Genomic DNA, 214,297 nt, shown 5'->3' with positions numbered 1-214,297 from the left:
CTAACATGGGGCTCCTCTAAGGGGCCATCTTTGCTTTGGAGCTTCCTATTGGGCTGGCGTTGGTCAGATCTGCATCTCAGGGTCTCGCGGATCCTCCTTCTCAATCCTGCTTCCTCCCTTTTCCTTTCACAGATGTTACTCCTGAAACCATGCACCTCAGATTGGGACTTGAACCCACGTGGCAGGGACTCAAACCCGGCCAAAACCCACGGTCTTCCAACTGACATCACACACCTGGTTTCAGGACTTAATGAAGCTCAGGTTCTTGATGTCTCATCGCAGAAAGAATTCAGTGAGAGACAAAGTGACAGGTAAGAAGTGGATTTATTTAGAGAGAAACACACTCCACAGACAGAGTGTGGGCCATCTCAGAAGGTGAGAAAGGCACCAGGTATGGGGTTGTCAGTTTTTATAGGGGTGGGTAATTTCATAGGCTAATGAGTGGGAGGAGTATTCCAACTCTTTGGGGAAGGGGCGGGGATTTCCAGGAATTGGGCCACCGCCCACTTTTTAATCGTTATGGACAGTCTGGAACTGTCATGGCGCCTGTGGGTGTGTCATTTAGCTTGCTGATGTGTTACAGTGAGCGTATACTGAGGCTCAAGGTCTAGTGGAAGTTGACTTGTCTGCCATCTTGGGCCCACTTGGTTCTAATCAGGTTATGTCATGCCCTTGGGCTATGTCATTCTTTCAAAGGTTGTGTTCTGTCCCCCTCCCTCTTGTTTCACTCCGACTAAACACTTTGGTCTCCTAATTCCATCTGAAACCGATAGGTGCCGTGCTGGGGGGCCTCCAAGGTGTTCCAGTCCTTTATGTCTCAACGCAGAAAGAAGCCAGAGGGAAAGTGATAGATAAGAAGTGATTTATTAGAATAGACGCTTGTGAGGTTTACAAGTGGGTGGGCAAGAGGTGCTGCCCGAGAACTTAGTGGGGTACAGTTTTAAAATCAAAGGAAAAGTGGGGAGGGAGAAAAGACCACCTTCTTCCTCATTCTTTTTTTAAACATCTTTATTGGGGTATAATTGCTTTACAATGGTGTGTTAGTTTCTGCTTTATAACAAAGTGAATCAGTTATACATATACATATGTTCCCATATCTCTTCCCTCTTGCGTCTCCCTCCCCTTCCTCATTCTTAAGTAGACGTCATGCTTCCATCATCAGCTCCTCCTCCAGGTTGGGCAGGGGAGTTTTCTTGTCCCTACATGGTCAAGTTAGGACTATCATGGCACTATGAAAAAATTATTTTAGGTCTCAGTACAATGAGAGACTTTCACTTTGAAATGTCCCCTTTCCATAAATTATTGCTTTTTATGTGTACAGAGAACATGTCTTAAGGGTCATTAACTTACTGAGCTCACTGGGCAGGATGTGGGTCTCATGCCACCATTGTTTTATTGTTTTGGGGTATGTCTTGTGCTTCTGTTGCATGGTTTTGTTGTTAAGCAAGCCTGTTTGGCTTTGTGGTTAAGCAAATCTGCTGTCTTGAGTAATCATTAATTTACAGGGGTGTCCCATACTTTTTTCTGCTTACAATCCCCTAGTGAGATTAACTATTTAATTGCCTACTTTGTCACTTTACTCTATCCCAATCACAACCAGGCATCTGCTTTGCTGGGAACTCACAGTTTCTTTCCTTCAGAATCTTTCCAGTGTACACCCCCACTCTCAACATACAGGGGATGTTCTCCTAGAGGATCTGTCCCTTCCCCCCAAATCAGAGCATCAGTGCGCTCTGAAGCAAGAATCCTCTGTAACTGCAGTTCCTGCCCGTTTAAATTTTTCTGTGGGGGCTTGAGTAGAAAATTGCAGGGTGAGCTTTGGCAGTGTCAGGCCAGCACAATAGTGCAAGGCCAGTCCCGGAGCTCCACATGCTTTCCTTGAGATCTCTCCGCTGGTATGAGATGAAGAAATGTTCCCTGCCCGCCCCCCACCCCTAAAGTATTTCATTTTCCTGTAAATTTCTGGATCAACTGAACACACACATAAACACACACACACACACACACACACACACACACACACACACACACACCCACACCCTTCCAAGAACCATCAACAATTCCTAGGGACAAGGCAGTCTAAATCCACAAAAGAAAATGAACCATTTCCCTAGAGGTGCCAGCCTGCCCTCTCTGGAGATAACGTTTGCCATTATTATGCAAAGCAGTTTCACTTACCCTGTCCTGCTTTTAGAGTAGCATAAGAGGCCTGTGGTATGAAATGAATAAGGCCTACCACACACCTTGCTGAAAGAAAGGACAGAGCAATCTGCTTCTGAGGGCTCTCTCTTTGTTGGGCCAGATCAAATTCTTGAGCAGCATGCATTCTTTTTAATCTCTGCAAAGGAAGTAGGGGTACTTTAAGAATTTCTTCTCCTTCTGTCTCAAGCAAACCCTTAGGAGTGAAGGGGGTGGGTAGGTTTGTCCTTCTAATTACATATGCTTTTCTCACTCATTTTGAATTTAATGACAAAGGGACTGTTCTTACCTTTTGATATTTTGTAAAAAAACCAAGGAATCACACAATACACACTTTCTGCACCTTTTTTTTTTAAACTTTTTATTTCGAAGTAATTATAGTCTCACAGTAATTATAAACTCAAAAGTAATACATAGAGTCCCTATGTACCCTTCCCCCAACTTCCCCCATGGTGACATCTTACAGTGGGAACATCTGTAGTACAATGTCAAGACCAGGACACTGGCATTGGTGCAATGCTGTTAACTAGACTATAGACTTTACTTGGTGTCCATCATTTTTTATGGGCACTCATTTGTGTGTGTCAGTGCATGAATGTTCCGTAGCTTATTGGCATGTGTTGGAGATATATTTTTTTTAATTTTTATTATTATTATTTTTAATTTAATTTTTTTTTTTTGGCTGTGTTGGGTCTTCATTGCTGCGCGCAGGCTTTCTCTAGTTGCGGTGAGCGGGGGCTAATCTTCGTTGTGGTGCACGGGCTTCTCATTGTAGTGGCTTCTCTTTGTTGTGGAGCATGGGCTCTAGGCATGTGGGCTTCAGTAGTTGTGGCACGTGGGCTCAGTAGTTGTGGCTCGCAGGCTCTGTAGTTGTGTTGCACAGGCTTAGCTGCTCCGTGGCATGTGGGATCCTCCAGGACCAGGGATCAAAGCCATGTCCCCTGTATTGGCAGGGGATTCTTAACCACTGCGCCACCAGGGAAGTCCCTGTGTTGGAGATTTTTGACCAGCAGTCCATACTTCATCATTATTCCTTCTTTCATTATCTGGATAGACAATCATTTATCAGTTACCCACTGAAGCCCACTTAAGTTGTTTATGCCTTTTCTCTGTCGACTTAAGAAATATTGCACAACGTGAGAGTTGTGAGCTAAGTTTTATTGGGGGCAAAATGAGGACTGGGAGAGAGTCCTCAGATAGCTCTGAGAAACTGCTCCAAGGAGGTAGGGGGCAAGTCAGTATATATGTGATTGTGGTGAAGGGGGAAGACATGCAATCAAGCACTTTTTTTTTTTTTTTTTTGCGGTACGCGGGCCTCTCCCTGTTGTGGCCTCTCCCGTTGGGGAGCACAGGCTCCGGACGCGCAGGCTCAGCGGCCATGGCTCACGGGCCCAGCTGCTCCGTGGCATGTGGGATCTTCCTGGACCGGGGCACGAGTCCGTGTCCCCTGCATCGGCAGGCGGACTCTCAACCACTGCGCCACCAGGGAAGCCCCAAGCACGTATTTTTTGTAGAAGTTTTCTGCTAGTCGCGTGAAGGTTACTGCTAGTCATGAGGAGCAGACGTCACCATGAAGGATTTTAGTGTTTTTCTAGGTATGATGAGATACAAAAATTAAGCTCATAAAATCAGCTCCTGAAAATATTTAACGATCTGAAGACCTGTTCTGCCAGTTTTTCCCAGAGCACAGAGGGCCTCATCTCTGCTCTCCACCCTCCACACTTTTCAGGGGGTGTTGAAAGTCAGCAGCTGCAGCAGCGCATGATTAATCCTTGTAGAGGTAGATGACGAGTGCCCATGGTGAGTGGCAATTGTAGTTGACATCGCCCATAAATATGATGTTGCAATAACATCTTTGTTCACTTAAGTAGGATAACTTGTCTGTATGGGCCCAAGTAAATAGTTGAAGCAATAGGGCAGAGGGTATGTGCCTTTGACATTTTGAGAGAAATTGCCAATTGCCCTCCAGACAAACTGTGCCCTATTCCAGTCTCAGACACCCTTCCTGAGAAGGCAGTTCTGTGTGATGGTATCCATTTCATCCCACCCTCAGAGCACTCAGTTTCACCAAACATTTTAACTTTTGCCAATCTGGGCGAAAAAACTATTTTTGATTTATATTTCTTTATTAAGATTACTTTTTCATATGTTTACAGGTATTTGTATTTCTTGTTTCGTAAACTACTTGTTCATGTCCTTTGTCCACTTTTATTGTTTTCTTATTTATTCTTATAAACCCTTCATGAAAGGAAATTAACCATGTGACTGTCACGTATGGCAAATATTTTTCCCAGTTTGACTTTGGAGTTTATGTCTTTAATGTCATGTAGATGTTTTAAATCTTTACGGAATCAAACTTATTTGTCTTTTCTCTTATGGCTTCTGAGTTCTATGCCATGCTTAGAAAGGCCTTTCTTACTCCAAAAATATAAAAAATTCACTCATGTTTTCCTATAGTTATTCAATGTGGGTTTTGTGTGTGTGTGTGAGTGTGTGTCTGTTAAAATCTTTGGGCCACATCTGATATCTGCTCTTGTATGGGAAATGAGGTAGAGATCCAGGTTAATTTTTTTTTCCTAAAGGGTTAATCAGTTATCTCAGCACTGTTTGCATTATCCCTCTATGCCTTGATTATTTTTATTATTCCCATATGTATTTAAGCCTATTTCTGGATTCTGTTTCATTCCATTGCTTTGTCTATTTGTTCCCATGTCAGGATTTTAATAGATACTGCAAAGAGGAAAAAGGAAAGTGGAAAAAGTTTTATAAAATAATTTCAAATAGAATAGCATGTCAATTCAGAGGAGGGAGAGAGTGTTTTTAGTTGGGGTGGTCTGGAAAAGCTTCATGAAAGAGGGACATCTAAGACAAAGCTTGGACAATGAGTGACATTAGTCAAAGGGAATAAAGAGCTGAGGCATGGAGTCAGGAGGTGGTGAACATTTGTGCAGATGCCCAATGTATCTCTGCAAAGGAGCCCATACTCCACCACTTGTGTTTTTATGCACGCATGTCTTGAATACGTCAAGAACATACAGACATTTTTGTATTACTTTTTCCAGGTATTTTGAAGATATATTTTTTAATCATAATAGCTACAAGTGGAGTACCTACTGTTTGCTAGGGATATCTATATCGATTCTGATTTTCATCACAATGAACAAAGTTGATAGTTATTCCCATTTTAGGAATGAGGAAAACCCTTAAACAGGTTAAATAACAGCTCATAAGTGGCTGCACTGATATTCAAATCCATGGCCAACAAGTTAAAGAACAAAACAAAACAAAACCAGAGTAGAAAACATCACAGATTATCACTCATGTTTAGGGTGTTTGGAGCAGGCGCTGTCCCTTCTGCGACCATGTCACCTGGGATTCCTTTACCTTTTCTTTTTTTAAATATTTATTTATTTTCTTTATTTTTTGGCTGTGTCGGTCAACTGCAACTAAGGTTGCAGCACGCGGGATCTTCGTTGAGGCATGTGGGATCTTTCGTTGCTGTGCATGGTCTCTTCATTGCAGCACTCGGGCTTCTCTCTAGTTGTGATGTGCGGGCTCCAGGGCGCGTGGGCTCTATAGTTTGTGGCACGCGGGCTCTCTCGTTGAAGCACGCGAGCTCAATAGTTGTGGCGTGGGCTTAGTTGCCCCGCGGCATGTGGGATCTTAGTTACCTGAACAGGGATCAAACCCACATCCCCTGCATTGGAAGGCAGATTCTTTACTACTGGACCACCAGGGAAGTCCCCCTTTACCTTTTTTAAGAAAAAATTTTTTTAGAGTTTGGTCTAGGAGAGAAACTTTTTTTGTCTTTTTTTTTGTCTTCACTGCATGGCTTGTGGATCTTAGTTCCCCAGCTAGGGATCAAACCCATGCCCCTTGCGGTGGAAGCGTGGAGTCCTAACCACTGGAATGCCAGGGACTTCCTGGAAAGAATTATTTTTTAAAAAATATTTTATCGAAGTATAGTTGACTTACAATGTTGTGTTAGTTTCAGTCTCTTTATCCTCTTTGTGCGCATCAGCTGAATTCCAGTGTGCGTGGCCCTTGGCCAATGACTGTTGGAGATGGGGATGTACACACTCCAGCTCTATTGCCCTCTCATTGGGATGATTCTGACTGCAAGTCATTGTGACCCACAGTGCCCCCCAAGCCCTCTGTGGGAATGAGTCAGAATTATCCTCCGTGTGACTTGGCTTGATATAGGACCCTTACTCGGCCCCTTCCTGGTGCAAGTTCCTCATTCCTCTCTTTCCCCTGGAAATATTTCCTAATAAATTACTTTCACATGCATCTTCCTCTAAGGCAGTATTGTTTCAAGAAACTTTTGTTTCAGTTATGTGGAGGGGTGTGTGTGTGTGTGTGTGTGTGTATGTGTGTATGTGTCTGTCTGTCTCTCTGTGTATTGGGTTGCCATATAACGTGCATTTCTTACTATGAAGCTAAAAAGTTTGAAAGCCACTGTCCTTTACCACATTAAACTGTCTATTTGTGTATGGTTCATAGAGCTGGAAAGTCTCCTGGACGCCCCAGGATCAGAACTACAGATCAGATTCTAGGTCTTATTGCCTGTTTGAGCACAGCGACTTAAAATATACTGGATAAAAAATATCTTAGTCACGTGTCTAGAGAATGCCATCAACTTTGACACAACTGGTTAAGCTGTTCTTTGAACTTCTTTGGGCAGTCAAGCCTGCCAATTAGCTTTCAAAGTCCAGATTTCCCTTTGCTAAGGTTGATAAATGTGGTATAAAGGTCATGATGGTTGATTATTAATTTTTTGTGGACCAGCAGAAGCAGGAAGACCAAGTTTGTCTTGTAGCAGAGTCAGATGGTGTGCCTGACCACGTGGCAGGGTTGCCATCCCAGAACCCTGGCCCTAGGTTTGGCTTAGATGGGAAGAGTGGGGTGTTCAGAACTGCTCTGCATTTACCCCCAAAGACAGTGCAGTTAAAAAGGAAAGAGAGCACAACACACACTCACTAACAACCAATGAAACCTAGCTAAGAGGTCAGGCAAGTCTCTGTCGGTCAGATCTGCAGGAATCCTGGGGCAGGCTTGGCTGCAGGGATCCACTGGAGGCCATGAGTGGAAGGCAGAGAGCACCGATACCCAAAGTACAGTGGCAATGAGTTCTGGAAGGCAGGGCAGGGGAGAGGGCAAGACACCCATCTTCCCAGGAAAATCTTTCAAGCCCTGCCGTCATCGTGTCAGCTGAAGATCCTTATTTGTCAGTACATATGATGTAAGATTGGTTCCATATTTAGAAAACAACAAAAATATGTTGAAAACCCAATGGCATGATTAAGGAAAAAGGAGGCAACCTCAGCTTGTCAAGTTTAGGATGAAGACTGCTGTGAGTTAAGAAGAATTCATAGGGTCTCTAGTGTTGTCCCAGGGAAGAGCTGTGCTTTCTGGTCGACGTGAGACTCTGGTTACCCCGAAGGTGTGCTGCAGTGTGGGGAGTGGTTGCTCTCAGCACGGTCAAGGTCTGGTTGGAGGACCCTCAGATCTCTCCTGATTCCAAACTCACTCCGCTGCCTTCTGATTATCACTCCAGGTAGGAGGTACGGATCACTGACAACTTTTTCTTATCACGGCAAGGGCTTGTTCCCTACCAAGACTGAGTCCATTGGCTTTTGAGACTAAATCCATTTCATGTGTGTTTGGGGTATGAGCGTCAGTACCACATCCCCTTGAGGTGTTGACTCTCCAAGTTCCTGGCTGACCCGTCTGAGAGCCACGTGGGGCTCAGGACCCTGTGGGACTTAGCCCGAAGCGGGCAGTCAGATCTCACAGGCTCCAAGACCATGGAGGAGTGCCAGCTCCTGCCTCATCCTGTCTGAGCTGAGACCCCGGGGTTCGGCAGTACATGCTGATTCCTGACTGGAAGTAGCAAACCTGGACTGTTGGCGAGACTCTGAAGTCCAGCACGAAAGGGGTGTTCACATGGGGGTGGGTGAGAGAGACCTTTGACTCTTGGTAGCAGAGCAGGAGCGGAAGGAAGATGGGGTGGGGTGGGGGTCAGTTTTGTCCTCAGTTTCTGTCTGGCCTGCCGTTCCTAGAAAGTTAGGTGAGAAAGAAGTCTTTGGGCTCTGTCTCCAGGGGAAACTCTGCTCAATTTCAGTGGTGATGAACTTCTCCCTTATTCAGGCTTCTCTGTCAGATGTCCAGGGTGGGGTGGGTGGCTCCTATGAGGCCCAGTACGGGGTGATGTGGGGAGATCCTTGTCTCGTAGCACACAAGTAGTCAATGTTTTATTTATTTATTTAGGGCTGTGCTGGGTCTTCGTCGCTACGAGTGGGCTTTCTCTGGTTGCAGCGAGCGGGCGCTACTCTTCATTGCGGTGCGTGGGCTTCTCATTGCAGTGGCTTCTCTTGTTGCCGAGCATGGGCTCTAGGTGCACAGGCTTCAGTAGTTGCAGCACACGGGCTCAGTAGTTGCGGCATGCGATCTCTAGAGCACAGGCTCCATAGTTGTGGCACACTGGCTTGGTTGCTCCATGGCATGTGGGATCTTCCCGGACCAGGTCTCGAACCCGTGTCCCCAGCATTGGCAGGCGGATTCTTAACTATCCAGTACTTTCAAATAAACCTTACACTGTAATTGTTGCAAGGATACACCATTTTTTTTCCCCACCAAAGCAGATTCTAATTAATCAACAGTATGCTGATGAAGCATCTGTAGGAGAAGCGCTGGGCTGAACACTGTAGTAGATTAAAGATTTACAGCATAAACAGTCCTTGCGCTCAAGGAATTTACAGTCTAGCTGCAGAGATCGGACATGTCAATGAAACACCTAGAAAACAACAGTTTAAAAAAGTACTCAGCTAAGTGTTATTTGCATCTCCTTTCCACCCTTTCCACTGCATCTGCCCCATGGGGAGGCTCTCCCTTGCCCCAGGTGGTGGAACCCTGGAGACAGTGGGCAGATAATAAGCATCTTCCCTCTGTGCCCCACCCCCTCCTCAGGCTGTGGGACTTAGTCTCCTATCTTCCCATTGAGCTTAGCACCCATGGCTGAGAGTAGGGTTTTGTGTGGAGATAATTCCAGAAAATGGACCCTGCAAAGGGGATCCAGCCCAGATGAAAATAGGTTTAATTCTTCGATCATCTTCTGTTAAAATTGGATGGGTTAGGCTAGTTGAATGGTCAGAGGGACAATAAAAGGCCATCAGGAGACCCAGGTGGGGACTTCTTGGGGGCTCCTCTGGTTGTTTTGCCATGTTCTCTCACTATGCTTTAATACCCATATTCTTAAAATAAACATCCCCCCTGCCCCACTTGTGCTAATGCTTGTGGGTGGAACCCTTTTTTTTTTTTTTTTTGGCTGCACCCTGCAGCTTGTGGGATCTTAGTTCCCATTCAGGGATCCAACCCGGGGCCCCAGCAGTGAGAGTGCCGAATCCTAACCACTGGGCCGCTGGGGAATTCCCCTGGGTGGAACCATTCGTGTATGGTCCTTTGAATCAGACAGGTTCAAGAGAGTGACCAAAGCATTACTGGGACCAGCTTCTGCTGTTGGGCCAGGCTTTCTCAACAAGGGTTCCAGGAGAGAAGGAAAGTTTATAGAATATTATGAGAGTGACTATTTTCTCAATTCTCCCAAGGACGGTACATAGCTGGTACCATTCCGGAAGCATAAGAGTTACAAGTTAATTCATTACATATAATAGATGCCTTAGGGCTTAGTTCTCTCATGGAACCCAGATTGAGAAGGGCTGCTCCAGGCCCACGTGCCAGGGTCTCAAGCAACACCTGAGCTCCCTCCTTTTCTTGGCCTGCCTTGGTTGCCACAACTGACCCATAACGGCTTCTTGAGTCATGAGTTTTGATGGTGTAGATTAAGTATAATTGGAGTTCGAAGGAGAGACCAGAGACCTGTGGGTGGTAGTATGCTGAGTTACAACGTTTTTAGATGTGCTAAGTTCCAGTATTGACCTACAGTAGGCAGTGAGCTGGGCGTGGGGAGCAGATCCTCAAACTTTGCTCTCTCCCTCCTTCCACACTGGGAGCTCCGGCAAGGCAGGGTGGCTCTGAACGGCCGTGCATTTGAGTCATGATTTTCCTCTATAGTATGGAATTGGAAAACCTCCATTTAAAAAACACACTTTAGATCTGGTAAACAGTGATTTAAGTGGCAAAAATGAAGAGAGTATGCCTCTCCCATCTGACACATAAATCCAGAGCTTTTATGATTTGGCAAGAGGAGCCCAGGTGTTGAGTAAATCTGGAATTCTTCAGGATGGCCCAAGATTCTGGTTTCTCCCCTGCCTGGACCAGGCAGAGCCTAATTTTCTTGGACTCCTGAAGGCTGCTGGAATAACTCCATCTCTGCTTCTCTGCCACGACTGTGCACTGAATCCTGCTTGAAACCCCTGACTTTCTTCTTTCACTAGGGACCCTTTCTTTCTCCCCTGCTGGATCCAGGAAGGGTGAGAGGTAGCATTAAAACTTGCTGTGCTGCAGCCACAGCTCATGGGGCTATGTCTTTGTGTAAAGACCCATTGACTTAGGGTTTCTAGTGTCACCTATAGAACTATTCTTATTCTAGGTTAGGTCTCTCTGCTGTATGTTCTTATATACTTCTCTTTTGAAATACTTATCGTGCTACTGATGGCTGGTTTAACATTTGTTTTCCCTGATAGACTATGAGCTCCATGAGATCTGGAATGGAGCCTGTCTTGCCCACTGCGATATCCTTATTACCAAGTACAACAAAATCATCCTGGGCATTTCAAAGAGGGAATTTAAAACAGGGAATTGACTACACAGGAAATGCACAGAGGTGAGAAGCTGAATGCTACTACCACGAGGGCTTGAAGGACACAGGAGAGGGATGGTGTCACCAGAATCAGAGGCTGAGGCTGTCCCATGGCTGGGACTGGCAAGGGCCCTGGAGGGAAGGGCTGTCTGATGGGGAGCTGGAACCACGATAGGAAAATGATGCTCAAAACAGAGAGAGAGGGCCAGCAAAAAGAATCTGGCTTCTCCTTACTTCTCAACCTCCAGTCTCTTGCCAGTGCCTCCCACTGGCCATTCTTGCTGGAAGATAGCTGGCAAGGATAAACAGGAAACTGTTTTTAGGAGAAGGACAGGGAAGAGATCTGAGAGCAAACAGGCAATGACTAGTACAGTATGAACTAATAAGTATTTGTGGTTTGCATGAATGAATAGGCATAGAGACGTGCATTAAACATTGGCTGAACAATAAAGTTGTCACAACTCTCCCATTCTCAGCCTGTCAAAATAATTCCATACCTCACTTTTCTGCTACTAGTTGCCACAGATATCTTTTTGAGACGTGAGTTTGGACAATGTAAACGAAGTGTAATTGAAGTTCAAAGGAGAGACAAGAGCCCTGAGGCTGGCAACTTCATTCTGAAGCACTTGAATTTAAGTGTTTTTCTTCTGCCGGGAGAGCCAAAATACTAGTAAATATGTAGGCCATTTAACATTACCCAGTTTGAAATCCAGCCTAGTTTTCTTGAGCCTCAGATCTAACGGCTGCAGGGATGGTGTGCCTCAGAATGACTCGAGGCACCATTTGCAAGGCAAAGACCTAGGGTTTCAGGTCATGGGTGCCTTTCTGGATGTAGAGAAGGCTGCAGTTCCTCAGTGTGTCCACGAGAGGGCCGCAGGGTCTCCCCTCGCAGAGTCCGGACTGAGCTGAGACTTGCTGCCCCATCCATGCCTTGGCTGCCTGTGGTGTCTACTCTTAGGTACCTCGTGTGTTGGAGTACATCTGGGGATGCAGAGGCTGCCCTGATTCCAGAGGGAGGAATTTCCTATTTACTTCCCTTATTTTCCCTTTCACTGGTTCATTTTATGTTTAATAACAGTTGATTTGAAAAATGTACAAGTGGGGAAATCGAAGTAGGCCTGTGGGGCGTGTGTGTGTGTGTGTGTGTGTGTGTGTGTGTGCGCGCGCGCGCGTGCGCACATGCACACAGACCCATATGTACATTTTGAAGGTGGGTTATGAGGAAGTGGGGATAATTCTGGTTACCAATTCATGCTTGAACCTGCAGCTTAAGTATTATTTAATGTAGAAATTCAGAACTGGAAAAAGACCTTGGAAATAATTTAGCACCCCCCTCATTTATAGCTGAAGAAACCAACCAGCCTTTGCTGCTTGCAAGATGCCTGGAAGGTTCAGAATGCAGTTAATAAGTAGAGCTATTAAGGGGTTCGTGGTAAGATCTTATTTCAATATTCCATCCTTGCTCCCCCTTTCTTGGGCCCAGCCTGAGCCTTGACAGCAGCACCAAAGCACAAAAAAGCATCTTCCAGTTTTCTATTAAAAATGCTTGGCTCTCAGTTTTTTTTTTTTTTTTTTTTTGCGGTACGCGGGCCTCTCACTGTTGTGGCCTCTCCCGTTGCGGAGCACAGGCTCCGGACGCCCAGGCTCACGGGCCTAGCCGCTCCGCGGCATGTGGGATCTTCCCGGACTGGGGCACGAACCCATGTCCCCTGCATCGGCAGGCGGACTCTCAACCACTGCGCCACCAGGGAAAACCCGGCTCTCTGGTTTTAATCCCATCTTTCGTCTGTGGAATCTTTCCAGACTCTATTGAACCAGAGGATAGAAAGATCTGACACGGTAGGAAAAATTTCCAGGAAGACGGTGGAGCGAGTAGAAACCCAGTCAAACTCCTAATCACAAATTCTATCGAAATCAATCAGAAATTTTACTAAAGAATTTTCAGTAGCAGAGCAGACATCAGTCACTAAGGTAACTTAAGGGAGAATGCAGTAAACTGGAAAAATTAATGTGGACTCCCTGAAAAAGTTTCATTACTCCAAAAAGACCAGAGAGTGTACAGAAAACTTCTTAAAAATTAATTCTGCAAAAGAGCAACTGCAGGGAACCACGCAGAGAATTCAGAAACTGGTTGGAACCTTTTTTCAAAGAAATGAAATGGACTCTATCTCTTCTCAAGTGAGTGAAGGTCAGAATGAAAAAGAATGAAGGTAAAGAGATCATTGCAGAAGACAGACTGAAAATACTGTTTCAGCTGCACACAGCAGAAATGGCACTTAAATAAGTAAAAAGAAAACCTGAGCAATATAACCAGAATTTGAAGAAGCTGAGAAATGAAACATTTCGGGAAGGCAGATCTGGGGTGTAGAGTTCAGCATTGCAATTTCTGAATGGTTAGGCTTCCTGAATAAGCAATCAAAATCAAAGGCACGAAATCAATAATTAAAGATGCAATAATACATTTTCCCAGAACCAGTAAGAGATTGGATCCGAAATAGAGGAGTCATATGGTCTAATAGAACACGTATGAACATTTGAAGAGTGACTTCAATTTACAAGACAGTTCTCCTGTTGCAAGGACCATATGGTTTTTATCCTTCATTTTGTTAATCACACTCATACATCTTTTCTTTTGATCTTCACAACAACTGTGTGAGGTGGACAGATACTATTAATCGCTCATTTTATGGATAGAAAATAACCTCCGAGTGGCTAAATGATTTGCTCGAGGGATAGGACTAGTAAGTGAGGAGCCCTAGGTCAGGTCCAGGTCTTGCTCTCCAAAGTGTGAGGGTCTTATACACATTTTAAACAATACGGAAAACACATCTGCGATAACAAACAAAAAGAGAAGAGTACTTTTAAAAGCATGAAAATTAGAAAGACTATTGCCTTTTCTAGTAACAAAAAAAGAACTGGGTGGATATGGAACGTTAGCACCAAGAATGAGAAAGAGAGAGAGATTGTTCGTTCTTGACCTTGACAAACTGCCCTTCGTGTGGGATGCAACAGAGTCATAAGCTCTTCAAGTTCTTAGAAATCTAACCAGTCACTCACCTTATTCCACTTGGCTCTAGGGACTGCTTCTAACGGAAGTCTGCGTTAAACACAGGAACCTAAGTAGATATGGTGGCAATTGACGCACCTACATTGACACATCATCGCCTAGAACCAAAAACTACTCTAAAAAAATAAAATCTGGGCTTCTCTGGTGGCGCAGTGGTTGAGAGTCCGCCTGCCGATGCAGGGAACACGGGTTTGTGTCCCGGTCCGGGAGGATCCCACATGCCGCAGAGCGGCTGGGCCCGTAAGCCATGGCTGCTGGGCCTGCGCGTCCGGAGCCTGTGCTCCGCAACGGGAGAGACCACAACAGTGAGAGGCCCGCGTACCACACACACACACACACACACACAAAATAAAAGAAAATAAAATCTATTAATTATCCCCCCACCTGCAACTGTAGACTTGTGTATGTTGCGTAAGGAAGTATGTGTAACTGCGTACTGCTGTGTTTTGTGGAGACAAGCAGCACTGTCTGGAGTGTGACTCTGACTCTGGACCCCTCTCTCTGAGTTGCCTGGCAGTGAGCCAGCTCTCAGACTCACTGTCCCACAGGACTCGAAGTCTCCAAGGTCTGGAAACTGCCGAGGCATCCCAGAGAATCCCCCTAGACAGTGGGCACCTAAGATAAGAACCGTAAATCCCCAGGTGAGGCCACTTTCATACACATCTCATAAAACAGAAGCGTCCCAGGGGTGCGTCCGAGCCTTCTGCGGCTCTTCTCCGTAGCACTTGCCTTTCACTTGCCCCGGCACACCTCTCCACAGAACACGGGGACGCAGGGACCTGGCCCCGCTGACCCTGCTCCCGTTGAGTCCCACCCGCACCAGGGGACACTGGTGGGTGTCCATCCTGAGCCCTTTACAGAACAGCTGTGCTGTCTTAGTTCAGATCCTGAGGAAATACATGATTTCTGTAGATAAAGGGACAAACTCTCTCCTGTGACTTGCGGTATGGAAGTCCATTTCAGCTAGCAGAGGAGAATTTACTGTTTCATCTCATAACACATATATTTTAGTTATTCCCACTACCAAACTGAACAAAGCCCTAGAGTTAAAGTAGAACGAGGATTTTCTGAAGACCTTGTATAATAAGTGAAGTGAAATATTAAGCGAAGTGAGTCAGACAGAGAAAGACAAATATCGTATGATATCACTTACATGTGGAATCTAAAAAAACAATATAAATGAACTTATTTAAAAAACAGAAATAGACTTGCAGACATAGAAAACAAACTTATGGTTACCAAAGGGGATAGCGGGGGTTGTGGGGGAGATAAATTAGGAGCTTGGGATTAACATGTACACACTACTGTATATAAACTAGATAAACAGCAAGGACCTACTGTATAGCACAGGGAACTATATTCGATATGTTGTAATAACCTATAGTGGAAAAGAATCTGAAAAAGAATATATATATACATAATATATAAATACTTACATATATATAACTGAATCTTTTGCTGTACACCTGAAGCTAACACAACATTGTAAATTAATTATACTTAAATTAAAAAATGGTTAAAAAATAAAGTAGTACAAGGATTTTCTGAAGACCTGTATAAGTTCCAGCCATATCGCCCATTCACAGAATCTGAAAGACAGCTAATTACTTTTCTTACTATTTTCAATGAGAAAAATTTCTTAGATCTCTTTCTCCTCAGGTCTCCTGAATAATGGGGGTGTATTTTCTCTCCAGTGGCATGGAGAAGGCCCCTCTTCTGCTGACTTTATTGATCGGGTTTGAGCAAATGGTAGTGGTTTGTTTGAAGTAGATTTTTGTATGTGTTTGTTTGAGGTAAAATTCACGCCAAGAGACAGGTGAAATAGTCCTCTGGGTTCTCGCTGTGACCAAGAAGGTTTTATCTTTTTTTATTCCCCTTTCTTTCCTTTGGGAATGAAAATAACACTGAAAAATCTTAGTTGGCTTTGTAGTTGGTCCAATTATTGGAGTTCAAACAAATCTCATCAATGACATTACTGGGTTTAATATGACTACATTTATATGATGACAAGGACCAGTTGTATTTAAAAAACATTTATTTTTGATGAAAACATAAATACTTTTTAAAGCACTCTGACTTTCTTTTTTCTGGTGACTACTACCTGAAAATATCTCTGAATACTGTCCGTAAGGGAAAATATTTTGGAAAAAGTGAAAAATTATGTGAGAAGGTATAGAAATCACATGCAAATTAAAAAGAACCAAAATATATAACCAGTATGTGTGTGTGTATGTTTGTGTATCTATATATAGATATACACACACATATAACTATATGTATATATAATATGCCATATACTTTCTTCCTTCTGCTCTGCAATAGAGAACATTATTCTTGTCTTGTATACTCAGGAACACAATTAGTAATGACGTATTTCTAATGATCCCCTAGAAATCTTGATAAGGTTGACTAAGGGTAGGAACCTGTAATTAAGCTTTGTGTTGGTGGCACGAAATAAAGAAGGTGGCACAGGAAGCTGAGGGCAGGATCCGCTATCTCTTTCTCTACGCTGTGATTCTATGCGGTTCTTGCAAAACCACCCTTAGGCTGATGACAGTAGTGACAAGGATGTTGAACCTGGAGATGAATCAGAATGAGGCCTAGAGACTGAAATATCAAGAGCTCTGCACCCAGTAGAACATGGAGGAAAATGCCAGTCAAACCTTTCTTTTTCTTTTTTCAACTCCCCCACATTAAAAAAAATTATTTTTTTAAGTGTTTTTCTGGGAGGAATGATTAGAATGTCCAGGGTGGAAATGGGGAGAGAAAAGTGGTAAAAAAAAGCATTTACTATAAAGGGAAATGCAGAAAAAAAACCACCAAAAAACGGAATTGCTCTGTGGTTGGTGGAGTTCTTCCAGCTCTATCTATGAAAAAGACAATGGACAGTTGGGGATTTTCCTTCTGGACAATTATTACGGCGCTACTACTGTGATCAGAAGCATTGCCGCTGTGGATGCCTTTGAAGAGAGTTATTATTGAGAATCATTTGTAATGGGATTTTACTTCTAGTTATGGAAAACTGGATAACCAAATTTATAATACAAATGACTAAAAAGGCCAAGAAATCTTTAATGGCAGAATTTGTTAAATGATGTATTAATCATAAATACCAGTATCTTTCTAACGCATGTGCTTCGCTTGGACATATTGAATGTGTAACCTGTGATCTCTCTGGACTGAACTAGGCCGTGTTAAGACAGCATTCTGGAAGAGACTTTTTTCTCCTGCCCACTACTAACCTGAAGTTTTACTGTAGTCATGTCTAGAAGATATTCAACAAAATTTCTTAGATTGATTGCAAGCATAATTCGACATTTATTAATCTGTTAGTGGGGAAATTAAGGAGTGGGCTGGTCCAGAAAGGGTATGAAAATGGAGGGTTTTAGAGTTGGCAAACAACGTTTATGTAAGCAGCTAGTTTAAAGAACTATGAAAGGTTGCAGTTTCATTTCGAAGGTCACCACAATATCTAGTCTGCATTGTTTGTTGGAAAGGAAGCCCACACAGGATGGCCTGAGATGACAGGCATGCAGACTCCCAGGCCCGGTGAAAGTAACACATCTCAGAAGCAAATGACAAGGGGCTGCAGTATGGCCAGTAATGGAAAAGCAAGATTTGACCCCCAAGTTACATTAGGGCTAATAACCAGCAGGCATGAATGGCATTGAGCCTCCAGGGGAGCCACCAGGTAACCAGGTCAGAATTCTGAGCTGCCTGAAGCCAGTGGTTTTTCTCAAATGCAGACAAGTATGTCCATTTCTTAATTTTGGGACACTTTTTTTTTTTTAACTCCTTTTGACAAAAGGCTTTTTTTTTGGATGTTGGGAGTAGGAGTTTATTAATTAATTAATTTATTTTTGCTGTGTTGGGTCTTCGTTTCCGTGCGAGGGCTTTCTCTAGTTGTGGCAAGCGGGGGCCACTCTTCATCGCGGTGCACGGGCCTCTCACTGTCACGGCCTCTCCTGTTGCGGAGCACAGGCTCCAGATGCACAGGCTCAGTAGTTGTGGCTCACGGGCCTAGTTGCTCCGCGGCATGTGGGATCCTCCCAGACTAGGGCTCGAACCTGTGTCCCCTGCATTAGCAGGCAGATTCTCAATCACTGCGCCACCAGGGAAGGTCCGACAAAAGGCTTTTTGACTTGAAACTGATTGAGAATGACTAAAACAAAATAGCTTGGATTCTGTTTCAACTTGCACTGGTCTGACACCACCCGGTGTACTGCAATCCAATTGTGATACTAACCCCGTGGAGTTACTGCAGACCACAAGCAGGTGGGAACTCAGTCCTCCAGAAGACGGCCCCCACTTCAGATGCCAGGCATACTTCGGGGGTTCCCAGGTCACCCACACTTTTGACCAACAGGTTACAAATCCAGGAGGTTCCCGTGACCCCCTCAGTTTTGTTAGTTCTCTGGAATGACTCATGGAACTCAGGAAAGCACTATCTGATGATAATTTTATTATAAAGGATACAGATCAGGACCAGTCAAATGAAAGACGCACGGGACAAGGTCTGGGAGGCCCCCGAACGTCAAGTTTCCCTGCCGTCTCCAGGGGAATCAGGACAGGTCACCCTCCTGGCACATTGATGTGTTCACCAACCAGGACGCTCCCCTGAGCGTCAGTGTTCAGCTTTTGTTGGGGCTTCATTACAGAGATATGACTGATTAAATCGCTGACCAGGTGACTGAATGCAGTCGTCAGTCCTGTTCCCCACCCGGGGATAGGGCTGGGCTGGTCGCACATCATTTAAAGACCTAACCTTCTGATCGGGTGGTTGGTCTTTTGGGTGACCAGCCCCCATCCTGGAAACCCCCTGAGTCATTTAGGAGGCCCCCTGAGTATCTTACTAATATAAACTCAGGTATGGTCCTGAGTTTGGGGAATTCCAAGGGTTTTAGAAGCTCTGTGCCAGGAACCTGGGACAAAGGCCAGACAAATTCTTCATTATACCATAGCATGGGAATATAGGTAAGGTTAGCATGTTTTGACATAACTTTAAATGTCCTATAGGGGATTCTGATACATGTCCCAAAATGGAACCAGAATGATCTTTTCAAGCCAATATCTAGTCATGTCAGCCCCTGCTTGAAACCCTTCAGGGGCCTCTTAACGATCTTAGAATAAAGAGTAAAATCCTTAACCAGGTCTCTGAGGTCCTGTGTGCTCTGCCCCCCGTCCTCATGGCCAGCCTCGGCTACCACACCCCTCTCCCTTGCTCTTAGGACCTGGCATTTTAGTTTCTTGAATGTAGATTGATTGTTCGGTCTAATTATTCTGCTGGAAAGTTATAGGAAACAGACACAGAGAATTAAGTAAATCTTACCTGAGCACACACAGCTAGTTAGTAAAACAGTGGAAGTAGAATACCAAACTCCTGACCTCATAGTTAATGGTCCTTTCTAGTCTACCCCTGAATTGGTTCACATTTGTGAGCAAATGAGTAGAAAATCATGTTGACGATCTTTCTACCTAACAAAGTGTGTGGAACCACAGCAAACATTTTCCTATTAGTTTCACCTCATTAGATTCTTGGACTGCAGGAATGGGAAGAACCAATTAATAGCAACTTTTCTTAACTGTCCCCTTCAGAGGTTCTGAGCAAAGAGACAAAAACCCAGCTCACCCGAGAGCTCCAATTAAAGGGAACTTGACTGCATACCCAGATGTTAAAATTGTTGCCAATCACCCCAAGTTTCCTCTTCAGTGTCCACTTTGTGAAAAGTGGCTGGTGAATTCATCCATACCAGACACTGATAGGTTCATACCTTCAGTTTTTATTAAAATCAATGCGAAAAAGACCTCGGTTTACCCACCTGAGATAAGAAAGGGTTCTAAAACTATCTTTTTATGAATGACTTGTTTATGGACACCCAAAAGGTTCCATAAAAGATGAAATACAGATATAATTTAGGGAAGATGGGAGATGAAGTTTAGGGTTTTATGAGATTAAAAAAAAGGATGCAGAGAAAGTTTCCAGCTTTTCTAGTAGATCAGACGGATGACTGAGGTCTCGATCATCTTGATCTATCACCAGCAGTCTTCATGTTGAAATGAATAAAATAGAAATGATTAACCCAAAAATAGGCAGGTCATCTGACCAAGAGGAAGAATAACCATCTGCCGAGAGGACCTGTCCTACTAAATCTTCTGCATCTCCTCTAAGGTTTAAAGACATTTGTCTTTCTCATCAAGCTTCTCCGGTGTCCTTGCTCAAGCCTTCCTGCCATAGACACCTGCTTCCTTATTCCACATTCACACAAATCCACCAGTACCGTGTTTCATGACTTAGATGGGTTTTTCCCTTTTTAATGAGGATGCACTCAGGATGAGATCTGCAACAGCAGCAGTTTTAGAATTAATCATTCTCCTTGTTTGTTTTTAAAGCCCAAGTTAATAACTCCTTCAAAATAAATCTCAAAACTGAGTAAACCAATTATAATCAAAATTCTGGTGCATAGCTTTGCACATCACAAACCACTGCCTTCCCCAGGTGTGCTTCTTAATCATTATACATTGTTTTCTCAATCTGTTCATGTCATTAATAGAGGCAGATGGAAAAGCAGCTTAGCTCTTTGTCCTTTTCCTCTGTTGGCTCCTGCATTAGTTGTCTTCTTTTTGCCCCTTCAGACCCACTTTCCACCCATACACTCCCAGCCAGGGAGGCTGGCGCGTATGGACGTTATCAACATACTCTGATGCCTCCAGCTTCTGGTTGAGATCGGCTGGTGGAAAGCATCAGCAGGACATGGAGATGGAGGACTCGGAGGAAGGTGCAGGTATTTACTACACCGGTTTGTGCCCTTCCGGTTCAAGAGGGATACCTGCATCCCACTTCCCATGGGTGGCCCTTTTCTTGTAGCTACCCTCTGGGTGCCCCAGAGCTCCCTTTCTGAGGCTCTTCAAGCCAGAGGTGGTATCCATTGCAGTATCCATTGTTGGATACTGCCAAATTCAAAAATTCCAAATTCAAATCCAAAAATTCTTCCAAACCGGGAGTTCTCCAGTGTATGATCTCCTCCAAAAGGGAGAGTCACACACGAAAAAGACAAATACAAGACTTGAATGTAGACTAGAGATAGCTAGTGGTTGAACCTTGGGTGTCTCTAGCAACGCTTTTAGGGCACACAGGGTGGTTCTTAGTCTGTAAAGTGAGTGGGATGGGCCACATTTACAAAGTACTTTCCTCTATAGGAGGAGAAGGGGAGAAGGTCCTATTTGTCCCTGCCTGCTGCCCTGATGGGCAGGGTTTCCTCCACGTGGGACAGAGCCTGGCGGCTCTGGCTGTCTCTCCTACGCGAAGGATCAGGTAAGTGAGATGCGGGGGGCCTGGAGAGACGGGAGTGTTGTGCTTGTGCGGACACAGCTGAAGTTCCTTCCCTCGCCTGAAGGGGTCAGCAAAGCCCCAGGAAGGGTAGACACATCTTGCCTCCCAGGAGAGAGAAAATTCCTGATAGGCCATTAGTTCCCAAGGGATAGGCCCTGACTAGCCACTGTGTGATTTCTCTGCTTGGGTGTGGACCGATCCTCCCACAGGGCTCCCCTAACTGCATGGAGATGCTGGCACTGGCCCTAGCTGTTTAAGAACGGGTATCTACGTGGGATACAGGAACGGGAGTGGGCCCGAGGGCCCAGATTGAGGGGGGCCACAAGGGTGTAGAATCCCCCAGCTCATCTCTCTTGGACACTTTCCCTGGGTTGTCTGTGCCCCATCCAAAGCCTGTAATCAAGCCATCAAAACTAATAGTATGATCTCCACATTAAATGAAATTGTGGATGAAGAATGGGGATGGAGGAAACCGACTAATGGTTCTAATGTTTTTTTCCCAACCTTTCACTTCTCAGTAAAGTGCAGTCATCTGACTCCTTGTTTGTGTGCTAAGGAAATGATGAGTCCTCTGAGAAGCTCTTAGCAATAATCATTTTCTTCCTTGTTCCCTCATGTCTATTGGGTGGGTTCAGGCAGGAGAAACCATGGCAGAGATGGGCAGTAAGTCACAGTCTGCCCCTTCGGGGAGCTGCTAGCTTCCCACCAGTTTCACTGCTTGCCATATGTGTAATAGTCAATAATATTTATTTTTTTAGTTACAAGAGTATGACAAGAATACTCTTTTCTTTTGGCCACGCCGTGCAGCTTGTGGGATCTCAGTTCCCCGACCAGGGATCAAACCAGGGCCCATAGCAGTGAAATCGTGGAGTCCTAAGCACTGGACTGCTAGGAAGTTCCCCAAGAATACACTCTTATTAAAAAACAGAGGGAAAACAAAAAACTTCTTTTTACTTGACTCCTCTAGTCTATTCCCTTCCTCAGAAGTATCCATCATTGTTGATTTGGGAAATTTCCTTCCTTCTGTATATACGTCATGGTTTGAAAATACATCCACAATTATTTGATACTATTCTTCAAAAGGTGAAGACTAATCCCCCACACCTTAAGTGTAGGAGGTACTTCGTGACTTGCTTTCAAAGCATAGAGTGAGGCAGAAGTGGTGGTTTGTGGTGTCTGAGATTAGGATCAGAATGGTGTTTAGTCTTTCTCCTCTTTCTTGCTCTCTGGGACCACCTGCTCTGGGCGGAAGCCAGCTGCCATGTTGCGAGGATGCTCAAGTAGCCCTAAGGAGAGGCCCATGTGGTGGGGAACTGAGGCCTCCTGCCAACAGCCATGTGACTGAGCCATAAAGAAATTATTATAATATTAGGTTCTGCCTCTGGTGAGGGCACAGGTTCTCTTGAGTCAGGGTTCCCTGTTCGTGGGAATGAGCAGAGGACAGAGCACATAATCCCCAGGGACATTTTTCTGTTGACAAGGATACCTGAGGGTTTATACAACAGGTATATTTAGCTCCAGAGCTTGGGTTATGTGGTGGTTGCCTATATTTGCTGCCCCAATTACCCTTCAGGATTAGAAGATTTATTATCTCAGCTGCTGGGAGAAAGCCCTCAACAGTCAACCCCTTGAGGGATTTCTTTAGCTGAAGAGCGCCCTTCTTCCAGCAGCCCACATCCAGTGATCGATGAATGAGTGGAATGGAGCCCAGCCCTCTCACCCCAGCTCAGGAGAGCTCTGAAGGGTCATCCCATCTTCAGAGCTCCCCGCAGGACTGACTGAGACGTTCCCTTGAGACTGCATTCAGCTAGACTTCATTCTTTGCCCAACCCTGCTTTCCTCTCCTCCTAAAAAACCTCCTACATGTTAATCTCCATCTCAGAATCTGCTTCCTGGGAAACCCAAGCAGGGATAGTGGGTACCCAAGAGTGGTCTAAGAAAACAGATGGTGAGACAGGATTTTAGAGCGGGATTACTGGCCACCCAACTGGCGTCACTGTTAGGAGTCGTTGCCTTTCAGGAATGAAATCGGCAAGTTTTTTTTTTAAAGAAAAATGTATATCTTTCTGTGATATTTGACTTATCATGTCCATGTATCATATTGCTTTCATTTATAAATGGTTAATTGCAAATGTCTGAGATGTGGTGTTATAAGCCATTTAAATTTTATTCTTTACATTTTTTGTTTTAAAAATGATTGAATGCTATTTAAGAATATCGAGAAATCAGGAAAAGAAGTGGGGAGAGGGTTAATATTTTGTTCCTGCCTTTGGGGCTTCAAATCATATGTCAATTAAATTCTAAAACTTCAGACAGTGCAGCCTGGTAAAGAATCCATTCGTGTGTCTTCACCTGGCAACTTCTCCAGCCCCCACTCACCACCTCAGCCTTCCCAGTAAGAGAAGCCACCTCCTGGTGGGTTCTGTGTGGGTATAAAAGGTGTGCGTGTGTATGTGTGTGTTGAGTGGTGTGGAGAGATAATGCCCTCTCCCCTGGGTTACACCCGGTCAAAGGGTACCACGTAGTGACTGACACAGCCTCCCCCACGTTACCACTCAGAGCAGCCCTGAGCCCTTCTGGTGGGGCATAAACCTGATTTGGGGCTGACAGGGTCAGGGCAGGTTCTGGCATCAGTGAGTCCTCTTTCCACCGCGACGGCCTCCTTCTCTCCCTCCACGATTCTCTCTCAGGGGCTACACCAGTGGTCCTGCCAGCTGGTCTTGGTCAGGGAAACCCCAGCTCCTCAGAGATACTGTAGGAAACTTGGCTGTCCAAGGGACTCAGCTTCCTTCCTCTCAGGGGTCCTGCTTCCGTGTAAATGTGTAAGAGCAGAGAGATATGTATGGGTTTGGATGCCTGAGAGCATCCAAGAATATCATACAATATTGTACATACGTACAATATCATATTCCAGTGGGTATATCAGGGGAGACTGATGGGACACCATTTGCCTACAGAGTCTGAATCCAGGCCCTCATTCAGGTTAATATCCTTTTACTGTTATAACAGTAATTCACAAAGGGAGGACTCACTCCGTTGTTAAATCCTGTTACATTCCTGGTAACCAGGGTTAGATTGGCCAGGAAATTACTAGGTTTGGTCAGTGCCCTCAGGTTACATCTCTCTTTGTCTCCCTGGGAATGTCATGCCTTCCCGGAGAGTATCAATTCCTCAGAGGCCCTGGGGGAAGGTTAATGATTCTGCATCTCCCGCATTTTGGCTCAGACACAGGAAGCATAACTGGACAGTGTGTGGGGCTGGGGAAAGGAAGAGTTCTTCCTTCTAAGTTTGATGCCAGCACTTCATGACTCTGCAGCTGTCTGTGGAACCCCTGCTCCTGCTGTGGGATCAGCTGTCCTCTTTCTGTCTTAGAATTAGTGTGGCCACTGGTTTCTCTTCACAGCTGATTTGGAGATGCTAAGGGTGTGCCTCTAATCCAAGCCCTCTCAATTATCCCTAATGATTCCACAGAAATTTATCAGGTAGCCCTATGTGATGGCCAAATGACCCCACACTGCCTTAGGCTTAGAAAGTTCATATGCCCTTGGTAAACAACATCACTCAAGTGAAAAAACAAGGCAGGTGTCCAGGGGTGGAGAAGGGCATCCAAGAATCTGCTTAGAGCTTCAATGCCTTCAGGGCATGAAGCCACAGGATAGCTAGGATGGAGCTAGGAAGGATCAGGGCAAGCTCTAAATCGGAGGAATAAAGAAATCTACATGTACTTAACTCTTATCCTGGATGGCCTCTGGCAATAAGCTCCCAGCTCCCGTGCCCTGGTGGAGAGCTGTCCATTGTAGTGTTACGGGCATCTGAGTCTCTGCATGTGCTTCTCACCTAAAGCTGTGCTTCCTCCTGAAGTTGGTGGCAGGTGGTACCACCTGGGAAGTCAACTGGGGAGGCCATAGCCCTTGTGAGTAGGAGGGATTCCGCCAGAAGGAGAAGTCATGGCCATCCTAGTGACTGCCACCAGGGAGGTGAGAGGCCATTAGGAGACTCCTGCCTCCAACTAAGACCTGCCTAGGGAGTCCAGTTCCTTCCTTTTTCTGGGCTTCAAGGAGTCTATGCTCGAGGTCACTACTAGTGGTGGGGAAAAGTGGCTGCCTGACCCTCCTCCTCCACACTTGCTTATGGTAAGCTAGGCTATGTTAGATAATAGGCAATCCCCAAATCTCGGTGGCTTAAGCCAATAAGAATTTCTTGCTTGTGTCACAGTCCAATTCAGGGTCTGTGGCGCTCCTGGGCAGCTTTTCTTCAAGTAGAAACTCAGCAAGTCTGGCTGTTGCTATCTGGCAACTCCATCATTTCAGAATCCTTCACTTCCAACCATACAAACTGGAGAGAGAGGGTGGACCAAGGTTCTTGTGGGACATTTTAGGGGACAGGCACAGGCAGAAATTGTGACATAGCTTCAATATAGTTGTCAGGGAGGCTGAAGCTGCAGCCTTTCCACGTCTGCGGGAGAGGAAATGGGATGGTCAGCATCACACCAGTCTCTGTTATATGCATGCAGAGGCTTCAGTCCCCATGGTGATTGCAACTACTAACAGTTTTCAGAGGACCTTGCGGACCTGTCTCTCTCTCCATTACAGCGTATGCATTCTTGATTTTTTAAACCTTAATGGCCACCTGTGTACCGATGGCACATCAACATTCGAAACCTAAGGCACAGCGAGATACCACGGCCGCCACATTAGTAGTTGTTTCATGTTTGTTTAGCTGAATGAATGGAGAAGGGTAAGGACGTCTGAGTAGCCGTCTCTGAATCAGATTTGAAGAAAAGCCAGATTCAGAGGTCAGACTGAGCCAAAGGCAAGAAGAGGTCACCACTTCTGCCCGCACGTGGAAATGGCTCCAGAAATCCTAATCCTCTGGAATTCTGCTGTGGCACAGAGAGGCCAGAGTATATGAACTGTGGTCAGTGGCAGACACAGAGAATTCTGGTTTAAAGGTAGTAACTCTTACCTCCATGGCCTTGCACACAGGCCTGGTTATGATTCCCTGTGCTTGAGCCAACCTTGGGTTAATTCTCTTCGTCCTCAACATCCTTTTTGATTTGGTTTGCCCTTGTGTGTGTTGGCCTGGACTTGCTCCTCTGGACTGACTGATACAGAAGATCCTTTCTGGTCTTTGTCCGCAGAGTGAGGGCGGGTCCCTGGAGCCTGAGCTAGGCTGGGCCTGGCCAGTGTGAACCTGCCTCTGGCAGGTGCTGAGTTGTAAACCTATTAGTGGCTGCCTGAATTATCAACACATTTGATCTGCCTGCTCTTCTTCTGTACTAGGATATTACTATTACTAGCAATAAGGAGCTTTACCAATAAATGTAAACAGCCAGGATTTAATGGTGTCCTGCTTACCTCTCTGTGGTGTGGGCTTTGGTCCTGTGTATTTTCACATACTTTACTGAGGTATAATTGACAAATAAAATTGTATATATTTAAAGTATAAACGTGACGACTTGATATACATATACATTGTGAAGTGATTACCACTGTAGAGTTAATTAACACATCATCACCTCATGTGACTGCATCTCGGAGGATAACCTCTGAGTACTTGGAATATTCTTCCTGATAAGAGTGTTTTTGCATGCCTGAGGTTTTGGATACACTGTGTTAGTTTGACCTCTGGTGGGTTGGAGGCTGGGTAGCTAAGATCAGTCATGCGAGTGTTTTATGACTGACTCCCAATAAAAACTCTGGACACCAAGGCTTGGGTGAGCTTCCCTAGTTGACAACACTTTGCACATCTTCAATATTGATGCTAGAATTAAGCGTGACCCCATACGACTGCACTGAGAGGGGACACCTTGAAGCTTGTACAGGGTTGCTCTTGGACTTCATCTCATGTGCCTTTTCCCTTTGCTGATTTTAATCTGTACCCTTCCACTGTAATAAACTATAACCATGAGTATAACAGCTTTTCTGAGTCCTGTGAATCCTTTTAGTAAATCATTGAGCCTGAGGGTGGTCTTGGGGACCCTCAACACAGTGTGATACCCTTCTCCTGCCTTTACTTTCAACCTTCTTGTATACCTCAGATTTTATTTTTAAAGTCTCATATGTGTTTATATGGTTGGATTCCTTCCTTCCTTCCTTATCCAGTTTGATAATCTTTTTCTTTTAAGTAGACCATTCAGTCCATTTACACTCACATATATATTTGGGTTTATATCCATCCTCTTATTATTTTGTATTTTCCACTTATCCTATGTTTGCTATTTCTTTTTCTCTTTTTAAATATTTATTTTTATTGATTTATTATTTATTTATTTGTTTTTGCTGTGCCAGGTCTTAGTTGCAGTACGCGGGATCTTTGTTGAGGCATGTGGACTCTTAGTTGCGGCATGCAGACTCTTAGTTGCGGCACATGAACTCTTAGTTGTGGCATGCATGTGGGACCTAGTTCCCCGACCAGGGATCAAAACTGGGTCCCCTGCACTGGGAGTGTGGAGTCTTACTTACTGGACCACCAGGGAAGTCCGCTTTTTGTCTTCTTTCTTGATTTCTTTTGGATTGATTTTTTAAATCATTTTATTTTTCGTTGTTATTTTGTAGCTATATATCTTTTGTTTCACTTAGTGGTTACTGTAGAAATTGCAACACATTAGCTTAACTGTTAAAATCTAAGATTAATGACTTGACCATCCTCCTAGTCCAGTTGGACATCTTGTTTATCCTTCCATAACCACTTCCCCCCCTTTCCTTCTCTGCTCTGTGCTCTAGGAGACTGACCTGTACAGGCTGATCAACAGGCTCCCTCTGGCCTCTGGTTGGATATTTATTCCCCCAACTCTGTCTCTGCTAGGTCACAATGTGTGGGCTGGGACTCTTTACCTAAGTCCAGGGCTCCTGTCAGTTGGCTTCTTCCTTACAGCTACCCTTTTCAGTCCCTGCATCTGCTCCCTCCTTTTTTCCTTTGGGCCTAGAAGAGGTGCTGCCCCCTCCCCCAACCATTGGTTTCCTTAAACCTTGACCACACCTTTGTAAGTGGTACTTTTTTTGTGTGTGTGTGGTACACGGGCCTCTCACTGTTGTGGCCTCTCCCTTTGCGGAGCACAGGCTCCAGACGCACAGGCTCAGCGGCCATGGCTCATGGGCCCAGCCTCTCCACGGCATGTGGGATCTTCCCAGACCGGGGCATGAACCCGTGTCCCCTGCATTGGCAGGCGGACTCTCAACCACTGCGCCACCAGGGAAGCCCCCTGTAAGTGGTACTTTTATTAAACCTTCTCAAATCACTCAGTTTAAGAGTTTGTCCGTTTCTTGCTAGGATCTTGACTAATACATAAATATGAAAATCTAAAATACTCTCTCTTTACTCCTTTCCAACTTATATGTCATTTTATTTGTTATTTTTCAAATTATGAAATCTTTTATTTGTATTACAATGACTCAAAGCCAAAGTCCTACTCACACCTATTATGTTTTTAACATTTAATTGAGAAACATGATATATGTACAAAAAAGTATGTAAAATATATACGTAGAGCTTAATGAAGTATTATAAAAACCAATGCCTATGTAACTATGTACCAGGTCAAGAAACTGAAGTGGGGAATGTGAGACCCTGGAGGGAAAATAGTCAACATTAATGTGCAAATTATCACTGTAACAGGGCCTCATTCTTGCCTGGCACTCTCTGAAAATCCAAGTGGGGAGGCTGGCATTGATCCATCAACTCCCATCCTCTATTGGTGAGGGTGACCTCTGCTGGTGTTAACTCCTCTGTACTTCTGGCTTGTTATCTGTGTACAACCAAGCCATCTCCTATTGTGCTAGGGATGTACAGGTACTTGAGAAACCGTCAGTGTGCCAGGAACTGCCCACAGCTGCAAATGGGCTGAGGCCATACCCCTTCTAGATTCCCTTCACCCTTGGTCAGCATGTCCTCTGGTCTAGGCTGCTCACCTGATGGCGTGGCCCAGACTTCATCTCTGAGAATGCTGCTCTCTTGGTAACTATGCTGTTGTTAGGCCATGGTTCCTAATAACCAAGGTGGGAAAGGGGTGAAGAAAAATGAAAATACTCAAAGACAGTTTTATATTGTAAACTTTCTTTTCTTTCCTTTACTATTTTACCCTCTGGTGATTCTGAACTCAAAGTGTGTATATTGAGCACAGGCTTGTCATTAATAGAGGTTTTCCAACACGGTGGCCCAGAACCACATGGGGCCTTCACATCAAGAGGCAAGCCTGAGCTCTGTGCTCATACCCCTCAGAGGTGGGGGAGAAGTTGGGCACCATGATGTTCTTGCCAGTGATGTAGCTGGCATCTGAAGAGCACAGGAAGGACACCAGCTCTGCCCAGTCCTCAGGCCACTCCACTCTGCACAGAAAGAGGAGGTGGGGCTGAGAGTGGTGACACCTCCCCATGAGCTCTGGGTTCCTGTGGGATGCTGTGAAGTCAAGACCCTCATGGGGATGAGTGGAGGGCTGCAAATGGAGATATTTGGGCTCTGCAGGGACTTATACTCATCCCAGGGCTAGGCGGGTGATCAGATCTCAGAAAGAGGAATGGGTAACAGCCTGCAGAGTGATGGCATGTGATCTTTTATCCATCACAAAGCTTCTACGGTCACGTTAATCCAGATCCGGATGGATACTGCCTCATCACAACATACCTCTGTATTCCATGGAATCTTTCCAAACAGTTCCACAGAGTTGGGTCCTCAAAGAGCTAAAGCAAAGAACAATAATAGGTCATTGTGACTCAGACAGATGCAGTTACATTGGGAGCCACACCATGCACGTGCCCTTGTGGAAGCATGACCCTGCTCAGAGGTGAGGCAGGTGGGGGAACATTCCCTGCCCCTCCCTTAAAGAATCAAAACCCTAAAATTGAAACCCATTCTCCTGTATTGTGGGCAGAAGCTGCCAAGTCTCAAAGCTGTGGACCAGAATCTAGGTGTGTTGGGCTTGAGGATAGAACTCCACGTTTGTGAGCGTGGGTCTCTTTGGCTAAGGTCTTGCCTGGGGAAGACAGCAATGGGACAGTGTGGGAGGGTCCAGGAGCTGCCTTTGGTCCTCACCATTTGACTGCAGTCTGTGTTGATGATTCCTGGCACCAGGAAGTTCACCCAGATGTTCTTTGATGCCAGCTCCACTGCCAGGGTCTGGGTGAGTCCCAGCAGGGCCATTTTACTGACACTGTAGGCTCCTGTTTTCTGTGGGCAGAAAGGGAAATAGATAAATAACCTAGAACTGAGAATAAGGGAATGTCACTTGGATCTCCTGGGTTCTGCCTGGGAGTTCATCCCAATAGCACCTCCATATCATCACAATGCCTGAAAAAGAGGGTAAGAGGCTCCCACTAAGTGCATTTATGTAAAAGGCAAGATCTGTGACACCCAGTGATGTCATGTCTGCATGTGGGGAGTCCTGAGGAGCAATTGTCAAACCTTGGATAACTCTATGCACCCAATCTTCCAGATGAAATGAGAGCAAGTTTCCTCTTGGCTCACCTAGAGCCACAGACAGTCATATTTACGGCAAGTGGAATATAGGCTGCCACTGAGGAGACCAGGACCACTGAACTTTGCCTGGGAAGAGAAAGATGGGGTGGCATGTGAGCTGAAGACACTTGTGTGTGACTGAGAATGGAGACTATGTGGATGAGGGGGAGGACTGTGAGCGTGAGAGAGGTTGCTGGTGCAGGTATATCTCTCCTTTTCCTTTTAGGTCTTCAGTGATGTTTCTCAAGTTGTATTGCCAGTAAAGACATCTGTGTTTGGATTTTGTTTTTGGAGGAAAAAATTTGACTATAGATCACATTTATCTAATGGTAATATCATGTAATATAATAGGTATATAATTTTAAAGAATTTGTCCATTTCAGTGCAATTCCAGTTTAGGTTTGGAATAAAGATCTCTGTCACTATCATTCTCTTAGTGCCTTTTTATTGTCTTCAGGATCCATATGATGTCTTTTGTTTTTTAATTCCTGATACTGGTTATTTGTGCCTTACCTCTTTTTTCTTGATTAAACACACCATAAACTTGTCAAAATCATTTGTTTTTTTAAAAAATAAACTTTTGGGGACTTCCCTGGTGGTGCAGTAGTTAAGAATCTGCCTGTCAATGCAGGGGACACGGGTTTGATCCCTGGTCCGGGAAGATCGCACATGCTGTGGAGCAACTAAGCCATGTGCCATAACTACTGGGCCTGTGCTCTAGAGCCCGTGAGCCACAACTACTGAGCCCGCATGCCACAACTACTGAAGCCTGCGCACCTAGAGCCCGTGTTCCGCCATAAGAGAAGCCACTACAATGAGAAACCCATGCACTGCAACAAATAGTAGCCTCTGCTCACCACAACTAGAGAAAGCCCGTGTGCAGCAACGAGGACCCAACACAGCCAAAAAAAATTAAAAAAATAAACTTTTAGTTTTCTTAATCCCTATGTTATATTTTGTTTTCTTTTCCATTAATTTGTGCTCTTTATTATTTCCTTTCTTCTTTTTTTCTTTTTTCTTTATTTTTTCCTTCTTTTTTTGTGTGTGTGTTTCCTTTTCCCCCCCGTACATTCCAGTTTTGGTTTTTGTTTAACATTGACAATATAATACTCTGCTAACCACTATCATTTACAACTCAGAGATATATATTTACTTCAATGTCTGTAAAGAGGAATCTAAAATCTGTATTTTAAGCACAGCAGTTGAGCTGAGTACATTTTATATAATGTACTGAGGTTCATCTGTCCTAGTTCAAACGACTTTTTTCTTTTTTTAAGTTTTTAAAAATTAATTAATTAATTTTACTTATTTATTTTTGGCTGTGTTGTGTCTTTGTTGCTGAGCGTGGGCTTTCTCTAGTTGAGGCGAGCAAGAGCTACTCTTCGTTGTGGTGTGCGGGCTTCTCATTGTGGTGGCTTCTCTTGTTGCGCAGCATGGGCTGTAGGTGCATGGACTTCAGTAGTTGTGGCACGTGGGCTCAGTAGTTGTGGCTCACAGGCTCTAGAGCACAGGCTCTGTAGTTGTGGTGCATGGGCTTAGTTGCTCCACAGCATGTGGGATCTTCCCGGAACAGGGATCGAACCCGTGTCCCCTGCATTGGAAGGTGGATTCTTAACCACTGTGCCACCAGGGAAGCCCAAACAACTTCTTGATTCCTAGTTTTTTCTAGAATTATACCTTTGCTAGAACTACAAACTCAATAGTCAACAGAAATGAAAAACTTAATAAAACATATCATTGTTGTCTAAAGTAATCACATTTCCCCCTTGTCATACGGTACTTTTTAGGTTGGCCAAACTATTCAGTGTAAACTGATAGCTTACTTTGAATGAACACAGTTTGAAATACTTTTCCTTTATAAAACTTTTTTTTTTGCCATCATGACAAAAAAAAAATAGCCTCACATGTTATGAACATAAGGAATATCTTAAATAATTTCACTGTAGTGCTAAAATTTGACAATCTTAAATCCCTTAAGAGAAGACCAGTGTTTCTGGCCTGTCCTATCCTATATAAAATGATCACGAATTTGACCACTTGGGGTTTAGTTAGCTATTATTATTCCAGTGTCTTAAGATGGATGCCTAGCACACTAATTTTCTTTTGTAAATAAGCATTTAAGGCTATCAACTTCCTAAGAACAGCTTTAGTAGTTTATGTATACAAGAGCAATTTCATTGGGTTCAGCAGGAGACGGCTCACAAAGCCCGATTGGATTGGTCCAGGAAAGAATTTGGGGTAGGGGAAAGCAGTCAGGAATTGAACACTGACAACTTTTGAGAAGTTTTTCCTAAAAGGGAAGGAGAAAGGGGGTCACTCCTGCAACAGCAGTGTGCAGAGCTTTGCATAAGCTCTCTCCAGGGAAATAACCATGAATGGTGAAAATTATTCTTAAAAAAACAAACTGGAAATTGTCCTAAAGGCATATAGAGAACGATGAGACCTTCATTCAAGAAAAATCTACTGTCTTGGTAAGAACTCCATGAACCCAATGAAACTGCTCTGATCAAGGTTGCCCGTGCCTTTCACATGGCTACGTTCAACAGCCCAATCCCATTTTCATCTTACTTGGCAGCAGTATTTGACACAGTTGATCTCACCTTGAAGGGCTTTCTTTGCTTTTGGGACACTACACTGTCCTGCTTCCTAGTTCCTGGTAGTTTTCTTCCTGCCTCATTTATTTCTCCTTCTCGGTCTCCTTTTCTGCTGCCTCAGAACCACTCCTTTGACCTCTCGTCCTTTTTATCTACGCTCACGTCCTTGATGATCTCATCCAGTCTCATGGTTTTCAATAATCATCCATTTGTTGATGGTTTTCAAATTTGTATCTCTAGACCAGGCCTCTTTTCCGGACTGCATACCCATAATATACTGCTTACTTGACATCTCCACATGGTTGCCCAATAGGCTTCTCAGACTATTTATCTACAAAACAGCTCCTGATCTTTCCCTCCAGGTCTGTTCCTTCCAGTCTTCCCCATCATTGCAGTTGCTCAGAAACCATGGCGTGTCATTGAGATTTTTCTCACTCTGTGTCTAAACTGTCAACAAATCCTTTTGACTCTACCTTCAAAATTTATTCAAAATCTGATTTCTCCCAGTCTCCACTGATGCTCCTTGTCTCTTGCTTAGATTATGTTGAGAGCTGCCTAAGGGGTCTTCCTGTTTCTACCTTGCCCCCCTTAGGCTGACTCTGAACAAAGCAGTCAGAGGAATCCAGCTACCTCTTTGACCTCATCTCCTGTTGCTGCCTCCCTTGCTCCAGTCATACTGGCTTTTTCACTGTTTCTTGAATATACAAAGCACACATCGGCCTCAGGGTTTTTGCGTTTGCTGTATCTTCTGCCTGGAGCACCCTTTCCTAAATTTATCCCCATGGCTCATGGCTCACTCCCTCATCAGGACCTCTGTCAAATATATCTTTCCCTCTGGCCTGAAATTCTGCAATAAGAGAATCATCTTCATGGACTTTATAGGAATTTCTTTTCAAAATCAAATATACTTGGGGGACTTCCCTGGTGGTCCAGTGGTTAAGACTCGGTACTCCCAATGCAGGGGGCCCGGGTTCGATTCCTGGTCAGGGAACTAGATCCTGAATGCTACAAATAAATATCCCGCACTTGGCAACTAAAAGCTCCGGTACGCGACAGCGAAGATCCCACACGCAGCAATGAAGATCCTGAGTGCTGCAACTAAGACCCGGTACAGCCAAATAAATAAATAAATATTTTTTAAAGAAGCTATTAAAAATCAGATATATTTGGGAGGGATAACACTGAATCAATATTAGACATAATACCCTAACATTAAGAATTTACTGTATTGCTTTTTCTTGCAGATAGCTAGCTGAGAGCAGAGTAAGAATAGAAATTCGGTAAATTTTGAATGATGCTCTTACCCAGTGAGGATGAAGAGTGAAAAGCATGAATGGAGGACCCTGGGCAGACAGTGAAAAAAGTACATGGGGAATAAGGGAGGTCATTGGGTTAGAGGAAGTCTCAGAAAAGGAAGATGGAGAGAAGATGGAGAGAAGAAGGATGTGGAAGACACACTGTCCCTTCTAAGACTTTCTACACCACCACTTTAGCATAGGGAGTATAAACAGCATATTAGAAGTATAGATGCTCCAAAATCCTTTGAGGAAAACCAGGTAAAACTAAGAAATGGATTAAAATGTATCAAAAGTACCTGAAATTGGCTCCACAAACTGTGGAGGGCAAGTTTAAGTTCTACTTATTTTGCTACTGTGTAAGCCTCCCAGTTCTAGATTCTGCCATATATATGTCTCTTGTTTGGCCGGTTCTAATTTGTATTCTTTCATTATAATAAAACTATAATCATAAAAATAGTTTATACATATTTTCATTATAATTCAGTTCTAGCTATTTTCTAATTTCAATTATAATTACCAAACATATGAAGTTTTAAAAAGTAACTTTGTTATTTATTTCTAGTTTAATTGCATTGCAGTCAGAGAAACTAGTACTTTTTATTCAATAACTTGAAGTTTGTTGAGGCTTCTTTTATGGCCAACATTATCAAATCTTGTAAATATTCTCTCTGTGCTTGAAAAGAATGTATATTCTACAGTTGTTGGTACCTTTTCTATGTGCATTCATTAGGTCAAGTCTGTTAATCATGTTATTTTAATCCTATTTATTCTACTGATATTTTTGAGGGTACGGGCCCACTTGCTCTAATTAACTACTGAGAGAGAGGTGACACTATCTAGCCCACTCTAATTGTGGATTTTTCTTCTTTTCTTTGTACTTCTGTAAAATTTTGCTGTATATGTTTGGAAGCTGTCAGTGTATATAGAGCAATTAAAATTTTTATATCTACTTAGTGAATTGATCCTTTCAACATTTCTATCTTTAGCAATGACCTAATATCTCTTCCATCTCATATTACTATAGTGATACCAGCTTTCCTTTGATTGAAATTTACCTTTCATTTTTGTCACTCTTTCCTTTCAACCTTCAGTAATGGTTTTTTTTTTTTTTTTTTTGCGGTACGCGGGCCTCTCACTGCTGTGGCCTCTCCCGCCGCGGAGCACAGGCTCCGGACGCGCAGGCCCAGCGTCCATGGCCCACGGGCCCAGCCGCCCTGCGGCATGTGAGATCCCCCCAGACCAGGGCACGAGCCCGCGTCCCCTGATTGGCAGACGGACTCTCAACCACTGCACCACCAGGGAAGCCCAGTAATGTTTTAAAAATATATTTCTCTTGAACAGAGCATATAGTTTGATTAAGAATTCTAGCTCGGCTATCTTCGTATTTTAACTGTAATTACTGATACATTGGAATTAATATCTAACATCAAATTTTGTGTTTTATTTTTTATCCCCCAGTTCTTTGTTTTCTTTCCTTTTCCTTCTTGTTTTCTTTTGGATTATTTTTCCTTTTTCCATTTCCCTCCTCTACTAGTTTGAAAATATATTGCGTACTCTCTTGCCATTCTTGTAGCTGTTATCCTAAAAAGTCAAACAGGCCTGTTTACCTTATTAGAGTTTAAAGGTAATACCCTTACTCTCTCTCTCAAAGAACATGAAAATCTTACAACACCTTAACTCCATTTCCATTCTCCTGATTTGAGTATTATTTTCTTTGTATATTTTTATAAAACATCATTATTGCTTTTTATAGTAAATGGTTATATTTGTTCATACGTTACTATATTCTGTGCTTTTCAATCTTATTTTCATCTTAGATTTTCCATATGGGCTCTCATTTTCCTTTCTGCCTGCAGTACATCATAGACTTTCTTTTCATAAAGGTCTTCTGAAAGTGAACTCTGTTTTTGTATGCCTGAAAATGTTATTACTTTGCCCTTGTTTTTGAAATATATTTGTAGGTATAGAATTCTAGGTTGATAGCTATTTTTTTCAGCATATAGAAGATCTCATTTCATTCTTTATGATTTCTTTTGTTACCAATGAAAAGGCAGTCTAACTACAGTACCTCTGTTCCTTTTGAAGGTAACCTCTCTTTTCTTTTTGGGTGTCTTTTAAGATCTTTTCTTTTTCATTTGTGTTCTGAAATGGCTCATGATAATTCTCAGAATCATTGTGATTTAAGTGTAGAATTTAAAAAAATATATATTTTGCTTGACACTTACTTCTTGGATATGTGAATTGGTAATTTTCATTAGATCTAGAATTTCTCAGATATCATCTCTTCAATTATTGTCTCTTCTACTTTTATTTTCTGTCTGTTATCATTGTGAGTATTACTTAGATGTTAGTGTAACTTTCTTGCTTTCTCCTCCATGTCCTTAACATATTTATCATATTTTCCATCTTTTTGTATTTTTGTTTTACATTCTAGAGTAATTTCCTTAGTTCCATCTTTCAGTTCACTGATTCTCTCTTTGGATGTGTCATATTTGTTCTTAAGTCCATCCATTGCATTTAAATTTGAATAATTATATTGAAAATTTCTAACATTCTTTTTCTCTACATTTCAAGTTTGCCTGGTCATTCTTTATAGTTCTTTTGTTCTCTTAACACATTTCCTAGCTTATCTTTTATTTCTTGAAAAAAAAGTATATTTAATTATTTTATAATCTGTGTCAGATCATTCAATTATTTAAAGAACTTGAGGGTCTGTTTCTGTTGTCTGTTGTTTATGCTAATTTTTGCTTCTTGCTCTCTGTTTTTTTTTTTTTTTTTTGCGATACTCAGGCCTCTCACTGTTGTGGCCTCTCCCGTTGTGGAGCACAGGCTCCGGACGCGCAGCCTCAGCGGCCATGGCTCACGGGCCCAGCCGCTCCGCGGCATGTGGGATCCTCCTGGACCGGGGCATGAACCCGTGTCCCCTGCATCGGCAGGAGGACTCTCAACCACTGCGCCACCAGGGAAGCCCTTGCCCTCTGTTTTAATTATTATTTTGAATGTGAGCTGATCTTACCTTAACATTTTATTTTTAAGAACTATGTAAGGTCTGTGATTAAGGTAAGTTCATTTAAAGAAGTTTTTCTTTTGCCTCTGTTAAGCACCTGGGGCCAATATTCGCCTGGGATAACTTTAAATTAAATTTTTTTTTTTGGCTGTGCTGGGTCTTCATTGCTGTGCGCAGGCTTTCTCTAGTTTTGATGAGTGAGGGCTACTCTTCATTGTGGTGCACAGGCTTCTCATTGTGGTGACTTCTCTTGTTGCAGAGTACGGGCTCTAGGCACGCGGGCTTCAGTAGTTGTAGTACATGGGCTCAGTAGTTGTGGCTCGTGGGCTCTAGAGCACAGGCCCAGTAGTTGTGGTGCACAGGCTTAGTTGCTTCACGGCATGTGGAATCTTCCTGGACCAGGGATCAAACCCGTGTCCCCTGCATTGGCAGGTGGATTCTTAACCACTGAGTCACGAGGGAAGTCCCTAAATTAAATTTTTGACTTCTTTTTTTTTTTTATTGCTTGTTTGTGTGTATGAGGTGTGTGTGTGTGCGTGTGTGTGTTGAGTCATCTCGGTAGCAGGAATTTAGACTAAAAATCTGCATGAGAGCATAACTTGGGGTCCAAATCCTTAGCCATGTTTTTCTTTTCCCCTCCATTGGTTTCTAACTTTGCAAAAGCTAATTTTCCTTGTAGTCTTCCAGGGGTCTATTTCTAGTTCATCTTTTAATTGAGGGGTAGTTATTTGAGGTCCCAGCTTCATGACTGGAGTGTCCCCTACTGGACTTTCTTCCTTGGGCAGGCCTTTTTTTTGTCTCCTATATCCTGCGAGGCCATGGAAACAGAAGCTAAAGGGTTTGGCATTTGTCAAACAGGATTTGGAAAATACCCACAAGGCAAAAGCTGACTGCAGGGCTCAGCTTACTTCTCAAGGCTCCTAGTTTCACTTAGTTTTTTGGTTTAAGACTGTTTAACTTTCTTGCTTGTGTTTAAGATGATACATTAAAACTTTTTTATCTTTGATTTTTAAATTATTTACCTCTGCTACATTGTGTCCTTGTGGTTTCTTCCTCTTTCTGGCTGTTTATACTGGCTCCCATAACCAAGGTCCTTTTTCTCTTCATACTTAAAATTTAGAAGGATGGATGAAATATGCTCAAGATTATTAAAATACATGATCACGTGACTTCTTGCTAAAAAAGTCAGAGCCTCCTCCCTGCCTACTGCATAATATCTAGACACCCAGTATTAATACTTGTTTCCTTGTTTCACGCTGTCTGACCACTTCTTTTTCTTTCCCAGTGGTTTTTCGGGTTGCTCTTTGAACCTTCTCTAAGCTTCCCATTATTTTTTCAATTGTTTCCATTTATTCTTATCTACTTGTCAAAATCCTAACTACCCTTCACAACCCAATTTAAATAGAGCTTCCTTCATGAACTCCTGCCTTGCCCACAAGGCTGGAGAAAGTAAGCTTTTACTTGCTCAGATCCTGTAACTAGTAAGAATAGTAGTGGCCCCTGTGCTTATGCCCCTTCTAGCATTTATCTCACTAACTCTAAGTGACTGTGTTGCATTTATCACTTTTAACAGGGTGCCCACCACCTAGTAATTGCTTAATAGATATTTGTTAAAGGAATGAAAACTATGAATGAATTGAGATTTGGCTGCAGTGAGATAGTGATGTTGTAGGGGCCCACTAGACCCATGAGTTAAATTCCTTCGCCACACTCTTCCCCTCTGCTGTCCAGTTGTGTCAGTTCAGCTCTGATCTGGAAACATTTACTTTCAAGTAGCCATTCTTGGTTTTTAAGTGCTCAGGCTTTGAATGGCATCAGGACTTGTGTACACAGTGAACTTGTGTTTTCCTGATGTTTAGGATTCTGACCCTCTGCTCAAATCTCCACAAATCTATAGCTATGAACTGATTTACATAAAACCAATTCCCTTATTTAAGCACTTAAACTTTAGTAAATCTTAGGCAAATGTCAAAGCAGATAATGCTTTCGAAGCAAATATACACAAATTCATGATCTTTTTTCTCAGAAACTTAGCTCCTGTGGTTCCTATTCATTCATTATGGTTCCTTACCTCTCCTTCAGCCAAGGATTCAAAATAGAAGGGTTTCCTTGTCCTCCTACTTAACTTTTTCTCAGTGTCACGCCAGGCAGTTTATTCTTAAATCTCTGGGGCTTCATCTTGTCCAAGGACAGAATCACTTTCTCACCTTTCCCCAAACCATTTCTCAGTCTTTCTGACAAGGAAGAATCTGCTTGGGGGAAGCAAAAGGCTAAGTATTTCTTTTCTTCTCTCTCTCTCTCTGCTTCTCTGCTCCCATCACATCTTTATTTTGGAAAAAAAGATACAGAATCTAGGAGTATACTAGTTTCTTCGTTCTTTCAACAGACATTTAATGGGAACCTACTATGTACTGGGCACACAGAATATAAGGATGACTCTATCATAGTGTTAGTTTTGGTACTCAAAGCTCTCATGTTCTGAACTGGGCCTGCAGACAAAAAATGGTAATTATCCATTGTGTTAGGAGATAAATATGATCAACACAGTTTTATGGGGACAAAAGGGAAGGAGGGGTACCTCACCTAACCTTGGGGTTGGAGTGGTTAGATAAAATATCCTGGGGAAGACAATACCTGAATGGACTCAGGAAAAGGAGCTTCTATTATTATTTTTAACTTCTTTATTGGAGTAAAATTGCTTTACAATGTTGTGTTAGTTTCTGCTGTATAACAAAGTGAATCAGTTATATGTATACATATGTCCCCATATCTCCTCCCTCTTTGCATCTCCCTCCCACCCTCCCTATCCCACCCCTCTAGGTGGTCACAAAGCACTGAGCTGATCTCCCTGTGCTATGCTGGCTGCTTCCCACTAGCTTATGCGGCTGCTTCCCACTAGCTATCTATTTTACATTTTGTAGTGTATATGTGTCCATGCCACTCTCTCACTTCATCCCAGCTTACCCTTCCCCCTCCCCATGTCCTCAAGTCCATTCTCTATGTCTGTGTCTTTATTCCTGTCCCACCCCTAGGTTCATGAGAACCTTTTTTTTAAAAATAAATTTATTTTATTTATTTATTTTTGGCTGCGTTGGGTCTTTGTTGCTGCATGCGGGCTTTTCTCTAGTTGTGGTGAGCGGGGGCTACTCTTCGTCCTGGTGCACGGGCCTCTCATTGCCGTGGCTTCTCTTGCTACGGAGCATGGGCTCTAGGCACGTGGGCTCAGTAGTTGTGGCTCTTGGGCTCTAGAGTGCAGGCTCAGTAGTTGTGGTGCACGGGCTTAGTTGCTCCACAGCATGTGGGATCTTCCTGGACCAGGGCTTGAACCCGTGTCCCCTGCATTGGCAGGCAGATTTTCAACCACTGTGCCACCAGGGAAGCCCAGAACCACTTTTTTAAGATTCATGCTTTTTTACAAAAAAGGTTCACTGTAAATTTTTTTTTAAATATTTGGGAAAATTCATGAGAAAATTCAGGGAAAAGTTGTGAAAGGCTTCAAAGTGGATCCCAACTTTGAAATGGGTTGGGTGTCTTCAGTGGAAGACCAGGCTTTGCCTAGCATACTCTTCCAGGTGATCGGATCCTGTGGGGGTCACTACACCTTTCATTACCTTTGAGCTATTTACAACTCTATGAGTTATAGATAACTGATAGCCATGCAAATGATTCCCATCCATAGATGCAAATAAATGGTATCTGGAGCAGAGTCAATTGGTTTCCCTCCCCCACTGTGGAAGAAATCAGCTTTGCATCTATTAAGCAAATTTATTTTAGTCTTCCTTATGGTCTCGCTCTATGTGTGGTTCTTTGAATTAACTTTTGAATCATTTATAATATCTTAGTGGTTCCCTTCATGAATTATTGAGTTAAATAAAAATTTTGGTACTTGTTCACATTATATTTGCATGACCGTCATGACTTTACCTTTTAAAAAATTATCCTTCAACAGAAGAAAGTAAAAATTTGATGTCATGTTAAATATTGCTTTTTTTAAAAACAATTCCCCTAGTTACCTCTCTACATATCCATTCTCTTTTTTTTTTGCGGTACGCGGGCCTCTCACTGTTGTGGCCTCTCCTGTTGTGGAGCACAGGCTCCGGACGTGCAGGCCCAGCGGCCATGGCTCAGCAGGCGGACTCTCAACCACTGCGCCACCAGGGAAGCCCTCCGTTCTCATATAATATCCATGTATTCAATTTTGCAGAAAGGGTCATAGTTCTCATGGCTTTTCTTTGTTCCTTTCTCCATCCCTCCCTCCCTCTTCCTTCCTTTCTTTCTTTCCATCCTTCCTTCCTTCCTTCGTCCTTCCTTTCTTCTCTCTCCCTTCCTTCTGTCCCTTTCTCTCTCTCTTTCTTTCTTTTCTTCTTTCTCTTCCTTCCTTTCTCCCTCTTTCTCTCTCCTTCTTTCCTTCCTTCTTTCTTTCTTCCTTTCTTTCCTTAGCTGGTTCTTCTTTCTTTTTATTTTATTTTATTTTTATTTATTTATTTTTGGCTGCGTTGGGTCTTCATTGCTGCGTGCAGGCTTCCTCTAGTTGCGGCGAGTGAGGGCTACTCTTCGTTGCAGTGCGTGGGCTTCTCATTGCGGTGGCTTCTCTTGTTGAGGAGCACGGGTTCTAGGCGCGCGGGCTTTAGTAGTTGCAGCATGCATGCTCAGTAGTTGTGGCTTGTGGGCTCTAGAGCGCAGGCTCAGTAGTTGTGGTACACAGACTTAGTTGCTCTGTGGCATGTGGGATCTTCCCGGACCAGGGCTCGAACCCTGGTGTCCCCTGCATTGGCAGGCAGATTCTTAACCTCTGTGCCACCAGGGTAGCCCTCCTCAGCTGTTTCTTAAACGAAGAATGAAATACAGAGTTTGGGAATACAGGAGGGCACACCAAGCAAGGAAGGTAGCATGAATCGAGGCAAGGAGAGAAAAGCACAGTGGGAGAAACTACAACAAGTTTGGTATTCCTGGAACATCCAGTGTGAAGTGGGGATAGGCTGGAGATGAGGCTAGAGAATTAGTCAAGGGCCAGATGGTGGCAATTATTGAACGCTGAGACAGAGAACCTGGGCTTTATCTAGACGGCAGAGGGAGACACTGAAATTTAATAAGAGCGGTGAAAGGGTCAGATATTGACATGGTTAGATTTTTGCCTTATAGAAACAACTTCTGTGTGAGTTTGTGTGTGTGTGTGTGGGGGGTGCGTGTGCCCACGTGCGCACGTGCGCACACATGCATACGCTCATGCACAATTAAACTTTCCATCTTTTTTTGCAGAGGTGAGAGGTAGGAGGAAAACCAGGCATTTGGCATCCCCAAAGTCAAGTGAAGATAGCATCTATGGAGAAGAGTTATCAGCTGTACCAGATGCTGCTGGTAGCTGAAGTAAAAGGAGGACTGAGTACTGACCCCTGGATTTTGCAAGGTGGAATTTACTGGTGACCTTGACAAGAAAGGTTTCAAAACATGATTGGAGTGGGTTTAATAGAGAAGGGGAAGATAAAAATAAGAGACTGTAGTCTTTCAAGTAGTTTTGTTGTTTAAGAAAAAAAAAAAAAGGCAGAGAAGTAGGGCAGTTGCCAGATGGAGAAGATGATTAAGAGGAGAGAAAAATCAACACATCTGTAAACTGATGTGGATGGTCTCAGTGATCCAGGATAGAGGGTAAGATGATCAATGTAGGAGAGAGAGCAGATCACAGGAGGAATATCCTTGAACAGGCAGGAGAAGATGGGACCTAGAACACAAGGAGTGAGCTTTTAGCTAAGAGCACCTATGATTCATCCGGGGTAAGAGGAGAGAAGATAAATAGGAAGAAGTGTGCTGGGGGCTTGTAGAAGGTCTCTCTCATTGCCTAATTTCCTCACGGAAAAATGAAGTGAGGTCTTCATCTGAGAGTGAAGTGCTGGAGGTTTGAGGAGAAAAGAGAGAATGAAACAGTTGTCAAGAGAGTGAGAGAGTAATGGAACTAGAGTATGATGATGGGCAGCGTTAAGGGCTCGCTTAAGATTGGTTAGTGATAGTGGCACTGGATTATGTATTTTATGATGCAACTTGATAAAATAAGCTTTAACTTATTTTAACTTATTTAACTTTCTGATAAATTCATATTGACTCTGAAGAAGACAGTTGGAATTTCTATTCATAGCTTTTATTTAATATATCTTGAAATTTTGGTAGTATTAGAAAACAGTCTAAAGAGACAAGGGTCACTAAACAGTTCAGCTTCATTCGTCCAAAGGTGACTTTTTTCTTAGTAATGACACAATCTAGGGATTGAGTGTTGAGAAGAGCTGAAAAGAATTTTTTTTTTGGCTGCAACAGGTCTTAGAGGCGGCGCCTGGGCTCTTCATTGTGGCGCGAGGGCTTCTCTCTAGTTGTGGCATGAGGGTTTTCTCTCACTAGTTGAAGCGCACAGGCTCCAGGGCTCGTGGGCTCAGTAGTTGTGGTGCGTGGGGTCCAGAGCGCATGGGCTCTGTAGCTTGCAGCACCCGGGCTCTCTCATTGAGGCACGGGAGCTCAGTAGTTGTGGCGCAGGGGCATAATTGCCCCATGGCATGTGGGATCTTAGCTCCCCAACCAAGGATCAAACCCGAATCCCCTGCTTTGGAAGGCAGATTCTTTACTAATGGACCACCAGGGAAGTCCTTGAAAAGAATGTTTATTTTTAAATACTTGGAAACGCTAGTTTCAGCATTTGCTATTTTGTATCAATGCTATTTTTGCTTTGCTCCTGTAGAACTCTCCCCCATTATGTGTTCCTTGATAAGAACTGAGGTGTGGAAAAGTGTTTAAATGAAAATTGTCCACACACGCACTGCCCCTGACAATGTATCTGAATTCAGAACATCCCAACACAGGCTAAAACACTTAATTTCTAATATACCAGGCTACACTCTTAACAAACTTAAGTATCAAAAAGAGAAAGGTAAGAAGCCCTAAGGCATTTAAATATTAAATGAAGTATCCCAGAAACCAATATGTAGAACAGTCTTTGTTGGCAACTGGGAGGTTTTCTCATTCTGAACCAATACATCATAGTAGAATAATATAACTTTCTTCCCTTTTCGAGATTGGCTAATGGTAAGGGGAGGTAGGAAAGGAAATTTTACATAACCTTGCACATAGGTGCTTTCTCAGGCAGATCGTTTTTAGAAAGGACCACATCTAGAAGGTGAAGATCTGGAAGTTGATTTCTTTTTTAAAAAAATTTATTGAAGTCTATTTTACTATAAAAATTAAGTATACAATTGAATCATTCTCAGTAACTTTGCCAAGTGGTGCAGCAATCTCACTAAGACATTCTTAGAACATTTTCATCACTCCAATAAGATTCTACAAGCCCTTTACAGGTAATTCCGTTCTTACCCCCAGCACCAGGCAACAACTGATTTACTTTCTGCCTCTTAAATTTTATAAATTTGCCTTTTCTGAAGCTTTCATATAAATGAGAAAATTGATTTCTTAAAAGATATGTATGCCTACTTGTAAAGTCTTTACATATGTATTGTTCTACAGCATTCTGTTGCCAAAAGGATGGGACACTTGTCTCAGGCATATGGGGTTTTGGGAAGAATATATATCTGTATAAAATATTCTATATATACTTTAAAAAATATTTATTTATTTATTTATTTAGCTGGGCTGGGTCTTAGTTGTGGCACATGGGATCTTTAGTTGTGGCATGCGGACTCTTAGTTACAGCATGTGGGATCTAGTTCCCTGACCAGGGATGGAACCTGGGCCCCCTGCACAGGGAGCGTGAATTCTTAACCACTGGACCACCAGGGAAGTCCCGATGTATACTTTTCTTACCTTGGTGGTGAGTCCCAGGTGCTTTGCTCGATGCCTGGGGAGAATCCGTGTGATAATAATAGCTCTCAATGTCGTGCAGGTCCTCGGGTGTCTGGGCTGCTGCCACTCCTCTCCATGCTTTAGGTCAGGCCATCCCTTTCTCCTCCTCCCAGGACACACCCACAAGATCTCCATGTCCTCTTTCCAGGCTTTACTTTTTTGAGTCATCAGAGCCCCAAACTAGGATGGAGGTTCCTATTGAAAGACACAAAATCATGTTCTGTCTGTCCATCATGTAGGGCCTCTTGAACACCTTCCCTTATCGTCACAGTGAACAGTGACCTCTGTGACTTTCTATAGCACTGTACTCATCTGCTTCCAGGACCACTGTTTCTTTTCTTGTATTTTATGTTAACCACTATTCATTCAGTTGTCCAAGTCAGAAACTTCAGAGTCAGCCATGATTCTCCCTCTCACTTCTTCCACATCCAACTGTCACCAAATCCTGCCAATATTATATCTGCTCTACTTAAGTCAATCTTCTCCCCATCCCACTGTTGCTATATCTTATTGCGGTGGTCATGTATCTGGCCTGGAGTGTAGTTGTAGCTCTTTTCTGCTGTTACTTCCAAACTAAGCTGGGGTGATCTTTCCAAGGTGAAAAACTGATCAAGTCCATCTCGTTGCTAAAATTCAACAATGGCTGTCCATTGACTTTTATGATAAAGTTTAAATTCTTGGCTTCTTGTACTAAGATTTTGTTGATTTGTCCCTGACCTCTCTCCCTAGCTTCATTTCCCTTTGCTTTCACAAGCTCCTTTTACTAGAAACATAACAATTTCCCTGTATTTCTATGCTTGTATCCTCATCATCTGGGTTGTTCCTACTCTTTCCTCAAGACTCAGCACAGGCATCATCTCCTCTGGAGGCAGTCACGTCTGCAGAGAAGCCTTCTTGGATACACCTATTTGGTCTTTCCAACCAAACTCTGTGTCTCAGCCCTGTGCCTCCTCCCACCCCCACGAGGCTGATAGCACCTTAAGGGCAGAGTCAATGTTTTATACTTCTCCAGAGTCAGGTTTGCATTTATTGTTTGGAGTTCTCTTTTTAAAAATGACGTCTCTCTTCTCTGTCGATGCCTTGAGCCTCTTATGACATCATGAGGCTTGTGTGTTGTGACCCAGAGAGTCAAAGCCTGAGATTCAGCTGGCGAAAGTGGGCCTGTGGCCAAGCTGATATTGTTTTCTGTTACAATCAGCATCTTTCTTCCTAAGGAGGGTCCAACAGCACTTTTTTTTTCTTTTGAGTGCTTACTGTGTATCAAACTCAGGTTCATTAGGTGTTTTCATCTTTATAAAAACCCACTGAGGTATTGATAGGTGATACTATCCCCATTTACACACAGGGAAACTGAGTCATAGAGAGAAGTTAAATAACTTGCCCAACCACATGTAATCACTGTTCATCAGCTGTGGGATTTGTCTCCAAGCCCCATGCTCTTAACTTCTAAGATATCTATTTATATATATCTATGTGTGTGTGTGTTTTATGGGTCCAATAATGAAATGGATCAAATGTTGTGAGCTTAAACTCAAACAGTTTTGCATCCTGACCCAACACATCTTTGGACGTAAGAGGGTGTCTAAATGTGGGCTGAAGATGAGAACCAAGGTAACTATGGGGCCTCTTTCCCTGTCCTGCCTTCATGTGGGCTCAGCCTGGGCTTCCCTTTAAGGGTTTGCTTGCCTACCCTTTTCCTAATTCCTTGATATAGGAATTATACCTGGAATAATTCTGTTCTTTTTCAAATATTGCATGTCTAAGTCTTGTAGCAAGATACAGGATTCTGCAGCCAGTTTTAGAGTCAGGCTTAAACATACAGAGACAATCCTTCTATATTAGACAGTTTCTTGCCAAAGCATGCCTAGTATAGTTTGGCTTTCCTGCTATGAGTCCACATATGCTTTTTTGTTTGTTTGTTTGCTGCTTTTTTGCGCCACGCAGAATGCGGGATCTTAGTTCCCTGACCAGGGGTCAAACCCGTGTCCCTCTGCAGTGGAAGTGTGGAGCCCTAACCCCTGGACCGCCAGGGAATTCCCCACATATGCTGTTGAGAGGAAGATGATTTGCATCCTTGGCACCTTGACAGGTAACTGGCATTATAACCTACTCTTGCAAGTATTTGTTTTCTTTTTGATTATTTTATTCAGAACAAATAATAATATGACTCAGGTCATGAAGGTATAACTGTGTTCCTACCCCAAGAAAGGACCAGTTTGTCCCATCTTCAGGCAGAGGACTCCTAGGAATATCATATAAAATTATATATAAATATATAATTATATCTATACATATACATGTACCTATATACATAATATATACATATATACACACATGCATACACTGTAATTTTTTATTTAGCAGCTCTCATCCCATTTGCTTCATTTAACGTTCTTATTTTTCTTATAATTGCTTTCTTTTCCATGGTTCTTGATGAGGCAATTTTGTTCCTTCTATTCGGTCTCTGCCTCCAAATTTACCTTTAGCTTCACCTCTATGTCTCTGAACATATAATCAGCCAGGAACACATGTAACTATGTAACTTGGTATGTTTATGTAAATGTGTTTACATGCTATACACCACTTTGTAACTTTGCTTTTTTCATGTTATAAGGTGTCCTGGAAATCTTTTTGCATCAGCATTTAGTACATTTACCTCATTTAATAGCAATTCTGCCCTTTTTGGCTGAAGGAGCTCGTGAGACTATACAGAGACTAGCAGCCATGTTTCAATCCTGCAGTAAACCTGACGTCCAAGTGGGTATTGGTGCTCAAGTTGGACAAAAATCGTATTGTAATGGGACCTGGGCTTGGCTGTCAGTGAAACTGTTCTTTAGAACTCTTAGCGATTAGAAAGTGAGCAAACAAGGGGCACAGAAACCTGTCACACTGACACAGTGGCAGTAGGGTCTTAGGGAGGCCATTCTCAATCTTTCTACCTTCGAGGAATGCTTGAAATAATTTTCAAGGGAAGGTCTCAAGGAATTCTGACATAAACACTGTTATATCTGAAGCAGTGGTTCGTTACTATGATAGTAAATTACAGATATAATAATCTAATATTAATAGTCAATGTTCTTTTGAGTAGAGAATCATACTTTCTGTGGATCTGTTTACTATGGCCAATTTATTAGCCTACTATTTTTGTGTGGTTTCCCTTCCCCACAAAGGATATTCACTCTATTGCACATAAGTAGTGCACCCGAGGAGACTTCAGTTTTCCCTTGATTAAAAAAAAAATCCTACTTGATTTAAAAAATAACTTAACTAAATAGGTCTAAAAGTTGTATCACACCATCATACTGTAAGAAATACTAATGAGGTATGGTACCTGGTATCTAATATATGCAAGAGTAATTATTTCTCCTATTTAAAGCTAAAAAGATTTTTTTTCTGTTTTTTTTTTTTTTTGGCCAGTGTATCTTGAATAGAATCAGGTAGCTAAAGATTAAGTAACCTTACTTGAAATTAATCTCTTTCTTTCCTTTTCATAAATTTTAAAAACTTTTAAGGCAAACATAATACATTTCTGTTAAATAACTGGCTTAAGCCAAAGTGGGGATTCAGTTTTTGAAAGGTCAGCTTGATAGATTTAACTTAAACAAGGGTTGTAAATTTATTTTAATTAATGTTATTTATAATACAAAAACATTTGACAGTTTTGAATAGTAAAGCCATTAATCACAAGCCAAAGCAATATGAATAAAAACAGCCTAAGACACTATGTTATTAAGACTGAAAAAGAAATTTCTCACTAAGTGACATGATCAGGCTGAAATACAGGTCTAGCAATTACAAAGTTATTATGCATATATATAAGTTTCTTGATCTCTTCTGTAGGCCTATATCTACATATAAAGTGTTATTTTTGAAGCTGAAAAGAAATAATAAAATCTGTGTTTTTCATTTAAAACCCGTGCTGGAAAATTTATGCTGGGACAGCAGACACCATGTCTACAACCTCTGGTCACCAAGGAGTTTGTCCAGGTTGGAAGAGGGCAAAACGAAGAAACTACTGAAACCAGAGGGCAATAGCGTGAAGGAGTTATCTCATTTTGTGAATCAATGTCATCAGCTTCCTCAAAAACGTTTACTAAAATGATTGTGAGAGTGACTAATTTAGGGGCAGTTTCCTTGCTTTTGAATACTGCAGCATGGAAGAACACATTGGGGTTGATGTAGGACCCACAGCTCACTACTAAACAAATACAGATATCTATGCATGATCCAGACACACGGGAGGTTGTTCCTAAGCCTGGTGGACTGTATAAAAGCTGCTCTAACACTTGTTTACTCTGAAGAAGGGGGATTATTCTCTTGCTATAAATGCCTAGTGGAACTCTCCCTATGAAGGGGCTGATATACTTTGTATGAAAACCATGGTGGATTAGTTTTATGGTGATCATGATATTTATCTCAATTGACAAGATACTGTACCAATTTGGACCACCGAATAACATTTCTTCAGATCGAGGACCGCACTCATCCTCAGAGTAATTTTTTAAAAATTATTAATTAATTAATTAATTTTTGGCTGCGTTAGGTCTTCGTTGCTGCTTGCGGGCTTTCTCTAGTTGCGGCGAGCGGGGGCTACTCTTCGTTGCGGTGCGCGGGCTTCTCATTGCGGTGGCTTCTCTTGTTGCGGAGCACGGGCTCTAGGTGTGCGGGCTTCAGTAGTTGTGGCTCGCGGGCTCTAGAGTGCAGGCTCGGTAGTTGTGGCACACGGGCTTAGTTGCTCTGCGGCATGTGGGATCTTCTCGGACCAGGGCTCGAACCCGTGTCCCCTGCATTGGCAGGCGGATTCTTAACCACTGCGCCACCAGGGAAGTCCCAGAGTAATGGTTTGATAGAGAATTGGAACAGACAATTGAACATTGTTTGCCTAAAATGAGAGGGAGATAGAGCCTTGAAAGGCTGGTTTGTCTCCATCATGAGTGTGTGCTCAGACTAAACATGGGGCGGGTTAGGAGGGACCCCACTAGATAGATTCCTCCACTGTTCCGGGGGATCTGGGGAGGCATGATGGTATGACTGTACAATGTTTCCCACGGTGGGGAGGATGTTTCCCACGGGGGGGAGGATGGTGTGATCAAACGATTTTCCCCCATATCACCTCAACTTTTTTCTCTTTTCTACACATCAGCTTTCTTTTTTTCTACCCCATGCAGTGATCCCAGTAAGCTAACTTTCATACTTGCCTACTCTCTTCCTCACTCTCAAGTCCAAGCAGCAGCAGAAACACTTTAAGATCTCCTTTTACAGCATGATTTTTCCAAAGATTCTATTTCCTTTTAAATCTTGTTAATTGAAGCCAAAGCATTTTTCCCAAGCGCTTTCATTGGCTTGTTCAACTGGCTCATGTGATAAAAAAGGATCTGCTAAGTAGGCGTGTTTTTGGAGCCATTCTTATCTTTAAAGCACTCAGCAGAATCTGGCCCACGACTTTCTGGAACATACACCAGAAATTCACCTTTGAGCTCAAATACCCCATTAGAAGTCTTCCTCTGCTGACCCCGGAAGTTTCACTATGTAGCAGAGATTTTTACCCTTTCTTTGTCCAGGTTTCCCCACAGCTTTAAAAACAAACTTGAGTGACCTGGTCTTTGTTAATAAAGTTAACCATTTTTGTACCACCATCCAGAACTGTTTTTCATTTAATCTCCTAGACTTTTTGACACCATCACCTCCCCGTGAAGAAAGCAGTGTGTTGTGATGATGTCAGGACTGTCTTATTTTACACAAGGGGCAAAGCCTTTCACAGAACCAACCGTTTATAGGGCGCCATCAGTACAAATGCCAATATCCTCCGAGATAACCTTTCGTTTCTAGATACTAAACAAAACATGAAATACATCTTGGCCTTTGCTTGTTTCAGGTAACACTTTGCAGTAGAAATTTTTTCTTGAATTTTACCATTATTTACACGTTAATAAATGTTGCAGCATGACATTCATTAGTGAAATCTGTCGACTTACCAACCTGGATATAGAAGAGGTTGTTTTCAGTTTATTAGATAAAAAGCTTTTTAACATCATGTGACAAGTCATAGATAACATCAACATATCCTGCTACGGAAATTTTTCAGTGTCTTGTATTGTATCTGTCCAAGTATTTTACTCACTATAATTTTACATCCTGGAATTAGGAGCTTTTCATCACCTCTGTAATTTTTCCTTTTTAGGCAGTAAGTTTGCTACTCCATCACTTGCTTCCTGAGCTTTTCCACTGACCTTTTTTGTAAACAAAAGTTTTTCTCTGTTTGCTTTGAGATTCCAGTAGCCATTAGAAATATTCAGCACTTTTCTGGGTCAAATGGTTGTGATTTATCGTTAAGTGGCTTTTCCATTTTGCTGGAGCCATTGCTGCATTTGTAAGTTGTTTGCCTCAAATAAAGTACACGCACTAGGACAACTTGGATTACTAGCATGTGTAAAAATCCATTGAGGGGGACTTCCCTGGTGATCCAGCAGTTAAGACTCTGCGCTCCCAATGCAGGGGGCCCAGGTTTGATTCCTGATCGGGGAACTAAAATCCCCCATACAGCAACTAAGCCCGCACACTTCAACCACTGAGCCCATGTCCTCTAGAGCCTGTGTGCTGCAACCAGAGAAGCCCGAGTGCTGCAACAAAGACCCGGTGCAGCAAAAAACAAAACAATCAATTGAGGGGTAGTTTTCATTGTAAAGAGGATATTTTTATAGACCACTTTTTGCAATGGTGCAGTGGAATGACTCAGAAGATTATAATTCTTCATCACTAATCTTATCAGAATTGTCCATAGGACGTGGCCTAGAATTCTCCTCTTCTGTCTCACACCTTATCTTCAAAAATTGCCCCACTGGACTTGTTTGTGAAATACAAATGCTAGTAAAATATAAAACAGAAGGGCCTAATAACTTAATGAGAGAATTGCAAGAAACAAAAAATCCACAGTACAATTCACTTCTAGCCTACGTAATCCAAGTTTGTAACATTTACAGTAGCAAAGCTCTTGGGGGGCATCTGTGTGGTATGAAAATTTCCTTCTGATTTTTTGTCAACCCTGTAGAGCTCCTTCACTCCTGCCAGGTGGTCAGAGTTGTGTCAGGGAAAGTTGGAGTGGTAAATCCAGAGGGAGGTGGTGACGTCATCAGCTACCCCCTCCCTTCCATGCAATATACAGTGCTTACCAATTATCAGTGTCCTTCCCTATCTCGAATCAAAAACTGAGGATGGGCTCAACCAAATGACCACAGTTCTACCCTCACTGCCACAGGGAGCTTCGAAAGTATTCTAATTAAATTGCTAACGGAGCTGCTCTGTCATTGGCCATCACTGGCAAATTTCAGCATCACCCAATTTGCAAAGTTCAAAACTTGTTTATTATTATTTGTCAATCTTTTTAAAAAATGTATTTTATTTATTTATTTTTGGCTGTGTTGGATCTTTGTTGCTGCGTGCAGGCTTTCTCTACTTGCGGCGAGCGGGGGCTACTCTTCATTGTGGTGCACGGGCTTCTCACTGCAGTGTCTTCTCTTGTTGTGGAGCACAGGCTCTAGGCGCACGGGCTTCAGTAGTTGTGGCACGTGGGCTCAGTAGTTGTGGCCCGTGGGTTCTAGAGCACAGGCTCAGTAGCTGTGGCACACGGTCTTAGTTGCTCCATGGCATGTGGGATCTTCCCAGACCAGGGCTTGAACCCGTGTCCCCTGCATTGGCAGGTGGATTCTCAACCACTGCACCACCAGGGAAGTCCTATTTTTCAATCTTAATCTCTCTTGGAAACTTGATTGAGAAACTCAGACTGAGAGGTTTACATTATAAGTATGCCCAATTTTGCCAGCTTAATAAACAATGACACCCTATTTTGAAATGTCTCCAAAGACCCAGATAATTATGAATTTCAGTTACCTGGGGAGGTCCCTTCCCTGCTGTGTCCGGGAAGAACTAGGCATGTTTCTCAGGTCGCATGACCAGTCTGGGCTGCTTACCGGTGTAGCTAAGAGCTCTCCCATTAAGTGCAAGGATCCAGGAGGCTCTGCTGGGATGTTGCTTCCCTGGAATGGGCCCCAGTTGGGCTGCTATTTCTGCTCCCACTAACACCCCTGCCACCTCTTTGTTTAAATTCTTTGTTCTGCCTTTTGAAGTTGCAACTGCCTCCGCTGCTCCCCTCCTCCCTCTTCACCTCAGACACTTTAATCAATCCTCTCAGAAACTTCCAAGTGACAAAATAAAATTTAAAATATCTGTTCCCCAGAAGGCATAAAGGAACAGACTGATAAATCTGTATAAAAATTTTAAACTTCTGTTTGGCAAAAGACAAAGACAGACTGTGAAAACGTAATTGCAGAACATATGATAAAATGGCTAATTGCCTTATTTTGCAAAATAACTCTCATGCAAATGAATGAGAGAAAGTAAAACAACTCAAAAGAAAATACGCAAGTTATAAGAACGGACAGTTCACAGGAAAAGTATAAATGGTCTATAAAATTATGGAAACATACTCATCTCACTCACATTTTAAAAACATGGAGATCAAAACATCAACAAGATACAATCTTTCAACTCTTAGATTGGTAAAAAAGAGAAGCTTCATAACCCAGAGCTGGCAAAAGTATGGGGAAATAGGTACTTTCAGATGTTTCTGATGGGATTTTATTTTTTTTTAAAGATTCTTTTGTTGTGGACCATTTTTAAAGTCTTTATTGAATTTGTTACAATATTGCTTCTGTTTTATGTTTTGGTTTTTTGGCCACAAGGCATGTGGGATCGTAGCTCCCCAACCGGGGATCGAACTGGCATCCCCTGCACTGGAAGGCAATGTCTTGACCACTGGACCGCCAGGGAAGTCCCTGATGGGATTTTATTTTGTTGCAACCTTTGGGAAAGCAATTTAGCCTATCAAATATTTAAGTGTGTGTATATTTTGACTGTATTGATTGAGAAATTTCAGTACTTGGGGTTTACATCGTGAATATGCTTGCTAAAATTTCCCCTCAATTTATGTGCAAGAATGTTTGCAAGACATTGTTTAATAACAATTTAAAAAGCAAATTTGTTTAATAGCAAACAACTTTAAAAAAAGCAAACTAATATCTATTGGTAGGACATTTAAGTTGGAGTATATCAATATAATACAGCTGTTAATAAAGGAGATAGATCTGTAAGTGCTTATGTCGTTGGTTTTTTTTTTTTGTTGTTTTTTGGCTGCTTTGGGATTTTTGGCTACACGCGGGCTTTCTCTAGTTGCCGCAAGCGGGGGCTACTCTTCCACGCAGTGCGTGGGCTTCTCATTGTGGTGGCTTCTCTTGTTGTGGAGCACGGGCTCTAGGCACGCAGGCTTCAGTAGTTGCAGCATGCGGGCACAGTACTTGTGGCTCGCATGGGCTTAGTTGCTCCGCGGCATGTGGGATCTTCCCGGACCAGGGACGGAACCTGTGTCTCCTGAATGGGCAGACAGATTCTTAACCACTGCACCACCAGGGAAGTCCCTGTAAGTGCTTAAAGGGAAAGGTGCCCAAAGTATATTCTGAAGCAAAGAGAACAAGGTAGAGAACAATGTGATAGAAATAAAAATTACCCGTCCATACAAACATGTCCTAGTAAATGCATTCAGCATTTTTCTAAAAAAATGTGCAACACACACACATACACATTAGCAGCAGATTCCATGGAGAGAAAAACTATGGAGGAAGAAAGATTTTATTTTTCATTGCAAACCTTCCTGTTCTCTTTGAGGTTTTCCTCTTTTTTTTGAGGGAACTTTGGACTTAGAGGGTTGAATTCAGTACAGTCTTTGGTTCATGGAACTCATTGGTTGGGGCAGGACCCATAACCCCAATCCCCAGTTTCATTTTGCCTCTTTCCCCTTACAGACAACCATCCAGTTAAATGTATATACGTTCAGTTGTATGTGTTCTTTTAAGATGTGTATTGTCTGTTGGGTATAGTGTATTAATTTATATAAGTGCTATACACTCTAGATCTCATTATTTTCTTCCTGTTTTCTCTCGGCATGATGCATATTGCTCTGGTACGTGTAATTGTTGCTTCTGACTGCTACACGGTACTCCTTATTTTCCAGTTTATTTCTTGGATAGACTCTGGATAACCTCCAGATCCTTACCACCACAAACAGCGGCATAAACCTTCTTGGAGATGTCTTCATGTGAATTTGAGTGGGAATTTTTTGGAGAAATATATCCAGAAGTGGGGCTTGCTGGTCACGAAATACAATGATGTATAACTAAGAACTGTCTGATTGCTCTCCAGGGTGGCTGCACCTGTCCACACGCCCACCAACAGCATAAGAGGTCCTGCTATCCCCACATCCCTGCCAACACTTGGTATTCTCAGCTTTATTATTTTCACCAGCTTAATAAAGTAATATCTTATTATTTTAAAACTTTGTGTTACTCTGATAGCTAATGAGTTTGAGCTTCTCTTCACATGTTTGCCAGCCTTTTTGATTTCCCCTTCTATAAACTGTCTTTTCATTTCCTTTGCCCATTTATCTTTTGGGGTTCCTGTTTTTTAATCTTTTTTTTGGTCGGTACACGGACCTCTCACTGTTGTGGCCTCTCCCGTTGCGGAGCACAGGCTCCGAACACGCAGGCTCAGTGGCCATGGCTCACGGACCCAGCCGCTCCGCGGCATGTGGGATCTTCCCGGACCGGGGCACGAACCCGTGTCCCCTGCATCGGCAGGCGGACTCAACCACTGCGCCACCAGGGAAGCCCAATTATTATTATTTTTAATGATATGTTCTTTTTTTTTTTTTGGCCGCACTTTGCTGCTTGCAGGATCTCAGTTCCCTGACCAGGGATTGAACCCAAGCTACAGCAGCGAAAGCCCAGAATCCTAACCCCTAGGCCACCAGGGAACTCCCTAGTGTCAGCCTTTTAAATTCCCCCAGAAGTCTCTTCAACCAGCAGAGGAGAGGCTTGCAATAAAGGGGGGAGGTGCAATAACAATGACTGTTTGCCTCTTTGTCTGCACTTCTGTGATCAGAAGTAGCAATCAGCAGTCAGAGCACTGATCCCTGATATTTGGAGGATAAGGTCCTTTTTGCTCACACTGGCTCCTGGAAGCTGTATACAAGCTCCTCCAGGAACAAATGCACAGCTGTCAACCTACCAGGTGGCTAAGAGTGGGGGATGGGTAATTGCTACTGTGCTAGGAACTGAAATTAACTGCAATTTACTACCCAAGCCTTCCCCTGGCAGATTCTGCTGGTGCAGTTGTTGTCTAGGTGGGGATATAGATTCCTGGCCATCTTCCCAGATTCCTCTCTGTGTATACAGTTTTATAGGCTGCAGATACCTCCAGGAACCTTCTGTGAATCCAAGAACAAATACGGAAAATAGAGATTCGGAAAAGATGTGAAGACTTCCCTGGTGGTGCAGTGGTTAAGAATCTGCCTGCCAATGCAGGGGACACGCGTTCGATCCCTGGTCCGGGAAGATCCCACATGCCGCGGAGCAACTAAGCCCGGGTGCCACCAACTACCAAGCCTGCACTCCAAAGCCCGAGAGCCACAACTACTGAGCCCGTGTGCCATAACTACTGAAGCCTGTGCACCTAGAGCCCGTGCTCCGCAGCAAGAGAAGCCACCACAATGAGAAACCTGCAACGAAGAGTAGCCCCCGCTCTCCGCAACTAGAGAAAGCCCGCGCAGCAACAAAGACCCAACGCAGCCAAATAATAAATAAATTTATAAAAGAAAATAAAGCAAGATGAAGAAATATAATACTTTCAACCATTTTTAAAAAAAAGAAAAGAAAAGATGAAGACAGTATTGTCAACCTTCAGGGTTTCTAGCATCTCATTCTCTGTTCCTGCTCTGTATCACCTCTCTAGGGTTACCTCCTCCTTAGCTTTTTTTTTTTTTTTTTGTCGGTACACGGACCTCTCACTGTTGTGGCCTCTCCCGTTGTGGGGCACAGGCTCCGGACGCGCAGGCTCAGCGGCCATGGCTCACGGGCCCAGCCACTCCGCAGCATGTGGGATCTTCCCGGACCGGGGCACGAACCCGTGTCCCCTGCATCGGCAGGCGGACTCTCAACCACTGCGCCACCAGGGAAGCCCTTGTAACCATTTTTAAGTGTACACTTCTTTGGCGTTAAGTACATTCATGTCATTGTGTAAGCATCACCACCATCCAACTTTTTCATCTTCCTCCACTGAAACTCTGTGCCCATTGGTAGCAAGTCCCCACTCTGCCCTCTTCCCTCCACATCTTCCTTCTCTTAAAAAAGCACTTTGTAAAGTGTCAGAATCTTGTACTATGATAAAACATTTACCACAGTTAAATAGACGTGATTTCCCAGAATCGATGGGCAACAACTTTGCTGGCATTCAGTCAACACACAGAAGTGCCAGGTGTCCTGTCTCCCAGCTCCATCTCTCCCTCCCCATCATTAACACCCTCCCTAAGGTGCTGCTGAAACCGCAGAATGCATTTTGGGACTTAGTAGAGCATAGGTTCTTCTGTTTCAGCACAGAAGGAATTCAGCAAGAGGCAGGGTGACAGGTAAGGAAAGAGTTTATTAGTATAGGATGCTTGTGAGCGATACAAGCGGGCAGGCAAGGGATTGCGCACCGAGGACTTAATGGGTTACATTTTCATAATCAAAGGAAAAGTGGGGAGGGGAAGAAGGCCACCTTCCTCCTCATTCTTGAGTAGATGTCAAGCTTCTATTGTCATCTCCTCCTCCACGTCGGGTGGGGGAGTTTTCTTGTCCCTACATGGTCAAACTGGGGCTGTCATGGTGCTATTCAGAAGGGTGCTAATAGATGCTAAGATATGGTAAATCATCTCAGGTTTCAGAATAAAGTCACCTTTTCCCCTATATTTTTGTTTTTAGTGCATGCAGAGGAGCGTGTCCTGGGAATCATTAACTTACTGACATCACTGGGCAGGATGTGGATCTCATTCCACCATTGTTTTATTGTTTTGGGCATGTCTCATGCTTCTGTTGCATGGTTTTGTTGTTAAGCAAGCCTGCTTTCCTGTTTCTTTTTTAATATTTATTTATTTGGCTGTGCCAGGTCTTCATGGCAGCATGCTGGATCTAGTTCCCTGACCAAGGATGGAAGCCAGGCCCCCTTCATTGGGAGCGTGGAGTCTTAACAGCTGGACCACCAGGGAAGTCCCTACAAGCCTGCTTTCTTGAGTGATCGTTAACTTACGGGGGTCTCCCATACTTTTCTCTCTACTTACAATCCCCTAGTGGGATTAACTATTTAATCACCTACTTTGTCCCTTTACTCTGTCCCTATCACTCCACAAAGGGTTCACGGTTAAAAGGGGAGAGTGATTCCACTGTCTTTCTAGGGTGGCAGTTGAAATCCCTGCTTAAGGGGCCTCCTTGTTACTGCCTTGCCTACCTGTTGTCTGCTGAAGGCGGCCTGATGTGGTGGAAAGAAAAATGCCTAGTGAGTCAGGAGGCCTGATTTATTCACTTGTCCCGCCACTAATTAGATGTCTCCTTTGAGCTAAATCACCTACTTCTCAGGGCTGTACTTTGCTAAATTATTAAGTAGAGAGTAGGCAGAGTGTTTGATGAGCTTTAAAATTCGGTGGCCTGCTTTTCCCTGAGTGGGCCTCTTTCCTTTCAATCTCGGAGAGATATCCCTTTGTTTTCTTAAACAGATACCCTTCTCTTTCTCCATAGTTAGTTTCATTATTCACTCACTCCCCACAAACCATGTCAATCTTGAAATATTAAAAATACAACACTCACCTCTCCAGAAACTATAAAACATTTCTTCTTGGTTTTTCTAGCTGAGGTTAAACCTCTACTTATTTTTTTTCTAACTCAGTGGCTAGAAGTATGAAGAATATTTTCAAAGGCCAGCAAGTTTTGTTTCGTCAAAGGTGAAGGTTCAAATTCATCTTTGCGGAGCAGGGGCCTTGCTTTTTTGACACTGAAAATATTTCAAAGGCCCTTTGGTTATGCCAAGCCAAACCAAAATACTACTCTAGGGTGGAGAGACAGGAAAGAAACAAACTACTATGCAAACAGTGCAACTGTTTGTTTTCATTGTGGGTAGATTTGGCATCTCTGTAAATCATTATATGTGGTGGAAAGCTAGCCTTAAACTTAGATTTTCTTTGTTTCACTGGAAATGTGTTCCCAGGTACAGAAATAACCCATCTTTGGCCCGTCTCTGGCCCCTGCAACTTTGCTGCAGATTGGGGTGGGGGTGGGGGCAAAGGAGAGCACTGGTTAATCTCCTGTGGATGGTCATAACATAGACAATCTAGGAGCAGATGCAACTAGTTACCTGTTATACATTTTCTTTTCTGCAGCATGAATTGGTCCTGTTATTATATAAGGCTAAAGCAAAGTTTTGTGAAATGTTATGCCTGAGAAATATAGGAATGTATCTGTGTCCAGACTTGAAAGAAAGTGGTTTGAGGGGAAAATGGTCTGCGTGGAGAAGCTAGTGATGAGATGGAAAGACTGTCCTGTGCTGGAAATGAGCAGCAGTCCCGACCCAGGCAAGGGGGCAGGGGAGGCAGAGACAATTCGGATGGATTTGTGGGATCTTTAAGCATTCCTTGGGGATAGTCAGAAACATCAGGGAATCTTGGTAAAAGATGGGGTTTTCTATGAGTAAGCAGGATGGGGATTCAGGGAGACTATCCTAAGGGAAGTGTGATCCCTGGGTTACGTTAAAAAATAATCGCTTGATTACCCAACAGTGGTACATACACTGGTAGGTTACACCCAAATTTGGCAGGAGAGGTAGTTTTGGGTTAGGGCACAGCAGATGTCAAGTCAATATAACTGCTAAAGGGAGAAATGAGAAAGGTTTCCTCACCTCCCCCCTACTCTGACCTCCAAAATGCGAAGGGTGCACTAGGAAAATGCTATGTACTCAGAAAACAAAGGTTTAAACTCTCTCCTGGTTTTGCTACGAACCAATGTATAATCTTGACTATGTTCTATGATCTCCTACTCATCAATTTCTTCATCTGCAAAATGAAGTGAAAGGTCATAACTAATATCCTTGTCTAGTCCCATTCCCACAGTCTACGATACTGACTGTAAGGGGAAAAAACCCCCCAAGGCAGCCTTTGCCTCTTGGGTGGAACAAGCATGGCCCCCAGGGGGACTCCAGGGCAGAGATTTCAAACTCTAACATTTTATGTAGTTCATGTAAATAATAAAATGGGTGGACATTTAGAGTTTTATGTGGATTGACGTGATTTCTAAAATGTTGACAATTAATTCAAATTTTAAAACCATACTTTGGGTCTACAAAACACATCTGGCTGACACACTGCCAGTTTGGGGGTCTGTGTGCAAGGAGGGAAAAGGGAGGGAGAGAAAAGAAGTGCTGGTGTATTAGGGCCGTGAAAGCGCGGAGTCCTAACCCCTGGACCGCCAGGGAGCTCCCAAGAATTCTTATCTAATATAATGTGTCTTCTCATGACTCCTCTAGAGTAAGCCTCCACGATATTATCAGGCTCATACACCCAAATGCCCCTATTCCTGCTCCCGGAGCTCTCCTGAGAACTCCTCAAAGGGCTTTGAGTAAAGAGACCTTTGAAGCCATGCATTCAATCGTCATTGCAATTCCATCACTCATATAATTAAATACTTATTTTCAGCACATTCTTCCCTCCGGCTGACGGAGGTGAGGTCTCTTTAAACAAGCTACAGAGTCCTTCTGGATCTCACAGAGTGACCTGTGTTGTTATTTGGCTAACCTGGGCTTGTCATTTTCTTTCTACAAGGCTTCTAAAGCAATTAATAAAAGCTGGCAAACTCTCAGTCCTTATAATCATAACTGCCTTCATATCGTTCAAGTGCCTTAGCAACCTCGTAACCCAACACTTGACCTTTACCCTGCGCTCATCCCCATCTTAGGAATCTTGTGACCGCTATGGCACACCAGGGGTCATGCCCATTCCACGCTGTCCGGCAGTGGAGCCCTCACTTCCATTTGAGCAGAGAGTGATTCAGATCCAGGATCCTACTCTAGGGTCTGCTCTCTACCATTTCTGTTACCAACGCTCCTAGCCTCCCCCTCCCCAATCCCCCCCAAAAATTAAAAGCAAAGCCCAACACAAGGCTTGCATATAGGCAATTTTGGGGGAATAATCTCAGGAGAAGGAGGGAGGAAGTGGGGAAAGTAAAACAGAGAAGAAGGGAAAGCCAATGCAAAAGTGTGTTTTCCAGTTGGTCACCACTGTAGGAGGCTGGGGCTGAAGCCACTGGGATCCTCTGAGAAGCCACATAGAATGCACCTTGGATTCTCCACTCAGAAGGTTGGGAGGGGGTGCTTCCCTGGTGGCGCAGTGGTTAAGAATCCGCTTGCCAATGCAGGGGATACAGGTTCTATCCCTGGTCCAGAAAGATTCCCACATGCCGCGGAGCAACTAAGCCCGTGCGCCACAACTACTTAGCCTGTGCTCTAGAGCCTGGGAGCCACAACTACTGAAGCTCACGCGCCTAGAGCCTGTGCTCCGCAACAAGAGAAACCACCGCAATGAGAAGCCTCCGCACCACAACGAAGAGTAGCCCCCACTCGCCGCAACTACAGAAAGCCCGCGCGCGGCAACGAAGGCCCAACGCAGCCAAAAATAAATAAATAAAAAATTTTTTAAAAATTAAAAAAAAAGAGTTTGGTAGGGGGATCAGTTGTTCACCAGCACCTTCCTGCATTGGTCAAGGGTTGTCCCAGGGCTTGTTAATTCCTTTGCAGTTTCAGACCACCCATGAGTCCCATGCCCCAGCATTAGAGACACACTGGGAAGAGAGCAAGAGAAACACAGAGCGCTGAGGAAGGTGGTGTCAGTTTACACCCACATGAAGCTTATAGCTGCAGCAATGGAAAGAATAAAAGGGGAGCCCAGAGAATGTATCCAATTCACTGTCCTTTGTGGTTATCTTCTTTAGACTGTTTCTGTGCACTAAAAAAATCGAATGCATACTATTTAAAAATATCTAGCTGGGACTTCCGTGGTGGCGCAGTGGTTCAGTGGTTGAGAGTCCGCCTGCTGATGCGGGGGACACGGGTTCGTGCCCCGGTCCGGGAAGATCCCACGTGCCGCGGAGCGGCTGGGCCCGTGAGCCATGGCCGCTGAGCCTACGCGTCCGGAGCCTGTGCTCCGCAACGGGAGAGGCCACAGCAGTGAGAGACCCGTGTACCGCAAAAAAAAAAAAAAAAAAAAAAAAAAAAAAATCTAGCTGTATTAAAAAGCAACGAAGTCCCAACGCAGCCAAAAATAGTAAGTAAATAAAATAAATTTATTTTTTAAAAAAATAATCAATTCTTAAATATTTGTCTCCTGTTTCTTAAAACTGATTTCAAGTACTTGAGAAATACCTCAGCGAGTTTAGACATTGGCCAAGACTCAAGTCATCACAACTAAACTCCCCAACTGCACAAACTCTCTCCTTTGGATGATGACCAGTTTAAAAAAAATATGGTGACGTCAAAGGGAAGTAAGACTATGTTGCTCTTTCTCCCGTATTCTATGACCACAAGGATTCTAGAAAAGCAGCCTGACTTTATTAGACCCGGAGGCTCCCCAGGAGCTGGTAACAGAGCAGGAAGTATAGGAGAGTTCACACGCTAAGGGTGTGAGTGACAGGAAATGGGAAGGAGCTGACAGGTAAAGTTGCTGTCCTTTCTGTCCCAGCCAGACTGTTGTGAGGCACTGTGATTCTGCCCAGCCTCTCCCAGACATCGGGCATGACCGAGCAGCTGGAGTGTTTCTGCTGAGGCTGTGGACAGCTCTGTAACATGCCCCGTTGTATATGTTTGCCCTCCTTCCCCCATTCACTGCCCTCTGTCCTTCACTTTTGCAGCCTGGACCCTCAGTAAAGTGTTAGCTTACAAGCTTTGCCTTGAGTTCTGATTTCTAAGGACCCCACAGAGACACAGCTCTCTAACTGGTGTTGGAGTGGGGTTGGACCTTTAACATAATGACGAAGTACAGTTGCAGCCTTCAAGTTCTGTCCTGTGAGTTTCAGCTCCCCAGAAGAGGCGGGTACCAGATGGTCAGTGCATCTGCATCCCAAAAGCCAGGCCAGCTCCAGTGAAAGCTCAGCCCAGCCAGGGTCAGCCTAGCTCAGGCCTCGGAGTTTTGCCTTCCTTCAATGGAGACAAGGGCCAGCAAGGATCTTCTCTGTTGGGTATATTCATGGGAGAAGATCCAGGCCAGCATCACAGGTATAGTGTTTTAGCCAAATTCAAAGGGAAGTAGGGGACCAAGATAACTAACCACGTTTTGTCTCTGACGTGGGGAAAGCACAAGGCAGGGGAGGGGAAGGAGTGAGTTTCTTTCTTTCTTCTAAACCAGAATGCCAACTCTAGTTGACCACAGCACCCTCGTGTCACGTGGAATCTTCTTTCTGCATCACTGCAGTTAGCCAAGGGATTAGCATTTGTTAGCTCATGGATTTGGTTATGGCAGTACCAAAAGGAATTTTAAGGGTCTGGGGCCAGGACCCCAGGCATAAATGGTCTTTTCTTCCTTTTGACTCAGTCTGACCCTGACTGTCTTCTCCTCAGATCTGATTTGGAAACAGCTTCAGGTAAAATAATTTAAACAAGTTTAGCCTTTCCCATCAGTTCAATTCAATTCAACAAATATTTATCGAGTGACTCCTCTTTGAGGACCAAGTTATCACACTCAGTATCGTAGGCCTAGAACATGCACCCTGCATTTGTAAACAGTTACAGTTGATGTGGCAGAAGAACGGAGGGAAGAATGTGGTGGAGAGGAGACAGATCTGCAAGGGTTCCCTTAGGGCATGAAAGGCCTGGAGGCCTTTCAACAACAGTGAATCTGGAAGGGCTGGGGAGCTTGCCCAGTGGTAATTTTGTTGTGTATTCTCAACAGGAGAAATACAGAGAATCCTGGCTCCAGGGCATTTTGGCTTCCTCTACCTGGCTCTCCTGCAGACAGCTTAAACTCAGTGTGTCTGACTGAATTCCCCTTCCTCCTCTATTTATTTTTTTTTAAATTTTATTGAAGTACAGTTGATTTACAATGTAGTGTTAATTTCTTCTGTACAGCAAAGTCACTGTTATACATATATATATATTTTTTCGTATTCTTTTCCATTATGGTTTTTCACAGGATATTAAATACACTTCCCTGTGCTAGGCTGTAGGACCTTGTTGTTTATCCATTCTATATATAATAGTTTGCATCTGCTAATCCCAAACTCCCCTTCCTTCCCTCCCCTACCACCTCTCCTTCTCGGCAACCACAAGTCTGTTCTCTATATCTGTGAGTCTGTTTTTGTTTTGTAGATATGTTGATTTGTATCGTATTTCAGATTCCACATGTAAGTGATATCATATGGTATTTGTCTTTCACTTTCTGACTTACTTCACTTAGTATGATAATCTCTAGGTCCATCCATGTTGCTGCAAATGGCATTATTTCATTCTTTTTGATGGTTGAGTAATATTCCACTGTGTGTGTATACACATATATATATAGCATCTTTTTACATACACATCTATATATGTATATGTATAGCCATGTCTTGGCTATCATAAATAGTGCTGCTATGAACATAGGGGTGCATGTATCTTTTCAAATTATAGTTTTGTCTGGTATATACCCAGGAGTGAGATTGCTGGATCATATGGTAGCTCTATTTGTAGTTTTTTGAGGAACCTCCATACTGTTTTCCATAGTGTCTGCACCAATTTACATTCCCACCCAGTGTCAGAGGGTCCCTTTCCTCACCTTCCTCCTCTCAATCTCCTTTGCCTCCTGTACTTACGATACCATCATCTCCCCAGTTAGACATCTGAGAGTGTAACAAAATGAGGCCCCTGCTACTGTGTATGCTATGTCTTATATGGTGAATGGTCATTTTTTTGCACAATGCACATTTTTTTGCCCTGTTCTGAGGGGCCGTAGGTTCACACCATACCCTTCTGGTGTCACTGAAAGCACATGGCCATGGGTGTTCATGTCAATTTTCAGGGAGGCTCTGGACCCTACAAAGGGATGCCCCAGGGAGGACCTAGGGGAGGAGGAAACTCCTTTCTCTCTCTGGACCTTGCTCTCTTGGACTTGGGCTTTGAAGAGTCTTGTTATGCTTGAGGGCACTGCCAGGTTGAGGAAAGATAGCCTGTGTTGCATGGGGGTTACGTGTGTGTCAGATCCATATCCGAGACTTCCAGGCAGTTTGACATTTGAGAAGGAAAGAGAAGCTGGGTGAATTATTAAGCCACCATGTCTGTCTGTGCTTAATTTGCTCTAGGGATTCTGCCCAGAGTGTCCCTGAGGTTCTGTACTAATATACGAGGAATCATGGGCTTTGATGGCATCTTGTGTGCCTTCTACCCTCGATATAGGTGTTTGGCTTAATTTGCTTGTACCAGATTATCTTTGTCAATTCAATATCATCCACACCGCTTTCTCCATTCTCTGCATTGCAGGGAAGTCTGGAGCTCCATTTCCCAGGATCACCTTCCTGTATTGGGTTACAGTCTGTCAATTAAAGTTGCTCACAGGACATGAGGAAGGCAGAAGAGTCAGTGTGTCTGTTGGCAGTTGTGAACAAACGCTTGGACATATGATAGACATATGATTTGCTGCAGCTTCCGGCCCCCTCCTGAGAATCCCCTGCTTTGGTGTTACAGACACAGCTGGGATTGTTGTCAGCAGTTTCCCTAGGATCCACCCCTGCTTGATTTCATGAACCAGCTAGTTTCCATACTGTTTCTCCAACCCTTCAAAGCATTGTGTAAGCTTCTAACTAACTCCTTTCTCCTTGAAATACAGAAGTGCTTCTCCTTTAGCAAGAGAGCCCTGACTGATAGAACATTGCTGTAGCACCTGCCTCGTGATGGGGGTCACAGTGGTGGTTGGAGGCAACTTTCACTCCTATTAATTATTAACGTGTAAGTATATTAATATTAGTATACGTATATTAGTATTAGATTTATTAGTATAATAGACCAGGAAGATTCTGGATGATTCCTTCGGCACTGTGACCAGAGGTCCTTGCTGTATGTGTTGTACTGCAGCACTCGCTCCTGATGGAGCAGGACAAACACGGTCAGTTCTTATTGCCTCTTATCTCGAGGCCTTTCATTTGCTGGAACTCTGTGAGATTGAGCACCTTCACTTAAGATGGGCTGGTTGGCCTATCGATGAATGAATGACATTCCTGTTTGGGGAGAATGAGTGGAAGGTGATAGGTTTATACAATAAAAGTGCATAGTGAGTTAAGTAGTATGGAGTAATCATCACAGACCCTTAACTGTGTATCTGGGTTCCTATCCCTACTCTGATCCTTCTGTTCCAAATTCCCACCAGCTGTCTTGGTGTCTGACCCATGATAGGACAGAGTAGTGTTTATGATAACTATAAAGTCTGTAGAGAAAGAATATTTATTTAAAAGTGGCCTCCAACGTGCCCACCTGGAAACAAGCGTCTCTGGGGATTCAAGATGGGTAGCATCTTGGGGGTTAGTCACTTCTCTAGAACAAGGGTTTTCCACAGGGGGTCACGTTCATGCTTCCTAAAGAGCCCCTTCATCTTCTAAGGACCAGGTAAGAACAGTGCAACAGTGTATAATCCTGTTAGTCCTTGATGTTTTCTATGCGACACAACAACCCACCAGCATTTAAATCGCTATATGTTTCTTGGAGAATTTATAATTTTCCCTACTGTCAATCAAGCACATCCGCCATCAAAAAACCTTGACGCTGGAAGAAATCTTGGAGTTCCATCTTTTTAACCTCTAAATTTTAAAGATCCTGAGCTCAGGGGGGTGAAGTGCTTTGCCCACAGTTCCTATAATTTAGGAGCAAAGGGGGGACCTCAATCCAGCTTCCCAACTCTCAGTTCAAGTATTTTTTCCCCCAGCCTAGCCCATAGCTGTGCTATTTCCGGAACAAAATTAAACAGGCAAAGAAGACTTTGTTCAAGGTTATTGCAACAGGGGCTGGGGTCCTCAGCTCAGGCTGAGCTCACCTCTAGGGAGACAAAGGGCAGGAGAGTTTTTAAGAGCTGGGGTGGGGAAGTTCCAGGCCATCTGTGTTTGTTAACTGGCCTTACCCAAAGGAAAACTAAACTTTATTGCATCTTCATGACAGGAGATAGTTTTACAATTTGGAGCAAGGTGCCCACCTAAATTAGGCTCCTATCCTCCCACAGAAACTGGGAGATAGGGATGCTGTCTCCCTTGATGTTTATATTTCAAAGGGATGGCTCCCTGGTCCTTGAGAAAGACATTCTTGGGTTGTAAAACTGGCAAGATGCTTTTTAAAAAGATTTACAACTCAAAGGGGCAGAAAGAATTCACAGTGACAGGTTTTGAAAAGGAAACTCTAAGAAAAGGGAGGTAAGGGCTTGGAGTCAGGAAGAAGCCTGCCTAAAGTCCAATCAAGCTGAGGGGAATGTTGAGGCTCTCTTGGTCAGATACCACAATATCTACTACTTACACTCACTCCGAGGCTGTCCCTCTTCTATGTCTTTCAACTCAGCTACACATTGGCATATATTGCCAACTTCCCAATGGCTCACCTTCAGCCATCACGGAAGAGCAACAGTGGCATGGCATGGACCATCCATGTCCCTACCAGTGGCACCTCCCATGTGAATCTCCCTCCCTATTTCCCTCCCCCTCTCACTTCCTTCACTCCTTTTTCCTTTCCAAAAATTACAGTCACAGAAATTACGTCAATAGTAGACAGAAGAAATATGTCCACCTATTATCTAATAAAGAAAATGCATATACCTGAGGCAGGAGATAGATGGGCCACAGGGTAAGCAGCAGGAGTTCATTCCCTGTGGACAGAAACTCCAAAATATCAATAACAGGACAATCGAGAGAGGAGGCTGAGCCTTGCCCAGATAAGAGATAAAAGACCACATATTCCTCATCCTCAAAGCTAAGGAGACCTTCCCGACTACACATGCATAGAAAGGCTCCTTGGAGGTCAAAAAGGGAGGGGGCACCACCCCATAGTAAGTGATGTCAACTTACCCATAGGTCTCTTCACTAGAATCCCTCTTGGCTAAGAGATGTGCATGCACACAGAGGAGGACCCTGTAATATACGAAATATGGACTTAGAACCAGGCAAAGCGGGACTTTCCTGGTGGCGCAGTGGTTAAGAATCTGCCTGCCAATGCAGGGGACACAGGTTCGAGCCCTGGTCCTCTGCTGCGGGAAGATCCCACATGCCGCGGAGCAACTAAGCCCGTGCGCCACAACTACTGAACCTGCGCTATAGAGCCTGCAAGCCACAACTACTGAACCCACGTGCCACAACTACTGAAGCCCGTGCGCCTAGAACTCGTGCTCCGCAAAAAGAGAAGCCACTGCAATGAGAAGCCCGCGCACTGAAAGGAAGAGTAGCCCCCGCTCACCGCAACTAGAGAAAGCCTGCGTGCAGCAACGAAGACCCAACACAGCCAAAAATAAATACATAAATAAATAAATAAAAATGTAAAGAAACTAGAAAAAATAAAAATCCATATGAGATAAAAGAACCAGGCAAAGCAAGATGATTGGTCAAAGGAAACCTGGAAGAAATACCCCATAAAACTGATTCAAACTACCACGAGGGCATGACTTTCTCTCTGAGCGCCCCCGTGTGTCTATCCACATGTACTGTATGTACTCTTTTTCCTCCTAATAAACACTTTACCTACTTCACTACTTTCCATCTCTATGTGGAAATTCATTTCTACACAGCTGACGGCCCAGGGTCTTGTCACTGGCCACTGGTCCCTTGTGGTCTAGTGACTAAGATTCAGCGCTCTCACTGCTGCTGCCCGACCTCAGTCTCTGGCTGGGGAACCTAAATCCTGCTTCAAGCCGCTGCAGCTCAAGGCCACCTGAGATCATACTTTACCAAGAAACATCAGTTTAAGTACTAAAGCCTTAAAATGAATGGAGAATAGATCATAATCCTGTTTGCTCTTACTGAAAAGGCTGATGACTTTCTAAGTTTTCAGGAAATAATTGCTGTCACCCCAGATTCAAGGAGCAGGAATAAATGTAAGTCCGTCACCAGCGTCGGTAACTCTACATGTATGATTGAGCACACACTCAAGTCTAAGGGCAGGTGAGCAAAGACTTTCAAGGAAATATTTACTGTCTCTATTGTGAATGATCAGAAGACAAAATTTTATGTTAGGATGTCCATTAGGTGGGGAGATCAATATGTGGGGGGAACCATGCTTTCAAATTCACTGAAATTAGAGTCATTGCAACCAGTGCTGTGCTGTATCATGATCATTAAAATTTTCGTAATAAAAAAATTCTCAGTACTTAAAAAAAATATTAGTCACAATCATCACTGTTTCCAGCCCCTTAAGTAACATACTTTGAGTCAGTTGTGTAAGCAGGAGTCAAGCCTGTCCCGGTGAGGAGAATAGTTTTTGGCCCCAGAAAATTCGCCTCCCTACCCAGGGGGATCCTACGCTGAGGTGGAACTGTGGTACCACCATGGTGGCCTACTCTGCTCTTGAAAGCCTTTCCAGCCTCCCACCTGCCCCACCAGAGACAGCGAGTCTTGGTATGCATGCTTGGTTGTTCCCTATCCTCTCAGGGGATATCTGTTCACGGTATTACATTCGTATTACAAAACTGGCTTAAATCCCTGTGCAAATGTCTTATTTATTTTTGTTCATTATTCCATTCAAGAGGTTAGTTTTTTTCCCCCTGAAATTTCCAAAGATTCTTTCACTGAGGCTTAGCACGTAATAGACGCTAAATAAATATTGAATGAATGGATGGATGAATGGCATTATTTGTAAAACTTCCAGTTACCTCACATTTCTAGGCCTATATAGCTAAGAATCTGTTGGCTAGTCATTAAACAAGCATTTGTTTAAGGGGTAAGTATTTACACGTTACTTACAAGTGTAAGTAGAAGAAGGAAAGAAGGCACATTGCATCAAGTTTCTTTTAAATGTTTTCACAACAGCAGTGTTTCTCTGCCTGCTCCACCTCCCTTACCTCAACCTACAGAAAACAAAGAACATTTTCCATCACAACCCACTACACACGTGCACACACACGAAAATTTCACAAATCTCACCCACGCTATAATTTCAGTGTACTCTGATATTTTCTATTTCATTTCTTAAAAAATAAATATGAATTGAGACCCACTATATAAGTTTTATGACCCATTACTAATTGAGACCTACAATTTGAAAAACATTGCTCTTAAAACTACTTTAAAAATAATAGTGGAAAAACTGCTGAATATATTTTTATGAAAGCCATTCCTGGGAATATCTAAAATTTTGAAAGTGCTAAATTCTAAAAGAGTAATATGATGTTGGAGTCGGTGAAGATAAAGGGAGATTGGATCCATAACCCTTAGGGTTACAGGGCTCCAGACTTGAGGGTTTAAATTTGGGAAGGGGAAGAAAAATGGGAGTAAAAGATAAATGGCACAGATAGGAAATAGATTGAAATACTAATAACTTCATTTGACAAATTCTGCTAAAAGCAGTTGGCTACTCCTGAGTCAGGGGACCTAAAAATGTCTAATTCCCATATGGTATCACCAGCACACTGTGAAACAATATGTTCTTTTAAAATTAATTCCATTCATTTATTTTTAATGACAAAGTAATACATAAATACATTCTTGTCATTAAAATTATATAGAAAAAAAGTTCCTCTTGACACTGTTTCTCCTCTCTGATCCCAGCGAATTTTCAAGAACTATTTTCAATTTGAATATACTTCCAGATCTTTCTAATGCATTTATGTTGGGCTGGAAATACAAATGTACATGGACATACAGGAATATATAAAAAACTTAACTGGTTTATAATGAATGCTTTGTTCTGTAACTTTTTTTTATATAACAATATGTCCTAGAGACTCTTCTACATTAGTGCATATAGAAACAGCTTATTCTTTTAAATGTAATTATTGGCATGTTTGGGTTTAGGTATACCATTTTATAAATTTGTTTTTGCTTGTTCCCTCTGTGTTTCACTCCTGTTTCCCCTTTATTGCTGTAATGTTGTGGTATAATAAGAAATATATAGTCGGTCATCTTCCCCAGTTCCTGGCACGGAGTCCCTAAAACTCTTGGAACCTCCATTGTGATAAGTCTGTTTATATGCTAATGAGATGACTCTGGGAGCCTGGGGGTTGTTGCCAGAGGCACAGCCACCTGATTAAAGGGTTGGAACTTTTAGCCCCGCACCCGACCTCCAAGGAAAGGAGAGGGGTTGGAGATTGACTTAATCGCCAATGTCCAATGATTCAATCAGTCATGCGTACATCATGTAATTTCTATAAAAACTCTAAACTAAGGGGTTCAGAGAGCTTCTGGGTCAGTGAATGCATGGAGGTACTGAAAGGGTAGCGTGTCCCAAGAGGGCACAGAAGCGTCACACTCCTTCCCACACGCCTTGCCCTGTGCATCTCTTCCATTTGGCTGTTCCTGAGTTGTACCTTTTATGATAAACTGGTCATAGTAAGTAAAGGGTTTCCCTGAGTCCTCTGAGCTGTTATAGAAAATTATTGAAACTGAAGAGGTGGGTGTAGGAACCCCTGATTTATAGCTGGTTGGTCAGAAGTATGGGAGGCCCAGACTTGCCATGGGCATCCAAAGTGGGAGGCAGTTTCTGGGATGAAGCCTTTAGCCTGTGGATCTCCACTTACTTGGGGTACTTAGTGTCAGAATTGAATTAAATTGTAGGATACCCAGTTGGCATCCATAGACAGCTGGAAAACTACTCAGTGTTGAAAAACTGCACATTTTATGTCAGAGTGTTCTGTGTGTAGAAGAAACTGGTTTTCTTACATTTGCCTTCTTTTGAGTTATTTGAATATCTTTTAAATATTCCATTTTAATTTATCTATTGGGATTTCATTATATATCTGTTACAGTTTTTTTTTTTTTTTTTTTTTTTTTTTTGCGGTACGCAGGCCTCTCACTGTTGTGGCCTCTCCCGTTGTGGAGCACAGGCTCCAGACGCGCAGGCTCAGTGGCCATGGCTCACGGGCCCAGCTGCTCCGCAGCATGTAGGATGTTCCCGGACCGGGGCACGAACCCGTGTCCCCTGCATCGGCAGGCGGACTCTCAACCACTGCGCCACCAGGGAAGCCCCATCATTTAATCTTAATTACCTCCTTAAAGACCCTATCTCCAAATACAGTCACATTTGGAGGTACTGGGGGTTAGGGCTTCAACATAGGAATGGCAGGGGGGTGGAGTGACAGTTCAGCCCATAAAAAATATTAACCTGTATGTTCTTTTCTTCTCTCTTTGATTATCCCATTTGGCCATGAGACAAGATGTTGCCAATTTCCTCAGTGTATTAATTATCTATTGCTGAGTAACAAATTACCCCAAAATTTAGAGACTTAAAACAACAAATATTTATTAGCTCACAGTTTCTGTGGGTCAGTTTATCTGGGTAGTTCTGGCTCACAGGCTCCTGTGTTGTTGCAATCAAGATGTCAGATGGGGCCGAAAGGGATTGGAGCATCTGCTTCCAAGATGGCTTGCTCACATGGCTGTTGGCAGGCATCCTCACTACATGGGCTTCACATAGGCTGCCTGAGTGACATCACAGTATGGCAGCTGGCCTACCCCAGAGTGAATGGTCCAAAGGAGAGTGAGCAGGAGTACCTTTTACGACCTTTCACGACCTACTTTCCCAAGTTATACACTGTCACTTCCACAGTATTCTATTCATTAGGAGCAAGTTACTAGGTTCAGTCCACACTCAAAGGGAGAGGAATTTGGCTTCCATCACTTGAAGGGAGGTGCACCAATGAAATTTTGAACATATTTTAATACCACCACACCTAGTAAGGAAGTAGAAGGTTGGGAAATTTCACATTTTTAGCCTCTAAGTTCGAGAAGTATAGTCCAAGTCTCAGACCAAAAGAGACTTTAAAAAAAAAAAAGTAAGCCAATAGAACAGACTAGAAAATTTCTATGAGCTGGTGTAAGAGAAGAATTTGGGGCAGAGATGCAGAGTGGGAATGGTGTAAATCTCCTGTCCCTGCCTAGTCTAGAGTGGGGATAACTAACAACCTGACAAATTCTCCATAATGTTTAGGGTCCGAGAATAAAGAGAACCCAGGCCGTACTTCTGATAAGAATAGATACTACACCTGATCTTAGCCAAAAGGCCGAGAAGCAGTTGCCCAGGCCATACTTCAGAGCAGCAGGCATCAGGAAGAATACCTGTGCTATCAGGCCATGGAATCACACAGACAGAAGGTGTTTTGCATGTGGGGCAACAGAAGGTCAGAGACAGTCTTATGCTTTCCAAGCCCTGGGCCAGTGCGGGAACAGGTGAGGAAGGCCTGGGGTGTGTCATATTTAGAAATTAACTGAGAGGAGAGCCGCAGGCCTTCAAGGATGTCCTGATTTGGACGAGGAAGTAAATAGAATTCATGATGGCTCCTGCTGACCGAAGAGTAGGAACGTTTAAATTTTTAATTGTTTTCCAAAAATATTGTATAAAAGTGTAGCCCATAACGCTATATCTGCCAGCATTTGTAACAGCAATCTTTCACATTTTGGTCATTCTGATTAGTGAAAGATGATATATAAATTATTAATTTTATTTTCCATAGTTACTAGGAGTTTGAAGATCTTTTATAATTCTTTTTACTGTTTGAGTGTCCTCTCCTGTGAATTGTCTGCTCCTCATTTGGCAACATTTCCATATTGTCTTTTCCTTACATTTGTAGGAGTTATTTGTCTCTTTGGACACTACTCCTTCATCTGCTACATATGTTGCAAGTGTGCTGTCATAGTCTGCCACTTGTCTTTTAAATGTGTTTATAGTGGCTTTTGCCAAACAGAAGTTTTCAATTTTAATATAATCAAATGTATTAATCTTTTCCTTTATGGTTTGTGCTTTTTGTGTGTGCTTTAGGAAGTCCACCCATTGCCAAAGCACAGAGATATACTTCTATATATTTTACTACTAGTTTAAATGTTTTAATTGATCTAAAATTTGGTTTTTCCACTTATAAGATTGTGATCTAATTCTATTTTATTCCAAAAGATGAGCCAGTTTTCCAAGACTTTTTTTCTGAATAGTTTATCTTTTCCTTGGTGAGTTTTAATGCCTTCTCTAGTATTCACCCACATGTGCATGCTGTGTCTGGGTTCTCTTTTCTATCCCACTGATTTATTTTTCTTCTCCTGTAATGATACTACACTATTTTATTTATTTTTAAAATTTTTATTGTTATTTATTTTTGGCTGTGTTGGGTCTTCGTTGCTGCGTGCAGGTTTTCTCTAGTTGCGGTGAGCGGGGGCTACACTTTGCAGTGTGCAGGTTTCTCATTGTGGTGGCTTCTCTTATTGCAGAGCATGGGCTCTAGGCACATGGGCTTCAGTAGTTGTGGCACATGGGCTCAGTAGTTGTGGCTTGCAGGCTCTAGAGCACAGGCTCAGTAGTTGTGGCGCACAGGCTTAGTTGCTCCGCGGCATGTGGGATCTCCCCGGACCAGGGCTCGAACCTGTGTTCCCTGCATTGGCAGGTGGATTCTTAACCACTGCGCCACCAGGGAAGTCCTATTTTATTTTTTAAATTGAAGTACAGTTGATTTATAATGTTTCAGGTGTACAGTAAAGTGATTCAGTTACATATATATATCTGTTCTTTTTCTTATTCTTTTTCATTACAGGTTATCACAAGGTATTGAATATAGATCCCTGTGCTATACAGTAGGTCCTTGTTGGTTATTTCATATATAGTAGTGTGCATCTGTTAATCCCAAACTTCTAATTTATCCCTCCTCCTTCCCCCTCCCCTACACTGTTTTAAATTCTAGAGTCTTCAATATGTCTTGTCTAACGGGGCAAGAGACCTCCCTCACACACACATACCTGTGTTCTTCTCTTTCAAAACTGTCTAAACTATTAGTGTGCCTTTACTTTCCCACTGGCATTTTAGAACAGTCAAGTTGCCTAAAAATCCTGCCGGGATTTCAATTGAGATTGCATTGAAGTTATAGATTAATTTGAGAGATAACTGACATCTTTATAATGTTAAAGTTTCTCATCCAGAAACCTAAACATCTGTTTATATTCACCTTTTGCTCTATATCTTTCAATCAAGTTTAAATTTTTTCCTATAAAGATTTTTGTGCTTTTTATTTAGGTTTATTTCTAAATATTTTCTATGTATTGATTGATGTTGTCTACGTGATGTCAGTTTCCAAAATATGTGTTAGGATCTTCTCCTATGTTTTTAGATTTGTCTTTATCTCCCTGTAATTCTATTTTTATTTTGTATATGTAACAGGCTGTTAAAATTGACATTTTGTTCAAGGCACCAAAATACTCTAGATGAGAAATTCCAAAGCCAGGTGATCATATACAAATATTCAAAGACAATGTTTAAAAACTTGTTCTATGACTTTTAAACCTCTCACCCAGTTTTAGGACACAAAAAAGGAATCAGAGTACGGAGGGGAACATACTCCATTTCCGAAGAGATCTGTGAAGAGATTTCTTTGGAAAGAGATGACCCTTTGCTATTAATACCCACCCCACTCCAAACTTTGGGAAGAGGAAGGAGGTGCTTTACCTCAATTTTCTTTAATTTAAACAGCGTCTACTTTCCCCTAAAACACTAAATTTCCAAACCTGCCATCCAATCCCCTCCTCAAAGGGCTTTATTTTAAATTTGCAAGTAGTATACACAGTAGACATCACAGGACCACAGCTCAGCTCCCAAAGCCTCACGTGGGATCGGGAAAGGGGTGAAGGTAAAGGTGACGTCCTTTTTAGCGTCACGATCTCCTCACTACCGCATCAAAATAGTTGAATGCATAGAACATCAGGCTCTTCCTGTAAAAATGTGATGGAGAAGTGGCTGGAAAATGTGTCACTGACTCGATTTAGGTCAGAATGGGCTTCTGCTCCGATCACCTCAACACTAACTCACTGTATTCAACCAGGAAGGCTAGAAGTTAGAATGTTTATGACCCTGTCAGGCAGAAATTTTAAAATGTAGAGTGTTTGGACTTCCATGGTGGTGCAGTGGTTAAGAATCTGCCTGCCAATGCAGGGGACATGGGTTCAATCCCTGGTCCAGGAAGATCCCAGATGTCGCAGAGCAACTAAGCCAGTGCACCACAGCTACTGAGCCTGCATTCTAGAGCCTGTGAGCCACAACTACTGAGCCTGCGTGCCATAACTACTGAAGCCCACGCACCTAGAGCCCGTGCTCTGCAACAAGAGAAGCCACTGAAATGAGAAGCCTGCGCACGGTGCAACGAAGAGTAGCCCCCACTGGCCGCAACTAGAGAAAGCCCGCGCACAGCAACGAAGACCCAATGCAGCCAAAAATAAATAAATAAATTTTTTAAAAAAAGAAAAGAAAATACAAGGCTTAAAAAAAATAGGGAGAGTGTTTGAGTTCCTTGCACCTTTAACAAACAAGGTCTCTCACACAGTTAGATTTGGAATTCATGATGACTAAATCATCGGGGAGAAGGGCTATTGCCTGCAGGAGAGCTCTAGGGAGACCTGTGAGAAATAAGAGACTACAGACAAAGAGCCTGAGCTCTTTCTTTCCCCAAACAGCCTTTCCCCTGGGACTCCCCATCAGGCTGAGAAGCCTGGGACAGGTTTCATGTTTCTGCGTGTTAGAGGCAAGAAGTGTGAACACTTATTCTAGAAATGCATTAGCGCCTGTAGCCAAAGTATCAGAGCTAGTGGAATGTTTCCTGTCTTCACCAAGGCTCTGGATGAGTGAAGGGAGATGTAGGAAAGAAAAAGGAGGAAAAGAAACAGACAAGCTGCTAATGAGTAAGAAGATTTCTATAGAACACTTCACTTAGTTAAAGTGCAGTCATTTGACTCTTGTTTATTTGTTTAGAAAATGATGACCCATCCAAGAATCCATTAGAGATGATCAGATTGGTTCAAATTCCCTTGTGTTTCGTTGAGTGTGGACAAGCTAGGGAAACTGAAGCACCATTGGGTGGGAAGAGGCATAGAAAGAATGAGTGAAAGCACGCGTTCACAGAAGTGATGCGTACATTTTAGAAAAGCACTCAAGATAAATGTCTGGCTTGAAGGTGAGTAGTTTCTCACTTTGATTCATAGGTTGCCACATTTTCAGAAGCATTTTTGTGTCACATACCTACAGGAGCTTACAAAAAATTCATGGAAGCTTAAGGGAAAAAAAGAAAGGGAGTCTTTCTTGTTTCAGTACTATGTTTTTGCTGGAATGAATTTTTGCTACTGTGAACTCTGAAGAAAGCTAGTTAGAAAGAAGCCAATTATATTAGAAATTTTTCATTGAGAGTCATGAGCCCGAATGTCAGGGGGACTTTGCTCCTCGGGATCCCCAGGGACAAGAGAGACAGAAAAAAGAAAGCAAAACCAGGACATTTGCTTATTGATAAAGTACCTTTTGAAAATGTATGCACATTTCTTCAAAGTTATTCATTGCACACCGTGTTCAACCTGTCCTGTAACAGTTATGAGAGTGTTAACACCAACATCTGGTCCAGCTCTTGGGTCCTATTCCAATGAGCTTGTCTCCAGTTGTCCAGAAATTGCAGCCTCTTTCAGGGCATGATTCTGTGCATCCAGAGGTCAGGTTTACTCAGAGAGCTAAGAACAATGGGTGAGAAACCAAGAAATGCATATGTTAAGGTTTTCCAGAGAAATAGAACCTCTATGTCTATATCTATCTCTCTATCTCTTTATCTATCTACCTATCTATCTATCTATCTATAAAGAGAGGGAGAGGGAGAGAGATTTTAAGGGATTGGCTCAAGTGATTGTGGAGTTGTGGTAAGTCTAAAATCTGCTGTGCTGCAGATCCAGGGAAGAACTGATGTTGTAGCTCAAGTTTAAAGACAGTCTGAAGGCAGAACTCCCTGTTCCTTGGAGTCCCTTAGGCTATTTTCTCTTAAGGCCTTCAACTGATGGATGAGACCCATCCACATTATGAAGGATAACCTGCTTGACTCAGAGTCTACTGATTTAAATGTTAATTTCACGTAAAAAAATACCTTCCCAGCAACATCCAGACTGGTGCTTGACCAAATATCTGAGTACTGTGGCCCAGCCGAGTTGACACACAAAATTAGCCATCACAGCTTACTAGTTATGTACTTAAGTTTTTTTGTTCCGGTACGCGGGCCTCTCACTGCTGTGGCCTCTCCCGTTGCGGAGCACAGGCTCCGGACGCGCAGGCTCAGCGGCCACAGCTCACGGGCCCAGCCGCTCTGCGGCATGTGGGATCTTCCTGGACTGGGGCACGAACCTGTGTCCCCTGCATCGGCAGGCGGACTCTCAACCACTGCGCCACCAGGGGAGCCCTACTTAAGTTCTTTTGATTGCAAAGGACACTCACCCAATCTGGAAATTACCTTAGAACAAAGGCCGTTCTCAGGGATGGTGAATCTTTTACTCACCCTCATAGCTGGAATGTCTTCTCCCTCATAGCGGGGAGTGTCTATTTGGTAGCAAGAGAGGAATGGAGCAGAGATGCAGAGAGAAGCAGGTACAGATCCTCTTAGGGAGCAGTTTTCAACTGGAGGAGCAGGTCAGGAATGCCAGTGGAGCTTTATGAAGATGACGATGCTCAGGCCCCTCCCTAGACTTCCTGAATCATAGCCACACCCCATTTCTTGAGGATGCACAACCCCTAGAGGCAGGCTGTATTTGGACAGAAGCAGCATCTGATTCGGGGACTGAGAGAGGTACATTTGTATTGTAACGTGAATTCAGGAACATTCACTGCAAATGTTGGACTATAAGGATGAAGAAAGGGAGGAAAGAAAGTGGGTGAAGGGTGCTATCAAGTATTAATAATTCCAAAGAAAGAGAGAAATACATTGATAAGAAGAAAACTAACATAAGAATTGAAGATGATGGTAGAAATTTAATAAATTATGCATAGGAGTCATATGACTCAATGACTAGGGAGCAGCCAGTTTTAGTTTTTGCTGGAACCAGGACCTCTAGACTTGTAGAAATTAAAGTCACAGGGATAAGAAGCACAGATTAGCCAAGTGAGTTGCTGGGGATGATGTTAAAATGGACTCCTCCTACTTTGATCCTGGACACATGTGTTCTGTCTGTGGGGACACAGCATCGTTGGTTTAATGACCATTGGTTTAAGATGTACACTGCATCCTGAAAGACAGCATCTTATCTCCATGCTGGTGCCTTAGCATCCCTTCAAAAAACAGTTACCATGCTCTTTTATATGAGCAGCTTCTGGGTGACATGGCATATGGTAGAACCCATAGATTCTGCCGTCATGTGCCCCTTGTCACACCCTCTTTGACATAAAGTGGGTTTTTTGCCTAGGGTAACATTATGTGGAATGTCACGGTGGTAAATCAGACACCCTGTGAGTCCTTGATTGATGGTGTTGGTGCAGAAACAGTTAGTAGGAAAAGCACACCTCTTACCCAGAACACATGTCAGTCACCATCAGGATGCATTTTTTTTCTGTTTTTAAAAAATTGAAATATAGTTGATTTACAATGTTGTGTTCATTTCTGCTGTTCAGCAAAGTGATTCAGTTATACATATATATATATATATATATATACACATTCGTGTTTTTTTAGGATGAATTTCTGAATGAAGTGGCCCAATGTAATCAGTTTCTCAACCAGCCAAAGAGTGGGTTGGTTTTCTCAACAGAAACAACAGAAGCCAGAAGACAACAAACAGATATCTTCAAAGAGCTGAAAGAAGTCCGGAGCCTGTGCTCCGCAACGGGAGAGGCCACAACAGTGAGAGGCCTGCATACCACAGAAAAAAAAAAAAAGAGCTGAAAGAAAATAACTACCAACCTGGCAAAAGTCTATGGCCGGAATGAAGGACCATAAAACAAGTCTCAAAAATATTGAAATCATATCGAGCATGTTCTCTGTCCTCAGTTCAGTTGTGCTAGAACTCAACTAACAACCGCCAAAAACTAGAAAGTCTACATATGTTTGGAAATTAAGGCATACATTTCCACATAACTCATGTTAAAGAATAAGTCATAATGGTCATTTAAAACTATTTGGAATTGAATAATCATTAAATATTCCATATCCAAACCTGTGTAATAAAGCTTCTTAAAGGGAAATTGTAAGTTCTGAATGAATTATACAAAAAAGAAGAACAGCTGAAAAATAAATGAACTAAGCATCATTTTTAGAAATTATAAAAAGAACAGCAAAATAAACTCAAAGAAAGTAGATGAAAGACAAGAATGAATCAAGAGATGACCGTAACGGGAGGAACAAAAAAGCCAAAATTTGGTTCTCTAATAATACTGATAAATGACTGATAGAAGAGAGAGGATGCAAATAACTAACATTAGGAATGTAAAGAAGCATCTCTATTGATCCTGCAGACAATAAAAAATAATAGAAGAATATTGTAAGTAATTCTGTGCCCATGGCATTAAAATTTAGATGAAATGAAAAAAATCCCTAGAAAAATACAACGCACCAAATTTTATATCAAAAGAAATAGAAAAATATGGATAACAATTAAAAAAATTAATCCCACAGAGAAAACTCCAGGCCTGTGAATTTTACCAAACATTTATGAAAAAATAATGCCAGTCTTACACAGATGCTCCCCCAAAATGAAGACAGAACACTTTCCAACCCACTTGATAAGGCCAGCATAAACTTTCATTTCAAAATCTGACAAAAATATTATAAAAGTAAATTTCAGACTAATCTCTCACGAACAGAGATGTAAAAATCTTAAGTGAAATATCAGGAAACCAAATCGAGCAATATATTAAAAAAAATACACTACAAGTAAATTGGATTTAACATTAAGAAATCAATCGGTATAATTCACGATAAAGCATAATAAAGGACAAACACCATCTTATCTCAATAGATGCAGAAAAAGGACAAAAACTGTATCTCAGTATATACAGATAAAGGATACCTTGTAATCAAACACATTATATTTTTGCAGCAAAATATATAAGTATTCTCCTTGAGGAGGATAGACTATAAATAGATTCCCATCTGTTCATGTCAAGTTTTGCTGCCAAATGAAAAAAACAACTTTCTTTTTGGATTTCAGAGTAGTGGATAAGGGATTATAGGCTTATATCAAAATAATAAAGAAAGATAGCAGATTGAGAATTCATAGAAATACACACTTAAGAAAAATAAAACCATAATGCTAAGTTCTTGACTTACAACAAAAAAGAACATTCATTGATCAGCTTAGTATCTTGCTAGAGATAAAGCTACAAGAGAAGTTAGTTATAATCAGGGTTGTTTGGTGGTCCTGGAATCATAACGGCTAATGTTGTCAAAGGTGATAACCAGATACACCTTTTGTGACAATAAGGGCACCGTTGCCCTGCACACTGGCTGAGGGCACCTTCTCCCAGAGATATGCTGTCAGCACACACACGTATTCTGATTCAGGAAGCATGCTAATCTCAATATTAGCTCAAGTGAGAGACCAGGAGCATAAAGAAAGCAATAGGAAGGATCCATTCTACTTTTGACATTTTAAAATGCAAATCGGGTCATGTCTCTTGTCTACTTAAGGCAAGGTCACGTGCAGTGGCTTCAGGGCCACCCTCCCACTCAGATACTGAACTCTGAGGCAGGGTGGAGCTTTCCTTCCCCTTGAGCCTTTCAAAGTATTTGAAAAAAAAACTCAAAAAAATTCTGTTTCATATCTTAAAATATTTTATGAATCATTCTTAATTCAAAGCTACTGCATTAATTGCAATTTGGGGCACTTCTTTTTAAGAAGACAAACAACATTGCCCTTTGGGTCTACACAGCTTGTCGCTTCTCTTAACTTTTCTTGTTCTTAAGAACCTGAGTTCCTCCCCATCCCCCATTATTTTTTCTCTTTTAGGTTGCTTTATTTGCTTTTAGGCCTTACTGATTCTGAAGTGGTGCACCTCAGATTGGGACTTGAACCCATGTGCCAGGACTCGAACCCAGCCTAAACCCAGATTGGGACTTGAACCCATGCAGCGGGGACTTGAACCAGGCCAAAACCCATGGTCTTCCAACTGAGATCACACACCTGGTTTCAGGACTTAATGTAATGAAGTTCAGGTTCTTGATGTCTCATCGCAGAAAGAATTCAATGAGAGACAAAGTGATAGGTAAGAAGTGAATTTATTTAGAGAGAAACACACTGCACAGACAGAGTGTGGGCCACCTCAGAAGGTGAGAAAGGCACCAGGTATGGGGTTGTCAGTTTTTATAGGGGTGGGTAATTTCATAGGCTAATGAGTGGGAGGAGTATTCCAGCTCTTTGGGTAAGGGGCGGGGATTTCCAGGAATTGGGCCACCGCCCACTTTTTGATCGTTATGGACAGTCTGGAACTGTCATGGCGCCTGTGGGTGTGTCATTTAGCTTGCTGATGTGTTATAATGAGCATATACTGAGGCTCAAGGTCTAGTGGAAGTTGACTTGTCCGTCATCTTGGACCCATTTGGTTCTACTCAGTTTATGTCATGTCCTCGGGCTATGTCATTCTTACAAAGGTTATGCCCTGCCCCTTTCCTTACTGTTTCAATTCCAACATTTAATGAAAAATCAGTTACTTTTCTGATGACATTTGGAAGTTATTACACATTCTCTTCAATAAAAATAACTATATACCAAGGTATGTTATCTAATTACAACATTTAGTATTTTATCGTGCTTCTTTGAGCCCCCTTTTTATAAGGCTGTTGGCTGAGTTTAGACATTACGAAGAGTCTTTCTTCTGCCTTCCCACAGAAAATGAAAAATGTCACTTTTAAGTCACACCTTTCCACTCAATCTTCAAGGGAAGATGCCACCCCACCATCCTCTGGCACTGCTAGTGAGAGACAGGAAATCCAGAGCTCAGCCTGAGGGCTTGTTCCTGTGAACACTACCCATATTTTCTTTCTTAGAAATGTGCCAGTTTATCTTTCCCTGTAGTTGAAAATGTTGAAGAAGCTGTGTCTCAGAATTTCTTACTTTTCCAGAGACACTGTTGGTGTGATTTTCAATCTGTGATCTTTTTTGCAATTCTGGAGTTTTTTTCCTTCTCTTTAAAAAAAAATGAATTCTACTCCTATTGTTCTTGTGTTATTCTTTTTGTAAACTTCTGCTAATTGAGAGTTGATCTTTTTGTTGGATTTCTATGTTGGCAACATCTTCTGAAATATTTCCATGTTTTTATTCATTCCTTTTTAAAAATTCTGAAATGGTTTAACAAATGGTGAGATATGATAGAATTGTAATGGATAAACAAGAGACTTTATTTTAAAGTTTATTTGTAGTATTTGGCTGCCAAACCAGCAATCAGATGGGATTGGGAACTGAACTATCCTGTCCTCTTTCGGTGAGACCCCTGGGCTAACAGTTATCTCTCCTTTGGTGAAGACAGGTGGGCACCTACTGCCTAGTGAAGACTGGGAAGGCAGCTCACACAAGTATGGAGTTTTCAGAAACTGCTCATGCATCTTGCCAAATATATCAGCTAAAGATTTATTGATATTTTAAGGAATTGACTCACACGATCGTGAAGCTTGGCAAATGAAAATCTGATGGGGTAGGCCAGAAAGCTAGAGATCCAGGGAAGAGTTGCAGTTTTAAGTGCAAAGGTCATTTGTTGGCAGAATTCCTTCTTGCTTAGGGGAGGTCTTTGTTCTTTCAAGGTCTTCAATGGACTGGACAAGGCCCACCCATATTACGGAGGGTAATCTGCTTTACTCAAAGTCCACCAAGTTAACTGTTAATCTCATCCAAAAAACACCTTTGTAGAAACATCCAGAATAATGTTTGACTAAATATCTGGGCACTGTGGCCCAGCCAAGTTGACACTTAAAATTAACCATTACAAGCCGTCCCTTTGTCAACGTGGCATCTCTATGCTTCTCCTTAAAACATACTTAATCTTTAAATAAAGACAATGACAAAGTCATACTTCTACCGAACATGATATAACTCTTCTGCATCAACTGAAAATGCACAAATCCTTTCCCTAGAAGAGGATGCAAAGTCCTTGGGTGATGTTCACTCTTCTCCTTGATATCCTGTAACTTAAATACCATAATGTAAAGTTAACAACACTTAAATACCATGATGTGAAGTCACCTCTCTTCTGTTTACTCCCCTTGGCCCATAGGAAGAAAATGAAATAAAATGATTTGTCTCTTTTCCTACCAACACTCATCAAGTACATCCTATAAAAGCATAAGTTTTCCTTCTTCCATTCCTGGCACAGCTTTGGGTATGGGGGAGAACAAAGAAGAAAGAAATAGAAAAAAATGTATGGAAGAGAGGGAAGAAAGTGGCGGAGTGGTTCCGAAACCATTTGACCCTTCAAAAAGAGAGAGTAAAATTGATGCCATCGAAAGAACAGACACTTTTCTCCCTCCTTCATTCTTCACCTCTCCTTCATTGCACCAACTCATTTCTTTCCTTTCTTCAGCCCAAATGTATGCAGGCATGAGTTCTCTCTTCACCATCAAGAGTATTCAGATTGTGGATATAATCAGGTGTCCAGTGAGCTCCTCTGTCATCACCCACCTTTGAGGGAAGAAAGGGATGGGAGTGGGAGACAGCATCTTTTCTTGTCCTCTAACTCTTTTTAAAAAAAAAATTAATTAATTAACTTTGGGCCGCGTTGGGTCTTTGTTGCTGTGCGTGGGCTTTCTCTAGTTGCTGCGAGCGGGGGCTACTCTTTGTTGCGGTGCACGGGCTTCTCACTGCAGTGGCTTTTCTTGTTGCGGAGCACAGGTTCTAGGCATGCGGGCTTCAGTAGTTGCAGCCCTCAGGCTCAGTAGTTGTGGCTCGTGGGCTCTAGAGCGCAGGCTCAGTAGTTGTGGTGCACGGGCTTAGTTGCTCCACGGCATGTGGGATCTTCCCGGACCAGGGCTAACTTTTTTTTTTTTGCGGTACGTGGGCCTCTCACTGCTGTGGCCTCTCCCGTTGCGGAGCACAGGCTCCGGACGCGCAGGTCCAGCAGCCATGGCTCACGGGCCCAACCGTTCTGCGGCATGTGGGATCTTCCCGGACCAGGGCACGAACCCGCGTCCCCTGCATCGGCAGGCGGACTCTCAACCACTGCGCCGCCAGGGAAGCCCCTCCTTTAACTCTTAAAACACTCCCCTACCTGCCTTCTTCAGACACCTGTGGCTAGGGAAAGGCTATCGCTAGCTGTGGAGTGAGGCAAAGTCAGACAGGGAGAATGTTTTTACTTGCCTTCCTCTTTCAGGAAACACCTCTTTAGGTTCTCTTTTTTCCCTCCACATCCTGTTTGCTGATTCATGAAAGCATCAAAATGGATCTGAGTTTTCCATAGAAACCATATGGTGTTCTGCTCTCTCAGGATCAGGGATTAGGAGCTGGGATTCCGCATCGTGGAGGTGGATATATTCTCTTTTTCCAGGAAGAGACACGGGGTTATGTGACAAGAGAGAGTTTGTGCTATAGACTCAATGCTTCTGTCCCCCTGACCCCCAAATTCATATGTTGAAACCCTACCTTCCAAGGTGATGGTATTAGAAGGTGGGGCCTTTGGCAGGTAATTAAGATTAGATGAGGTCATGGGGTTGGAGCCCTCATGAATGAATTAGTACCTTAAAAGACTCAAGAGAGATCTTACTCCTCTCTGCCCTTCTGCCACGTGAAGACACAGCAAGAAGTTGGCCATCTATGAACAAGGAAGCAGGCCCTAACCAGATATCAAATATTCTGGAGACTTGATGTTGGAATTCCCACCTCCAGAGCTGTGAGAAATAAATTTCTGTTGTTTATAAGCCAACCATTCTATGGTGTTCTGTTATAGCAGCCCCAAAAGACTAACACAGCTTGCAAGCTCCATTAGGGTAGAGGCTATGACTCTCGCTCATCACTTATACTCAGGAACTAGCTCTGGCACAGAACAAGTGCTCAATTAATTACTGTTAAAGAACAAGCTCTAAGACCCATGAGAAGAAGAAGTTTCCTGGGAAGAAGCATAGAAGTGTGGGATCTGATGGCTGTAGTACCTGAGAATTTCTTTCAAGATGGATTAGACGGAGCTACATTTTCTGTGTGCTGTGATGTCTGACATATAGAAATTTAGAGGTATGTCTATATTATGGGTCTCCAGATGTCTATAATGCTATCTATAAAAGTTATTTTGAGCTTTTATAAATTTTAAAATGTTATGCTTATAGTACTGTACTAATATATTTTGTATATAAAAAATTTTTAAACAAAAACATAAATTCTTAAAAGATGCAATAAAAATAAATATAAAAAAGAAGTTATCGTTTTCCCTGCACTCTCATGGATGATTTTAAGTCTCCCCTGAGTTTAGTTAGTTCTTCCTATTCGAAAAGAAAGTTTGCAGAGCTTCGGGTGAGGTGGGGGAGAGACCAGCACGAAAAATACTGGAGGGCTATGGTTGATTCTAGAAAGGCTAACCTATACTCCAAGTAATCAAGAGAATCTCTGGCTCATCTCTACCACTAAAATGCACTTTTGTAATGACTGTAATAAAACATTTCAGCTAATTACACGGTTATTCTTATTTCTGCTAAAAGTTTATAAGGGTCCAAGGAAGGGAAGTGCTTATTTTCTCTCCTGTATCATCATCCTGTTCATCATATAATTTGTGGGTGGTCAGAAAGCTTTTCCTGGCAGGATGCATTGGCTAACTTTTGCTGCATAACAAACCATCTCAAAATTTAGCAGCTTAAAACAGCAAGCATTTATCATTTATCTCACAATTCTGTGTATTGTCTGGGTTGGCAGTTCTTGTCTAGGCTGCCTTGGCTGGGACTGGGTAACCTAGGATGACTCACAACTGACCTGCCAGCTGACTATAGACACATGGGTGAGCTAGTTAAGATAAACCAAGCATGGCCCAGATTAGCAGAGTCACCTATCCACACTGCAGATTACTGGGAAATGACTAAATGATTGTTTTAAGTGACTGAGTTTTGGGATGGCTTGTTACACTGTAACAGCTAACTGATACAATTCTCGTGATGGTTCCTAGGTGTTCAAGCAAGTACTATCATCACTGGAGAAGTACAGGCATACCTCTTTTTACTGTGCATCACAGATACTGTGTTTTTTTTACAGATTGAAGCCTGTGACAACCCTGCATCGAGCTAGTCTATTGGTACCATTTTTCCAACAATATTTGCTTACTTTATGTCTATGTCACATTTTGATAATTCTCACATTTCAAACTTTTTCATTATATTTGTTATGGTGATCTGTGATTAGTGATCTTTGAAGTTACTATGCAAAAAGATTATGGCTTGCTGAAGGCTCAGATGATGGTTAGCATTTTTTAGCAATAAAGTATTTTTTAATTAAGGTATGTATATTGTATTTTTTTGACATAATGATATTGCACACATAATGGACTACAGTATAGTGTAAAGATAACTTTTACAAGTACTGGGAAACCAAAACATTCATGTGACTCTTGTGATATTCGCTTTAATGTGGTGGTCTGGAACTGAACTTACAACATCTCTGGGGTATGCCTGTAATCAATCACATTGTCTGCCTAAGGATGGAGTCATGTGCGGGCCTTCAGTCTGAAACTATTCTTCCTAGAATAACAAAAGCCTTGATTGGGTGATGTTCTTGGACTTTGCTCATAGATGTTTTGCTGTTCATAGGTATAATTTTTTTTCTAATTTTTCTTTTTTGTTGTCTCTGTTTTTTTTTAAAATATAAATTTATTTATTTATTTATGGCTGCGTTGGGTCTTCGTTGCTGCGCACGGGCCTTTTCTCTAGTTGTGCGAGCAGGGGCTACTCTTTGTTGCAGTGTGTGGGCTTCTCATTGTGGAGCACAGGCTCTAGGTGCACGAGCTTCAGTAGTTGTGGCACGTGGGCTCAGTAGTTGTGGTTCGCGGGCTTTGTTGCTCCGCGGCATGTGGGATCTTCCCCGACCAGGGCTCAAACCTGTGTCCCCTGCATTGGCAGGCGGATTCTTAACCATTGTGCCACCAGGGAAGCCCCTCTGGTTATTTTTTAATGTGCCAAAGTTTAAATAGTTATGATTTCAAATCTCTCTTTTATGTTGTCTGTCTTTGCATATTTTTTAGGAAGTTTTACAATACTGTGATTTGATAAACATTTACTTATTGATACTTTTTAATTTAAGTAGTTTTATGGCTTTTATTTCCATGTATTGTAGAGCTGTTTTTAGGCTCATATAATTTAGGTTTGTTATATCTACTGAATAAATGGGTCCCTTTATCATTGTGAAATGATCCTTTTATCTCCTAAAATACTCTTTTTTTGAAGTCCACTTTGTTATTAACATTGCCACACCAGCTTTCTTATGCTTAGCATTTTGAGGATTCATCTTTTTTTGCGGTACGCAGGCCTTTCACTGCTGTGGCCTCTCTTGTTGCGGAGCACAGACTCCGGACGCGCAGGATCAGTGGCCATGGCTCAAGGGCCCAGCCGCTCCACGGCATGTGGGATCTTCCCGGACTGGGGCACGAACCTGTGTCCCCTGTGGGAGTCGGCAGGTGGACTCTCAACAACTGCGCCACCAGGGAAGCCATTGAAGATTCAACTTTTGCTATCCTTTTGCTTTCAATGTATCTGTGCCTTTGTATTTAAGTTGTGTCTTTTATAAATAACATATAATTGGGTCTTGCTTTTTTATCCCTCTGACCATCTCTGCTTCTATGGACTGGCTAATTCCTGAACATTTAATGTAATTATAGAAATGACTGGATTCGGGTCTACCATCCTACTATTTGATTTCTATTTGCCCTCTCTGTTCTTTCCTCTGTTCCTGCCATTTTTGGGTTAGTCAAGCATTTTTAAAACTATTTAATTTTATCTCTTCTATTAGCTGTTAAGCAAAACAAATTGTATTACATTTTTAGTGATTGCTATCGCAATTACAGTCTGCATTAATTTATTATAATCTAACTTGATTTATTATTACACCACTTTACATGTAACATAAGAATCTTTCAACTGTATAATTTTATTTAACTCATCCTCCCATCCTTTGTGTAATTGCCATCATGTATTTTACTGCTACATAAATTATAAATCCCATGTTACCTTGTAGGGTTTTTTTTTTTTCTCTAAGCAGTCAACTATTTTATAGAGAATTGAAGAAAAGTAAGGAAAAATGTTTTTATATTTACCCATATATCTACAGTTTCCAGTGATCATAATTTTTTCTTATAGTTCTAAGTTTCCATCTGGTATCATTTGCCTTCCGCCAGAATTTTCCTTAGTGTTTCTTATAGCACAAACTTTCTAGTGATGAATTCTCTCAGCTTTTCACTATCTGAATGTCGACGTTTCTCCTTCAATTTTGAAGGATGTTTTTACTTAATGGAATGATAGGTTGATAGTTTTGTTATTGTTTTTCTCTCAGCACTCTGAAAAGTTTGTTCTATTGTTTTCTGGCCTCCATTATTTTATTATTTATTTACGGCTGCATTGAGTCTTCGTTGCTGCACACGGGCTTTCTCTAGTTGCGGTGAGCGGAGGCTACTCTTCCTTTTAGTGCGCGGGCTTCTCATTGCGGTGGCTTCTCTTGTTGCGAAGCACAGGCTATATGCGCGGGCTTCAGTAGTTGTGGCACGTGGGCTCAGTAGTTGTGGCTCACGGGCTCTAGAGCGCAGGCTCAGTAGTTGTGGCGCATGGGCTTAGTTGCTCCGCGGCACATGGGATCTTCCCGGATCAGGGCTCGAGCCCATGTCCCCTGCATTGTCAGGCGGATTCTTAACTACTGTGCCACCAGGGAAGTCCCCTGGCCTCCATTATTTTTTATGAGAAGTCAGCTCTAATTCTTACCAGTGTTTCTTGTACATAACGTGTCCTTTTTTTCTCTCATGGCTTTTAAAATTTTCTCTTGATCTTTGTTTTTCAGAAGTTTGATTATGATGTGCTTAGATGTAGTTTTCTTTGTAATTATCCTACTTGAGGTTCACCAGGATTTTTGGATCTGTGACTTGATGTTTTTAGTCAAATCTGGAAAAAAATTTGTCTGTTATTTCTTCAAATATATTTTCTGCCCCATTCTCTCTTCTCCTTCTGGGACCCCAGTTATGACTACTTAAGACTGTTCCCCAGGTCCTTGTTCCAATTTTTTTTTTCTCTGTACTTCAATTTGGATAATTTCTACTGGTCTATCTTCAAGGTTATCAGTCTGTTCCTTTGCATTGTTCAATCTGCTATTAATCTCATCCAACAGATTTTTAAAGTTTATGTATTGTATTTTTCTGTTCTAAGAGTTCTATTTGGTTCTTTTTCAGGATTCTCGGTTTTCATCCATTATATCCACCCTTCCCTTAAATTCTTTGATAAATATTTATAGGTTTTAAAAATTCTTGTTTGCTAATTGAAACATCTAAGTGGTCTGTGGGTCTATGTCTAATGACCACTTTTTTTTTTTTTTTTACTATTGGTCCCATATTCCTGCTTCTTCACATATCTGCTAACTTTTGACTATATATTTTCTACATTTTGTATGATACATTGTAAGAGACTATGGATTCTCTTATCTTCCTTTGAAGAGCACTGGATTTGTCCTAGCAGCTGTTAAATCATTGGAAGATTACCCCGATCTTATGGAGGCTTGGTCTTAAGCTATATTAGAATGGGGCTATTTCAGTTTTATCCTTTGTCCTAGAGTAAAGTCCTTCGTCCTTGAGCATGATCCTTGTTCTTAAGACATGGCCCTTCTGGAGGTCAATAGAAAGTCCCTCTCCAGAGCACCAGACAACTCCTGAAATCTCTGCCACTAACCCCAGCTGTTGCTTTCCATTGAGCTTCTTAGATTCTTGCCCTGTTCAGGCACAGCCAAGGATTTGAGGGAAGTTTTTATTATTTATTTATTGATAAAGTCACTTTTATGAAGCCATAGTTTTAGGAATGAGGAAAGTTTTTATGCTATGACCCTCAATATAATTTTATTTTCCTCTGAAATGGCAGATTTATCTCAGCTTGCGTCTGGATTATGCAAATACTGCAAATTATTTTCAATGAGCTTTTGAGTACTGCAGGGAATTTAAGATAACTGTTACATCCATACTGCAAACAATTACAACCAACTACACTTGTCCTGGTGTCATTGTTCAGGACCTTCCAGACTCATAGTCCAGTCCATATTTCCTCCAGAACCTAGGATCCTGTGGCAATACATCCTCAAGCCTTAGAGCTCTGGAGGAAAATGCAGCCACAGTGATGCTCTCTAAGCACCTGGAGAACATGATATGGTCAGTCTACCGTTGCTCAATCCTGGATGATCAGTGAGAAGAGCTGGTAACCGATGAGCTCTGGGCACTGGCTCTCTGCTCTGGACGCAGGGCCTAGCACACATTCCACCCTTGGGGTCCTGCTGCTCCAGATACCTCAAGGCACTGGCTGGGGTCCACGGAGGGAAATGTTACTCAGCAGTACCACTTTTGTCCTCTAGTCTCCAGCCCCAGATAATGCTGTCGCAAACTTCAGAAAAAGGAATGGCCACTGAGATGGAAAGGGTCTCATCATGTCTCTTCTTGAGGCTGTGCCTTCTCCCAACTCCACAGAGACAGATGAAGCTACAAACCCTACTTACTGCTGACTCTTTGGTCTCAAGAGAACAGGACTCTAGGAACGAGGCTGCATATAGAGCCCACTATGAAGTCAGCACTTTTGGTTCCTGACACTGCTCAGGTCAAAACAAGGAGGGCCTGTCAAACCTTCTGGATCAGCTAGGGTGGATCTGATGGCAGGTTATTTATTTATTTTTTTTGAAGATGTTGGGGGTAGGAGTTTATTAATTAATTAATTAGTTAATTTTTTTGCTGTGTTGCATCTTCGTTTCTGTGCGAGGGCTTTCTCTAGTTGTGGCAAGCGGGGGCCACTCTTCATCGCGGTGCGCGGGCCTCTCACTATGGCAGCCTCTCTTGTTGCGGAGCACAGGCTCCAGACGTGCAGGCTCAGTAGCTGTGGCTCACAGGCCTAGTTGCTCCGCGGCATGTGGGATCCTCCCAGACCAGGGCTCGAACCCGTGTCCCCTGCATTAGCAGGCAGATTCTCAACCACTGCGCCACCAGGGAAGCCCCCTGATGGCAGTTTTGATATGACCGGGAGACTGGTTTGAGGAGGACTAGGTAGCTGGGGAGTTCAGTCTTGGAGCTGAGAGGTTTCCCTTTGGCATATGGATTGAAGGAAGGGCAGTGAGCACAGATTACCCACATTTTTTCTCAGAGCTCTAAAGGTGTAAGTCATTATAGAGACTGAGGGAGGGGATGAAAATGCAGCTCCAAATTCTCCTCTCCTCCCCATTTGCTTGTTCCCAGACCTGAAAACTGTCCTTTCATGTACTCTGGACTGAGAGATTGCTTCAGAGCTTCCATATCCTGAAGTGGTCCAGACAGGGCCTGCGGTTCACAGTGTGGAAGAAAAATATAAGAGTTTATTTAACAAAACAAAACCAGGGCTTCCCTGGTGGCGCAGTGGTTGAGAGTCCGCCTGCCGATGCAGGGGATGCGGGTTCGTGTCCCGGTCTGGGAGGATCCCACATGCCGCAGAGCGGCTGGGCCCGTGAGCCATGGCCGCTAAGCTTGCGCGTCCCGAGCCTGTGCTCCGCAATGGGAGAAGCCACAACAGTGAGAGGCCCGCGTACCACAAAAAAAAAAAAAAAAAAAAAAAAAACCGAACAACTGACAAAAACACATAAAATTAGAAATATTAATTTTTCCTTTAAGAAAGGAAGTCAGTTTTTCTCAGTGAAATGCTTGCTGCCAGATTTGTTAGGTTAGAAACAACATTTACATGTTTTTTCCTTGCACCCTATTTTCTCTAAGCTGCTATATTCACAGAGAAAATATCAATACAACCTCCTAGGACCCACTGGCTAGATATATATATATATATTTTTGCTTCTAACATTTACTGTAATGGTATCTATTGCTTCAGTTAGTTTTAAGGTTTGTGAAGAATGTTTATATAACAACATATGTTCTAAAACAATGGCTATTGTGAAAAATAATAAATATTCAAATTGTATGTAAATGATTCAGCAGTAAAGCTTACCAAGCTTTTTCTATAGATGCATTATCTAAAAAGCTATAGAAATCCCAGGGCAAAGTCTTGCTGTTTCAGACGAATAATTTCACTCTTCCTACTGTAGCAGAGCTGTGTTGTTCTTTTTATTTTCTAATATAGTGATATCTGGCACTTTTTCCTTCCAAAATCTAGGTATAAGCTAGGTTGTGAATTACAACCTCACAGTGGAAAATGAAGCAGCCTGGTTAATGTCACCGACTCCACCATCACCACACTTCTGAGAGTTCTCTGCAGCCAGCCTACCCAACAGCCATAGCTCCTTGGGGAAGGTAAGCCCATCCCCTAAGAGTGAAGCATAATTGGTCCAAGTAAATCATGGTAATTGCATTAACTAGTGATTTGCTTAGAGGTAACCCTATGACCCAGTTCTGGCCAATGAGACATCAGGAAATATGCTGAGAGGCTCCTAGGAAAAAATTTTCTCCCTGATTAAGCTTAAAGTTGGAGACATCATGTAATTAACATTTATTGAACTTTGGAGACATTAAAATAATTAAGACATGATCTTTACTCTAGGTGTGCTCAATGCAGGAGAGAAATATAAACATATACAGTATGATTTAATGAATATCATATACAAAGTGCTCAGGTAGAATACGGAAAAAAAAAAAAAGCTGTCCAGGATGAGGGTCAGGGCCTCCCAGAAGAGGTGATTATTGTAGGTGTTTGGACCATGTTATCTAAGAAATCTTTGCCTAGCCCAAGATCACAGAGATTTTTCTCTTATATTTTTTTCTAGAATGGTATAGTTTTAGATCTTACACTTAGGTCTAGGATCCTTTTTGAGTTAATGTTTGTATATGATGTGAAGTAGGGGTCAATGTTATTATTATTATCATCATTATTATTTCATATATGGCTATCCGATTGTTCCAACACCATTGCTGAAACGGCTATTCTTTGTCCTCTTCATTTCCTTTACATCATAGTCAAAAATCAGTTGTCTATATGTATGTGGGTCTCTTTCTTGACTCCCTAGTTGTCTATCTTTATACCAACTGTATTAATACCATTGTATTAATTACTGTAACTTTATATAGGTCTTGAAATCAGTGTTAGTCCTCTGACTTTGTTCTTTTTTTTTTTTTTTTTTTTTGCGGTACGCGGGCCTCTCACTGTTGTGGCCTCTCCCACCGAGGAGCACAGGCTCCGGACGCGCAGGCCCAGCGGCCATGGCTCATGGGCCCAGCCGCTCCACGGCATGTGGGATCCTCCCAGACCAGGGCACGAACCCGCGTCCCCTGCATCGGCAGGCGGACTCTCAACCACTGTGCTACCAGGGAAGCCCTCTGATTTTGTTCTTTTACAAAGTTGTTTTGGCTTTCTAGGTCATTTGTATTTCCATATAGATTTTAGAATCAGTCTGTCAACTTCCATGAAAAAAGCTGTTGAAATTTTTATTGGATTTCATTGACTCTATAGGTCAGTTTGGGGAGAAATGACATTTTGCTCTTCCAGCGCATGAACAGATTCAGAGAACGAATGTAAGGACACCAAGGGTGGAAAGTGGTGGTGGGGTGGGGGTGATGAATTGGGAGATTGGGATTGACATATATACACTAATATGTATAAAATGGATAACTAATAAGAACCTGTTGTATAAAAAAATAAATAAAATTAAATTAAAAAGTCTTCCATGTCTCTACATAATTTTGTGGACGTATGGAATACATCTATTTAATATATTATGCTAATTCTAACATCTCTGTCAACTGTGTCAGTTGGGATCAATTGATTTTTTTTTCTTTATTATGATTGGATTTTCCTGCTTCTTTGCATGCCTTGTAATTTCTGATTGGAAGCTATACATTATGCATTTTATCTTCTTAGATGCTGGATATTTTTGTATTCCTATTAATCTTCTTGAATTTTGTTCTGGGATACAGTTAAATTACTTAGGAGCAGTTTGATCCTTTTGGATCTTGCTTTGAATGTTCGTTAAATGGGATCAGAGCAGTGCTCAGTCTAAGAATGATTATTCTTCATTACTGAGGCGAGCGAGACCCCTCAGAGCACTCTGCCCAATGCCCCATGAATTATAAGGTTTTCAATCTGCTGATGGGAACAGGCGCTATTCCTGGCCTTGTGAGAGCAGCCGGGCAACTTTCCAGTGGTTCTTTCTCTGGCCTTGGTTAGTTTTCTCACATGCATGTGCTGATCAGTACTCTTCTGAATACTCAGGAGGCACCTTCTGTAGATCTGTGAAGTTCTCCTCTGCAGCTCTCTCCTCTCTGTCTTTTGTCCTGCAAATTCTAGCTGCTTAGTTCTTCCCAAGGTCTCAGTTCCATCTCCACAACTCAGAGACCACAGTCATCACAGTTGGAAATTTTTTTTTTTTTTTTTTTTTTTGCGGTATGCGGGCCTCTCACTGTTGTGGCCTCTCCCGTTGCGGAGCACAGGCTCCGGACGCGCAGCCTCAGCGACCATGGCTCACGGGCCTAGCCACTTCGCGGTATGTGGGATCTTCCCAGACCAGGGCACGAACCCGTGTCCCCTGCATCGGCAGGCGGACTCTCAACCACTGCGCCACCAGCGAAGCCCCACAGTTTGTAATTAATAAATGAGTGTGATTATCTGATTAATGTCTGAGCCTTACTTTACAATCACTGTCTCCTTGAGAACATGGTCTTGGTCTGTTTTGCTCATCATTGTATTTCCAGTGCCTCACACAGTTTCTGGCTGATAGTAGGTCCTCAATAAATACTCAGTGAATAAAAGAATGAACATTAAACCCAATCATAACACATGGAAATACTAAGTTCCTAAAGGCTTCGTGGACATTAATTACAGTCTGAGTGTTGATGTCCCCCCATGTTAGGAGGTGGGGTTTTTGTGGTTTTTTTTGGCGGTACGCGGGCCTCTCACCGCCGTGCCCACTCCCGCTGCGGAGCACAGGCTCCGGACGCGCAGGCCCAGCGGCCATGGCCCACGGGCCCAGCCGCTCCGCGGCACGTGGGATCCTCGCGGACCAGGGCACGAACCCACGCCCCCCGCATCGGCAGGCAGACTCCCAACCACTGCGCCACCAGGGAAGCCCCGGGAAGCCCCGAGGTGGGGTCTTTGGTAGGTGCTTAAGTCACGAGGGCAGAGCCCTCATGAATGGGATTAGTGTCTTTATAAATGAGACACCAGAGAGGTCTCTCACCCCTTTCACCATGTGAGGACACAGCAAGAAGGCGCTGACTATGAACCAGGAAGAGGGCTCTCACCAAAAAGTGACCATGCTGGCACCTTGATCTTAGACTTCCGTTTTCCAGAAATGTAAGAAATAAATTTATGTTTCTAAACCTCCCAGTCTCTGGTATTTTGTTATAGAGCCTGAACAGACAAAGGTAATACATAATCTTTTTTTCAATTATCTCTTTTTTTTCTCTTTTAGATTTACTGAAGTTAAAATGAGTGGCTCAGAACTACATTTATTAACATGGATAAACCTCACATAATGCTGAATGAAGATAGCAAGTTGCCCAAGAATATGTTCAATGCGATACCATATGTAAAGTTTAAAAATATGGAAAACATACTGTATATAGTTAAGTGATACATATATCTAATTAGTGTATGAAAACATGCATAGGAATAAACTACACCAAGTTTAAGATAATGGTTCCTTCTTTAGAGGAGGAGAGGGGAGTGATAACCTGGGAAGGGGGTATAGAAGGAACAACTTTTGATCCTTGAAACTCCAGGTGTGTTCTGCCAGACCAGCAACATCATCATCATTTGGTAACTTGTTAGAAATGTAGAACCTCGGCCATCACTCCAGACCCACTGAATCAGGAGCTGCATCTTGACAAGATCCCCAGGTGGCTCACATGCATAGTAAAATATGATAAGCACTGTTTCTGGTGGAACTATAGGATTATTGTTAACTGTCTCAAGTGTGAAACTGATGAGTATGGCTCTGTCAAAATGCTTTAATTCTTAGGAGATGCATGTTGAAGTATTCAGGGGCAAAATGACATTGCTGTCTGCAACTTACATTCGAAAGGTTCAGAAAATAAAAGTAGTTGAGATGAAGTAAATGTGGCAAGATGCTAACGACTGGTAAATTGAGTTGAGGGGTGTACAAATGTTCATTGCACTATTTTCATCTTTTATGTAGATTATACATGTTCACTATTTCAAATGTAGAATATGTTTAATGGAATTGCTTTGAATTTAAAAATCTGCTTCGGGGAAAATTAACATCTTGACAATATCGAATTTTCTCATCTGTGAACATGGTATGTCACTCCACATGTTCAGGTTTTCTTCTCTGCTCTTCAGCAATGTTGAACAGTTTTTTTCATATAGATTTTATTCATTTATTGTCAATTTACACTTACTCCTAGATATTTGACAGCTTTATTGTCACAACTGTGAATGGATTCTTCTCAGTTGTATTTCTGTCTGTTGCCAGTATATAGAAAGCTATTAATTTCAGAATATTTATTTTCTAATTTGTTACTATACTACACTCTTATTTTTCTAATAATTTCCCAGCTCATTTTCTTTTTTTAAAAACAAGTTAACCTCTTTTTAAAATTTTTATTTATTTTATTTATTTTTGGCTGCATTGGGTCTCTTAGCTGCGGCATGAGGGATCGTCGTTGAGGCATGCGGGATCTTTGGTTGTGGCGCGCAGGCTCTTTGTTGAGGCACACAGGCTTCTCTCTAGTTGTGGTGTGCAGGCTCCAGGGAGCATGAGCTCTGTAGTTGTGGTGTGTGGGTTCCAGAGAGCATGGGCTCTGTAGTTTGAGGCACGCAGGCTCTCTAGTTGAGGCGTGCAAGCTCAGCAGTTGTGGTGCATGAGCTTAGTTGCCCCACGGCATGTTGGATCTTAGTTCCCTGACCAGAGATTGAACCCGCGTCCCTTGCATTGTAAGGTGGATTCTTTACCACTGGACCATCAGGGAAGTCTCCTCCCAGTTCATTTTCTTGAAATTTTTAGAAAGACAATGATAACATCTGAAAATAGTGAAAAGTTTGTCTCTTCTAATATTTTTAGAATTTTTTTAGTTGGCCTATTAAATTGATTTCCTGCATGATTTAAATAGCAGTGATGGTGAGTATCATTGTCTTCTTCCTGACTTTAATGGAATGGCTGCTAGTGTTTCACTGTTAATGTAATGTTGCTTTTAGTTTCTCTTATATTCTTTTTATTGTAATACACTAATAACTTTTATTGAATTAGAAATGCCTGTTAAATTATATTAAGTCCCTTTTTGGCATCTTCGGAAATGATTTCATTGTTTTTTCTCTTATAATTTATGAATATAATAAATTGTTTATAATAAACTATATTTTCATTTTAGAAATGAAACTCCTTGGTCATTATTCTTTTAACATAATGCTGAATCTACTCTTACTAACATTTTATTTTTTTCCATCTATATCCACAACTAAAACTGGTCTATGATATTCACTTCTTTTGCTTTCTTTGTCATGTTTTAGGATCAAAGTCTTAACATAAACCATGATATTCCTCACTGCAGGTTGCTCAGTACACACTGGTGAATTGAATTGAGTCTGGCTGCTGTGGTGTTTCACACCTAGCTCCCTGTTCATTACTTACACACAGAAGCCCAAGAACAAACATCATTAATATTCCTTTGCCATGGGTGAGACAAGCCAGGAAAAATACCATCAGATCATGAGCATCAGCTTAAGACCATAGGCTTTTAAAAACTCCCCGTAGAAATACGTACTGGACAGGAAATATCCAATTGAGTTTTGAAAATCAGCTTAGTAATATTCCATTGCTAAAAATAAAGACAAACTGAATATAACCCTTCTAGTAAAATGGATAAAAGACTGTTACATAACCAAACCTTTAAGGAAGGTAGGAAAATTTAGTACATGGGTAGGAAAGACCATGACTAGCTCTCAGAATACTTAATACACATTCACAAAGCACAAGTGGTATTTTGACTGTCTTGTTCATTTTTCATACCAAGTCTGACCCAGTGCCTCCCACCAGAGAAACTCTCAATAAGCATTTTTTGAAGGCACCAAGGAGAGACGATTCTTTGTTGTCCAGCTATCACATGGGGGTCGTGAGTGCCCACAAGCCAAACTACATTGCACTGGAGATCCCCCCAGTTCTACGCTGATGCGCTGATCTCAGAGTATGATGCCTAGTCAACCTCTTTTCAGCCACTGCACACATGTCTGTACCTCGAGGTACAGGGGAGGCGGGAGGGTGGGGGACCCCTGGGCTCTGCCTCCTCAGCCATCATGGCTGCCATGCCGTGTGCTGGGGTGGCTGCGGAGGCAGGTGCACCAGGAAGGCTGGCCGACTCCTGCTGAGAAGCAGGACCACGTGATAACTTATCATGTGCTGTATGTGCCGGGGGACAGGAGCTGGGGCACACACCAGCAGCTGTTTTCCTGTGAAACCTATATCTTAGGAACCTAAGTACGTGAGTATAAACCATAGTGTTTAGCAGGAATGGACACACAAGTGGCATTCTAGAGGTATTTTGAAGTCAGTCCAGCCTCTGGGGTCCCTCAGGAGTCCCTTCTCTGTGTCACGCTCCCTCCACAGCTGCTGGGCATTTGCTGTTGGGAAATCTGGCTTGAAAACAGAACTGGAAAGTCTTTGGGGTGACTTTGGAAAAACCACAGGTTGAGAGAGTTGTATCAGAGTTTCAGAGTCTCCAGGTGAGGTGTTACTAGCATCTGTGATGCACTTGCGACCCAGCAGACTACCTGCTTTTGGAACAGCATTTTGTGAAAAGCCAGATGACACGGAGCAGGTGTGTCTCCCAGCCCTTTGATACAGTGAAGCATCCAATCCGTTATCGTCTGCTCCTCCACCTGCTAAATGTAACTTGAAAATGCCTATTTTTCTTTATCCCCACTGCCACTACCCTGGTGCAAGTCACTGTTTATCTACAGCCTAGATTTCTGCAGAAGCTTCCTCACCAGTGACGCGGCCATCATAACAGAGCTCCAGGATGAACTTTAACGTTGAAGCCTATATAGGCAGCCCCGCGCCCAGCACACCTCTATTCCCACAACAGGTTACAATAAGAAGATGCCCTTAAAGTCCTGCTATGCTTCCTGCCCGCTGCTCTCCCTCCTTCTGTCTCCTTCCTCGGATCTATTTTCTCTTTGTGATTTACTATTAGTTTTGGAATGTTTCAAGCAAATAGAAAAATATAAAGGGTAATATAATACGCACTCACGCATCCATGACCCAACGTTCTCATATTTTAACATTTCAAAAAATTTTCTGGAGTTAGATAATCTAAATGAATGTTTATTATGAAATACAGTTGACACAATGCAGGGTTTAGGGGCACAGTCGCAAAATCCGTGTATAACTTTTGACTCCCCCAAAAGTTAACTACTAATAGCCTACTGTTGACAAGAAGCCTTACCGATACTATGGTCAATTAACACACATTTTGTATTACATGTATTATATACTGTATTCTTATAATAAAGTAAACTAGAGAAGAGAAAATGTTATTAAGAAAATCATAAGGAAAAGAAAATACACTTACAATACATATACGTATTTACTGAAAATAATCTGCATATGAGTGGACCCATGTAGTTCAAAGGCCTGCTGTTCAAGGGTCAACTGTATATTGCACATAGGGAAGAATATATATAATGTAAATGAACATATTATGCGCCACTCAGCTTAAGAAGTAGAATATTACCAAATGCCTTTAAGCCTCCCATATGCCCCTTCCAAACCAGAAGCTATGTCATGCCTCCCAGAAGTAACCACTATCATGAATTTTGAAATAACAGTTTCCTTGCATTTCTTTATATTTTAACATATATGTATAGCTCCTTAATGTTTTTTCTTAGTTTTGCCTGGTTTTGACGTTTGTATAAATGAAACCAATCTGAATGCATTCTTCTGTGAATTGCTTTTCTTTTTTATTTATTTATTTTTTTGCCTAGCAGTCTCTTTTGGGAGTCATATCCATTGTTACGGGAGGCTGTTATTCATCGGCTTTCACTGCTTTCCAATCTACACTTTGCATGCAGCCAGAGCAGTCTTTTAAAGACAAAAATCCAGTTATCTGTCACCTCACTGCATGAAACCCTTCAGAGGCTCTCCAGTGCTCTTGGAACAGAGTCACAGATCCCTGGTGTGGCCTACAAGCCCCCATGTGACCTGACCCCACCACCCACGTGCATCTCATCTCGCTCCCTGGGCTGAAGTCCATTTCAAGAATCTCAGCAGGTTGCTCTCTCCCTTTTGGTCTTTGCACATACCTGGATTCTTTCACTCTTCACTGGCTAGTCCTGCCCAGATTTCAGGTCTCTGATTAAACCTCCCTTCTTCAAATGGATCTTCACTCACTACTCAGTGTAAATTAGATGCCTCTGGTCTTACCTCCTTCCTGCCCTGTTTCTTCAAGCACTTACCACAGTTTTGTTATTATATATTTATTTGTGCATTTATTTTTTTTTTACGTACTGAGTGCTTGTTTCCCTTAAGTTTTATTGAGGACAGGATCACATACATTTTGCTCATAATGGCATATCTAGTCTTAGCAGAGCCCTGGCAGGTAGTAGGGTTCAAATAATTACCATTCAATGAGAACTGGAGCCAAGAAAAGTTGATGCAGTCATGACAAAAAAAAAATTGTTCAGCTCATGTATTCTGGGACAATTCTCTGCTGGATAAAAATTGTTAAAAATGAAGGTGTCAAAGCATTTTCAATAAAGCATGTTAGGTGCGGTATGATCAGAGGCAGATGTTAAGCTTTTGTATTTGTCCTATATGCTGACCCAAAGAAAGTGACTGAGAGGCAACTTTTTTTTTTTTTTTTTTTTTTTTTTTAGTGGTATGCAGGCCTCTCACTGTTGTGGCCTCTCCCGTTGTGGAGCACAGTCTCCGGACGCGCAGGCTCAGCGGCCATGGCTCACGGGCCCAGCCACTCCGCGGCATGTGGGATCTTCCCGGACTGGGGCACGAACCCGTGTCCCTTGCATCGGCAGGCGGACTCTCAACCACTGCGCCACCAGGGAAGTCCAAGAGAGGCAACTTAATGTAGCATGTGCTATGCTGCATTTTAAACATAAAATATATAACAATAACGAAAAAGTATTGAGCGCTTACTTGTGCGGGCACCAATTTAAGTGCTTTGCATGAATTCATTGATTTAATTCTCATAAGAACCCTAAGAAAGAGGTGTTTCCATTATCCACATTTTTACATTATCAGGAACCTGAGGCACTGAGAGATGAACTCACGTGCCAGAGTTTATACAACTAGTAAGGGGCAAATCCTGGCAGTGGTCCCAGGCATTGTTATTCCAGTTTTCTTCACTATTATGCTATATATATCACCTTTTAGTAATTTTGTTCAAGAAATATTTGTGGCAAGAATAAACGATGAGGTTTATATCAAAGTTCAAGCAAACTGCTATAGGCCTAAGGAATGACAGAGTTGGATTCCATAGATGGCTGTCTGCTGTAGCGTTTCAGATGGTCCCTGGGAGGCAGATGGGACTCAGAGGAATGGATGTGGGAGAATGATGCTGTCCACGACCCAAGACACGTCTGCAGAGTGTGAGACACATTAGGGAAGGGGATGTGATTTGGTGTCAATGGACAACAGGTGGTGTGAAATGGATGGAAGTTTGTAAAGAAAGACCCCTGCCAGAATGCGGAGGGTCTTGAATGATACTTTCGGAGTTCCTAAGTTTTTAAGCAGGGCTTGGGCTTAGGCAAATGCAGTGTCGTACTGAATATATGATAGAATCCTGTCCCGGCAACAAGTGGAGCTCAGATGTTGCAGGTGAGGAAGACTGAATGATGCTTCTCCCCTGTCTATATGTAGCCATTTATTTCCATAAGGGCTGAAGGGCCCCTGAGATTCAGATATACAGAAAAATGTCTGATGGCTGGGGGGACCTCAAAGGAGAAAAGTTGCAGGAATAGACATCAAGAAACATAGAAGAGAGTTCACTGTACTGGACAAAGTTAGGCAAAAAGAACTAGGATCAGTATTGATGCCTCAGATAAGAGGGCAATTCTAGGTCTGGGCTCGCTGGGACCTGATCACCTCCCCAGAGTGTATGTGCCATAGGAGAGAGGGGCTGTGGACACTATGAAATAGATTCATTCTAATACTTCATCAGAGCCTGAGTGTGACTTGTGGTGTAGCCTGGCCTTTGGTGTTACTAGTTTCTCCAGCCTTGTGCATCGTGAATTCTGGGCTCAACCAAACATAAGTGGGGCAGGGGTGATGGGAAGTTCTAATCCTGGAAAGCAAGGATGGGTTAAATTCTGGAAAGCAAGGATGGCTTAAATTCCCGGACACTTATATGCATCCCATGGGAACTCCTTGGAGAGAGAGCTTGTACAGGAGACTAGAATTCCTATAGTCATAAAAGTGGTAGATCTGGGGCTTCCCTGGTGGCGCAGTGGTTGACAGTCCGCCTGCCGATGCAGGGGACACGGGTTCGTGCCCCGGTCCGGGAAGATCCCACATTCCGCGGAGCAGCTAGGCCTGTGAGCCATGGCTGCTGAGCCTGCGCGTCCGGAGCCTGTGCTCCGCAACGGGAGAGGCCACAAGAGTGAGAGGCCCGCGTACCGCAAAAAAAAAAAAAAAAAAAAAAAAAAGTGGTAGATCTGAACCCACAAAACTTGGGAAATAATAATAATGGGACTAAATCTATTGTCCCTGGATGCTGAAACCTGAGACACTTGGGATACATAACACTTCAGCTCAGATTTCTCTACTAAGCTCTGCTCTGGACATCTCTACTTGGACGTCCCACATTACCAAAACCGCAACATACCAACAACTGAACTCATTGTCTTTCATCTACACCCTTCTCCTCCACTGGCTTCCTTATCTTAGTAAATTGGCACCATTTTCTCTCAGTTACTCAAGCCAAAAACTTTTGCATCATATTTTATTCCTGTATCTACTTCAACGTCTATATGCAATCCACAAAATCTTGCCTAGTTTACCATCTAAATAGCTCACTCACCATTTTTCTCTCATATCTCACATACCATTCTTAGCCCCCATACAAGCCAGCAGCATCTCCACCTGGGTGACTGCCACGCCAGCCTCCCAGTTGGTTTTCTTACCTTGAAATCTGCCTACCCAAATACCCTCCCAACTGGTTCTCCAGCACAATTGTTCTAAAATTCAAATCTGAGCATGAACCTCCCTGAACCCTTTAAAACACTTCAGTGGTACCTTACCGCCCTCACCATAAAGTTCATACACTGGTGTGTATCACCAGTGCCTTGGACCATGGCCGGCATCTAGCACACACCCTGTAATTATGTGTGCATGGAAACTGGAATGAGCTTGCATGTCTCCTTTTAACTTGCTGTGAGCACGAAGGAGGCTGACTTCCCTAGACTGTAATAGCAGCAGAAACTTATATGTGTTACACGTTGGTCATCTGTATTTTTACTTTGCCTGTTTATTTTCTCCTGTGCAGAAGTGTTTAATTTTATTATAATCACATCTATAGATTTTTGTAGTTTGGGGGGTTCAAGTTATACTTAGAAATTCCTTGCCCATTTTGAGATTATAAAAACATTTTCCTATATTTTGACCCAGCAATTCAATCATTTCATTTTTCTCATTTAAATATTTAATCCTTTTGGACATATTTGTATATATGATGTCAGGCAAGGGTCTAACTTCATTGACTTCCCATTCAGTAGTCAGTTTCCCCAAACAAAGAATCCATTCTTTCCTCACTGATTTAAAATGCCACCTTAATCATTTATTAGATCCCCATATACCCTTGAATCTGTTTCTTGACTCTCTGCTCTGGTAGTTCTACTTTTCAGTTCCTACACCAATATGAGACTATTTTATTATTTATGATTTTTGACACAGGGAGTTTTGAATATTTTAAAACAAACTTTTACCATGTGATTTCTTCCATTTAAAAATGTAGTCCCTCTATCTTACTTATTGAAATTTATGTGTGAAATAACTCGATTTCACATATGCATTTACTATACAAGGACAGATGAATTTAGGCAATATTTTTAACATTCACATGCCTCCCAGCTTATGTGATTTCTTCAGAATCTCCTTTCAAGGGAACTGTTAGAAAAGTCATCTTTTCGTGCATACCAATCGAGGTATTTTTCAATTTTACTATAGGATAATATACTTTTCTGAAAGTAATTTCATTATTATTGATGAGGACAGTCAACAATGTTTGTATGGTGTTAACTATTGTTTATATACTAAATTCCCATATCTCCTTTGAATTTATTCGTTTATTTTTAAATCACCTGTGTACAGCTTTGGCAAATTAAAGTTAGAGAAAAATGTTTGAGATCCTCAATTCAGAAGCATTAGAGTTTATTATAACTCTTTATTGGAGAATGATTTGATTAATGCATCTGTACCCAAAGATGTTATTCCTCTCTTCCCCATTTAAACACAAAACACAACAGACTAAAAATAATCCCAAACGACAGGTCATATCTCCATCATTATCTTAATAGCCTTGTGTTTTAAACACTTCTTAAAGAAAAATGAAATCAAAATTTGCATTTTATATATTTCTGAGCATACCATTAGAAAGCTCATATAATTCTTTATTAATCAAAACCAGAGTGTGGGAGTGAAATAAAACCATTTGAATAGCATAGTTCTTGCATAAACAAAGCATAACAAATGCAAAAATCCTTAGCTAAAGGATTTAAAGCAAACATTACTCAATTATTTTGTGTCAGAATTTATAGGACTAACATATGATTCAGCAGTCTCTCAGAACTCATCCTACAGTAACTCAAAAGATACAAGGATGTTCACTGTAGCATTGTTGCAATAGCAAAATATAGAAGCAACCTGGAAATTTAACAAGGTGAGAAAGGTTTAGTAACTTATAGTATCCATATAACTAAATACCTATGTAAATGAGTTGCAAAACAATATATTTGGTTTTCTCCTCCACCCTTTTTCTGGCAAAATTACGCCAATGCACCATAAAACACTCTGTGTTTACAGAACAATTTCAGCATTTGTCTATAGCACAATATTTGCCATTTCTTCCCAGGCATTGTTGTTTACTCTGTTCTGAAACACTAGTGGAATGATCTGCTTCTGAAATTTCTTCTCACAATAATTTAACAATATCTGTTTGTTGTCACGTTTTGCTTTCCACCAAAATCATCATCTGTTGATGCATCAGATTCTCCTTTTTCCAAGTTTTTCTCCTTAGTCTACTAACATTACAGTAATAAAATTAAGGTCATGCATGTTGGTTAAGTTTCTAAATACATTCTCCTTAATGAGGCTCTGTCTCCATCTTTTTACAAACAATGCCGAGAGGTGATTTGACTTTTCGCAGTTCATCCATGATTCAGGACAGAGAGAGTCCATAACCTCATCATTTTTTGCTCTTCAAAATTCTGTAGTTTTATCAGTTTTCTTCGCTAGTCAGAATCCTTCCCTCTTTTTTTTTCTTTATTGAAGTATAGCTAATTTACGATGTTGTGTTAGTTTCAAGTGTACATCAAGTGATTCAGTTATACATACATATATACGTGTATATATGTATGTATATTCTTTTTCAGATCCTTTTCCATTATAGGTTACTACAAGACATTGAATATAGTTCCCTGTGCTATAAAATAGGTCCTTGTTGCTTACCTATTTTATATACAGTAGTGTGTATATGTTAATCCCAAACCCCTAATTTATCTCCCCCGCCCCCCTCTATCCCATTTGGTGACCATAAATTTGATTTCTATGTCCGTGAGTCTATTTCTGTTTTGTAAATAAGTTCATTTGTATCATTTCCTCTTGACTGATGACTTCTGTTTGTTCAGGATGAAGAGATAAATAACTACTGGTATAGAAATGGAAAAAATTGTGTGCATTGTGGCTTTCCACAGCAATTCTACTCCCTGATTTTCAGATTCTGGAAATCCAGGGGTCTGGCCTGCACACACAAGAAAATGTCATGGATATTTTCTTCACTGGTCTATTTGGCCAAAGGCAAATCCTCACCGAGCGTTTCTCACGCCAGAACCAAGATAACACTCCTTGATGAAAACATCCATCCCAGCAACTTCTGAAGATGGACCTGATTTTAGACAGACTCACTAAGACTGGAATTTAAGTTACTTGAGAAAATAAAGCTTGCAGCCGTCCAGCGCACACAAAGTGTCTGGGACAACTCACTGGCTGCTGTATTGTGTTATAATTGCAAAGCAAGCTCACTGTCTGCCAGGATTTATTTAAAATATCCTTTCTTCTTCTTCGCATTTATAGACATGATTCTAGTTTCCTATCAGAATCTGGCTTCCTTCCTTTTGTGAGGGAGTCTTTGGGTCTCTGGTAACAAGTGCCTTGTTTACTGGAGCCCCGGGTTACTGTCCAGCTAAGGGAATGACACCAGGGGTCCCTGAAAAAATTTTTCACATGGGAGGCATAGTTTCCAGTAGTTTTTAGATGGTTTATGCCACAGCCTTGTAGAAATGGAGGAACATCCAATAAACACAGAAAACTCTTCTTCCTGAGGATCTACTTTTTTTTTTTTTTCATCAAATACTGACATTTCTCATTTCTTCATGATTTTGTTTTCTTTTGGCTTGAATTTCTTACTGATATTATTTTTGCAGATACTGGTGCCTTTCAAATATCTCATTCACCCAAACCTCTCTTCTACGTTTTAAATCCAAATAGCTAATTTTCTTACGAAAAGTTTACTTCAAAATCAACCTGACTAAAACCAAATTTGATATTTTTTGGTAAATTTACTTTCTCTTATTTCAGTCAATGACAATGACATCCACCAATGCCCAAACCAGGGATCACAATGTCAATATAGATAGCTCCACCTCTCTCACCCTCAATGTCACAGTAGGTCCAAGCATTGTCAATCTTACCAATCTCTTTTATCCATCCTTTCTTCCTCTTCCTCATCTTCACTGCCTTTTAACACTTCTCTTTTCGTCTCATCTCACTTCTGTCATTTGACCCTCCATGTTGGTGCCAGAACAGTCCTTTTAAAACACACGTATTACTGAGCTTTTACGCTACTTAAAACCTCGCTGCATCTATTGAGGCCGTGCTGTGTGTCGGGCTCAGTGCTAATTTGCTGATGATAAAATGATAAACACGACCTTGTCTCTGTCTTCAATTATCTCATAATCTGATGAAGACAAAGACAAGCAGTTGGAATTCACTGTGATGTAAGCAATGATCTCTAGGTTCCTCCTTACCTAAGGTAAATGTGCCAAGTGTCAGAGAGGAAGAGCCCCCTAATTCTCCTTGGGAATCAGAGAAATTCACAGAGAAGGTCAGGGGAGGAGGAATTTGAAGCGCTTCACAGGAGATCACCTCAAATACCCCCATAAAGCTGGGGCACACACAGGAAGTGTGGGCGCCTTGCGGTGAGGCAGGTGGACTTGAGGAGGGTGTGGTGTTCTGCTGCAGACCTTGTGGGAAAGGGGAGAAAATTTTACCAAGACACTTGAAAAACTTACCAAGACACTTGAAAAACTTACCAAGACACACTTAACAAAGAGGCTGAGTTGGGGTTCTGGGCTGACAGAGTTAGAAACACAGAGGGAAGTGTCAGAGGCGTGAGGTCGGGATGAGCCCTTAGGGTTTCTGGGCTGAGCAGGAAAGTGCCTGGTCTAATATTGGGGAGGTCCCTGGAGACAGAGAAGGGAGACAAGGCCCAGGTTCTAGGGAGTCACAGTATGAAAGTCTTGGCATCATCGGAGCTGGGAGAGACCATGAAAGCCTTGTTTCGTCTTCCTGCATCATACAAATGAGGGATGAAAGTACAGGAGAGCTTAAGTAAACAGTTCCAGATGCTCGGCAGGCAATAGAGCCCTAGCTCTGCCGTGTGACCTTGGGCAAGGTCGTCAACTTATCTATAAAACAGAATCAATAACGGCACCTATTTCATGGGGTCACTGTGAGGATTTGATGAGTACAGTGTATAAGATGCCTGGCATGCTGGCTGGCCTGTGGTGGGTTTCCGTGACAATGTGTTATTATTCCTACTACTAATGAGGGCTCACAGCTCACTCAAGGCAGAGCCAGGACTAGAGCCAAGGGTTGGCTTTGTACTCTGTTCCTCCGTCCTCCAGGTTCCTTCCTGGGGAGAAGAGGAGAGGATTGTTCTGGCAGCAAGAACCTACAGTAAAGTCACCAGTGGACAGTGACCCAAGCCTGGAGAGAGGAGGGTGGGAAATCCTTGGAGTGAGGGATTATAAGGACCTTCTCTACTTTCTATCCTTCTCTTTAACTTCTGGAGTGATAGGTATGGTGTGTGTGTGGGTGGGGGATTTAGGGATGCACGGCTCTAAAGGACTATAGAAGGCACCAGTAGAACCCATGAGCTGGGGTGATTATAATTGTCCTAGAACCTTGGCTTTTAGGCAGAAAGGAGAAGTGGAGTTTGGGGCTGCTTTCTACATATCTTGACCCAGGTCAAGAGGGAAGGAAGGATTTCCCTGGTGGTCCAGTGGCTAAGACTCCATGCTCCCAATGCAGGGGGCATGGGTTCGATCCCTGGTCAGGGAACTCAGATCCCACATGCTGAACAGTGCAGCCTAAAAAATAATAAATAAAAATAAAGTACACAGGAGGAGGTATGTAGGTTAAATACAAATACTAGGCCATTAAAAAACAAAAAAGAGGGCAGGAAAACAGACAGGGATCACAAGCCAGAAGCTCTGCTCCTAAATCGAGTTTAGGACCCTACAAGGGACAGGAGGGAAGTTACTGATTCGTATAAATTGGAAGGCCAGTAGATGTACATGGTAAAAAATTCAAAACATACAAACAATGAACGGTGAAAACTAAATCACCTTCCCACCTACTCCCTAGTTTCCCCTCTCGGTGACAGACTCTGTTATCAAATTCTTTATTTATCTTTCCAACAATATTCTGTGCACTTGCTAACAGACGCTCATACACACGGGCTGTTTATTGCACCAAATTTTGCATGCTAGTGTCTTGCTTTTCCCACTTAAAAATACATCTTGGGAGATGATGCTGTATCTGTAACTGGAAGCTGCCTCTTACTTTTCAAAGCCTAAATAGTATTCTATTGAGTGGATGCACTGTAATGCATCCTTTATCAATAGGCGCTCACATTATTTCCAAACTCTTGCTTTTACAAGTAGAGCTACAATGAATATCTTTGTATAGACATCTCTCTAAACATGTACATATGAGGTAAATGCATAGAAGTAGAATTGCTGTGTAGGAGGAAATGTGAGGTTTGTAAAATTTATTTATTCTTTTATTTATTTGGATCATAGTTGATTTACAATATAGTGTTAGTTTCAGGTATACAGGAAACTGATTCAGATATAGATATAGATAGATAGATAGGATTATTTTCCATTACAGGTTATTACAAGATATTGAAAATAGTTCCCTGTGCTATATAGTAAACCCTTGCTTATTTATTTTATGTAGAGTAGTTTGTATCTGTTAATCCCATACTCCTTATTTATCCCTCTCTCCCTTCCCTTCCCTTTCCCCTTTGGTAACCATAAGTGATATCATATAATATTTGTCTTTCTTTCTTTCTTTTTTTTTTGACTGTGTTGGGTCTTCGTTTCTGTGTGAGGGCTTTCTCTAGTTGTGGCAAGCGGGGGCCACTCTTCATCACGATGTGTGGGCCTCTCACTATCGAGGCCTCTCTTGTTGCGGAGCACAGGCTCCAGACGCGCAGGCTCAGTAGTTGTGGCTCACGGGCCTAGTTGCTCCGCGGCATGTGGGATCCTCCCAGACCAGGGCTTGAACCCGTGTGCCCTGCATCGACAGGCAGATTCTCAACCACTGCGCCACCAGGGAAGCTCTAATATTTGTCTTTGTCTGGCTTACTTAGTATGATATTCTGTAGGTCCATCCATGATGCTGCAAATGGCAATATTTCATTCTTTTTTATGGCTGAGTAATAGTCCACTGTGTGTATATATACACACACACACACACACACACACACACACCACGTCTTAAACCAATTGCCTGTTGATGGACACTTAGGTAGCTTCCATGTCTTGGCTATTGTAAATACTGCTGCTATGAACATTGGGGTGCATGTATCTTTTCAAATGAGAGTTTTTGTCTTTTCCAGATATATGCCCAGCAGTGGGATTACTAGATCATATGGTAGCTCTATGTTTAGTTTTTTAAGGAATCTCCGTACTGTTTTCCATAGGGGCTGCATCAATTTACATTCCGCCCAACAGAGTAGGAGGGTTCCCTAGGAAACGTACGTTTTTAATTTTGATGGAATAATAGGATATTAGATGTGACATTTCCTGTTGTCTTAGATTTTCAGCAAAGGCCCCAAAGACCAAACTAAGTCACGAACTACTATTCAGGAGCTGGGAAGAGATGGTAATACCTGTTTTCTTTCCACCTTTAGCCTCATCTCTGCCTCAGGGTCATATAAGAGAAGGCCAGGAATTCATTGAGAGGCAGAACACATGTTAGAAGAGACGGTTTCTTTAGAGAGTGAGAAACCGGAGAGTTGTCAGAGCAGCGTGCTGTTTCTCCTTTCCCGAGTTTGTTTCCCTCTTAGTTTAAGGCAAGTCGCTGGGGAGGGTTCATAAGAGCAACTCAGAGACCTTGTCACGAATCCCGTGGAATTTGGGGGATGTAGGGTTTAGTACCTGAGTCACTGCTGGGGAAAGCTTCTGAAAGCCACAGTCTGTGGCAAAGCTGCCTCCGTGGGCAAGGCGAGAAGAGGCTGCCATGGGAACAGCGGCACCCTCCCCGACGCTGGGGAAAGGTGTGTGTTTCCTGTGACCTGCTGTGGGCCCTGTGGAAGGGAGCTGGAATTGAAAAGGATCCCACCAAGAACAGGCTGGAGGCGCCGGGGTGGGGATGGAGGCAGGGTGCCAAGCGCTGAGTGTGAGAGCCACAACTGTCAGCAGGAGAGTGTCGGCGGGGTCAGGAATGCTCAGGTTAAGGTCTCCAATGAACCCCAGAATCATCCCATAAGAGACAAGCATTTGGGCACTGGTCACACACAGAGGGTACCAAAGCCAGATTACAACTGTCCCAGTCATCAAAGACCTTTTCCACCCTCTGCGTGTCTCCTCTCCCAGCGTCAACCCTAGGGGAACTGGAGCTCACAGGGTCAGGGAGAAATGGAGGGAAAAGAACAAGGTGAAAGAATGAAAAGCCAACCAGGACCCCCTTTCCGGGCTTCAGGTTTCTGAGCCTGAGTCAGGACTGATCCAGGGATTGTGGAAAAGGTTTAAATTGCAGGAGGTTACAGCTTTGATGTGAAACTGGTCTAAACTTGTCAATACCTGGAAAATGAGACTATTCACTAACTGAAAGCGACTACATATTTAAAGTATAAGAAGTAGAAAAATATTTTTAGACATCTTTGAATTTCTTGTTCTTCCCACTTATTAGTATTGTTTTTAAAAGTCAATTAGAAGCAAAGTTTATTTCTTTAGATTTCTTTTAGCTTTTTATTTTGAAATTATTTTAAATTTTCAGAAAAATTGCAAAACTAGTACTCACAAAGTTTACATATGCCTTCCACCTAGCTTTCCCTGTTGTCTTCTTGCATAATCATGGTATGATGATCAAGACCAAGAAATTGACACTGAGGCAATGCTATTAACTAAACGCCACAGTTTATTCAAATTTCACTAGTTTTTCCTGGCCCAGGATCCCATACTGCATTTAATTGATCTGTCTGTTTAGTGTCCTCCAATTTGTAATAATTCCTCAGTCTTTCTTGGTCTTTCATGACCTTGATAATTTTGAAGAGCTCTGTTCAGTGATTTTGTAGAATGCCTGTCAGGTTTGCCGGATGTTTTCTCACGATTAGATTGAGGTTGTGCATTTTAGCTAGTATCCCACAGAGGTGACGTTGTGCCCTCCCCAGGGCATCCTAGCAGGGGGTACATGATGTCAATATGTCTTGTTACTGGTGATGTTGACCTGGATCACTCGGCTAAGGTGATGCCTGCCTGATTTCTCCACAGTTGTGGAGACTATTTCTCCCTTTGTAATTCATAAATATCTTGTGCAGAGACACTTTGAGACCATCAAATTTCCTGTTTCTCTTCAAACTTTTGCTCACTAATTTTAGCATCAAATAAATGGATTTGCCTTCTCTAGGGTCTAATTCCATTTCTGCCTGTATCAGTGAAGCACAGTAATAACTCCACAGTCTACTTTCCAAAGGCTGGGTTATTTTGCCTAAACTAATCATAAGCACTTCAGCAGGAAGTCTGGTGGAAATTTGCCTCCAAGTCCTGCCCTCCTGCGGGCTCCTGCCATTGTGAGGCCTATATGTCTTCTTATTAATCCTAATCATCTGGTAGACAACTACTGATCACACACACACACACACACACACACACACACACACACACACACACCTCCCCGGGACAGGCATTAATTCTCAGAGACTTTAGAGCCTAAATTAATATTCATAGGCAGAAACAATTTCCTCGAGGCAGCATCAGCTCCTCAGCCTCCCCAGGTGAGACCTGGCCTTTTGATATACAGAGCCCCAGACAGTCCCCTTTGCTCACACACCTTCTTTCAGCACTTGCTCCAGGGCTTGACAAATGAAGGGTTTCAGGGCACGTACCTTTCCACATTAGAGCTTTTCTTTATTTGAGGTGCAGGGTCAAATTCTTTCACAGAATCCCTATTCTCTGGTAATCTCTGTAAATGGAAGGGGGTGGCTCCTTTGAGGATATATTATTCTCTTGTACAAAAAAAAAAAGCTATAAATGAGTGAGATTGTTTTTCCAGTTACCTTAATATTAATCCAAATGAGAAAATTACTACCTGTATAATGATGCCTAAGAGAGATCTATTTCCAGCCTTAATATTCACATTCACCATTACACTAAATGAACCAGAGTTCGTGGAAATGCTCAAAAGTTCACCAAAGGCCTAGTGAACATTATCCAATGATGTTTTAATAATTTATATCAAGATTAACCCTCTCTGGTCAGTGTTACCCAGTTGTAGGTTTTATGTATGTCTGCCTCTTGATCCCACAATAGTATTAAGTTAGCATACAAGTTTGCAGAAATATTAATAGCCAAGAATATACATCTTCTGTCCATAGAATCACAAAAAAGGTCTATGATAGATCAGTGAGAGTGAAAAATAGTCTTTTATTGGGCTTGGTTCAGCTCTCTGTAAGATGAAAGAAAATATAGCAATGGAAAATATCTTATATTCCTACTGTTTATTGTTTCATCGTACCATTTATTGAATATTGGTGTTTTTATTATTGAAACTTTATACTATGCTTAATCAATTTTGTTTCCGACTCTATTATCTGATATTAATTTTTATTAATTTTAATTTCTTTTTTCTGTTTTAATTTGTTTTTACTGTTTTTAAATGACCTACCTTGGACCAACTTTCTAACTTTAACGTTTTGGAGTATTAATCTTGCTTATTGATTTAGGCAGAAACTGGCTTTTAACGGTAGGTTTAGATGATTTATATTAAATCTGGTATTTGATACATTTGGTTTTCATTCTTTCAATGTTTAGGATCTGTCTCTTTGCTTATATGAACTATATTACCCCCTTTATTTTTGAAAAAGTTTTGGAAGACAAAAAAAGCCCTATTTTAAAGACATACATGAATATCGTAAACCATTCTGTAAGCATTCTAATGATCTCTTTCCCAAATCAAAAGCCTGTTCCACTCCCCTTCATGGAAGAAAAAGGCTACTATTCTTTTTGTCTGTGCTTCTTGTTCCCTACGCTAATTTCCCATTCATAATTAAATATGATATTTCTCACTGTTTTCTCTTTCATGTTTCTTTTATGCTTTCTGTGTCTTACTTTTCTTCAAATAATTAAGCTGGTGTCATAAATAACCCTTCCAGAGTTATCCTTACTTCTTTAACAATAGCTGCTATCAATAATTATCACGGGTTCATTTTTTAGCCATTAGCCATTCAAAATTTCTACCACTAATTTTAGCCTTGCATAGTGTACATTGTGGCTTTGAGCACTTTTCAAACGAGGCCCCTGGCTGCCACATTTCTTTTGAAATTGGGCCGATCTGAGAATGTCTCTCTGTTGCCTCCCTATACAAGTGGCTTGATGTGGCCCATTATTCTAGAGTTGCAGCTTATCCCTTCCATAGAAGATGTCATCACCATGTCATTAGGCATTTCTCCTTGCAGTGGAAAAAGCCAAAGCTAGTCTGATATTTCGCTCTTTGAAAATGACCTACTTTTTCTACTTGGAAACTTGCAGAATTCTCTTTTTTTCCCTTATAGTTTTAATTTTTTATGAAACTATGTCATGGTGTTGCTTTTGTTATTGATTTTGCCTGGAGCTTTGGACGTACTTGCTGTAATTTTTTTTCAAATATAATGTTTTCTCTGAGTATTGATTTTATCCTTTTGTGTTTTTTTTCACCTTTGGAAAACCCTTTTATTTGGAAATCAGATCTCCAAATTTAACAACTTCTCTTGAATTATTTCCTTACTTTTTTCACTCCTTCTCAATTCTGAATATTGTAATTATGGATAAGGAGGGGGTGAACAGTTGCTGTTTTTTTTTAATGTAAAGAAACCACGAACAATGACAATTGTCAAAAAAGGAGGCCTTGTTTTAATGAAGAACAGTTGACACCTGTTTGGCTGAATCAGGGATGACATGGCAGCTGGACCATTTTGTCCATTTTCAAACAGAGCCAAGGATTTATGGGTTCCTCCTTTGGTGAAGGTGGTAGCAACTGCAGCTAAACACAGAGCAGGTGGAATCTGTCACAGATCTCACTTCTCTACAGACTGAGGAATTTTTTCATATAATCTGCAGAATAAGTCAGAAGCAATTAAAAGACAACAGCGGTAAGTTCTTGATATGAGGAGCCCCCGCCCCCGCCAAAGAGGGCTCCGGAAGTTCAGCTCAGAGTGTGAAGTCAAGTGCACAAAGAACACCGCAAACGGCGTGAGTTACAACATGGCTCACAACAGCAGCTGGGGAAAGGGAGAGGGAGATTCTTCTGGTTGTTTGAGGACCAGGGATCCCCTGGGGCAGATATTGTGACTTAAGATATCCATCCACAGGCAGCAGGATCTCTACCTGTCTGGGGTTTAGCGTGAGCCCTGACCTAGATCCTGGACCAGTGATTGTTTGGAGTCTAGGCCTGGGAACCAACAGAGGCCCTGGCTGACAGGTTGTGCCAGCCTGAAAGGAAGGAGGGTGGTGGGAGGGCTGGACCCATGTTCATGTGGACTGACAGGGATAGAGATGTGGGAAGTAAAAGGGAGTGGTCAAGGCTGGGCCGAGGAGGATGAGTTCGGACTGAGATCACTAATGCTGTACTTGCCTCGGTGGCAACTGATATAGAAACAAGGGCTGGGGGGCTTCCCTGGTGGCGCAGTGGTTGAGAGTCCGCCTGCCGATACAGGGGACACGGGTTCGTGCCCCGGTCCGGGAAGATCCCACATGCCGCGGAGCGGCTGGGCCCGTGAGCCATGGCCGCTGAGCCTGCGCGTCCGGAGCCTGTGCTCCGCAACGGGAGAGGCCACAACAGGGAGAGGCCCGCGCACCGCAAAAAAAAAAAAAAAAAAAAAGAAAAGAAAAAGAAACAAGGGTTGGGCTAAGACTGTAGATGGCATGTCAGTGGCCCTGGCCATTAGGAGCTGAGTAATAGAAGTCTTTGGGAGCACAGAGGCCATTTTTATGAATCTGGAGGGACCTATTTTCCTTATTTTATCTCTCTACCAGAGTTGTTTGACAAATGCCTTTAGTAATTACAGGTCTTTTCTATGTCTAGGCTTCAGATCTGGCCCTTCCTCTATGATCAGACAGGAGGTTATGAAACCAGGAACTATATTTGTTGTAGTGATCTTCTTGAGGACGTTGGCAATGACATATCTCTTTCCATTTGTTAGAGTTATCTGATAAATTCTTTCAAAGAAAAGTATGACTTCAGAGGGGGTACCAGCCCCTAATGGTCCTATTTACCTTGCATTTACGGATGCTCCTAACACATACGTTTGTTCATTCTTTGCAAATCCCAAATCCACTAAGCTCCCCTTTCTTATCGAAGATCCTCTCATTTGAAGCCCAGAAAAAGTAGAAACAATTTGAGCCCAATTAATTATATAGCATTGGATTTCCAGTTCCCACGACTTTCCACTGGACATGATGTTAGATGGTATTGCTGCATTTCCACCCCTTCAAAGCATTTTGAACATAAATAACTACAGTTATTTCCATCGAGGAAAACAGCTTGCTAAATTCATCTCCATGTACTTAGAATTCTAAGTTCCTCACTTGCCAGTAAGTTATTAAAATTCACTCATTTTTAAATAGACTTCCACCTTCCTAAGAGGCTTCTATATATCCTGTCATTACTTTTCTGCTGCTTTCCACAACGGGTAGATAACTGATTTGATGGGAGAAATTAATTTGACATTTTATCCTTAATCAGAACGTTAAATATCCTCCTAACCATAGTCTCAGTCATTTGTGTCTTGTCATCATACAACGATTGCACTTTCTTCTCTAGATCCATAGTTAAAGTTTGAAATTGAAGGTACACGAGAGATGAGGACCTCATTTTAGAAACTCATTTGCTATATCGATCTAGGAAAGATGGGCTTGCTCCCTCCTGTCCAGAGACTCAGAGACCCTTGGGTGTCACCAAGGGAACTGCGCTAGAGACAGGAAAAGTGCAGGATGATTTTATTTTAAAAAACAAACAAAAGCAAAACCTCTGCTTTTCTGGGATATCGCTGGCATTTATGGAAACACGCCCCCACTTCTGAAGAATTCTGCTGTGGGACTTGAAGATAATCTTCGAAGGTGACCATGTCATATAAGTCTGAGTTTCGAGCACGCAACAGCTAAAATTACCTGAAGGAACAAAGGTCTTCTGGGGAGTGGGAGAGGGTGAGGGAAACTGGAAGGTGGGGCAGGGCTGGGTCAGGAGCAGACCAAGCCCACAAGCCTCAGTTTGCTCCTGTTTTCAGTTATCAGCCACCATTATCTATCTTCACCAGCGGTGAATGGAAGAGGCAGTGCAGCAGAGGTGCGCCCGGGGCGAACCAAGTGCCGCCCCAAAGTGCAAGTCAGAATTCAGTGAGTGTCCTGGGGGATAGTCTGAGACTAGACTGCTCTTTAATAGAAGTTGTCCCCCTTTCCGCATCTGCCCCCATGGCCCCTTGTCAAGCTCAAAACTTGTCCTCAGGTTCTGATTGACTTGAAAGTGGTTTTGCAAATACATCTCTGTTTCTTTCTGTGGACAGGAGCTTAGAATTACTTAGCCCAGTCTCTCATTTGATAGATTAAAAGAATTAAGCACAAAGAAGTTCAATGACTCGCCCAAGGTCACTTCTTGTTGAGTTTAGAGCCACCATCTTTGTATTATGAAAACCATCTCCAACATTTCCTAGATTATACACGTATTTTTTAAACTTGTGTTGAACTTGGACATAGAATGTCTTATGCCTGCCTGGCACCTTTTGAAGACAGTTTTAATATTTGAAGAATTTTGACTAACGATTCCCCATCCATAATCTCTCTAGCCAAAAAGGACTCTTCCCACCTTCTCTGCAGTAAGACACAGGCACTGGTGCCACCAATCAGAGGGCCTCACCTAAGACTGATTCAGAAGGAAATGAAATAAGTTCCTCATTCTGCTGCAACTGTGGCTTCAGAGCCAGCTGGCTTTCGGAGGCTGTGGTGGTCTCAAGGTTGGGTTCCTGACAGAGGCACAGCACTGATGTGGCATCGGTGGCAACTGCAGTGATGTCAAGTCCCTGGTATTCAGGTCAGAGCAACCTGGAACATTTGGGTTCCGTGGTGACAACAGTCAAGCCAGTGTTGTGTTTTGGTGTGGGCAACGTACCTGGAGCTTTAGTCTCTAGCCCGGTTCTCCAGCCTTCCAAGGTTCTAGGAGCTCCCTAATAACCTTTTAATAAAGTCATTTTTTGCTTAAGCTGACTCCATGGGTCCCAGTATTTGTAAATGTTATTGGCAAGGTGAACGAGCAGGATGAAATCAGAAAAACACCTTTGTTGTTCCCTCACCCCATTCCCTATTCCAATGCCCTGCCCTGCCTCTGGATGAAATTCCTCTTAGATGATAAAAGCCCTCTGTTCCCCTTCGGTCACAAGAATAGTCTCATGTTAGTGATTATTGGTCCAGTCCAATATGGTAATAACAATTCTGGAATCTCTTCTTAGTGAAAGCTTCTTCCCTCTCCAGCTTGGGTGTTGGCTTTATCCTGGAAGCATTTATCAGAGGAGGGAGCGTGGTCCTCTTCTCTCTCTTTCCCCCTCCAGGGCTTCTCCTTTCCCTCTTACAAGGCTGCCTCTACTCCCCCAGAATTAAAATGAGCAGGAGGGAGGAGAGACAGAGGTGGGAGAGCACTCACAGGGCCAGCGCAGACGCACCTGGTCTTGGTTTCCTCTGGCCACGGCACATGTTTAAAGAGATCGTGTATTCAAAAGGTCTAGTACAGCATACGACAGATGCTTAATAAATATTTACATTTATTTTCATTAGGTGTACATTTGATGTTTCCACTCTATTAGACAGTAAAAGAAGAGGGACTATGCCTAGTCTTTGTACTATTGTCACCTATTTTATTGTGATGTATCCTGTTAAGCTCCATCATTACTGGGATACTGATAAAGTCATCAAGGTTTAAGCCTCTTAAAAGACTACACTCTGGGGGTTTCCCTGGTGGCGCAGTGGTTGAGAGTCCGCCTGCCGATACAGGGGACGCTGGTTCGTGCCCCAGTCCGGGAGGATCCCACATGCCGTGGAGTGGCTGGGCCCATGAGCCATGGCCGCCGAGCCTGCGCGTCCAGAGCCTGTGCTCCGCAAAGGGAGAGGCCACGGCAGTGAGAGACCCGCGTATGGCAAAAAAAAAAAAAAGATTACACTCTGGTTATTTGTGCACATGTGGTGATCCTACTGCAAACACAAGCTTTCTAAGCCGGGGGCATATTGTGGGAGACAGATGGCTTTCCACCAAAGACCCTGATTCCCCTTCAGTAGAGCTATGACTAGAAGGTTGCTTCCCAGCCAGCTCCAACATTTCCTAGACTCCCTTGTGTTTAGATGGGGCCATGTGACTGAGTTCTGGCTAATGGAATGTGGATAGAAGTGTTGTTTGACATTTCCAGGCCTGGCCCATAAAACCTTTGCACGCTCTCTCTGCCCTCTTAGCTTCCCAGATGTTGGTGTTAGGGTTAGCTTGGAAATCATGTGTTGACGATGGCAGAGCCTCCATCAGCCTCAATTCTGTGGAGCAGAACTCTCTGCTTCCAACTGGACTTTACATAAAAAAGAAATAAACTTCTACTATGTTAAGTCAAGGGTCAGCAACTTTTTCTATAAAGGGCCAGATAGTAAATATTTAGGCTTTGAAAGCTGTATGGTCTCTATTGCAACTACTCAACTCTGCCATCTTGGTGTGAAAGCAGCCATAGGTGACACGTAAATGAATGACACAACTATATCCCAATAAAACTTCTTTTTTTTTTTTTTTTTTTACAAAAACAGATAGCAATCTGGTAACTGTGGGTGGTAGTTTCTGACCCCTGGATTAAGCCACTACAATTTTGGATTTTATCTGTTAGAGCAGAATACTACACTAATCAATTCACTTTTCTTATTCAATCTTGTGTCAGCATTACTCAGGGTGATGCAAGGCACAGAGTAGATACTCAGTGATGAGTGAATGGAGAGACTCGAAGCACAGAGTCCGGAGTTTCAACAACTGTCTGGGACAGAAGATCATGCCTCAGGCCTGAACATGGCCAGGAACTTAGTCTGAGTTCCTTGCATAAAGCTGGGAGACACAAAATGTTGGATAAGAAAGCTCCCTCTACTGTCCCTCCGTTGTCTTCAAGACTGTGTCCAGTTCTCCCACCTTGGCATTGAGGGATTTCTGACTCTGGCTTCTGCTCTTATCTCCATCTTCTTTTCCCACTGCTCCTTCTTCTTTGTGTCTGAGCCCCAGGAATACCAAACCAAGTTCCCTAAATGTTTGGCAATTTTACACATGCCGTTTCCCCTGTCAGGAATGTCATTCTCCTTCTTGTTTCCCTAGCTTAACTCCTCCATCTCCTCTTATCCCACCTAGACTGGGAGGTGAGAGTCGTTGATGTGCTTATCGTCCATATGGCCACAAATCCAGCTCATCCTTCAGTTACAGCACTTATCATGTTCTGACGTGTCGATATACCTGTCTACGTACCTGGTTGGGTGCATCCTGAGGTCAGGGACCACTTTGTTTTCCATACCCCCAAACCCTATGGCATACTTGGCACTTACTTGGTTCTCCGTAGAATCTGGTGAAAGAGTCAGTGAATTAATATGAATCCCAGCCTTAACGAGTACAGCAATAACTACATATGTTGAAGAGTTGTTTTACTCTTGGCATTTACAGATATTTGATTCAAAAACACTACCAACTAAAAATGATATATCACGGATAACATAATAACTTACATTGGATTTACATTTCCAGTAGCTGGTAAAGAATGTCCATTCCTTTTGCCTCTGCAACAAAACCACCCTTGGTTGCACCTGAGCCCAGAGCAACTGAGGTGCTCAAGATTGCCCAGCACAGAACAAAAAGGCTAAAGTCTTATTAAACAGTTTGGGCTCTGCTGATGGCGCATGGATCCTCTAAAAAAATACACAACTCTGTGACCCAGATTTTCCAGAAAAGTCCCACTTTCAAGTGTTTGTTCCATTTTTCCCACAAATAAGCATACATTTTTCAAGCCATATGTCTCTATTTTGTTTAAGAAAACATGACTGCTGTTAAATAGCCAACTCCAGCCCTGAAAGGTACATTAAGTTCATGATAAACAGCCTTATATTTAACCCAGCATCTCACCTAAAGACGTTTTTTGAATTTACGCCTATTGAAAAAATTTAGAAATGTCACAGTACCTAAATTTTTTAAAAGTCTCCATCTGACTATATATAAAACTTGGCTACAATTTTTAACATTGTGCTAGTAAAGCTGAGCGAAATGTATTCCTTAAATTTGGAGCTTTTGAACCGGCTTTGCCTTTTGGCCAATTTGGCATCCATTGGGCTAGTCTTTTGCCTCTGACTCAAAATCATAATGGAAACTTTGACCTCACGTCTAGCAAGAAGGATAGGAGCAGGCCTTAAAACTGAGGTATCCCCACCCCAAATGCAACCACAGTGTTTCCAGTGCTTACCTGGTGGGAGCCCCAGGGCAGCCTGACTTGTCACCAGGGGAAAGGAAGACCTGGAATATTCTGGGGGGGGGGTAGGGGGGAAGAGATGGTGGCTCTTGTTCGTTTGACTGACTGCTGCTTGCGCCCAGGACGAGCCAAAAGCAGAAGAGAAGGAAGCAAAAATAGCCTCTGATAAGGACCTAGATCCAGAGGGGAAAACACTCAGGAACAGAACTGAGGTTTGGAGACGGTCCTACCCACCCCTCTTCCTTTCACACACACCCTCGCTTCCTCTTCCCAGGGCCATCCAGCCTGTGAACCCCCTCCCTGCTTGTCTGGGCACTCCTGGTCCAGCACTTGTCATCCTCAATGCCAGACACATGCTTGGCAGGGTAGGTGAAAGATGGGCAGGTGGAGTAGCCTTGGAGCTCAACTCAGGAGGCCTTCACCACTCACCTCCATAATCCCTTTTACGAGGAGCAGGTGGGTCCTAAGGAGAATGGGTCCTTATCTGAACAGATTGCAGGATGGATGAAGGGACAGATATTTAGTTGAACTACAGGAAGTTGCCAGTTATCTAGACAGATAAATAGATAATTTAGGTATAATAGATGGTGGATAACAATATGTACACCTAGGTAGATATAAAAGCAGATAGTGATAGAGATGGCAAGTTAGGAATATACAGATCAATTTAACTGTACATCAGTTATTTGAGGCACATATGTGCTTCTTTCTAGAAGGAAAGGATGGTCTGAGGGATATCAAGGACAAAAGAACAAGATGTGCAGACATCTATGGGAGCAGTGTCAGCCCTGGTAACAGCCAACCCATGCCACAAACCCTATTCCTAACCTGCTCCCACCTCGACAATTACAGTAAAATCCCCAGCAGAGCAGAACTGTCAGAAATTGAACTCTACGAAATGGTACACACCACTTAGGTACAAATGAGATATTTTGTTTTAAGATAATCCATAAGTACATCTTAGGGTTTTGTAAAATAGCTCATAAACTATGATTTATACACTGACTGGAGCTAATCTGCCCCCATGGACTCACAGTTATTATTTATCACTTTCTCCCAAACTGAAATATAAGTATTCCGGACCATTAGTTATTGATCACAGTCCTCTCTTACACCAAAGGGGACAGATGGAATCACAGTCAGGGTCACCTTCATACTGTTAATGCTAAGTTAGAGAACAAGGCTTTCCATTACCTCATCTTTAAATGGAAGGTAACTGGCAGAGTAGAGCAGACCTGATGTGCCCAGCAAGTTTCAGGTCAAACGTCTTCAACCCAGAACAGAGACATGGCAAGCCTTGCTCACTAGAGACTAGAAAGGTCACTTGAGCCCACCTAAGTGTAGGTGGCCCAAGGGGAAGAGACAGGGGACACTGCCTTGCCTTTGTAAGCCCCCATCGGTAATGTGGACCAATCAGTTTATCTACTCCTCAGCCTATAGGGAAAAGTGAATAAGGCAGCAGAGCGAAGGGTGTGTGTTTCCCCACCGACACTTTTGAAAGGGCTGAGTTCTACAAAGTGTCCTCTTTTATGAGCAGAAGCAACAATGTGTAGAGAAAGGTCCTTCCTGCAAAAGTCTGTGAAGCCAATGGAGCTCCTTGGGAGCTGATGGGAAGATAGTGATTTGTAACTCTTGTTATGACCCTTCTTCTACATATACACATATAGATAGCTTGGAAATACCAATCCATATTTTGGAGGCCCTACTGAAGGGATTCCAATATTGTAAATTCCCTTGTTCCCCCAATGGGTGTGAGGTTTTCCACTTCTCAGGTCCAGGCATGGCTCCTTACCATGGTGGCCAAATGCTTCCTGGCTGGGGCTGTGGGATACTGATTGCCCCTTCATGAGCCTTGGGATACCCACCAGGGGAGAGCTGGGGAAACTACTTTGCCCGGTTGGAGCCCCAGATGGACGACTAAGGCCCCAAAATGTCAGGCCAAGAGAGCCTCCCCAGTTCTGTGGGTAGCACACTTTAAACTCTCTTGAGAAATGTCACGAGTGTGTCCCGGAAGCCTGTCTGGAAGGTGGCACTTATGGACACTAACTTGTTTCCAGAATCAGAAAGGAGATCCATGGCAGAAATCTCCCCCCACCCCCCAATCCCCAGATATCTAAGGAAAATTTCCTTGACGCAGGACTCAAATGACAGAATAGGTGATCGGGCAGGCCGTGAAACCCATAGGCGGGACCCTGTAGACTTAGTGCAGAAATGAAGAATTTCTGAGACAGAAAAGAAAAAAAAAGAAAAAATAAAATAGCAACAGACTTAGAGGCTTACTTCTGTGACTGTGGAAGAACCCTTGAAGACCCTGCTGAGTATCTGAGTATGTGGAGAGCAGCAGCGATCTGCATGTTAAATTCCTAAACACCCCAAAAGGCAGGAAAAGAAAACTTCAGCACGCACACTGATGATGAGAAAACCCCCGCAGAGGGCACAGGAGCAAGGAACTATTACAGCAAGGAGTGAAATAATATAATGGCTCCAGGATAATCAGAGATATGAGTTTTGTTTGTTGGATGATTTTGTTTTGTCTTTAAACCTCTGAGAGGTTGAAGCTGCAGATAAGAGAGAAGAAATTTCAAGGAATGAGGTGCCTAGAGGGGTGGGAGTGAATGAGATCCCAAGTGGGTAAGGAAGGAGTTCCCTGGAGAGAGAAGACACACGCACCTCCTTCACTGATGTGTGGGCTTTCGGAGAGGAATAGAAGCAATGCAATTAAGTTTTAGACCAGAGTGGGGAAAGGTGATGAGTACCATCTTGTTGAAACCATGCAACTCAGATTGGGACTTGAACCCACGGTCTTTTAATTGATATCACATTCCTGGTTTCAGGACTTTTTTTTTTTTAAACATCTTTATTGGAGTATAATTACTTTACAATGTTGTGTTAGTTTCTGCTGTATAACAAAGTGAATCAGTTATACGCATACGTATATCCCCTTATCCCCTCCCTCTTGTGCCTCTCAGGACTTAATAAAGCTCAGGTTCTTGATATCTCGTTGCAAAAAGAAGTCAGTGAGAGACAAAGTGATAGGTAAGAAGCAGGTTTATTTAGAGAGAAACACACTCCACAGACAAGAGTGAGGGCCATCTCAGAAGGTGAGAGGCCCCAAATATGGCATGGTTAGTTTTTATGGGCTGCATAATTTCATAGGCTAGTGAGTGGGAGGATTATTCCAACTATTTTGGGGAAGGGGCAGAGATTTCCAGGAATTGGGCCACTCCCCACTTTTTTTAAAAATTAATTTATTAATTTATTTATTTTTGGCTGCGTTGGGTCTTCGTTGCTGCAGGCAGGCTTTCTCTAGTTGTGGCAAGTGGGGGCTACTCTTCTTTGCAGTGTGCGGGCTTCTCATTGTGGTGGTTTCTCTTGTTGTGGAGCAGGGGCTCTAGACGCGCGGTAGTTGTGGCTCGCAGGCTTAGTTGCTCCATGGCATGTGGGATCTTCCCAGACCGGGGATCGAACCCATGTCCCCTGCACTGGCAGGCGGATTCTTAACCACTGTGCCACCAGGGAAGTCCCCCACTTTTTGATCTTTGATGGTCAGCCTTGGAACTGTCATGGTGCTGGTGGGTGTGTCATTTAGCATATGCTAATGTAGTACAATGAGCATATAATGGGGCTCAAGGTCCACTGGAAGTCAAATCTTCCACCATCTTGGACCTAGCTGGTTCTAACTAGTTTTTGTCATGACCTAGAGCTACGTCATTCTCTTAAAGGTTGTGCCCTGCCCCCTTCCCTCCTGTTTCATTACTGCCATTGTTCTCTCTGTGAAGTGCACAGCAAGGTCCTTGCTCAGAGTGAATAAAAGTGAAGCTGTAAGGAAAGAGTGGTGGCAGTTTTCAAAAGCCATTGGGGAAAACTGGGGGCCTGGGCCAGCCATGGAGGCGTGTGAGGGAAGGTTCACGGCTCGGTGTTGATGAAGGTGGTGGAGCTGGTGGTGTGAATTCTGAGGAGGATGTGGGTGAGGACTGGAGTGTAACAGCCACTTGACTGGAAGGGCACCCCCTGTGTGGGGTGAAGCTGGGGGTCTGTCTGAGCCACCTCCCCTTGAGGGACCCAGATTTCTCCAGCTTCCTTTGCTCCCTGATAGGAACGTGTTTATGAGAGAGGCCATAACCTTGCGGTGGTGACAAGGCTCAGAGTGGCACATGTTGAGGGGAGCTGGAACCACCGAGACCACTAGGACCCAGAAGCTAGAGGGTCAGGAAACAGAGGGAGCCTCACAGAAAAATAGAGGGGGGCAGGGGTGGGGGCTATTAATCCAATCCGTTATTTAATAGCTGAGAAAAATGAAGACCAGAGAAGGTAAGACAGTGGCAGAGGAGGACTCTTAGCATATCATCCATTCCTCATCCAGGTTATTTCCATGGCTCCCAGGCAGGGAGGTGGGGAGGGAGACATCTAAGAGGAGGTGAATCTCCTCTTGGAGCCACTAACCATGTGAGGGATAGGCTCTTGGGTGTGCTCCTGGGAGACTGGGCAAGACATTTAATTACCACCTCCCTAACTCCCCAGGCAAAGACTTTTTTCCGGCATCTCAGGATGAAACAGGAGGGAAAGGGGTAGTGGTGAGGAGATGGACCACTGATGCAGGGATAGCATTTGCAGGCAAAGCAGCTGCTCATACTTGCCATCTTCACAAGGAAGCTGAGGTTAAGAGTTTCAAAACAAGTTCATTGCCAGTAAAAAAGAAAAAAAATCAAGACTTCAGCTCAGCAACCGCTCAGCAGCAACTCTGTCTCCCCACCTCCATACCCTACACTAGATTTGTCTTAGATTTCACCTACAACACCTCCTAGAGGCCTGGCCTTCATTCTCCTAGCCAATCACCATATGGTTCCCAGGGCGAAATGCAATATCCAAACCCAGAGCAACAGCCTCCGGTCCTGGTGGTGGATGTCAGAGCCTCAAGGAAAAGCCAGCCATCACAACGTTCTCCCCAGTGATGTAGCTGGCGTCTGGAGAGCACAGGAAGGACAGAGTCCCCACGGTCCTCTGGCTGCCCTGCCCTGCATGGAAGGGGAACAGAACTGCAGTCTCAATGCCTGTGCTAATGAACTCTGACCTCTGTCTCCCTGCTGACCTGGCTGGAGGGCCCAGCATACCTCCATCCCTGTTTCCCACCTCCCAGGCTCCTCCTGTCCTCCAGCTCCCGGCTCCCAGGCTGTGCAACCCCAGACTCGTTGAGAGGAATTTCTGATAAGCCAGGATGCAATCAGAGTCCTGTCTCCTCTGGGGACCCCACCTGCCTCTGTGATCCACAGAGATTTTTAAAAGAGTTTTGCACAGCCAGATTATATTCAACCTGAAAAAATTCAGAGAGTCAGTGCTCGATAGGATTGTGAAAGGCAAAAGCCTGGCTACTCTTGCCAGATGTGTGCCTTTTGGCGAAGATGACCCTGCTTAGGGCCCGGGGCTGGGGATTCCACTGGATCTTCTCACAGAAGCCAGAGCCCTGATTCTGCTACAGAGGAGTGAGAGGCTGCTGTTCTCAGAGCCCCGAGCGGCTTGCCCAGCCAGGGAAAGCACAGGGTGGTTGGCATGGGAACTGCAGGCAGCTGCTGAATCCTCACCACTCGGCTGAAGTCAGTCTTGACAAGTCCTGGAGACACACCATGCGCTCGGATGCCCTTATGCGGCCAGCTCCACAGCCAAGGACTTGGTAAGTCCCAGTGGGGCAGTTTGCTGGTGGTACTGGTCCAGCATCTAAGAAGGAAAAAGAAACAGTAAAAGTACACTGCCAGTGAGGGGAGGAGCTCTTGCTGAACCTCCAGCGCTGTGGTGGATAAACCTGCTCTCCCTTAGACCCAACTCAGACGCGCCTCCCACTCCACCCCTGGGAATTACCAAGGAACAAAATTGAAGCAGGAGCAGGATGAAGCCCGGGCTTAAAGAAAGGTCAGGAAGGCAGAAGCTATGTTGGTCTGTGCTCGACCCAGAGAGAAAAGCTTAGGTGCGAGGTCAGGGAATGGGACTGAAGAGACCCAAGGCCAGACCCCTGCTGTACCATGACTTGGTCGACCTTGGGCAAGTCACTTAAGATCTCTAGGTCTCAATTTCCTCATCTGCTATGTGGTTTATAAGCGCTGCCTGTCGATAGTCACAGGAATGCCATGTCTCTACTGCCCCCTGGTGTGAGTTTTTAAAAGAACTCTCCTTTGAGCCCATACAGTCCCTCTGGTGCCAGACTTGGTGAATGCATGTTCAAGATACCCCTTTCCTTCAGGAGAATAGAGTACCTCTCCAGGGTGCGTGGCTTGGCGAGCAGAGCATAGACTGGATTTCAGCTCCCACTTGTCCCTGTCCCTGGACCTGGTGCCTTTGCACAGTGAACAACCTGTACAACCGTCCACGGCAGCCCTGGGGGTGTGGGGTTTGAATGAGATAAAGGCAATGAGTGTGATTTTAAGTGTGGACCAGAGAGATGTTCAGTGTTTGTGCACTTGGATATTTTTATTACACAGGATCAATATTCACTTCCCCAACACCCTGGCATCCATTCCACTGCCCCCTTCCAAAGCTCCCCACTCACTGTGTGGAGGTACATAGACAGCAGCAGTGGCAATGAGCACCGCAGAGCCTCCCCTGTGAGGAAACAGGTGTGATGAGGTAAAAGGTGAGCACAAATGTGAAGCAGATGCTCCCAGAAAATGGGCTTCTGACGAGGAGACAGAGCTGAGCTGTAATGGGAGAAGAAGGGAAATTGGGGGTGGGGCCAGGGTCTCTGGGGAGAAGTAAAATCTTGTGGGCCTGAGAGGGTGCTGACACAGCCTCCCCTGCTGGGAAAGCCCAGGACTCCCTGGAACCAGTCACAGGGGCAGGGCCAATCAGTAGCTGGGTCTCTGGAGAACAGAGCTGGGAGCCTGGAGGCAGCCGTCAGGGTGAGGTCGGTGCAGCCCAGGGGACAGCCACTCCCATAGGAGAGAAATGCGTTTAGAGTCAGCTGAGTTTCAAATCTAGAACTGTTTCTGATTCAGACAAGAAGAGGTGAAAAGCAAAGGGGGAAAAACTTGGCTACCAGAGGCATGCAGGGGAGGGACTGAAGGGGCTTCCTCTGGCCTCTTTGGAGGGGTTTGGCTCTCTGGGTTACACTACCAGGCCCTGGGCCTGGCATCTGGCCTGCCATTCTCAGGGGACACAGCCTGTCAGGGGTGATTGGGGCTCTTCTGTGGGTTTGGAATTTGCCGACCACATTCCTTCCAGACAGTCCCTTTCGCTGTGTTGGCCACATCCCCGGGGACAAAGCAGCCTGCAGACGTGGTTCAGGAGGCGACGGGGACAGACCCTGGCAACCAGATCACACTCCTTCTACCTCCTCTCCTTGGGATATTCCACTGAGGGCTCCTTCCCCAAGTGTCCCCTTGGTGTAGAGGACAGCAAGGCCGAGTCCCCCCAACTCCACGGGCCCTCCCTGCCCTCCCCCCTTTTCTCCACGAGGGGCAGCAGCCGGCTCAGCAGCACAGCCGGGACCTCACGTTCACGACCAGGATCTGCAATCAGAACAGGGTGGGGAGGCAGCCACCTCCGCTCCCTGGAGTCCCATGGGGAGGAGCTGGGGGTGTGGGTGCTCTTCTCCCAGAGTGCGGAGGAGGGTCTGAGGGACCTGCTCGCCCACCAGGAGCACTTGGCTCACGAGCCCTTCACTGTCATTCACGCCAGACTCTCCTCATGGCATGTCACCCTCCAGAGAACCAGGTCAGTGAAAATAGTTATCAGGAAAGGACATTGGGAAAGCTGGGGTGTTAGTGCCTGCTTTAATGAGGAGAGGGGAGAATTTGCACAAGGTAAACAACGGTGCTGTTTTTAGGGGCAGATGCGGAAATCTGACTTTCCTAGAAGAGCCTGAGGCTGGGCAAGGGAGGGAGGGAGAGGAACTTGGCTGGGAGAGCCAGGGAATGTGAGAACCAAAGAGAGAAAGTGGGGCAGGGTCTGCAAGGAGAGGAAGGAAGGGGTGGTCAGCGGAGGGAGACTCGACAAGGAGGCAAGAGGGAACGGCTCTGCCTGATCGCAGGACCCACCTCTGCGCACATTGCGGGAGAGGTCAGGATGGTGCCCTCAGAACAGCAGGGGCAGGGAGTCTGCAGAGGCAGCAGGAGTCCCTGCTGTGCTTAGTGTGTTCCGTCTGGGATGCCGGGCAAGGGTCCCTTTTCTCAGCCGTGTCTGAGGACAGGTGAGGTGTCCCTGGGACAGCCAGACTGGAGGGATCAGAATGGGTGCCAGTGAGTCGAGACTACAACAACCTCAGGTTTCTGAGCCAGGAGAGAGGATCTGGCCCTGAGCGGGTGTGTCCCGTCACACCTTGCGCTTGGAGGAAGGCTGAAGTAGAGAAGGTCTGCAGCATCATTGGCCACCGGGGCAGATTGACCCAGGTGTGCTCTACCCATTGGGACCGGGGGCTGCAGTTCCAAGGAACAGGGGGCAGCTGGGAACACGTGCAGGTGTGTGAGTAGACTTGGGAGACGGAGAGAACCTCACAGCTCCATGCTCCCCGGGCCTCACCTTGTCCCCCACCAGCTTACCGGCCCCCAGGGTGCTCCCCACCAGGGGGTTGACTGCAGCACTCACACCAGGAATTTGATGCCCCCAGGACTCTAGGGCCTGGGGGGAGACAGAGGCAGCACAGAGGGTGAGGAAGAGACGAAACTGTGGATCAGAAACCTCCTCCCTTTAAGTCCCATGCACCTGGTGTCTCTTCTCTGGAAAACATAGCTGGCTGATTCCCACTGTCCTTTAAGGCTCTTCAAAAACAACCTTTTCCCTGTGAGCCCCCAAGAAGAGTACCCACTCCCACAATGACCACGATGGGGTCCCCAGCCTGGCATCTCCCCTGCTCCGGTCCACAGACCAGCCCCTGTCATGGGCATTGTCCCAGCTTCACCAGGCTTCGGGCATCTGTACCCTGCAGGGACCTGCCAGGGGCAGAGCCACAGTCCTGCTTAAGAATGTGGGTTTGGGGGCTTCCCTGGGGGCGCAGTGGTTGAGAGTCCGCCTGCCAATGCAGGGGACACGGGTTCGTGCTCCGGTCTGGGAAGATCCCTCATGTCGCAGAGCGGCTGGGCCTGTGAGCCATGGCCGCTGAGCCTGCGCGTCCGGAGCCTGTGCTCCACAATGGGAGAGGCCACAACAGTGAGAGGCCCGTGTACCGCAAAAAAAAAAAAGAATGTGGGTTTTGGAGTGAGGCAGAGCTCTGTTCAGAATCATCCCTGACACTTAAGGTCTGTTTCCCACCGTAAAGCTGTTATAACAACATTGAGCGCCTCACACACTAATGTGATGGGGTGTTGGTATATGTCTGGCACTGGGAAATATCCAAAATTATCTTAAGGAGTGTTTTGACTTCCGTAGGCTGGGTCTGTGTGTTCTGATCTCTGCACCTGTATCACCCCCATCCCTGACCCCTCAGCATGGACAACAGCCACTCCCACTTCTCAGCCTTCCCCACGTGGCACACAGTGCCCGTCATGTTCAACTGCTCCCCCTGCAGCACCGCCACCACCCAGTCCACGTTCTGCTGCTTCCAGATGCTGACCACCACGTGGGTCCCATCCTGGGCCAGACGCCAAGGTATGGTGAAGCTGATCCCGCAGCAGAGATGGCTGTGATGGCTTCAGCCCCTTCCCTACCTCCACCTGGGAGCCTGATCATGAGACATAAAATGTATTCCCCAGTGTCCCAGACTCCAAATCTGTCTGAGAAAAAAAGAAACTAACTTTTACTGAGCACCTACTATGTGCTGAGCTTTCACAGTGTCCTAGCATCCATTCTATCATAAAGGCATTATTATCCAAGTATAATATTTTACAGAAGTGGTTAAGTCAAGTCACAAACTGCCCAGGGAAACAAACCTGGAGCCCGGATTCAAATCCACGTCTGAGTCCAAAGCACCTGCTCTTTCCAGCTTCTCACTCTGCCTCCTGGGAAATGGGAGTGTTTAATGACAGAAGCTCACTCTTGGAAACATGATAGTTTCCAGAGCTGGGTAACAGGATAGTGGATTGGGCAGGGATGTGGGAGAAGGAAATTGACAGCAGATCCACTCTGTAATGGGGCTGCTACATCCCTTGGATGCATCCCAGTTGGGTACTCCTGTTACTCAGCTACATGTGGACTCGGTGACCACAGCCATTTTGGCAGCCAGTGCACAGCTCCTGTCTGCCCTACTGCCGTGCATTCTCATTGAGAGAGGGAGTGGCCCAATATGTATGCCATCTGTATGCTCTGGACTCCCAAATTTATGTCTCTAGCTCAGACCTCTCTCTCGAACCCCAGACTAGCGTATTTAAATGTCTACATTTTTACAAAATTATTTTATTGAAGTATAGCTGATTTACAATGTTGTGTTCGTTTCTGGTGTACAGCGAGGTGATTCAGTTATATATATATAGTTTTTCCTAATCTTTTTCGTTATAGTTTATTACAGGATACTGAATATACTTCCCTGTGCTATACAGTTGAACCTTGTTGTTTATCCATTCTGGGTAATAGCTTGCATCTGCTAATCCCAAACTCCCAATCCATTCCTCCCCCACACACCCTCCTTGGCAGCCACAATTCTGTTCTCTATGTCTATGAGTCTGTTTCTGTTTCGCAGATAGGCTGATTTGTGCCATATTTTAGATTCCACATGTAAGTGATATCATATAGTAACTGTCTTTCTCTTTCTGACTTACTTCACTCAGTGTGATAATCTCTAGTTGCATCCATTTTGCTGTAAATGGCATCATTTCATTCTATTTTATGGCTGAGTAGTATCCCATTGTATATATGTACCACATCTTCTCTATCCATTCATCTGTCAATGGACCTTTAAGTTGCTTCCATGTCCTGGCTATTGTGAATAGTGCTGCCGTGAACATTAGGGTGCATGTGTCTTTTCGAATTAGAGTTTTCTCCACATATATATGCCCAGGAGTGGGATTGCTGGATTATATGGCAACCTTATTTTTAGTCTTTTGAGGAACCTCCATACTGTTCTCCATAGTGGCTGCACCAACTTACATTCCCACCAACAATGTAGGAGGGTTCCATTTTCTCCACGCCCTCTCCAGCATTTATGGTTTGTGGACTAAATGCCTACTTGACATCTCCACTGAGATACCTAGTAGATACCTCAAACTTAATACACCTGTGACAATTTTAAAACATGTCCACAAACTCTGTGATATGCTTTCCTTCAGAAGTGGAGACTAATTCCTCTGCCCTTCAACGTGGGCTGGTTTTAGCGCAGTGAAGGTGATGGTGTGTAACTCCAGGGACTAGGTCACAAAAAGGCACTGTGGCTTCCATCTTGGTTGCTCTCTCTTTCTCTCTTTCTTGGATCCCTTGCTCTGGGAGAGGCCAGCTACCAAGTTGTGAGAACACTCAGGTAGCTACAGAGAGGTCCATGTAGCCAGGAACTAAGCCTCCTACCAACAGCCATGTGAGTGCACCATCTTGGAAGTGGATCTTCCAGCCTCAGTTAAGCCCTCAAGCCCCTATTGACATCCTGACTGGAACCTTAGGAGAAACCCTAAACCAGAACCACAGCTAAACCACTCCTGACCCACAGAAACTGGGCTAATAAATGGTTGTCTTAAGTCACTAAATATTGGGGTATTGTGTTATGTAGCAATAGATAACTAATAAATATCAAAACTAAACTTCTCATATTTTCCCCAAACCTGCTCTAGCTTCCGCCTTCCCTCTCTCAGATGATGGTAACTCCATCCTTCCAATTGCCCACACTTAAGAGTTTGGAGTCATCCTTGATTTCCCTGTGTCATACTTCACATCCGATCTCTCAGAAAATCCTGTTGGTTCTAACTCACCATGTATCAAAATGTAACACTGTCACCACTTGCACTGCTACTACCTGGTGGGTGCCACTGTCATCTCTCTCCCTGTTTCCATCCTTGCCTGCCTAAAGTCTAACCTCAACACAGGAGTCTGAGTGAGCCTTTAAACATGTCAGCTGGAGCAGGTGTCTCCTCTACTTAAAAACTTGCAGTGACTCCCCATGTCATTCAGAGTGAAAGCCCATCTTAGTCCGTTCCGGTTGCTGTAACAAAAATACAATAGGCTAGTAGCTTATAAACAACAGGATTGTAGAATTTAATTTCTAACCTTCTGGAGGCTGGGAAGTCCAAGATCAAGGTGCCGGCAAATTTGTTGTTTGGTAAAGGCCCACTTTCTGGTTCATAGACAGCTTCTTCTCACTATAGCCTCACTCAGTGGAAAGGGTAAGAGAGTTTTCTCAGGCCTCTTTTATAAGGGCACTAATCCCATTATTCATGAAGGCTCCACCCTCAGAACCTAAGCACTTCCCAAAGACCCCACCTCCAAATATCATCAACATGAGGTTTAGGATTTCAATATATGAATTTTGCAAGGGACATAAACATTCAGACCATAGCAAAACCCAAACCCTTGCCATGACCTAGAAGGCTCTAAGTGATCTGTGCTCCCCCTTGCATCTCCAACCTTACTACTATTCTCCTCCCAGCCACAGTGGCCTCCTTGGGTTCTTCAAACATGCTGAGCACGCTCCTGCCTTAAGGTTTCTGCACTGGCTGTTCCTCTGCTGAAATGCTTTTCCCTTAGATAGCCACACATCTGTCGACTTCCCCTTCTTCAAGGCTTTGCTTGAATGTCATTTCTCAATGAAGCCAAATTTGGCCACTCTCTACTCCCCTCTCCTTCCATCACTCTGGATCCCTCTTAACTTTTTCTTTTCCACCATACTTATCACCTTCCAACATACTATGTCATTTACTTTTTTATAATGTCTCTTGTTTATTATCCACACACCTTGCCTGGACTATAAGCTCCAGAGAGCACTGATCTCTATCTGCTTTGTTCACTGATGTACCTCAAGAGCCCAGAGTGACTGACTCACAGTAAGCACTCAATATATATTTGTTGGGACTTCCCTGGTGGCGCAGTGGTTAAGAATCTGCCTACCAATGCAGGGGACACGGGTTGGAGCCCTGGTCTGGGAAGATCCCATGTGCCGCGGATCAACTAAGCCCAAGAGCCACAACTACTGAAGCTTATGCGCCTAGAGCCTGTGCTCCGCGACAAGAGAAGCCACTGCGATAAGAAGCCTACACACTGCAACGAAGAGTAGCCCCTGCTCACCAGAACTAGAGAAAGCCCGTGTGCAGCAATGAAGACCCAACGCAGCCAAAATAAATAAATTTATTTAAAAAAAAAGAAAGGACATTTTAAAAGATTAAGGCAGAAATTATTAAATTTAACAAATCAACAATAAATTTGAAATGAAATTTACAAAAACATCAAAAGTAATTTTCTTCTGATGGAGTTTTGATGGGTGATGGAGCTTCAGGTGTTTTCTTTCCCTTGACTTTCTACTTTACTTCTCTTACTAGATTTTCTAGGAATAGTATTGCTTTTATAATACAAAGACTTTCTTTAAAAAAAAAAAAGTCCTGTAGGGCTTCCTTGGTGGCGCAGTGGTTGAGGGTACGCCTGCCGATGCAGGGGACGCGGGTTCGTGCCCCGGTCCGGGAGGATGCCATGTGCCGCGGAGTGGCTGGGCCTGTGAGCCATGGCCGCTGAGCCTGCACATCCGGAGCCTGTGCTCTGCGGCGGGAGAGGCCACAGCGGTGAGAGGCCTGCCTACCGCAAAAAAAAAAAAAGTCCTGTAACACTTACCACAGAGGATTTTGAAAGACTATCTTCAAATGGCAACACATTTAAATCTCCAGTAGTAAAATCTGCTTTTTAAATTTGATGACCTTGGCTAAGTTGCACACTTAAACTGTATGAAAACTGGCCTGTTCTTAGATTTCCTGAACGATTACCGTGGTCCTAATCAGCTGTCAGCAAACGTCAGCCACACTTCCTAGACATAGGGATCAGTAGGAAAACTCTAGAAGGAGTTCCCTAAGGGATAAGATCAGGCTTCCTCTCCCCCACAGCAGAATCCTAAGGAGCCTCGGCCCAGCCTGACCTTGTGTTCTGAGGAGAGGAAAGCCCAGAGCCTCCGAAAGTGGAGAGTGGCCGGCCCAGTAGTGCCTCTTTGATCAGTGGCTATTGGCTTCTGCAGCCTGGACTGGAGATTTGGAGTTTTATCCTCAGGGATTAAAAAGAAAGAAGGAGGTTTGTAAATCAACTATACTTCAATTTAAAAAGAAAGAAAGGAAGAAAGAGAAAGAAAGGAAGGAAGGAAAGAAAAGGAAGAAAGAAAGGAAGGAAGGAAGGGGGAAAGTCAGTGTTCCCTTGGATAAGGACCTAGTACCCAAAGGCTAACCAGGGAGGGCCAGAAATGAGTCTTTAGAAGAGCACAGGCATACACACACACACACACACACACACACACACACACACACACACACACACACCCTTACTGCAGTCTGGGCTGGACTATGAACAGCCCCTCACTGGCCACACTCTGGTCACTCACGGTGGTGACCAAGGCACATCCCTCACCTCTAGGCTCCCGCAACACAATCCTGGCATCTTGCGGGATAGAGGGTAAGCTAGGCAGAGGTAAATTCCTGTCTAGAGTCCCAGCCCTGGGGGAATATTCCCACCCACCTTTCCTAGGAGATAAGTTACCTTTCTGGAGAGCACAGAACCTTCCCTGAGATGTGGATCCTAATGATCCTTCTTTGATTTATGGATGGGGAGCTTCGTAAAGCAACTGCTCCTCTCTGTAGATTCCCAGATACTGTCTCCCATGGGCATAGACATTTAAGGCTTAGCTTCAACCCCCATTCCTTCGTCTCTCACACCCCCTTCAGAATATTCCGATGAGCTCAGCCTCCCCTCCCTATTCTACCTCCTAGTCTTCTTCTAGAGTCATTAGAGCATCAGAACAGACTTTCTGTTTGCACAAATCACACACATGGACATAGCCCAGACCCAAAAAAAGGCCAGCCCTCCGAATCTGTCTACAACTGGCTCCATCACGCTCAGACGCCTTATCTTTGGAGGTAGTAGGAAGGGAGGTCGAAGTAGGGGTCACTACCATACGATAGTGGGAAAGCCCCAGGAGGGAATGAGTGCAAAATTAGGGGAGGAGAATGGGTCACCCATGGAGAGATTTTAGGAGGTATGTGCATCCCACATCAAGAGTGTCATTTGATGTTCAAGCCACCAACACAACCATGATTCTCCATATTACTCAGTGCACTTTGTAACGGCTGTAATTATGTTTCAGTTGGTAACATACTTATCTGTATTTCTGACATTGCACCATTCAAATCCTTTACTGTGGTGACTGCTTATTCCGAGTGGTGTCTGCCACACCCAGAACATTGTTCTGCAATTCTAGCTGATTGACAGACTAACAGAACGAACCACATCCTCTGCAGAAGCACCAATGTCCTTACTTATGCGATGAACTTTGCCAACACCTTCTCCTTGAATATCTAGTTTTTACAACTTTGTAGTTGATCCTAGTGTTCTGTGATGGTTTGTTTCATTTTATAACTGAAAGTCTAAGTAGATATTAAAGCAACAAACTTCCAGGCTACAAAGTATTTTACCCCACAGCACTGGAAGTATTTTGAAACCCATGCTTTTCTGTTTCGTGTTTACCCTTAATATTATATCCTGAGCAGTCTTCATGGCACTAGTCTTTTAAAATATGATTTTCAGAAGATTGTCTATGCCACCTAATAGATGATCTACAATTAATTAACAATTTCCTGTTGTTGAATTATTTATGTTGTTTTCAGTTTTTCCTTATTATGTATAATGCTGTGTTTATCCTTGTTGATAAAGCTTTGCTCCCCTACCTGATGAAACCTTTAGGCTGAAGGCAGATAAGTAGAATTGCTAGGAAACAGATATGAATATTTTAAAGTCTTAATGCAGCTGTCGAACTGCTTTTCAAAAGTCTGTACCATTTTACCCTCCAGACAACAGTGTATAAGGGCCCATTTCCTTCACTAATGGTAACGCTTTTTAAGTATTGCTTATTTGGGTAATAATGTGTATAGAAATTCAAAGAAAGTGTGCAAACCCAGTGTGGCCATGTCTGGGTTATGTGTCCTGGCAAAAGTCATCAGGTTTTGTTGTATTTGAAACATAAAAGTTTATGACTGCTGTATCTTCTTCAGGAATTATAAAATTTTATCAGTGGAAACATCCTTGTTTAAATGCATTGTCTTCTAGCATCCGTTATTCCTGACAAGAAATCTGATGACAATCTAATGGTTATTCTTTTTCTATATTACCTACTTTGCTTTCTATGCAATGAAAAATGGATGAAAAGTTAGATATATTCTAGCACATCCATTGAATAGATTATTATGCAGCTTTTCAAAAGAATGAATTATGTATGTATTATTTACCTGAATGGATGGTCCTTATATATTATCAAGTGAGAAAAGCAAGTTGTAGAGAAATATATATCATTTTTATAAAAACAAACATCAACTACAAAACTCTATACGTTTGTAATCATATTTTGTATACATTTTCTAGTCTAGAGAAAGGAGCAAAAAGGTAGAAACCAGGCTATTCCTTTTTTTTTTTCTATTTTTTGTCCGTGCTGTGAGGCATGCAGGATCTTAATTCCCCAACCAGGGACCAAACCCGTGCCCCCTGCAGTGGAAGTGCAGCATCGTAACCACTGGACCGCCAAGGAAGTCTAAGGCTGTTGGTTTAGATTCCTTTTTATTTAGGAGAGAGGGTGAAGATTATGGGGTACATTAATAACATAATTAACACTACTAATGTTATTTCATATCTGCTTAAATTTGAATTTTCTTTACTACTAGAGGTTAGGAATCTCTTCACGTTTATTAATCATGTATTTGATTATATTCTTCTGTAAATTTTCTACTCATAATTTTCCTACTATTCTATTGGACTGTTTGGGGTTTGAGGGGAATCAATTTATAGAAGCTCTTTATATTTTATCAATAATATGTGTTGCACATATTTGCTGCAGTATATCATTTGTCTCTGACTTTGTTTATGGTGCCTTTTGCCATGCAAAAATGTTAAATGGTTATGTAGCCAAATATATTTATCTTTTTCTTTTATCTTTCTCATATATAAGCTCTGAGTTTCATGCCATGTTTAAGAATGTCTCATCCGTTTTAAGATTATTCCTAAATATTATTTTAAATTTTGTCTACATTTAGATCTTTTTTAATTTAATTTTTATTGGAGTATAGTTGCTTTACAATGGTGTGTTAGTTTCTGCTGGACAGCAAAGTGAATCAGCTGTACGTATACATATATCCCCTCTTTTTTGGATTTCCTTCCCATTTAGGTCACCACAGAGCATTGAGTAGAGTTCCTTGTACTGTACAGTAGGTTGTCATTAGTTATCTATTTTATACATGGTAGTGTATATAAATGTCAATCCCAATCTCCCAATTCATCCCAACCCGCCCCGTTCCCCCTGGTATCCATATATTCGCTCTCTACGTCTGTGTCTCTATTTCGGCTTTGCAAATAAGATCATCTATACCATTTTTCTAGTTTCCACATATATGCATTCATATACAATATTTGTTTTTCTCTTTCTGACTTACTTCACTCTGTATGACAGTCTCTAGGTCTATCCACGTCTCTGCAAATGACACAATTTCATTCCTTTGTATATACGTACCACATCTTCTTTAACCATTCCTCTGCTAATGGACATTTCAGTTGCTTCCATGTCCTGGGTATTATAAATAGTGCTGCAATGAACAAAGGGGTGCAAGTAGATCTTTAATTTTATGGGCTATATCTCAATAGCCCTCAACACATGGGTCAGAGAACCACTGTGGAGATTCTGCAAGTTACTAATTATGTTTATTGCAATTACACATTTAAGATGGGGAAAATAACAACAGAGTGAGTCTGTGGACCAACTAGACCTACTGTGAGTCACACTTGAGCTCAGACTCTATTGGTCACTTGACCATCATAAGCCCCTACTTTAACTAGTAGGCACAGTGGTGTTTTGGGTCCCTAGGAATTAGCATTAATTCAGAGCTAGTGTCTTAGTAATCCCTGAAATGTCTGGGTATTGTCTTTCTCCAATGAACAGTAACCTAAAATATGATCACAAGTACTTTGGGGGAAGAAGATTTATGGTATGTATAAGTGGAAATGATGGTATGTACTTTTGGAAATGATGCAGAACTATTCTTCAAGGGGATCCAGCTCCCTTCTCAATCAAAGGGCTCTGGATCTATAAATTGACTTAGATCTGGAAACTGAGTAAGAGATCATGACTCTCCACAGAGGTGACTCAAGTCAGGTTTTTTTTACTACCAGACTAGAGTTTTTCCTTTATATAGATCAAACAATCCTCTAATGAGATGTCCATCTATTTTGTTCCTATAAACACTGTGATCAGTTAGCTCCTGCCAAAATCTCTGCGAGCCAAGTCATTCTGATTACTGGTATATCCCTGTTGCTCTTTACAATAGATACACTGACTTTATCTTTGGAGCCAGGAATAGGAGATGTAGGGAGCAACCACTACCCCAGGGCTGAAGCAGAGCCCCCAAGGAAGGAAGAAATCTGGAAAGTGGTCCCCTCCCCCAGGACTTTGATCCAGATATGGTTGGAGAGAGCATGGCTATGGCTCACTGGATGGTGAATTCAGCTGAGGTACCATGCCAGGAAGACTTACTGGAGAGTGACCTTCAGGGGTGCCAGGGGGAACCATCTCAGGAAGGTTCTGAGCCTCAGAACTCACTGCAAAGCCATCAGAGAGGTGCTGGTGGAAGCCATATGTGCAGAGGTGTGACACTGTTGGAACTTACTGGAAAACTGCATTTTGGAGCGTCAGGAGAAGCAGTGTGTGGGGAGGTGCTGGACCACAAGAGCCTGCTAGAGCAGGAGGAAATACCCCTTCCTCCGCTAGTGTCACTCCAGTGCCCTGTGATAAAGTCTAACAACATGGCAGCTGGCAAGGGGGCGATGTTTCAACACCACAAGCAGGGCAACAATGGGTGGGTTTGGAGCAGAAAGGCAATGGATTTATAACTGACACAGTCAGCTAATGACCTCCGTCTCCTTCTACTCACTTCACTTTTATGTGGATGGGTTTTGTGCTTCTATACTGTTATTTCAATAATGGTTCCAGAGTCAGTGGAGACAAACACATGTACTCAGCCTGCCATCTTGAACAGGAAGTGTCATTTAAAAAAAAAAAAAAATCTGTAAAGAAGCGCTGGGAAAATATGAAGCACTGATACCAACATGGTTTTTGAAAAGGGGTCACTTGAGTTGCAAGCCCATCACCATCATTAGCTGAACAGCCAAGTCGTTGAACTTACAACTTAGGTAGTTTAACTTCAAAAGCCATGCTTCTGCATAAAAGATCCCTATGTCTAAAACGAAAATAATGCTTTCCTGACTGTGGGACTGAACTGACTAAGTGATGTAATTGTGTGAAAGTGCCTAGCATGGTGACTGACAATGGAAGGGACTCGACAAACGCTAAGGGAGCGAATGGCAATCAATAAGTAATATTTTCCCTTCCCTTCCATCTTCCTGATAGATGTGACTAGAATGGCAAGCAGGTAGTTGACAGATGCCAAAAAATTATTTTTCTTTTTACCATTTTCTTAAAATTATTGAGCATTTAATAGGCAGTGACATGCCAAGCCCTGAGAATATACAGATAAATAACTCAAGGTTTCTTCCCTTAAGAAATTCACACCTGATGGACAAGACTGATAAGGAAATGCATATTTCAACATAGTGTAGTATGTGCTGTGATAGAGGCAATGTAAGGTGTGATTATAAGACCTCTGAAAGATTACAACCCAAACTGGGGTGGTCTGGAAGATTAACCCTAGGTTGCACCTGAAAGGATAAATAAGTTAGCAAGATAAAGAGTGATATATTTTCAAAGCACAGGGAGCATATATGCAAATGCAGAGGGTAGGAAAAGCATGGGACATTTGGGGAAGCCCAAATATTTAGTAAGGCGAAAACATAGATAGTTAAAGTGGTGAAAAGTTAAGGTGGAAAGGTCAGGCAAGCAAAGAGATTTGTAGCAGAAAAGTGACATACTCCCAGTTGCATTTAGAAGAAATCTTTTGCCACATTTGGAGAAAAGATTAAAGAGAAATGAACCTGGAAGTGAGGAGAATATTAGAAAGTTGCAGCAGCAGTAAGCTAAGTGAGAAGGTATGAGGGTCTCCCCCAGGACCATTACCATCATGACTCCATTCCCCATGATGTCTAGGGATGGTTGCTCCTGGAGCTGTGCAATGCAAAGCCTACATAGTCCTGGACCAAACAAAAGCAAAGGCGGTATGATATGCAGAGACAGATTTGAGAAATATAATTGTGAAGTTTGTGAAATATAATTGACAGAATTTGCTGAGAGAGTAAAGAAGAGGAGGAGTCAGCAATAATATTCAGATTTCTAACAGAGGCAAACACTTAAATGTGGTCCTAGTCACTGTGATAGGAACCTTAGGACAAGGGCATATTTGGGTAGATGAACAATGAGATTCGATTTGGGAGATGTTGTTTTGGAGGTGTCTGAAGCACACCTGAGAAAAGATACCCTGGTAGGCCGTGGACTATATGAGTGTAGAGACCAAGAGGCTCTAGACTATAGATGAGGATCTTGAAGTGTGTAAGTAGAGATAGAAGCTCTGGAAGTGAATGGATTACCCCGGGAGAAGTTGTGTAATGAGACCATAAGAGGGTCAAGAATACAGCACTGAGGAGCAAGTCATCTTAGAGATAAACATTGGTCTGGAAAATAAGTTGAGGAGAAAAAAAAAGTTAGAAGAAGAAAAACAAAAAGAACCACATCTCTTAAAAGGCAGTGGAGGAGAATTTCAAGAAAAAAACATTATAAGCAGCATCAGATTCGAGAACCAGGATGGTAAAGGGTTCATCAGATTTAGAAACTAGACAGTCAAGAGTGAATGGCAAGAGCAGTTACGGAGGAGTCGGGGGACAGAAGCCAGGTTGCCTCATATGAAAGACTGAATGGTTAGTTCCTTTATGAGTCAGGATCGTCTCTGTTTCAAGTGTCAGAAACCGAACTCAGACTCAGCATGGAAATGGAAAGTACAGAATAGAATTGGCTTCTATCATAGTTATTAATAGATCCAGGGACGCTCAGAAATTGCTTTTCAGATGGTCAGAATCTCTATCTATCTCATATCTCCTTTTTCTTCCTTCTCTCACCATCTCTCAGCTCTGCTTAAATCTGTGTGTTGGCCTCTTCCTTCAGATAGACTTCTTCCAAGAAGCATGTAGCTAGCTACCGCATTTCAAATACTCTCAGAATTATAAAATCAGAAGAATGGGAAAAATCTTAGCTCCAGGGCAATCCAGCAAGAATTCTGATTGGTCCATCTTAAGTCATGTGCCCATCCCTGAATCAAACCCTGTGGCCAGGTGAATGGAGTATTCTTCTTGCATAGCCTATATCAGGGGAAGGATGTTTCCCCGAAAGAAGAGATTCTGGATAGAGAAGAAATATATATCTACCATATTCCACACCTTAGCTGCTTAACATTCCGTTTGCCCATATGTACAGAATCAAAAATGTCCCCACTTGATACGATGCAGCCATCCCCTTTGCAAATGAAAATGCACCATTTCTTGAAGAGAAACAACTGAATGTCATGTCTAGTTATTGCATCCAGATCCTTGAAACAAGTGCATTCCTCTTACTCTCAAATCTTACTCTTTCCGTCTATGCAACCTTTGACTGATACATTTCAACACTCCTGACAAATTAAAAAATGATGGAGGAAAAATAGAAAAACATTTTAATTAATTAACAAAAAAGCTATCACCTGGAAAAGGAAGGGAAACAAACAACAGTCACCAATCCAAAGTATATATTTCTGGGCAGGGGTAGGATGGAGGAAGGAGTTTATTAGTCAGCCAGTATGACTGCCTGCCACCCCGCCCACTCAAAGAACTCTTTTGTCCATTGCCCTCCATGGCCATGACTGAGAGGGGAATAGAAGAGAGTCATCAAAAAGATCCCTGTTAGAACGTGAACTTCTATAGTAGCCCACTTTCTGCTGGCACAGTTTATGAGAGGTGGGGGTCTAGGGTCGCCTTTGAGACTGAGGAAACATACCCTCCTCTTTTGTCCAGGGTTGAGGTTTCATTGCTAGTCAACTCTCCCAACACTGTATAGACTTTAGAACTGTGTGTTCACAGAACTGGGCCCTACCCTTGCTGTTCTCTCTCTTAGCCATAAGCCTTGGAACTTTGCCCTTAGCCCCAGGCTTAAATGCAACTGTGAAATAATAAGTGAGGCAGAATAACCTGTACCTGTGACCAGGCTGCAGCCCACTTGCTGGCCTCATATAGAGAGAAGGATTACTGAGACAGTTCAAGGAAGGAGAGATGTGGGAAGGGACCAAGGAATCTGGTTTCCTTCATTTTTCTGGCCTCTCAGCTGTCCCAATTTTATCTCCCTGCTGATTTCCCATCTCCTTGACTTTTATGCTAATTTTAGAAGGGGCAGAGATTCTGGGTTTTGCAATTCTGTGAGAAGCACGGTTAACCCAGCCTCGGCAATCCTGTCCACAGGCGGAGGGGGTCTCTGTGTTGTCCCTTTTCTGCTTTCAGCCAGCTCAGCTCAAATCAAAGCTGTCTCTGTTTTGTAAGACCTTACTAGACAGAGACACAAGAAACAGCCAATATTTTCTACCATCCTGGTATTTTTCTACCAAGTTTCCTAAAGCTCCAGCTTCAATAGCCATTCGGTCTGAGACAGTTAAACTGCAGTGAGAAAGAGTTTAACCAGTTACGTCAGTATCACCTAACACAGAAAGGGCCTCTCACTCAGCCAATTTCACATTTTGGAGTCTCTCTACCCTTTTAAATCTTGATTTGACTCAAGGTTCTTCTTTCTGTCTTATTTTTAGAAACATGCAATAACTTGCAGTATAATGAAATGTAGAATTTAATTGGGCTTTAAAATTTAAAACCTTTTTCAAGGCTACTAGACAATGATGAACTTTGTAGATAGATTGACTTATAATCGAGATCCTACATAGAATGTTGGATGATGATAAGGTCTAGGAAGAAAAATGAAGCCAGGGAGAGGAGTATGGGTAGAGGGGTGCACTTTTAAAAGGGTGTCACTAAGAAGGTGACATTTGAATAAAGACCTGGATGAGGTAAGTTTGCAAACCATGCAGGTATTGGGTGAAAGATATTCCAAGGCGAGAGAACTGAAAGTACAATTGTCCTCGTGTTGGACAAAGCATGGCTGCCCAGGAAACAGCAGTGAAGACAATACGGTTGAAGTGAAGTGAACAAGGGGGGGCGACGGGCAGGATACACATAACAAACAATTTCCTTATTCAGGGTCATTCAGGTTATTTCCGATATTTTTATTTTATAAATAGTTTTGCACTCAACATTTCATAAATTATTTCTTTAGAAGAGACTCCCATAAATGGAAATCCTGGATTAAATGGAGTCAGGTTCTTGATTCATAATGTCAAGTTCACTTCCTAGAAAGGTGTAGAGTTTCCACTTTCACCAAAAATGTATGAAGGTACTCATCTTATCTCTCATTACCATTAAGTGCTTTCCTTTTCAAATATTTGTCAACTTGGTGGGCAAAAATAGTAACCCATTATTGTTTTATTTATAGTTACTTGATTACTAATTAAATTGAAATTTTTATATGTTTATTGGCTGGTTAGATTTCCTTGTTATGCACTGTTTTTCATAAATGTTGCTCATTTACCTACTTAGGCATTAGTATTTTCCTTATCTATTTGCACAGTCCCTTTGTTAAACTTACTGTCTTAGTTCAGGATGCCACAGCAAGTACCATAGACTGGGTGGCTTATAAACAACAGACATTTATTTCTCACAGTTCTGGAGGCTGCAAGTCTGACATCAGGGTGCCAGCACTGTCAGGTTCTGGTGAGAACACTCTGGGGTTATAGACTGCTGACTTCTCATGGTATCCTCACAGGGTGGGAAGAAAGCAAACTAGCTCACTGGCCTCTTCTCATAGGGCACTAATCCCATCATGGGGACTCCACCCTCATGACCTAATTACCTCCCAGAAGCCCTCCTCCAAATAGCATCCCATTGGGGACTAGATTTCAACATATGAATTTTGGGGGGACACAAACCTTTAGTCCATAACACTTATTAAATCTTGTTGTCATTTCTACTGGATCTCCCAAAATAATATGCAGGAATAGCTCAGGGTCATGAATACGGTGCTTGTTATCACTGCTCCATCACCACAGTGGGAGTCTCCAGCAAGGTACTGCTATATGTAAGATTCAGGCTCATAGAACTCTACACTTTGTCTCTCTCTTTCGAGGCCGGCAAAGCATCCTATCTCCTTCCTCCAACCGCCCTTGCTGTCACTCAGCTCCTTCCTACTACAGGTTCCACCCTGTTTGCTGTTCAACTCATTAGTCCATATTTTACAGCAGTCTTCCTCATTATAACATGATTTTTTTTTTTTCCACAGAAAGGGTCATGTGTCTATGGTGATGCAAGAGAAAGTCTGTGCAGGGACATTGCAACTTTCACTTATTTTAAGAGCTGGTTAAAGCTGATTGAGGTAAAGAGTCAGTGGAAATCCTTAAAGGGCCCAGCAGAGGCCAAAACTTTGCAGCAAAGTTAAAAGTAGGAAAGCATAAAGAACTCATTTCTTGTCATTGCAATTACCTCTCCTAGGCATGAAACTTTTCACATGCATCTCACAGTAACTTTCCATATTCAATGATGTTTTTCATGTATTGCCTTACATATTTGGTCTGAGGCAAATTTTTAGACAACTTTTTATTCATTTTATTTTTAAATAAATTTATTTTTGGCTGCATTGGGTCTTCGTTGCTGCGCGCAGGCTTTCTCTAGTTACGGTGAGCAGGGGCTACTCTTTGTTGCAGTGAGTAGACTTCTCATTGCGGTGGCTTCTCTTCGTTGCGGAACAAGGGCTCTAGGCATGCGGGCTTCAGTAGTTGTGACACGCAGCCTCAGTAGTTGTGGCTTGCGGGCTCTAGAGCGCTGGCTCAGTAGTTGTGGCACATGGGCTTAGTTGTGGGAACCTTCCCGGACCAGGGCTCGAACCCATGTCCCCTGCACTGGCAGGCGGATTCTTAACCACTGCACCACCAGGGAAGTCCCACACAACATTTTAAAACCACTTTGTTAAGGAAAAGGTAAGTATTGTATGGCAGCTACAGAATGATAAAGGATTACTGGGAAAGCTTTCTTTTTATAAATGAGAGAGAGTTTAAACATTTTTCATGTGAAAGGTAAACAAATAGTAGGAAGGGAGAAATTCAGCAGCATAATTAATAAAAATGGTTCTACTGCAAAGTCTAATAGCCTCTCCCTTTTGTTTACCCTCCACATGCAATAAATCAGTCTTAAAGTATAATTTTTCAAAAAATGATATCATGACTCTCATACAAATATAAAATGAATAGGTGTCAAAATCTTATTCAACTCATTAATTAACGGAAGAACCAATAAGATGTTACAACCAGTTCAAAGGACATTTGAGAAGCTAGGTATTTATAGGAAATGTTAGAATAAGATTTGGGGGTTAGACAAAAAACTGATTAATGTCCAACAAGACAATAAACCATAATCTTTGGGATTATCAGTTCTAATAGACAGAAATTATCTGCATCTCCAACAGATGAAAATGTACACATTAACCTTTGCTCGCAACATTTCATAAATTATTTCTGAGATACATTGTTGCCCTGCTTGTGGTGTTGCCAACTTTTTGGGGAAGCAGCCGCATAGCACAGGGAGATCAGCTTGGTTCTTTGTGACCACCTAGAGGGGTGGGATAGGGAGGGTGGGAGGGAGACGCAAGAGGGAAGAGATATAGGGATATATGTATATGTATAGCTGATTCACTTTGTTATAAAGCAGAAACTAACATACCATTGTAAAGCAATTATAATCCAATAAAGATGTTAAAAAAGAGAGAGATAAGAAGGCAGAAAAAAAAGGCGTTTGTAAGTAGTTTGTAATAGTATGGAAATGCTTCAGTTAAAATGCTAACTGAAAAATCATGACACAAACTTATATACGGAAAGGCTGAAATTATACTAACATAAATGTCTACATATAAAAATGCTTGAAAGTAAATAAGCTTGGAATAAAAGTGACAGATTAAATATGTACTTATCAAATTTCCCACAAGCAGTATACATTGCTTCTGTATTTAAAAATCTACTATTTTTAAATGCCTAGTTATTCCTTGGAGAAATGGCTGATTCTAGGGCTGGAGCAGGGAAAATACAATATGAGCCTGGAGCATATTGTACGGCCAGAAAGTAAACAATTGCTAAAAAAGAAAAACAAGAAAGAAAGGAGGGAAGGAAGGAAGGGAGGGAGGGAGGGAGGAAGGGAAAAAGAAAAAAGAAAAGAATAGAGATGGAGGGATGTCAAATGGACAGAGGACCCCAAACTGGAACAAGTGAGTAAGAAAATAAATAAGGTAGCACTGAATTTTAATCTAGAGTAGAAAATTAATATACATGTATCCATACTGATACCAAAAAATGACTGAATAAATAACTAAGCGACAGGGGTGCCGATCCCCTGTGCAGTCGAAAATCCATGTATAACTTTTGACTCCCCCAGAACTTAACTACTAATAGCTTACCGTTGACCAGAAGCCTTACTGATAACATAAACAGTCAATTAACATATTTTGTATGTTATATGTTATGCACTGTATTCTTACAATAAAGTAGAGAAAAGAAAATGTTTTAAAGAAAGTCATAAGGAAGAGAAAATACATTTACAGCACATATATGTACTTATTGAAAAAATCTGTGCATAAGTAGAGCTGTGCGGTTCAAACCCGTGCTGTTCAAGGGTCAACGGTAATATACGTAGATGCTTTCTTTTCCCAGAGGTGGAGACTTGATACCTCCTCCCCCACGTGAAAGGTGGGCTGGACTTGGAGTCTTGCTCCCAGAGAATTGAGTGTAGAAAGGGAACAATAGTAACTTGAGAGTGGAGAAACCTGGCAGACACTTCCCTATCCAAGTAACCAAGGTCAACACCACCATAAATGCCATGCCGCTGTCTTGTACTCCCTGATAGGATGAGATAGGAAGTACACTTCACCTCTGTGTTATCTTCCCCAAACCTATCATCCCAGTCTAATCATGAGAAAATATCAGACAAGCCCAAATTTAGGTACATTCTACATGGTCTTGACCAACAGTCTTTAAAACTGTTAAGGTCATAGAAAACAAGACTGAGAAAATGTCACGGACAGGAGGAGATTCAGGACATACCAGGATTAAATACAGTGTGGGAGCCTGGATTGGAACCTGGAATAGAACCTAGAACAGTGAAAGGACATTAGTGGAAAACTCGGTGAGATGCTGGGAATTCCCTGGGTGGTCCCATGATTAGGACTCTGTGCTTTCACTGCTGGAGCCCAGGTTCAGGGAACTGATATCCCACAAGCCGTGCAACCAAAAAAACAGAAAAAAAGAAACTTGGTGAGATACGAATAAAGCAGATAGTTCAGTTGTAATATGGTACCAGTGTTAATTTCTTAGTTTTGATAAATGTGCCATTGTTTTCTATAAGATGTTAACATTAAGAGAGACTGGGTGAAGAGTATATAGGAGCTCTATCTTTGCAACTTTTTAGTAAATCTAAAATAAATCCAAAATAAAAAGCTAATTTTTATACGTACCTCAGCGGATTTCAAGAGACTGTTTCTTAAACTTTGAATGTAGAATTTGGCAATGATTATTACAATTGTGAAGAGGTAAATCTGTTACTAAAATTTCACAACTTTAAATTAGCTATACATTTAGAGATTTTAAGGTAACATATGAGAACTGAGTTGTTCTTAAATTTTCTGAAAGAATATGTTCCACTTTCACTGTGGAAACCTCTAGACACACTTCCAAGGCAGCAGGATTCACAGGAGGGATCAGATGGAACCCCCTCATCCCTCCTGGCCTAGCCCTGCGGGAGCCCTCCTGAGTCTCTGAGGGTGGGGCCATTTAGGCTGGTGGTGCCCCTGGCAGTGGCTGATGCTTTTGACCACAGCAAGGAATGGGGATTTGACCTGATATCTCTGGGTACAAAAGAAATAAGGAGGTAAACACTTCTCTGATAAGAACTTGACTCCTGGCCTTAAGACTCTCCCTCTCTATACTCTGGCCCTCCCGGTGGTGACCAGTGCAGGTCACTGACCACTGCCTCCCTGCCCCCCAAAGCCAACCTTAAGCCTTGCCGAGCAGGAATTTTGCCGAGAAGAGTTATGTGTCACCTAGAGGACTCTGGCCTCTCCAGTGTCTACAGCCCTCTGTCCCCAGGGAATCCCCTGAAGGAAATAAACATTCCTACCTGGGACTGATGGACTCAGATGCTTTTGTCTGTTCCTTGAACAGAAGCCTGGGCTGCAGCAGGCACGGAGCTCTGCTGATCATCCTGAGTGTTCTGCTGTATAAGAGCGTCATCCTATTTCCTCTTGTCTCTTAGGACTCTGCCCTTAAGCTCACCTGGTCCCTGCCCACCACACTCCCAAGCCCTTTGTTGAGTCATGAAAACATCTAAGCAAAATGTGATAGCCTTAGAGTCACATGTAATATCCCTGAGTGACCCCTTATAAGGCAACATCCTACCTCCAAATTTGTCCCAGCTAGGCTTCTGGTAGCACAAAGTCCTGGAGGAAGACCTTTCTCCAGGGGTTCACATTCCCAGGAGAGTGCAGGCAGAGGGGCATGGGGTGATGACTGCAGGAAGAGGAAGAGGACCTAGGAAAGGGAGTGGACCATACAGGGGCCGTGCATATGTTTGCACTCACGCAGGCACATTGCCTGACACTTAGGAGGCCATCAGTATCTATTTGTCAAATACTTATATATTACATATGTGTGTGTGTATATATATATATATATATATATATATATATATATATATATGGCACAGAAAAAGGAGAGACATGTATCCAAATGTCCCTTAATGGCTCAGAGAGAGCCTGGAGGAAAGCAGTCACATATTGAAGAACTGGAGAGCTATGGCCATGGAGAAATATTTCAGTAGGTTTTTGTCAAATTCAACCCATTCTAGGCCAAGCCACCAGCACCACCTCCTCTTGATGCACATTTGTCATGATGAATTATATGTTTCTATGAGTTGCATGTTCAGATCTCTGACATCTGTTTGAAAATTCTGCTCATTCTCTGCAGGTGTCCTGACACGGAGAGCACTGTTATGCAATTTTTAGTGCTCCAGAAATGCTTGTAATTTGACAGACTGACACTGAACAGTGGGCTTACATGAGCTTTAAAAATGTGTTTATCTGATCTCAGATAGTGCTGTCATCCTACATAAGCCATGAAATTTTTCTATTGCGAAATATTTCAAACGAATGGAAAAGAACAGCATAATATATAGCCAACACCCACGTTTCACAAATATTAACATTTTGCCCTATTTGCTTCACCTTTTTTTCAAAACTAAAACATTCCAAATTGAATAGAAAGCCATTTTGTGCTTCTCCAAGATCCCGCTCCCTTCTCTCCACCCTCCCCAGAGGTGGCTTCTGTCCTAAAGTTGTGTGCCTCTTTCAGGCCCATTTTTTTACATTTTTACTCTGTATATATGTTCATAAATAATATATCTTGTTTTGCTTTTTGTTTTTTCTTTTGCTGTACGCGGGCCTCTCACTGTTGTGGCCTCTCCCGCTGAGGAGCACAGGCTCCGGACGCAGCAGCCATGGCTCACGGGTCTAGCCGCTCTGCGGCATGTGGGATCTTCCCGGACCGGGGCACGAACCCGTGTCCCCTGCGTCAGCGGGCGGACTCCCAACCACTGCACCACCAGGGAAGCCCTGATTTGCTTATTTTTAAGCTTTACCAAAAGTGGTATTTCCACACTGTACCTATCATGCTGCAATTTACCGATTTTCATCAGCTTTGTGTTTTGGGAATTGAATCACAGCACATGTCTCTAGTTCATTCACTTTCATTGCATAGAATGAGCATTCTCATTGTTTGAATAGACACTGTTTACTTACCTGTTTTCCTGTTGATAGACATTTGGGTTGTTTTGATTTTTATCTATTTCATATAATGCTGCCATCTCCTTCCCCACACGTGTGTGAGCTTTTCTGTAGAGTTTATATTGGAAGAGGGGAGCTGGGTCAAAGGGCACATCCATCTTGATCTTTAGTATATACTACTAAATTTGTTCTCCGAAGCCATTGTACCGATGTGCACTCGTATGAGAGCTCCTGTTCCTCCACATCGTTCTTAATGCCTGTGCTCTCAGACACTTCCATGTTTGTCACTCTGATAGATGTGAAATAGCATCTTGTTTTCCTAACTACCAATGCAGTTGGTCCTCTTTACATGTTTGATGGCCATGCAGGGTTCCTCTTCTGTAAATTGCCTGTTCGTTCTCTGTCCACTAGTTATTGGATTGTATGTCTGGTTTTTATTGATTTTAAGGGTTATTTGAATATTCTGAATGCTAATCCTTTTTGATAGACTACTCTCTTTCCCCCTACTTTTTGTAATCATCTGATGTCCAGGTTATCACTCTTTATTCCTTGTTCATCCTAAAATTTTAGCACCTTGTTCATTGTCTCTCTTTCCAGCACGAGCACTGCCTTAATTATTAGGGACTTCAATATTCACAAGGATGATCTTCTTAGTTCCTGATCCCCTCCCCCAAGCCACACACTCCACAGTCATGCCACAGACCTTGCCATTAGCATTGCCTTCATTATCTTGATGACAAGCATCCCACTCCTTCAGTGTTTATCCTTCAACACACTCTCTCCAACAGCCCGACTTCAATAATTCTGCAACCCTAATGGAACCTGCTATCCATTGACCTGCCAATATTTTACATCCCCTACCCCTTCATGTCCCCACCTCATACCTTATCTGGCTTAGAATCCACATTCCATCATTATAGTCACTTCTTTGTATGTGTAGTTGTTCCTTTGCTCCTCTCTTCCTCCCTTGAACTTTTCTGGAAAAAAAAAAAAAGAACCAACATTGAATAAACATTACATAATATTTGATAATAAAAATTACATAATTTAAAAGGGATTAAATTATCAAGAAGATGTAACTACCCTAAATGTGTATGTATCTAAAAACAGAGCTTCAAAATAGATAAAGCAAAAACTGATAGAATTAGGAGAAATAGGAAAATCTGCATTTATAGTTCAAGACTTCAACACTCCTCTCTCAGTAACAGATAGAGCAAGTAAATGGAAAATCAGAGAGGATGTGGAAGACATGAACAATGCTGTCAACCAGCTTGACCTAACTAACATGTATAAAACACCCTACACAGGAGTAGAATATATGTTTTTTTTCCCCAGGCGCACATGGAACACTCATCCTGATAGATCATATTCTGGACCATAAAACAAATCTCAAGAAATTTAACAGGATTGAAATCATACAAGTATGTTCTCTGGCCTCAAGAAGATTAAACTAGAAGTAAATAACAAGGATACCTGGAAAATTCTTAAATGTCTGGACATTAAAAAATGTACTGCTAAGTATTCAACATCAAAAAAGAAATCATCAGAGAAATTAGAAAATATTTTAATAGAATGAAAATGAAAGCAGAATATATCAAACTTTGGTGGATGCAAACTAGTATCATAGTTCTCTCACGTGTGTTCTCTCTCCCCTGCAAAACAGTTTGTGTATAAAAAAAGAACGATCCACTTCTAGTTGGCTAAATACGTCTATAAAACCATCTTGTCATAGTGCTTTTATTGAGAGGAAGCAGGGAGACTGAATTTGACTAGTGATTCTTTTTCTCTAATTTTTTTTTCAAGTTCTCTTGGTACCAAACAATCTGTTTGTTCTGCCACTGATAAGATTGCTCCTACATTTGCACTTAAGGTGGTGCTAACAAGGGGAAGAGGACCCTCACTGGAATGCAGACCACTGCGTGGGCACAGCAATACCCAGCAAGCCTCTATGGGATGACGAGAGGGTCAGGGGACTCCTGCCTTCTCTCGACAACTCGGCCCTGTAAGTGATCCCTTTCCCGATGAAGTCTACTCCTTAACCCATTCTAGATGACGTGGAATTCATCCACAACCTTGACACACAACAGGTGGGCACCAGCGATGGACACATCTCGCCAAATACTATTTGTACCTTCTCTCCTTTCCTTCCTCTGGTTTTCCCAGAGGTTTGTCATTAGTCATCTTTAAAGAAACAGCGCTTAGTTTCGCCCATCATCCCTACAATTTCTTCTTTCTAAGGAGATGGGAGGATGCTGGTCGTGGTTTGGTTTGGTGTTGTAGTTGCTTGGTTTGTTGGTTAGTTGGTTTTCAGTCTCCCTCCCACTCCATTCCACCCGCCTCTCAGTTCCCCTCACCAGTGGCAACTAATGTGCTTATATGAGGAACTACATACATTTATCAATCACACTTATATAGTTTTAACTCCTTTTCATAAAAGAGCAACATACTGTGCACACTGTCCCACCCATTATATATTTCACTAACTAATATATTTTGGAGATCATGATGAATCACTACAAAATGAGATTCCTCATTCTTTTTAATAGTTACAAATAGTATTTGTATTTTATGGATGTTTGCTATAACGGACTCAATATTTTGCTTTTATAACTACTGCAATTAATAGCATTTTTCATACATAATTTTGCTGTATCTATAGAAGAAATTAGGAGAAATAAAACTGGCAGGTCAAAAGGTATACGCTTTTGTTATTTTATTAGATATTGCCAAATTGTCCACCATAGATGTTATACCAGTTTGCACTGCTGCTTGCAATGTGTGAGACAATGTTTCATCACACCCTAAACACAGGCTAACCCAGTGTTTAATCAATTTATTGGATCGTTACCAACCCGATAATTTTTTTTTTTTTTTTTTTTTTTTTTTTTTGCGGTACGCGGGCCTCTCACTGTTGTGGCCTTTCCCGTTGTGGAGCACAGGCTCCAGACGCGTAGGCTCAGCGGCCATGGCTCACGGGCCCAGCCACTCCGCGGCATGTGGGATCTTCCCAGACCGGGGCGCGAACCTGCGTCTCCTGCATCGGCAGGCGGACTCTCAACCACTGCGCCACCACGGAAGCCCCAACCCGATAATTTTTAAATGGTATTTCAGTTTAAAACTGCATTTCTGGAAATTCCCTGGCAATCTAGTGGTTAGGACTCTGTGCTTTCACGGCCGAGGGCATGGGTTCAATCCCTGGTCAGGGAACTAAGATCCTGCAAGCCGTGTGGTGTGGCCAAAATAATAATAATAATAAAAACTTTTTTAAAACTGTATTTCTTTCTATACTAGTGAAATTGAACATTTTCTGTGAATGTCCATTCATTTTCCTTAACCATTTTTTCTAAGAGTTCTTGTTTTTTTCTTATTGATTTGTAGAGGTTCTTTATGCATTAGGAAAATTAGGCCTTAGTCTATAATATGAGTTGCAAATACTTTCCTCTAGTTTGTTATTTGTATTTTAACTTTTCTTGCAAATAAATAAAGCCCTCTTGGTGGACTCTTCCCTATAGAATTATGAATCATGTGCTATCCCTTTTTATTCTCATTAATTCTTTATTGTCTTAAATTTTATATGGTCTGATTTAATATTGCTACTCCGGCTTTCTCTTGGTTAGTAATCACCCAGTATATCTTTTTCCATCCTTATGTTTACAACCTCCACAATCACTCTTTCCACTCAGCCTCCTGTAATCAGCATATAACTGGATTGTATATTCCTTTTTAAATCTAACCTGCGAGTTGTTTAATAGATGAGTTTATCTACTTCTCATTTATTGTGATTAGCAATAAATTTACCATATTTTATTGTGTTTTCTGTTTATCAACTGTAATGTTTACCTAGGGCTGCTCTAACAAATAACTACAAATTTCAAAAAACAGAAATTTATTTTCTCACAGTTCTGGAGGCCCGAAGTCTGAAATCAAGGTGTTGGCATGGCTGAGTTCCTTCCAGAAACTCTCGGGGAGATTCCATTCCTTGCCTCATCCAGCTTCTGGTGGCTACTGGCATCCCTAGAATTGTTGCTACATCACTCCCATCCTGCCTCTGTCTTCATATTACCATCAACTCCTCACCCTGTGTGCCTCTGGACAGTTATCACTGGGTTTAGGTCACACCCAGATAATTAAGGATGATCTCATCTAGGGATCCTTAATTTTTTTTCTTTTCTTTTTTTTTTTTTTTGCGGTACGCGGGCCTCCCACTGTTGTGGCCTCTCCCGTTGCAGAGCACAGCCTCCGGACGTGCAGGCTCAGCGGCCATGGCTCACGGGCCCAGCCGCTCCGCGGCATGTGGGATCTTCCTGGACCAGGGCGCGAAGCCGTGTCCCCTGCATCGGCAGGCGGACTCTCAACCACTGCGCCACCAGGGAAGCCCTAGGGATCCTTAATTTAATTACATGTGCAGAGACCTTTTTTTTGCAAATAAGGTTGCATTCACAAATTCCAGGAATTAGGACAGGGACATATCTTTGGGGGAGGGGCTATCATTCAAGTCCATCCTTATTCTTTCTTCTTTGCTTTTTAAAATTTTTGGGTCTTTTCTTGACTAATGTCAGGTTGATAAAGGTTTATCTTTTTACCTCTGATTGTTCAGAAGCTATGGCTATTTACATTAATTTTGGTAACTGTCCTTAAATTTTAACATATAGATAGCCATAAAATTTTCTAATAAAATCTAATTTTTAAAGTATTTCTGTCCTTTCACAAAGTAGACCCCAAAATTAGCGTACTTTCATTTCCCATTGAATAACCCCCAGCCCAATCCTCTTTGTTATTTTGTCTAGAACACTGGTGTCCAAAAATTCCAAATACCCAATTAATAAACTCTGAGCATACAGCTGCAATGTATGTTTTTGTTTATCTAGAGTTTATATAATGTATCACTTAACATATTACATAAATTATAAAATATATACAAAAATATAAAAAAGAAGAAATAGGATATAAAGATAAAAATTCTAATATTTTTCCTGAACACCAAGAGATCATTTTGCTAACCCTCTGGGGTGCATGCACTCCATTTTGGATACCACCTGTTTAGAGACTTTATTTTACTTTCAAAATAACACATAAAGTATATTAACAAGTAATTTCCTGTCAATTAAAAATTACACTTACCAAAATATTTTAAAAAATTCAATAATTACCGTTGCTTCTTTTTTTTGAAAATAAATCTATTTATTTTTGTTTTTGGCTGCATTAGTTCTTCATTGCTGTGAGCGGGCTTTCTCTAGTTGCGGTGAGAAGGAGCTACTCTTCGTTGCAGTGTGTGGTCTTCTCACTACAGCGGCTTCTCTTGTTGCAGAGCATGGGCTCTAGGCATGGGGCTTCAGTAGTTGTGGCTCGTGGGCTCAGTAGTTGTGGCTCACTGGCTCCAGAGCGCAGGCTCAGCAGTTGTGGCGTCTGGTCTTAGTTGCTCCGCGGCATGTGGGATCTTCCTGGGCCAGGGCTCGAACACGTGTTCCCTGCATTGGCAGATGTATTCTTAACTTCTGCGCCACCAGGGAAGCCCTACCATTGCTTCTTTTTTCCTACACCTTCTCTCTCAGTTTGCCTTCATTTAGTAATGTCTTCTGGTTTTCCAGTAGACATATTTTGAGACTTTCAGACTTTTCTTTTTTTGTATCTGCACCATAGGATCGTCTCTACTGTCTCTCTTTGACTTTTAATTCGCAAGTATTTGTTCTTTTTTTCTAATTCTACTTTCAATGTAACAGTGTAATGAAGTGATTAAGCGCTATGGAATCAGATTGCTACTCTGTTTTTGAATCCTTGCTCTACCGATGACACCCTGTGAGAAGCTGGGCAAGTTATTTCACCTCGGTTTCCTCATTTGTGTATGATAATAATAATATTCGCACTTCATGGGATTATCGAGCTGATTAGATGAAATTTAATGGCTTACTATGTTTAAAGCATCAAGATTTGTGCCTGGCCCTTATTAAGTACTTAATAGAGTTAGCTATTTATATTTCTAATTTTGCTGAACTGAAGTCAGAAGACATAGTTGGTTCTCTGTCTCTGTCTCTCTTTCTCTGTCGAGTGGAAAATTTTATTGACATTTTTCTGTGGCTTGATTTGTAAAGAATTCTGTGGGTATATTCTTGTGTATTTGGTTTGCAGAATAAAGAGCTGCAAGCAAAGCCAAGATCAGCTCTCCCTCTAAGGACTAGAAACACCGGACAAAATATTTTTTACGCATTTTAAGGTATTAGAAAGCTATCAAAGTTACTGGGCTCAGATCCGGGGATCAATAGGAGAATAGGTAAATACAACTTGGAATATATCCATAAAATGGAAAAATTATGCAGTATTAAAATGGAGCAACTAGATCTGTATGTATCAACATGGATAAATTAAAAACATTAAGTGAAAAGTACAAGATGCAAAATATTATATGCAGTCTGATGTTAATTATGTAAAACATCATACAGTTACTATATATTTTCTGTGAATACAAATATTTGAATAAAAAAAGGCTTAGGTCTGGAAGGAAAAATACTAAGTTCTTGAGTTTGGATAACTTGGGTGTGAGGGAGAGGGATGAGAGAGTGGGAATGTTGCCAAAGGGGATTTAGTGTGAACAGATAGGCAAAATGTGGTCTATACATACAATGGAATATTATTCAGCCTAAAAAGGAAGGAAATTCTGACATATGTGACAATATGGATGAACCTTGAGGACATTGTGCTAAGTGAAATAAGCCAATCACAAAATGACAAATACGGTAGATTCCACTTATATGAGGCTCTTAGAGGAGTCAAATTCCTAGAGGCAGGAAGTAGAAGGATGGTTGTCAGGGGCTGGGGGAGGGGAGAAATGGAGAGTTATTGTTTAACAGATATAGAGTTTCAGTTTTACAAGATGAAAAGAGCTATGAGGATGAATGATGGTAATGGCTGCACATTATGGATGTACTTAATACCAATGAACTGTACTCTCAAAAGGATTAAGATGGTAAATTTTATGTTATGTGCCTTGAGCAACAATTTTTAAAAATTTTTAAAGGACTTAGCAGTATCTATAATATTTTAAATTTTTTTAAACTAAACAATTTTTAAAAGACTGAAATGAAAATAGAATAAAACAGGTAATTATGTTACACTTAGCTAATCTATAAAGTGCTGTTAGAAGTATAAAGGAGGGCACGACAAAATGTACCCTAATGGGATTTGGATATACCATCAGGTTATGGGGGCCACAGGGAGGGGCCAGCAGAACCTGATGTCTGCTTATTAATGACAGCTACATCTGTGAGGACTTGTTATATGCCTTATTTTCTGTATATCCAAGGCTCTGGGTTCATTATCTCATTTAATTCTCACGGCAGCCTTTCGAGTTAGGTATTATTTTTGTTCCCACTTGACAGATGGAAAATCTAAAGATCAGTGAATATAAATAATTTGTCAAAGTGACAAAGCAAGTAAGCAGTGGAGCTATAATTTATATCCAGGTGTGTCCAACCCCAGCCTCCTAACCTCTCTGCTACAATTTTGGTTTTCTTGTAAACTGAAGTAAATGTCCATACACTTATCATGGCATTAAGATATAATCCAGGGGACTTCACTGGTGGTTCCGTGGCTAAGGCTCCATGTTCCCAATGCAGGGGGCCCCGGTTTGATCCCTGGTCAGGGAACTAGATCCCACATGCCGCAACCAAAAGTTTGCATGCCTCAACTAAAGATCCTGCATGTGGCAACAAAGATCACGCATGCCACAGCTAAGACCCAGTGCAGCCAAATAAATAAATATTTTTATATATAAAAAAGGGATATAATCCAAAGCAATAGCTATGGAAGAATATGTGAGATATTTGTTCATTAACATGACTGTGTCCTTAGACCCAGAAAGATAAAACTTGTAGATGCCTGCCCTCTGAGACTCAAACCAGTAAAAAGAAATCTTTAATGGATGAGAGTAGCTAGCTAAAGAATTCACTTTAGGGAACAGATCAAAGTCAGAAGAGACAAGTGCATGCACACTTCAATCAGGATGTCTAGAGTGAAGTCACGTGAAGGCATAATTGATGGGAGCGATTTGGATTTTTAAATGTTTATATTCTTTGATGCAGTGATTCTACTTTTTGGAATCTATACTAGAGGCATAATACTAAATACTTAAAAGAGCTTAGTCCATAAATACATTCACCATAAAATGATTGATAATAGTGAAAATGAAAGTCAATCTAAATATCTAACACTAGTACAATGGTCAGGAAAATGAAATCCCCATATGATAGAAAGTATGAACCTCCCATACACACACACACATATATGAAGAATTTGTTATTGTTAAACAACTTGTGTTGTTTATATTGTTATACACGTGTAAAAGATAACATGCAAATTACATGAGGAATTCCGATCAGAGCCAGGGTGACCCTCCTGCTAACAAATACAGAGAGATACTGCACAACAGATAATAATATTAGAAATATGTAGTTGAGGAAGGAAATTAATAAAAAGCAATTTTATGATAAAATAATAGGAATTAATAAATAATAGGAAATTTTCAAGTCCTAGAAACAAATAGGGAAACCAAAGCCATCAGGTAAAGAAGGTGAAACTAGAGCCATCAGTGGAGTGTTGGACCTGGAGATAGACCCTTAGGGTCCAGGGTTGGGGCTTTAATATCCACATGGGGATGGAAATGAGGCTTCAGGTCCATGAAAATCAGGGACCTTATTTTGACCTAATTCCCTCTAAAACAGAGGCTAAAGCAAGGAGGAAAGAGTTCAAGCATTATTTGGTGTATTAGTCAAGGTTCTCCAGAGAAACAGAACTGATAAGATGCGGATTTACATAAAAAGTGATTTATTTTAAGGAATTGGCGATTGCAATGATGGGCTGACAAGTCCAAAATCTGCAGGGTGGGCCAGCAGGCTGGAAGCCCAGGGTGGGGTTGATGCTGCATTTCGCTCCAAAGGCTGTCTGCTGCAGAAACCTCTCCTGCTCAAGAGAGGTCAGCCCTTTGTTCTCTACAGACCTTCAGTTGATTGGATGAGGCCCATTCACATTATGGGGCAGAGTCTGCTTTCCTCAAAGTCCACTGATTTACATGTTTATTTCATTCCCAAAATATCCTCCCAAATATATAAATTTATCTCCTCACAGAATAATGTTTAATCACATGACTGGGCACCATGGCCCAGGCAGGTTGAAGCATAAAAGTAACCATTACATTGGGGAAGTGCAAACAGAGAGCAGCAAGGCTGAGAAAAGGAGAAGCGAAGCAAGGAAACGTGAGGAGGTGTGAAACGGTGCGCTGTCCTTCTGGCTGACACTTTATGCTAAGCCTCAAAGATCACAGAAGGTTACTCAGCAAGCCTGTCTGGCTGGCATATGGTTCTTCTCCCAACAGGCTGCGAAGAGACATGATAGCCATGGGAGGGAGGAGGAAGGGGAATTTATCTGCCAATCTCCCTCTCATCTCTTGCTTTCCATTAGTGAAATTTCAGTCCACAGTAAGTTGACTCCCCAACGCCCCCTGGGGTTGTCAGGTGGCTCTTTCTGCAGTGAGAGTCAGTGTGACGTTCCATCCAAGTCTGGATGTGGTGGGAGGAGCCAGAAACTCTGGGTTCATGGATGTTCAGCCTGGCTGTCTGGTGGCAATCAAGGTGAAGGACTTACTGTTCCCAGAGAAAGTGATGGTCAGCCCCTGGTAGTGTCAGCAGAGGCCAGGAGGCTGTCGGTACCGAGGAAATCTGAGGGTGAACATAGATTTTAATAAAATATAATCCAGCCCTTGAACCACTCAGAGTCACTCATTCCCATCGTATTGACTCCCATAGTACATTGTAGGGACTCCATTTCTTGTGAGTACAAGATGCTCTCACTCCTTCCCCAAGCAGGAGGCATGGGGTCCAATCAGTAGTCACAGAGTCCCTTAAGGTGGTGGCCAGTTGCAATCCCCTGGAAGAATTCAGATACAAGAGTCAGAAACAAGAGTTTTTGCTGTTGCACCTGTTCCCAGGCCATAACTGATAATTATCATCTCTCTCCTCCACCACCCATTCTAAATATCCCTTATCTCCTGACCTCATTTAAGCTGGTCCAGATTGATTGCCAGGTAGTGTAACCCAGACCTTCAGGCTCCTTTTCTTCCTGCCCTTGGTGGGTTGTAGTTGCTGTGATTCCCATGATTATTCCCATGGTTATGTAGTTGCTGTAACTCCTGTGTTATTACAGGAGATAGGAGTACTAAGAGACACCCAAATCAACACCCTGAGTTCTGGAAATTCTCTTTGCTGCTCCCTTGCATAGAAGTAACCCTAGTTCCTCATGCCAATCAGGATTGATCACCCAACCAGCACAATAAGTCCTTCCTTTGCTTCCTGGTCCACTGTGGCCAGGTAGAAAAGTGCCCAGATGATATCTACCACTCCTGATTTGGGGGACCCATTCTCAGCAAGGTCACATTCCTGTTAGGTGACCCTTTCTTTCCGTACAGCTACCTCCTCTGGGTTCCAGTAGCTGCTCCCTGCCCTTGCCCCTTTATAATAGGCAGAATAATAGCACCCAAGGATGTCCATCTCCTAATTCCCAGAACCTGTGAGAATATTAGTTTATATGGCAAGGGGAGGATTAAGGTTGCAGATGGAACTAAGGTTGCTGATCATTTGGCTTTAAAATAAGGAGGTTATCCTGGATTATCCAGGTTGGCCCAGTGTCATCAGAAGGATCCTTTAAAAGTGGAGGAGAGGGCTTCCCTGGTGGCGCAGCGGTTGAGACTCCGCCTGCCGATGCAGAGGACGCGGGTTCGTGCCCTGGTCCAGGAAGATCCCACATGCCGCGGAGTGGCTGGGCCTGTGAGCCCTGGCCGCTGAGCCTGCGCGTCCGGAGTCTGTGCTCCGCAACGGAAAACATGAAAAAAAAAAAAAAAGTGGAGCAGAGAAGCAGAGAGTCAGAAGTGGGGAAATGACATCATTGGAAAGCCAGCCATTGCTGGCTTTGAAGATGGAAGGGGGCCGGGAGCCAAAGAACGTGGAAGAATCAAGGAAACCATTCTTCCTTGGAACTTCCCAGCCCTGTTCACACCTTGATTTTAGCCCAGTGAGACCCACTTCACAATTCTGACCCCTTAAAAATGTGAGACAATACATTCGTGTTGTTTTAAGGCACTAGACTTGTGTTAACATTTTATAACACCAACAAATATATCCCTTAGCATCACTGCAGGCCCAAGGGCACTGCACCATCCTAGTTGGTTTCCTAAACCCCTTAAACCTTTGAGGGGTGTTTAATTAAAAAAACTGTTTACAATTACCCCGTTTGAGTTATTACCCATTTCCTGCTGAGACTCTAAACTGATACTGAGCCCAAAGCATCATTGCCAGGATTCGAGTGTCCTCAGCCACAGGAAGGGAGAAGAAACTTGTCCAAAGAATTAAAGGGGCAGCTAATTAAAGTTCTCGCCGAGGTGTCCTAAAGGCACCCGTGAAAAGCCTAGCCCTCAGGTAGCCAGTGAACCTAATTTCACTCACCCCTCTCCTCCAAGTCTCCCACCTCTCTTCTTGCAATCTCGAGGAAAGAACCCTGGACTAAGAATCGGGAGTTCTGCTCTATAATCTGGCCTTTGCCATTGAGTGTCTTTGGGAAGAGCAGCTGATTTCTCTGCGCCATGACTATTTCATCTGTTAAAAGGTGAGCTTGGAGTCATAGTCCCTCAGCAAGCCATTCCATCTCTGACATTATTAATCTGTATAATTTCATATTACCCTGAACCTTCCATCCTCTCCCCTGTGGCCCACGGGACTTCAGGTTTCATTGCCGAGGTCCTCCTGGCAGCATTAGCTGGGCTGTGCTGCAATAACCAGCCTTCCATGGTTTGGAGAACAGGGTGTTGATTTCTCTCACATGTGTCACTCCAGGGCAATTCCAGGTCAGAAAGGCTGGGTTGAGAATGGGGGTGGGAGTTCTGTTCCATAAAGTCACTCGGGTACCCAGACTAATGGCAACTCTGCCATCTTCAACACGGAGGTTTCACCATTGTTGTGGTTGTTTCCATCTCAGTCAACCAGACAAGGGAAAAGGAGCAAGGAGGAGAATTTGTTGGAGTGTTTTACGGGCCAGGACTCAAGTAGCAGACGTCACTTCTGCTCCCATTCCTTCATTTAGAACTCAGTCACATGGCCACACCCAACTGCATGGCAGATATATTGCTGGGAGCCTAAGAAAGAAAGAATCAGTGGATTTGGTGAACAACTGGGTGTCTCTGCCACAAAAGCTCACATGGAACTCTTTCATTTGTCAACTCAGGCCCCTCTGAAGAGCCCAGGAACCCTTACCCAGCTGGCTCCTACCTCCCTCTCTGATCTAATCTAATCTAATCTAATCTCCAGCCACCCACCCACACTCACTCCGTCCCTGTCTCATGGGCCTTCCTCGGATTCCTGAATCCCACCTAGTGCTTGCATTATCCCTTCATTCCACCTGGAATACTACTGTCACCAGGAGGGCTCTTCCTAGCCATTTACATCTTGGCTCCCACATCCCCTCCACAGAGACCCTTCCGTGACCATCATATGCAATGTTATCCCCATCTCCATAGACTTCTATGACATTGTCCTGTTGAGAAATATGGCTGAGACTCTCCAGAATTGAAGGACTACACCAAATATCAAGCGACATAATTAAAGATGAATGCTCACCTCTGCTGGAGACATCAGAGTGCAATCACAGGGCATCAGAGAGAAAGAGCAACTTGAAAGAACTTCAGAAGTATCACCTCAGCAAAAAGAAAATGAACCAGAAAGGAAGAATAGAATCCAAGAGGCGGTAGTGGGCCAAAAGCTCAATAAAACACTTTGACTGATGGTAAATCGTAACTATTGAGAGGTTAAACGCATACAAGAATTTAAATACTAGACAACTATAAGGTAGAATTTAAGAGGAAGGATTGCAGAGGGAAATTAAGTCATGTTACATCTTTAGTGGAGGAGAAGGATCATCATTTTTATTAACTTTTGACTTTTATAGAAAAATATAGTGAGGTATGCACAGTTTTTAAAGTTTCACCTAGCTGCAAAAATGGATGTATAAATAGAAGTCACTACTTCTGATCAGTGAAAGAGACAAGAAAACTTCATTAATCCAACAAAAGGCAAGAATGGAGAGAAGAAAAAGAGAAACAGGGGAGAAAAGGCTGGTAAAGAAAAAACGTCTAAATACATCAGGTATGGCAAAAAAAAATGCAATCAAACTAAACTCACCTATTTAAAAATGGGGTGTCTCAGGTCAGCTTTTTTTTTAAATCCAGCTCAATGCTGTTTAAAGAGACAAGCCTTAAATGAAGTGCCTCAGAAAGGTCAAAAACAGGAAGCTCATCTATCCTTTTGGCTTCAACCATGACCTCCATGGGAATGACCCGCGTGGAAACCACACCATCACCAGAACCTGCAGCCACAGGTTAACAGGGATAAGCCCACTGTTAGTGGAGGGTAGGGCAGGAAAGGCCAATGACCCAAAAAGTGGGTGAGTCGGTTCAGATTGTGCTTTCTTTTCTGACCAGAGAGTGTAGCAACATGAAAAGCTTTGCTGAGGATGGACAATTGATAATGGTCTGTAAAGAAAATGACAAGCAGTAGTAAAAATCTGTCTCCAGCAGCATGGGAGACAATTTATCACAGCAGTTAGGATGTGAGCTTTGTCTCGTCTGGGTGTAGCCCTCCTCCCGAGTTTTAGGAATAACTTAGCAAGTTGTTTATCCTCTCCATGCCTGTTTCTTCACCCATGGAATAAAGACAGTGATGCCACCTCTCTGAGTTTGGGGGAAGGCTGAATTAGGTGACAGTGCCTGGACATGGTAAGCCTTCGGCAAACAGCCTCTATTACCGCTATTACCGATTACCAAGTCAAAGACTGGATACAGGGCTTCCCTGGTGGCGCAGTGGTTGAGAGCCCGCCTGCCGATGCAGGGGACACAGGTTCGTGCCCTGGTCCGGGAGGATCCCACATGCCGCGGAGCAGCTGGACCCGTGAGCCATGGCCGCTGAGCCTGCGCGTCCAGAGGCCACAGCAGTGAGAGGCACGCGTACCGCAAAAAAAAAAAAAAAAAAAAAAAAAAAAAAGACTGGATATAACATAGTAGTGCCACTCCCAGGGTTAAATACCTCAGGGGTCACCTCAGCCAGGACTTAGTTCTCAGCCCTGATGGTCCAGAATCTCATTTTTTTTCACCTCCAGCAAACCTAATTTACACAAGTGAAAATTACGAGAAACTATGTGCAAACCCAAACATTGTTTTAAGTATAAGTGCCAAGTAGACAGTGTCTCCCCAGATTCAAGAAGAAATTTCCCTTTCTCTCTCCCTTTCCTTCTCCTAGGGAATCAGGTCCATGGTGTGGCAGGACCACTAAATTCACAGATTGCTTAAAGGTCCTCTGTGGGGGGAAAGGTGTGTCCTCTGTACCTTTGCTTCTGGTGTCTTTTCTTCCCCTCCATGGAAGCCGCCCTGGGTCAAGATTCACTCCCCCTGTGACAGGGAGATAGATGGATGCTGTAAGCACCGACCTGAGCACAACTCCACTGCTACCTTGTCCCCGTTTATCACCCTGAACCCTGTAGATAGAGCTTCTTATTTGTGTGCTCGGGGTTGGTGGGGAACGGTTAGAAGTATCTGCCTGAGCCTGATCCCTGCTAGGATTCAGTCATGTCTGGACATGCCAGGCCACCCAGGACCTTCTGTTTATAAGAGATTCGATGGTAAGGGCACGAAAGAGCACTGGACACTATGGGGGGAAATTAAGAACACAGAGCAGGGTCTGTCTGGAAGATTTATCCTCTGGCCCAGACTCACTGCAGAGAATGCCTGTGCTATTATCACTGTGACCTCTGGGAGACACAGACTCCACTCAGTACTGATACCCAGTGACCAAGTGACACACTCAAAACCTTGGAGGGATTCTCCTCCACAGAATACAACTCTGCACGCCGTGAGTCCACAAGACACAACTTACACTGACAGCTAAGACACATGCAGGATGACATCAATAGGTGTGGTGGGCAACCTCCAAGATGGTCCCAATGACCTTGCCTCTTGGTATCACACCCTTGTCCCCTTCCACATGTGCCATGGTTGAACTCTGTGACCAATAGCATATTGATAGGGACAGAGTAAAGGGACAAAAAGTAGGTGATTAAATAGTTAATCCCACTAAGGGATTGTAAGTAGAGAAAAAAAGCTGGGAGACCCCTGTAAGTTAACGATCACTCAAGAAAGCAGGTTTGCTTAACCACAAAACCAAGCCGTCTTGCTTATCAACAAAACCATGCAATAGAAACATGAATACATGCCCCAAAACAATAAAAGAATTGCGACTGAGAACCACATCCTGCCCAGTGAAGTCAGTAAGTTAGTGATTCCTAGGACATGCTCCTCTGCGCACAGTAAAACAAAAATATAACGAAAAGGTGACATTATACTGAAACCTGAGATGATTTACCATATTTTAATATATGTTACCACTTTTTTGCTCATTTCCATTGCACCATGACAGTCCCAGTTTGACCATGTAGGAGCAAGAAAACTCCCCCACCCAATGTGGAGGAGGAGCTGATGATAGAAGTGTGACGTCTACTCAAGAATGAGGAAGAAGGGGACTTCCCTGGTGGCACAGTGAGTAAGAATCTGCCTGTCAATGGAGGGGACACAGGTTCAATACCTGGTCTGGGAAGATCCCACATGCCACAGAGAAACAAAGCTCGTGTGCCACAACTACTGAGCGCACGCTCTAGAGCCCATGCTCCACAACAAGAGAAGCCACCGCAATGAGAAGCCTGCACACCACAGTGAAGAGTAGCTCCCACTCTCCACAGCTAGAGAAAGCCCATGCGCAGCAACGAAGACCCAACGCAGGCAAAAATAAAAATAAATAAATAAAGCAATTGTACTCCAATAAAGATATTTTTTAAAAAGTTTTTTTAAAGAATGAGGAAGAAGGTGGTCTTTTCCCCCTCCCCACTTTTCCTTTGATTATAAAAATGTAACCCACTAAGTACTCAGAGCGGCGCAATGCTCACCTGTCTGCTTGTAAGCCTCACAAGCGTCCTATTCTAATAAAGCATTTCTTATCTATCACTTTGCCTCTCTCTGAATTCTTTCTGTGCTGAGACATAAAGAACTGGAGCTCCTTGGAGCCCCCAGAGACACATTTCTGCAGTTTCAATATGGCAGGAGCCATGGCACGCCACTTCCAAGGCTTGGCCATAAAAGACCAAGATCATGGCTTCTCCCTCGCTCCCTCAGATCACTCACTCAAGGGAAAGGCAGTTGTCTGTCTTGAGTAGCCCTATGGAGGAGGCTGCTTGGCGGGAAACTGAGGCTCAGCCACGTAAGTGAGCCCTCTGGAGGTGGACCCACCAGTCCCAGTTCAGCCTTCAGATGGCTGCAGACCTGGCCAACGTCTCTACTGCAACCTCATGGGCGATCCTGAGCCACCAACTAAGCCAGCCTTAGATTCCTGACCCTCAGAAACTGTATGAGATAATAAATGTTGTCTGGTTTAAGCCACTGTAACAATAGATAATAAAATAACATGCTTCTAACACAGTTATAAACAAATGGAATTTAATGTAGTAAATCCTACTATGTAAATATGGACAAAACTTTAAATGTATGTAATGGAAAGTAAATGTTTAATAATGCTAAGATATATTCAACATCATGGTGGGGGGAAAGTGTATTGTCTAACAGATATATTGGGAGGATTTAAGAGATTTCTTTGGAGAATGCTGATACTTTCTCATTCCCCAATCTCCAGGGAAAGGAGAGAAAACTACCTTCCAATGTAAACCTATTGAGAGATGGCTTCCAGGGCCCACTGGAGAGCCTGGTGTGTGTTATCTGCAGTTGGAGGGGATCCGAGACTCCTGCCTAACTCAGGCCTTAGAAAGCTGAAGCTGCCTGTGGCCACAGGACAGGGGACCTGCATTGCCAGGGTTTGTTAGAGGGTTGAGGGTTTTCCATACAATAAATGTTTGCCACTCAGCAGAGGGGAAGCCAGGCTGGAACCATTTTAAGATCTTCCCAAGAATACCACGTGGAGAGTGAAGAGGTTCCAACTGTTGGTGTATTGGTGACCACCGGATCCAGATGGGGTGGGATGGGGGCAGCAGCCAGAGGAACAGAAGCCAGAGGAGGTGGGAGAGTAGGAGGAGGGGAAGATGGGAAGGCGGAGAAGAAGTCTTACCTAAGAATGCAGTGTGAAGTGTCGATTATCATCTTGGTTGGACATTTAAGTTTTTTTATTATGAGGGTGTTTCAGCATGTAAGAAGACCCATCACCTAGATTTAATGATTGTTAGTGTTTGTATATTTGCTTCATCTTTTTTTCTAAGGTGTTTTGGGGTAGCTTGCAGACATCAGGGATTCCATATTTCTAGATACTTGAGACTGCTTCTGCAGAGAACAGGGGCGCTTTCTTGCAGCCGCAGCAATACTGTCACACCTAGTGGGGTTAATGGTGATTCTCTGGAGTCTCCTGGTGCCTGACACATATATAGTTTCCTTAACTGTCTCCGAAGTGTCTTACATATATATGTATGTGTGTGTATATATATATATATATATATATATATATGGTTGGTTTGTTCATGTACAGAAAGATAAACAGGAAACTTTTAACTTCTAAATTGAAGCTGTTATTTGTGACTTAAAGTGACACAAGACTTCCCAAAGAAGGAGCAGAATTCCATTCAGGAGTGGAGGAATTTTATCGCTGCTGAATAAATCTGAAAGAAATGACAGAAAACAAGGGGAAATGTGTATTTTCATAATTTCCTAAAAAAGAGAGAAGTTTGCATTTTGTGAAGGTACAGACACTGCCAGAAAGATGCTGTAATAACTTTATTCACATCTTTGTAACCCAGGTGTTCAGACACTGCACAGGAGTCACATACATTGCTGATATGTGTGTAAATTGGTACAAAGGCTATGCAGGGTGACGTGGCAGTATCTATCAAAAGCATATGCTCTTTGATCCAACAATCTCTTCTCTAGGATTTATTCTATACATATCCATGCCACGTGAAAGACCAAGTAAAAGGATATGCCTTGCAGCATTGTCTGCAGAAGATTGGAAACAATTTTCAAGTCCATCAGTGAGGGATTTTATATATATATATATATATATATACACATATATGTATAATTTACATATACCTATATTTACATCATCTATATATATTTTGGCTTCACCATGCAGCTTGCGGGATCCTAGTTCCCCAACCAGGAATTGAACCCAGGCCCCAGCAGTGAAAACACCAAGTCCTAACCACTGGACCACCAGGGACTTCCCATATACCATATATACTTATATTTACATGGTATATATTATTATATATTATATATGGTATATATAATTGTATATAGTATACATATATGGTATAGTGTTCCAGAGCAGGAATACTGTAGAATGCTCTAGGCAACCAGAAAGAATGAAGCTAGATGTACAGATAGACTCTTAAGTGCAGGTGGAGGGGCTGAGTGCATGTGCTGGTGTCATACCACAGCTTGTCCTCCTTACCCATCCTCCCCTTCTGGCCTCACTCTCTTCCTGAGAGTACAGACTCTCTTGTTCTCTGGCTCAGGTTGGGTTCAGCCTTTGGGACGCAGGGAGGGAAGAGAGCATGGAATGGGTATTTAGCCCCTGCCTCTTCCCTGGGATACCCCAGCTGGCTGTGTTGCTCATACTGGGTCACTGCGCCATCTCACTCAACTGTTGCTGGCCCTGGCTGGTTACTGCATTCTCCCTGGGCTTCTCCTATGTCCTGCCCACACTTTCGTAAGCAGTCCATTCATTAAAGTCAACTCAAATGACTCGTTATTTGTGCCACCTGTTTTCTGTCAGGGTTCTGACTGATACAGTTTTAGGCACTTATGTAAAAAAAAAAAATGCATGTTGGTGGGGGGCACGGGGGGACATGCGCTTATATATGCTTAGAACATCTCCAGAAACCTGCACAGAAACTGCTAACAGTGGTGCCTCTAGGAAGTGGTGGCTTGGGGAGCAGAAGAAGGGGATATTCACTTTCACTGTATAATTTTTGTTCCTTTTTTTTTTTTTTTTTTTTTTTTTGCGGTACGCGGGCTTCTCACTGTTGTGGCCTCTCCCGTTGCGGAGCACAGGCTCCGGACGCGCAGGCTCAGCGGCCATGGCTCACGGGTCCAGCCGCTCCGCGGCATGTGGGATCTTCCCGGACCGGGGCACGAACCTGTGTCCCCTTCATCGGCAGGCGGACTCCCAACAACTGCGCCACCAGGGAAGCCCTTTTGTTCCTTTTGAATTTTGTACTATATGCATGTATTACTTACAAAATAAGTTTTGTGAATATTTTAATTGAATGAATGTGACGTGTAACATTGTTTGCTTTTTGTTTTGTTTTGTTTTTTTGCGGTATGCGGGGCTCTCACTGTTGTGGCCTCTCCCGTTGCGGAGCACAGGCTCCAGACGCGTAGCCTCTGCGGCCATGGCTCACGGGTCCAGCCACTCCGTGGCATGTGGAATCTTCCCGGACCGGGGCACGAACCCGTGTCCCCTGTATCAGCAGGCGGACTCTCAACCACTGCGCCACCAGGGAAGCCCATGACATGTAACATTGTAAGTATAAGGTGTACAGTGCGTTACTTTCATACATTTATGTATGGTAATATGATTGCCGATGTAGCACTATGTATCACATTATACAATTATATTACAATATTATTGTCTGTATTCATTATACTGTGCATTAGCTCTCTACAGCTTATTTTCTACTTGTTTCAAGTTTGTACCCTTAAACACCATCACTCCTATCAGCACCCCCATCCCCGGTCACCATCACTTTACTCTCTGTTTTTTACAGGTTTCACTTTTCTAGATTTCACATATAAGTGATGCCACCAGTACTTGTCTCTGCCAGACTTATCTCACTTAGCATAATGTATTCAAGGCCCATCCATGTTGTCACATACGGGAGGATATCTTTCTTGTGGCTGAATATCAAAAATAAATTTTGGGGCTTCCCTGGTGGCGCAGTGGTTGAGAGTCCACCTGCCGATGCAGGGGACACGGGTTCGTGCCCCGGTCCGGGAGGATCCCACATGCCGCGGAGCGGCTGGGCCCGTGAGCCATGGCCGCTGAGCCTGCGCGTCCGGAGCCTGTGCTCCGCAACGGGAGAGGCCACAGCAGTGAGAGGCCCGCGTACCGCAAAATCAATAAATTTTAATTTTTCTTTTACAAAATAATTTAAAAAATAAAGACTGCAGAGGGACAAGGTGACAGAAGGCATCACATGCAGCTGTCCCTGCAGTGCGCAGAGCCCTCCTTCTGTAGGAGCAGCTGCCTCTCCTGGCAGATACTCCAAGCTGCCAACTGAAGAAGGAAGGAAGGAAAGGGGGGAAGGGAGGGAGGAGGGAGGGAGGAAGGGAGGGAGGGGGGAAGGATGGAGGGAGGGAGAGGGGAAGGAGGGAGGGAAGGAGGGGGAAGGAGGGAGGGAGGGAGGGGGATGGAAGGAGGGAGGGAGGGGGAAGGAAGGAGGGAGGGAGGGAGGAGGGAAGGCAAGCATAATTAGCAGGCTTCTTACACTATACACTACAGACAAGGGGTACAATGTTTTGAAAAAAATTGGTACATTTACTCAGAGCATTTTCTGATTGATGCTCACTGGCAGGCGAGGGGCTCAAGCTAAGGGCAGGAATCTCACAGCCCCCATCAGCGTGCATGTTGGCCACACCTTGTCCATCCCCTGTGGAGCTCAGAGTCACAGTGACCAGGATAGAGTCTGCTCGGGATGCTCGCTCAGGCCCACTCTTTAATCCCTCTCTGACATCCTTACCACCTCACCTACAGAGCCCTAACCAGCCTTGGCCCGTTAGAGTCATAGCGACAGAGCAGGGAGTCTGGCTGGGGGGCCCGGTCCACCTGCTCCAGGCTTGTCTCCTCCTCCCGCTTCTCCACCGCTGCGGCCCTTTACTCAGCAAGTCTCTATTTTTATCGCGCTCATTATACTGCAGGGCTCTTCATTTTCATCTCATTATTGTTGGCAGGGTCATCCAGAGGCTTCGTTACCCGGGAGACAGGGAGGGAGGCTGCACACTCAGCTCTTCCCCAGGCGTGGCTAAACCATCATCTGACAATCAGGGTGGGCTCTCTCTTTTCCGACTGTAGGGTGACCACCAGAGCCCATCAGCTGTTGCAGCTCTTCTTCCTTCCAGAGCATCTGGTTCAATCACAGTTCCCTGCATTGATCCTTCCCTGGTTATCCAGAAAGGGAGAAACATGTCTATATTTTATAGGCAGATATATAATTGATAGAGAAAACAGAACATCCATACAAGTCCTCGGTGTGAATATTTCAGAGAAGGAAAGTGTCTAGAGGTAACAGACTGCAGTATTAGGAGCACGTGGAATAGAAACATGCCTGCCCTAAAGAGCACGTGTTGCTGCTACTTCCAAGGGCTGTGGCTAGACGAGACGTCTCCAAAGCACATTTGCAGAAAGGCCCCCGGTGCTCTTGCCCCAGACTCCACTGCAGCAACTGGAAACAGACGATGATCTCTAGGAGGTGGCCACGAGGAAAAGGAGGAGCCAAGGCATGCTGTTGAGAGGAACTGGTGCTTCACCTCTGTCCCCAGCACTCTGGGGTCCTGCCTCAGACAATCTGAGGGTCCTGCCCCAACACTCTCCCTCACACTCTGCTCTCCTATGGCAGGGACAGAGGGCCCCAAGCCCTCACACCTGTGCCTCTCCTCGTGTGCTGTCTCTGCTGGAGCTGCTCCTTCCCATCCTATAAAACTCCCACGGCAAATGTCGCTTCTTTAGTGAACCCTTCCTGGACCCCTACCCTATACCCCTCGGGCAGAGTTAAACATGCTTTCCTCTGAGATCCTTTGTTCCAGGATTGTTATGGTTGGTTGTTTGCTGCCTGATTGTCCCACTGTTTTTTTTTTTTTTGCGGTACGCGGGCCTCTCCCTGTTGTGGCCTCTCCCGTTGCAGAGCACAGACTCCGGACGCACAGGCTTAGTGGCCATGGCTCACGGGCCCAGCCACTCCGTGGCATGTGGGATCTTCCCGGACCGGGGCACGAACTCATGTCCCCTGCATCGGCAGGCGGACTCCCAACCACTGCGCCACCAGGGAAGCCCTGTCCCACTGCTTTTATATCACCAGACTTTGCTGGGTGCTTGACGCACAGAGCACAGCTTAGCTGAGTAGTACTGCACCCAGCATGGTAATTAGAGACAATTATGTAAAGCGCCTAACAACGAATGGTCCGCTTTGTGCCAGGCACTGTGCTGAGAACTTCGCAGGCTCTCTCCCCCTTAATCCTCAGCACAGCCCAAGAGGTGGGTGCTCTTACTCCCCATTCTACAGAGAAAGAGAGTAGATGAAGGTAAGTACCACACTCAAGGCCACGCAGGTAGAAATGGATAGAAATTCAACTTCAGTCCAAGTCTGTCTGATTCCATAACATTTGCTCATCTCTTAAATATTTAAATAAAGAAATAATACCCACAGGTGGTGAGGAATAAGAAGAATCCAAACTCCATTAAAGGATAAAAAGTAAGCCATCCTCCTACCTAGATCAACAATCCCACTCCCAGAACCAACCACTCTTGTCAACTTCCTTTTTCCTTCTAAAAATAATCTCTGCACACACCCTTTTATAGCTCTCCTCTCATTGCACACGCAGTGGCACACTCTATACACTGGGCCACACCTTGCGTTTTTCCCTTTTAACTTTTATCTTGGAGTTTTTATCTTGGAGTAGTTACAAACCTATGCCCATGTTTGTTTGTTTTTTTTTTTTAATTTTAAAGATACATTTCCCTGGAGGTCCAGTGGTTAAGACTTCACCTTCCGATGCAAGAGGTGCAGGTTTGATCCCTGGTCGGGGGAGCTAAGATCCCACATGCCTCGCGGCCAGAAAACCAAAACATAAAACGGAAGCAATATTGTAACAAATTCAATAAAGACGTAAGAAAAACAAGATACAGAGTAGTCCATAAGTGGATGTATTATAACTTATTTAATCATCCCCTGTTAATCATGGCCTATTGTTGGGCACTTAGGTGGTTTCCTGCCTTTTACTATTATACATGGGGCTATAAAATGTGTTCTTGTCCATAAGCCGCAACACAAGTTATATTACTTTACATGTAAATCCTCGGTCCTTCTGGAAAATTTGGCATAACAAATGGGGTAGGGGTCCAGTACAGATGTTGGCCACTGTACTCTACTATGGCCAATTATCTTACCTGGGACATAGTAGGTGCTTGTAAATGGTTATCAGTGACAACGATGACAAAGATAATTACAGCAGCATCCACTGGAGCGTATCATCAGGCTGTGTTTATTGAACATATGAGCATACAGTTAATCCACATTAAGCATTAAGGATGGCTACCCGGAAGCCGTCTGAACGTTGGAGTGACTGAGTTCTAAAAGTCACTTACCCGTCAGAATGAATGAGTTTGCAAACTTCCTAAGAGCAGGTTTTGACATGGGGAGAGGAGGAAGACAGCACATGGATACAGTGATAGGATGCACCAAAGAGTGATGACCCAGGGTGGAGGAGCTTCTGAAGACAGACTCTGGGTGATTCATGTAAGGCATGCCTTGTGGACTGGTTCAGAAGAACCACTGCTAAGGGTTAAAGGCTAATTGGACAGCTGAGGGCTGGAGGAAATGGAGGCATGTACTTGCACTAGGTGAGGTGTTGGGCAAAGAGGTAAGGCCACCAGCTGTCAAATCAGAGCACTGAACACAGAACTCATCCCTAGGTTACATGAGAACATAAAGGGCTTATGATGGGCAGTTGGAGGCTTGTGATCTGTGCTCGTAGGATAGAAGATGGAGGATGCGGGACTTCCCTGGTGGTGCAGTGGTTAAGAATCCGCCTGCCAATGCAGGGGACACGGGTTTGAGCCCTGGTCCGGGAAGATCCCACATGCCACAAAGCAACTAAGCCCATGTGCCACAACTACTGAGCCTGCGCTCTAGAGCCCGCGAGCCACAACTACTGAGCCCACATGCCACAACTACTGAAGCCCGTGCGCCTAGAGCCCATGCTCCACAACAAGAGAAGCCACTGCAATGAGAAGACCGCTCACCGCAAAGAAGAGTAGCCCCCGCTCGCCGCAACTAGAGAAAGCCTGCACGCAGCAACGAAGACCCAATGCAGTCAAATAAATAAAATAAAATATATATTAAAAAAAAAAAGATGGAGGATGCCACAAGAAAGAATTGTAATCCCCGTCACCTGTAAGGATTGTCTTCGTGAGATGCTCTCTTATCTAGGTGGGTTGAAGTGCAAACCACACCAGCAGGGGATCCCTGGGAGATGAAGATGAATAGCTCTGGGCTGGGATTACCAATCTCCACATAATAAGTGTACACGGTGGAAGAGCAGGGCAGAGGCTGCTCCCCAGGCCTGGAGTTGATGGAAATAAGCAAACCCCCTGCTGGGCAGGCATAGGAGCATCTGCAGAGAATAACTGAACAGTAAGTCGTGTTCCCAAGCTCTGTATGAGGACTTGGTAATAAAACATGATAATAACAGCTAAAACCTACCATAAACCAGGCCCAGCTGTTAATTCATTTAATTCTATTTTACACATGAGAAAAATGAGTCACACAGAGTTTGACCCTCCAGAACTGGAGTCATGTCTTGCATCTATTATAAAAATTTGGTTATGAGTTTAGTCCTGAGGGTTGCTTTCACAGACCACCTTCTCTCTCTTAAGATGTGGCCTTCACCAGGATAGCCACCAGCAGGATGAGCAGACCTTAGGTCATGTCTGTGACTTTCCTAAGACACTCCAGGCACAGAGAGATCTCAGTACCACTCTGCTCCTCTCTAGCCCTTCAGGGTGAGGCCTGCAGTAGAGACACAGGCTGATTCTTTGAATAACCCAACCACGGAATAGTGAGGTAAGAGCACTGGCCTGGGAGTGAGGAAGCCCAGGGCCAGGGGATGGATAGACTAGAGAGAGCGCCTGGGAGGAAGGAAGGAGGTGGGCAAGGCTCCTGACCCAGCTCTGCAAAGTAACCAGCTATGGGCTGAACACAGAGGTCACGGGACCCACCTGTGTCTGGCAGACTCCAGCAGGAGTTGGGCAAATGCTGGGGACAAGCAGAGAGCGTGCACAGGCCTCTGGCCTCATACTGCCAACACCTTGCCATCGGCAAAGCCAGGATACCCCAACGTGGGAATTAGGAAGCTTCACTTCAAGTTGGCAGCAAGTTGTTTGTCTCCACAATCCTGGGGGGGGGGGTGATTTCTACAGAAGAGCACTTATTTAGTTGTGGGTCATTTCCTAGGAATGTGCTGCTTCCTCCTCTCCGCCCCCTCACCCCACCCAGGGCTGGACAGATCTGCCCTGCTCTGGCTTTGTCACGGCTCCAGGCACATATCAGCTGGCCTGGCTGGGGGTAAGCAAAATACAGAGTCAGAAGAAGAATGAAGCTGAAAAGAATGGGGCTTCGGCAGCCCCAAACCTCAACACCGCCAGCCCTAGACCCACCTGTCACACCCGTCCCTCGCTCACTGCTCACAGAGAGAAGGCAGCGAACAGTCAAGCTGTCCCCTTTCATCAGCCACACTCGTGACAATCATACTGTCCCCAGGCCTCCGTCCTTGCTGTGGTCTGTGAGGTGCTTTGGAGCTGTCCTTCCAACCCCCACAGGTTGTCATGGTGCCTGCTGTTCAGACTCTTCATTGGACAGAGCCGCAGACTGTCTCCATGGCAATAAAAAGAATCTGTGGAGAAAGGATGCTGGCCTTGGAAATTTACTCACAGGAACACTCCTGGGAAATAAGCTCCTCTAAGGGGGTCAGGAGACATTCCCCTCCTGAAGACGCAGTTCCTCAGCCATTCCACTGGCCTGGGGAGCCCGGCTCTCTAACGGCGGTGCGCCAGCCACAGAGAATTTCAACTCCAGATTCCTGGCTGCACCAGCAAAAACTGCAAGTCAGGATAGCGTGGTTGAGAGACAGAACACCTGCCCTTCTCGTGCTCCACAGCCAGTGTCCCTGCCCACCCCACTCCTCCTGGGACCTCTCCCTGCCACCCTCTCTCCCCCTCTGACAGGACCCTCGGCCTCCCTACTAAGGTGTGAGCTGATACAGCTGAAAACAATGTCTCCCCTCCTCCCACATACCTGTGTGTTATTACAGAGCCTTTGATAACGAAAGAGATCTCTACTGGTCCACTCCAGTCTTTGGGAAACATTTCAGTTCTTAACCCCCAACAAGTGAAGGCAAGAGGGGCACTGAGTCTCCCTGAAATGTTTGCCATGGAGTTAGCTGGTGCACTTTAGGAGTACGGGGAAGAAAGGAGTGAGAGGAGGATTCTGAGACGACTCAATCTGATATGGGCTGTTGGGGTCTGTTGTGAAGTTGGGTGATAGGGATGATGGTTTCTTTTGCTTGGCATCTCATACTCCTTCCTGGTGCCTGTTAAAAGGAACTCTCCCAATGTGAGCCAACTATGCTCTCCATAAGCTGTTTGGCCACGGGGACCATTTGCTTTAGATGATAAAATCTAACCCAGGACACTCAAGACCCAAAATGCCCAGTGCTCTGGTCAAGATTACTGTTGAGATATCCAGTGGTTAAAGCCCAAGGCTCCACATCTCAGTCCCACACCTGAGGTGTATCAGGTCACCAAGGCCCCAGTCTCACCACCAGTGTCTTTTGTCAGTTGTCTCCAGAAGCTGGGTCAAAATGGGACAAAAGGTGCCCTGTCTTCCTCCCCTCCCAGGTCCTCACATTCTAAACTGTCCTGATTTTTACTCAGGGAAAAGCAAAGGGAGTTGTTAATATGTAAATTTCACCATATTAAGTGTTGCATTTAAATGATTCTTTTTTTTATTTCTTTTTGCGGCACACAGGCCTCTCACTGTTGTGGCCTCTCCCGTTGCAGAGCACAGGCTCCAGACATGCAGGCTCAGCGGCCATGGCTCACGGGCCCAGCCGCTCTGCGGCATGTGGGATCTTCCTGGACCGGGGCACGAACCCGTGTCCCCTGCATCGGCAGGCTGACTCTCAACCACTGCGCCACCAGGGAAGCCCTAAATGATTCTATTTTTTGACAAGTAGAGCATTCGCTTGTTGAAAGACCCCAGCCCAGCTCTATTAGTGTGTAATGAGTTTATTCTGAGTTTCCTCTCAGATCTTCCTTTCCTGCCTTCTCCTCATTTCAATCCTCTGCTTTCTTCTGGGAACCCCACGGGACAGCCACGTGGACTGCTCAAACTATTAACCATAGATCCGTGATCTGGCGGCTTGAAAGCCTCCAGTGAAAATTTCTGAAGGCTATCACTTGGGGAAAGTGGACTAATTGTTATTTGCGGAAGAGGAGAGATTGTGTTTCTTCTTGGGGCCTCACTGGAGCAATGGTTGAGTGTTTTGTCCTTGAAACATATCTGAGACCCTGGACGGTTACTTCCTGGAAACCTGTGGTGGACACTTTAGGCGCCCTGACTCACCCCTCCCGCCTTCAGCCTGATTTCTGACGTGGACGGGTGGATTGTACCTGTGAGCCTTGCTACACTGCAGAAAGCATCTTTCTCTTTGACTGGAAGTATGGGGGTGTTGATAAACCCAGGGGCCGCTCTCGATGGATGGGAGATGAAGCACTCTATTAAACGCTCTGCTACCAGCCTTAGGGTGGACACTTCCCATCTGAGAGGCATTCCGTATTCTCCTTGGGCTGTTGGAAGGTGGGGAACAGAGTCTGTGGCAAGCAGTACCACCCTCCCTGCACACCCCTGTACGGGCTTTTTTGTTTTTGGTCTTAGCTGCAGCAGGTGGGCTCCTTAGTTGCAGCACACGGGCTCCTTAGTTGCAGCATGTGGGCTCCTTAGTTGTGGCATGTGAACTCTTAGTTGTGGCATGCATGTGGGATCTAGTTCCCTGACCAGGGATCGAACCCGGGCCCCCTGCATTGGGAGCATGGAGTCTTATCCACTGCGCCACCAGGGAAGTCTTTGTATGGGCTTTCCTCGCTTCCCTGATCACTCATCACTCCCTCCCTCACTCCTGCTTCCTCCCATCTCCTGTCCAAAAGCCCTTGTCTCTGCTTTCAAGAGAAACCAAACTAAGACAGACCTGCAGAGAGAAGTGGGCTGACAGAGCCTGGCCATCACTTTGTCATGGAGGGTGGTTGAGAGACAGACGGGGATTCAAATCTCAGGCTTGCCTTTTACAAGCTGCACGTATGTAGACAAATTAACCTCTCTGGAGCAGGTTGCAATTGGAAAACATCAAAGATTTATGATAAAATGATCAGCAAAGGGAGACATTTTACCCACTGGGATTCACAGGGACCCATCCTGCAGAGGGGACAGCATCTTTTGGCCTTCAATGTCTAAGGCAACGGTAACTCTAAACTTGAGTCCAGGCACCCAGGGCACACACAACAGCCCAGTCCAGCATGGCTCCTTCAGTCCCTCTACTGCCTCCACACGGTGTCCCATCCCCACATGTAAGGAAGCCCCAGGGTACACTGTGGCCTGTAGCCTCAGCTCTGAACCTTTCCCCTGATCACTTCTGTCCTCCATTCCCATCCTATTCTCAATCTTTCATTTATTCTGTTAATCAACTAACGTTTGCCCCGCTGCTTACTTGGCCAAAAGGACCATTCGCTTTGGATGAAAGGATTCTTCAACTTCGTGGTAAAATCTGACCGAGGATCTTCGCTGGTGAACTCAGCATTGACCAACCATAGCCTCAGGCATTCATCTATTTTTGCCCTCACCTCACCCCACAGAACCCAGCCTCCACGAAAACTCATGTGTTTGACTCTTCAGCCCAGAGACACCGCCTCAGGCCAGCCAGGGACCACCCCTTCTGCTCCAGTGCAGCACCAGGAGCCTCTGCCCGGACACTGCCCCTCCAGCTGCCCTCCTGCCCGTGAGCCCAGCCCCACAAGTGGGACCCGGGCAGAGGCAGCCAGGGATGTCAGCACAGGGGTGAGGGCTGCATTGTGGTGGGACAAGGGACCCACCACCACAGTGGTCTGGGATAAAAACAAGAGAAAAACAGCCAGGGTCTGGCTCTGGTGCCACTTTTTATTCCCAGGCCGCCCAACATCCAAACAAGACTGGGTACCCTCAAGGGTCACAAGACAGAGAACCCTCAGGCTGGAATGCCGTCACCCCCGTTTATCATAATCCTCACCTGTGGCCATCCCAGGATGCCCTAGAATTCCCCCTTGCCCTAATAGTTCTTTCCAGATCTTTCTTAAGAGATCAGAGATGAAGAGGTTAACTTGAAATGTATAAATACAGACAAAATGTTCCCAGGTAGAGTTGGATATGCCAAGCGCCCAGTGCCGGAGCCTGACCCATCCTGAGGAACCCCCTCCCATTCCTGTGGGAGCTACAAGCGAATTAGCCCCTGTGCCCCGCACCCCGGGCCCTTCCAGCACACAAATACCCGCAAAACAGCAGGAACTCTCTCATGTGCCAAACTCGGTGTTTTGTTTTTCACTTATTAGCCCAGGTGAAAGCATCCCAGTACCTCCCCAAGCGCTGTCAGGAACCAAAGAAATACTGAGGTTATTTATTCCAAGGAAGCACTTGTGTCTGATTATCCACAGTCCACAGCCTCTGGCTGGAAACTTGGCCTGAGGAGGACTCTGGGGGAAAGGGATGGGGAGACCCAAAAAGTCCAGTCCGTGTCCTCACCCAACCCGGGCAGCCGCCTTCCTTGGAACCCCTGTCCTCTTGTGAGGCTGTGAGGTGAGGGCAGGGTGAGTGGTGGACACGAGGGCCTGCCCTTCTCTTTGCCCCACTCCTCATTCTCCCTATGCCCTCCCCCTCCCCCTCCCCTCCCCCTCCCCCCCCTCCCCCTCCCCCTCCCCTCCCCCTCCCCTCCCCTCCCCTCCCCCTCCCCTCCCCCTCCCCCTCCCCTCCCCCTCCCCCTCCCCTCCCCCCCTCCCCCTCCCCTCCCCCCTCCCCCTCCCTTCCCCCCCATTCGGGACACACCCTCACCCCACAGGGCTCTGGACTACTTGAGCCCAGGGTGGGCTTTTCCAGATGCTTCTCAACAGAAGAAGGGGCAAGGGCCATAAATCGAGTGCAAACCCCCCCTCTGCACCCTTACCCTTTCTCCTGTACTCTCCCCCAGCCCTTTCCATCCCTGAGGTCTCCCCACCATAGCCACACACACAGGCACTGCACACACACAAATCCCCTCTCTGAGCGTTGCCTTATTGGAAGCAAAGTTCTCTTCTGTCCAGGCCTCAAATCCCTGCCTCCTGCTCAGGGTACAGAAATAGGGCTTTTTTTTTTCTTGGTGACACCCCTCCCCACTCCTACCCAGGAAGTCAGCACCTTCTCTTACTCATTGCAGGAGGGTGAGGGGTCAGCAGCCCTGACCCTGCTGTCAGCCTGCTGTTCCCCGCCCCCTCTCTGCGGCCTCTCTCTCCTTGGGGGCCCCTGTGGTCCCTCTGCACCACCCTCAGTGTCTTCCTGCAGGCCTCTGGGGCACTGGCCTGGCCTGCCTAGCAACTTCCCTCACTGTCTTTGCACTCAGCCCCTGTGGAGTGTGGGAGAAGGTCTTGGGGCTGGAGCTGGAGATCCAATGGCAAGGTTCTGCCCATGGCCTTGGCTATTAAAAGGTTGTGGGACACCCCAGCAAGTCACCTCTCTGGGCCTGGCTTTCCCACTGAAGCAGTCTGTCCTGCCCTGCTGGTCTGCATCTCCTCAGCACACCTCACTGCCCACCCCCCATGGCCCCAACTCTTGCAGGCCCGTAAAACCTGCTCTGCACTGACTGAAACCTTCGGCCCCAGAGTCTTATGCTCTTGGTTCACGGGTAAATTCTGATTCCCCACTTCACAGCCCTCAGTCAGGCTGCTCCAGGTGGCACCCTGCCCTGAACGTGTGGCCTGGACCAGTCCCAACCCCAGGGAAACCTCATTGAATTTCCTAAGTCATAGAAGTGGTAAATGTGTCTTGATATTCATAACAAATCCCTTTCAACTACACCTGAGTTTGTTAATAGGTAACTTTTGGAAAATACCTAAGGATGGGGACTGGTTGCTAGGGGAACCAACTATGTGATTAGAGGGTTGGAACTTTCAGCCCCATCCCCCTGACCTCTGGGGAGGGGAGAGGGATTGAAAGTTGAATAAATAGACAATGGTAACTAACACAACATTGTAAAGCAACGATACACCAATAAAAATTAATTTTTAAAAATTACCAGTGGTCGGGCTTCCCTGGTGGCGCAGTGGTTGAGAGTCCACCTGCTGATGCATGGGACACGGGTTCATGCCCCGGTCCGGGAAGATCCCACATGCCGCGGAGCGGCTAGGCCCGTGAGCCATGGCCGCTGAGCCTGCGTGTCCGGAGCCTGTGCTCCGCAACGGGAGAGGCCACAACAGTGAGAGGCCCACGTACCGCAAAAAAAAAAAAAAAAAATTACCAGTGGTCAATGATTTAATCAGTCATGCCTATGCACTGAAGCCTTCATCAAAACCCAAAGGGCAGGGTTCAGAGAGCTTCTGGGCTGGTGAACACATGGAGATTGGGGGAGAGCAGTGCCTGGAGAAGGCATGCAAGTACTGCGTCCTTTCTGTATACCTTGCCCTGTGCATCTCTGCGGAGCTCTGTGAGTCTGAGGAGGGTGCAGAGAGTCTGCAGAGTCCTTGGGGACGGGATGGAGGAGAGGTGGATGGGGTGATAGATTCAAAATTTCCCAGCCAGCTGGAGAGAATGGGGTCTACCTGAAGGAAGTGCTCAAAACGGCCCATGGATAAGATGAGCGGGAAGAAATTCTCCTCACCGGGCACCTGCTGAAAATCGTATTTGGGTGAAAACAGAGAAACTCATTTTTGTGAGCATTTCCCCTCTGAGGTGGTGGCAGATGTGATGGGGGGAAGATTTCTGTCCAGCTGTGCAGAAGCACTTGTAGAATAGCAAGCCCTTGGAGAATAGGGGAGCAGCAGAGAAGGCTGTCATCTAGTGCGCCCAGCTTCAGGAGGGAAGATTTCAAACAGTTCCAAGAAGAGTCATGATCCCATGAACTGAGACGCTAAAAGGGAAAATGACTCAGGAGAGTTAGGAGACTGTCAGCAATGAAATCCCAGCTACAGATTCACAAATGAGGCTTAGGAGACATTAAGGAAGCTGAAGAGCCTGGGGAGGCCACAGGGAGCTAGGATTTCAGGCCATTTCTGAGGGTAGAGGGAAGGGCATCCGGCCAAGGGCAGATACACAGGAGGGACCAGCCCAAGAAGGATGTCAGCAGAACCCAGAGAGCTGGGGAGGCAGAAGGACAGCTTTGGCCTGTGCTTGGGGCAGCGGGGGATGCTAACAATGACAGGAAGAACATGACCCCATCACAGTCCATGTGGTCTGTCAGAGGGGCTAAGGGAAAAAACACAGGAGTGAACAGAACCAAAGTCGTAGGAGAATAACAAAGCCAGAGATGAACCTCAAGGCATTTTACGAGGTCTGTCCCAGATCCTGGTGGACCAGGTGGCAGGATGGCTAAGTGGACTGCAGTGGGTTGGAACATCCAAGCCCATGGAAAGCTGGTGGGAGGGTCCAGGTTTGACAGGTGCAGCAGATTCATCTGAGGGACAGTGAGAAGCCCTCGTCTAGGAAAGGTGGAGAACCTCAGTGGCAGGTACGGTCACCAAAGAGGAGCACGACCACCAATGTACGTCCCCACCAAAGGATGTGAAAAACATAAACTGTTGGCAGAGAGCAGACACCTTACTATGCTTGACTCTTACCACAAGCAGAAACTTAATCACACAGCTCTACCCCCAGAGCTTGGAACAAGGCCTGGCACATAGCAAGTCCTCGATAAATATTTGCCGAATGAATACATGCGAAAGGGACGGGAAGAGAAGAGAGAGCAGAAAGAGTGTAGGAACCAGCTTTAAAAGCACACAGGCCAGAAAGGAGCATCACAGCACATTCCAGGGGGCACGTGGTCAGCGCCTGCTTTTACAGTAACGTCAGGAGGGGAGAGGAGGGTCTTGGTGAGAGAGCACTTCAGACCCCTCAGCCAACTCCCAGGGGCAGCCTCTCACCTTGTCCCCCACCTGCTCACTGGCGCCCAGGGTGCTCCCCACCGGGGGGGCTGACCGCTGAGCTGCACACCAGGGAGTCGACGTCCCCACAGTGTTCCAGGACCTGGGGGGATGGGGGGACATGAAGGGCTGGGTGAGCCTGGAGATGGCCTGAGGAGGCCTCGTCCTCCCTGAGCAACCCTGTGCATGGGACATTGAGGCAAAGCTTGTTAATTAGGGGCTTCCCTGGTGGCTCAGTGGTTAAGAATCCATCTACCAATGCAGGGGACATGGGTTTGAGCCCTGGTGCAGGAAGATCCCACATGCCACGGAGCAACTAAGCCCATGCACCACAACTACTGAGCCTGCATCCTACTAGAGCCCACATGCCACAACTACTGAACCCGCGCACCACAGCTACTGAAGCCCGCATGCCTAGAGCCCATGCTCTGCAACAAGAAGCCTGCGCAGCGCAACAAAGAGTGGCCCCCGCTCGCTGCAGCTAGAGCAAGCCCGCATGCCGCAATGAAGACCCAACACAGCCAAAAATAAATAAATAAATAAAATAAATTTATTTAAAAACTTGCTAATTATATACGGTCTCCAGCAGGAATGGTCACAAGGCTCCTGTGTGAACCAAACTCTCAGTGAAGGTAAGTGCCCTGGACAGGCCCAGGGGTAGGCTCTCTGGGGCTGAGGGCCTCAGGGGAGGAAACCCCTCTGGGGACTGGGGATGGAGAAATCCCTTTAGATCCCTCTTCAACCACAGATCTCCCAGGACGGGTAGGAGTGAGGTCCTCCCGTGAACAGACCCCTTTCCAGAGAGCCGGCGTGAGCAGTGAGGTCCGCCCGGTTAGACTGCGAGCAGCTGTGGCCTCAGACCGCCTTCCAGGACCTCCAAGCCCCCCTCCTGGCCCCTCCCCCTCCCAGGGCTGAGCAGGCAGGGTGTTCTGCACACTCTCCTCCCTGTGTCCTTCCACCCCTGGGGCCCCTTACTGTGGCCACCAGCTGCTCCTGGTCTCTGCCTTCCCCTGTGGCACATGGTGCCCACAGTGCTCAGCCCCTCCTCCTGCAGCGTTGCCACCGCCAGGTCCACGTTCTGCTGCTTCTGGCTGCTGACCACCACATGGGGCCCATCCTGGGCCAGACGCTGAGCCATGGCGAAGCTGATCCTGCGGTGGAGATGAACGGAACAAAGCCTCAGCTCCTCGCTACTATTCTCCTTCCCCCCCAGCCCTGGAAATCAACAAAGCTGTGTCCTGCTCTATAGCCCTGAGGTCCTTTTGAGCAAGTAAGCGTCCCTGTGAGGGGTCAAGACCCACAGGGCAATAGGATACTCAACCATCAGTGGACCCTGTGACCCGGCTACCTGATTGGCCAGAATGCCACTTTGTTCTATCCCACTGCTGCTCAGCAGCACAGAGAGCCCAGCACAGGGACAGAACAGGCCCCGGGGCACCCAGGCCCTGCACGGCGGCCAGTGACTGGTCTACTTCCTGCTGAACTCGGCCCTGAGGGAAAGAATCAACTTCATTTATCACTGACGCCATCAGCAAGAATGATGATGATCTACCCCCAGCTCCTCCGGACAGACAAGGCCAGTGGCAGAGAGTGGGAAAGAGTCGGGCCAGTCAGGGTGAATTTCAAACAGGTGAGCCTCAGGTCAGGGAAACTTTCCTGAAAATTCTCTATTTATAAAAGGGGCAAATTAGAATGTGAGATCCAGAATTAAGTAGACATGATTATTTTCCCATTCATTCCATAAGCAAGCAACCGTGGCCCCCAACCTCCACCCATGGAGCTTCCCAGTAGAGTGAGAATGCCAGATACCAAACTAATAATGACACCAATGAATAATTTTAATGAGCTGCTTATAGTTGAAAAAGTAGAAATCAACGAAAGTCTCAGTCAAACCTGGAGGGAGTATAAGCACAGCCACTTTGGAAAATGGTTTGGCACTGCCCAGGGAAGTTGAACAAACAGCCCTCTGACTCTGCACTTTCATAACCCAGGAGTGCTGTCACACGTGCACCACGAGCCTGCACACGAGTGTTCACAGCAACATGCTTTGAAATAGCCTCAAACTGGAACCAAGCCCAAATGTCCATTAATGGTAGAATAGATAGATAAATTGGGTTGCACTTATATAATGGAATACTATGCAGCAATGAAAATTAGTGAACTGAAGCTACACTGAACAACATAAATGAATCTAAAAAATGATATCATTGAGGGAAAGGAGCCAGACAAAAAATAATCCTTTATTATGTGATTCCACATACACGAGTTTCAAAAGCAGGCAAAACCCCTCTATGTTGTCTAAGAATGCAAACAGGTGATAAAACTGCAGAGAAAAGCAAGGCAGTAATTACCACAAAAGTCAGGAGAGTGGATATTCCTAGGGTAAAAGAGGGGGGACGACTGGAGAGTGGCAAACCGAGGGCTTCCTGGGGTGCTGTCTGTGTTCCATTGTATGATTCCATGGTGTCCACTAAGATATGTGTGTCTTGGGGCAGGGATAAATTAGGAATTGGGGATTAACAGACATACACTACTATATATAACATAGGTCAACAGCAAGGACCTACTGTATAGTATAGGGAGCTATATTCAATATATTGTAATAACCTGTAATGGGGACTCCCCTGGTGGTCCAGTGGTTAAGACTCTGCACTTCCACTGCAGGGGGCGTGGGTTCGATCCCTGGTCGGGGAATCCCTCATGTGGATCCCGCATTGTTCCGCATGCCTCACAGCGTAGCCCCAAAAAAGAAAAACCTGTAATGGAAAAGAATCTGAAAAAGAATACATATACATCTATATGTGCATACACATATAGATATATATATATCACTGAATCACTTTGCTGTACACCTGAAACATTGCAAATCAGCTATACTTCAATAAAAAAGGTTTTAATTGGGGGCTTCCCTGGTGGCACAGTGGTTGAGAGTCCGCCTGCCGATGCAGGGGACACGGGTTCATGCCCCGGTCCAGGAAGATCCCACATGCCGCGGAGCGGCTAGGCCCAGGAGCCATGGCCGCTGAGCCTGCACATCCGGAGCCTGTGCCTCACAACGGGAGAGACCACAACAGTGAGAGGCCCGCGTACCGCAAAAAAAAAAAAAAAAAGGTTTTAATTAAAAAATAAATTAAAATTTTCAAAAAGAATATACCTCCACAAGAGAAATAAAAGATACGTGTGTCTTGCGTATGTACATGTATATACATACACATATACTTTTTACGTATTTGTTATATTTCACAATCAAAATGTTTAAAAAGTAAAGATTATCTGCTCACGGTAAATTTTTAAATTCAAGTGGTTCAAAACTAGTTCAAAAACTAAGTCTCCCAGTTCTCTTCTTGGAGGCAAACTTCCCAGTGTCTCAAACACTTTCTCAGAGATGTTCTGTGCAAAGGGCTTTGTTTGAAACAACAAGCTTTCGTGTATAAACGCTCAATCCACAAAGGTTTTCCTGGGAGCATCCTGCCAGATGGTGGAGGAAGCAGAGGCTCAGTGGGCTCCTTGAGGGCAGTGCCACTTGTTCCCTCTCTGGGGCCCCAGAGCCTTGCCGGGCCTGAGTCCAGGGGTGCTCGTCAGTCCAATACATTACAGGGGTGCACAGCTCATTCTGCTCAGGCTGGGAGAATCATCACTAGGGAGGCTGCAGATAAACAGGACCTGGAAGGTGAAGGGAGGTCTGATGGGGGAAGCAGCGGGATAGGTGGCCTGTGCTCTGGTCCAGGGCACAGACTGAGAGGAGAAGCAGAGGGGTGTGAGTGTCCATGGTGTTTGGGAGAGAGCAGGGCCACCTCTGTGCCTGGGGAACAGAGAATGGAGGACTCCTGGCTGCAAAACCTGACTGGTTCCGAATGCCTGCATGATGACTCCTCCAGGCTGTGCTGAAGTGAAGCTCTCTGAAGGGCAGCTGTGAGGAACCCAGGCAGCCAAAGGAGCCCCAAGCCAAGCTGCTGTGTGGAGACCCACGCACCCAGCTCACCCTTGGGAAGGGAAGAGGCGTGCCACCCTAGCTATGCGCAGGATGAAGAGTGGCATGGGAGACTCAGAGAGGAAAACATTTCCCTGTGAACTGCAAATACATCAGGGATGCTTGCCTAGGGGACCCTCTTTCCGCCCAACCCCAAATTTCCCAGCTCCAGGTCAGTGTGAGCCCAGAGGCTCCTGCCTCCCCTGTGGTGAGATTCCCGTTCGCCTGCTGGAGAGCCCTGCCCCTTCTTGAATCTAGCAATCTGATTAGCTTCCTGCCAAGGGAGGTGGGGAAGGCATGGTTGGAGCAAAGGACTGTTGAGGATACTCAAGGACTTGGGGTGTACTTTTTGGGCAAGGCAGTGTCAGGGAACTGAAGAGAGGCAGGCTCTGGCCGCTCTGGGCCCAGGGGCCAACGGACATGCCCTTTCAGGAGGCTCTGGTGTGAGCTGACTCTGTCCACAGATCTTCATCAGTTCCACACCTGCTCTGGCCACTCCATCACAAAGGGACTCTGGTTACTAAGCAACCCCTGCCGTACCTACTGCATCTCCCCTCGTTCCTTAGCAACCTTTGCATAACTCAGTTCCCTGGAGTTAGGTGTTGGTATCTATACATGATAAGAGAATGGGTGCTGCTCAGGAATTGTGGAGAAATTTCAGATGAAATATCAGTCTGTATCAGTGTCATAGTGCCATAATGAAGGTGACCAACTGCTCTGCTTTGGGAGGGACAGCCTTTGTTTTCAGTTTATGTCTCTTCTGGTACCCTATTTCCAAAACCACCCTTTGCAGGTCCTACGTCTCCTTGCTTTTTTATCCCAGCTGCTTTCACTCTGTTTGCTCTCTCTCTCTCATGCTCTCTCTCTTCCCTGCAAGGTCATATTTACAGGCTTTTATTCAGAGGGATGAGGGATTTCAACTCCTGATGGTTTTACCTTTCTTAAACAGGACACCAGATTCTAAACACTATTCTGACCCCCAGGGGACTCCTCTCCCCCTAGCTGTGAGCACAGATTAACCCCATCAAGTGTCGGGGGAATCAGTCTCTTTGGCTGGGAGGGCAGCAGGAAAAAGAAGACTTGCATTTTGTCGGGACAGGACATCCCCTGCTGGAAGGCTGGAGTTATAGCACCTCTGAGAAGCTGTTCCCATCTCTCAGCAAGCCGGCGTCCTACAACACTTGCTGTAAGGTGGTTTGCCGGAAAGCTGCCCTACTTGTAAGGAAAAGCAGATCCAGGCTATTGCAGGTGAAGTGCGGAGAGACTGGTCAGGCCTCATCTATCTCTTTTTTTTTTTTTTTTTTTTTTTGCGGTACGCGGGCCTCTCACTGTTGTGGCCTCTCCCGTTGCGGAGCACAGGCTCCGGACGCGCAGGCTCAGCGGCCATGGCTCACGGGCCCAGCCGCTCCGCGGCATGTGGGATCTTCCCGGACCGGGGCACAAACCCGTGTCCCCTGCATCGTCAGGCAGACTCTCAACCACTGCGCCACCAGGGAAGCCCTCATCTATCTCTTTAGGTTCCCCTTCCTGTTCAAGTCCCCCTAGACCAGGGCCTGAGATTGAGTGGCTTCCAAAGGCCCAGGCTCTGGCACCCTCTCCCCTCATTCATCTTTACTTTGAAGCAGTCAACTGGGCCAGAGTTGAATGCAGGTCCTGGGAGCTTGGAGTGGCCTCTGAACCTGGCACTGCCCACTCTGATTCCCCTTTCCATGCTGGTCAATTCAGATGCCCAAATGTGGAAGATGGGAAGTCAAATACACACACCTCAACCTAGTCCCAATGTTGAGGTAGGTGGCCTTCTCTTATCTCTTGGGTCCAAAGAGATAAGAGAATGGTAAAGGAAAGAAAACAAAGACTAGGGAGAGATGTACAGTCATTAGAAACATCGAAAATCAGGGAAGAGAGGGAATTCCCTGGCGGTCCAGTGGTTAGGACTCTGTGCTTTCACTGCTGAGGATCTGGATTCAATCCCTGGTCAAGGAACTAAGATCCTGCAAGCCACATGGGAGATGTCAACAGAAGCTGCGTGATCTTGGGTGTCTGTTCCCCTCTCTGGCTCCATTGGCACCTTGGTAAGAAAAGTTGAGCTAGGTGATCCTAAGGGCTCTGATAGTCCCACGAGCTTTTTTTTTTTTTTTTTTTTTTGCGGTACGCGGGCCTCTCACTGTTGTGGCCTCTCCCGTTGCGGAGCACAGGCTCCGGACGCGCAGGCTCAGCGGCCATGGCTCACGGGCCCAGCCGCTCCGTGGCATGTGGGATCTTCCCGGACCGGGGCACGAACCCGTGTCCCCTGCATCGGCAGGCGGACTCTCAACCACTGCGCCACCAGGGAAGCCCCCCACGAGCTTTTTTATGACAATCAGAGAAGAAATCAAGACTGAGCTGCAGGGACTTCCCTGGTGGTCCAGTGGTTAAGACTCCAAGCTCCCAATGCAGGGGGCCAGTTTCGATCCCTGGTTGGGGAACTAGATCCCACATGCATGCCGCAACCAAGAGTCCATATGCTGCAACTAAGAAGCCCACATGTTGCAACTAAAGATCCTGCATGCTGCAACGAAGATCCCATGTGCCACAACTAAGACGCAGTGCAGCCTAAAAAAAAAAAAGACTGAGCTGCAGACAGAGCCCAGGAGAAAGAAGCACCAGCACGAAAAGTAAACAGGAGTGAAGGTGGGCAGTTCCGGCATCACGAACACCAACCTGGGCACAGCATCCCTGCCCTTAGGCGGCGTCAGCTCAGCCTCACCTGGCTGTGCTCCTGGCTGTCCTGAGCACTGGTCAGGGGCCCCTCCGCCGTGGAGCCTGCAGCTGAGTGCGAGAACGTGAGTAGGCAGCAGGCTGGGTTTCAGGCACTGCTGTTTCTATCTGAAAAACTCAAGGATTCATGGACTTTACAGTCCTAGAATTAAGAAAGTTGGAAGTGAGAAAAGGCCTCCCCCACACAGCTGGTGAGGAAGCCTCAGGAGGGGGAAAGTGTAGGAAGTACTTGTCTGAGTGAAATTCTGCAGAATACTGCACAGACCACTTACCAATGACCCAGTCCTGCCAGTCCAGCTGTCCCCAGACTCTCACACACAACAGAAGCAGACAGACCCGTGGGTCCAAACAGGCTCCAGACCCCACACTGGGCAGGGGGTGGAGAGGAGTGAATGAAAGGACGGGCAGCCTATAGGCTCAGCTGGCTGGGAACGCAGAGCTGAGTACAAAGTCAGCACCAAAAAGAAACCATAGACCTGAGTCCTAAAGCCAGTGATCCCACCCTTCCCTGTTATATCGGGCCCCTGGCACCATACAGGACTAATGGCTGCAGAGCTGCAGATGCCCACTACCCAAGCTGTCACCTGGGTCCAAATATTTGATGAGCACCTGCTTCACGCTAAGCACTGTGTTAAGTACCAAGAATATCAAAACACTGAAGGCCTAATCCCTACCCTCAATAAACTTACAGTCTATTAGAGAAATCAAATTAATGCAGTGCAGAGCACTACATGTCAAATGGAAGGAGGTTTGAGACTCAACCTCAAACCCAAGGAGAGCAGAGGATAAGCCACGTAGAGTTGCCTGTGGGATTTTTCAGAGGAGGTACCCAGGCAATTGGATAAATCGTTCTGGCGCTCTGGAGAGCAAGTTAGTAATCAGAAGATCATAGGTAGAAGCAGCCTCATAAAACGGATGAGATATTCCAAGAAAGTGAATAATGTGGAAAGAGAGGACAGCCAAAACTGGAGATGTGGTTGCCAGTCTCTGAGATGGTCTCTGGGACCCCTGGGGGCTGGCGTTCACTACCTTGTATAGTTCCCTCCCACATCATGCCCGGCTTGGCAGAAGTCATGGTACGTCACTTCTGAGATTAGGATATATAAAACTGAACATTCCGTCTTGGGCCCTCGCTGTTTCTTTCTTTCCCTCTTGGATTAGTCCTGGCTGCCATGTCGTGAGCAGCCCTATATGGCAAGACCCACGTGGCAAGGAACTGAGGGCTGCCAAAAACCACATGGCTTGGAAGCAAACGTCTCAGCCCGAGTTTTGAGATGACCGCAGCCCCAGCTGGGAGCTTAACTACAGCCTCACCAGACACCTTGAGCCAGAACCCCCAGCTACACTTCTCTCATTCCTGAGTCTCAGAACCTGTGAGATAAATTTTCGAGCTGCTAAATGTTAGGGTAATTTGTTATGCAGTAACAGATAACCAGTACAGGAACCTTGGAAAAATTTACCTCATTGAAGAGATAGAGCAGAAAATCCTAAAATATAATATTTTTGCAAATAATATAGTCACAGTTAAAACAGTGTTGTATTGATACTTGAACAAACAAATCAAAGGAACAGAAGGGAAGGTTCAGAAAGAGATACAAACACACTTGAGAATTTAACATGTGATAAAGGTGGCATTTTGAATCAGTGAGAAAAAAGATACATGTAGCAATAAATGATGTTGAGACAACTGGGTAGCTCTCTGGGGAAAAAGAACTTAAATTAGACCTGTGCCTTTCACACCACACACCAAAATACATTTCAGATGTATCAAAGATTTAAATATAAAAAATGAGACCATAAATACAAAAAATTACAGGAACCTTTTTTGCTTCTGCATGGAAAAGAAAACTACCTAAGCCAAGCCAAAAGAAAAGTACAACTTAGGGCTTCCTTGGTGGCGCAGTGGTTAAGAATCCGCCTGCCAATGCAGGGACACGGGTTCAAGCCCTGGTCCGGAAGATTTCACGTGCCGCAGAGCAACTAAGCCCGTGCGCCACAACTACTGAGCCTGCTCTCTAGAGCCCCTGAGCCACAACTACTGAGCCCGCGTGCCTAGAGCCTGAGCTCTGCAACAAGAGTAGCGCCCGCTCACCGCAACTAGAGAAAGCCCGCACGCAGCAACGAAGACCCAACGCAGCCAAAGATTTTTTAAAAAATAAATAAATTAAAAAGAAAAGTACAATTGATATAAAGTTCTAGAATAGACAAAACTAATATATGGTGGTAGAAATCAGATCAATGGTTGTCTGAGTGTAGGGGCACAAGGGAACTTTCTAGGGTGATGGAAATGTTCTGTATCTCAATTGGGATGGTGGATACACAGATATAGACATTGGACAAAATCCTAGGGACTGTACATTTAAATTGTGTGCATTTTATTTTATCGACAGTATACTTCAATAGAGTTGATTTAAAAGAAAGAAAGAGGGAATTCCCTGGTGGTCCAGTGTCTAAGACTCCTTGTTTCACTGCCAAAAGCATGGGTTCAATCCCTGGTCGGGGAAATAAGATCCCACAAGCCGTGCCGCGTGGCAGAAAGAAACCGGGGTTGGGGGGGGGGTGCGGGGAGGGAAGAAAGAGAGAAAGAAAGAAGAAAAGAAAAGAAAGAAAGAACGAACTGAGGGCAAACACCAGTAGGTCTGAGTTTTTTAAAAAGCAAGATTTCTCCATGAGACTTGTTAGTCCTGGATCCTGACCTACACTCAATCCCTTTCCTCTCTAGTGGTGACCCTTCCCCAGCTTTTCCTGGGCATAGGTGATTCAAAGCTGATTTCCTACAGAATGGGAGACTCTCTTCATAGAGTTGAGGTCTATATGAAGCACAGCATCACTTTGCTTTGGTCTCTGTACCAGGTTGAAGCATCCTCCAACCTTTGTTTCTGGGATGGTGCTGTCGACTGAATGTCTGTGTGTCCCGCCCCCCCCAAAAATTCATATGTTGAAACCTAATCCCCAATGTGATGGTATTTGGAGGTGGGACATTTGGGAGATGCTTAGGTCATGAGGGTGGAGACCTCATAAATGGGATTAGCGCCCTTATAAGAGAGACTCTAGAGAGGTCCCTCACCTCTTCCTCCATGAGGACACAGTGAGAAGACAACAATCTGTGGACAGGGAAGAAGGCCCTCACCAGACACTGTATCTGCCATCACTGTGATCTTGGACTTCCCAGCCTCCAGAACTATGAGAAATAAATGTTTGTTGTTTAAGTCATCTAGACTATGGTATTTTTGCTATAGCAGCCCAAGCAGACTAAGACAAGTTGGTCAGCTGGTTTAGTAGTTAGTTGATTTGTTGTTTGGAAGGTTGGTTGGTTCACAAATTGCAGAGATGATAAAAGCAAGAGAGATTTTTCTATGGGCAAAATCTGAAAGAGAAGGAAAGAAGGGGGGAAAAACCTTAAAAAGAAGATAAGAGGGACTTCCCTGGTGGTGCAGTGGTTGAGAATCCACCTGCCAATGCAGGGGACACGGGTTCGAGCCCTGGGTCGGGAAGATCCCACATGCCTCGGAAAAACTAAACCCATGGGCCACGACTACTGAAGCCCACACACCCTAGAGCCCAAGCGCTGCAACTACTGAAGCGCGCGCGCTCTAAGGCCCGCATGTCGCAACTGCCGAGCCCGAGTACTGCAACTACTGAAGCCCGCGCACTATAGCCCGTGCTCTGCAACAAGAGAAGCCACCTCAATGAGAAGTCTGCGCACCACAACAAAGAGTAGCCCCCACTCGCCACAACTAGAAAGCCCACACACAGCAATGAAGATCCAACACAGCCCAAAATAATTTTTAAAAAAAAAGAAGAAGAAGAGAAAACCCAAAGAAAAGAAAGAAAAAACTTAAAGTTCTGTACATTTGAGGAGGATATTGACCACGGTGAAATTTCTTAAGACAAAAGTGAGAAAAAGAAGAATTGGGAAAAATGGCATATATACATTCCCCTGATGGGGAAGAAAAGAGATTATGGGGAAGAAAGTTCTGGAGTGACCTTTTACCACCTCAAGAAAACCCCCTCAGTAGCCAAGGCCTTTGGTAGCCATGGGGTAATGTAGAAACAGGGACCTGCTGGAGCCCAGAAGCACAGGACATAGTACCAGTCTCATGGTGACTACAGAAGAGTTATGCAACCTAATGCCAAAGGCTACATCTTGTGAAAGTTTATATGTATTTAAAAGCAAAAATTCCCATTGCAACATTTTATAACCTCCCTCCAATTCATTCCCTGCTCATCCCTTTCACCACAACATCTCACAACCTTGACAAGCTGCAAGGCATTTATCAGGAGAAGAGTGAGTTTGCCAACATTTCTTTGCCCCAATATCCTCCTCTCAGAGCTTCTTATCTTATCTTCCAGTGAGCTTTGGCTCACAAAGATGTCCAAAGAGCACCAGCAAGCTGCCAATGGATCTGGGTTCTACTCCACAACTTGGCACCTAAGGGTCATCCCCCATATCCCCTTTATGAGATTGACAAACAGCAAATTTTAAAAAACAGATGTCCAGTTAAATTTGAATTTCAGGTAAACAACAAACGATTTTTTAGTATAAGTATGTCCCAAATATTGCATGGGACATAATTATACTAAAAACGTATTCCTGGTTTATTTGAAATTCAGACTTACCTGGGTGTCTTGTATTTTACCTAGCAACCATACCCTTTCACCCTAGTGATAGTGATTCTCCAGAGAACAACGACAGCTGTCAACTTATTCACTGATCTGAAAAAAATACCAAAATTGTGTAAATTTACATATCACCCAGGAGAAAGATGAAGACAAATTATTATATAAAATTAACTATTACATAATATATATATAATGGGGTTTTTTTGGCTTGGCTGTGCTGCACAGCTTATGGGATCTTAGTTCCCTGACCAGGGATTGAACCCGGGCCCCGGCAGTGAAAGCGCCGAGTCCTAAACACTGGACCTCCAGGGAATTCCCTATGAAATATATTTAAAGGACACCAGCAATACATGGCTACAGTCTCCTTGTAACCATTTAAAAAAAGCCAAATAAAGCAAAAGTTGTCCATAAGTAAGCCACCAACTTTCTGTATGCTTCCCAAAAGTAACCACAGTTAACAGCGTGTTCTTCTAGAATTTTTCTATGCATTTGCATACATATATGTAAGTACAGAATATGTAGAGTTGTTTTGTGTGTTTGTATGTATCATATTGTAAATGCTATTCCATTGTTCTTGTTACATGACAGTACATATAGATCTACCTCATAGCTCTTAAAAGCTGCATAACATTCCACAGAACAAACATTACCCTAGTTTAGCAGATCTCAGAGTGTGGTCTGGGAACCACTTGGGAGATCCTTTCAGGGGGCCTATAAGGTCAAAATTATTTTCATAATAGTAAGACATCATTTGTCTTTTGCACCCTCACTCTCTCACAAATGTACAGTGGAGTTTTCCAGAGGCTCCATGACATGTGATGATGTCATTGCTCTGACAGCTAGTGAGATATGTACGTGTACTTCTAATATTTTCCAAAATGTTCTAAAGAAGTAGAATTAGAGTATAAATGTGTGCATTTTCAAGAGGTGAACTCAGTTTGTTCTTGAACTTTTACTGTGCTATTCCTCACTAACTTCAATTGTACCTGCTATAATTTCTGTACTATTATCCAATATTGTTATTTTGAAATTCTGAATTTTTCCTTGGACCCCTGGGGAAACACGAGAAATAAGTATGCTTCATCTTGTTTTGCAATAATATTTTTTAATGTTTCTCAAAAAAACTTCCTAAAATTTGTAATTTTATGGGACTTCCCTGGCAACCCAGTGGTTAAGACTCCGAGCTTCCACTGCAGGGAGCATGGGTTTAATCCCTGGTCGGGGAACAAAGATCCCACATGCTGTACGGTGCAGCCAAAGAACTTTTTTTTAATTTTTAAAAAAATAATAAAATACATGTAAAAGAATGAAATTAGAACACTCCCTAACACCATACACAAAAATAAACTCAAAATGGATTAAAGACCTAAATGTAAGACCGGACACTATAAAATTCCTAGGGGAAAACATAGGAAGAACACTCTTTGACATAAATCACAGCAAGATCTTTTTTGACCCACCTCCTAGAGTAATGGAAATAAAAACAAAATAAACAAATGGGACCTAATGAAACTTAAAAGCTTTTGCACAGCAAAGGAAACTATAAACAAGACAAAAAGACAACCCTCAGAATGGGAGAAAATATTTGCAAATGAATCAATGGACAAAGGATTAATCTCCAAAATATATAAACAGCTCATGCAGCTCAATATTAATAAAACAAACAACCCAATCCAAAAATGGGCAGAAGACCTGAATAAACATTTCTCCAAAGAAGACATACAGATGGCCAAGAGGCACATGAAAATCTGCTCAATATCACTAATGATTAGAGAAATACAAATCAAAACTACAATAAGGTATCACCTCACACCAGTTAGAATGGGCATCATCAGAAAATCTACAAACAAGAAATGCTGGAGAGGGAGTGGAGAAAAGGGAACCCTCTTGCACTGTTGGTAGGAATGAAAATTGATACAGCCACTATGGAGAAGAGTTTGGAGGTTCCTTAAAATACTAAAAATAGAATTTACCATATGACCCAGCAATCCCACTACTGGGCATATACCCAAAGAAAACCATAATTCAAAAAGACACATGCACCCCACTGTTCACTGCAGCACTATTTACAATAGCCAGGTCATAGAAGCAACCTAAATGCCCATCGACAGACGAATGAATAAAGATGTGGTACATATATACAATGGAATAGTACTCAGCCATAAAAAGGGATGAAATTGAGTCATTTGTAGAGATGTGGTTGGACCTAGAGACTGTCATACAGAGTGAAGTAAGTCAGAAAGAGAAAAAAATGTATCATATATTAACGCATATATGTGAAATCTAGAAAAATGGTACAGATGAACCGGTTTGCAAGGCAGAAGTAGAGACACAGATGTAGAGCACAAACGTATGGACACAAAGGGAGGAAAGCGGGAGTGGAGTGGTGGTGGTGGGATGAATTGGGAGATTGGGATTGACACATATACAGTAATATGTATAAAATAGATAACTAATAAAATCCTGCTATATAAAAAAATAAATAAAAAGTTTTTTAAAACTTTATCTAAAATAATAATAAAATAAAAATTTTATCTAAAATTGCTACTTTGAAATGTAATAAATGCAATAATGTTTTATTCTAACACACATCATCATTTCTTTATTTTTTTAATATTTATTTATTTATTTATTTGGTTGCGCCAGGTCTTAGGTGCAGCAGGCGGGCTCCTTAGTTGTGGCATGCAAAAACTTAGTTGCGGCCTGCATGCGGGATCTAGTTCACTGACCAAGGATCAAACCTGGGCCCCCTGCGTTGGGAGCGCAGAATCTTAACCACTGCGCCACTAGGGAAGTCCCCATCATTTCTTTACAATATATTTCTTCTTATGTTCAAGAATTTATCATTGGCTTAAGAAAGACAGATTAGAAGACTTGCTTCTTCAACCCACCTCTACACCACCTATGCCTAAAAATACTGAAAAAGATGAAATTGACATGTCAGAGTTCTCTGACTAGTGGAAAGGAGGGATAGACTCCAAAGCAACTGTGCAAAACTAAGTAAGAAACAAAAATATGATGAAATCTGTATTTCCCTCAACTATATAGATATTAGTTGTTTATCTTATCATGTCTTACGCAACAGAACATTTTGAATAGTATTATAGCACTAGGTAAGTTGCAGCATCATTGTGAGACCAATCATTCAGAGTTTAGAGAAAAAGGAATTGCTTAGTTTAAATGTAGATATGCTGAGCTCTTCAAAAGCTAAAAATTGTTTCTTTCAGCTTTTCAAAGTAGAAATGAAAAAGTTACTGAAGCGTCGTACAGGATAACTTATCACACTGCATTCGCTGAGGAAGTGAACTCAATAGCTGAGAGATAATAAAGCCTCATACCTTGACATAGCTGAACACCTGCTAGATGAAAAGTCGTGAAAGAAATCTGAGCTTCCACTTAACAACAATACAGTCACTCGTCATATTAAAGATTTAGCAGCAAATATGAAGGCTGAGTTAATCTCTTGCCTGAAGAATTGTACTTGTGCCTCATAAATGAATGAATCAACATACACAGGAGAAACGTGCTGTTTTCTTGTATTCATCTCATGTCAGCACCAACTGATCGTTAAAGATCTTCTTCTATGTGAATACTTGGCAATGAACAAATGTGGTGGTGAAATTCTCAGTGCTGACTAACTTTTTTGAATGTCATGGCTTCTCCTGAAACAACGGTTTTGATATTTCCACCAATGGCACAAAAGCAATGGTGGGTTATTTGGTGCCACAGATAAAGCAGTGGCACAAAACTGTCCAAGTAGTCATTAGATTTTTCATAGCACACACTCGCAGTTTAGGGAAAAATGTCAGTGTCACTTAAGAGCATTTTATTAAAGCTTGATCCTTTAAAGAAGATATGGTATATATATATATATATATATATACACACACACACAATGGAATGTTACTTGGCCATTAAAAAGAATGAAATAATGCCATTTGCAGCAACATGGATGGACCTAAAGGTTATCATACTAAGTGAAGTAAGTCAGACAGAGAAAGGCAATATCATATGATATCACTTATATGTGCAATCTAAAATATGATACAGTGCTCGTTTTGGTAGCACATATACTAAAATTGGAACAATACAGAGAAGATAAGCATGGCCCCTGTTCAAGGATGACATGCAAATTTGTGAAGCGCTCCATATAAAAAAATAATAAAATAAAATATGACACGAATGAACTTATTTACAAAACAGAAATAGACTTTCAAAGAAAACAAACTTATGGTTACCAAAGGGGAAGAGGGGTAGGGATAAATTTGGAATTTGGAATAAACAGATACACACTACTATCTATAAATTAGATAAACAACAAGGACCTACTGTAGAGCACAGGGAACTATATTCAGTATCTTGTAATAACCTATAATGGAAAAGAATCTGAAAAAGAATATATATCAGTTTGCTGTACACCTGAACCATTGTAAATCAACTATACTTCAATTTTTTTAAAAAAGCTAGTTAGCACACCCAAAAAAATCTTGAATATAAAACACATTCACATTCTTTGTGAAGAAATGGGAAGTATACATAAAACACTGTATACTGTGAAGAAATGGGAATTACACATAAAACATTGCTGCTGCATACTGAAAAACAATGTTTATCTCAATAAAAAGCACTTGTGCAATCATTTGAGATGTGAGCTGAACTACCTGCTTTCTTCATGCACCACTCTTTTTACTGGAGAGAATGACTGATAGGCAAACTATGATTCATAGTTGGGTATTTGGCAGATATTTTCTCAAAAATGAACACCAGGGCTTCCCTGGTGGCGCAGTGATTGAGAGTCCGCCTGCCGATGCAGGGGACGCGGGTTCGTGCCCCGGTCCGGGAAGATCCCACATGCCGCGGAGCGGCTGGGCCCGTGAGCCATGGCTGCTGAGCCTGCGCGTCCGGAGCCTGTGCTCCGCAACAGGAGAGAGTGAGAGGCCCGCACACAGCAAAAAAAAAAAAAAAAAAAAAAAGAACAAAGGAGACTGTCACTTCAAGGAAAATAACTGACAATATTTGCTGCCATTCATAACATTTGAATTTTCCAGCAAAAATTAGAGTTGTAGAAAATCTACATCTGCCATCCTGAGTTTGACAACTGCCTGACACTATAAGAGTTTTCCAATGAGATCAATATTGATATTAATAAATGTGATTTTTTTAATATTGTGCAATAAAGTATATCAACATTTGGAGGGTATGCAAAGTTCAGTGAACCAAAATTTTCCAGGTGACCAATGCATGACGTTACAAAGTCACACATGGATGAACAATCCACTCAAAGTGCAAGACAGACCAGAGCAATTTTAATGTAACAGAGTAGAAAAATTAGTTGATATGGTTTCAGATTCCACATCACAGCTAACCTTTAAGAAACTACCAGTTGTCAAGTGTTGGTGTAGTATCAAAGAAAAATATTCACAATTATCTGAGAAAGCTGATACACCTCTCTTTCCAACTGCATATCTGTGGGTCCAGATACGCTTCATCTTCTTCCATCAAAACAGCATATTGTAACAGATTAAACGCAAAAGCAGGTATGAGACTCTAGCTGTCGTCTATTAAGCCAGATATTAAAGAGATTTGTGAAAATGTACAACAATGCCACTCTTCTCACTAATTATTTATTTTAGAAAATATAACTATTTTTCATTTAACATGGTATTTTATGAAGAAATGTCTAGTGCAGCCACTATGGAAAACAGTGTAGAAGTTCCTCAAGAAATTTAAAATAGAACTACCATATCATCCAGTAATTCCACTTTTGGGTAAATGTCTATAAGAAATAAAACCATTATCTTGAAGAGATATCTGTACTCTCATGTTCATTGCAGTATTAGTCACAATAGCCAAAGTATGGAAACAATCTAGGTATCCGTCAACAGATAGATGTATCAAGAAAATGTGATGTATATGTATTTATATAGACAGAATATTTCAGCCTTAAAAAGAAGAAAATCAACTATACTTCAATAAAAAGTTGTTTGTTTGAAAAAAAAAAAGAGAGAGAGAAAGAAATACTGTCATTTGTGACAGCATGGATGAAACTGGAAGGCATTATGCTTAGTGAAATAGCCAGACATGGAAAGACAAGTACTCCATGGTATCACTTACATGTGGAATCTAAAAGGAGAAGTCAAACTCATAGAACCAGAGAGTTAGAAAAGTATTTTCCAGAGGCTGGGGGATGGGGAAATAGGGAAAGGTTGGTAAAAGGGCACATTTTCAATTATAAGATGAAAAGTTCTGAGGCTCTAATATATGTATAACATGGTAACTATAGTTGATAACACTGTATTGTATAACTGAAATTTGCTAAGAGAGTAGAACTTAAATATTCTCACCAAAAAAAGGATAATTATGTGAGATGATGGATGTGGTAATTAACTCAATGGGGGGAATCGTTTTACAATGTATACATATATCAAATCATCACATTGTACACTTTAAATATCTTACAATTCTTTTTGTCAATTATAACTCAATAAAGCTGAAAATGTTATTTATGTGAACAATTTATTTTTTTTAATGAATACGTTAAAATTTTTAATTTCTCAGTTTTAATTTCTATTTTAGTAAATATTGACAGTTATAACTCACAATTACTGAGGACTCTTTGGAGTCCTCGGTAATTTTTAAGAACCTACAGGGCCCCTGAGACAGAAAAGTTTGAGAACCCTGCCTTCCCTGGTTTATCTATTTGCCTATTGATGGGCAATTTCTGAATGTTCTCTTTTGTCCTGTAAGCAATGCTGTAATAAGCATCTTTGTACATATCTCTTTGTGCACAGTATAAGAAAATCTTTTTACTCAAGGAAAACATTCTAATACAGGGGTAATTAGTGGTTATCACAGGTGGCTTAGATTCATGTATCAGGGGAAAGGGCAGGGTGACAGTGCCTGACATTGGATGCAGATAAATCAGGAAGCTTTGGGGGGAATACCCTGGCTGTCCAGTGGTTAGGACTCCATGCTCTCAGCGCCGAGGGCCCAGGTTCAGGTTCAATCCCTGGTCGGGGAACTAAAATCCCATAAGCCACACGGTGCAGTGGCCAAAGAAAAAAAGGAAGTCCTGGGTTTGTCATCATCAATAGAAAGCACAGTCAGAACGGCTATGCCAGACCCACTGTGACAAGGCCTGCAGAATCAGACACGGTGACATTGGCACAGGTAAACAGAACACACTGTTGACAGGATGAGAACATTAAGAGTCTCAGCACATAGGTTTCCTCATCTGTCAAATGTAGGGGAGGTGATGATATGGCCAGCATTATTGCAGGGCTGAGTCAGGTAATGTCTGAAGCACCAGGCAGCGTGCTTGGAGCGTACCCAGAATTGATCAGACGGTAACTTCTTCTCCAACTCTTTTCCCTGCATTACACGGCCAACCCCAATACTTCTGGCCACCCCATGCTGGAGCCTGGAGAAGGTTCCGTCCCAGACTCGCCCTGTGGTTTGCAGTGAATCGGGAAGATGCAGTCTCCTGCCTTACAAAAGATCAGAGAAGGGAACATGGTGCCATTGCCCCCAAACTCCGTGAGGCCCATGGGGTGGAGGCTTCCATTTTCTCTAAGATGTTAACCTCCCAGCCTGTACCTGCCTGAGACTTCCTGAAGCCACTCCCCATCAGCCTTCCTGCCCCCAGCCTCTCAGATCTAAGAAGTCCACCGGGCGACCTGCCGGGCAGAGCAATACGATAGCCTTGCGACAGTCCAGAGCGGGTAGCCCGGGCAGAGAGCCAGGCCCTTGACAGGGCTCCCCTCAGATTCCCACCACCCTGTTCCTGCCCCAAGGAAAATTACTCAGAGGGCAGGCTCCCTACACGGCCACCACTTCCTGCCATCCCCCCACAGACAAAAAGCTCCACCCTCCTCCTCTCCGAGACTCTACCCTAACTATTATAGGGTAGATAATCCCTATCTACCCCAAGGCCTCCCCAGCTGAGTACAGGTCAGGCCCCTGGAAATTACAGGTCGTTAAGGAGAAGACTGTTAGCCTGTCCTCCAAGGCTGCATATCAAGGACTTTCCAGAGCCTTTTACCCCCATCCTCCTCTTTCCTGAGAATATATTCTCCCTGTCAATCCTAAATATTGACTCAACAAACTGTCACCGAGTCACATATTATTTTTCTAAGAATCAGTAAGGTGTTCATTTCACAAGGTAATATAAAGGATGTCCCCAGGACTCTACTCACCCCCTGTGCTCCCTCCTGCCCTCCCACTCTCAGCTGCTCCCTCCCAGGTTCCCAGCTCCAGGTGTGTCCATTAAGTCAACCTGCCCCTAAACCTCACACGGTACACAAAAATTAATTCAAAATGGCACACAGATTTAAAGGTAAAACTTGGGGACTTCCCTGGTTGTCCAGTGGTTAAGACGTTGCCTTCCAGTGCAGGGGGTGAGGGTTCGATCCCTGGTGGGAGAGCTAGGATCCCACACGTCTCTCGGCCAGAAAACCAAAACATAAAACAGAAACAATATTGTAAAAAATTCAATAAAGACTTTTTAAAAAGTGGTCCACGTCAAAAAAGAAAATCTTTAAAAAAATAAATAAAGGTAAAACATAAAACTATAACACTTTTAAAACATAGAACAATCTTCCTTAGTCTGTTAATATGGTAAATTACATGGATTGATATTTGAATATTGAATGAGCCTTGTATCCTTGGTTGACTATGATGTATAATGGTTTTTATGCATTGCTGAATTCTATTTGCTAATTTTTCATTAAGACTTTTTGTACCTATTTTTGTATCTATATTCATGAGGGTTATTGAGCTATAGTTTTCTTTTTCTTTCCTTTTTTCTTCCTACGGTCTTTGTCTGATTTTAGTATCAAGGTAATAGTATCTTTATAAAATGAATTGGGAAGTTTTCCTTCCTCTTCCATATTCTGGGAGAGATTATGTAGAATTGGTCGAATCTATCTAGTATACTCCAAAAGGAACAGGGTTCTCTTTCTTTCTTTCTTTCTTTTTCTGTCACAATGGTTAATGATTATCTGGGGGAGGTGAACCACTCACCTAATATGAGGTTCAACTATGTCCTACTTGTTTTTATATTTCTGTAATGCTAGTATAGCTAGTATAGCTTTTACTATGTGCCAGAAACTATTCCAAGCATTTTGTAAATATTAATTCTTTTACTCCTCATACAACCATTTAAGGTAGGTATTATAATCATTCCTATTTCACAAATGAGAAAACTGAGACACAGATAAATACTTGCACAAGGTCACACAGCCAATATAGGCATACCTCAGAGATACTGCAGGTTTGGTTCCAGACCACCACAATTAAGTGAATATCACAATAAAGTGAGTTACGTGAATTTTTTGGTGCATCCAAAGATACATTTACACTATATTGTTAAGTGTGCAATAGCGTTATGTCTTTAAAACAAGTACAGGGGGGCTTCCCTGGTGGCGCAGTGGTTGAGAGTCCGCCTGCCGATGCAGGGGACACGGGTTCGTGCCCCGGTCTGGGAAGATCCCACGTGCCGTGGAGCGGCTGGGCCCGTGAGCCATGGCCGCTGGGCCTGCGCGTCCGGAGCCTGTGCTCCGCAACGGGAGAGGCCACAACAGTGAGAGGCCCGCGTACCGCAAAATAAATAAATAAATAAATAAAACATGTACAGGGGTGGAGGAAAAAGGAACTGGATGAAGGCAGTCAAAATGCACAAACTTCCAGACATAAGATAAATAAGTACTAGGGATGTAATGTAGAACATGATAAATATAATTAACACTGCTGTATGTTACATTTGAAAGTTGTTAGAGAGTAACTCCTAAGAGTTCTCATCACAAGGAAATTTATTTTCTATTTCTTTAATTTTGTAACTATATGAGATGATGGATGTTCACTAAACTTACTGTGATCATTATTTCATGATATATGAAGTCAAATCATTATGCTGTACCCCTTAAACTTATACAGTGCTGTATGTCAAGTACATCTCAATAACACTGGAAGAAAAAAATAAAAACTTTTTTAAAAGTATATACCTTAAAAAAAGAAAAGTATATACCTTAATTTAAAAATACTTTATTGCTGGAACTTCCCTGGCAGTCCAATGGTTAAGAATCCACGCTTCCAATTCAGGGGGCATGGGTTCAATCCCTGGTCAGGGAACTAATATCCCACATGCCCTGCAGCAGCACAACCTATATATATATATATATATATATATATATATATATATATATATATATATAGTTGCTAAAAATTGCTAACCATCATCTGAGCCTTCAACGAGTCATAACTTTTTGCTGGCGGAGGGTCTTGCCTCAGTGTTGATGACTGCTGTCTGATCAGGGTGGTGGTGGCCGCTGAAGGCTGGGGTGACTGTGACAATTTCTTAAAATAAGATAACAATGAAGTTTGCTGCATCCATTGACTCTTTTACAGACCATTTCTCTGTAGTGTGCGATGCTGTTTGATACCCACAGCAGAACTTCTCTCAGAATTGGAGTCAAATCTCTCAGACCCTGCCGCTGCTTTGTCAACTAACTTTGTGTCGTATTCTAAGTCTTTTGTTGTCATTTCAACAATCGATTAAGTTCACTGTCTTAACTGGGCCCAGTTCATGTTGCCCCAGAACAATTACAATAGTAACATCGAAGATCGCTCATCAGAGATCACTACAACAAAATAATGATTAAAAAGTTCAAAATATTGCAAGAATTACCAAAATGTGACACAGAGACACAAAGTGAGCCAATGTTGTTGGAAACATGGTACCGATAGAACTGCTCAATGCCGGGTTGCCACAAATCCTCAGTTTGTAAAAAATGCACTACCTGTGAAGCACGATAAACGCGAAGTGCACTAAAATGAGGTAGGCCTGTAAATGGAAGAGTTGGGATTTAAACCCATTCTCTCCAGCACAGGAATCTTCTGCCCCTGGAGACATTAGTATTATTTTCATACTCTAGATAACGAAACTGAAGATCACAGAGCTTAAGTGATTGGACATGACAAAAGTAGAATTCTTGATTCCCACCCACACCAAAACCTGGCTTTCCATATCTCCCCATCTCAGAAAGGAGTTCCAGCCAAATGCATGAGAGCTGCCTTTGAGTTTTCTCTGCACCTGAACTCCCACAGCCAATCCATCAGCCATGGGCTTCCCTGCTGGCGCAGTGGTTGAGAGTCCGCCTGCCGATGCAGGAGATGTGGGTTCGTGCCCCGGTCTGGGAAGATCCCACATGCTGCAGAGAGGCTGGGCCTGTGAGCCATGGCCGCTGAGCCTGCGCGTCCGGAGCACAGGCTCCGCAACGGGAGAGGCCACAAAAAAAAAACAAAAATAAACAATCCATCAGCCAGTCCTGTTGATTTCACGTCCAAAACAGTTCAAATCCTCTCTTCCTCTCCACCTCTACTGTCATCTCTGGTCTATACTATGAATGCAGTGCTCCTAACTGACCTCCTTCATTCTCTCCTAAACCCTCATAAGCCATTCTCCCTCCACCCTGCAACTAGAGTTTTTTAGTTTTTAATTAAAAATTTTTTTATTTATTTACTTATTTATCTATTTGTTTATTTATGACCACACATGGCGTGGCTTGTGGGATCTTAGTTCCCCAACGAGGGATTGAAACTGGGCCCTCGGCAGTGAAAGCACAGAGTCCTAACCACTGGACCACCAGGGAATTCCCTAGAGTTATCTTCTTAAACATAAATCTCCACTGTTTAAAGCTCTTCAGTGGCTTCCCATTGCACCTAGAATCCACTTAGAATCAAAACTTAAATCCTTTCCCTGACTCGCAAAGCCGCGCAGCCCCCGGCTCCCGCGTGTCTCTCAGAGCGCCTCACCCGCATTGTCCCTCACCCCCGTGCTTCTTTCTGCCCCAAACCTGCCCTCACCGTCCTTGCATCTGCTATTCCTTGAAAGCTCTTCCCACAAACATTTTATGGTCGATAAACGTCACCTCCTCAGAGAGACTTTCCCTAACCACCTGGTACAAGGGGACCCTCGGCAGCAGTCTCTCCCACCATTCTCTTTTATTTTCTTCATAGCACGTGTCACTGCCTCACATTTTTTTCTCGTTTATTAGTTTACTACCTCCGCTACTGGAGCATAAGCTCCCTAAGCAAATAATAATAACACTTATGTAGCTCTTATTTTATACCAGGTACTGTTCAAAGCACTTTTACACAGGTAAACTCATTTAATCCTCACCACAATCCTAGAAAGTTGCACTATAAACATCTCCTTGTTTCAGAGTACTCAGGAACAGAGAGGCAGAGCAACTTGCCCACAGTCACACAGCTTGTAAAGGGTGAAGCTGGGAGGCAAGCCCAGGCAGTCTGGCTGTGGAATGTGTGCTCCTAACTCTCCTACTTTATGGCCCTCGTAAGAGTCCCATGTTCTGTTTGGAGAGCCGTCCAGAAACTTGTAAGAGTGTGACAGACAGGGCTGTTCAAGGGTAAAGCTCATAGAGACAAAGGCTCAGAAATCAAATCTGAACCAAGGCAAAGACAGAGGGCCTGGTGTGTCATCAGCCAAAATGAAAACTGTCAGACTCTCCTGAGTTGTTCAGGGCTCTCCTGGGAAGGGTTTGGGGCCACAAATCCTTTAACCATCCTTCCCGTCCGCAGCCTGAGGTCACCACTGTCACTAGTGTCTGAAGGCCAGAAATAGAAAAGAGACACTTGGCCTTCTAATGTGCTTAATCTAATGCTTGATTTATTAAAGATGAGACAGTGGCCTTTTGCAGTGGGAGCCTTACTAGGCACTGGAGCTGCCGGATGTGGCATCTGGGTCCCAATATTCACGTTGTCCCTGCGTGATGCTTTCTGCTATACTACAAGGTCACGCTACTCCCTCACTCCCACCCCAGGACTTTGCTCTGATCGGGGAGAGGTACCAGGATCACCACTAAATACTAGCAATAAAAGCCAACTTAGTCTGCTTTTCCTGTAGCTTATCAGCACAGGGACACAGTGGTGGGTAAGGTGAAGGGTAGCCCAGCTCCAAGGATGGGATTATGACCTTAGACATTTCCCCAGTGATGAATGTCCAGTCACTCTGAACATATTCAGGGCAGCTCCGGCCCTACCTTACACACAGCGCTCACTCAAGCAGGAGGGGACCTGCCAAGAGTCCAGTGAGCAGGAGGTCAGCACAAGAGAGGTCTGGCCACCAGGGACGCCGGGGAAGGGTCCTCGGTCCCTAGGTGGTCTGGAGCATGAAGTCACAAGGACAGACCTGGAAGCACAAAGGAACAACAGGATCACGGCAACACCAGCCACCGCGTGGCCTTGAAGCCAAGTGAGCCAATGAGCACCATCGCTCCTCCCATCTGCAGGGTAGGACCAGGATGGTTCCCAGAACTGAGAGCAGAGGAGAGGGTGGAGTCGTGCTGTTAGGCAGATATTCCCAACAGGGTGACGGAGCCACAAGGAAAAAGAGCTGGGAGGCTGGGACAGGTCTTTCCAGATGGGGAGAAAGCTATGGGTGTGATGAGGGAGATTAGAGAGAGGCTGACTGCCCTCCTCACCCAGTGCGTGCCCCCCCAAGGGCAGGGTTTCGGGGGAATCTTCATGGAAAAGTCTGCCATGAGGCGGTGTGTGCAGTGGCTAAAAAACTCAGGCTTTAGGGAATTCCCTGGCGGTCCAGTGGTTAGGACTTGGTGCTTTCACTGCCGGGGTCCAGATTCGATCCCTGGTCAGGGAACTAGGATCCCGCAAGCTGTGCAGTGTGACCTAAACAAAAAACAAACAAAAAAACCCCACAGTCTTTAGAAACCAAAGAAACTGCTCTAAAGCCATGACTCTACACTCAGGAGCTGTAAGGCCTAGGGCAGTGGTTCTCAAAGTGTGCTCCTTGGTCCAGTAGCATTAGCCTTACCGGGGAACTCAGGAGAAATGCAAATTCTTGGGTCCCACCGCAGCCTTCTGGATCACACTCCGGGGGTGAGGTCCCACACGCTATGTTTGAGCAAGCACTCTGGCTGATTCTGCTGCGTACCAGAGTTTGAGAACCGCTAACCTAGGACAGAACTATCTGTTAGTTAGTACTGGTTAGTACTAACTGATTAGTACCAACCGGTTAGTACTGGTTAGTACTAACCGGTTAGTACTATCATCTCCCACCTGGTCTGAGAAACAAAAAGAATCCGGATCCTAATGTTGCCCTCTTCCTGGGTCACCTAGTCAGTGTCACTTTCAAGCAGCCAGTGCTAACAGGAAGATACCTAATGCACCTCTCTCTCAGGGGGGTGCTCACCGCGTATCGAGGGAGGGGAAGGGGCTGGGAGGTGCCCTGGTTCAGGCCCCAGCTCGAGAGCTACCAGCTGTGTGAAGCTGTCAGGTGTGAAGCTTCCCTTTGTACCTCCCACACCACGGAACCAGGAACACGGTGGCTGCTCAGTCCTCACTGAAGGGTGAAATCGACCTCAACTTCTCCATGTCTCACATCATGATCAGCCTGCACCACCACCTCTTCCGGAGTTGCTGGAAAGCCATGACTCAAATTACAGATTGAATAGGTAAAGGTGCCTGTGCAGAGACACTGTTAGGCAAAGCGGAGGCGGGGAGGCTAAACTAATGGTGTGAATGCCCTTGCTCTCCCACCTAAGGCTACTACAAGGGCACATTCTACTCTCTATGGTTCCCAAGAACAGCCTGGTCCAGGAGGACCAGAGCGTAAACAGCAGGGACTGAGCCTGTGGTTGTCACGTCTGGAAGGAGGCAGCGCACAAGGGCAAAGGGAGGAAAGCGTGGCGTACCTTTCTGCCAGCTCCAAGGGGCAGAAGGAGAAACCTCTTTACCTGAACATGAATTTCACGGAGAGGCTTATCTCCCTGCATTTATTCCTGGCACACGGTGTTTTGAATCGTCGTTCCCGTTTTATTTCGAAGATGTCACTTTTAAAATATATTTTCCATTTTTCTATTTTCATCCGAGAGAAAGAGTCAACTAGATGTTAATCTGTCTTTCACACATGCTAATTTCCCATTTAATGAGGAAATTCTGTGGGAAATAGCAGTTGCAGCTGCAAGAGGTGAAATTCCACCCTGGAGGATAAGATGAGGGGGCAACTGAGTGCGGAGTGAACATCAGATACTGAGGCGCCCGAAGCAGAAGGCCGTGTATTCACACCCGTGTGATAATTGTGGTTTAGCCACGAGGTCTCTACTGGCTGCCTCCTCCTCTGCTGCCAGAAAGGGATGTGGGTAATGATCATGATTTGCTGTATCCTCAGGTTACCTTTATGTACAAATATAAACCATTATTATGAGATAAACCAGGGTATTCGTGTGGGATTTAGGAATGCTCAGGTTTTTCTTCATATCTGATGTGCTGGATGACTCTAGCCTTGACTCTCAGCCTCTCCAAGCCCCCAGCTCCTCCCTCTGTGGTAGAGCCAGCCTGCACTGCTCTGGGGATCTTGGGGGTCCTAACCCCATCTCCCATCCACACATGTACAGGGGCTAGGACTTCGAGCAAGTTGTGATGAGATAAGACACAGAGCAGTGCCCTGGTGGAATGTCACCTGGCTGGTTTCTCTACCTCTTGGGCATCTTACCCTTGCCGCCACCCATGGCTCAGAGGTACAGGCTCCAAGACCAATGGCCTGGGTGATCCCAGGCCTTGCTTCCCCTGATCCTTTGCTCCCCGCACAGATCATTTAAAGCATACAATCATGTGCCCCTCAGTGTGAGGCATGGTACCTTAATGTGCACCCAAATCCAATTCAGTCCCAGTGACTGCCCGTCTCCCTTTGTCCTCCCCATCCCATCCCAGGGAAAATTCAGACTCTTTCTCTCAGCTCCATTGAATGATGTAGAAGGCCCAACCCCGTAGCATAACCCCCAGGACTACTTCTCTTGCCAATACCAGGCTGCTCCCTTCACAGCCACCATAGGAAACAAATGGGCTTAGGACGGATGAGGGGGGTACCAGAAGATGCTGGACTTTGCTGGGCATGGATGCCCCTTTCAGAATCTCATGAAAGCTATTGTCCTCTCCCCAGAGGGGAAAAAATGGATATCCATGCTCCATTTGCCCATTTTCAGAGGGTTCACAGTCCCTAAGGCCCATCCTTGGGTCCCTCAGTTCATAGACCTTGGGTTAAAAATCCCTGCTCCGTAGAGAACCCAGTCCCACAGAGAGTGTGGAGAAAGAAGCAGAAACGAGTTCTCAAACACCGTTTCCCTTCTCAGCAAGCCAAAACCGGGAGCGGTGAGAGGCAGGGGTGGTCACGCAGGGAAGAACATTCTGGAACCATGATCTGATAGGCAGAGGGGAGCTGTGTGTCCTGCCAGCAGGGGCCAGATAGAGGAAATGCAGTGTCTGGCCACGCAGGCCACTCTTACCCTCTCTCCCACCATGGGGATCTCTGGCCCCATCCTGACCCCTGGTGGCTGCCGGTGGGATGAGGTGGGAGAGCTTCCCAAGCTCCTCCCTGCCCTGCGGGGGAGAGGGGGCAGCTCAATTGGAAGATGAACCCTCAAGCCTACAGGCCCTGGCTGGGGTCCCCAGGAGGTATCAGCATGTTTCTAAGGGTCCTTCAGGGGGTTCACTCCACTGCAGTGCCTTCTCAGTCTAAGCCTGGCGATCAAACAGATGTGCATGAAAAAAAGCACTTTTCACCTGTCAAGTTGGCAGAAGGTGTGTGTGTGTGTGTGTGTGTGTGTGTGTGTGTGTGTGTGTGTGTGTGTGAAATACAGGTCAGGGTGCAATATGCAATAATACCAGCACTCTCACTGGGTGAGTACAAATTTGTACAACCTTTCTGGAAGCGATTCTAGCAAAATAAATCCAAAATCTTACAAAGTGTTTCTATCCTCTCACCCAGCAATTCTGGGTCTGTTAATACTGTTAGAATCCAACTTCAAGAAACCACAGACTGAAATAACATGATACCTAAGTTTTGAAATAAATGGCAGAAGAGAAAATAAGATTAGCCAAAAGTGATAACTGCTGAAGTTGAAGGATGGGCACATGGGAGTTTTTATTCTACTTTTGTCTATCTTGGTATATCTTTGAAATTTTCCATGATAAAGCATTTTTATTTTTATTTTTATTTTGGCTGGGCCGCACAGCTTGTGGGATCTTAGTTCCCCCACCAGGAATTGAACTTGGGCCACCACAGTGAAAGTGCCAAGTCTTAACCACTGGACCCCCAGGGAACTGCCAGAAATTAACATCTTTTATACAAATCTTTGTATCTCCGATGCTTTCTTTTAAAAATGCTTTGGGAATCTCCTGGCAGTCCAGTGGCTGGGAACCTGCACTTCCACTGCCGAGGGCATGGGTTCAATCCCTGTTTAGGATCCCG

General features: G+C 43.8%; 1 protein-coding gene and 2 non-coding genes across 3 annotated transcripts; 1 reads left to right on the top strand and 2 right to left on the bottom strand.

Moving 5' to 3' along the window:
* Positions 1-29,533: 29,533 nt before the first annotated feature.
* LOC115852059 (dehydrogenase/reductase SDR family member 2, mitochondrial) lies at positions 29,534-187,192 on the bottom strand. Its single transcript, XM_030854480.1, is given in 12 exon segments — positions 29,534-29,684; positions 29,980-30,035; positions 30,388-30,522; positions 30,846-30,886; positions 130,103-130,157; positions 153,251-153,271; positions 185,664-185,711; positions 185,713-185,766; positions 186,639-186,675; positions 186,677-186,814; positions 187,004-187,108; positions 187,188-187,192. Coding segments are annotated over 12 exon segments (846 nt in total).
* Positions 73,473-73,659, bottom strand: LOC115852472 (U2 spliceosomal RNA). Its single transcript, XR_004039153.1, has one exon. It is a non-coding gene; the product is annotated as a U2 spliceosomal RNA (small nuclear RNA).
* A 13,870-nt stretch (positions 187,193-201,062) lies between the features above and the next one.
* On the top strand, positions 201,063-201,169 carry LOC115852488 (U6 spliceosomal RNA). Its single transcript, XR_004039167.1, has one exon. It is a non-coding gene; the product is annotated as a U6 spliceosomal RNA (small nuclear RNA).
* The last annotated feature ends 13,128 nt before the right edge of the window (positions 201,170-214,297 follow it).

The sequence above is a fragment of the Globicephala melas genome, chromosome 2, assembly GCF_963455315.2.
Source record: "Globicephala melas chromosome 2, mGloMel1.2, whole genome shotgun sequence".
NCBI lineage: Eukaryota > Metazoa > Chordata > Mammalia > Artiodactyla > Delphinidae > Globicephala > Globicephala melas.
Note: the sequence above shows the minus strand (reverse complement) of the source record. Positions and strands in the feature narration are given on the sequence as shown.